Below are 256968 nucleotides of genomic sequence, written 5' to 3' on the forward strand. Positions count from 1 at the left end.
CTAACCCTTCCTCGCCTCACTCCAAATGGGCCCCCTGGCTCACTTATATGTCTGCAAGGGAGAGCGCAACACTCTCTACCTCAACTCTATCGGGACAAACCACCCTCTTCAGCCTGAATGAACCCCCTGATTCGGATTCGAGTCCCTCCCCACCCCTCATCTAGGTTTAACTGAGGTTCCTGCATCCTAGACTAATTTTAATGTTATATCGATTTTGTATCTGTATGCCTGTTCTCAGGTCGCTCTGCGTAGCGTTCCTACATGTATGCTATGGTCATGTGTAATTCTTTGTATGTAAATTATTATTGTCCTTTATTGTTTGTATTCTCCTCCGACGGCAGTCCATCCACCCCCCCCCCCTCCCTCCCCACAGTCTCCCTCCCTTTTTCTCTTTTCTGTACCCCATATATAAAATTTGTATCAATAAAAATCTATTGATGTAAAAAAAAAGAAAAAGCTGATAACCCCACTGGCGAAATGCGTCAGTTATTTCACCCCCAAACTCCACAACAGTATTTGGATCGCCTACCACTTTGGCTCTTTGGATACCTGAACCCGGACCTGTTGGCATGCAATCCTTCTGGAGGAGCTCGAGTCCAGGACAAACCACAGCAGAAACCACTCCAAGGGCAAAATCCTACTATATCCACACATGGGTACTGGACTTCCAGGAATCGTGGGTGGTAAAAAAAACTGTCCGATTGAAATTACCAACTGTGCCTGTTATGGTCCGCCATAGGAACAGGATCCTATACTTATGGAGAAAAAAGGGGTGACTATTTCCCTCACTTGAAATTATGCTGCATTTTCATTGCCGCCCCTGCAAAATCCTGGGTTTTTCTTGCCGGATTTTTGGGGGGGCACAGAGCTTGTCAGCTCAACAGACCCCCTTCACACTGCACCTCAGACCCGGGAATTTCCTGTGTCTACCCCTTTCACACTGCTTTCCGTGGTCTGCCTTCCAACAAGTGTGTGGAATGTAATAGCAGCTTTGATTGGGTGTTGGGAAATTTGAACAAATTGCTGTGATAGGCTGTTTAAAAGCAGCTTTTATTGGCTGGCTAAAGATGATGTCACATATCACATGATTACATCCCCCAATGAGCTCGTTTTTGTGTGAAAAACCCGGGTCTGTGCTGTTCACACTGCCATACACCCTTGTATTACCCAGGAAAAATCCTGCAAAAAACCCGGGTGTAATTCCAGGGGCATAACACCCGGGAATTTCACAAAGACCCTTTCACACTGAGACAGGACATGGGAATTTTTAGCTTGCCCCGGGAAATACCTGGGTTTTTGTGGCAGTAAGAACGGGGTATTATTAGAAGCTTTACCAAAGTGATTTGGTTTTTAATACTTTTATTTTTTATTTTTATATGTACAGGTTGAGTATCCCTTATCAAAATATCCCTTGTCCGTAGTTTCCAGAATGTAATTTTGTTTTTATTTTTTGCTAAAAGCACTACTGGGACATCTGTAACTGGCACTACTGGGGACATGGCACTAAATATGTGCAAGAAAATGATTGATTGGCATTCAAATACAATGTCTGAGATTGTACACAAACTTTGTTTCATGTTTTAAAACCTTGTTTCATAAACAAATAAAGAATTTGTGTGTGTATTTTATGTGTTTGATGTTCTTATACAACTTAAATGCAAGATACCTAATAGCAAAATAAAAATATTCCAAAATACAGAATAACCTGTTATCCAAAATTCTTCTGGTACTATGCATTTTGGATAAGGGATACTCAACCTATATTAATAAATTGTGTGAACCTTTTAATACTTACGCTGTGTGAAATTTATTTATTTATTCCTCCAAGAAAATGCCTTTTATCCCCTTAAAAGCTGCTTGAGAACTGTGTACCTTTTATTCAGGTGTCATAAATTTGAGAAATAGGCATACGTCAGAATTTATAGATTAGTGCTTACAAATGTCCCTCATTTTCTCTATAGACTAATTACCCAGTATTTATTAACAGTTTCTTATATAGCGCACACATATTCTGCAGCGCTTTACAGAGAATATTTGAACAGTGGAGCTTACATACATCTATATTCCCTACCACATGTACACACACACTTTCTAGGGTTAAATTTGGTGGGAGCCAATTAACCTACCAGTATATTTTTGGATTGTGGGAGGAAACCAGAGTACCCGGAGGAAACCAACGCAAGTACGGGGAGAATATACAAACTCTGCACAGTTAGAGCCATGGTGGGAATCGAACCCAGGACTTCAGAGCTGTGAGGCCGTAATCTAACCATTACACCATCCGTATTGCCCAGTACATCTTCTATACGTTATTCTGTAACATACGTCCCAACATTGGTGGCAGTGGAGGAGGGACATGAGTGCAAGCCCGAAATTAGGGGAAAAGGTCCTCCCCTTGTTTTTACCGTTGTTTGGACCATGGCGAGACCCTCTGCAGTGAATAGGCACTGTGCGCATGTATGTAATGGGGGATTCCTAACTGCCCCCCACTACCAACACTGGATCCCAAAAAAAAATTGTGACAGTCCCGCAAAAAATTGGAACAGTTGGGAGGTATGGTTTTTGTAAAGACTTGAAATACAGTATAATTGTGTACTGATTATTTCTGGTGTTCATCATGGTGAGGCTGCATAATACAAACTGCCTGTATATTAGAATTATGCATTGGGTTAGCCCAGTGGGTCTCAAACTCGGTCCTCAGGACCCCACACAGTTCACGCTTTCCAGGTCACCTGACAGGTGTACTCATTACTGACTGACACATTTTAAAAGATCTGCAGGTGGAGCTAATTATTTTACTTGATTCTGTGATGCGACCTTCAAAACATGCGCTGTTTGGGGTCCTAAGGACCGACTTTGAGAACATGTGAGTTAGAGCAAATATTACAGAGAGGCCCTTATTCTGGTTCACTGGGAAAGGCAAATTCCTTCTCAAATTGACAAAACCATGTGCACTGCAGGTGGGGCAGATGTAACGTGCAGAGAGAGTTAGATTTGGGTGTTATTTTGTTTCTGTGCAGGGAAATTACTGACTACTTTATTTTTACACTGCAATATAGATCTTACTTTGAAGTAAAACTCCACCCAAATCTCTCTGCACATGTTACTCCGTCCGTTCCGTGCACATGGTTTTGTCAATTTGAGAAGGCATTTTCCTTTGCGAATGAACCAGAATAAGGGGTAAAATGTAATAGGGTGCCAGCTGTCAGAACTACAGATTTTTCAGCAATTTTACCGGACTTAAAGTGAGAAATGTTTAAAGGTCCTGCTGAAAAATCAGCGTATTTGACAACCTGTACACATTTACATATGACCCCAGAAATCTTGCAGCTGGACAATGCTGGGCCAAATGTATGCAGACTAAAGCCCCAATAAGGGCTTCCTGAGCGATATTGTTTACAATATTGCCTAGTGTGTACGCTCCCACACGTCTGGTACAAGGGAGTCCACCGGATTCAGACAGATCAGCCAAAAAATCAAGTGAAATCGTCCCAAATCAGATGTGTTTAACATCGCATCCAATGCGTGGTCCCATTCGGATCAGTGTTGGAGGTTGGACAGGCAGACCATAAGATGGGTCGGAATCAGACCTATCAGCGGTACTGCTCCCGATCAGGTCTGTAGGAGTGTACCAGCAGTAATGCAGAGCGAGGATGCATCGGGCAGGAGAGACGCTCTCCTCGCTCTGCATCCTCCGGGAAAGAGGCTGTGCTGCAGTAGTGGCAGGCAGCCAGGAGATTTAAATGAATCAGTGGCTGCCCACTCATTTGAATGGTAGTTTTGAAATCTACCAGCCTGCCGCTACCAAAACTGCCATTAAAGTTAATGGCTGGCCGCTGATTGCTCTCTCAGCCAATCAGCGGCCGCCCATTCATTTGAACATTTAAATTCCCTGGCAGGTCCCCTGGGGGCACTTTTTACATGCGATAAATCAAGTGCCAAATCGTATGTGAGCCTGCCGGGGGAGCTCAAGAGAAATCGGGTCCAACCTGTTAATGACAATGTCAATGACAAGTCGGCCTAGTGTATGGGTCCTTTACACTGCAAATTAGATTTCAGATTGAACGCACCTCACCCAAATCTAACTCTCTCTCTGCACATGTTACATCTGCCCCACCTGCAGTGCAGCATGGTTTTGTCCACCTGCAAAAATTGCAACCTTGCTAACAGGTCTGTATCCCACCCATTGTTATGGTATAAATGGTAGACAATGTCTACGTCGACAGTCACTAGAGAAACACCTTGAAATGGTTGACATACCCAAGGTTGTCATTGACAAAAGGTCGACGCAAGCTTATGGTAAACATAGACATGAATAAGGTCGACATTTGTTTTTCACGTTTTTGGTGTCTGTGTCAACATATGTCGACATGGACACCGTATAAGTACTCTGTCCCCTTGCACGGCTCTCTGAGCTCACCATGCTTTGGGCACGGTGCCTCGCTGCGCTTGGCACACTATTATATTCCCACCTGTATAGTAAAGTATGAAAAACCACCTTAAATAAACCATGAAAAACAAATTTCAACCTTATTCATGTCGACCATAAGATTGTGTCAACATTTTGTCAATGTCAACCTTGGGCATGTTGACCATTTCAAGGTGGCAACCTAGTGACTGTCGACTTAGACATTGTCTAGCTAGTGACAGCATACCCATTATACGTCCTTCCCTTCTGCAGCATATGTGAAATGCCATCTCTCTCTTGTCATGTTGTATACAGTCACACACACTCTGCAATTATTTGTTATCTGTAAATATTAGCACATCCTCTGTGTACAACTGACATTTACATTTCTGTTACGAAAACATAAATCTTTAAATACATACACCCACCAGTGGTTCCCAGGCTTTCTCGAATCATAGCGCCCTAGGGTATCAGCATCTTTTTCATGGCACCCCAAGGACATACTTACATCCAGGTAGAGATGGCCATCGACCATTAATGATTAAAAATAATCGCTGGCTTATGACCGATGTAGAATAGTTTTGCCATCAAAGGGAGAGAACCAGATGGTTTCCCTCCATCGATGTCAAAGCAAAACTGAATTGTTTCTTTTGGTACTTGTTTCCTAGCACGGCGCCACCGATTTTAATTGTATGCAATCGGGTTGCAAAAATCGGGCCAATCGCATCGCATGCAATGCAATTGACCCAACCGACACAAATTTTTTACATTGGAACCAATGTTAAATGGTCCCTGAGACCCGATTTTACATTGGCCCCAATGTTAAATGCCCCCCAGACCCCACTTTTCATTCTATGCCCCCCCATTGTTAACGCCACGCCACGATCAATGTGATCCCGAAGCGTGGCGAGCGGCAGCGGTACGCGTCCTCCGACCTTTTCATACCCCCACTATCCACGTCGGCGTGGAGTTGATATTATATAGTGTGGCGAGCGCAGCCAGCCACCGAGCCCGAAGCTTGGCGAGGGGACGCGCATTACTTCACACGCTTCGGGCTCGGTGGCTCGCTGCGCTCGCCACACTATATAAAATCAACTCCACGCCGACGTGGATAGTGGGGGTATGAAAAGGTCGGAGGACGCGTACCACTGCGCTCGCCACGCTTCGGGTTGGCGTTCATCGTGGGGTGGCATTAACAATGGGGGGGGGGCATTTGACATAGAAATTACCCATCAGGGTGGGTATACAATCAAAAATTGGGTATGGGGGGCCATTTCACATTGGTTCCTATGTAAAATCGGGTCCATCGCATTGGTTGCATTGTATGGCATTATAATGGAATACAATGGACCCGATTTTACATAGGAATTTAACATTACATACAATGCTTACAATGTAAAATCGGGTCGGTCGCATCGCATGCCATTATAATGGCATGTGATGGACCCGATTTTACATTTGTCGGGAAACCTCAAAACAAAAGCCCAAAATCGGGTTGGTCGGGTTCCATCGCATACCTTAAGTTAAGGTATGCGATGGGACCCGATGGGCGCTGTGCTAGGAAACAAGTACCTTTCTTTTTTCTTCTCCAAATGCCCAATATACGAAGCATAGTTCTGCCCCCAACACCCATAAAGCCTATCCCTAGGTTCTGATTGGCCCATGGGACAGTCAGCCAATCATCAATGGTCATACATCACATAGTATGCTACCAACGTTGGTCATTTGCACTCTCGCCATTGATGACAATAGCATCAATGGCCATCCCTACCTCAAGAAGGGAGCAGTCAGGACAGTGCAGGAGAGGAGTGTGGCATTCGCCATGGTGGGAGCCTATGTATATAAAAGGTGAGAATCATATCTATACTCTATAAATAGATGGTCATCTACTATATGACTGAATGGCCCGTGGGCCAATCAGAACTTGGGGGCGGGACTTCCGGGTGTCGGGGGCGGAGCTATGCTCCGTGTCCCAGCACCTTAAAAAAAAAAGAGAAACCACCTGGTTCTCCCACATCGATGGAAAAAGTATTCAACATCGGCCATAAACCATTTCAAATCATCGATGGTCGATAGCCATCCCTACAAAAAAGCTGCAGCCTATTAGTGCCAGTGCTGAATGTGTGTGTGACTCCTGAACTGTGCTTCTGTGTGTGTGTCGACAAAGTAGTGTCGACTGATTGCTGCTGCCAGTGCTTGGGCATGCCTCCCAGTATGACCCATTCCAGAAGGGACACTTGCTCTGTTCCTGGGCTTCCCTCTTAGGACCAGATGTATCAAGCTTCAAAAAGTTGGGGCAGTACGGATGGTGTAACGGTTAGCATTACTGCCTCACAGCACTGAGGTCATGGGTTCAATACCCACCATGGCCCTAACTGTGCGGAGTTTGTATAATCTCCCCGTACTTGTGTGGGTTTCCTCCGGGTACTCCTGTTTCCTCCCACAATCCAAAAATATACAATACTGGTAGGTTAATTGGCTCCCAACAAAATGAACCCAAGAATGTCTGTGTGTGAATGTACACGTGGTAGGGAATATAGATTGTAAGCTCCACTGGGGCAGGGACTGATGTGAACAGCCAGCCAACCAGCTCCTACCTGTCATTTTTCAACCCCACCCTACATGACAGGTAGGACCTGATTGGCTGGCTGTTTATCACTCTCATCTTTATCACTTTTTGAAGCTTGATACATCTGGCCCTCAATGTGTAAGGCCATCACCTGTTCTGAACAGGTAAATTTATTAAAGAGAAAAGTGTTTCACGGCAAGTGATGGCAATTATACATTAACAGGGAAACATAAGAACAGAGCATTTTGGCCCTCCTGGAATGGATCATATAGGGAGGTATGCTTGGGTGAGTCATCAAATCATTTTTATTTGTTTTATTGTTTGGAGGGGGGTTGCTGCTGTATTTTCAGTGACCAACTCAATCCTGGTTATCCGGCTAATACTGGGATTGAAAAAATGACCCAAGATTGGCTTCCCTATGGTGCAGTGTGTGTGGTGGAGTGTGTCTATAATTTGTGTTTTTAGCCCTGTCATTGGATCATGGTGCATTACAATCCCAACCCAATGTATATTAAATTGTATAATACCTGTTTGCACTGTAAATAAACTCTGGAACTCTCTTCCCACAGAGGTGGTGTCGGCCACCTCAATAAATACGTTCAAAATAAGGTTGGACAAACACCTATTAGCTAAAAATATCAGGGGTTATAAATAAGTAACATAATCTGTTTTTAAAATATAATAACATAATATACAGCATACCTAGGTTGAACTAGATGGACGCAAGTCTTTTTTCAGCCTTATCTACTATGTAACTACAGTATGTTACATGATATGCATTTGCGTCTACAAAGTTTGGTTCCCAAACTTTCTTGAATCACTGCACCTTAGAGTATAAGCAGAGGTGTAACTAGATATTCGTAGGCCTCATAGCAAAAGTTTTCAAGGACCCCCTATTTAGCAACTGATGGCGTTAAATGTGTGTAAGACATATTACTTAAACAGTAAAAATGGGCCCCCTTCAGCTCTGGGCCCCATAGCACCTGCACCCCTTGCACCTATGGTAGTTACGCCCTTGAGTATAAGCATTTTTCATGGCATCCCTAGGCCAAAAGTTGTGATTACCTGGCACCCTTATACCCATTTCACACCAGAAAATGCAGGGACTTACCCGGGAATATGGTCCCTGGATGATTCAGGGACATTCGCGGGCTTGCCTCTTTCACACCAACCTAGTCCCTGCATTTTCTGGTGTGAGGGTGAACCCAGCAGCTCTGTATCCCCAGCAGTCCCCCCAGCGACGGGCAGCGGTGGGTGGGAGAAGGGGGCACCCGGCAACTCCATCCCCAGCAGTCCTCCCAGCTCCAAGCTGATAACAAGTCACAGGACCATAAGGGCAAGCGGGGAGGACCCCCCAGCAGCACGAGCACGGCAGCAGCAGCTGGTTCACTTCCATCAACAGCGAGGCAGAGACCGGCGGCTTCCCCAGCGGCGGAGAGTGTGCAGCACTCGCTTCCAGCACCGCGGCCAGGACAGGAAGGCCAGGAAGTACCTTTCACACCGGCCTGCAGGGCCGCCGAGAAGGGGGTGCTAAGGGAACACCTGTCCCGGGCCCCACCACTTTGACAGAGAGGGTAGGGCCCGGCTGCTCAACCCACTGTCCCTTCAGTGACATTGGGAGCAGGGCCGGTCAGACCATTAAGCTGGGTATGCGGCCGCTTAGTTATAGGAGCAAGGTGCCTCCGGGATTCAGCTATCAGTAACCCAGATGGGCAGGCAGAGAAGCAGGAACAGTGGCATCATGGGAATTGTAGTTCATTTTGTACTGCTCAGACGTTGAGCAGTTAAAGATAAACTACAAATCCCATGATGCCATTGAGTCCTGCTCTGAGAGAGAGACAGAACACTGACTGTCTAGCAGCCCTTGAGGACTGAAGAGCATTGCTGGAATGTTTGCGTTTGAGATAAGGCTGTTTATTTTGAGAAAGAAGACAGCTTTCTTGTCCTCCCCCTCTCCCTCCTCCGTGCAAAAAGACTTTCTTCAAAACTGACAGGGAGGGTAATGGTCCTTTATTATCCATTTAAAAAAAAGTAAACACTATACATACAAGCTTGTATTGTATTGTATGTAATTTATATTATATTCTGCAATTAAAGTTTAATGCAATTAAACTGGTTTACATATCTATCTATCTATTTATCTATCTATCTATCTATCTATCTATCTATCTATCTATCTATCTATCGATATAATAACCAATCTTTTTTATGTGGGGGGGGGGGGGGGGGGGGGCTGTTTAGGCTAGTCCAGGGTTGAAATCCTGGGTCTTTGGTCCCGGGTTTTATGGCCCGGGAACCTTTCACAATCCGGGAATTTAGGCTGGTGTGAAAGGGGTATTAGGTTCAGTGGGTCAACCCTTTGGACTTTGATAAAGCTGTTTTGACATGGTGAAGCCTCTATCTGAGCAAATTATTGTTCATGGTACATAAACTTACTAGCGGGTATCCCCACAGGCCACACCCCCAGACCATCACATAAACCATAACTTAGCTTAACTTATCTATAACCTTATCTAAAATGAATACACGGACACAAGTGCTGGCGTTTCAAACAGACTGTCAAAATTTATTTTGAAAAGCAACTATATCTTACTATAAAATGGTGGCGGCACCAAAGAACGGTCATTATAGGAAAGTGGGGTTTAAAGATGTTCATGCATACCATTGCTGGGATTACTCTCCCTACACAACCACCCGGGCAGATGGTAACGGCCATCCCCCGTGCAGAAGCATGGCCCATGACAATCGTTGTTAAAGGAGAGCGCACCCCACTATCTACATACACACAGATCTATTAGAGATGACCGTTCTTTACCGCCGCCGAAGAAGAGAAAAATAGGGAAGGGTGGGCGGGGCTTCCTGAGACAGAGGGGGATCACACTAACTCGTGATCAATTCTAACCCTACTAAGCCCTCCCCCTGGCTCTGATAGGCCTTGTGCCCATCCTCATCAACATAACATGTGACATCTAGCAAGTGCAGCCTGCTGGAACCCTACGTGGTTTATGTCAGCCTCATTGCTTATTTAGCATTCGGTGTCTCTGTATGGCACATAGTAATGTGACTGCATCACAGTAGCTCCACCCCCACTTTACAATGCCCACATTACCAGCACTGAAAAGCGCGAGCTTCATGCCCCCTTCTTCCGAGTGAGTGGCAGATTAGTGGTGCGGAGGTATAGGCAACAGAGGGCAGGAAAGGGGGAGGAGCTTGAGCCTTCCCTACTTTTTAAGGGGTTGGGCGAATGGGAGTGCCACATGATTTTCAGAGGCGAGGGAACGCATAGTTAACAATGTTGAGCGTACACATAAACATCGTAGAAATCTTTTCCTCGTAATGGGGGAAATTTACTAAAGAAAATTTGTAAAAAAATAGGTGTATTTGTATCCAGAAATACACTTATTTTTGACATTTACTATCCCGAAAATACGGCAATTCGTATTCGTATTGATAGCACATCAATACGAATACGAATTGCCGTATTTTCGGGATAGTAAATGTCAAAAATGAGTGTATTTCTGGATACAAATACACCTATTTTTTTACAAATTTTCTTTAGTAAATTTCCCCCAATATTGTAATAATGATAATAAATAATACTACAATATTCTTTCCCAACATATGACTTTATTGCCTGCAGTTTCAACAAGGAAATATATTTATATATTTACATTTCTATGACAACCGTTAAAAAATACTGCGAACATTTATAGACATTAAAAGCTTACACAATAATAAAAACACCAATTGTCACAAGAGAGACTAATTCTGCATCACAGTACTACAAACATACAGTAATAAGACAGTTTACACCAGGCATGTCCAACCTGCGGCCCTCCAGCTGTTGTGAAACTACACATCCCAGCATGCCTTGCAATAGTTTTAGCATTCCCTAATAGCAATATTATGGCAAGGAATGCTGCGATGTGTAGTTTCACAACAGCTGGAGGGCCGCAGGTTGGACATGCCTGGTTTACACCCTTCATCCAATACAGTTACCTATCAGGGAACCTTCCATTTACAGTATACTACGTATGCATCAGTTACTGTTTGCACAACAGGAGGCCTTCTGTGTTGTGGGATGAGATTTCAGCCCTTGTACCTGGGGACATCTGTGAGAGGTGTACCAAAGTGGTTTTAGTAGTGGTTCCGATCCTACCCCCAGCACAGACTGGCACGGTTCTGCTAGACAGCGACAAGTAACGGTAATAGAACCTGGAGTTCGAGGTGCACCGGTTGGTCCCACAAAGGTGCTCAATGGATTAACATGAACATTTTTGCTGTAAAGGGGGAGCAGAGTCTGTAAAGCGCAGGTTTTTCCCACCGCTGCCGGCGGCGTTCTCGTTGTCCAGACTCTCCGACATCTTATCACAGATTATATCCACCAGCCGCTCAAAGACCTGTTTCACCTGTATATTCTCCTTGGCGCTCGCTTCAAAGAATTCAAAGCCTGTGAGATAAAAGAAAATAGAGCAATAAATAAGACAACTTCCACAGTTGGTGCATTGGCTAAAACTCCCTTTATTTTCTATAAACACAATATAACAAGTAAAATAAAAACACAAGTTACCCAATGGTCTAGTTTTTGTCAGATGGATCTGAGACTCAGTCGAACATCTGATCTGAGGAACGGTATGTCAGATCAATCTGAATCTGAAGTATGCAGGCCAAAGCTGACTAGTGGATGGGAGCCTTAACTTCACTGTCACCTGGACGGAGTACCGAGCGCCAGATTTAACCAATCAGATTTTTCGATTTCACAGGGCAAGTGCACGTTCTGTTCTAGTGGCAATTAATGGGAGCAGTGATGGATAATTGAGGCAATCGCATAGGGCAAACATCTGCTACTCTCTCAGCGCTGCCACTTTGAGCATTGGCCCTTATAAGATGGAGAAGCAGTAAGTACCCTGTCTCCTGTGATGCTGCCAGCTTCTGCTCTGTAATTGGGCAAGGAATGTGCTGCTTGGCAATGATTGCAAAACCAAGCATCACATTCATAGTAACAGCTGAGGGTGGGAGAGAGGATGCCACCTCTGTTGAGTTATTGCTGCTATAGGCACCTGCAGGCAGGGCCAGACTGACTGTCTGCCACACAGACTGGGGCTGGCAGAACAGCGAAGATTCCTGGCACTCTGCTTGGCCGCACAGAATACAGATACATGTGTACATGGGGCCCAACCACGCCCCCTTGTCACATGCGACTACAATGCCAGGGCATTATAAAGCCCCAGTATGTCACGGACTGTAACCGCTCTGAATGAGGGACCATTTAAATAGTTCAGACAACTCCAAAAGTTTCAAGCCAGTTTGACCTAACTTTTCACTTGGGATCCACGTGGGCACCAAGTTTCATCTGCAGCAATGTCCCTACACCCAGGGAAGCAAGTCTCCACGGTGGAGCCGTGCACCAAAAAGGGGGGGCATGGCCTAGTGGATCACAGCCGAATCCTGTTTTTATCACTGTGGGGGTCCAGGAGACGTAAGCTGCCCCCAGAGAGTACCTTAACTGCAACACGTAATGTTACAGTGCAGTATTTGCCTCCTGTTTATGAACACTGTGTGAGTTGACACTGTGGTGTCACCCAGGGCTTAAAGTGGTCATTGATAGGTGGTGGAACTCCTTTCCCCTGACATCAACCACCCCCCCCTCCCAATTTAGGCAAACTTGAGCCAGTGCCAGAGTTTTTGGCACCACCTGCAACTATAAGTTTATGTCCTGCCTCCCCTTCTTTATAAAGGGACAGTGGTTATATAATTGTACCCCCAATTTAAATGATTTCACACAGTAGCACAATCGCATACACATTACACCACATGCAATGCCCCTTACTCACTTTTCATGTTACGCTGCACAGTAGTACTCTTTATACATGTATGCAACACAGTAGCTTTGCTTATACACAATGCCCATAGTAGTACAGCTCCTTACACATAATGCCCACAGCAATAGTACCATGTGACAGCTTGAAATCTCATATGCTGTGCCAGAGAAGAAAGCTGCTGGGACAGTCTTTTCTGTTGGAATTACTGTGCAGGTCTGTGCTGGAGGTGGAAGTAGTTGCCCCTACCATTAGAGGTGGTGGAACTCAGTTCCCCCTACCATTAGAGGTGGTGGAACTCAGTTCCCCCCAGTTCCCCCTCACTTTAACCCCTGGTGTCACCCCTGTCTAAGGGACAGGTATAAAACATGGTTGCCTACCTGACCCTCTCCTTCAGGGAGAAAATGCTCTGTTCCTGAGCTTCCCTGGTAATGTATGATTGCCATCACCTGTGGTGAAACACCTTTCTTATCAATTACCTAGCTCCCCACAGGTGCTGCCAATCCTACATTACCAGGGACGTCCAGGAAAACCTTCTCAGTATAACCCGCTGCCTTTAACTTGTCCACAGTCACAATATTATTTGGCAATTTTAGCACAAGCTTATCGGATGCTCCAAGTGATTCTATCCTCAAACATCTAACATTTCCCACCACCCCTCAATGATATAGTTCCCTGTACAAGCAAAACGAATAAAAACACATGGAACAGTGCTAATAAAATACAATATTGAACAGTCACCATCTGGCATATCCAGACTCATTAATAAAAAATAACACATAACTTTAAAAGTTAATTTCAGGATTCGTTGTAGGTAGTTTTTTTATTCATTGTATACATTTTTCAGATTCATTTTGTGTTTTGACTTTTTTTATATATCAGAAGCCACTCCTTAGTAAAAAAAAAAAAAAGTTTCCCAAAATGCACCTGAAGGAATCTCAGACCATGAGAAACAAAATTCTCTGGTCTGATGAGACAAAGATTGAACTATTTGGCGGAAACCAAGTTTGGAGGAAATCAGGCACCGCTCATAGCCAGGCCAATACCATTATAAGTATAAATAGCTCATTTCAATGGGGAGGAGGCCATCTTGTTACTGGGTGGCCATGTTGAATTTACAACACAGACTCCTTTAACTGGATCTGCTATTAATCAATGATTTTCAGCCTTTTACAGTGTGGATCCCCCAGGTTCTAGGTCAGATTGCAATTAAACAGATCTGAAGTAATATTACTATATACGTTTAGTTGCGGTAAGTACCTGGGTTTCGCGGTGTTGGGAGATGCATGTCTGACACTGTGGGTGAATGGCACAGAAGCAGGATTGGTTGTGATGGACAGAAAGCAACTCTGCAGCATTACAATGTAGAATGATGACTTGGGATGTTCTATAGAACAGTAACACAATGTACATAATCAGCTGGAATGGGAACAAAGAGAATCCCAGCTTCCAGCTGACACGGTACTTGTAGTCTTTACACAGCCATCAGCTAGCATTGTCCTCTATATTGCTGATCAGAGCCGCAGAGTGATGGGGAGAGATGGCGGTGACATATAGCAGGGGCCACTCGTATCACCCTGTAATGAGCATACTGAAAGGAGACCAATTACAGCAAGATTCACTCAGGCACCACAGGAGTTATAATGTCTTCCCTCTTAAATTAGGACTTTTCTTTCAGCAATGAGAGTTTTAGCATGTATAATTAAATAGCCTTGCCAGCCAAGGCTGGTAGACATTAGTGCTGCAAAGTGAAGGTGCGTACACACTGGCCAATATATCAGTCGCTCCTTGAATGGCCATTATATTGATGCACCATCAGCCAGTGTGTACGAGCGATATATCTGTGCATAGCGTCATTCATAGATATATAGCATTGGCTCTGCAACACAACCGATGCCCGATATATCTTGATATATATGAGCGTATTGTGCTGTGTGTGTCGGCAATCCGCCCACCACCCGTACAGCCTCGCTAGGAGCCACCGGTGGTTGACCGCTCAGTAGGAGGGTGCATGCAAATGCACCCGCCCACTTGTGATGTCAGTTCCGACGGATCGGGCAGTGTGAATGGAGAACATGCAGATATATCAGAAGATCGATTGATCTGCATATAGATCTATTAGTGTGTGCCCAGCTTTATACTCAGATGTAGTTGCTTTGGGGGTTTAAGGTTCCTATATATGTTACAATTATTGTATACAATATCGTAGCTCATCGCATCTCGGTTTTGTGCAGCACATACTTTTTGTACTAGATCTCATCTCATCGTAAAACCGAGATGCGATCAGATGTGATATTGTATACAATAATTGTAATGTGTATGGGCACCTATACTTAGCTTACAATCTATAGGGCCAGTGGCGTAAGTTCTTTCCAGTTGCCCGGAGGCAAAATAAATATTGGTGCCCCCCCCCCCACACACACACACACACAATAAATAAATATATGTATTTATGCATGTGTGTATGTATGTTATGTATATTATGTTTAAAATAAAGAGAGTGTGACATCTATGGAGAGGGAGTCAGACACAAAAGCGATATTGACAGCTTTTAATTAACTGATTTAAACTTGCAGGAGAGGAGAGGTGCCCCCTTTGGAGCAGGAGCCCGGCGGCAGATGACTCCATTGCCTCCTAAAGTTCTGCCTCTGTATAGGGCAATAGACATTGATTACACCAGAATGCAAAGGTTCCTGGTGTGCTGTATGATACGGTGACCCAGCAGTTTGGCCAGGGGTCATGAAAATGGAAAATGTGAAAAAGAAGAGGGTGGATAATTCTGGTCTGTACATTGGGGATGTCATTAGATAGGAACGGCATATGAAGAATCGGCATAAGTAGAATCTTCTATCTATCTATCATGTATTTATTACAAAAAAAGATAATAAATATATCTATCCTATCTCCAATAATCACTCTATTAAGACTTTTTCCAGAATGCTGGAAGCCCGTGTTCCGATAACCATTCAGGACCCGCCTCTGAATTATTCTAACTTGACATGACAGGAATCCTTAGTTATAAAATTGCTATGTGAGGATCCATCTATAGTAATACATCCGTCGGACAAGGGCGGTTCAATAACTGTGCTCATTCAAAATACTAGGGAATAAAAATCTGCATTAACAGTAGAACATCCAATTATTCCGTGTTATACATGGTACCGAGTCATTAAGTAAACCCCCGGCCAGACCGATTATCTCTTCCCGGGGGTCATTTTCCAACCTCTAGCAGATCATTTCCTACAGACCGGTGTTCAGAAATAAAAAAACTTTCTTGAAAGACACGACTACCCTTCTACAACTTTTGGATAAGTTACCACCTATAACTCCTAACCTGGCTAGTGACAGTTGATGTAAAAAGCCTGTATACCAGATTCAGCAGGTCTACAGGCTGTACGGCAGTTGTTGGTCTATAACAGTGCTTATACAGGTCGTGACATTAGTCTATTTGTCACATTGGTAGAATTAACGCTTACAAAAAAGGATTTATTTTTTTAATAATGAGTTCTTTCTACAAATAATGAGTTCTTTGTACAAACATCGGGGTGTGCCATGGGTTCTACCGTGGCACCCTCACTGGCAAATAGTTTTATGGGTACTTGTGGAGTATCACGGCTCCCATCGCATGCCATATGTAGTGGCATGAGATGGCATGCGATGAGATGCGATTTTTACCGTTTTTTAGCTATTTTTATCAAAAATCGCATGCAATCGCATCGCATGCAATAAAATCGCATGCGATGCGATGCGATAGCATGCGTTTTTGCATTGAAATGCATCCAAATGCATTGAAATGTGCAGGAAACATGTTAAATGCCCCCAAATGTCATTTTTCAGAGTGTACCACCCCCACTATCAACGCCAACCCGAAGCGTGGCGAGCGCACGCGGATACCTGTGAAGCCCGCGAGGGGACGCGGATACCTGTGAAGGTATCCGCGTCCGCTCGCCACGCTTCGGGCTCGGTGGCTCGCCACACTATTCTATTCTCAACTCCACGCCGACGTGGATAGTGGGGGTATGAAAATGTCGTAGGACGCGTACCGCTGTGCTCGCCACGCTTCGGGTTGGCGTTGATAGTGGGGGTGGTACACTCTGAAAAATGACATTTGGGGGCATTTAACATGTTTGCTGCACATTTCAATGCATTTGGATGCATTTCAGTGCAAAATCACATGCGATTTGATCGCATGCGATTTGATCGCATGCAATGCGATGCGATTTTTTAGCTTGCAATGCACATCGTGGGAGCCGTGATACTCCACAAGTACCGTTTTATGTTTAAAAGGAGAGTGGGATTTCTTTTTTTATCAATCCAGAAGTAACACTTATTTTTGTTCCAGCGCTACATTATTGACCTACTTATCCTTTGGTCGGGTCCAGGGCCGTCTTAACATTAGGAAGGGCCCCTGGGCAACCTAGTTCACTGGACCCCCCCCCCCCCCAAATTAGTTTGCCCAGGAGCCCACAGTCACCTCCCCAACCCTCACCTCTCTGGCTCCGTGCGGCAGCCAGTCAGCTTCCGGCGTAATGTCCCTTACACATAATTCCCCTCGTAGTGCCCCTTAAACATTGCCCATATTACTGCCCCTTACAGAATTCCCATACTGATTCCATATAAGAGGAGAGACCTCATTGCCACGTCCCTCTATCCCCACCACAAACACCCTGTCCCCCAACATACACCCCATAACCCTCTATCCCCACCACAAACACCCTGTTCCACCCACAGACCCCCTATAAAGCTTTACTCACATATACACCCTAGTCCCCCTGTTTGTGCCACATTCACTCCCTATTCCTCTACACCACTCCCAATTACATACCCTACTCTTTCACTGTCCCCAACATACCCATACCATCCAACACCAGGGTGGTGAGTCTGGACCTCTTTTAGGTTTGTTATACTGGAGCTCGAGCATGGTCCCCCTTCTGATGGCCACAACTTACCAGCACATTGGGAGCCGGGTGGGCGGGATGATGATGTTAGCTGCGGCGGCTGTAATGGCTGTCACGAGAGGGGAGCAGTGCCGCGGATCGCCCCTGCGCGCGACATCTGACAGTGGGGACCCCCCAGCTGTCCACTGCCCAGGCGCTCCCAGTCCCCGCTGTAACAGTGCACTAGTGTGTGCTGCTGCGCCTGCTATTTAAGATTCACATTTCCCGCTGGACCGCGCTAGCCAATAGGCGCTCGCGGTCCAGCAGCCACCAGTTGATTGGCTGCTGGACCGCAAGCGCCTATTGGCTGGCGGTCCAGGGGGAGACGTGAATTTTAAATAGCATCACGTCTCCCGCACACAGCGAGCCGCGGTGGGAGCTAGCGGGGGAGATGGAGCGGGCGAGCTGGCGGTGCTGGGATGGCTCCGGCGCCAGGATAGCTTCCTTCGCCCGGGGGCCAGAGCTGGTGCTCCACCGGCACCGCCCTCGCTTGCCTCTGCCGCCACCGCCCTGATCATCCTGCCCGGATCCCCCAGCGAGGGTGAGCGGATTCCCGGACCCCGGCCACCATCTTTCCCATTGGGCTGGGCCGGGGGCCCCTAGGTCCTAGGGCCCCCGGGCAACTGCCCATCGTGCCCAATGGGAAAGACGGCACTGGTCGGGTCCATTAACAGCTCTGACAGAGTTGCTGGAGACCCATAATTGATCCTTGCATCCAGTTAAGTTTACATATGAATTTAGCGATACCCACATACGTTATCTTGATGTATTCATTACAAACATAAGATAATAAATGATCCACCAATATGTAAAACCGACTGATAGGAACCTCATGATGCTGGCACCCGCCCTCTCTTAACTCTTTGAATTCCAAGTAATTTTGACAAAATTGGTGTGAAAAATTGCCAAGCAAACTTTTGTATTCATCACAATGACCTGTAATGTTTACAATATATAGGAAATATAACCTTTACACAACATATTTTATTTGACTTTATATAACAAATGTGAGCGACGCTGGCATTTTTAGTGGATATTTTACACATCACTCACAGAGATGTTGCCAATTTTAGCGGATATTTTGTGCATCTCTCACAGAGATGTTGGCACTCAAAGGGTTAAATACAGTTTACCATTTTCTCAATTTTTCTGCCGCTGCCGCATTAACCGTGATCCCGGAACATGCAAAGAACAGCTTCAACAGCGGGTGTCTAAATTCCACCACAGGGGTTACAATCTGTCAAAACTCAAACAACAGTGTCTTAAAGCTAGCAAACTAGTTAGAGGAAAAACTGTTATAAAGTCCAATAGAGTTAAAACTACTAAAAAAGGGCTGTTTTAAATGTACTAATTGCACAACCTGTCATTCCCTTGTGGCAGGGGAAATTTTTTTTCATATCCCCCTCACAGGCACAGGCATAGCTTAACATGCACATCTAAGTTAGTAATATATACGTATTTTACACTAACCATCTTCCTCTGTTTCTTACACACTCACGAAAGCACACAAACACAACAACACAAAGGCAGCGCCAAAGCCCACCCAGATGTAACTAATATACGTGATCACTTGTGGAAAATGTTACATTGAAAAAAACTGAACAGTGCCATCCACAGTGCATTGGAGAAGGGCACATCTGATCAACGGGTGGCCAAGCACTTTTTTTTCGTTCAAACGTAGTTTGGCATCCTTACAATTTAGCATCATCCACGTTCCGCCATTACTCAGAGCGCAGGGATTGGGGTTGGAAATTATTGCAATTAGAGTGCCGGTGGATATACCGCCTGGGCACATTGGCACCAAGAGGTCTAAATGAACAACTGGGCATTCAATGTTTTTTTTTGTCATTTCGATCATTACTTCCCTTTAGCCCTTAGCTCAGACATCCACGATGTTATACACTATCAGCTTCCATCACAGTAGTTACAATTAGTAGTCACTGTGCGGTAGTATTCCGTTATGATTCCTTCATTGTAAATTATTACTAAGGTTTATTGATGTTTTATGTTATCTATCCTGTTTGTTAGCTCCTTGAAAACTCTGTACATTGCTTAATGTCTTGCTATTTGCACTGTAGACTATTATATCCCCTCCAGGCTTCCGTAGCTTGAGATTCTCTGCTTGTTTGTGTATCGCCATGGTGATAGGGGAGCACTATTATTATTATTATCCTTTATTTATATGGCGCCACAAGGGTTCTGCAGCGCCCAGTTACAGAGTATACATAATCAAAAAGGACAAAAAAACAAAAGAAGAAGGGAGGTGGAGGTAGTGCGTTTGATGAGGAAGATGAGCCAGGCTGCAGCATTGAGGATAGATTGGAGTGGAGACAGGCATTTGTCAAGGATACCAGTTAGTAGGAGCTTGCAGTAGTCCAGCCTGGATATGATCAGTGAGTGGATAATAGTCTTAGTGGCATCCTGAGTAAGAAAAGGTCTAATTCTGGAAATATTTTTGAGATGAAAATGGCAGGTTTGTGAGAGGTGCTGAATATGTGGTTTGAAGGAGAGAGAGGAGTCAAGGATTACTCCAAGACAGCATACTTGGGAGCTAGAGGTGATAGTCGTGCCATCAATAGATAATAAGTTTGTGGGATGCGAGGTTGTGCGGAAGGGTGGGAAGATGATCATCTCAGTCTTGGACATGTTAAGTTTAAGAAAGCGCTGGGACATCCAGGAAGAGATAGAGAGACAGTTGGAGATACGTCAGAACACAACAAGGAATTGAAGGCGCTTGACTGGGATGTCCAGATGTATGAATTGTTTTCTCAGTTGCGGGAAAAAAACATAAACAGAAAATGTGTATCAGTGACACAACCAAAAAATACTATGGGGTAACAGTGGGTCCCAGCAATGTTCCCTCTAATTTTACGAAGGCTGTGTGCGGCAAAAGATTTTGGCTGTGCAACTTTTGAAGGAAATTTTTATTTTTGTGGGTCACTTCTATATATAACTGAAAAACGACGTTCAGCATCTGTGTTAACTTTTCTTCAAATGATATTAAACATTTAAACATTCAAAACACAGCACATGATGTAGTTATTGGGTGAAACATACATTAATTTAGTCCACAACTGCAAAAAGGGGACCACTGCTGCTTTGTGCGCTCTGTTGTAATGTCTGTGCACATGCTTGGCGAGATGTGTGCGTGCGCACACGCGCACAGCTTAGAGGGAACACTGGGTCCCAGAGACAAATGTCGTACCGAAACTCACAGTGCAGTGCTGTGCTTGAAACATATAACGGTATCTTTTAGATTTACACCGCTGGTGATCAACTGTATGGTGAACATCAAGAGGTGAGTGAGTACTCCAATGTGCGTACCATACTCACTAGTGAAAATAGAAGATCAAAGGCAAATAAAGGTTTCTTTAACACTCAATCCACAACCAGCATGCCAATGGTGGGTAACAACGGTCTCAGTATTGCATACCGTACTCACTGCGAATGCCGGTGGGATACACTTATAAAGGTATCTTTATGACGATGATCCCCTTTCAAATCCACTCTCAAATGTCCCCATGTGGTGGGCCGGAAACAAAGAGGAGGACCAGTCTCAGTAAAAATATTTAATGTAAAAACAGTGGTATGGCCTGCTGACCAATATCACATCATAAATAAAAACAAATCAAATGAACTCACTTATCTTCCCTTCCAGTTGGAGATACGTGACTAGCAACTGTGACATCATGGAACGCGTTTCTCACTCGGATGATGAACACTATATAGGTAATACGATTCTATTATGTATTTTGTATCCTGACGAAAGATGACTAAATCTGAAATGTTGATATTCATACGTGACTGTGTCTTAGTCATTTATATCACCCGTGAGTGCCACCATCCAGGGTCATTTAGGAGGGCATTGGGCATCTATTCAACTTGTATAGGCAAGTGAGTGCCAGCATGGTGTGTGTGTGTGTATGTAGGGGGGCGCACCACTATTTATCTTACCTCCGGGCAACTGGGACAAACTTAAGTAGTGTACACATGGTGCGATTTACTTTCTATTCAATCCCGATTCGATCGGGTTCGAATTGCACGACGCGGTGCACACATTCGATTTAGACTTTATAGTACAGATCTGTACTATATAGTCCTGTCTGCACAGTCTATTTTTCTATTCAAATACGTGCAATTTCTGTTCGATTTTGCTTACATAACATCAAACAGTGTGTACACTGCATTTCACATAAAAAATTAGTCAAATAAACAAAATAGTGTGATTAAGTAGGTATTTCAGGGATGAGTTTGCAGGTTATTTGGGAAGTAAGTCCTTATATTTTTGGAGGCTGCAGGGGCCACTACGCCATTCAATATAGGCTGGCTTTAGCATATGCAGGTAGGCCACGTAGGATGAATTTAGCTAAAAAGTGCCCCAAACACTCAAACGGGCTTGTACTGTATCCTGGAAGGGAAAATATGGGAAACATGACTTAGCCACCAAATGATACACTGTATGCCATGTTCCCAAATTTTTATGCACAGTGGTTACAGCACGAAGCGAATGCATGTGAATATACAAAGGTGCATTGCATTAAATGAGTCCAATGAGCATTCCAAAATGGCCGGCCAGCCTGCCTTCATCAATCAATTGTTCTAAATGTTTAATTAATCAATGAGTTGACGTGGAGTCTTGGCCAGTGGCCAGTGGTACCATCAGGGGTGTATGTAATGCAGTTTAGGCTAGACAGCCAATCAGCTGCCGGATACAATCTGTCAATCAAATACAGCAGCCAATCAGACAGCTGCCCATTGATCAGCAGGCCCTTTATGACATCACAGAATGACAAACGGAACTCTCTGTGCTTGTCTGTTGCTGCTGCCAGTTGGGTGGGTGACAGAGGGGAAGGATGTAGGTTTTCTATCCTGTTTGTTAGCGCTTAATGTTTATTTGCTCTGTAGACTATTATGTCCCCTCCAGGCTTCCTTAGCTTGAGAGTCTCTGCTTGTTTGTGTGTTACCAATGTGATAGGGGAGCACTAGCAAGTGTGACATCATGGAACGCGTTTCTCATTGGGATGATGAACACTATATAGGTAAGAAGATTTTATGTATTTTGTATCCTGACCAGGGCCGCCACTAGTAATGTTGGGGCCCGTGACTGACCTTCAGCCCGGGCCCCCAGCAGACCCCCCCCGCTCTCGCGCGCCGGCACCCCGCCTCCTCCCCCCAATTACTATTACTTACTAGCGGTGGTGGCGGCGGTTGGAGCATCTTCTCCCTCCGGGTCTCGGAGCACTCACTGCACAGTGCAGCCTGCAGAGCGCCGAGCCCCTCTGTATCCTAGGCTCTGCGCTCTGCAGGCTGCACTGTGTATTGTGCTCGCCTGGCCGCCGGTTGGGGGTATTTGTGCGGGTGCAGGGGGGTGGTGCCATGCCACTGTGGGCAGCTGCCCGGGCCCCTCCAGAGTCCGAGGCCCTGGAAAACTGTACCCCCAGGGCCGGCGCCACCACTAGGCAGCTCTAGGCATTTGCCTAGGGCGCCGGCACCTGGAGGGCGGCTGTTCGCCCCTCACCCATAGCGAACTGTGTAAAAAAAATGCTGCCCCGGCGTCCCTGCAGTGCTGGGGCGGTCAGGGGTGTCCGTGCCGTAGGGGTACCTGCGGCGCCGTCATGTGCATAAAACTGGCTGCGGCCGGCGGGGTCCCTGTAGTGAATAGCAAATAACTAGCGCTATGCGCGCGGCGACGCCAGGGCAGCAATTTTTTATACAGATACCACCCCCCCCTCCCTCCCTCCCCCCGGCACCGGGGCGCCCCCATCCCGACTCGCCTGGGGCGCTCCGGTGCCTTGCACCGGCCCTGTGTACCCCTGGCACCCCCCTGTCGGCGGCCCTGATCCTGATGATAGATTACTAAATCTGAAATGTTGATATTCATACGTGACTGTGTCTTAGTCATTTAAATCAGCCTGAGTGCAGCCATCCAGGAAAGTGTTTATACCCCTGCAAGCAAACAGGGTAATTTAGGAGGGCATTGGGCATCTATTCAACTTGTACAGGCAAGTGAGTGACAGCATGGTGTGTATGTGTCTGTAGGGGGGCGCACCAATATTTATCTTACCTCCGGGAAACTGGGACAAACTTAAGTAGTGTACACACGGTGCGATTTACTTTCTATTCAATCCCGATTCGATCGGGTTCGAATTGCAGGATGCAGTGCACACATTCGATTTAGACTTTATAGTACCAGATCTGTACTATATAGTCTTGTCCACACAGTCTAATTTCTATTCAAATGCGTGCAATTTCTGTTCGGTTTTGCTTATATAAGCAAAATCTAATAGAAAAATAGACAACATCAAACCGTGTGTACACTGCATTTTAATTAAAAAATGAGTCAAATAAACAAAATAGTGTGATTAATACCCCTTTCAGACAGAAAAGTCTGAAAATCCCAGCAAATACACAGCATTTCAAATGCCGTGTTATTTTGCCGGGAGCAGCCTGGCCCCCCTTCACACAGAAGAACAAATTACTGGGTTAAAAATTTCTACCTGGTAATTTGCTTAATAACACGGGTATTTCCTCTGTGTGAAAGGGTCAACATGGGTCATAAATCCTGTGTCCTCGACCCTGGTCAATTCCAGGGTCGGAGACACGGGATTTACGACATGGGTGTGCCCTTTCACACAGAAAAAGGACCCGTGTATTTAATGAAATTCCCGGGTGGAACTGCTTCACCCGGGTATTTCATTTTCTGTGTGAAAGGGGTATAAGTAGGTATTTCAGGGGTGAGTGTGCAGGTTATTGGGGAAGTAAGTTCTGATATTTTTGGAGGTTGCAGGGGCCACTACGCCATTCAATATAGGCAGGCTTTAGCATATGCAGTTAGGCCACGTAGGATGATTTTAGCTAAAAAGTGCCCCAAACACTCAAACGGGCTTGTACTGTATCCTGGAAGGGAAAATATGGGAAACATGACTTAGCCACCAAATGATACACTGTATGCCATGTTCCCAAAGGTGCATTGCATTAAATGAGTCCAATGAGCATTCTAAAATGGCCGGCCTGCCTGCCTTCATCAATCGATTGTTCTAAATTTTTAATTAATCAATGAGCTGATACAGAGTCTTGGCCAGTGGTACCATCAGGCGTATATGTAATGCAGTTTAGGCTAGATAGCCAATCAGCTGCCGGATACAACTTGTCAATCAAATACAGCAGCCAATCAGACAGCTGGCCATTGATCAGCAGGCCCTTTATGACATCACAGAATGACAAACGGAACTCTCAGTGCTTGTCTGCTGCTGCTGTCAGTTGGGTGGGTAGGTAGCAGAAGGGGAGGATGTATGTTATCTATCCTCTTTGTTAGCTCCTTAAAAACTCTGTACATCGCTTAATGTCTCGCTATTTGCTCTCTAGACTATTAAGTCCCCTCCAGGTTTCGTTGGCTTAAGAGTCTCTGCTTGTTTGTGTGTTACCAAGGTGATAGGGGAGCACTAGCAACTGTGACATCATGGAACGCATTTCTCACTTGGATGATGAACACTATAAAGGTAAGAAGATTATAATATGTATCTTGTATCCTGACAAAAGATTACTAAATCTGAAATGGTGATATTCATACGTGACTGTGTCTTAGTCATTTAAATCACCCGTGAGTGCTGCCATCCAGGAAAGTGTTTATACCCCTGCAAGCCGACAGGGTAATTTAGGAGGGCACCTGGCATCTATTCAACTTGTACAGGCAAGTGAGTGCCAGCATGGTGTGTATGTGTCTGTAGGGGGGCACACCAATATTTATCTTACCTCCGGGCAACTGCATACCTCCCAACAGTCCCGATTTGAGCGGGACAGTCCCGATTATCAGGGCCTGTCCCGCTGTCCCTCCCGCAGGCGGCAGTGTCCCACGGTGTGGGGGGGCTGTTGGGAGTCCCCCCTGTCGGCTGCTAAGCAGCAGGGAATAAACGCTGTGCGCATGCGCACGTCGTCTATTTCCGCAGCCAGGGGGCTGGGGGCATGGCAAGAGGCTCACATAGCATCTGGGTCATGCCCCCATAGCGTCAAAATGGGGGCGTGGCCTCGTGGGAGAGCCGCGAGTATAGGCCACACCCCCAAAATTAGGTGCCCCCCCCCGAAATTTCCGGCGCGCAGCAACTACGTCCTGCCTCCAGCTCAGCCTAAGTTGGGAGGTATGCAACCTGGACAAAATTAAGTAGTGTACACACGGTGCGATTTGCTTCTATTCAATCCCGATTCGATCGGGATCGAATTGCACGACGCGGTGCACACATTCGATTTAGACCAGGCATGTCCAACGTTGGCCCTCCAGATGTTGTGAAACTACACATCCCAGCATGCTTTGCCACAGTTTTGCTATTAGAGAATGCTAAAACTATTGCAAAGCATGCTGGGATGTGAAGTTTTAAAACATCTGGAGGGCCAACGTTGGACATGCCTGATTTAGACTATATAGTACAGATCTGTACTATATAGTCCTGCCTGCACAGTCTATTTTTCTATTCAAATGCGTGCAATTTCTGTTTGATTTTGTTTATATAAGCAAAATCTAATAGAAAAATAGACAACATCGAACCGTGTGTACACTGCATTTCAAATTAAAAATGAGTCAAATAAACAACATAGTGTGATTAAGTAGGTATTTCAGGGGTGAGTTTGCAGGTTATTGGGGAAGTACTGTAAGTCCTGATATTTTTGGAGGTTGCAGGGGCCACTACGCCATATACGCTGGCTTTAGCATATGCAGTTAGGCCACGTAGGATGATTTTAGCAAAAAAGTGCCCCAAACACTCAAACGGGCTTTTACTGTATCCTGGAAGGGAAAATATGGGAAACATGACTTAGGGGCAGATGTATTAAGCCTGGCGAAGAGATAAACTGGAGATAAAGTGGGGAAAAAGTGGAAGGAGATAACGCACCAGCCAATCAGCTTCCAACTGTCATATTTCTAACACTGCTGATTGGCTGGTGTGTTATCTTCTTCCACTTTTTCTCCACTTTATCTCCAGTTTATCTCTTCGCCAGGCTTAATACATCTGCCCCATTGCCACCAAATGATACACTGTATGCCATGTTCCCAAATTTTTATGCACAGTGGTTACAGAATGGAGCGAATGGATGTAAATATATAAAGGTGCATTGGATTAACTGAGTCCAATGAGCGTTTAAAAATGGCCGGCCAGCCTTCATCAATCAATTGTTCTGAATTTTTAATTAATCAATGAGCTGACGTGGAGTCTTGGCCAGTGGTACCATCAGGGGTGTATGTAATGCAGTTTAGCCTAGACAGCCAATCAGCTGCCGGATACATGTCAATCAAATATAGCAGCCAATCAGACAGATGGCCATTGATCAGCAGGCCCTTTATGACATCACAGACTGACAAACGGAACTCTCTGTGCTTGTCTGCTGCTGCTGTCAGTTGGGTGAGTAGGTGGCAGAGGGGGAGGATGTATGTCTCGTTTCTCCTGCAAACAAACTGCGGTTTTTCTGCGATTGCGGAAAAAGTTGAGGTCAGACACGCAAAAGTGGGGTATCGTAGAAATTGCCCTTTAAAGACGCACATTTCAGGCCCCACAAATTTCTATCCTGATGAAAGATTACTAAATCTGAAATGTTGATATTCATACGTGACTTTGTCTTAGTCATGTAAATCACCCGTGAGTGCCACCATCCAGGAAAGTATTTATATCCCTGCAAGCCGACACGGTCATTTAGGAAGGCACCGGGCATCTTTTAAACTTGTACAGGCAAATGAGTGCCAGCCTGGTGTGTGTGTGTCTGTATGGGGTGGCACCAATATTTATCTTACTTTCGGGCAACTGGGACAAACGTAAGTAGTGTACACACGGTACGATTTACTTTCTATTCAATCCCGATTTGATTGGGATCGAATTGCAGGACGCGGTGCATACATTCGTTTTAGACTATATAGTACAAATCTGTACTATATAGTCCTGCCTGCACAGTCTATTTTTCTATTCAAATGCGTGCAATTTCTGTTCTATTTTGTTTATACTGTATAAGCAAAATCTAATAGAAAAATAGACAACATCAAACCGTGTGTACACTGCATTACACCACTGTCAGAAGATACTCGCTGGATGGATTAGGACCCGGTGTCACTCTTTCTCTCTCTTTTTTTTTTATTCCTTCTCTCTCACCATAGACATGTGTGCCCTCAAAGTGCACATGCATTCTTCGCTGGTTGGAAAAAGGTCACCAGAAGAAGAATATACCCACTGGACAGATTACGACCTGGTATTGCTCTCTATACCTCTCATCATACACATGTGGGATTCCCTCGAAGTGCAGATGCGACCTTGGAAGAAAGGTCACCGTGAGAAGGAGATACTCGCTGGAAACATAAGGACCTAGTTTCACTCTCTCTCTTTTTTTTATTTCCTTTTCTCTCACTATAGACTTGTGTGCCCTCAAAGTGCAGAAGCATTCTGAGCTGGTTGGAAAAAGGTCACCAGAAGAAGAATATACCCACTGGACAGATTAGGACCTGGTATTGCTCTCTATCCCTCTCCCCATACACATGTAAGTGCCCTCGAAGTGCAGATGCTTTCTTCGCTGGTTGGAAAAAGGGTCCCCAGAAGAAGGAGATACTCACTGGACAGATTAGGACCTGGTATTGCTCTCTATCCCTCTCACCATACACATGTGGGTGCCCTCGAAGTGCAGATGCATTTTTCGCTGGTTGGAACAAAGGTGACCGGAAGAAGCAGATACTTGCTGGACACATAAGGACCCGGTCTCTCTCTCTCTCTCTCTCTCTCTCTTTTTTATTACTTTTCTCTCACTATAGACATGTGTGCCCTCAAAGTGCAGATGCTTTCTTCGCTGGATGGAAAAAGGGTCACCAGAAGAAGGAAATACTCACTGGACAGATTAGGACCTGGTCTTGCTCTCTCTCTCTCTCTCTTTTTTCTTTTCTTCTTTCTCACTATAGACATGTGTGCCCTCGAAGTGCAGAAGCATTCTGAGCTGGTTAGAAAAAGGTCATCCGAAGAAGGAGATACCCACAGGACAGATTAGAACCTGGTCTTGCTCTCTATCCCTCTCCGTCTCACCATAGACATATGCATGCCCTTGAAGTGCAGATACATTCTTCGCTGGTTGGAAAAAGGTCACGGGAAGAAGAAGATACTCGCAGGACACATAAGGACCCGGTCTCGCTCTCTCTCCCTTTCTTTTTTTTTTTATTCCTTTCTCACTATAGACATGTGTGCCCCAGAAGCATTCTGAGCTGGTTGGAAACAGGTCACCAGAAGAAGAATATACCCACTGGACAGATTAGAACCTGGTATTGCTCTCTATCCCTCTCCTCATACACATGTGGGTGCGCTCGAAGTGTAGATGCGTTTTTTGCTGGTTGGAACAAAGGTCACCGGAAGGAGTTACTCGTTGGACACATAAGGACCCGGTCTCGGTCTCGGTCTCTCTCTCTTTTTTATTCCTTTTCTCCCACTATAGACATGTGTGCCCTTGAAGTGCAGAGGTGTTCTTTGCTGGTTGGAAAAAGGTCACTGGAAGAAGAAGATACTCGCATGACACATAAGGACCCGGTCTCGCTCTCTCTCCCTTTCTTTTTTTTTATTCCTTTCTCACTATAGACATGTGTGCCCCAGAAGCATTCTGAGCTGGTTGGAAAAAGGTCACCAGAAGAAGAATATACTCAATGGATAGATTAGGACCTGGTATTGCTCTCTATCCCTCTCACCATACACATGTGGGTGCCCTTGAAGTGCAGATGCATTTTTCGGCTGTTTGGAACAAAGGTGGCCGGAAGAAGCAGATACTTGCTGGACACATAAGGACCAGGTCTCTCTCTCTCTCTCTCTCTTTTTTATTACTTTTCTCTCACTATAGACATGTGTGCCCTCAAAGTGCAGATGCTTTCTTCGCTGGATGGAAAAAGGGTCACCAGAAGAAGGAAATACTCACTGGACAGATTAGGACCTGGTCTTGCTCGCTCTCTCTCTCTCTCTTTTTTCTTTTCTTCTTTCTCACTATAGACATGTGTGCCCTCGAAGTGCAGAAGCATTCTGAGCTGGTTAGAAAAAGGTCATCCGAAGAAGGAGATACCCACAGGACAGATTAGAACCTGGTCTTGCTCTCTATCCCTCTCCGTCTCACCATAGACATATGCATTCCCTTGAAGTGCAGATACATTCTTCGCTTGTTGGAAAAAGGTCACTGGAAGAAGAAGATACTCGCAGGACACATAAGGACCCGGTCTCGCTCTCTCTCCCTTTCTTTTTTTTTTTATTCCTTTCTCACTATAGACATGTGTGCCCCAGAAGCATTCTGAGCTGGTTGGAAAAAGGTCACCAGAAGAAGAATATACCCACTGGACAGATTAGAACCTGGTATTGCTCTCTATCCCTTTCCTCATACACATGTGGGTGCGCTCGAAGTGCAGATGCGTTTTTTGCTGGTTGGAACAAAGGTCACCGGAAGGAGTTACTCGTTGGACACATAAGGACCCGGTCTCGGTCTCGGTCTCTCTCTCTTTTTTATTCCTTTTCTCCCACTATAGACATGTGTGCCCTTGAAGTGCAGAGGTGTTCTTTGCTGGTTGGAAAAAGGGTCACCAGAGGAAGGGGATACTCACTGGACAGATTAGGACCTGGTATTGTTCTCTAATCTCTCCCTCTCACCATAGACATGTAGATGCGTTCTTCGCTGGTTGGAAGAAAGGTCACCGGAAGGAGATACTCGCTGGACACATAAGGACCCGGTCTCTCTCTCTTTCTATTTTTTGTATTCCTTTGCTCTCACTATAGACATGTGTGCCCTCAAAGTGCAGAAGCATTCTGAGCTGGTTGGAAAAAGGTCACCAGAAGAAGAATATACCCACTGGACAGATTAGGACCTGGTATTGCTCTCTATCCCTCTCCCTCTCACCATACACATGTGGGTGCCCTCAAAGTGCAGATGCGTTTTTCGCAGGTTGGAAGAAAGGTCACTGGAAGGAGATACTCGCTGGACACATAAGGACCCGGTCTCGCTCTCACTATCTCTTTTTTATTCCTTTTCTCTCACTATAGACACGTGCCCTCGAAGTGCAGATATGTTCTTCACTGGTTGGGAAAAGGTCACTGGAAGAAGATACCCACTGGACAGATTCGGACCTGGTCTAGCTCCCTCTCACCATAGACATATGCGTGCCCTCGAAGTGCAGATATGTTCTTCACTGGTTGGAAAAAGGTCACTGGAAGAAGATACCCACTGGACAGATTCGGACCTGGTCTAGCTCTCTCTCCCTCTCCCTTTTTTTTGTTATTCCTTCTCTCTCAATATAGACATGTGTGCCCACGAAGTGCAGATGCATGCAGATGCATTCTGAATTGGTTGGAAAAAAGTAATAAGAAGAAGGAGATACCCTCTGGACAGATTAGGACCTGGTATCGCTCTCCCTTTTTTTTTTTTTTTATACCTTTCTCACTATAGACATGTGTGCCCTCGAAGTGCACAAGGGTTCTTCGCTGGTTGGAAAAAGGTCACCAAAAGAAGAATATACCCACTGGACAGATTAGGACCTGGTATTGCTCTCTATCCCTCTCATCATATACATGTGGGATTCCCTCGAAGTGCAGATGCGACCTTGGAAGAAAGGTCACCATGAGAAGGAGATACTCGCTGGACACATAAGGACCCGGTCTTGCTCTCTCTCTTTTTTTTATTTCCTTTTCTCTCACTATAGACATGTGTGCCCTCGAAGTGCAGATGCTTTCTTCGCTGGTTGGAAAAAGGGTCCCCAGAAGAAGGAGATACTCAATGGACAGATTAGGACCTGGTCTTGCTCTCTCTCCCTCTCTCTCTTTTTTTTCTTCTTTCTCACTATAGACTTGTGTGCCCTCAAAGTGCAGAAGCATTCTGAGCTGGTTGGAAAAAGGTCACCAGAAGAAGAATATACCCACTGGACAGATTAGGACCTGGTATTGCTCTCTATCCCTCTCACCATACACATGTGGGTGCGCTCGAAGTGCAGATGCGTTTTTTGCTGGTTGGAACAAAGGTCACCGGAAGGAGTTACTCGTTGGACACATAAGGACCCGGTCTCGGTCTCACTCTCTCTCTCTCTTTTTTATTCCTTTTCTCCCACTATAGACATGTGTGCCCTTGAAGTGCAGAGGTGTTCTTTGCTGGTTGGAAAAAGGGTCACCAGAGGAAGGGGATACTCACTGGACAGATTAGGACCTGGTATTGTTCTCTAATCTCTCCCTCTCACCATAGACATGTAGATGCGTTCTTCGCTGGTTGGAAGAAAGGTCACCGGAAGGAGATACTCGCTGGACACATAAGGACCCGGTCTCTCTCTCTTTCTATTTTTTGTATTCCTTTGCTCTCACTATAGACATGTGTGCCCTCAAAGTGCAGAAGCATTCTGAGCTGGTTGGAAAAAGGTCACCAGAAGAAGAATATACCCACTGGACAGATTAGGACCTGGTATTGCTCTCTATCCCTCTCCCTCTCACCATACACATGTGGGTGCCCTCAAAGTGCAGATGCGTTTTTCGCAGGTTGGAAGAAAGGTCACTGGAAGGAGATACTCGCTGGACACATAAGGACCCGGTCTCGCTCTCTCTATCTCTTTTTTATTCCTTTTCGCTCACTATAGACACGTGCCCTCGAAGTGCAGATATATTCTTCACTGGTTGGGAAAAGGTCACTGGAAGAAGATACCCACTGGACAGATTCGGACCTGGTCTAGCTCTCTCTCCCTCTCACCATAGACATATGCGTGCCCTCGAAGTGCAGATATGTTCTTCACTGGTTGGAAAAAGGTCACTGGAAGAAGATACCCACTGGACAGATTCGGACCTGGTCTAGCTCTCTCTCCCTCTCCCTTTTTTTTGTTATTCCTTCTCTCTCAATATAGACATGTGTGCCCACGAAGTGCAGATGCATGCAGATGCATTCTGAATTGGTTGGAAAAAAGTAATAAGAAGAAGGAGATACCCTCTGGACAGATTAGGACCTGGTATCGCTCTCCCTTTTTTTTTTTTTTTATACCTTTCTCACTATAGACATGTGTGCCCTCGAAGTGCACAAGGGTTCTTCGCTGGTTGGAAAAAGGTCACCAGAAGAAGAATATACCCACTGGACAGATTAGGACCTGGTATTGCTCTCTATCCCTCTCATCATATACATGTGGGATTCCCTCGAAGTGCAGATGCGACCTTGGAAGAAAGGTCACCATGAGAAGGAGATACTCGCTGGACACATAAGGACCCGGTCTTGCTCTCTCTCTTTTTTTTATTTCCTTTTCTCTCACTATAGACATGTGTGCCCTCGAAGTGCAGATGCTTTCTTCGCTGGTTGGAAAAAGGGTCCCCAGAAGAAGGAGATACTCAATGGACAGATTAGGACCTGGTCTTGCTCTCTCTCCCTCTCTCTCTTTTTTTTCTTCTTTCTCACTATAGACTTGTGTGCCCTCAAAGTGCAGAAGCATTCTGAGCTGGTTGGAAAAAGGTCACCAGAAGAAGAATATACCCACTGGACAGATTAGGACCTGGTATTGCTCTCTATCCCTCTCACCATACACATGTGGGTGCGCTCGAAGTGCAGATGCGTTTTTTGCTGGTTGGAACAAAGGTCACCGGAAGGAGTTACTCGTTGGACACATAAGGACCCGGTCTCGCTCTCTCTCTCTCTTTTTTTTTATTCCTTTTCTCCCACTATAGACATGTGTGCCCTTGAAGTGCAGAGGTGTTCTTTGCTGGTTGGAAAAAGGGTCACCAGAGGAAGGGGATACTCACTGGACAGATTAGGACCTGGTATTGTTCTCTAATCTCTCCCTCTCACCATAGACATGTAGATGCGTTCTTCGCTGGTTGGAAGAAAGGTCACCGGAAGGAGATACTCGCTGGACACATAAGGACCCGGTCTCTCTCTTTCTATTTTTTGTATTCCTTTGCTCTCACTATAGACATGTGTGCCCTCAAAGTGCAGAAGCATTCTGAGCTGGTTGGAAAAAGGTCACCAGAAGAAGAATATACCCACTGGACAGATTAGGACCTGGTATTGCTCTCTATCCCTCTCCCTCTCACCATACACATGTGGGTGCCCTCAAAGTGCAGATGCGTTTTTCGCAGGTTGGAAGAAAGGTCACTGGAAGGAGATACTCGCTGGACACATAAGGACCCGGTCTCGCTCTATCTCTTTTTTATTCCTTTTCGCTCACTATAGACACGTGCCCTCGAAGTGCAGATATGTTCTTCACTGGTTGGGAAAAGGTCACTGGAAGAAGATACCCACTGGACAGATTCGGACCTGGTCTAGCTCTCTCTCCCTCTCACCATAGACATATGCGTGCCCTCGAAGTGCAGATATGTTCTTCACTGGTTGGAAAAAGGTCACTGGAAGAAGATACCCACTGGACAGATTCGGACCTGGTCTAGCTCTCTCTCCCTCTCCCTTTTTTTTGTTATTCCTTCTCTCTCAATATAGACATGTGTGCCCACGAAGTGCAGATGCATGCAGATGCATTCTGAATTGGTTGGAAAAAAGTAATAAGAAGAAGGAGATACCCTCTGGACAGATTAGGACCTGGTATCGCTCTCCCTTTTTTTTTTTTTTATACCTTTCTCACTATAGACATGTGTGCCCTCGAAGTGCACAAGGGTTCTTCGCTGGTTGGAAAAAGGTCACCAGAAGAAGAATATACCCACTGGACAGATTAGGACCTGGTATTGCTCTCTATCCCTCTCATCATATACATGTGGGATTCCCTCGAAGTGCAGATGCGACCTTGGAAGAAAGGTCACCATGAGAAGGAGATACTCGCTGGACACATAAGGACCCGGTCTTGCTCTCTCTCTTTTTTTTATTTCCTTTTCTCTCACTATAGACATGTGTGCCCTCGAAGTGCAGATGCTTTCTTCGCTGGTTGGAAAAAGGGTCCCCAGAAGAAGGAGATACTCAATGGACAGATTAGGACCTGGTCTTGCTCTCTCTCCCTCTCTCTCTTTTTTTTCTTCTTTCTCACTATAGACTTGTGTGCCCTCAAAGTGCAGAAGCATTCTGAGCTGGTTGGAAAAAGGTCACCAGAAGAAGAATATACCCACTGGACAGATTAGGACCTGGTATTGCTCTCTATCCCTCTCACCATACACATGTGGGTGCCCTTGAAGTGCAGATGCATTTTTCGCTGGTTGGAACAAAGGTGGCCGGAAGAAGCAGATACTTGCTGGACACATAAGGACCAGGTCTCTCTCTATCTCTCTCTTTTTTATTACTTTTCTCTCACTATAGACATGTGTGCCCTCAAAGTGCAGATGCTTTCTTCGCTGGATGGAAAAAGGGTCACCAGAAGAAGGAAATACTCACTGGACAGATTAGGACCTGGTCTTCCTCTCTCTCTCTCTCTCTCTCTCTTTTTTTCTTTTCTTCTTTCTCACTATAGACATGTGTGCCCTCGAAGTGCAGAAGCATTCTGAGCTGGTTAGAAAAAGGTCATCCGAAGAAGGAGATACCCACAGGACAGATTAGAACCTGGTCTTGCTCTCTATCCCTCTCCGTCTCACCATAGACATATGCATTCCCTTGAAGTGCAGATACATTCTTCGCTGGTTGGAAAAAGGTCACTGGAAGAAGATACTCGCAGGACACATAAGGACCCGGTCTCGCTCTCTCTCCCTTTCTTTTTTTTTTTTATTCCTTTCTCACTATAGACATGTGTGCCCCAGAAGCATTCTGAGCTGGTTGGAAAAAGGTCACCAGAAGAAGAATATACCCACTGGACAGATTAGAACCTGGTATTGCTCTCTATCCCTCTCCTCATACACATGTGGGTGCGCTCGAAGTGCAGATGCGTTTTTTGCTGGTTGGAAAGGTCACCGGAAGGAGTTACTCGTTGGACACATAAGGACCCGGTTTCGGTCTCTCTCTCTCTCTTTTTTTTATTCCTTTTCTCCCACTATAGACATGTGTGCCCTTGAAGTGCAGAGGTGTTCTTTGCTGGTTGGAAAAAGGGTCACCAGAGGAAGGGGATACTCACTGGACAGATTAGGACCTGGTATTGTTCTCTAATCTCTCCCTCTCACCATAGACATGTAGATGCATTCTTCGCTGGTTGGAAGAAAGGTCACCGGAAGGAGATACTCGCTGGACACATAAGGGCCCGGTCTCTCTCTCTTTCTATTTTTTGTATTCCTTTGCTCTCACTATAGACATGTGTGCCCTCAAAGTGCAGAAGCATTCTGAGCTGGTTGGAAAAAGGTCACCAGAAGAAGAATATACCCACTGGACAGATTAGGACCTGTTATTGCTCTCTATCCCTCTCCCTCTCACTATACACATGTGGGTGCCCTCAAAGTGCAGATGCGTTTTTCACAGGTTAATAGAAAGGTCACCGGAAGGAGATACTCGCTGGACACATAAGGACCCGGTCTCGCTCTCTCTCTCTTTTTTATTCCTTTTCTCTTACTATAGACACGTGCCCTCGAAGTGCAGATATGTTCCTCACTGGTTGGAAAAAGGTCACTGGAAGAAGATACCCACTGCACAGATTCGGACCTGGTCTAGCTCTCTCTCCCTCTCCCCATAGACATATGCGTGCCCTCGAAGTGCAGATATGTTCTTCACTGGTTGGAAAAAGGTCACTGGAAGAAGATACCCACTGGACAGATTCGGACCTGGTCTAGCTCTCTCTCCCTCTCCCTTTTTTTTTGTTATTTCTTCTCTCTCAATATAGACATGTATGCCCACGAAGTGCAGATGCATGCAGATGCATTCTGAATTGGTTGGAAAAAAGTAATAAGAAGAAGGAGATACCCTCTGGACAGATTAGGACCTGGTATCGCTCTCCCTTTTTTTTTTTTTTATACCTTTCTCACTATACACATGTGTGCCCTCGAAGTGCACATGCATTCTTCGCTGGTTGGAAAAAGGTCACCAGAAGAAGAATATACCCACTGGACAGATTAGGACCTGGTATTGCTCTCTATCCCTCTCATCATACACATGTGGGATTCCCTCGAAGTGCAGATGTGACCTTGGAAGAAAGGTCACCGTGAGAAGGAGATACTCGCTGGACACATAAGGACCCGGTCTTGCTCTCTCTCTTTTTTTTATTTCCTTTTCTCTCACTATAGACATGTGTGCCCTCAAAGTGCAGATGCTTTCTTCGCTGGTTGGAAAAAGGGTCCCCAGAAGAAGGAGATACTCAATGGACAGATTAGGACCTGGTCTTGCTCTCTCTCCCTCTCTCTCTTTTTTTCTTCTTTCTCACTATAGACTTGTGTGCCCTCAAAGTGCAGAAGCATTCTGAGCTGGTTGGAAAAAGGTCACCAGAAGAAGACATGTGTGCCCTCAAAGTGCAGATGCTTTCTTCGCTGGATGGAAAAAGGGTCACCAGAAGAAGGAAATACTCACTGGACAGATTAGGACCTGGTCTTCCTCTCTCTCTCTCTCTCTCTCTCTCTCTCTCTCTTTTTTCTTTTCTTCTTTCTCACTATAGACATGTGTGCCCTCGAAGTGCAGAAGCATTCTGAGCTGGTTAGAAAAAGGTCATCCGAAGAAGGAGATACCCACAGGACAGATTAGAACCTGGACTTGCTCTCTATCCCTCTCCGTCTCACCATAGACATATGCATTCCCTTGAAGTGCAGATACATTCTTCGCTGGTTGGTAAAAGGTCACTGGAAGAAGATACTCGCAGGACACATAAGGACCCGGTCTTGCTCTCTCTCTTTTTTTTTTATTTCCTTTTCTCTCACTATAGACATGTGTGCCCTCAAAGTGCAGATGCTTTCTTCGCTGGTTGGAAACAGGGTCCCCAGAAGAAGGAGATACTCAATGGACAGATTAGGACCTGGTCTTGCTCTCTCTCCCTCTCTCTCTTTTTTTCTTCTTTCTCACTATAGACTTGTGTGCCCTCAAAGTGCAGAAGCATTCTGAGCTGGTTGGAAAAAGGTCACCAGAAGAAGACATGTGTGCCCTCAAAGTGCAGATGCTTTCTTCGCTGGATGGAAAAAGGGTCACCAGAAGAAGGAAATACTCACTGGACAGATTAGGACCTGGTCTTCCTCTCTCTCTCTCTCTCTCTCTCTTTTTTCTTTTCTTCTTTCTCACTATAGACATGTGTGCCCTCGAAGTGCAGAAGCATTCTGAGCTGGTTAGAAAATGGTCATCCGAAGAAGGAGATACCCACAGGACAGATTAGAACCTGGACTTGCTCTCTATCCCTCTCCGTCTCACCATAGACATATGCATTCCCTTGAAGTGCAGATACATTCTTCGCTGGTTGGTAAAAGGTCACTGGAAGAAGATACTCGCAGGACACATAAGGACCCGGTCTCGCTCTCTCTCCCTTTCTTTTTTTTTTTATTCCTTTCTCACTATAGACATGTGTGCCCCAGAAGCATTCTGAGCTGGTTGGAAAAAGGTCACCAGAAGAAGAATATACCCACTGGACAGATTAGAACCTGGTATTGCTCTCTATCCCTCTCCTCATACACATGTGGGTGCGCTCGAAGTGCAGATGCGTTTTTTGCTGGTTGGAACAAAGGTCACCGGAAGGAGTTACTCGTTGGACACATAAGGACCCGGTCTCGGTCTCTCTCTCTCTTTTTTTTATTCCTTTTCTCCCACTATAGACATGTGTGCCCTTGAAGTGCAGAGGTGTTCTTTGCTGGTTGGAAAAAGGGTCACCAGAGGAAGGGGATACTCACTGGACAGATTAGGACCTGGTATTGTTCTCTAATCTCTCCCTCTCACCATAGACATGTAGATGCGTTCTTCGCTGGTTGGAAGAAAGGTCACCGGAAGGAGATACTCGCTGGACACATAAGGGCCCGGTCTCTCTCTCTTTCTATTTTTTGTATTCCTTTGCTCTCACTATAGACATGTGTGCCCTCAAAGTGCAGAAGCATTCTGAGCTGGTTGGAAAAAGGTCACCAGAAGAAGAATATACCCACTGGACAGATTAGGACCTGTTATTGCTCTCTATCCCTCTCCCTCTCACTATACACATGTGGGTGCCCTCAAAGTGCAGATGCGTTTTTCACAGGTTAATAGAAAGGTCACCGGAAGGAGATACTCGCTGGACACATAAGGACCCGGTCTCGCTCTCTCTCTCTTTTTTATTCCTTTTCTCTCACTATAGACACGTGCCCTCGAAGTGCAGATATGTTCTTCACTGGTTGGAAAAAGGTCACTGGAAGAAGATACCCACTGGACAGATTCGGACCTGGTCTAGCTCTCTCTCCCTCTCCCTTTTTTTTGTTATTTCTTCTCTCTCAATATAGACATGTGTGCCCACGAAGTGCAGATGCATGCAGATGCATTCTGAATTGGTTGGAAAAATGTAATAAGAAGAAGGAGATACCCTCTGGACAGATTAGGACCTGGTATCGCTCTCCCTTTCTTTTTTTTTTATACCTTTCTCACTATAGACATGTTCTTCGCTGGTTGGAAAAAGGTCACCAGAAGAAGAATATACCCACTGGACAGATTAGGACCTGGTATTGCTCTCTATCCCTCTCATCATATACATGTGGGATTCCCTCGAAGTGCAGATGCGACCTTGGAAGAAAGGTCACCGTGAGAAGGAGATACTCGCTGGACACATAAGGACCCGGTCTTGCTCTCTCTCTTTTTTTTAATTTCTTTTCTCTCACTATAGACATGTGTGCCCTCGAAGTGCAGATGCTTTCTTCGCTGGTTGGAAAAAGGGTCCCCAGAAGAAGGAGATACTCACTGGACAGATTAGGACCTGGTCTTGCTCTCTCTCTCTTTTGTTTTCTTCTTTCTCACTATAGACTTGTGTGCCCTCAAAGTGCAGAAGCATTCTGAGCTGGTTGGAAAAAGGTCACCAGAAGAAGAATATACCCACTGGACAGATTAGGACCTGGTATTGCTCTCTATCCCTCTCACCATACACATGTGGGTGCCCTTGAAGTGCAGATGCATTTTTCGCTGGTTGGAACAAAGGTGGCCGGAAGAAGCAGATACTTGCTGGACACATAAGGACCAGGTCTCTCTCTATCTCTCTCCTTTTTATTACTTTTTTCTCACTATAGACATGTGTGCCCACAAAGTGCAGATGCTTTCTTCGCTGGATGGAAAAAGGGTCACCAGAAGAAGGAAATACTCACTGGACAGATTAGGACCTGGTCTTGCTCTCTCTCTCTCTTTTTTCTTTTCTTCTTTCTCACTATAGACATGTGTGCCCTCGAAGTGCAGAAGCATTCTGAGCTGGTTAGAAAAAGGTCATCCGAAGAAGGAGATACCCACAGGACAGATTAGAACCTGGTCTTGCTCTCTATCCCTCTCCGTCTCACCATAGACATATGCATTCCCTTGAAGTGCAGATACATTCTTCGCTGGTTGGTAAAAGGTCACTGGAAGAAGATACTCGCAGGACACATAAGGACCCGGTCTTGCTCTCTCTCTTTTTTTTATTTCCTTTTCTCTCACTATAGACATGTGTTCCCTCGAAGTGCACATGCATTCTTCGCTGGTTGGAAAAAGGTCACCAGAAGAAGAATATACCCACTGGACAGATTAGGACCTGGTATTGCTCTCTATCCCTCTCATCATATACATGTGGGATTCCCTCGAAGTGCAGATGCGACCTTGGAAGAAAGGTCACCGTGAGAAGGAGATACTCGCTGGACACATAAGGACCCGGTCTTGCTCTCTCTCTTTTTTTTAATTTCTTTTCTCTCACTATAGACATGTGTGCCCTCGAAGTGCAGATGCTTTCTTCGCTGGTTGGAAAAAGGGTCCCCAGAAGAAGGAGATACTCACTGGACAGATTAGGACCTGGTCTTGCTCTCTCTCTCTTTTGTTTTCTTCTTTCTCACTATAGACTTGTGTGCCCTCAAAGTGCAGAAGCATTCTGAGCTGGTTGGAAAAAGGTCACCAGAAGAAGAATATACCCACTGGACAGATTAGGACCTGGTATTGCTCTCTATCCCTCTCACCATACACATGTGGGTGCCCTTGAAGTGCAGATGCATTTTTCGCTGGTTGGAACAAAGGTGGCCGGAAGAAGCAGATACTTGCTGGACACATAAGGACCAGGTCTCTCTCTATCTCTCTCCTTTTTATTACTTTTTTCTCACTATAGACATGTGTGCCCACAAAGTGCAGATGCTTTCTTCGCTGGATGGAAAAAGGGTCACCAGAAGAAGGAAATACTCACTGGACAGATTAGGACCTGGTCTTGCTCTCTCTCTCTCTTTTTTCTTTTCTTCTTTCTCACTATAGACATGTGTGCCCTCGAAGTGCAGAAGCATTCTGAGCTGGTTAGAAAAAGGTCATCCGAAGAAGGAGATACCCACAGGACAGATTAGAACCTGGTCTTGCTCTCTATCCCTCTCCGTCTCACCATAGACATATGCATTCCCTTGAAGTGCAGATACATTCTTCGCTTGTTGGAAAAAGGTCACTGGAAGAAGAAGATACTCGCAGGACACATAAGGACCCGGTCTCGCTCTCTCTCCCTTTCTTTTTTTTTTTTATTCCTTTCTCACTATAGACATGTGTGCCCCAGAAGCATTCTGAGCTGGTTGGAAAAAGGTCACCAGAAGAAGAATATACCCACTGGACAGATTAGAACCTGGTATTGCTCTCTATCCCTCTCCTCATACACATGTGGGTGCGCTCGAAGTGCAGATGCGTTTTTTGCTGGTTGGAACAAAGGTCACCGGAAGGAGTTACTCGTTGGACCCGGTCTCGCTCTCTCTCTCTCTTTTTTTTATTCCTTTTCTCCCACTATAGACATGTGTGCCCTTGAAGTGCAGAGGTGTTCTTTGCTGGATGGAAAAAGGGTCACCAGAGGAAGGGGATACTCACTGGACAGATTAGGACCTGGTATTGTTCTCTAATCTCTCCCTCTCACCATAGACATGTAGATGCGTTCTTCGCTGGTTGGAAGAAAGGTCACCGGAAGGAGATACTCGCTGGACACATAAGGACCCGGTCTCTCTCTCTTTCTATTTTTTGTATTCCTTTGCTCTCACTATAGACATGTGTGCCCTCAAAGTGCAGAAGCATTCTGAGCTGGTTGGAAAAAGGTCACCAGAAGAAGAATATACCCACTGGACAGATTAGGACCTGGTATTGCTCTCTATCCCTCTCCCTCTCACCATACACATGTGGGTGCCCTCAAAGTGCAGATGCGTTTTTCGCAGGTTGGAAGAAAGGTCACTGGAAGGAGATACTCGCTGGACACATAAGGACCCGGTCTCGCTCTCTCTATCTCTTTTTTATTCCTTTTCTCTCACTATAGACACGTGCCCTCGAAGTGCAGATATGTTCTTCACTGGTTGGGAAAAGGTCACTGGAAGAAGATACCCACTGGACAGATTCGGACCTGGTCTAGCTCTCTCTCCCTCTCACCATAGACATATGCGTGCCCTCGAAGTGCAGATATGTTCTTCACTGGTTGGAAAAAGGTCACTGGAAGAAGATACCCACTGGACAGATTCGGACCTGGTCTAGCTCTCTCTCCCTCTCCCTTTTTTTTGTTATTCCTTCTCTCTCAATATAGACATGTGTGCCCACGAAGTGCAGATGCATGCAGATGCATTCTGAATTGGTTGGAAAAAAGTAATAAGAAGAAGGAGATACCCTCTGGACAGATTAGGACCTGGTATCGCTCTCCCTTTTTTTTTTTTTTTATACCTTTCTCACTATAGACATGTGTGCCCTCGAAGTGCACAAGGGTTCTTCGCTGGTTGGAAAAAGGTCACCAGAAGAAGAATATACCCACTGGACAGATTAGGACCTGGTATTGCTCTCTATCCCTCTCATCATATACATGTGGGATTCCCTCGAAGTGCAGATGCGACCTTGGAATAAAGGTCACCATGAGAAGGAGATACTCGCTGGACACATAAGGACCCGGTCTTGCTCTCTCTCTTTTTTTTATTTCCTTTTCTCTCACTATAGACATGTGTGCCCTCAAAGTGCAGATGCTTTCTTCGCTGGTTGGAAAAAGGGTCCCCAGAAGAAGCAGATACTCAATGGACAGATTAGGACCTGGTCTTGCTCTCTCTCCCTCTCTCTCTTTTTTTTCTTCTTTCTCGCTATAGACTTGTGTGCCCTCAAAGTGCAGAAGCATTCTGAGCTGGTTGGAAAAAGGTCACCAGAAGAAGAATATACCCACTGGACAGATTAGGACCTGGTATTGCTCTCTATCCCTCTCACCATACACATGTGGGTGCCCTTGAAGTGCAGATGCATTTTTCGCTGGTTGGAACAAAGGTGGCCGGAAGAAGCAGATACTTGCTGGACACATAAGGACCAGGTCTCTCTCTATCTCTCTCTTTTTTATTACTTTTCTCTCACTATAGACATGTGTGCCCTCAAAGTGCAGATGCTTTCTTCGCTGGATGGAAAAAGGGTCACCAGAAGAAGGAAATACTCACTGGACAGATTAGGACCTGGTCTTGCTCTCTCTCTCTTTTTTTTTTTTTTTTTTTCTTTCTCACTATAGACATGTGTGCCCTCGAAGTGCAGAAGCATTCTGAGCTGGTTGGAAAAAGGTCATCCGAAGAAGGAGATACCCACAGGACAGATTAGAACATGGTCTTGCTCTCTATCCCTCTCCGTCTCACCATAGACATATGCATGCCCTTGAAGTGCAGATACATTCTTCGCTGGTTGGAAAAAGGTCACTGGAAGAAGATACTCGCAGGACACATAAGGACCCGGTCTCGCTCTCTCTCCCTTTCTTTTTTTTTTATTCCTTTCTCACTATAGACATGTGTGCCCCAGAAGCATTCTGAGCTGGTTGGAAACAGGTCACCAGAAGAAGAATATACCCACTGGACAGATTAGAACCTGGTATTGCTCTCTATCCCTCTCCTCATACACATGTGGGTGCGCTCGAAGTGCAGATGCGTGTTTTGCTGGTTGGAACAAAGGTCACCGGAAGGAGTTACTCGTTGGACACATAAGGACCCGGTCTCGGTCTCGCTCTCTCTCTTTTTTTTATTCCTTTTCTCCCACTATAGACATGTGTGCCCTTGAAGTGCAGAGGTGTTCTTTGCTGGTTGGAAAAAGGGTCACCAGAGGAAGGGAATACTCACTGGACAGATTAGGACCTGGTATTGTTCTCTAATCTCTCCCTCTCACCATAGACATGTAGATGCGTTCTTCGCTGGTTGGAAGAAAGGTCACCAGAAAGAGATACTCGCTGGACACATAAGGACCCGGTCTCTCTCTCTTTCTATTTTTTGTATTCCTTTGCTCTCACTATAGACATGTGTGCCCTCAAAGTGCAGAAGCATTCTGAGCTGGTTGGAAAAAGGTCACCAAAAGAAGAATATACCCACTGGACAGATTAGGACCTGGTATTGCTCTCTATCCCTCTCCCTCTCACCATACACATGTGGGTGCCCTCAAAGTGCAGATGCGTTTTTCGCAGGTTGGAAGAAAGGTCACCGGAAGGAGATACTCGCTGGACACATAAGGACCCGGTCTCGCTCTCTCTCTCTCTTTTTTATTCCTTTTCTCTCACTATAGACACATGCCCTCGAAGTGCAGATATGTTCTTCACTGGTTGGAAAAAGGTCACTGGAAGAAAATACCCACTGGACAGATTCGGACCTGGTCTAGCTCTCTCTCCCTCTCCCTCTCACAATAGACATATGCGTGCCCTCGAAGTGCAGATATGTTCTTCACTGGTTGGAAAAAGGTCACTGGAAGAAGATACCCACTGGACAGATTCGGACCTGGTCTAGCTCTCTCTCCCTCTCCCTTTTTTTGTTATTCCTTCTCTCTCAATATAGACATGTGTGCCCACGAAGTGCAGATGCATGCAGATGCATTCTGAATTGGTTGGAAAAATGTAATAAGAAGAAGGAGATACCCTCTGGACAGATTAGGACCTGGTATCGCTCTCCCTTTCTTTCTTTTTTAATACCTTTCTCACTATAGACATGTTCTTCGCTGGTTGGAAAAAGGTCACCAGAAGAAGAATATACCCACTGGACAGATTAGGACCTGGTATTGCTCTCTATCCCTCTCAACATATACATGTGGGATTCCCTCGAAGTGCAGATGCGACCTTGGAAGAAAGGTCACCGTGAGAAGGAGATACTCGCTGGACACATAAGGACCCGGTCTTGCTCTCTCTCTTTTTTTTATTTCCTTTTCTCTCACTATAGACATGTGTGCCCTCGAAGTGCACATGCATTCTTCGCTGGTTGGAAAAAGGTCACCAGAAGAAGAATATACCCACTGGACAGATTAGGACCTGGTATTGCTCTCTATCCCTCTCATCATATACATGTGGGATTCCCTCGAAGTGCAGATGCGACCTTGGAAGAAAGGTCACCGTGAGAAGGAGATACTCGCTGGACACATAAGGACCCGGTCTTGCTCTCTCTCTTTTTTTTAATTTCTTTTCTCTCACTATAGACATGTGTGCCCTCGAAGTGCAGATGCTTTCTTCGCTGGTTGGAAAAAGGGTCCCCAGAAGAAAGAGATACTCACTGGACAGATTAGGACCTGGTCTTGCTCTCTCTCTCTTTTTTTTTCTTCTTTCTCACTATAGACTTGTGTGCCCTCAAAGTGCAGAAGCATTCTGAGCTGGTTGGAAAAAGGTCACCAGAAGAAGAATATACCCACTGGACAGATTAGGACCTGGTATTGCTCTCTATCCCTCTCACCATACACATGTGGGTGCCCTTGAAGTGCAGATGCATTTTTCGCTGGTTGGAACAAAGGTGGCCGGAAGAAGCAGATACTTGCTGGACACATAAGGACCAGGTCTCTCTCTATCTCTCTCTTTTTTATTACTTTTTTCTCACTATAGACATGTGTGCCCTCAAAGTGCAGATGCTTTCTTCGCTGGATGGAAAAAGGGTCACCAGAAGAAGGAAATACTCACTGGACAGATTAGGACCTGGTCTTGCTCTCTCTCTCTCTTTTTTCTTTTCTTCTTTCTCACTATAGACATGTGTGCCCTCGAAGTGCAGAAGCATTCTGAGCTGGTTAGAAAAAGGTCATCCGAAGAAGGAGATACCCACAGGACAGATTAGAACCTGGTCTTGCTCTCTATCCCTCTCCGTCTCACCATAGACATATGCATTCCCTTGAAGTGCAGATACATTCTTCACTTGTTGGAAAAAGGTCACTGGAAGAAGAAGATACTCGCAGGACACATAAGGACCCGGTCTCGCTCTCTCTCCCTTTCTTTTTTTTTTTTATTCCTTTCTCACTATAGACATGTGTGCCCCAGAAGCATTCTGAGCTGGTTGGAAAAAGGTCACCAGAAGAAGAATATACCCACTGGACAGATTAGAACCTGGTATTGCTCTCTATCCCTCTCCTCATACACATGTGGGTGCGCTCGAAGTGCAGATGCGTTTTTTGCTGGATGGAACAAAGGTCACCGGAAGGAGTTACTCGTTGGACACATAAGGACCCGGTCTCGGTCTCGCTCTCTCTCTCTCTTTTTTTTATTCCTTTTCTCCAACTATAGACATGTGTGCCCTTGAAGTGCAGAGGTGTTCTTTGCTGGTTGGAAAAAGGGTCAGCAGAGGAAGGGGATACTCACTGGACAGATTAGGACCTGGTATTGTTCTCTAATCTCTCCCTCTCACCATAGACATGTAGATGCGTTCGTGCCCTCGTGTGTGTGTGCCCACGAAGTGCAGATGCATTCAGATGCATTCTGAATTGGTTGGAAAAAAGTAATAAGAAGAAGGAGATACCCTCTGGACAGATTAGGACCTGGTATCGCTCTCCCTTTTTTTTTTTTTTATACCTTTCTCACTATAGACATGTGTGCCCTCGAAGTGCACAAGGGTTCTTCGCTGGTTGGAAAAAGGTCACCAGAAGAAGAATATACCCACTGGACAGATTAGGACCTGGTATTGCTCTCTATCCCTCTCATCATATACATGTGGGATTCCCTCGAAGTGCAGATGCGACCTTGGAAGAAAGGTCACCATGAGAAGGAGATACTCGCTGGACACATAAGGACCCGGTCTTGCTCTCTCTCTTTTTTTAATTTCCTTTTCTCTCACTATAGACATGTGTGCCCTCGAAGTGCAGATGCTTTCTTCGCTGGTTGGAAAAAGGGTCCCCAGAAGAAGGAGATACTCAATGGACAGATTAGGACCTGGTCTTGCTCTCTCTCCCTCTCTCTCTTTTTTTTCTTCTTTCTCACTATAGACTTGTGTGCCCTCAAAGTGCAGAAGCATTCTGAGCTGGTTGGAAAAAGGTCACCAGAAGAAGAATATACCCACTGGACAGATTAGGACCTGGTATTGCTCTCTATCCCTCTCACCATACACATGTGGGTGCCCTTGAAGTGCAGATGCATTTTTCGCTGGTTGGAACAAAGGTGGCCGGAAGAAGCAGATACTTGCTGGACACATAAGGACCAGGTCTCTCTCTATCTCTCTCTTTTTTATTACTTTTCTCTCACTATAGACATGTGTGCCCTCAAAGTGCAGATGCTTTCTTCGCTGGATGGAAAAAGGGTCACCAGAAGAAGGAAATACTCACTGGACAGATTAGGACCTGGTCTTCCTCTCTCTCTCTCTCTCTCTCTCTCTCTCTTTTTTCTTTTCTTCTTTCTCACTATAGACATGTGTGCCCTCGAAGTGCAGAAGCATTCTGAGCTGGTTAGAAAAAGGTCATCCGAAGAAGGAGATACCCACAGGACAGATTAGAACCTGGTCTTGCTCTCTATCCCTCTCCGTCTCACCATAGACATATGCATTCCCTTGAAGTGCAGATACATTCTTCGCTGGTTGGAAAAAGGTCACTGGAAGAAGAAGATACTCGCAGGACACATAAGGACCCGGTCTCGCTCTCTCTCCCTTTCTTTTTTTTTTTTATTCCTTTCTCACTATAGACATGTGTGCCCCAGAAGCATTCTGAGCTGGTTGGTAAAAGGTCACCAGAAGAAGAATATACCCACTGGACAGATTAGAACCTGGTATTGCTCTCTATCCCTCTCCTCATACACATGTGGGTGCGCTCGAAGTGCAGATGCGTTTTTTGCTGGTTGGAACAAAGGTCACCGGAAGGAGTTACTCGTTGGACACATAAGGACCCGGTCTCGGTCTCTCTCTCTCTCTTTTTTTTATTCCTTTTCTCCCACTATAGACATGTGTGCCCTTGAAGTGCAGAGGTGTTCTTTGCTGGTTGGAAAAAGGGTCACCAGAGGAAGGGGATACTCACTGGACAGATTAGGACCTGGTATTGTTCTCTAATCTCTCCCTCTCACCATAGACATGTAGATGCGTTCTTCGCTGGTTGGAAGAAAGGTCACCGGAAGGAGATACTCGCTGGAGACATAAGGGCCCGGTCTCTCTCTCTTTCTATTTTTTGTATTCCTTTGCTCTCACTATAGACATGTGTGCCCTCAAAGTGCAGAAGCATTCTGAGCTGGTTGGAAAAAGGTCACCAGAAGAAGAATATACCCACTGGACAGATTAGGACCTGGTATTGCTCTCTATCCCTCTCCCTCTCACCATACACATGTGGGTGCCCTCAAAGTGCAGATGCGTTTTTCGCAGGTTGGAAGAAAGGTCACCGGAAGGAGATACTCGCTGGACACATAAGGACCCGGTCTCGCTCTCTCTCTCTCTTTTTTATTCCTTTTCTCTCACTATAGACACATGCCCTCGAAGTGCAGATATGTTCTTCACTGGTTGGAAAAAGGTCACTGGAAGAAAATACCCACTGGACAGATTCGGACCTGGTCTAGCTCTCTCTCCCTCTCCCTCTCACCATAGACATATGCGTGCCCTCGAAGTGCAGATATGTTCTTCACTGGTTGGAAAAAGGTCACTGGAAGAAGATACCCACTGGACAGATTCGGACCTGGTCTAGCTCTCTCTCCCTCTCCCTTTTTTTTGTTATTTCTTCTCTCTCAATATAGACATGTGTGCCCACGAAGTGCAGATGCATGCAGATGCATTCTGAATTGGTTGGAAAAATGTAATAAGAAGGAGATACCCTCTGGACAGATTAGGACCTGGTATCGCTCTCCCTTTCTTTTTTTTATACCTTTCTCACTATACACATGTGTGCCCTCGAAGTGCACATGCATTCTTCGCTGGTTGGAAAAAGGTCACCAGAAGAAGAATATACCCACTGGACAGATTAGGACCTGGTATTGCTCTCTATCCCTCTCATCATACACATGTGGGATTCCCTCGAAGTGCAGATGTGACCTTGGAAGAAAGGTCACCGTGAGAAGGAGATACTCGCTGGACACATAAGGACCTGGTTTCCCTCTCTCTCTCTTTTTTTTATTTCCTTTTCTCTCACTATAGACATGTGTGCCCTCAAAGTGCAGATGCTTTCTTCGCTGGATGGAAAAAGGGTCACCAGAAGAAGGAAATACTCACTGGACAGATTAGGACCTGGTCTTGCTCTCTCTCTCTTTTTTTTTTTTTTCTTTCTCACTATAGACATGTGTGCCCTCGAAGTGCAGAAGCATTCTGAGCTGGTTAGAAAAAGGTCATCCGAAGAAGGAGATACCCACAGGACAGATTAGAACATGGTCTTGCTCTCTATCCCTCTCCGTCTCACCATAGACATATGCATGCCCTTGAAGTGCAGATACATTCTTCGCTGGTTGGAAAAAGGTCACTGGAAGAAGATACTCGCAGGACACATAAGGACCCGGTCTCGCTCTCTCTCCCTTTCTTTTTTTTTTTATTCCTTTCTCACTATAGACATGTGTGCCCCAGAAGCATTCTGAGCTGGTTGGAAACAGGTCACCAGAAGAAGAATATACCCACTGGACAGATTAGAACCTGGTATTGCTCTCTATCCCTCTCCTCATACACATGTGGGTGCGCTCGAAGTGCAGATGCGTGTTTTGCTGGTTGGAACAAAGGTCACCGGAAGGAGTTACTCGTTGGACACATAAGGACCCGGTCTCGGTCTCGCTCTCTCTCTTTTTTTTATTCCTTTTCTCCCACTATAGACATGTGTGCCCTTGAAGTGCAGAGGTGTTCTTTGCTGGTTGGAAAAAGGGTCACCAGAGGAAGGGAATACTCACTGGACAGATTAGGACCTGGTATTGTTCTCTAATCTCTCCCTCTCACCATAGACATGTAGATGCGTTCTTCGCTGGTTGGAAGAAAGGTCACCAGAAAGAGATACTCGCTGGACACATAAGGACCCGGTCTCTCTCTCTTTCTATTTTTTGTATTCCTTTGCTCTCACTATAGACATGTGTGCCCTCAAAGTGCAGAAGCATTCTGAGCTGGTTGGAAAAAGGTCACCAGAAGAAGAATATACCCACTGGACAGATTAGGACCTGGTATTGCTCTCTATCCCTCTCCCTCTCACCATACACATGTGGGTGCCCTCAAAGTGCAGATGCGTTTTTCACAGGTTGGAAGAAAGGTCACCGGAAGGAGATACTCGCTGGACACATAAGGACCCGGTCTCGCTCTCTCTCTCTCTTTTTTATTCCTTTTCTCTCACTATAGACACATGCCTTCGAAGTGCAGATATGTTCTTCACTGGTTGGAAAAAGGTCACTGGAAGAAAATACCCACTGGACAGATTCGGACCTGGTCTAGCTCTCTCTCCCTCTCCCTCTCACCATAGACATATGCGTGCCCTCGAAGTGCAGATATGTTCTTCACTGGTTGGAAAAAGGTCACTGGAAGAAGATACCCACTGGACAGATTCGGACCTGGTCTAGCTCTCTCTCCCTCTCCCTTTTTTTTGTTATTCCTTCTCTCTCAATATAGACATGTGTGCCCACGAAGTGCAGATGCATGCAGATGCATTCTGAATTGGTTGGAAAAATGTAATAAGAAGAAGGAGATACCCTCTGGACAGATTAGGACCTGGTATCGCTCTCCCTTTCTTTCTTTTTTTATACCTTTCTCACTATAGACATGTTCTTCGCTGGTTGGAAAAAGGTCACCAGAAGAAGAATATACCCACTGGACAGATTAGGACCTGGTATTGCTCTCCATCCCTCTCAACATATACATGTGGGATTCCCTCGAAGTGCAGATGCGACCTTGGAAGAAAGGTCACCGTGAGAAGGAGATACTCACTGGACACATAAGGACCCGGTCTTGCTCTCTCTCTTTTTTTTATTTCCTTTTCTCTCACTATAGACATGTGTGCCCTCGAAGTGCACATGCATTCTTCGCTGGTTGGAAAAAGGTCACCAGAAGAAGAATATACCCACTGGACAGATTAGGACCTGGTATTGCTCTCTATCCCTCTCATCATATACATGTGGGATTCCCTCGAAGTGCAGATGCGACCTTGGAAGAAAGGTCACCGTGAGAAGGAGATACTCGCTGGACACATAAGGACCCGGTCTTGCTCTCTCTCTTTTTTTTAATTTCTTTTCTCTCACTATAGACATGTGTGCCCTCGAAGTGCAGATGCTTTCTTCGCTGGTTGAAAAAAGGGTCCCCAGAAGAAGGAGATACTCACTGGACAGATTAGGACCTGGTCTTGCTCTCTCTCTCTTTTTTTTTCTTCTTTCTCACTATAGACTTGTGTGCCCTCAAAGTGCAGAAGCATTCTGAGCTGGTTGGAAAAAGGTCACCAGAAGAAGAATATACCCACTGGACAGATTAGGACCTGGTATTGCTCTCTATCCCTCTCACCATACACATGTGGGTGCCCTTGAAGTGCAGAAGCATTTTTCGCTGGTTGGAACAAAGGTGGCCGGAAGAAGCAGATACTTGCTGGACACATAAGGACCAGGTCTCTCTCTATCTCTCTCTTTTTTATTACTTTTTTCTCACTATAGACATGTGTGCCCTCAAAGTGCAGATGCTTTCTTCGCTGGATGGAAAAAGGGTCACCAGAAGAAGGAAATACTCACTGGACAGATTAGGACCTGGTCTTGCTCTCTCTCTCTCTCTTTTTTCTTTTCTTCTTTCTCACTATAGACATGTGTGCCCTCGAAGTGCAGAAGCATTCTGAGCTGGTAAGAAAAAGGTCATCCGAAGAAGGAGATACCCACAGGACAGATTAGAACCTGGTCTTGCTCTCTATCCCTCTCCGTCTCACCATAGACATATGCATTCCCTTGAAGTGCAGATACATTCTTCGCTGGTTGGAAAAAGGTCACTGGAAGAAGAAGATACTCGCAGGACACATAAGGACCCGGTCTCGCTCTCTCTCCCTTTCTTTCTTTTTTATTCCTTTCTCACTATAGACATGTGTGCCCCAGAAGCATTCTGAGCTGGTTGGAAAAAGGTCACCAGAAGAAGAATATACCCACTGGACAGATTAGAACCTGGTATTGCTCTCTATCCCTCTCCTCATACACATGTGGGTGCGCTCGAAGTGCAGATGCGTTTTTTGCTGGTTGGAACAAAGGTCACCGGAAGGAGTTACTCGTTGGACACATAAGGACCCGGTCTCGGTCTCGCTCTCTCTCTTTTTTTTTATTCCTTTTCTCCCACTATAGACATGTGTGCCCTTAAAGTGCAGAGGTGTTCTTTGCTGGTTGGAAAAAGGATCACCAGAGGAAGGGGATACTCACTGGACAGATTAGGACCTGGTATTGTTCTCTAATCTCTCCCTCTCACCATAGACATGTAGATGTGTTCTTCGCTGGTTGGAAGAAAGGTCACCGGAAGGAGATACTAGCTGGACACATAAGGGCCCGGTCTCTCTCTCTTTCTATTTTTTGTATTCCTTTGCTCTCACTATAGACATGTGTGCCCTCAAAGAGCAGAAGCATTCTGAGCTGGTTGGAAAAAGGTCACCAGAAGAAGAATATACCCACTGGACAGATTAGGACCTGGTATTGCTCTCTATCCCTCTCCCTCTCACCATACACATGTGGGTGCCCTCAAAGTGCAGATGCGTTTTTCGCAGGTTGGAAGATAGGTCACCGGAAGGAGATACTCGCTGGACACATAAGGACCCGGTCTCGCTCTCTCTCTCTCTTTTTTATTCCTTTTCTCTCACTATAGACACGTGCCCTCGAAGTGCAGATATGTTCTTCACTGGTTGGGAAAAGGTCACTGGAAGAAGATACCCACTGGACAGATTCGGACCTGGTCTAGCTCTCTCTCCCTCTCCCTCTCACCATAGACATATGCGTGCCCTCGAAGTGCAGATATGTTCTTCACTGGTTGGAAAAAGGTTACTGGAAGAAGATACCCACTGGACAGATTCGGACCTGGTCTAGCTCTCTCTCCCTCTCCCTTTTTTTTTGTTATTCCTTCTCTCTCAATATAGACATGTGTGCCCACGAAGTGCAGATGCATGCAGATGCATACTGAATTGGTTGGAAAAATGTAATAAGAAGAAGGAGATACCCTCTGGACAGATTAGGACCTGGTATCGCTCTCCCTTTCTTTTTTTTTTATATCTTTCTCACTATACACATGTGTGCCCTCGAAGTGCACATGCATTCTTCGCTGGTTGGAAAAAGGTCACCAGAAGAAGAATATACCCACTGGACAGATTAGGACCTGGTATTGCTCTGTATCCCTCTCATCATACACATGTGGGATTCCCTCGAAGTGCAGATGTGACCTTGGAAGAAAGGTCACCGTGAGAAGGAGATACTCGCTGGACACATAAGGACCTGGTTTCCCTCTCTCTCTCTTTTTTTAATTTCCTTTTCTCTCACTATAGACATGTGTGCCCTCAAAGTGCAGATGCTTTCTTCGCTGGATGGAAAAAGGATCACCAGAAGAAGGAAATAGTCACTGGACAGATTAGGACCTGGTCTTGCTCTCTCTCTCTTTTTTTTTCTTCTTTCTCACTATAGACATGTGTGCCCTCGAAGTGCAGAAGCATTCTGAGCTGGTTAGAAAAAGGTCATCCGAAGAAGGAGATACCCACAGGACAGATTAGAACCTGGTCTTGCTCTCTATCCCTCTCCGTCTCACCATAGACATATGCATGCCCTTGAAGTGCAGATACATTCTTTGCTGGTTGGAAAAAGGTCACTGGAAGAAGAAGATACTCGCAGGACACATAAGGACCCGGTCTCGCTCTCTCTCCCTTTCTTTTTTTTTTTATTCCTTTCTCACTATAGACATGTGTGCCCCAGAAGCATTCTGAGCTGGTTGGAAACAGGTCACCAGAAGAAGAATATACCCACTGGACAGATTAGAACCTGGTATTGCTCTCTATCCCTCTCCTCATACACATGTGGGTGCCCTCGAAGTGCAGATGCGTTTTTTGCTGGTTGGAACAAAGGTCACCAGAAGGAGTTACTCGTTGGACACATAAGGACCCGGTCTCGGGTCTCGCTCTCTCTCTTTTTTTTATTCCTTTTCTCCCACTATAGACATGTGTGCCCTTGAAGTGCAGAGGTGTTCTTTGCTGGTTGGAAAAAGGGTCACCAGAGGAAGGGGATACTCCTTGGACAGATTAGGACCTGGTATTGTTCTCTAATCTCTCCCTCTCACCATAGACATGTAGATGCGTTCTTCGCTGGTTGGAAGAAAGGTCACCGGAAGGAGATACTCGCTGGACACATAAGGACCCGGTCTCTCTCTCTTTCTATTTTTTGTATTCCTTTGCTCTCACTATAGACATGTGTGCCCTCAAAGTGCAGAAGCATTCTGAGCTGGTTGGAAAAAGGTCACCAGAAGAATATACCCACTGGACAGATTAGGACCTGGTATTGCTCTCTATCCCTCTCCCTCTCACCATACACATGTGGGTGCCCTCAAAGTGCAGATGCGTTTTTCGCAGGTTGGAAGAAAGGTCACCGGAAGGAGATACTCGCTGGACACATAAGGACCCGGTCTCGCTCTCTCTCTCTCTTTTTTATTCCTTTTCTCTCACTATAGACACATGCCCTCGAAGTGCAGATATGTTCTTCACTGGTTGGAAAAAGGTCACTGGAAGAAGATACCGACTGGACAGATTCGGACCTGGTCTAGCTCTCTCTCCCTCTCCCTCTCACCATAGACATATGCGTGCCCTCGAAGTGCAGATATGTTCTTCACTGGTTGGAAAAAGGTCACTGGAAGAAGATACCCACTGGACAGATTCGGACCTGGTCTAGCTCTCTCTCCCTCTCCCTTTTTTTTGTTATTCCTTCTCTCTCAATATAGACATGTGTGCCCACGAAGTGCAGATGCATGCAGATGCATTCTGAATTGGTTGGAAAAATTTAATAAGAAGAAGGAGATACCCTCTGGACAGATTAGGACCTGGTATCGCTCTCCCTTTCTTTTTTTTTTATACCTTTCTCACTATAGACATGTTCTTCGCTGGTTGGAAAAAGGTCACCAGAAGAAGAATATACCCACTGGACAGATTAGGACCTGGTATTGCTCTCTATCCCTCTCATCATACACATGTGGGATTCCCTCGAAGTGCAGATGCGACCTTGGAAGAAAGGTCACCGTGAGAAGGAGATACTCGCTGGACACATAAGGACCCGGTCTTGCTCTCTCTCTTTTTTTTTATTTCCTTTTCTCTCACTATAGACATGTGTGCCCTCGAAGTGCAGATGCTTTCTTCGCTGGTTGGAAAAAGGGTCCCCAGAAGAAGGAGATACTCACTGGACAGATTAGGACCTGGTCTTGCTCTCTCTCCCTCTCTCTCTCTTTTTTTTTCTTCTTTCTCACTATAGACTTGTGTGCCCTCAAAGTGCAGAAGCATTCTGAGCTGGTTGGAAAAAGGTCACCAGAAGAAGAATATACTCACTGGACAGATTAGGACCTGGTATTGCTCTCTATCCCTCTCACAATACACATGTGGGTGCCCTTGAAGTGCAGATGCATTTTTCGCTGGTTGGAACAAAGGTGGCCGGAAGAAGCAGATACTTGCTGGACACATAAGGACCAGGTCTCTCTCTCTTTTTTATTTCTTTTTCTCTCACTATAGACATGTGTGCCCTCAAAGTGCAGATGCTTTCTTCGCTGGATGGAAAAAGGGTCACCAGAAGAAGGAAATACTCACTGGACAGATTAGGACCTGGTATTGCTCTCGCTCTCTTTTTTTTTTTTCTTCTTTCTCACTATAGACATGTGTGCCCTCGAAGTGCAGAAGCATTCTGAGCTGGTTAGAAAAAGGTCATCCGAAGAAGGAGATACCCACAGGACAGATTAGAACCTGGTCTTGCTCTCTATCCCTCTCCGTCTCACCATAGACATATGCATGCCCTTGAAGTGCAGATACATTCTTCGCTGGTTGGAAAAAGGTCACTGGAAGAAGAAGATACTCGCAGGACACATAAGGACCCGGTCTCGCTCTCTCTCCCTTTCTTTTTTTTTTTAATTCCTTTCTCACTATAGACATGTGTGCCCCAGAAGCATTCTGAGCTGTTTGGAAACAGGTCACCAGAAGAAGAATATACCCACAGGACAGATTAGAACCTGGTATTGCTCTCTATCCCTCTCCTCATACACATGTGGGTGCGCTCGAAGTGCAGATGCGTTTTTTGCTGGTTGGAACAAAGGTCACCGGAAGGAGTTACTCGTTGGACACATAAGGACCCGGTCTCGGTCTCGCTCTCTCTCTCTCTTTTTTTTATTCCTTTTCTCCCACTATAGACATGTGTGCCCTTAAAGTGCAGAGGTGTTCTTTGCTGGTTGGAAAAAGGGTCACCAGAGGAAGGGGATACTCACTGGACAGATTAGGACCTGGTATTGTTCTCTAATCTCTCCCTCTCACCATAGACATGTAGATGCGTTCGTGCCCTCGTGTGTGTGTGCCCACGAAGTGCAGATGCATGCAGATGCATTCTGAATTGGTTGGAAAAAAGTAATAAGAAGAAGGAGATACCCTCTGGACAGATTAGGACCTGGTATCGCTCTCCCTTTTTTTTTTTTTTTATACCTTTCTCACTATAGACATGTTTGCCCTCGAAGTGCACAAGGGTTCTTCGCTGGTTGGAAAAAGGTCACCAGAAGAAGAATATACCCACTGGACAGATTAGGACCTGGTATTGCTCTCTATCCCTCTCATCATATACATGTGGGATTCCCTCGAAGTGCAGATGCGACCTTGGAAGAAAGGTCACCATGAGAAGGAGATACTCGCTGGACACATAAGGACCCGGTCTTGCTCTCTCTCTTTTTTTTATTTCCTTTTCTCTCACTATAGACATGTGTGCCCTCGAAGTGCAGATGCTTTCTTCGCTGGTTGGAAAAAGGGTCCCCAGAAGAAGGAGATACTCAATGGACAGATTAGGACCTGGTCTTGCTCTCTCTCCCTCTCTCTCTTTTTTTTCTTCTTTCTCACTATAGACTTGTGTGCCCTCAAAGTGCAGAAGCATTCTGAGCTGGTTGGAAAAAGGTCACCAGAAGAAGAATATACCCACTGGACAGATTAGGACCTGGTATTGCTCTCTATCCCTCTCACCATACACATGTGGGTGCCCTTGAAGTGCAGATGCATTTTTCGCTGGTTGGAACAAAGGTTGCCGGAAGAAGCAGATACTTGCTGGACACATAAGGACCAGGTCTCTCTCTATCTCTCTCTTTTTTATTACTTTTCTCTCACTATAGACATGTGTGCCCTCAAAGTGCAGATGCTTTCTTCGCTGGATGGAAAAAGGGTCACCAGAAGAAGGAAATACTCACTGGACAGATTAGGACCTGGTCTTCCTCTCTCTCTCTCTTTTTTCTTTTCTTCTTTCTCACTGTAGACATGTGTGCCCTCGAAGTGCAGAAGCATTCTGAGCTGGTTAGAAAAAGGTCATCCGAAGAAGGAGATACCCACTGGACAGATTAGAACCTGGTCTTGCTCTCTATCCCTCTCCGTCTCACCATAGACATATGCATTCCCTTGAAGTGCAGATACATTCTTCGCTGGTTGGAAAAAGGTCACTGGAAGAAGATACTCGCAGGACACATAAGGACCCGGTCTCGCTCTCTCTCCCTTTCTTTTTTTTTTTTTATTCCTTTCTCACTATAGACATGTGTGCCCCAGAAGCATTCTGAGCTGGTTGGAAAAAGGTCACCAGAAGAAGAATATACCCACTGGACAGATTAGAACCTGGTATTGCTCTCTATCCCTCTCCTCATACACATGTGGGTGCGCTCGAAGTGCAGATGCGTTTTTTGCTGGTTGGAACAAAGGTCACCGGAAGGAGTTACTCGTTGGACACATAAGGACCCGGTCTCGGTCTCTCTCTCTCTCTCTTTTTTTTATTCCTTTTCTCCCACTATAGACATGTGTGCCCTTGAAGTGCAGAGGTGTTCTTTGCTGGTTGGAAAAAGGGTCACCAGAGGAAGGGGATACTCACTGGACAGATTAGGACCTGGTATTGTTCTCTAATCTCTCCCTCTCACCATAGACATGTAGATGCGTTCTTCGCTGGTTGGAAGAAAGGTCACCGGAAGGAGATACTCGCTGGACACATAAGGGCCCGGTCTCTCTCTCTTTCTATTTTTTGTATTCCTTTGCTCTCACTATAGACATGTGTGCCCTCAAAGTGCAGAAGCATTCTGAGCTGGTTGGAAAAAGGTCACCAGAAGAAGAATATACCCACTGGACAGATTAGGACCTGTTATTGCTCTCTATCCCTCTCCCTCTCACTATACACATGTGGGTGCCCTCAAAGTGCAGATGCGTTTTTCACAGGTTAATAGAAAGGTCACCGGAAGGAGATACTCGCTGGACACATAAGGACCCGGTCTCGCTCTCTCTCTCTTTTTTATTCCTTTTCTCTCACTATAGACAAGTGCCCTCGAAGTGCAGATATGTTCTTCACTGGTTGGAAAAAGGTCACTGGAAGAAGATACCCACTGGACAGATTCGGACCTGGTCTAGCTCTCTCTCCCTCTCCCCATAGACATATGCGTGCCCTCGAAGTGCAGATATGTTCTTCACTGGTTGGAAAAAGGTCACTGGAAGAAGATACCCACTGGACAGATTCGGACCTGGTCTAGCTCTCTCTCCCTCTCCCTTTTTTTTGTTATTTCTTCTCTCTCAATATAGACATGTGTGCCCACGAAGTGCAGATGCATGCAGATGCATTCTGAATTGGTTGGAAAAATGTAATAAGAATAAGGAGATACCCTCTGGACAGATTAGGACCTGGTATCGCTCTCCCTTTCTTTTTTTTTTATACCTTTCTCACTATACACATGTGTGCCCTCGAAGTGCACATGCATTCTTCGCTGGTTGGAAAAAGGTCACCAGAAGAAGAATATACCCACTGGACAGATTAGGACCTGGTATTGCTCTCTATCCCTCTCATCATACACATGTGGGATTCCCTCGAAGTGCAGATGTGACCTTGGAAGAAAGGTCACCGTGAGAAGGAGATACTCGCTGGACACATAAGGACCTGGTTTCCCTCTCTCTCTCTTTTTTTTATTTCCTTTTCTCTCACTATAGACATGTGTGCCCTCAAAGTGCAGATGCTTTCTTCGCTGGATGGAAAAAGGGTCACCAGAAGAAGGAAATACTCACTGGACAGATTAGGACCTGGTCTTGCTCTCTCTCTCTTTTTTTTTTTTTTCTTTCTCACTATAGACATGTGTGCCCTCGAAGTGCAGAAGCATTCTGAGCTGGTTGGAAAAAGGTCATCCGAAGAAGGAGATACCCACAGGACAGATTAGAACATGGTCTTGCTCTCTATCCCTCTCCGTCTCACCATAGACATATGCATGCCCTTGAAGTGCAGATACATTCTTCGCTGGTTGGAAAAAGGTCACTGGAAGAAGATACTCGCAGGACACATAAGGACCCGGTCTCGCTCTCTCTCCCTTTCTTTTTTTTTTTATTCCTTTCTCACTATAGACATGTGTGCCCCAGAAGCATTCTGAGCTGGTTGGAAACAGGTCACCAGAAAAAGAATATACCCACTGGACAGATTAGAACCTGGTATTGCTCTCTATCCCTCTCCTCATACACATGTGGGTGCGCTCGAAGTGCAGATGCGTGTTTTGCTGGTTGGAACAAAGGTCACCAGAAGGAGTTACTCGTTGAACACATAAGGACCCGGTCTCGGTCTCGCTCTCTCTCTTTTTTTTATTCCTTTTCTCCCACTATAGACATGTGTGCCCTTGAAGTGCAGAGGTGTTCTTTGCTGGTTGGAAAAAGGGTCACCAGAGGAAGGGAATACTCACTGGACAGATTAGGACCTGGTATTGTTCTCTAATCTCTCCCTCTCACCATAGACATGTAGATGCGTTCTTCGCTGGTTGGAAGAAAGGTCACCAGAAAGAGATACTCGCTGGACACATAAGGACCCGGTCTCTCTCTCTTTCTATTTTTTGTATTCCTTTGCTCTCACTATAGACATGTGTGCCCTCAAAGTGCAGAAGCATTCTGAGCTGGTTGGAAAAAGGTCACCAGAAGAAGAATATACCCACTGGACAGATTAGGACCTGGTATTGCTCTCTATCCCTCTCCCTCTCACCATACACATGTGGGTGCCCTCAAAGTGCAGATGCGTTTTTCGCAGGTTGGAAGAAAGGTCACCGGAAGGAGATACTCGCTGGACACATAAGGACCCGGTCTCGCTCTCTCTCTCTTTTTTATTCCTTTTCTCTCACTATAGACACATGCCCTCGAAGTGCAGATATGTTCTTCACTGGTTGGAAAAAGGTCACTGGAAGAAAATACCCACTGGACAGATTCGGACCTGGTCTAGCTCTCTCTCCCTCTCCCTCTCACCATAGACATATGCGTGCCCTCGAAGTGCAGTTATGTTCTTCACTGGTTGGAAAAAGGTCACTGGAAGAAGATACCCACTGGACAGATTCGGACCTGGTCTAGCTCTCTCTCCCTCTCCCTTTTTTTTGTTATTCCTTCTCTCTCAATATAGACATGTGTGCCCACGAAGTGCAGATGCATGCAGATGCATTCTGAATTGGTTGGAAAAATGTAATAAGAAGAAGGAGATACCCTCTGGACAGATTAGGACCTGGTATCGCTCTCTATCCCTCTCAACATATACATGTGGGATTCCCTCGAAGTGCAGATGCGACCTTGGAAGAAAGGTCACCGTGAGAAGGAGATACTCGCTGGACACATAAGGACCCGGTCTTGCTCTCTCTCTTTTTTTTATTTCCTTTTCTCTCACTATAGACATGTGTGCCCTCGAAGTGCACATGCATTCTTCGCTGGTTGGAAAAAGGTCACCAGAAGAAGAATATACCCACTGGACAGATTAGGACCTGGTATTGCTCTCTATCCCTCTCATCATATACATGTGGGATTCCCTCGAAGTGCAGATGCGACCTTGGAAGAAAGGTCACCGTGAGAAGGAGATACTCGCTGGACACATAAGGACCCGGTCTTGCTCTCTCTCTTTTTTTTTAATTTCTTTTCTCTCACTATAGACATGTGTGCCCTCGAAGTGCAGATGCTTTCTTCGCTGGTTGGAAAAAGGGTCCCCAGAAGAAGGAGATACTCACTAGACAGATTAGGACCTGGTCTTGCTCTCTCTCTCTTTTTTTTTCTTCTTTCTCACTATAGACTTGTGTGCCCTCAAAGTGCAGAAGCATTCTGAGCTGGTTGGAAAAAGGTCACCAGAAGAAGAATATACCCACTGGACAGATTAGGACCTGGTATTGCTCTCTATCCCTCTCACCATACACATGTGGGTGCCCTTGAAGTGCAGATGCATTTTTCGCTGGTTGGAACAAAGGTGGCCGGAAGAAGCAGATACTTGCTGGACACATAAGGACCAGGTCTCTCTCTATCTCTCTCTTTTTTATTACTTTTTTCTCACTATAGACATGTGTGCCCTCAAAGTGCAGATGCTTTCTTCGCTGGATGGAAAAAGGGTCACCAGAAGAAGGAAATACTCACTGGACAGATTAGGACCTGGTCTTGCTCTCTCTCTCTCTTTTTTCTTTTCTTCTTTCTCACTATAGACATGTGTGCCCTCGAAGTGCAGAAGCATTCTGAGCTGGTAAGAAAAAGGTCATCCGAAGAAGGAGATACCCACAGGACAGATTAGAACCTGGTCTTGCTCTCTATCCCTCTCCGTCTCACCATAGACATATGCATTCCCTTGAAGTGCAGATACATTCTTCGCTGGTTGGAAAAAGGTCACTGGAAGAAGAAGATACTCGCAGGACACATAAGGACCCGGTCTCGCTCTCTCTCCCTTTCTTTTTTTTTTATTCCTTTCTCACTATAGACATGTGTGCCCCAGAAGCATTCTGAGCTGGTTGGAAAAAGGTCACCAGAAGAAGAATATACCCACTGGACAGATTAGAACCTGGTATTGCTCTCTATACCTCTCCCTCTCCCCATACACATGTGGGTGCCCTCGAAGTGCAGATGCGTTTTTTGCTGGTTGGAACAAAGGTCACCGGAAGAAGAAGTTACTCGATGGACACATAAGGACCCGGTCTCGCTTTCTCTCTCTTTTTTTTATTCCTTTTCTCCTTCTATAGACATGTGTGCCCTCAAAGTGCAGATGCTTTCTTCGCTGGTTGGAAAAAGGGTCACCAGAAGAAGGGGATACTCACTGGACAGATTAGGACCCGGTCTTGCTCTCTATCCCTCACACCATAGACATATGCATGTCCTCGAAGTGCAGATGCGTTCTTCGTTGGTTGAAAAAGGTTAACGGAAAAAGAAGATACTCGGTGGACACATAAGGACCCAGTCTCGCTTTTTTTGTTTTTATTTATTTTCTCTCACTACAGACATGTGTGCCCTCGAAGTGCAGATGCATTCTGAGCTGGTTGGAAAAGGGTCATCAGAAGAAGGAGATACCCACTGGACAGATTAGGACCTGATCTCCCTCTCTCTCCCTCTCTTTTTTTTTTATTCCTTTCTCACTATAGACATGTGTGCCCTCGAAGTGCAGAAGCATTCTGAGCTGGATGGAAAAAGGTCACCAGAAGAAGAATATACCCACTGGACAGATTAGGACCTGGTATTGCTCTCTATCCCTCTCCCCATACACATGTGGGTGCCCTCGAAGTGCAGATGCGTTTATTGCTGGTTGGAAGAAAGGTCACCGGAAGGAGATACTCGCTGGACACATAAGGACCTGGTCTCTCTCTCTCTCTCTTTTTTTTTTATTCTTTTGCTCTCACTATAGACATGCGTGCCCTCAAAGTGCAGAAGCATTGTGAGCTGGTTGGAAAAAGGTCACTAGAAGAAGGAGATACCCACTGGACAGATCAGGACCTGGTATTGCTCTCTAACCCTCTCACTCTCACCATAGACATGTGGGTGCCCTCGAAGTGCAGATGCGTTTTTTGCTGGTTGGAAGAAAGGTCACTGGAAGAAGGAGATACTCGCTGGACACATAAGGACCCGGTCTCGCTCTCTCTCTCTTTTTTTTTATTCCTTCTCTATCACTATAGACATGTTTACCCTCGAAGTGCAGATGTGTTCTTCGCTGGTTGGAAAAAGGTCACCAGAAGAAAAAGATACCCACTGGACAGATTAGGACCTGGTATTTCTCTCTCTCTTTATTTTTTTATTCCTTCTTTCTCACTATAGACATGTGTACCCTCGAAGTGCAGATGCTTTCTTCGCTGCTTGGAAAAAGGGTCAACAGATGAAGGAAATACTCACTGGACAGATTAGGACCTGGTCTCGCTCTCTGTACCTCTCTTTTTTTTTTTTATTCCTTCTTTCTCAGTTTAGACATGTGTGCCCTCGAAGTGCCCTTTGCTGGTTGGAAAAAGGTCACCAGAAGAAGGAGACACCCACTGGACAGATTAGGACCTGGTATTGCTCTCTATCCCTCTCACCATAGACATGTGGGTGCCCTCGAAGTGCAGATGCGTTTTTCGCTGGTTGGAAGAAAGGTCACTGGAAGAAGGAGATACTCGCTGGACACATAAGGACCCGGTCTCGCTCTATCTCTCTCTCTTTTTTTATTCCTTTTCTCTTGCTATAGACATGTGTACCCTCAAAGTGCAGATGCTTTCTTCGCTAGTTGGAAAAAAGGTCACCAGAATATGGAGATACTCACTGGACAGATTAGGACCTGGCCCGGCTCTCTATCCCTCTCCCTCTGACGAGAAACATGTGGGTGCCCTCAAAGTGCAGGCGCGTTCTTTACCGGTTGGAAAAAAACTCTGCATAGTCTCTTAATGCCTAGAGGGACAGGCAGTCCTGCAGCCATGGGTCCCCAGAGGTTTCCCCCATAGGGGGTTTTTCCTCTCCTGAGTGTTGAAGGATGATTCTCTGTGAATCGTGAGGCTACTGATATATTGTTCCTCTTATAGGACAAGTAAGAATTATAGACCAATCTTGCTACAGAATTTCCTATTTTATAATGCAGAGTAAGAAAATAAATACATTTAATTTTACGTTAAATAAAAGCTTTATTTTATTTTTTAAAATATATCTTGCTTTTTTTTTTTATTAATAAATGCTCAAAGGTAAGGCCTAGTCCAGTGCATGAGAGCAGAGTTGGTTATGGACAGTAATACGGTGGTGGGGAGACTGAGAGGATGAGAGGTCAGCTTAGATATAGTACATGAAAAGGTGAAGAGGCAGAAGTGAGGCCTGGTGCGGTGCATGGGAGCAGAGTTAGTTATGGACAGTAATAAGGTGGTGGGGAGACTGAGAGGATGAGAGGACAGGTTATATACAGTACAGGAAAAGGTGAAGAGGCAGAAGTGAGGCCTGGTGCGGTGCATGAGAGCAGATCTGGTTATGGACAGTAATACGGTGATGGGGAGACTGAGAGCATGAGAGGTCAGCTTAGATATAGTACATGAAAAGGTGAAGAGGCAGAAGTGAGGCCTGGTGCGGTGCATGAGAGCAGAGTTGGTTATGGACCGTAATACAGTGGTGGGGAGACTGAGGGGGTGAGAGGTCAGCTTAGATATAGTACAGGAAAAGGTGAAGAGGCAGAAGTGAGGCCTGGTGCGGTGCATGAGAGCAGAGTTAGTTATGGACAGTAATACAGTGGTGGGGAGACTGAGAGGATGAGAGGTCAGCTTATATACAGTACAGGAAAAGGTGAAGAGGCAGAAGTGAGGCCTGGTGCGGTGCATGAGAGCAGAGTTGGTTATGGACAGTAATATGGTGGTGGGGAGACTGAGAGGATGAGAGGTCAGCTAATATACAGTACAGGAAAAGGTGAAGAGGCAGAAGTGTCTTTAACAGGCCTAGCCAGCAAAGAGTGACAGACAGATAGGACGCTCAGATACACGGAGCTCCCTCAATTGCTCTCTCTCTCAGGCCAGCTTACAGCATCATTATTAATCAATATATAATATACTTTATATACCTAGATATATCAATATATATCTAAGAGAGAAAAGAAAAGGAACTTCTGTAATAGTATATAACATCTCCAGTTATTTTCACTGGAGGTACCTAGGATAAGTCTGTGCACAGTGAACATATTGTAAAGATATTAACAGTTGGGGACACTCAAGGAGGATTACAGTATTTACAGAGGAGATTACAACAGATATTGTTGTGAGGACATTGCTAGAGAAAGATACAATAAAAGTTAATGTTCTTCATTTGTTCTAATGGACTGTTCACATTGAAATAAAGACACCAACTCTACGGTTAACAGTGGTACCAGAGAAGTGTAGCCAGACAATTCTTTGGAGGGGATCCTGCCAGCTTATTTATGCCCCTTTCAGACCGCACTTTTAAAACGGTAAATTGCCGTTTTTTTACCGTTTTAAAACGGTAATGTGTGCGGTCTGAAAGGTCCAGTCCCACTTAACCGGTTAGAAAATGCCGTTTTTTCTAACCGGTTAAAATGCAGGGTCCTACCCGTTTCTGAACCGGTATTTTAGCGCAAAAATCGGCTCAGAAACGGTATTTAGGACCCAGCCAATGAGCTGGGTCCTAAATTCAGCACAGTGAATACTTAATGAGCGCTCATTAAGTATTCACAGCACTGGAGCCCCCCCGCGCGTGTCGACGCCCCCCCGCGCGTGTCGACGGCCCCCCGCGTGTCGACCCCCCCCCCGCGTGTCGGCGCCCCCCGTGTCGACTTACCCCGTGCCGGTATCTCCGTTGTGGTTCCCGGCACTGCAGCTCAGTATGCTCGGAAAGCACTTATGAAAAAAGTGTCTTTCAGAAAATGGCTGCCCCCCATACGGAAGACAGTTTTTTTAAACAGGGTTTCCTATGGGGCAGCCATTTTCTGGAAGACACTTTTTTCATAAGTGCTTTCCGAGCATACTGAGCTGCAGTCCACAACGGAGGTACCGGCACGGGGTAAGTCGACACGGGGGGGGGGCGCCGACACGCGGGGTGGGGTGGGGGGGGCGTCGACACGCGCGGGGGGCGTCGACATGCGCGGGGGGGCGTCGACATGCTCTCGGTCGACACGCGAGGGGGGGGGGGGGAGCTGCACGGAGGGGAGGGCTGAAGGCTGCACTGGCTTTGACCCTGTATTTGGAAAGTTTCCAAAAACGGGTCTGCCAGTGTCAAAAAATCGGCACTTAAACGGTAATATACCGTTTAAGTGCTGCGGTGTGAAAGGGGTTTTATCTGGCAGACCCGTTTTTGGAAACGTTTCCAAATACAGGGTCAAAGCCAGTTATGCGGTCTGAAAGCAGCATTACTAGTGAGAAAAGGTAACAATTTCAGCAGCAGTGTTACTACAGAAAGAGCCGATTGAAAGGATACAATGTTTCTGGTTTAAATACTTTATACAGTGACTACAGAGTTTCTATAGTGGATTACAAATACTTAGGGACATAGACGCCTCAACGTGGGACCTAAAAATCCTGTAAAAGAAGGGACAGTTAATCTAAAATAAGCGCTTATACAAAAGGTGACTGCAGTCGCAAAAGGGTTAACCCAAGACTATTATAGTCCTAAATAATTATTGCGCAATAATTAATCTAAATGAGTAATTAGAGGCCTCATAGAGTAGGAAAAGTGTTGTGGAAATGTTTAACATTGTAATTGGAATTGATACATTGTAAGTGCATAGGCAGCAACCGTTTTGCCCTGTTGCAAAGTAGTAGCATTAGTTAACGAATTGATGTTGATGTTGTTATACTTTACCACTGTTACAAGTAAACTGATTTTATTTCTTATATCTATATATTGTTACATTGGTGCCTGATTAACCTTGAATTTCCTCATACTCAAGGGATGCTGAGTTCCAGTGAAATAAAACCGTTTTATTGTTTTATTGGTGTAATTTATTGTGGTGAACTGTTAAAGTCTGTTAATAACCAAATACCTGTGAAGAAGACAAAATACTTACCCGTAAAGTAAAGGATACTTACCTGTGAGTGTCACACATACAGTTCTACTGATGGTGGCCACATATTACCAAACATACAAGTTTTGACCCTCATTTTTTTTTTTTAAATACTAGTATTGACTATTAGTGTCTTGACCACTGTCATATCAACCTTTGACCCTGTTGACATATTGTATCTGTCGACCTAATACAGGGGTAGCCAACTCCTGTCCTCAAGAGTCACCACAGGACATCACAGTGACCGGCTCCTCTGGAACCCTGTCCCTGCGGGTTCAAAATAATACATTGTGCCGGTAAAATCGCATCCTGAAATGTGCAGCTAGTGGCCCTCTCATGACCATGGAATATATTATATGGACTCCTGCTCTCTAAGGCCCTTATTCTGATTGACGCGTACTTTACCGCATACTTTCGGATCGCGTCTTTACGGCGTCTGCGCATGCGTGGAGAACGCAACGCGCATGTGCCACGCATTGACTCCGTACCTGTTCGGGCAAATCCCGTACAAAACTGTGCACCGCAATCAGTCGGGAAATATGGGCGTATTATGGGCGTCATGCGGAATGACACATGGGCGTAGTTTCAAAGTGGGCAAAACGGGGCGGAAACATGGGCGGACACGGGGGAGTACACTTATGTTGGGGGGCGTACATTCGGATAGCACTCCGAATGCACGCGACCAAAAAGGGCAGAAATGTGCGGTGTCCACAAGTGTACTATTGCTTTGCGGACACCACTCGTTCATGCGGTAGGCGAACGTACCGCCTAATGACTACAAGCATTAACACCTGAACCCAATAGAATCGACTCCTTTACTCATTACTCACTAATAGGACGCTTGTCAGTGCTTTAATTGAAACCATTGCTGCTTCAATTGCTGTAAGGGTTAATGTGTGCAATGCATGTGTTAGGCATGCTTGTAAGGATATATTGGCATCTAATTGATTCCAATTCCAAATAAGAAGTTTTTTATGAGGATAGGTAATTGAATAAGTGGGTCATGTGATGTATTGCAGAAGATACATAATAGTGGGTTGTTTGGCGTAAATACTCCGCTTACGTGCGGTAGCACCGCTTGGCTCCCGTTCGGATGCGGTATTCCCGAGCATACTCTGTAATACTCTGTAATACCGTGCAGAATCGGAGTGTTTCTCCCGCACACGCATGGTTTGTATGTCGTCCGTAAACACGCCCTGTTCTTAAAGAGTGAGTCCGTCCGAATGCGGAGGACACGTGGGCGTTTCTACGGACGATGGCCGCACGCGGCAAAACACCGTGGCGTACGGACCGCTCCGTAAGAATGCGGGAATATCCGCACCGATCAGAATAAGGGCCTAACTGATCACACGTTTTACCTCAGAGTGACTGAATGTACCATAGAGATGGTGCTGATGCTGTGAGGATTCATCAGTCGGTCAGCTGTGTAAATTATTTTCTTGATTTTTGATCGCTATATGAAGGCACATCATACTATTTGACATTATTGGTTTTGATTCATTGTTATATTCCACACCTCGCTTTTTAACCGTCTAGGACAGAGGTTCTCAAACTGTGGGTCCTGACCCCAAAGTGGGTCCCGACCTTCCCAGCATGGGGTTGCGACTCCATGTTGCTGACCATCAGGCTGATGACTTTTCTAATCGGAATGGGATCATTCGTCAGACTGCATTTAGGTCTACAGTCATTAGGTCGACCCCACTAGGTCGACTGGCAGGAAGGTCGACCTGACTTAAGGTCGACATGGGCCAAGGTCGACATGACTTAAGGTCGAATTTGCATAAAGGTCGACATGAGGAAGGTCGACTGGTCATAAGGTCGACATGGGTTTTTCACTGTTTTTTTATCCGAATGTCGACACAGTCGACATGGACACAGTTGGCAATGAGAATCGGACCCTCGCATCGCTCGCTTCGCTCGCGATGCTTCGGGCACGGTGCCTCGCTGCGCTCGGCACACTATTTTATTCTCCCACCACGCCCTAGTGGATGGTAGGGCATGAAATACCGCCTGTCGGCACATGTCGGCTCAAAAAACAGTGAAAAACCCATGTCGACCTTATGACCAGTCGACCTTCCTCATGTCGACCTTTATGCAAATTCGACCTTAAGTCATGTCGACCTTGGCCCATGTCGACCTTAAGTCAGGTCGACCTTCCTGCCAGTCGACCTAGTGGGGTCGACCTAATGACTGTAGACCTAAATGCAGTCTGACGAATGACCGCATCCCTTCTAATCTTAGTCAGTGATTCAAGGAGTCTGGAAAAGCTGTTGATTTGTCTGTTATTTTAGACTCGTCCCATCATTTTGTGCCTCCACAATGCTGCCATGTATGTACTGTCTGCTGACTACACATGTCATGTGATGACCTTCTCCAGTAACTTGCTGGGGTCCTGTCATTATTCTTATTGTCTAATGGACTCTCAGAGTTTGAGGACCCCTGGTCCAGGAGAACTTACCGTTTTTCCAATAATTGATCCTGATCACCCCTGAGGAAGTCCATGTAGGACGAAACGCGTAGGGATAGTCTCACTGATGATAGTCAGATGTTGGATCAAATACTGGAATTTTATGTGAAAACACCAATCTGAAGATACCATTTTATACTAATGTTCAGAAAACAGTTGTTTTTACCATTGTGTATTATTTCTGGTGAAAGTATAAAAGCGCACTTCTATACTCTCCCTTTCTTTCATCTCTATTCTCTGTGCCTCTATTAACAGCGAGGTTCTATAGAAGTGCTGCTATACTGATAGCGCAGAAAATGTATAATGGCTGGGATTCCTCTGTCCTTTCAAATGACCCCCGGTGCCTGCAACAACTGTAGTATGGCAACAAACACACCTCCAACCCTACAGCGGCACTCCACGGGATAAAAAAATAGACGTCAGACTCTTAAGTCAACAGGATATCCTGATGACAATGCAACGGGCATTGAAATGTTAATTACTTAAGAGTCTGACGTCTATTGTGTGTGTGTGTGTATATATGGGCACAAATAAAATCCTATAAATTGGGTAAAATAAATGTAGGTTTTGATGTATTAAGAATTAATGGTCATGAGTTAGATATATGTAAAAGATAGTTTCACATTAACAAATACAGCAGTTACAACAACCATTCATATCATAAGAAACTGTTAATAAATAAAATAAATTCATAAACAATGGCCCTCATACATTTACAAATTTAGACTGGATGCAATTCCTCTGAAAGCCAGCAGGGGGGGATGTAGCATAACACATACCGAGTTGCTCAGCAAGGTGCTTCCCTTTCTCTGGAGCTATCACCCTCTCATCGTCCATGTCACACTTATTTCCCACCATTATGACCTGTGCGTTGTCCCAGGAGTAGGTCTTGATCTGTGTGGCCCTAAAGGAAACAAAAAAAACAATTAAGGTCCCCAGAAGAATACATTTGTAAATTACATAGGAATACTTCCTAGTACATTTTAGCAATATTGTTGGTCTTGGCAGGTAATCTGCCCATAAACAAAACCATCATCTAACTTTCAGTGTCAGAGTGCAGTGATTACCAAACTGGGTGATACAACACCCGGTGTTGCGGAAGCATATTGACAAGAGTTCAAAATATCCGCCATCTCGGCCACTCCCCTCTGCACAAGATCTGCGTCTCTCTTCTGCACGGATCACCAGCTCCCATTCACTATTACAGGACTTTCATCGGGCTGCTCCCATCCTATGGAATGCCCTTCCACGCACAATAAGACTCTCCATTAGCCTCCAAACTTTCAAGTGTTCCCTGAAAACTCACCTCTTCAGGCAAGCCTATCATGTTTAAGTACCACACTCATAGCCCTCTGAGCCACTTATGTATTATATAGCTTCCCTTCTGGACCTACAAGCTATGCTATTACTGGTGACTGTCCTTGTCTTTCCCTTCTATATCCCTATAGATTGTAAGCTTGCAGCAGGGCCTCTTACCTCCAAGCCTGTTGTTACCCAGTTTGTTTTATCGCTGTCTACTATTGTAAAGCGCAACGGAATCTGCTGCGCTATATAAGACACTGTAACGGAATCTGCTGCGCTATATAAGACGCTGTAACGGAATCTGCTGCGCTATATAAGAAACTGTAAATAAATAAATAAATAAATCTGTCAGACAGGTGGTCCTAACAGTCTAGTGCAGTGGTTCCCAAACTGTGTGCCGTGGCACCCTGGGGTGCCTTGGGAGACTTGCAGGGCTGCCCTGAGTTGGTGGTCCATGACCATAAAAAAATGTATGACTAATGTAATATGCAAAATGTTTACAAACAGAAGTGAATCATGTCCATTATCACATAACTGACACTAGGGATGATATATAAACACAATTTACTCAACTGAATATTTTTTATGATTTCAACAATGAGACACTTTTGCCCTAGGGGCGCCGTGAAAAAATTCTGATACTCAGGGGCGCCGTAATCTAAAAAAGTTTGTGAACCACTGATCTAGTGTATTGCAACCCACTTTTGCACACTCCATTCTCCTTCTCCATTGGCTACTTGCACAAAGAGGCCATTCCATTGTTCATCCCTAACAGCATTCCTTCCTTCCCACATGTTAGTTCCATACTTTGTATGTATCGCCCCTTCTTTTTTTTAGGGACCCATTTCGGGAATTACACCCGAATTACACCCGTTTTCGGGATTTAGCCGCAAATATTAAGTATTATCCGAATGTATCAGGAGGGACCACGGCATGAATCTCCAATCCCTGCTGCAATCCCCCTGTCACGCCAACAGCTGCTTCCCCCATAGGATTCTATTGGGGATATGATGCTGCCCGATGTATCAACATCGGGCAGCATTGCATCAGGTCCTGATGCCACCACCATTCTGAGATGGTGTAGTCCATCATAGCCTATGGGCTACAGACAACACTGCTGTTCCTACTGCGGGTAACGTTTCCCACAGGAGGAGGTGAAGGGGAGTTGGGGGGAGCCAGCAATCACCGCTGCTCAGCTCTGGTAATCGTTAAATAGACATTGTGTGCATGCAGTGCAGGGTGAAGCTCGAGGAGCACTGGCCACGCCCCCAAATCGATAGAAACCAGGGTCGTTGAACAAGGCCACGCCGCTCTGCCAGCGGCCCCACACTTGAAGCCCCGCCCCTTTTCGGTGTGGCCAGGCCTCGATTAACACAACTCTAAAGTTGGGAGGTATGAATATGTAATAGCGTCCAAGCTCGCCAGAGGGGAGGGAAGTCGGACAATATTTAATGGATTTTAAAGCGGCAATCATTTCCAAGGTTGAACCATGCCTTGTTAAGGATTGCCGCTTTAAATCTGTAACATAAAATTATTTGGACACGTTTTAAAAAGATGTTCTTTACCCAACTTCATCATAAAAAAAATCCAGACAATTTCTGAGTGGTTTTTGGAAAAATAATTTGCCAATTAAGGGGCAATCTCTCACCTGAGAAATGGCAGAATGCTGCTGATCACACGGCCGACTCTACCATTAGACAGCTGCCTAGGGGCTACAGAATTTAAGGGGTGCCCCTGAGTCTAACTTTCACAAAATGAAGGGCGACTCTGAGACAGGGATTCTTGTTGGACTCAAAACAAACGTCAGGTGTATAACTGGTAAGGCGCCAGCTCCACACTTTCACCTGAGCTTCTGGAATGTCGGTATTGGGGTGCGGATGATGGTGGGAGAACTTGGCTGACATTTACTTAGGGTTCCCAAAAAAATATGCACCGACCCCGGCTAATGATCACATTCAGCAGCAGAAAAGACTCACCAGTCCTGCACAGCGTTGTAAGACTCCTCGTTGGTGATGTCATACATCAGGATGAATCCCATTGCTCCTCTGTAGTACGCAGTAGTAATGGTCCTGTATCTCTCCTGCCCAGCTGTGTCCTGTACAAAGTCACAGAGAGAGGAGTCAGTCGGACGCCGCTCTGCACATAACCAGCATTATAGCTGCGCCATTCACAATTCCGCTGCATACTTATGGGGACATTATGGAAAATGCACATTTGATAAAAATAGTTTCAATTTACAAAGTGGCACAAATCCTTCACTTTTGTAGATTTATTGTACCATTTAAAAAAATCTAAGACAAATTAGACCAGCGAAGAATGGTTTAATTAGCTGCGCAATTCCGGCAATGAAGCCTCATCTCACCCCCCTCATGGTACAATCTCTCTTTGGCGCTGCTAAATAAAATGATAGAAATCAGGCGGCAGATCCAGATGTATATTTAGCCTTAAAAAAAGAGATAAATGCGAGGCTGATAAAGAGCAGTGGCAGCCCGCACCTTTTCTGGGGAAGGGTGCTGCCTGGGTACCACGATGCAGGCACCCCCATGCGGCCGCCGTTCCCTGCAGGGACAGAGTTCCTGGCACCTGTGCTCTGATGACAGGCAACAGGACTGGCGCATGTGCAGTACAAACCTCTGTGCTGCGCATGCGGCCAGCCTCTATGGGCTGCTTCGGCAACAGCCCATAGAAGGAATCATGGTCCCGGCGCCTGCACAAAACAAATGACAGGCAGCGGGAGCAGCGCGTGTGCAGTATTTGCACGGCAAGCCACAGAAAGGCGTCCTCCAATGGGACTGCCTTGGTGACTGGCAGGTCGGACTTCCAATAGGAAGTCAGTCAGTGCCAGTCACAGTGAAGCCAGTGCAGTCTCACAGACTGCATATGGCTTCACTACAGGGGCGGATTTTACCCTGCAGCCCATAGGTAAAAGCCGCCACTGAAAAGAGTAGTAAATGCTCAGCCACACAGCTCCTAACGGTCATGATATAGGCTGTGTTTAAAGAAATGACAGATACTAGTAGATTGGCTGGATGTTTATCACTCTTTATCACACTTGCATTTATCTCTTTTTAAGGCTGCCCCATAGAATTATAAAGTGTAGAGAAAGTACCAATGCATTAGCTCCTAACTGACATTTTTCAATTGCACCCCGTAACATGGCATTAAAGAGATAATTGGCTGATTAGGCCCTTATTCTGGTTCACTTGCAATTGCAAATTCCTTCTCAAATGGACAAAACCATGTGCACTGCAGGTGGGGCAGATGTAACGTGCAGAGAGAATTAGATTTGGGTGGGGTTTTACTTCAAAGTGAGATCTATATTGCAGTGTAGAAATAAAGCAGTCAGTATTTACCCTGCACGGAAACAAAATAACTCACCCAAATCTAATTCTCTCTGCACATCTTACATCTGCCCCACCTGCAGTGCACATGGTTTTGTCCATTTGAGAAGGAACTTGCCTTTGCGAGTGAACCAGAATAAGGGCATGTACCTCTCTCCAGGACCGGTACATCTCCCCCCCATAAGGCATAAACCAGCACTTACTAGTGTGGGTGAAATAACGGAATCGACTCCTACTGTATGTACAGAAGGGAAAAATCAGGAACATGTCATAGTCCATGTTTATTGCCCAAATATTGTACATTTCTTGTCCAGTCACCAGTTTGCCAAAATATCTTATAGACCTGGGTGGGCTGATTCAGGACCTTTGCAGCTGCCGCGATTTGTATAGACACGTCCACTTGCAACATAGTAAATCTCAGTGTACAAAGTCGCAGCTCAGTGGATTATCAGACTTTTGAGTACAGCTGTGGTCATGACGCATGGTTGTGGGCGGTTAGATGCTGGAGCCACGGTTACTACATAGGTTATCGCAGGCTGCGAGAACCAATGAAAATGGTTGTAACACATCTGCATGTTGGCCTCCACTCCCCTCTTACCACCCACAATTGGTCTCTTACTGTCACTCACTCTCTATAAGACCATCGCGGAACATGTGCAGAGCGACTTATGGGGCCTACACGCGTAGCGATATACAGGCATTTTCTGAACGATTTTACTTAATTTAACTACATCGCTCAGAAAATGCCCCTACATCACTCCGTGTGTAGGGGCCATAGCGACAGCGATGGGCAGCCCCGCATGCTGTAATCTCCCGGCGATTAAGAACCAGACATTGCTACACATATCGCTACGTGTGTAGGGTATACGGTCACTGGTCGACACAGCAATGGTCAACATGCATTAGGTTGACATGATCAAAAGCTCGACACAAACGAAAGGTTGACCTGGATAAGGGTCAACATGAAAAGGGTCGACATTAGTTTTTCACCTTTTTGGTGCCTATGTCGACATAGCTTAACTCATCTTGACTTTTTCATGTTGAACTTTTGACCATGTTGACCATGTCGACTGTTTACATGTGTCCCATCCATCCCAGAACCCTTCTTTCTCCCAGGCACCTCATCTATACAGCGCAGCGCCAATGCTGACTGGCAGAGGGATATGCAGACACATAACAGCAAACATTACCGCAGAATACATTTGGCAGAGAAGAGCGATCACCTCGCTCCCAATTCCCGGCATCCTTTGTTACGTCTATTGTGTGAACGCGTGCTCGGTTATCCTCCCAAACTGCTGCAATCAATCCATAATGGAAACATTTGTTTTTAGAACCCTCTTGAGACAAGGTTGAAGTAAACACTTAGGAACACACATCCGATGTAGAAAACTACCATGTTCAATATATTGTTCTCTCGGTACTTATGTAGTAACTGGGCTGCCGATTTTGAAATCGGGTCCATCGCATCGCATCGCACCCGACCAAATCGCATGCGATGCGATGCGATGCGATGCGATGGACCCGATTTTTCCATAGGATTCAATGTTAAAATGGACTGAGTCCATTTTAACATGGAATTCAATGGGAAAAAGGGGTCCTTTTCATACCCCTACTATCCAAGTGGGCATGGAGTTGGATATAAACCTGTGGCGAGCGTAGCGAGCCACCGAGCCCGAAGCGTGGCGAGCGTAGCGAGCCCCGCGAGGGGACACAGAATACCGTCCCCTCGCGGGGCTCGCTTCGCTCGCCACGCTTCGGGCTCGGTGGCTCGCTACGCTCGCCACAGGTTTATATCCAACTCCATGCCCACTTGGATAGTAGGGGTATGAAAAGGACCCCTTTTTCCCATTGAATTTCATGTTAAAATGGACTCAGTCCATTTTAACATTGAATCCTATGGAAAAATCGGGTCATCGCATCGCATCGCATCGCATCGTATCGTATGCGATGCGATGCGATATCGCATCGCATCGCATCTGATTGTATGCCTTAACTTAAGGCATACAATCAAAAAATCGGCAGCCCAGATACTACATAAGTACCGTTCTCTCTGTGCAACACATCTCAATCTGCAATGTATACACAATATGGGGCACAGATGGCGCTAGAGCTTACTCATACACAATATGGGGCACAGGTGGCACTAGAGCTTACTCATCTCCTATATATTTGGCTACATCTGTCACTCAAAGTGGGTGTCTGTGTCTATAACGCTCTGTTCCTGGACTTTCCTCTTAATGTGTGATTGCCTTCATCTGTGCTGAACACCTTTCTGAGAAATTAACCTGTTTAAAACAGGTGATGGCAATCATACATTAAGGGGAAGTCTAGAAACAGAGCATTGTGTCCCTCCTGGAGAGGGTCATGTTGGGAGGTATGTGACAGAGAACCAGCCCAGTGAGCCCACAGACAGTGCCAGACACCCACTGCCTTCCCATGTTGCCCAGCACTGCTACTCCACAGCCACCAGGTGAGTGCCCCACTCCCGCGATTTGCGGCAAAACCTCCCCCCCGCGCGCCCCCCCCTCCCGCGATTCGCGGCAAAAACACCCGCTCCCCCGCGACCCCCCTACCGCGATTCGCAGCAAAAACACCCCCCGCGACCCCCCCTCCCGCGATTCGCTGCAAAAAGAACCCCCCCACGACCCCTCCCGCAATTCGGGGCGGCACCCCCCCTGCGACCCCCCTCCCGCGATTCGCGGCACACCCCCCCCCCCCCCGCAATTCGCAGCAGCCCCAGGATTAAATGGCACATGCAAAACACTGACATGGCTATGGTCTACAATGAAAAAGGTTGACATGAGTTTTTGAAGATTTATTTTTAATTTTTTTAATTTTTTCATATTCATTGTCATGTGTCGACATGGACACCAATGAAGTGGCACACTTATGTCAACATTTACATGTGTTGACCTTTCTGTGTTGATTTTTTCTTGTGGCGATTCGCGTCACACCCCCCCGCAACCCCCCCTCCCGCGATTCGTGGCAACCCCCGTGACCCCACACCTCCCGCAATTCGCGGCAACCCCCCACCAGAACCCCTGTGAACCCCGCCCTCCCGCGATTCGCGGCACCCACCCCCGCGACCCCCCCTCCCGCAATTCGCGGCACCCCCCCGTGATTCGCGGCAGCTCCAGAATTAAATTGCACATGGAAAACACTGACATGGCTATGGTCGACAATGAAAAAGGTTGACATGAGTTTTTGAAGTTTTTTTTTTTCATTTTTTGAATATTTTCATATTCATTCTCATGTGTCGACATGGATACCAATGAAGTGCCACACTTATGTCAACATTTACATGTGTTGACCTTTCTGTGTTGATTTTTTCTTGTGGCGATTTGCGTCACACCCCCCCCCACAACCCCCACTCCCGCGATTCACGGCACACACACACACACCTCCCCCGCGATTCTCGGGACCCCACCCCGTGACCCCCCCTCCCGTGATTCACGGCACACCCCCGCGACCCCCCCTCCCATGATTGGCCGCAACCCCCGCCACGTAACCCCCCTCCCGCGATTCGCGGCACCCACCCCCGCGACCCCCCCTCCCGCAATTCGCGGCACCCCCCCCCACCCCGCGATTCGCGGCAGCTCCAGAATTAAATTGCACATGGAAAACACTGACATGGCTATGGTCGACAATGAAAAAGGTTGACATGAGTTTTTGAAGTTTTTTTTCATTTTTTGAATGTTTTCATATTCATTCTCATGTGTCGACATGGACACCAATGAAGTGCCACACTTTGTCAACATTTACATGTGTTGACCTTTCTGTGTTGATTTTTTCTTGTGGCGATTCGCGTCACACCCCCCCGGAACCCCCACTCCCGCGATTCACGGCACACACACACCCCCCCGCGATTCTCGGCACCCCACCCCGTGACCCCCCCTCCCGTGATTCATTGCACACCCCCCGCGACCCCCCCTACCATGATTCGCCGCAACCCCCGCCCCCGTAACCCCCCTCCCGCGATTCTCTGCAATCCCTCCCCTTCCGCGATTCGCAGCATCCACCCCCCCACAACCCCCCCTCCTGCAATTCGCGGCACCCCTCGCGACCCCCGTCCTGCAATTCGCGGCACCCTTCGCGACCCCCCCTCCCGCGATTCGCGGACACCTAAGTTGCAATACAGGGCATCTTTCATACAATTCTAACCATATTTCTCATATACAAACGTTCACAAATTAAGGGGGCGCAGCCCCTTACGACGGTGTGAAGAGCGCCCGTAGGGCGCGATGAATCACCTAGTCTCCTATATATTTGGCTACATCTGTCACTCAAAGTGGGTGTCTGTGTCTATAACGCTCTGTTCCTGGACTTTCCTCTTAATGGCCCTTATTCTGGTTGGTGCGGTCGAGCCGCATATGCGGCTCCGACCGCACCAGACGAATCCCCGCCCACCCTACGGATCGCCACGGCCGTCCGTACACGGACGGCTGGCGATCCGCATAAAAATGGTGGAGGCTACGCCTCCACCATGGTGGGAGCTGCCCCCTGCATTCGATGGTCGTCGACCATCGAAGGCAGGTCCGCACGCCGCGGCAGCTCCCGCAAGCTGAGACCACACGGACAATCGTCCGTGTGGTAGCTTGTATGGGGGCTGAAAGCTGACATCCGGCGACGTCAGCTTTCCGCCCCCATGAGTTGCGTCATGCCCTCATTAGCATGCGTACGCCCCGCGTTTGCATGGGAACGCCCATGAAACGCGGGGCGTATACATAGGGAAATGAGGGCATGAAGCCCCTCACTCCCCTATACGCCCCCTTTGCGGCGTAGTAACGTTATGTGCGGCGAATTCGCCTGCACATGCGCAGATTGACCTCTGCGCATGTGCAGACGGAAAACATCGGCGGTACGGCCGCACGCGGGCCGTACCGCGCGAATCAGAATAAGGGCCAATGTGTGATTGCCTTCATCTGTGCTGAACACCTTTCTGAGAAATTAACCTGTTTAAAACAGGTGATGGCAATCATACATTAAGGGGAAGTCTAGAAACAGAGCATTGTGTCCCTCCTGGAGAGGGTCATGTTGGGAGGTATGTGACAGAGAACCAGCCCAGTGAGCCCACAGACAGTGCCAGACACCCACTGCCTTCCCATGTTGCCCAGCACTGCTACTCCACAGCCACCAGGTGAGCGCCCCCCTCCCGCGATTTGCGGCAAAACCTCCCCCCCACGCGCCCCCCCCCCCCTCCCGCGATTCGCGGCAAAAACACCCGCTCCCCCGCGACCCCCCTACCGCGATTCGCAGCAAAAACACCCCCCGCGACCCCCCCTCCCGCGATTCGCTGCAAAAAGAACCCCCCACGACCCCTCCCGCAATTCGGGGCGGCACCCCCCCTGCGACCCCCCTCCCGCGATTCGCGGCACCCCCCCCCCCCCCCCGCAATTCGCAGCAGCCCCAGGATTAAATGGCACATGCAAAACACTGACATGGCTATGGTCTACAATGAAAAAGGTTGACATGAGTTTTTGAAGATTTATTTTTAATTTTTTTAATTTTTTCATATTCATTGTCATGTGTCGACATGGACACCAATGAAGTGGCACACTTATGTCAACATTTACATGTGTTGACCTTTCTGTGTTGATTTTTTCTTGTGGCGATTCGCGTCACACCCCCCCGCAACCCCCCCTCCCACGATTCGCGGCAACCCCCGTGACCCCACACCTCCCGCAATTCGCGGCAACCCCCCACCAGAACCCCTGTGAACCCCGCCCTCCCGCGATTCGCGGCACCCACCCCCGCGACCCCCCCTCCCGCAATTCGCGGCACCCCCCCGTGATTCGCGGCAGCTCCAGAATTAAATTGCACATGGAAAACACTGACATGGCTATGGTCGACAATGAAAAAGGTTGACATGAGTTTTTGAAGTTTTTTTTTTTCATTTTTTGAATATTTTCATATTCATTCTCATGTGTCGACATGGACACCAATGAAGTGCCACACTTATGTCAACATTTACATGTGTTGACCTTTCTGTGTTGATTTTTTCTTGTGGCGATTTGCGTCACACCCCCCCCACAACCCCCACTCCCGCGATTCACGGCACACACACACACACCTCCCCCGCGATTCTCGGCACCCCACCCCGTGACCCCCCCTCCCGTGATTCACGGCACACCCCCGCGACCCCCCATCCCATGATTCGCCGCAACCCCCGCCCCGTAACCCCCCTTCCGCGATTCGCGGCACCCACCCCCGCGACCCCCCCTCCCGCAATTCGCGGCACCCCCCCCCCCCCCGCGATTCGCGGCAGCTCCAGAATTAAATTGCACATGGAAAACACTGACATGGCTATGGTCGACAATGAAAAAGGTTGACATGAGTTTTTGAAGTTTTTTTTTCATTTTTTGAATGTTTTCATATTCATTCTCATGTGTCGACATGGACACCAATGAAGTGCCACACTTTGTCAACATTTACATGTGTTGACCTTTATGTGTTGATTTTTTCTTGTGGCGATTCGCGTCACACCCCCCCGGAACCCCCACTCCCGCGATTCACGGCACACACACACCCCCCCGCGATTCTCGGCACCCCACCCCGTGACCCCCCCCTCCCGTGATTCATTGCACACCCCCCGCGACCCCCCCTACCATGATTCGCCGCAACCCCCCTCCCGCGATTCTCTGCAATCCCTCCCCTCCCGCGATTCGCAGCATCCACCCCCCCACAACCCCCCCTCCTGCAATTCGCGGCACCCCCCGCGACCCCCACTCCTGCAATTCGCGGCACCCTCCGCGACCCCCCCTCCCGCGATTCGCGGACACCTAAGTTGCAATACAGGGCATCTTTCATACAATTCTAACCATATTTCTCATATACAAACGTTCACAAATTAAGGGGGCGCAGCCCCTTACGACGGTGTGAAGAGCGCCCGTAGGGCGCGATGAATCACCTAGTACACAATATGTGGCACAGATGGCGCTAGAGCTTACTCATACACAATATGGGGCACAGGTGGCGCTAGAGCTTACTCATACACAATATGGGGCACAGGTGGCGCTAGAGCTTACTCATCTACTGTTTAAATACTGAGCAAATGGGGAGAAGGGGAGTACATGGTATCACAGCTCGAAATTGCCTGCCTTGTTAGGGAATCGGTACATCTGTCAGAATAACCTTAGGTCTACAGTCATTAGGTCGACCCCACTAGGTCGACTGGCAGGAAGGTCGAACTGATTTAAGGTCGACATGGGGCAAGGTCGACATGACTTAAGGTCGAATTTGCATAAAGGTCGACATGAGGAAGGTCGACTGAACATAAGGTCGACATGGTTTTTTCACTGTTTCACAGTCGACATGGACACAGTTGGCAATGAGAATCGGACGCTCGCAATGCTTCGGGCACGGTGGCTCGCTTCGCTCGCCACAGCTTTAATAACCTCCTCCACGCCTTAGTGGATGGTAGGGCATGAAATACCGCCTGTCGGCACATGTCGGCTCAAAAAACTGTGAAAAACCTCATGTCGACCTTATGACCAGTCGACCTTCCTCATGTCGACCTTTATGCAAATTCGACCTTAAGTCATGTCGACCTTGGCCCATGTCGACCTTAAGTCAGGTCGACCTTCCTGCCAGTCGACCTAGTGGGGTCGACCTAATGACTGTAGACCTAAGTTCATTCTAATAGATGACCGCTTCCCCTTGTTACACCCCCCCCCCCAGTAACAAGGTTTTGAGAGTGAGAGATAAAGTTTCAGCCAATCAACGTCGGTTGGTTGATACTTTATCTCTCTCCACTTTTTCTCATCTGCGCTGTAATAATTATGCAGTCTATGTACTACGCCTGGGAGATACGGATATAAAGTACCAGCCAATCAGCTCCTAACTGCCATGTTACAGGCTGTGTTTTAAAAAGGACAGTACAGGAGCTGGTTGGTACCTTATCTCCATCCACGTTATATCTCTCCAAGGTGTAGTACATAGACCTTGATAATTAATTTATGTCTTGTTATTTTCATTCCCAAATCCGGACCTGCCATTCCCGAAGGCACGGGCGGACCGAGCAGGGGTGGGTGTGAACTAGTGTAGAGGGGGCGTGGTCTAATGCCGCAACCTACATTTTTAATTAATTTTGGGGGCGTACCCAGATCTCCCCTAGTGACTGGGCAGTCCCAAGCTCCCTTAACTCCCTCCCTTGAATGTAACATTTTCAAACATTAGAATTTAACATTTTCAAATTTAAACCGGGCTCCATTGCTCTTAGAAATATTGTTCAGTGTCCTGAAACTTTAATGTATCCGCAATCAAATTAATCAAATCATTAAAATAAATAAATAATACTATGTCCATAATGGCCCCTATAAAAAGACTCTCAGGGAAACATGTGATAAATCACCATAATAGTTGTAGAAGACTTCGAAGACCGCATATGAATAAAAATTGGTAAGAGACCGGGACAAATTAAAAAAAAAAAAAAAAAAAAAAGATAAAATAATTAGCCGCCTTTGAAGTTTTGAATAGAAGCGCTTACGGAATGCAGTCTCATAAGTGCAGATCTGTCCTTTCAGACAGTCTAAAGGTCGCGATGAATTAATGTACAGGTCAAGTCAATCTTTTATGAGAAGTCATTTCACTAATGGCCAGATACATCTGCTAGGAGTTGAGCAGAGTGATTCATACAGAGCCAGCGATTATCATGCACTGCAATTAGCACCCGTCCCTCAATTAAAAGAGCACTTTCCATCTCTGGGATACAGATCACTTTCATCATTGTAGGGATACGCACTATGCAGCTGGCCAGCGATGGTTCTACTGCACCCTAAAAATGGGTTTTAGCCGCCAATATAAAGCATCCCCCGAAAGTATGCAGGAGGGACCGCAGCTGATATCTTCAATACTTGCTGCGATACTTTCATTGCCCCCGGCAGCCATATCACCCATAGGAATGCAATGCTGCCCAATTTACCAGTAGCGGAATGCAAAACATTCCAGATATTGGCCCCTGCAGCTACCGCCATCAGCAGATGTGGAAGCCCATTGTAGTATATGTGCATTAGAACAGTAGTTCCAGCAGGGTTATACATTCGCCCAATGACATCGTATTCCTCAATATAATACTGATATATTCGCTTTCACCAAATACAGTTATTGTTACTGCATGGGGTATACTGTACCCCAAACACATTTGCAAAGGTTTGGTGGCAGGGAAATCCCTCCATGTCCTAAGTGCAGAGCTGTTGAAGGGACTTTCTGGCACTTGGTGTGGGCAGGGCCGTCTTAACATTAGCCCTCCCGGGCCCCGCCGCGGCAAACAGCCCAGCACTATAAGCTTCCAGCGACCACTGCCCACCGCCGCAGCAGCTCCCAAGGGCAGTGCTGTCTTCCCCATTGGGGTGGACGGCAGGCCCCTAGAATCCTTGGGCCTTTGGGCAACTGCCCATTAAGCCCAATGGGAAAGACTGCACTGGGTGTGGGACTGCCCCCCTGGGCTCATCTCTTGGGGTCAAATGATTAGAGTGGGGGTCTCTATTTGGTCCCTGGGGGCATGGCCAGCAGCTAACAGAGCCATGTCATGCCATGCTCCCAATGGCAGCAAAAATGGTGGCATGATCTTACAGGAGTGCTGCAATCATAGGTCATAACCCCTGGTTGTGAGGCCATTCCCCCTCATTTTGGACGTGAGTGGGCATCCCTCTTTACCTCAGGACAAAGTTGGGAGGTGTGCATTAGGTTTTGCTAACACATACACACACACTTTTCTACTAGATAAAAAGGATAGCAAAAGCAATAACAATTAGAATTGAAACCCCTTTGTTTTCCCTGCACGGAGCCAGTGGTATATACACAACTGCTGTTCCATTGAAGATAACTGCAAGTGAGGAAATCAGAAATGGTCTCATTTGACATGTTCTGTGACACATCCCGGGCTCTCTGCTATAATCAGGTTCTTATCTCACAAATACACACGCACTGCGCAAATGCTCACTTTCCTATGTGTTGTACACAGACGAGCTGCCCAGCCAGAGACAAAACACACAGTAATCAATCCGAGGGGGGAGTTCTGAAATCGGAAGTGTTCCAAATGGGGTTCCAATGTTTTTAGAGTCTAGCAATATTCAATACATTCTATTCCAAGCGGTTATTCGTGGGGTCCCATGACAATGGTGTACATACTTCTGTTCCCAGGATAACCATTAATCATCATTGCTGCAACAGCAGGATTTGCATAAAGTCACAGATGGGGGACCGTAAAATGCCGAATACCCATCTCTGAATCAGGCCCCCAAATTAATGGATTATTATTTTAAATAGGCAAATAGTTGGCTGGTTGAAATGAGAATCTGGTAAGGTATTGGTGCAAACCACAATCAGCTGTCTGCTTCCAAACGCCAGAGTAATACACATAGGGGATTATTCTCGTTGATTCGCTCGGATGCGAATTCGCATCCTTGCATTACGAATAGTGGTACGCCAGCCCACCATTTGCAAGGCACGTACATTCGCACTAGCTACGAATGGATGTTTTACATAACATCCATTCACAGCCTGCGGTGTAACACCCACATCAACCATCGATAGGCAACCATCGAATGATGTGGAACGTGTACGCATAGGAGCAGCCTTACATATGCATGCACATTCTGAAGGAAGTAGGCGGGCAGCGGACATCCGGTGATTTCAGCTGCCCGCCCCCCGCACCCGTGTCACAGGCTCATTAGCATGAGAACGCCCATGAAACGCTGGGCGTTCCCATATATTGATGGGGCTCCTTGCTGCCCCACTCTGCCCCCCACACATAGGTGCCGATTCTGTGGGTGCTTGAGGCCCCGAGCACCCATGGAAATTGATGAACACATACCCGCTCAGCAGAGGCCCACCCGCCCGTGTCCCACTGAACTCCCCCTCCCTCGTCGCTGGCACAGGTACTGTGTGGGCATTTATGTATTTGGCACTGGGGGGGCATTTATGTATTTGACACTGTGGGGGCATTTATGTATTTGGCACTGTGGGGGGTATTTTTGTACCTGCACTGTGTGAGCATTAATGTATTTGGCACTGTTGCCATAATTTGAATATTGGAGACAACTGTGCTGTGTAATATAAATCAATATTATTTTGTGGCCACGCCCCTTTCCCATGAAGCCACTCCCCTATATTTTTGGCTTGAGCACCCAGCAGCAAAAACATAAATCGGCACCTATGCCCCCGCACGCTGTCCAGCGAATAGACTGTTTGCCGTGGGTGCACACACCCTGTGTATGCGCATGCACAACATCGGCCCCCCTGCGAACAGACCTGTAGGGTCCATAATAATATGCTCAGACAGGTTGGTTAAATACATCTGAGTAATGTAACTTACCAGAGAAATCAAATCAGCGCTGTTAGGACCAGGCAAAGCAACCAGCGTGCTGTAACTAAGCCATCAGTGCCAATATGGGTCCCTAATGGCCGCCTATGGGAACCGCCAGCATTTACAGGTGCTGTGAGCGAAGGATGGATGCAAACTATCTGGTGCAATTCTCCTAGCAGTGCTATAGAGAATATCACCAATAGCAGAACGATGTCTCAAAGCCGCAATCATTTACATCAGGCATGTCCAAACTATGGCCCTACAGCTGTTGTGAAACTACATGTCCCATCATGCCTTGCCACAGTTTTGCTATTAGGGAATGCTAAAACTATGGCAAGGCATGCTGGGATGTGTATTTTCACCACACTGGCCATGCCTGATTTACAGGTAATTTCAAATGAGATACGCGGCCTTTCCTGTCCACCACCACCCCCCCTAGCTGAGTTCCCCCCCCCCCTTCCTTGGGAAGAGTAGGCACCCCTCTTGTATTTTGCCAACTTTCGTCGGTGGGGCTTAACAACTTAACTATATGCAAATCATGCAATTGTAGCCACACCCCTTTGCATCTTGTAGCCAATTGCGACCGTTTCCCTGTACTAATGGCACCCGTCACTGCCCACCTGCTTCTACTCTTCGGGCATTTTCCGGAGAGGAAGAAATATAGGCAAAGTATGGTCCAAACCAAGAGTATTGCTATCAATTATTATTATTATTATTATTATTGATATGACTAGATTTTACTGTTCACCAGGAGAGCTCATTAATAAACCCATCCCCACATTTTTAATTGCAACAATATAATTAGGGCAAACTTGCGGGTAGTAATAAACAGAACCCTCTGTGAGAGATAGTGCTGGGGCTGATGGAATCGGAAGGTCATCGTGTGCTGTAACTAGGGAACCTACTGGCTTCATTGATAGAAATGCTTCCCTGGCAACCTGGACATGAGGCGGGAAAGTTACTAAGATAGGAGTTCTAGTTCACATCGGATATTACAATGGGCAGCCAATCAGAATACACTTTCTATTAATTTTAGCAAATTCTAGAAGATAATAGATAGTATCGGACTGTTTGCCCATAGCAACATCCCAGGTGAAATCGAACTCCCAGCTTAGTAAATTTCCCCCGAGCAGTTACTAATAATTCTCTATGCAGTGCAAATAAACAGGTACCTAAATGTAAACTAGTAACAAACCGTTCTATGGGTGAGAAAGAACCTTAATATGTGATCTGTAATATACACAGAGTAATGTCACATAAGAAATGGGAACAGGTACGTGTTAGGGACCAAAATAAACCAGGTGTCTCATTTGGTGTTACTTTCAAGAGAACCTAAATCTTGCTGCAAAATGACACAAATGCAAAAAAAGGTATTAAACCATTATGCAGTGTTCCTGTGGCAATTCCTTTACAGCTGTAAGATCCATTCAGGCGATTTGTCTTACTGCATGTGCTGTGGTCATAGGCATTTTATAACCCAATATTTTATAGATCTTAAATATGAATATTAGAAACAGGGGTATAACTATTTTGATGTCACTGACAGGAGAGCAATTCCCAGAGGCAATGGAGCCGTGTGCCTCCAGGCTCCAAGCTCTGACGGGCACCTGCATGTACACCAGCACCTGTGTGGTTCACAGCAGGATCCGTGTGTGACCACTGCTCTTCCAACAGAGCTCTGGGGCGTACCCGCTGGTGCTGCAGAGTTAATTGGAGCTGTGCCAGGAGACCTGCAAACACCTGGAATAGGGGACAGGACAGCTCCCACCTGGTTCCGCTCAGCCTGTGCACCCACTGCTGTTTCCTAGACTGAGATGGGACCTGCTGATAAATGCACCAAATTCCAACTTGCCTCCGGACGACTTGGATAAACTTACGTAATTGGGTATTGGTATCAGGCTGGGGCACAAAGGGCTCACAAGTCACAGACTGTGTTTTACAAATATCAGGCAGAAGCTGATTGGCTGGTTGTTTATCACTCTCCATTTTATCACTTTCGAAGCGTAGTGCATCTGGCTCATGGAATCACAAATTGACATCATTTAGCCCCCACCCCATCCCCACAAGTTGTGGCAGAACTGTAATCCTAACCAAAAGTAGAATGGTAGAATTAGTTTGCTTGCAAACATTTTATCTTTAAGACACAAATCAATAAAAATTAAATGTAAAAATGAAATCCTGCTTTGCGTCCCAGCAATAGAGGAGTTACATCGGTTCTAGGTGGTATAAAGAGTTAACGGAGAATACATTTGTAATCACAATATTTGCCTCGGCATCTGTTCAGCTGCACCAAACGGGGGATTCCTGACAATAACCTTTTGATATCTGACAGCTTAATAAACGTCTGCTGCAATCTTGTCAAATAAAATCAAGAACGGATGCAGATCCTCCCATCATCTCCAAACTTTCCAATAGAAATTACTGCCAAATGACAGCACCCTTGGGAAAGGGCTGTAGGAGAGCTGAGAGCAGATTTCAGAATACTAATGAAATAAATGAAGTGAAAGACGGACTGTGCGCAGAAGGGGCTACGAAATAGGGTTTACTACGAAATAAGGTTTAGTACTTTAGTAAGGTTTAGTGTAACAGATACACGCAGGCTCTAGACCAGTGGTACGCCACAAAAATTATTCAAAAGTCACTGTGAGAGTTGTATCAAGCCTTGGTGACTGTTAAATGGAGAAATCGCTCAATTCCAGGGAACACCCTGGAAGCTCCAGAGGGATGTGCAAAATGCATCCCTTCGTTCGTGGGCTGGTGCTAGATCCCATTTTTTTTTTTTTTTTTTTTTTTTTTTTTTCATACATAATAATGCTTTTATTTCTGTGTTACAGTATTTTTTTTTTTTTTTTTTTTTTTTTTATTACCGATATATAATATTATATCAATTTACATCGGAGAAAAACAAAAACAAAAGAAAAAAAAAAGAAAAATAGCAAAAGAGAAAAGAAAAAGAAAAGACAATACATTTTAAGATACATATTCACTTCTGGATTAAAAAAGGAAGATTAGATATTTATACACATTTTTTTTTTTTTTATTATAGACAGGACATGGCGAGATAGTCCCCGGGAGTATTATTTCATCCTCTTATTCTCAATCTTCAGAGCAGTATAAGTTTATATTTGTCCCCCAACCTCCTTTTATTACCTCCACTCAACTAGCAAGAAACAAGTCTGAATTTTCTCTTGAACTTGGGGGGATAGAGTTTGTATAAAATCTCCCCAGTTCTCGAGAAACCTCCCTTGGTTTCCTGCTTTTTGTGTGGAAGCTTCCACCCAATCCATCAAAAATACATTATATAATTTATCCAAAAACAGTTTCATAGAAGGGGGCTGAGGCTGAATCCACATCTGCAGAATAGTTTTTTTGGCAGTGGCGGATATAGCCATCATTACTTTATGCTTAGCCTTTCTGCACCTGGTTGTCCCATCGCCAGGTTCAATACTTAAAATGGCCCATTGCGCTGATATATGGAAGTCACTCTGTATATAGGTTTGGATAAACCGTTCTACGTTCTTCCAAAAAAGGTAGACCTCAGGGCAACTCCAGAGACAATGGACCAGATCCGCTCCAGCCATCCCGCATTTCAAACAATTACTATTATTAGATAACCCAATCTTGTTTCTCCTGTTGGGAGATAAATATGCTCTGTGATATATTTTTAAAAATAACTCTGTATATGTTGGCATGGGAAGTGTCTTACGAATGAGGTCTAGATGGATATATAGATCATTCTCCGTGACCCCTGGAAATAGTTCTGTCCATCTACTTATCCCTGTTCTTACCACCTTGTCATCAGACATATTTCTAAAGAGTTTATAATAAAAAGAGAGGGCTTTTTTTCCAAAATGCGGTTGCAACAGGAGCTTATCTAGGTCGTTGTCCCAGTCCCTTTCCTTTAATGTTTGAGTAATTTCTTTCGCATAATGTTGGGCTTGAATGAATGCAAGATCCAGTGGTATGCTTGTTGCATACTTCTCCTCTACCTGGCTGTGAGTCATAGGTCTTCTATTCACAGCATCAATTAATTGCCCAACTCTTACTATACCCTTATTTTTCCAGTGGTTAAATGGGTATGCAGCTTTCCCATCCTGAAAGCTAGGATTGTTCAGAAAATTTGAAATGATAGAGATCTTAGAGTTGAGGCCCAATCTATGGCGGACAATATACCATGCTTTTCGACTAGATGTTAATAAGGGATTCGATGTGGCCCGAGACTCAGCTTCTCGATCTGTGGAATGTAGATATGCCACTAGATCCCCCTTTATAAGGGTTTCACATTCCAACTGGATGTTAGTATACTCTCCTCTCTCCCATATCCAATCCCTTATATAACGAAAGTGGGAGGCCAAACTATATCTCTCCATATTGGGGAAATTGACGCCTCCTTTTTCTTTGGGCTGTTGTAATTTTTTAAGGCTTATTCTGGCTTTTTTGCCTTCCCAGATGAATTTCCTGAACATCTTATCTAACTCCCGACTATCGTTAAGGGATAGTAGAACAGGTAACATCTGAAGAGGATACAGGAGTCTGGGAAATGTTATCATTTTAATTAAATTTATTCTCCCCATCAGAGATACAGGTAGTTTTGCCCATCCTTTCAGTTCTCTTGCACATTTTCCAATGACAGGGCCTACATTCAGGTCATGGAGTTTACTAAGGTCCTTGGGAATATTTACCCCTAGATAAGTAATATGACTTTCTGCCCATTTTAGTGACATCTCATTGGCCCATGGTGGTTTTTTAACTCCTATTTTTAAATAAAGTGCCACTGACTTATCTAAGTTTATAGTAAACCCCGATGCCTTGCCAAACTCCTCAAGTTTTTTTAGTAACTCTTTGATCGAGGCCGCGGGGTCTGCTATATATAATATTAGGTCATCCGCAAAAGCACAGATTTTAATTTCATGCTTCCGGGTCTTAACCCCTTTCAGGGTCTCCCAATTTTGCAAGAAACGAAGCATTGGATCTAAAACAAGATTAAAGAGGAGTGGGGAGAGGGGGCATCCTTGCCTAGTGCCTCTCCTCATCACAATTTCCTTACTTTTATCTCCATTAATTAAGAGCGCTGTGCGAGGATCCTGGTATAAAAAGTGGATAAAATTTATAAATTTTGCTCCAAACCGTCTTGTCTCTAAGACCTTATACATATATCCCCACGATATTGAATCAAACGCCTTATTGGCGTCCAGGCTTAGAAGGATGCCCGGGTTATCCTTATTTCTCTGGAGTATGTTAATTGCGGCAATCGCCATCCTGACCCCTTTTACAGAGTGACGTCCTGACACAAAGCCGAGCTGATGCTCTGTAAGGATGTCTCCTGCTATTCTCTGGATCCTATTCGCCATTATTTTTGCCATAATTTTGCAATCAATATTTGAAAGTGTAATAGGACGATAAGAAGACTCCTTCTGTGGGTCTTTATTGGCTTTTAGGATCAGGGTGGTGAGGGCCGCATTAAATTGGGGATATCTAGGAGTATTATTTTGCAGGTATTGAAATAGACTGGTTATAGGGTCAATTATTTCATTTTGCAGGATTTTATAATATTCCGCCGGAAATCCATCCGGACCGGAGGCTTTTCTAACTTTTAGAGAGCGGAATGCCCCCTCTATTTCCTCTTTTGTAATATCTAAATTTAAATGTTCTACCTGGGCTGCGTCAATTTTGGGGAGGTTTATTTGTTTAAAGAGGGCCTCAACCTGATCCGGCTCCCATGTCTCTTCTGTATATATTTTAAGGTAGTATTCCTGCATTATATTAATTATTTCTTCTTGTGTAGTTACTACCTGGCTGCCTGATTGAAGTTTTAACGCTGTGATATTATTTCGGCCTTTTTTTGCCTTTGTTAGTGAGGCCAATAGTCTACCTGAGCGATTACCCCATCTATAAAATTTGTTTCTGGAGTGATCCAGGGAATGCTTGGCCTGGCTTAAAAGATGTGATTCCAATATCTGTCTGTTTATCTTATAGTTATCAAAAGTATCTGGCGTGGGGTTCTCCATATACTCCCTGAATCTTTCTTCGACATTTTTGTGTAATAAGTCGTACTTCTTTCTATTCTGTTTTTTAAAATTTTGTACATACGCAATTATATGCCCCCTTAATACTGCCTTGGACGTTTCCCAAAACAGTATTGGCTCGGTTACATGAGCAATATTATCCTTCTGAAATTCTCGCCATTTATTTATCAGATATTGCCTGAAATCTTCGGATTCGGAAAGATATACTGGAAATCTCCATGTACATTTTCCTTTTACATGATCTCGTAAGACTATATTTGTATAAATAATTGCGTGGTCCGAAATTACAAATCCTTCTATCCCGGAGTCTCCCAAATCTCTGACCAGATCTTCTGCCACTAGAAAGTAATCAATTCTGGACAGGGTCTTGTGGGCTCCCGAGAAGCATGTATATGCTCTACCTGAAGGATTCTGTAGCCGCCAATGGTCTACTAGTGCATGATTATTTTTAAGGTTGTCTATAAGTCTATTAACCTGTGGGGGATTTTTAGGTGCTACCCTTGATCTGTCCATCATGGGGTCATCTATCCAATTAAAATCCCCCCCTATGATGAGATTTGGGCATTCTCTCTCCCATATCATGGTCGAGATTTTCACAAAAAATTCCTTTTGAGCGGTATTGGGGGCATATATATTCAGAAGAGTATATTTTTTTGCATTTAATTCAATCTTAAGGAGCAGGAATCTCCCTTCGGGATCATGTTCCTTTTCCAGAATTGTATATGTAATCTTCTTTGAGAAGACAATTGCCACCCCTCTAGCTTTGGATTTATAGTCTGAGGAGATACATTCGCCTATCCACTGGCCTTTAAGTTTTTGCTCCTCCCCTGATTTCCAGTGCGTTTCCTGTAAAAACACAATTCCAGCTCCACACCTTTTCAGATGATCAACAACCTTTTTTCTTTTTATCGGGGTATTTAATCCCCCCACATTCCACGATAATAATTTCAAATTATTGGCCATTTATGCTATTATTTCAGGGGGGGATGGCTGAGTCGTGCTAGATGCGCAGATGCTCTGACTTTTCCAAACCATAGCGTCTCTGGGGTAACTCTATCACCTCTAGCCATGTCCTGTCTGTACATAGTTAGACTATACAGAATAATCATTTTATTTTTTTTGCCCATAAGCACATTCCATATATAACATACACCAACAGTTCCGCATAAACCCAGACAATAAAAAGGGAGAAGGAAGATAAGAGGGGGAGGGGGGGAGGGGGGTACCGGCATGATCCCAGGGCATAGCCCGCTAAAATTTCCTCTTTACCATTATCTAATCTTTTTATATATTTGAAATAATACAGTATTTGGAAGGGTAAGTTAAAGAATATTACAATGGCTATCAAGTGACTTCTATATATCATTCCCTTTCTTAGTATTGTTGGTGAGATCCATATTGGTGCATGCATGCCAAATGTGACCTTTAAGGTTACCTTATTAGTAACTTTGTTTCTATTCAGTGGATGTGGATAACCCTCGTTAATAATGTGACAAATCTTAACATCGTGAACTGTTGGTTTTTTTTTCTTCCTTTTTTTTTTTTTCTTTTTTCTTCTCTTCAAGTGTATATGAAAATATCTTCCAAAACTTCTTTGTGATCTATCTGTGTATATTCGTGATTGTTTATCTTCTGGGTTTATTTTTTTTTTTTTCCCTTTCCTTGCCTGTGTTTCCTTCCTAATTCTTTATATCTCTTTAAATAACCTGCTCTATTTTCCATTCTATGATCTGCTGGACCCCTCCATGATCTTTACTTTTTATAATATCTATCCCCGTCCCTCATGCCCCTCTCTTAGATTAATCTCAGCTACATTTTCTGAGTGCAAATACTCTCTAGCTTCTTCTGGGGTATCAAATGTCAAGGTTCTATCATTAACAAAAATGCGAAGCTTCGCTGGGTACCATAGTGCAAATCTTAATCCCTTTTCATTCAATAGCCTGCATATTGGCTGAAATGCCTTGCGTTTTTGCTGCAGTGCCGCTGAGTAATCTTGAAAAATCAAAATTTTTGCCCCGTCTACCTCCAGTGGAGCCATTTTTCTATATGTTCTTAAAATTTTTTCCTTTGTGGAATAATCGCTAAATTTAGCTATTGTAGGCCTTGATCTGTCCCTTGCATCTTCCCTCACTGGGCCTAATCTATGTACTCTCTCTATTTTAACCTCAGTGATTTCATTTTGAAGTTTCAAGGTCCTGACAATTTTCTCTGAGATATAATCTCCTAATTTCTTGTCTGAGACATTTTGTGGGATGCCTATAAACCTCAAATTTTGTCTGCGGTCTCTATTTTCGATGTCATCGATTTTATCGGTTAACCATTGAACTTGCTTTAAGTTTATTTGTTCTTGGTTATATGACTCCAGAGCCTGATCCTCTAGGTCACTGACCCTTTGTTCTAATTCGTTTATTCTGGCTGTATTTTCAGCAATTTTAGCTAGGGCAGAGTCTAAGGTAGCTTGAATCATATCTAGTTTTTTGTCTATGGTTGGTAGCATCTTTGCTGTTAGGTCTGAAGCACTTATTGCACTATTATCCTGCTCTTCTCTCTGTTCTAAGCGAGTGGGTGTAGAAACCGGGGTGGGTTCTTGTATTGTAATCTGTTTGGGAGATACAGCTGATGCCTTTACAACTCTCTGTTTTTTTCCCATCTCTAAGCGTGCTGCTACTGGAGATTGTTTATTGCCACCAGACCTTGACATGTATCTATCCATCCCCAAAAGGGTACACCCACAATTCCACTCTAATGATACAGCGTTATTATAACTCCAACAGTAAAACGTCAGAAACGAAAAATACAATCGCACACAAAAAAAAAAAAGAAAAAATAAAAAGGGGGAATTATGGCCAAGTTGGCCCGTGCCCCAACAAGCAGAGTCCCACAAAAATGTATGGCCTAGTTGGCCCGTGCACCAACAAGCAGAGTCCCACAAAAATGTATGGCCTAGTTGGCCCGTGCCCCAACAAGCAGAGTCCCACAAAGAATGAGGCCTAGTTGGCCCGTGCCCCAACAAGCAGAGTTCCACAGAAAATAATGGCCTAATTGGCCCGTGCCCCAATCAAGCAGAGTTTCACAGAGGATAATGGCCTCATTGGCTTGTGCCCCAATGAGCGGAGTTGCACAAAAAATGATGGCCTAATTGGCCCGTGCCCCAACAAGCAGAGTTCCACAAAGGATGAGGGCCTAATTGGCCTGTGCCCCAATGAGCAGAATTCCACAGAAAATTATGGCCTAGTTGGCCCGTGCCCCAAAAAGCAGAGTCCCACAGAGAGTTGTGGCCTGGTTGGCCAGTGCCCCAACAGGCAGAGTCCCACGTAGAATTGTGGCCTGGTTGGCCCGTGCCCCATCGAGCATGAACCCACAGCACCCTCTGGCTCTGTAACTCCTATCAGCCCTGCTTTCAGGCACCACTGTTATAGTTCTGAGCAAAATATCTTTAGGGACACGTTTAGTGACACCTCAAAAAATAGTTCAGCAATACAAAGTTATCCACCCTAAGATACAGTCCAGGCTGTCCGTCATCAATTTGTGTAACAAAAGTATTGCAACAAAAAAAAAAAAAAAAAAACTCAGGGGCAAAGGTGCACTTATCACCAAGGTAACTCCATCCGTATTTGATTGTTTTAAGAATGGTTAGTTAGTCTTAGACGGGGTCTGAGGTCCTCTTATAGGGGGGAAACGCTATAGATTGTATTTAGTTTAAGATCTATATCCCAAGTTCTTGTGGATACACTAATCCGTAGCCACAGCCCACGGGGCTTCCAATATTCCCCTCAGCTCCGCGTCAGACAGTTAGGGCTCCACCATCATCTACACAGAGCTTCTGACTACTAGAAAAGAATACTGCAGAATTGTCCCAATCAATTTGACTGTCTGCCACACAGTTTTTTTATTTTAGACACAGGACACAGGACACAGATTCCCCTTCAAGCAGTCATATCCAATCGGTCCACAACACTTAATCCTCCAAGGGAGTGGAAGGGAAGAGGAGACTTAATAGCCCACAGGCATGTGTTCACTACATGAGTTTCTCAAGTTTACTACTGCGATGACACATGTACCTTGCTGTTGAGCCTGCCTGCCTGCTGATAGGCTTGTGCTCCGGTATAGATGCACTCATTACTGCCTCCACACCGCTTGTCCTGCAGGGGTCTCCGGTCCAGGCTCCCGCACGGCTGCCCTGGTCTGCTCCGCTTTATTTTCTATCAGCGGGCACCACGCTCCGTCAACCCCGACTGGCGGGGGCGCCCCCCCCGGCTGATCCCTCCCGAGCAGTGGACCGCCGGCGTCTCCAGCAGCCGCACGTATCACCGGCCGCCAACCTCCAGACACCAAGTCACCACGGCTCCCACAGACTGACGGCAGGGAAAGGTAAGGGAGTTTGCAGATGGTGCAGTAAGTTATCCTTGGTCCGCACTAGGACCCGACTCCGGGGCAACCCCGTGCTCCTATGCCCGCGGCTGCTGTATCTGCCGCCCGCTATTTTCCCCTATAGCCCGGCGTCCCTGGAGCGTGACTAAAATGCGGCCACCACAAGCGCACCGCCCTCCGGAAGTCATTCCATCCCCCGTGTTACCAGATCCCATTTTTATATGCCCGGAGTTTCCCTGCCAGACCGGTCCTATGCCCCGCACTGTCCAGTCCATTAACTCCACTCAAATGGCCATCAAGTTGGCCCTGGGGCATAGCTGCCTACCCTCCTGCATGAGACTCCCTGAAATAACAGCAATCTCCCTCTCCCCCTCATTAGTCTAGCAATCTCCCTCATTTCCACTAGTCCACATTACACGGTTACATTTTTTGGGAAAAAAGGAATGAGAGACAAATACATTTACATGGAATCATCAGCACTATTTCCCAGCACTTTACCAAGTAGAGTAGCTCTTACTAACTGTTTTGTGGCTCATCTACATTTGGATATAAGTTATAATAAAAGATTCCTCTCAGATGTAGCAGTACACAGCCACGCTTCTAGGTGCCACGTTCACAATCTCTTTTCACAATCTCTCCATATATGGAACTAGACACGCCCTTTGGGTGGAGCATGACAGGCCCCCTCGATGGGGCGCTTTGCCAAATTCTATTACCAACTATAATCTCCCTGAAACTAGTTTTCAAAAGTAGGCAAGTATGTCTAGACCAGTGGTACGCAAAAAAATATATTCAAAAGTCACTGTGAGAGTTGTATCAAGCCTTAGTGACTGATAAAATTGAGAAATTGCCCAAATTCAGAGAACACCCTGGAAGCTCCAGAGGGATGTGCACAATGCTTACCTCCGTTCTCGGCCGGCAAAGCTCTTGTCTGTAGGCTGGTGCTAGATCCCATCTTTATATGCCCAGAGGTTCCCCACCAGACCGGTCCTAAGCCCCGCTCCATCCAGTCCAGTAACTCCACTCAAATGGGCATCAAGTTGGCCCTGGGGACATGGCGACATACACACCGGGGCTGTTGGGTGGGGGAGGGGGCATGGTGACATACACACAGGGAACTGAAAGGGATATAGCGACACACACTGGAGCCAGGGGAGGGATATGGTGACAAATATACTGGGGCCTGGCAGAGCCGTCTTAACAGCATTGTCGGCCCCAAGAAAAGCAATGCACTTGGGGCCCCTTTACACCCAAATGTAAATGTCATAACATGCCCCTGCTGTGGTCCCGTGCTTCCATACAGTGAATAGCTGTCAGCACCCTCATTGGTGGATAGCTCTAGCCATTTACTGTCTGGCTCTAGACTGGGAAGCAGGAAGAGAATGCTGCCTGGTCACTCGCTCAACTTTATCTCTTTGCGGGAGGGGGCTGCCAGGTCGGCTCAACAGGTGACCACCTGGGGCGTTTATATTGTAATTGCGGCAACTGCCCCCCAATATGCAATGCCCATGTCATACCTCCCGAATGTCCTGCTTTTCGCTGGACCGTCCCGGTTTTCTTTGGGACATGCCCCGCCGCAGGGGGAAGGGTGGGGGCAGTTGTGAGTCCCCCCTGTCACGATGCTGAAGGTGATTTTTCAGGAGCATAACGGCTATTACGGGAGAACAAGCAAGTGTGGTCTGCTACATCTCCCTCCAGAAACGCCGTCCGGCCCACCCCTGTCAATCAGGCAGAGACAATCGCATGTGAAGGTTGGATCCTGTGTGCGCAGTACCGCACTATCAGGGAAGCTGAGTGTTGATCGCTCATGTGATCCAACCTGAATCAGCCCTTCTCTACTGTCTCTCATTGCCAGTGGAACCCATAATAGAAGTGGAGGATCCCAGGACAATCATGACATGTTCCAGGCATTATAAATTATGTAAATCCTATTAAAACATAGCATAGAGGGGGGGGGGGGGGGGTATCTGGATGAGTCCAGCACAGCGGCTCTCTCCTTTATATTTGTCACTTGTCATTGTCATATATGAGCAAGATAACTGGATACTGGCTCCAAGGGACAACTTGCTGTTTTGTTCTATGGACAACTATTAGCTGAATAATGATTAGGAAGGTGACTTGTTTGCTTAGCCTGTTTATTTGGTTATTACCTCTGTCAGGCTGGCGGTGTTGATGTTATTACTAGCAGTCAGGGAAGAATCGGTTGAGCCGCTTGGTCTTATTGCTCGGGAACGGTTTCTGAGTAGAAGGCGCTGATAAGTGGCTTTGACGTCACCCTAGCCATAGCTACTACAGTGTGTTCCTATCAGGGACCCATCTATCACTTAATATGATGTATGGGCTTTGAGTCACAGCTAATCCAGCAGCTCATCCGCACGAGTCCCTGTGAGCTGGGAGCAGCTGGCAGCGCTAAAAATATCTCCATTTACCAGGACAATCACCCATAGAACAGCTTTCTCACAATGTATAATGCACCAGTACCTGAGAACCGCATATTCCCACTACATGTTCAGTATCCCTTATCCGAAATGCTCCGGACCATTCCAAAAACAACACGGTTTTCGGAATAATTCGGATAACGGATATCCGGATACGGAATACTCAACCTGTACTATTACCTGCTGCAATGCAGCCACAGCACTTTCCATAGGATAATAGTTATAAAGAATCTGATTGGTTGGGTTCCATACCTTTACAGTATTCCTCACAGCAATCAGAGTCATATGCGATCTGATATATGTATACATAGAATAGTTACAGATTACAGCCTGGGCCATTTTTGAATGGGCACAATGGGCAGTTTTCCAAGGGCACTACGATCCGGGTATGGTCATTTGGGTCGACCAAATTAGGGTCGACATACATTGGGTCAACCACTGAAGGTCGACACAGTCAAAAGGTTGACACAAGCATTAAGTCGACATTGGTAAGGTCGACAGTCAAAAGGTAGACATGGGTTTTTCACGTTTTTTTTGTCCCGACACAGCCGTCGAGGACACCGAAAAAGTGCACCTCTCATGGTTTGCTTTGGGTCGGTGTCTCGCTACGCTCGGCACACTATTGTATTCTCCCTCCATGCCCTAGTGGATGGTAGGGCATGAAATATCACCTGTTGACACGTCAGCTCAAAAAACGTGAAAAACCCACGTTAATCTTTGGACTGTCCCAATGTTGACCTAATGCTTGTTTCGGTCTTTTGACCCTGTCGACCTTAGGCATGTTGACCTTTTCCATGTGTCAACCTAAGGCCTGTCGACTTCAGTGGTCGACCCAATGTACGTCGACATTAATAGTATGGACGTAAGGACCGTATTCCCTACAATCCTAGGGGGTCCATTATTTCCTGAACCACCAACCATTACCCGGAGCTTGCATCTTCGGACGGGGATACCCACAATGATTTGCTTTGCCCGAAGACCTACAAAGTTGTTAAATCTGGCCCTGATTACCTGCTATATCTTTACACTTATTAATAAAGAGGCAGATGGATTATTTACCATGAGTCCACCGCCAACATGTCTAGTAATAGAGCCTTGCCATGGAGGAGCTTATGTCCCTACTAACTACCTACAGTATATACCACTGGGCTCACTCTTCTCTAGCCCATGTCGTAAATTTAGACCAAACTATCAATTCAAGCTTAGCTGTAAACCTGATTTGGCCAAGCTGTGGCTTTACCAGCCGATTGATGGGTGCGTATGCTGGGACTTGATGAGGCCTCTGATAGTTTTCCTTCCCTGCAGAGCCTTCAGGCCCATGTGACATATACCTTGTGTGACTAGTCTTATAATGGCACTGGGGCCAACACAACTCTACAAAAAGCTGGAATATGGGCATGTTGTCAGTATCCCGGCATGGTCACTCCCTACGGTCAGAATCCTGAACCTGAAATCACAACACTTACAATGCCAACGGATGTGAGGATTAGGGTTAGGCTGGGGGGGGACCCACATAACCCCTCTCTTGTAGCCTCCACTTGGCATGCTCCCAAAGATGAGGTGAATTGATGACTAATGTATTCTCTGCACTTCTAAATCACCATAGCGATGGGTTCCGATGTTCCCTGTGTTTATTGAGCATCACAGAATGTTTTTCAGCCAATTAATGTCAGAGAACAACCAAGACATTCACATTGCTTGATTTCCCAGCATAAGTTCCACATTCATTGCTCAGCAAAGTTTAAATGGGACCGAAAAGAGGAAGAAGAGATAATGGCCCTTATTCTGGTTCACTCGCAAAGGCAAATTCCTTCTCAAATGGACAAAACCATGTGCACTGCAGGTGGGGCAGATGTAACTTGTGCAGAGAGAGTTAGATTTGGGTGGGGTTTTACTTCAAAGTGAGATCTATGTTGCAGTGTTATAATAAATCAGCCAGTATTTTCTCTGCACAGAAACAAAATAACTCTCCCAAATCTAATTCTCTCTGCACATGCTACATCTGCCCCACCTGCAGTGCACATGGTTTTGTCCATTTGAGAATGAAGTTGCCTTTGCGAGTGAACCAGAATAAGGGTCAATGTCCTAGCCCAATATCTAGCTCGTTATCTTGCCCAGGTTTCCAGGCAACAGCTCCAAGAGATGGAGATGAATTAAAAGTTCCACATGGCCGGGCTGGATATTACGTCAGCTGTGGACTCAGCCAGACAGGTACCTGCAGATACGGGTCACCAGTCCTGAGTCACTTTGTGGGTGGAAAACTGCATCCATTAAGCCTTTCCATGCTCGAGAGCTTAGTAATTAGTGTATGGGTTATTTTTTAAACAAAAGTAACAGATGTTTAAGGGTTATTAGCCCTTATACCTTAAAACTTTGCATACAACATATAATTCTCTACATATAATAATCACGGAGCAGAATATGGCGTGGTCTCCTTATACGGTCATATAACACGCCGGACTTCTAAAATTCTTAAGATTTACAGATATAAAGTATTTTATATATCTTTCACTAGAGTGGACAATGTAAGACTATACCTCATCCATGCACAGGTGTAAGGAGAATCGCACGCATTTGATCACACTTGGGGCCTGATTCAGGATCGTTCGCTAAGCATCAGCATTTTTTCGCTGCTTATGAAGCGTCTAAATGCTGCCCGCCACGAGCAGGGAACGCCACACCTGCTTTTCCAGGCTTTTCATAGGGACAACTGTAAAACGCTAGGCATTCCCCTCCAGCCGACTGTGCCAGACTGGCCACCCTCTAGGCCCCTGCATCACACTGGCCGCCCCCAGGCCCCTGCGCCAGACTGGCCGCCCCCAGGGCCCCTGCGCCAGACTGGCCGCCCCCAGGGCCCCTGCGCCAGACTGGCCACCCCCAGGGCCCCTGCGCCAGACTGGCCGCCCCCAGGGCCCCTGCGCCAGACTGGCCGCCCCCAGGGCCCCTGCGCCAGACTGGCCGCCCCCAGGGCCCCTTGCGCCAGACTGGCCGCCCCCAGGGCCCCTTGCGCCAGACTGGCCGCCCCCAGGCCTCTTGCGCCAGACTGGCCGCCCCCAGGGCCCCTGCGCCAGACTGGCCGCCCCTAGGCCCCTGCGCCAGACTGGCCGCTCCCAGGGCCCCTTGCGCCAGACTGGCCGCCCCCAGGCCCCTTGCGCCAGACTGGCCGCCCCCAGGCCCCTTGCGCCAGACTGGCCGCCCCCAGGCCCCTTGCGCCAGACTGGCCGCCCCCAGGGCCCCTGCGCCAGACTGGCCGCCCCCAGGCCCTTGCACCAGACTGGTCGCCACCAGGCCCCTTGCGCCAGACTGGTCGTCCCCAGGCCCCTTGCGCCAGACTGGCCGCCCCCAGGCCCCTTGCGCGAGACTGGCCGCCCCCAGGCCCCTGCGCCAGACTGGATTAATAAGTAAAGGCAGAAGAGAATGTGGAACCGCTGTAACTAATTATCACTGTGTGCATTATAAAGAGGTTTACACAGGAGAAGGTAAAATCTGCATTAATATCCTGGCTCCTTGTCATATTACGCACAGCACCTGTGTCGCTGCGGCCTTCTATCAGCCATTTCCACTTCCTTGTGTACAGTAGGTTATCTCTTTCCTGTCCAACAGGTCTCCAGATAGTATCTGCAAACACTACGAACACTCTCCACTGCGTTATTACAGGATGACAAGGAAAAACAAATGATGTTAGCTCGGTCAGTAATAAAAGGTCCTCTGGGTTTTTTTTTTTACCTCCTGCACAACTACAACTAGCTGTGTGGCCCATTCGAGGTAGATGTGCATTGATTTGGTCAATGCTGAGTCTTCGTACGCAGTCGATCAGTGAATATACGCATTGCATACCCTATTGTTACGCAGAATGTCCGCTCAGTGGCATAAGTTTGTCACAGTTGCCCGGAGGCAAGATAATAGTGGTTCCCCTCCCTCCACATAAACACACCACCTTATATAAATATGTATGTACGTACGCATGTTAAGTATATTATGTTTAAAATAAAGAAAGTGTGACGTCTATTGTCCTGCTCGGAAGAGGAGTTGGCCGAAGAAGCGATATTGATGGCTTTCAATTAACGGATTCAAACTTGCAGGTGAGAAGAGGTGCCCCCTTGGAAGCAGAAGCCTGGCAGCAGATGACTCCACTGTCTCCCAGAGTTACGCCTCTATGTCCGCTGCAACAAAAGGTTCTGGCCCACTGAAACTGTCACCACATGGCTGTGTTTCAATTGGCACCAACTGTAAACCGTCCCAAAACAGTCGCTGACTGTCAAATCACTCTGAATGTTTAAATGTTTAATATAATTTTGAAGTAAAGTTAACACAAACGCTGAACGTCATTTTCCAGTTATATATAAGTGACGCACAAAAATTAAAATTTCCTTCCAAGGTTGCACAGCCAAAATCTTTTGCCACACACAGCCTTCGTAAAATTAGAGGGAACATTGCCGGTGACTACACAATTCGCAGCGTCCGCTCCCGCAGATGGCCTGCACATGCGCAGTCCATCAACATCGCTCACCGTTGCAAATTCGCAATGGTGAGGATGAATCAGAATGACCTCCTTAAATCTGTCTGAACATTCTGATATTTAATAAATAAACTCCAGCTCCAGGTTCATCAAAACCTGTGTGGATATTGCTGCCTTGCAGATCTCCTGTCCATCTAATACACCAATATGCTCTAACCACTATTTCTGACACAAAAAGGTGCTAAGACTCCGTGTCTTACTAAGGGGCAGGGATGGAGGGTGGTCTGCCCTGGGTATCAGAATCAAGCAAGGTACAGTATGACCGGGGTCCCTCCACACAGGTTCAGTCCGATCCTGCAATTGTCAAAAACAGGTGCACAGAGGTAGCTGTTCCCTGATGGGGCTATCGTCTCCTGAGTCCCCTTATCGGCACGACATGACACATGTTTAGGACGCAGATTAGGGGATTTGGGAGCGGATTAGCACCATATGCACTGTGCATGGAGCCAAAAGGAACCCATAGGAGGGGAGTACACAGGGACACTAGGATTTGGAGGGGGGACACTGTGAATCATAACAGGTGTGGATGGGAAAGATCTGCCCTGGTGCTAAATATGTTAGTCTCACTGCTGGGACTATTTATGAAATTGTCAGATATCCTACCAAAGACTGCAATTTTTGGAGTTCTGACACATTATCGAGGCTATTTAACACTAAAGGTGCCCATACACGGTACAATTATTGTATGCAATTTAAACTAGATCGCATCGCATACATTTTGCAATGCAATGAGATGCATCTAGCACAATAAGTATGTGCAGCACATATGAGATGTGTGAGCAGCGTGCATCTCATTCTCATCACACCCAACAATTGTACTGTGTATGGGCACCTTTATATGGTTCTGCAGCAGATATCCATCCACACTAAGTAGTACCCTATAATTGGCTAAATGTGAATGAGGAATATTTGTTATAGAGGATTTTGCAAATACATTTTTCACAAATCCCAGCAATTGTTATAAAACTTCACATGCAAATGATCTGAATGTGTCATGGTTGGGATGACCAGGACCATTATAACTTATAGGCCAACTGGTTGGGATGACCAGGACCATCATAACTTATAGGCCAACTGGGCATCTGCCCGGATCCGGCAGCAACACCATCCCCGTTACATGATGAATTTCATCGTTCCGTGCTTTTTTTTGGGGGGGGGGGGGGGGAGGGCCACAATTTTCCCTAAACAAATACAGCATTAGCTCAAAGCCCAGAGAAGACTGGGCAGAGGAGGCTACTGACAATCCTGCTGAAACATTGCAGTTATGTAATAACGTACAATAAATACGAAGCATGCAGCAGAGAAGGACGACCCAAGGGACTGCACATAAACGGTGGCAAAGGAGGACACAGAGGAGTAAAGATGTCACTTAGCAACTAGCGTCTTGGGAATGCGTAAGGGACACAGGGACGCTAAATATAGTATTAAACAGCGTACAAAGCTCCATTCATAGCTCAGGGATTATAGATAGTTTACACACTCATAACAAGGGTAGGATTATACTTATCTTGTTTTATAAACTCAACCAAGTTCCAAGAGGAAGATGTTCCATAAACCAGTGCATGGCACAAACCCTAACCCACTCCTCCGATACAGAAAACACCCACTACAGTAAAAAGCATCATTGGAAACATAAAATGTCTCTAAAGCATAAAAACTCCAAGATTGTGTATGCTGCAGGAATGTGACCATTATTGAGAAGAAGGGCGTGAAGTAGGGTTACCACCTTTGTGTTGAGAGATTCCCTGACATTTACTCACCCACAGCCCCACCCCTTGACCCGCCTTATCAATTTTTTAATATATATATATATATATATATATATATATATATATACACACATTTGCACATTTGCTTCAAATCTATTCTTGATTTTGCATGCGGTATAGACACATACATTTTACGTCACACACTGTAATGCCAATTACACGTGTGGAAGTCTAGGTACACACACGCCATTTTGTGATAGTATGGCCGCCATTTTGGTTCGCAGAGTCGCGCAAATAAAGTTTCCATACCCGAGTATGTGTGGCAAAGTGGACCAGAAGAGTAGACATACTATCACACATAAATTCATTATAACACACTTACACGAAATGAAATATAGTTAAAGGTTTAGAACGCCACACATAGCTTAGTTAGCCCTGCACCCATCTGTCTGTATCGTGTTTAGTACCGTTCCGTTCCGTTCATTGTGCGAAGTATTCCGGTCATTGCGAATATTTCGCAATATACACGGCTCGATAGTTATGGACATAATCCATATTCCAGGGACAGTTTCTGTTGAAAGTATGTAACAAAGGAATCTGGATGAAACTGGTTCTTATCACTGCTGACGCCGAAACCACCAAACAAAGGACTCATAAAGTTCACTCCCCTGGACCTAGCCAAACCAAGTGTATCATCTTACCCCCCAATCACAGCTGACCGGACATATGATCTCTGACCAATGAGAATGGCCTTTGACCTCCCCTTACTGACCCTATAAGATAGGCGACCCGGAGCAGGCTCGGTCACTTCGGCACATCTACCTTTCCTTGACCTTCCTACCGGACTATAGTTCATCCTTGAACGATAGTGAGCTCTGACCGGACTGCGCTTCGCATAATTGATGAGACGGTAAACGGTTGCATTAACGGTATTTATACTTATTGTATTGTTGGCTGGTTGTGTCTTGTGTCTGTATTCTTTCCCTTTAGCAGAGCCTGTTTAGTATTCATTGTTAGCATCTTGTATTACTTGTTATACCTGCATTTTCTTATTTCTGTAACCCCCTTTTGTCCATTAGGGACTTAAATACAACCTTTTTACGGAGTTCTTATCTCCTTATTTCTATACAGTGGTCGTGTCTGTTTTATTCGCATAATAGCGATAAGGTATATTACGGACACTGTCCTTTAAGGTATATTTGCAGATTAGGGACAAAGTACTGCGAAGGAATCTCTTATTAAGGTATTGGTTCTTGGTGTTTAATATACAATAAAAGGTACGCTACGCTGCGCTACGTTTTGTTCGAACGTAGTTAGGTATAAAGGGTAAGCAGGTTGCGGACACATTACGTAACCTGCGCTTTTCACTTATTGTATCTCTGGTCATATATAATTGCAATTAACAATTGGGGGCACGTCCGTCCGCTCCACATTCCAGAACTCAGTACCAGGCGTGCGACCCGACCTATACCAGCAAAAGGGTGGAAGTATTATCCATTGCTGGATAGGCCAGGTCCGCGGCGGTGCGGGGTTTGGGAAGTGCTAGCGTTGAACCCGGAGCACAATAAGTGAAAACCACGTGTTTAAAGCATACATTAAGTGTTTAGTAAACTGTACTTCTGCCTGCCACAAGTAGTTTAACGGGGTATAGTGTCTTGAGTTGCTTGTTCATTACAGTACATGTACCACGTGCGATAAGGTTCGCACACGTGGAGTCTGTGTTTATTATAGTACATAGAGGATCCCCTCTGTGCAAAACTATAACTTTTATTGTTAGTTACTGCAAAACCAGGGACTCCGCCACGTGGCGACAAGTCCTGGGCCTTTTACAGTAACGTAAAGCGTCTATTGTGTATTACGCAAGGTGCGCGCGCACGTGCCCACATCGGGAAAGTTTCGCATCTTTGTACGTGGTTTACAGATTAAGTGCGGGATTTATTTCGCATCTTGATACGTAACTCTCGGACAGAGTTAACGGATTTATTCCACATTTAGGCGCAATTACTGCGTATAGCGAAACCCGAGCGCAACCTTGCAAATACACTATAGAACACGTGGGTGGCCGATTCATCGGCGGCCTGTGAACAACGCACGTACACACGTGGCTGTTCATTGGTACTGCACACGCAGCACACATAGGAACTAAAAGGTGAACAGTATTAAACCACTAGCTTTATTTAAACAGTATAGTAATATACTGCGAATGAGGCAGTGATTAATAAAAGAAAATAAGTTTTTTTCTTTTTGTTCATTTTCTCATAAGCAAGCAACTCAAGCATTATTTTAATAGATTCCTATAGTTTATTATAAGGGATTTATACCTGCATAAGTATCTAGTGACAAGCTACCAGCCTGGGAAGATTTTCTGTACAGAAATATTTCAAAAATAAGCATAAGACCAAGGTGTAACTAGCGCCCAGTGTGAAAAATAACTGAGGCGAACGGGTGTGTGACGGCACGACTCAGCGCAGTGTAGTCCAGTGTAGGACAGTCCAGTTAGGACCGGGTTCACGTGACGACGTGCCCATAGGAACTGCCCCTTCAGTGGAATTGATTCCGCTAGGAGGGTACAAGAAGATACATCGGAACGCACTTGTTTCCGATTAGCTACTTTAGAAATCCAATTTTTGGGGGTATAGGAAAACAAGTTTGTTATACCCTGGAAAAATTGTGCCGCACCAAGCAAGTTGGCTAGAAGTTCGCTGCTAGTTGAAAGACTTGGTGATTGAGTATCGTACCTCGTATCCTTCGCACCTGCTTGACTGTGGGATGTTCAAGGAAGCTGTAGAAGTGAGTGTTTGGGGAGCTCTCAGATAAGTAATAACCCACCGATATCTATTAAGCTGTGAACGTTTATTCCTGTAACTATGGGTAATAACGGGTCACGCTGTGATAACGTGCAAGATAGGGAGGAAGCAAGCCGGCCAAAAGGATCGGCTGCTTTTATTATGTGCAGGAAGCACGGTGAACTCGCAGTTGTTTATCAAAATAAATGGAGAAAAATGACACAAGGCAGCAAGTTAGAATTTCCCAGTGTTGGTAGCTTCGATCCAGAAATCTTATCGGCAGTTAAAGATGAAATATGCCTACTCTCCAGTCGTAAGGAGAGAGTGAAGCATATAGATATTCTTAAATTGTGGCAGAAGGAAGGACAGGAACAATGGGGAATCAGAGGTCTGGCAATACCAGACGCAACCAGCCACAATAAAAATGCAACCGCTGCCACAATAGAATCAGCTCCCCCACCCCCATATGTGCCGAAGGGGTTAATGACTTATAAGAAAGACATAAGTAAGAACGTATCAGTTGCTAACTTGTACCCTGTTTTATCCCCTTATAAGGAAACCCGAGAGGAAAACGAGCAGCTGTTGGCACTGGCCGTCTCCCATGCAATTAACATGATTGAGGGAAAAGCTCAACCCGCTGTTGAGGCCCCAGCACAGGGGGAGGAGACGGCTGAGGCCAACAGCGTAGTATTGGACTCAGGTAAGGATGCACTACACAGCACAGACACAGACGACTCCCAAGCGGGTCCCAGTAATGCGGATGTGGTACAAACATACCCTGTACGCACACTGGAGGTTCCCTATGGTAAGGCAGACAGAGAGGGTGTGATACCTACCAGAAAGATGACCATGCTAAACCCGTGGACACGGTTAGAGCTGCGGTCCATCATTACAGATTTCCCTGACCCAAGGAAAGATCTGGCATTGTGCCGGAAATTTGTAAGGGATCTAGGAAACTCTGATGAGCCCACCAACAAGGATTGGAGAATCATGTTGAGGGCCTGTCTCCCCACTCACATTGACATCCCGAAATTCATTCAGGATAGTGGATTGAAAGTGGACAAGGAGATAAATGATGAGATCAACCAGGAGAATATACGCCTGATTAACTTACAATTGGGAGTATATTTTCCTGCGGCAGTAGAATATAGCAAGATTTTCACCATCAAACAGAAAGATGGCGAAACTGCTGCTGATTATTTTACAGGCCTTACTGGAGGTATCAAAGTACACTGGTGTCTCCGAGCCTAAGGACGACCCCCACCTGAGGGAGATGATTGTCTCTGTGCTGGTGGAAGGGCTTAGGGAAAACCTGAGAGCCAGAGTCCAAACTTCTTTCCCAAATTGGCGTGGAATGACAGTGGATGCCCTACGGGAATCTGCTGTGGACCACGACCGCAACATTAAGAAGCACAGGGAACTGCAAACTGACAAACTGATGATGGTTAGCATCCAAGCCCTTACTAATGCCCCAAACAAAGCTGCATACCAACGAAACACCAGGGACACAGGTAGAAAGCCAATTATCTGTTACAACTGCAATAAGGAGGGACACATTGCAGCTCATTGTAGGTTAGGAAACCACAGGAGTTATCAAACACATAAGCGAGAATGGGAATCTCACAAAGGTGAGACACGGAGATACCCAGCCCCTAGACAATGGGAGGAGACAGACAGGTCACGCAACATGCCTCCTCCCCATCTGATGGCTGACACTGTGCTAAGGGCAACCCAGGTCAGACAATAGGAAATAGGTCATACCTGTATCCTACAGCCAGTTAGACTAACTCAACACCTTAGAGAGGAACCTCAGGTGAAGGTTGATATAGCTGGAGTAAGGCAAACCTTTTTGGTTGATACAGGGGCGGCCAGATCTGTTCTCAACACTCCTCTTCACTTGGGTTTCACTAACCAATCAGTAGCAGCAATTGGGGTAACAGGAAAAATACAACATTACCCACTGACAGCGGAGGTTACAATCGGGCCTCTGCATACCAAACACTCTTTCCTGTTGGCTGCAGCGGCCCCGACTAACCTCCTGGGTAGAGATTTACTATGTAAAATGGGATGTGTCATCTATTGCACTCCCGATGGGGTATTCCTAGACACTCCTAAAAATCTTACACAAGAAGTGCAAGATATGCTGGACAGTCCTCAGAGGCTAATGTTGTATTCCACTGTTGTAGAGTCAAATCCATCTAGGGTAGCTGAAATTACAGCACTAATACCGGGTTCCCTTTGGACTAAAGATGGACAGGATGCTGGGCTGATGGCAAATGTAGCTCCAGTAGAGATCCGCTTAAAAGAAGGCAGGATAGCCCCGAAAATACCGCAATACCCTTTAAAACCTGAAGTTGAGCTAGGAATATTCCCAGTGATCCAACGATTGCTCCAACAGGAAATCCTAGTTAGAACTTCCAGCACGGCCAATAGTCCCATCTTTCCTGTGAAAAAGAGCGGGGGGAGGGGCTACAGACTAGTGCAGGATTTGAGAGGGGTAAACAAAGTAGTTGAGAGCCAATTCCCCGTAGTGCCAAACCCAGCTGTCATCCTAATGCAAATCCCACCTCACTGTACTCATTTCACAGTCATTGATCTGTGTTCAGCATTCTTCTCCGTCCCTTTGCATCCTGACAGCCAGTATCTGTTCGCCTTTACTTACAGAGGAGTACAGTATACCTGGACACGACTCCCCCAGGGGTTCATAGACAGCCCCAGCATCTTCTCCCAGGCCTTGCATGATTGTTTGCAATCCTTTCAACCCATGAGTGGTTCGATACTGATACAATATGTCGACGACTTATTGTTGTGTTCTGAGTCACTGGAGTCATCAGTGGATGACACTAGACAGCTACTGAGGCATCTCTCAGAGACAGGACATAAAGTATCAAAGGATAAGCTGCAATTATGCCAGACCAGGGTTAAGTATCTGGGCCACTGCCTTACCCAAGGGCTGAGACACCTCACCGACGACAGAATCCAAGCGATTCAGAATATGGTACTGCCACAGACCCAGCATCAGATCCGTACGTTCCTAGGCATGTGTGGATACTGTCGCAATTGGATCCCAGGATTCTCTATTCTGGCATTACCACTGCAAGAGATGGTTTCCTCAACTAAGCCAGATCGGGTCTCTCATACTGAGGAATCTGAGCTGGCTTTCGAGGAACTAAAGGTGATCCTAACAAAGGCCCCAGCACTGGGAATGCCAGATTATGGGAAACCCTTTGAACTGTACGGAACTGAATCAGGTGGGTGTGCGGCAGGAGTACTGGTACAAAAACATGGTGATGCCAACCGACCAATAGCGTACTACAGTGGCCAGCTGGACACAGTAGCACGCTCGCTCCCAACTTGCTTACGAAGTGTGGCTGCAATAGCACAACTAGTAAGTAAGAGTGAGGACGTAGTGTTGGGACACGATTTAACTGTTCATGCTCCCCATGCTGTCTCTGCCCTCCTAAATTCTGCCCAAACACGTCATGTGTCCTCAGCACGGTTCACTAAGTGGGAACTGGCGCTGATGGCCCCAGTAAATATTACCATCAAAAGATGCAACACACTAAACCCAGCCACATTCCTTCCTCATGTGCCCTCCAAGGCACAAAGGGTGGAGGGTGATGGGAATGTTGCTGAATATGGTAAAGCAGAGTTTAGTGAGAGTGAGGACAAACATGATTGCATGACCTACCTGAATCAGACCTTCACAGCACGTCCTGACATAAGCGACAGCCCATTAAGTGAGGTAGACATAACCTTATTCACAGATGGTAGCTGTCATAGACAGACGGACACGGGAGAGCTGTGCACAGGCTACGCAGTAGTAGATGGAGAAGGTATTGTGGAAGCTGAACCCTTGGGACCACCTCACTCAGCACAAGTAGCGGAACTGGTGGCACTGACCAGAGCATGTGAACTGGCCGAAGGGAGATCAGTTAACATATATACCGACTCCAGATATGCTTTCGGAGTAGTCCATGATTTTGGAGCCCTATGGCGCCTCCGAAATTTCATGACGGCGTCTGGCACACCAGTGGCGCATGCGACATATATTAGGAGACTTCTGGGAGCTATTCAGCTTCCAGACAGAGTGGCTGTTATCAAGTGCAAAGCTCACACATCAGAGAAGGACCCGGTGTCACTTGGTAACAGCCGCGCTGATGAGGCAGCGAAAAGGGCCGCATGCCCTGTAAATATTTTCACCCATCCCACCAACCTTTGTACACTGAACATGGTATCCACATCCAAACTGATAGACATGCAGAATTTGTGTTCCCCACAGGAAAGAGCAGTATGGAAGTCGAAGGGATGTGGCCAAGAGTCCACCGGACTTTGGAGAGATGGACACGGGAAACCAGTGGCCCCCAAGGCATACCTTCCTAGTCTAGCCGAGGCGGCCCATGGGCTGACACATCTTGGGAAGGAAGGTATGTGCAAGTTGGTAAAGGCCTACTGGTGTGCACCAGGGTTCGCTTCTCAAGCAGGTAGAGTGGCAATGTCATGCCTCACCTGTTTGAGGAAGAACGTTGGAAAAGCCATCCCAACAGAGCCATCCCACATCCCTCCTACAGAAGGCCCTTTCCAGGTAATACAAATCGACTTCATACAGCTACCACCCTGTAGAAACTTGAAATATGTATTAGTTTGTGTTGACATGTTTTCCAGCTGTGTGGAGGCTTTCCCCGCTGCCTCCAACACTGCTACCTTTACAGCAAAGAAAATATGTCAGGAGTTTGTCTGTAGATATGGTATCCCAAAGGTCATTGAGAGTGACAGAGGCACTCATTTCACAGGAGAGGTCTTCCAAATCATGTGTAAACTCCTGGGGATTAATAGTAAACTTCATACTCCATATCGTCCCCAGGCGAGCGCCAAAGTTGAGAGAATGAATGGTACTATTAAGAACAAATTGGGTAAAGTTATGGCTGAAACAGGGTTGTTATGGCCAGAGGCACTGCCTATTGTGTTGTATAGCATTAGGACCACTCCCAGGACTCCGCTCAACTTGTCCCCCTTCGAGATATTGTTTGGTCGGCAGCCACACATCATGATAGACCCACAGGATGATCTCAAATGTAATAATGAGCTAACTGTACAGTATATCCTAAAGCTAAACAAACAGCTAAGGGAGCAACAAAAGCGGCTGAATTTACTGAACCCTGATATGCCTACCGAGAATTGTCATAATCTTAAACCAGGAGACTTTGTTATGATCCGAAATTTTTTACGCTCAGGTTGTTTGATAGACCGTTGGGAAGGACCGTACCAAGTTTTGTTGACCAGCACTACATCAATTAAAGTCGCAGAGAGAGAGACTTGGATACATTCGTCCCACTGCAAGAAAGCCAGTAACCCCGAGTCCCAGTGTGCAGAGAGCGAGAGAGAAGAAGTGTCGCTAGAAGCATTGTTTCGGGAACACTGAGAAGCAGCCAAGGTCGAGCAACCTGAGCGAACAAAGGTCTAAGAGCAGAGCAAAATAAAAGTCTCCTGGGTAGAGATGATGGAAGGACTCCAAGCAAAAGGTTCACAGTTATGCATATATGTCTTTGTTTTCTTTCTGTGTTCTTTTCTTCATCCAAAGATACTCGGTGGCTGCCACATTCTAGAGCGATCGGAGCGGAGTTCTGACAGTGTAGTAATGAACCCAGATATGGGTGAGGTAGAATCCCTAAACCAGCTTGACACTTTGCCCATGACAGGAGAAGGTAAAAGGTATGAGGAAAACGTAGTTCAAGGGCTATGTGATGAGTTATTGTCTGGTGAGTACTGTGTCTGTAGATATTGTCAACCTAAAATGGAAGAAGAATGCATCCAGCGATGTCAGTCGACAAGTAAGGCAACTACCGGCCGACATCCCTTGAGTGATTACCACTCACTAGTGGGTAAGGTTTTAAACCAAACAGAATGCTGGGTGTGTTCACAAGTGCTACATAAAAGGAGTAATGTAGGCCTAGTCCCATATCCGCTTAATATTTCAGAGATAAGCGTATTAAATAAGGGGAGGCCATTGGATAAGAGATACCTGTATACCAGGTCCCCTAGTCTTAGATTACACCCATACCAAGTGGATAAATCCCTGGTATGTATGAACTTCTCAAGTTCCAGAGCGATTGGTACGTGGGAAGTGACATGGCATAACCAGACAATAACTTACTCCCAGCGTCCAGATGGAGAGCCTATTGATAAGGAATTGTTGTTAAAGATCCGAACCAGTGGGAGACATTATAAATATGTTTACACGGTGAAGAAAAGCAAAATGATGGCCGGCAGAGTATCAGCCGGCTACTGTAATGTAACCCTACAGCCAGAGATCTGTGAGGAACAAGTCAGGGAACAGGGGACGGGGATGTTCTTATGGATAATGTGTGACAAGATCATGAAATACTCTGTCCCTTATTTTCTCCCTGACGATGTTTATTATATTTGTGGTAGGAGGGCGTACAAATGGCTCTCCATGAACTACGTTGGTATTTGTTATTTAGGCAGAGTGCTACCTGAAGTGATGACCCTCACACATGATGAGATGATGAGCATACACAGAGGTATTTCTCCTCCTTACACTCATACCCATTATGACCAAATCCATAAAAGGGATTTAACCATCAGGAAAGAACCCCTAGCTTCAGAAATGATACACGAGTCGTTCGGTATCCAACTCCTCATTGCTTTAGATATCACCCATACCGCCAGAGGAGTCATAAATTTTAAATATATACAAGCATTAGCCAGCTTGGTAGATAACATCACTGAGATTTATGATGACACTTTTAGATACACTGGGAAGGAGTTGCAAGCATATAAAAGAGAGCTAGTCCAACATCGGATGGTGCTGAACTATCTGACAGCTATGACAGGAGGATATTGTGTCACCCTCTCTACACAGTTTGGGGTGAAATGTTGTACATATATCACCAACAATACTGAAGACCCAGAAGAAATCATCGATCATCGGATGGATGAGATTCTTCAGCTTAAATGGGAATTTAGAAGGGAACATAATATCAGTCTGGCAGAAATAGGTAACAAAGTTAGTGAATGGACCTCCTGGTTGAATCCAATGCACTGGTTCTCTGGTTTAGGAGAATGGGCGCAAGGGATCATAGCTAGCATAGGAAAACTCCTTCTCTGTATCGGTGGTGCCATCATAGTCTTTGTGCTATAGTTCAAATGTTTAAAGGTGGTGACCCGAGGAAAGGCAAAACGTACCAAAATCCTGAGTGTAAGAACGAGAGATACAGAGGAAGACCAGGGTTTGGTATATGACCCTAGAATCGAAACCACCTCCCTTTAAAGAAACCATATTTGTGAACGTGTATATGTTGTAACCACCCCTGTTTTTATTTTTATCCCAAAATTGTACATTATCCTTCGTGACCCTGAGTAGATTGTTCGATAAATGCGGCCCATCGTTTATCCATGATCCTGGATCAGCCGAGAGCAGATGGTTTACTCCCCTTATATGTTTAATTCATGTATCCCAATTTCTCTGTTAGGATTATGAATTTCTGTATTGTCGTGTGAAATGTTTTGTATTGTAACAGTTTTATATTTACTGTTAAAGGGTGGACTGTGGAAGTCTAGGTACACACACGCCATTTTGTGATAGTATGGCCGCCATTTTGGTTCGCAGAGTCGCGCAAATAAAGTTTCCATACCCGAGTATGTGTGACAAAGTGGACCAGAAGAGTAGACATACTATCACACATAAATTCATTATAACACACTTACACGAAATGAAATATAGTTAAAGGTTTAGAACGCCACACATAGCTTAGTTAGCCCTGCACCCATCTGTCTGTATCGTGTTTAGTACCGTTCCGTTCCGTTCATTGTGCGAAGTATTCCGGTCATTGCGAATATTTCGCAATATACACGGCTCGATAGTTATGGACATAATCCATATTCCAGGGACAGTTTCTGTTGAAAGTATGTAACAAAGGAATCTGGATGAAACTGGTTCTTATCACTGCTGACGCCGAAACCACCAAACAAAGGACTCTTAAAGTTCACTCCCCTGGACCTAGCCAAACCAAGTGTATCATCTTACCCCCCAATCACAGCTGACCGGACATATGATCTCTGACCAATGAGAATGGCCTTTGACCTCCCCTTACTGACCCTATAAGATAGGCGACCCGGAGCAGGCTCGGTCACTTCGGCACATCTACATTTCCTTGACCTTCCTACCGGACTATAGTTCATCCTTGAACGATAGTGAGCTCTGACCGGACTGCGCTTCGCATTATTGAGGAGACGGTAAACGGTTGCATTAACGGTATTTATACTTATTGTATTGTTGGCTGGTTGTGTCTTGTGTCTGTATTCTTTCCCTTTAGCAGAGCCTGTTTAGTATTCATTGTTAGCATCTTGTATTACTTGTTATACCTGCATTTTCTTATTTCTGTAACCCCCTTTTGTCCATTAGGGACTTAAATACAACCTTTTTACGGAGTTCTTATCTCCTTATTTCTATACAGTGGTCGTGTCTGTTTTATTCGCATAATAGCGATAAGGTATATTACGGACACTGTCCTTTAAGGTATATTCGCAGATTAGGGACAAAGTACTGCGAAGGAATCTCTTATTAAGGTATTGGTTCTTGGTGTTTAATATACAATAAAAGGTACGCTACGCTGCGCTACGTTTTGTTCGCACGTAGTTAGGTATAAAGGGTAAGCAGGTTGCGGACACATTACGTAACCTGCGCTTTTCACTTATTGTATCTCTGGTCATATATAATTGCAATTAACACACGTTATGCCACATACCACGATGCTCATTACATGTTATGCCACACACTATGATGACCATTACACATTATGCCACACAACATGATGCCCATTACACGTTATGCCAAGGCTCAACAATTCTTTTTTTTTTTTACAGGGACAGTATGCGCCACAGGCGCGCACCAAAACTTACACTGTAATGCCTAGTACACGTTATGCCACACACTGTAATGCCCATTACATGTTATACCAAACACCATAATGCCCATTACAAGTTATTCCAAACACCATAAAGCCCATTAAATTTTCCACACACCATAATAGCTATTACATATTATGCCATATAAGTGCCGCTTACCTACATGTTATTTGCTAGGCGTTTCTTGCCAAGGCCTTCATGTTTGACATTTCATAGTCCGGGAGCGCCACCTGCCCGTACTCCAGATACCCGGCTTAATCCCGGACGGGTGGTAACCCTAGCGTGAGGACCACTGATTGGACGAGCAATGACTGTCCTATCAGCTGCCACAACATCCTTAGATGGGAGAATGTTGCCCGACATTATTGATTAGTGGCATTTTTTATATATGGGCTGCAGCCCCCCAGGTCAAATCTGTAGTGAAGTCAGATGCAGCCTGTGAGACTGCACTAGCTTCAAAGTGACTGGCAGTGACTTCCTATTGGAAGTCCAACCTGACAGTCACCAAGGCAGTCCCATTTTTCCAATACAATTTCTGTTCCGCTCCGTGCAATGGGCCTGATTCAGACCCAATCGCAAGGCTGCAATTCCACAGCACGGGCAATTATCGAATGACGGCACATGGCAAAAATCTATATAACATCAATCGGTACAGTCTCCTACTGCATCCTATTGCATTGTGATTCAGATGCATATTCGGAAAAAAAATGCCGCCATTGACAGAGCTGCACAGGACCGGTCAGGATTTCCTTTCTTCAGGGAAGCAAAAAAAATTGATCTCTAACACCTTAATGACATGGTTGCCTACCCTTCCGGAATGGCCGGGAGGGTCCCGGAAATCGGGTCCCCCTCCCAGACAGGGGGGTGGAGCCCTCCCGGAATGCTGGTCTCCTGTCGGCGGGGGTCCGTGGAACCAAATGACGAATGTCGCGCCGTTGTAGCCCTGCCCCCCACCATGCAATGCCTAAAATACTGGCATTGCTCGGCAGGGGGAGTGTACACAATTGTGATGGCCCCGCCCCCAAAACATGAAGTACCATTGAAGCTCCGCCCGCATCCCGCCCCTATCGTATCCCTTCAGCGGCCCTGCCCCACGCCTGAATGAACTGGCTGCCATTAAGAGGGCAACTCTGCTTCATGATGAAGCATAACACACGTCAGTAAATTTAAAACATGAAATCTATGCTATTAAATTGTACCTAACAAAAACAGTAACAGATTGCATGTAAATTTAAATGAACATCATATTTTAGAGTCGCCTTATCTAAGCTTCCTGCAAGGAGCCGCAGCTACGCATCGTTATAAGATGACACAGAAGCAAAAGCCAGATCAAATAATTCACTCACCACAATGACTCCTTAATTACAGCAGAGAGCCGTGTTTGGAACGGAAAACGGACACCTCCTGCTCATTCCAATTTATTAGGGGAAACATTCATTAATATTCGTGAGACGCGGGCTCTGCTTTCAATCCATTGCGACAATTACAGCGAGGGATAATTGAATGTTCCCGGAAAGGATGATAACGTGAGATAAGAGAATAGTCTGTGCTGTAACAGGTAAAGTGGTACCGAGCGGGGTTCTCACATATCAAATATTAACCTCTAGATTTCCAAGAATGGAACAATTCAACCACAGTCTGCTACATGACAGCTAGGGCCTGGCCACACATAGCGGCATACAGAGTCTGCACACTGGCTCCTATGCGGCCGCCCACACATTAGTGGCGGGGCTGCAGCTGCCGGGTCCCACATCAATTTTGACACGTCTAATGACCAATTGTATGTAAAGAGTGCAGAATTGCAGCATTTTCAAATCCTATGCGCATCTCTGCGGTCAAAGAGTCCCTTTGGAGATTCTATGCGCTACAATAAAGATCCCTCAATTCGATTGGATGCACATTGTGTGTGTTTTTGGATGTACAACCATTGTGCGACCTTGCCTTTAAATGTAAAAGACCAGTCTGCAAGACAGTCGCATGGTATACGTTGCAGACACATGAAGCACCGGATCAGACTGTCTAATGACCATTGCGGTCCCGATCGGATTGGAATCGTTTCACACAAAAACACTCCCGTGAACTTCAAGGGAAATCGCTTCTTGATCGTTGCACGATCATGGTCGTTCTGGTGTGTACCCTACATAAGTTAAGGGGCTCATTGTCCAATATAGCTTAAGGTGCTTTAGAACAGTTGCCATTTTCCCCTATATTTTGTGTACTTGCCTGAATCCTTGATCATGATTAAACACCATCATCTCTGATCTTTTCATTATGGGTTGCCATACCGGGCTACTGTCTAGATCACAGGTCCTCAAACCCGGTCCTCAGGACCCCACACAGAGCATTTTTTGCAGGTCTCCTCACAGATGCAAAAGTGAATAATTAGCTCCACCTGTGGATCTTTTAAAACGTGTCATTGAGTAATGAATGCACCTGTCTGGTGACCTGGAAAACGTGAACTGTATGGGGTACTGAGGACCGGGTTTGAAAACCACTGATCTAGATTTTCGTGGAACAAATCGCAATATGAGAGGACTATTCTACCACGCTACAGGCATGCCCCATGGCAAGCAGGCACTTTCTAAAGTAGGGATGGCCCGGGAATTTTGGCCTGGGTTGACTTTCACTCAAGAAAAAGGACCTGGGTTGAACGGCAAATTGCCAGATAGAAATGTTTAACCGGTAATTTACTTTTCTTTGTGAAAGGGGTATAAGTGGCAAATAACATCAATATAAAAGGGCAGAGTCAATTCTGAATACAGCCCTGGATCCTGCATATATTCGTGTTCTCCCGAAATGTGGATAGCCACCAAGATCTGGCTTTTCATAATGAATGTATTTGCTGATTAAATACATTAGCATATAACACTGTCATAACAATATGATTTCTGTACAAATAATTGGAGGAGATAATGCCAATCTGTCAGTTAGCATCCATCACCCTGAAGAGGATACAATCTATTCTCATGTGCATTTCATCATTCACATTTTATTGAAGACCCCTTTTATCTATTGATATTTCCTGACAGTTCTACATAGGTCATTATTCGGTCAGGTGCTTCCACCCACTCCCCGCATCCTGTATTTCAGAAGACATCATAGTAAAACTAATGGAGGATGAACAAACACAGACGCTGAGAAGTGAGTCATACGTTACATTAAAATGATAAAACGGCCTTTGAAATCTCACGGGACCCCCACTGATGTGCAAACTGCATCAAAGACGTAAACACAGTTCTGTGTCAATGAATCCAAGTATAGCCTAGTGTCGTAAATACATGGGCAGGTATTCAATGCGGTTTGCGAGTGGTGACAGCGAGCAGGGCTTCCTGCTCGCTGTCACCACTCACCCTGACAGCATTCAACACAGCCTCCGCATCCGCCAATTCCCCCTCGCTCCGTTTTTTTTGAGCGAGGGGGAATTGGCGGATGCAGCTCCAGAAGCAGCGAGACCCGCGGCTAAAAACTGCGAGTTTTCTGCAGTAGCCGCGGGTCTCGCTGTTTTGGGGAATTCTCGCCGTCCTGTGACGGCGAGGATTTCCCCACAACGTTGAATAGAGCGAGCGGCCGGCGCGGGGGTTAAACAGCGAGGATCGCTGGTTTTCAGCAATCCTCGCTGTTTAACCCCCTCGCCGGCCGCTCGCTGCAGCATTGAATACCCCTCAATGTCTGCCACCAGCTATTGAGGAAGAGGAATGTTATTTGTCTGGTACAATCCTACACAATGGACGGTGACAGTTTTACTCCCAAACTCAATGATCCACTTACCACAAAAACAAGAAATGTGTACTGTGTATGTCCTTATACACAGGAGGAACAGGAGATGTGCACAGTACTGTAGGGTACACACCAGAACGATTTAGCCTCAATTCCCCCAATTTCGATGCAATCTCGACCGATTCTATGTAAATTGGGCATGTTTTAGATCCGATTCCGATCAGGGGGCCAGATGCACTAAGCTTCAAAAGTGATAACATGGAGAGTGATAATCAGCTCCTACCTGCCATGTCACAGACTGTGTTTGAAAAATATCAGGCAGGAGCTGATTGGTTGGTTGTTTATCACTCTCCATTTTATCACTTTTGAAGCTAACTGTGTGTACACATGGACGAATAGGCTTGCTATTCGATCCCAATGCGATCTGATCGCATCGGGATCGAATTGCATGGCAAGCCACCCAACATGCACGATTTGGACGATATAGTGCAGATCTGCACTATATAGTCCTTACAGCCCTGTCTATCTGGGTTTCTATTTGTGCGGCCATGGGATGTAATTTTGACTATATAGTCAAAATCTCATGCAGATTGAACCCGTGTGTACACACCAATAATGCATTAGGCCCTGACAATCTATAAAAGATCCATTCAACTGGATACAGACCGTGATCGGATCGCATGCAGGTCGTGTGTTTATCTCACGATCATGATCGTTCTGGTACCTAGCATTACTGTGACAAAGGAGTACAATGAATATACCTTGGCTAACAAAATATTTACAATCTGATAAAAAAAAAGTTCCCAAAATGTTGGGATTAGCGGAAGTCTGCACCCAGATCCCATACTGTTAGATTATGTTAAAAATGTCTCTATTTATAACTGTGTGTATGATTATGAAGACTGAAAATAAGATGTGAAATCAATATTTAACAGCAGACAATAAACAAACAAAAGCCCCTTACACACTAGGCGACATCAATATTGGTGTCGGCAGGGGCCCAGCGGGGCTTGCTGGCTTCCGGGGGAGCGATGGCCATTGTTAACGAGTACCTCCCTCGTCTAGACATGCTAGATGAAGGGAGGGGGTCGTTAATGATGTGTGTGGTGGGCATCATTAACGACATCAAACTTAAACACTAGAAGATAAAGTAAAAGATATCATTCAGTTTATCTTATAGTGTGTATGGGGTTTAAAGGTGTAAACACACTGGACGATGCATGCACTGCAAGACATTAGTACCTAGTGTACTTGAAAAAGATATGGTGCTCCAGTCTATAAGCTTTTTTGAAATATATCCGAATTGAGCTGTCTGCACAGCTGACAAACAACCTAGATAAGCGAACGAACAGGCCGTGCATGGTCATTCATCGTTAGTGCATACACACTAACCAATTTTTTGACCAATATCGCTCAGACGGGCCCTTCTGAACGATATTGGTCAAATAATTGTTCTATTGTATATGCACCTTAACTAACGATCTAAACAAAAACATGTGCAAGGGGCTGTGGCACAGAGTGGTAAATACAATGTGATTCACTGAAGGAAGCAGAGCTGTAAGGCAGAACAATTATTAACCCCTTGGGTGGTATGCCCGGGCTCAGCTGCGCTGCCGCAGCGGGCTGTCCTGGTAGATTTCCGGGCATACCACTTTACATTGGGTGCGCGCCTGGCGCACTACCTTTAGGGTCCCCCCCGTCACCCCCTCCCCCTCCTGTCGCCTTCCACCCCCTCCGCTCCGGCGATCATACCCGGAGCGCTACTGCCGCCAGCCGCCATTCACTGTGATGAAGGCGGCAGGCTTGGGGATGGTCAGCGCAGCTTTGGGGAACTTGGGAGAGTTCAGGCACCCGAGTCCTCCCAAGCCAACGCGAAACATCCCCGAGCCTGCCGCCTGTGTGATGACTGACAGGCGGCAGGGGAGCTCCGGTGTACTAACGCCGAAGCGGAGGTAAGGAGGGGGAATGGCGGCTTCCTAGATTCTGTGGTGGGTTTTGCTGGGGCAGGACAAACCTGCCCTAGTAGGTTTGTCCTGCCCCAGCAAAACCCACCACTCAAGGGGTTAATCAATACATGTTATTGGGGGAAAGGTGCAAAGTGCAACCAACCAATAATAAAATGTTATGAACTGTGCTATAAAAATGACAGATGCTAATTTGTTGTATTATCACGCTAGACCTGACCACACGACTGTTAATTAGCAGGCCGGGCGATTATCGATAGACTGCGCATGGCCCGTATTACGCATGTACGAGGCCATCCTGCACTAAAATTCTGCTTCTTGTGATAGCTGGACGTATGCATGCACAGTGATTGACAGGAAGCCGGCATTTGTGGGTGTCGCCTGGCTGGTATCTGGGAGTGTCAGGGAAACCGCAGGAGGTGTGCCCAGGTGTTTTAGGGTAAGTCATGTGACATCAGACCCAGCCCTGAATGGCCTGTTTCTATCACAGCCGCCATGTCCTGGACTGCACACACCGGGAAACTCATTTGTTGGTGAGTGGCTTGTGAATGGATTTGCAGCTAATCGCAGGGCAGCGATATTTTCTCTAGCTGTAAATTGCTAAGCAATTTACAGGCTAGCACAGGGCGGGATTTCACTCTGGCGGGGCGGGGTATACAGATCACACGGCTCTGCAAACTCAGGTCTGAATCAGGCCTATAGAGAACACAAAGGATCAGCACCATGGACAGAGCCTTAATAAGTGACCAACAGAACCGTCCAGCAACCAGTACAAGAAACAGCTCCACGTTGGCTATCACCAAGGGCCCAATTCAGACCAGCTCGCTAGGCTGCAATTTTCTTGATAGATAGATATTTCTATAGCATTAGACGCAGGAGACAATATTCAGGAGTCCTGCAGAGACCAAAGTCCCATACACACTACATGTACAGGCGAGAGGACTATGTTTACAAGGGTCAAGCTGAGGTGTGTGTTTGGCGGAAACCTGCTGTGTCACCCCTAGCCGCCAATATGGACTGCAGCGGGCATAGGGTTAGTGTGTATGGGGCCTAACAGGAATAGACAATTTGAAGATAGAAGAAAGAATGAGTAACTGGGGAAGTTAATTACAAACTAGACCAGTGATCAGAGTTTTCTTGCAAGCTCGGTCCCTGCATTTATTTATTTATTAGCAGTTTCTTATATAGCGCACACATATTCCGCAGCGCTTTACAGAGAGAATATTTGACCATTCACATCAGTCCCTGCCCCAGTGGAGCTTACAATCTATATTCCCTACCACATGTACATGCACACACAGACATTCTAGGGTTAATTTTTGGGAGCCAATTAACCTACCAGTATTTTTTTGGATTGTGGGTGGAAACCGGAGTACCCGGAGGAAACCCACGCAAGTATGGGGAGAACATACAAACTCTGCACAGTTAGGGCCATGGTGGGTATTGAACCCATGACCTTAGCGCTGTGAGGCAGTAATGCTAGCCATTACACCATCCTTACTGCCCCTGCATGCGATAAATCGATACATCCCTGCAATGTATTATACTATAGCATTGGGAATTTGGGCGATTTGATTTTCTCATGTCAGCTGGATTCTGATGATTGTAAGAGTTCCTTCCTATATAATATTGTAGCCTTTAACATTTAAGCCTACTGACTGCTCTGTGCGCCAAAGGAAAGAAAAATCCGTCACGTGATTGGCACATGTAACCTCTGACTCCCACCCCCAACAATATATAATAAGAGCTTATTAAATGCAGCTTCTAAACAGCTCCAGAAAATGAGAACTTTCAATGTGAACTTGCTAAGACGCCCCCTCACTGGAGGCCAGAGGTGAGAGTGATCCTGGCCTGACTGGAGATGCTTATTTTATGCATGAATTAAAATATACTCATTAAGATCTGAGAAGACTGAAATAATACTGCATGCCTTTTTGGTATGAGCATAAGCGTGTGCAGGTCATTGGTTTCCCGGTCACTGCAAGCGAATCCTGGGGGAATCAATCAATCAACAACGTACCCAAGGCAGATAACCTTGCACAGGACAATGGGGGGCAATTCAGCAGAAAAATCTTTCTCCAATGGGCAAAACCATGTGCACTGCAGGTGGGGCTGATGTAACATGTGCAGATAGACTTAGATTTAGGTGGGGTGGGTTCAAACTGACATCTAAGGTGTCATTTAATGGGATGAGATATTTTGACTTTTGCAATTTTTAGTCAAAAGACGGCCGAAATTCGCACATTTTCTCTAAATCGCCAACTTTCTAGGATGCGAATTGCGGTAAAAATTGGGGGTCTCCAAGTCCCAGCATGCGGGGCAGGCTTGCTGGGACTTGTAGTTCCACAACATTACACAATAGTTTCATCTATTTTTTTTACCATTTAACAGCCTAATGCCCACCGCCCAAGGGGCATCGGGGACAGCTCTGGGCTGACCAGCCACAGGGATCAATGCTTTGGCCGGGGGAACATATGTAAAAAGTTTCCCCCGGCTGTGGCATTGGACGGTTGGCTGTTTGAGCACTGTGCTGGTTGCCATAATACGGTGGGTCCCAAGTCATTTTGTCCCTCATACTTTGGAAACTAGGACTGACTCTTAAGCCTGGTGCTGGTTTTAGAAATCCTGGGGATCCGTATATTTTTGCTTCCCTGTATTTCTAAAACCAAGACCGGTTCTTTGAGCCCGGGGCTGGTTATGCTCAGGAGGGGGGACCCCACACCATTTAAAAAAAAAAAACCTCTCCCAAATCTAACCACATGGCTAAGACGACGGCTTGGGGGCTTATTAATATATATGCAAATAAATGTATCCAATTCTCTGAATTCTATTCATGTAGTATTTAAATCTGGTTACTGGTATCATTCAGTGTGCTGGGGGAAACCATCCCTTTTACGCACCTGACTGATATCACTAAACTAATCGAGCATGTGCCTTGCCTGGGTTTCCTCCGGGTACTCCGGTTTTTTCCCACAATCCAAAAATATACTGGTAGGCTAATTGGCTCCCAACAAAATTAACCCCTTGAGTGGTGGGTTTTGCTGGGGCAGGACAAACCTACCAGGGCAGGTTTGTCCTGTCCCAGCAAAACCCACCACACCCCCCAATTTGTAAGCCTCCCCCCCACCTCTGCTCCGACGTTAGTACGCCGGAGCTTCCCTGCCGCACTGCGCTGTCCCCGCTGCCTTAGCCAGCCGCCTGTCACATTCAGCAGTGATGTCGGCGGCAGGCTGGGGGATGATCGCGGCGGCTCGGGAGGACTCGGGTGCCTGAGCGCTCCCGAGTCCCCCCGAGCCGTGCCGACCATACCCGAGCCTGCCGCCAACGTCACTGTAAAATGAGTTACGGGCGGCTAGCTAGCTGGCTGGCTGGTGGGCGGGTCAGGGGATTGCCGGAGCAAAGGTGATGGGGGGGACAAGGTTTGTGGCGGGGGGTGGGCACTAGAGGTGCTGCACCAGTGGTGCACACCTGGACACCACTGGCGCGCACCTATTGTATGTTAGTGGTATGCCCGGAGATTTTCTGGGACAGCCCGCTGCGGCAGCATAGCTGAGCCCGGAAAATCTCCGGGCATATCACTCAAGGGGTTAACCGTAAAATGTCTGTGTATGCGTGTACATGTGGTAGGGAATATAGATTGTAAGCTCCATTGGGGCAGGGACTGATGTTAGTGTTCAAATATCCTCTGTACAGCGCTGCGGAATATGTATGCGCTATATAAGGAACTGGTAATAAATAAATAAATATGCCAGTTTATATAAAGCTATGTAATCTCCAAACGCTACTGTGCCTACCAATCAGGTAATTTTAGGCATGACCCAGGCCATGCCTTTTTCGCTACAGGCGACCTGGGTCGATCCTGGGAATAACCCTGCTATCAAGCAGGGTGGCAGATCCTGGACGTCTGACCTGGATGGGATACATTCATATATAGCCAAGACACCGTTAAAGCCACCACAAGCTCCGTCAAAAATCCCTGTTGAAAGCCTTTGATGTGTCACAGGGGTATTATACTGTAAACAGTGGCGTAACAATAGCCCCGCAGCCCCCGCGGTCACGGGGAGGCGCTGGTTAAATGTGGGCACCGTGGGTCTGTGGGGCTATTAAGCGCTACACTGCTGCTGGGGCCCCTCTGTTCGCCGCCGGGACCCGTAGATCTACTTATCTCTTGTCTGCGGTCCCGGGCAGCTCTCCTCCTGGCAGGCTTGTTAATGAAAATGGCTGCCCCCTTACAGCAGACACTTTTTGAGGATGCTAGAGGAGAAGTCGGCCTCCTCTAGCATCCTCAAAAACGGACTGCTGTTAGGGGGCAGCCTGTTTTATCGGTCTGCCAGGAGGAGAGCAGCCCAGGAAACGCAGAGATAAGTAGATCTGCGGGTCCCTGCTGAAGCGGCGGCTAACAGAGGGGCCCTAGCAGCAGTGTAGCGCATAATATCCCCACAGACCCCTGGCGCCCACACTTAATCAGCGCGGCGGTAAGAAGCGGGGTTGGAGGTGGGCTCTATTTTAGGGGGGGGTGGGCAGCCAAAATTTCCGTCGGGGGAGGGCGCGCAAATAATAGTTACCCCACTGACTGTATATACTACATACAAACATCTTCCAGCACCACCTTATGCTTCTCTGTAGAGGGGGAGGGAGGGTGTAAGGGGTGTGAGAATTGGCACACTTTCTCCAAGATGTTAGGGCCAAATCAGTTGCTCTCTGGCTCAGTATGAAGTTCAGCTGCTGCTCTCCTGCTTCTCTCCAGTGTTGCTCTTATAGTAAATTTATTCATTACTGCAGGTTTATAGCCTATATATGGTATTTGTCCGCACTCCATGTCTCCTCTAACAAAACATGTCAGCCTGAGAAATAAAAGATGCTCCGGACACTCGGCGTGTACCACACACACACACACACACACACACACTGCCTATGTACATCGACTTCCATGCAAAGAGCCAGATGACCTGATCTTGGAGCGTGTAGAAACAGTTCTCTACATAAGTATAACTGAACGATGTTTGTGTGTGCATAGGCGCCGTGGGTGCTCTGGGGCCCATGGAAAGTGAGGAGCACCCACGGGCCACGTCCGGAGCTCACCCGCTGCTCGCCGTCGGGGATCCTGGCAGCGCCGCAGCAGGGTCCCAGCAGCGGATATGCCGTCACCAGTGGGGGTCCCTGCGGCGGATGGGAACTAGTAGCGGTATTAATACCGCTGCTAGTTCCCATCTTACGCAGGGACCCTGCTGCTGACGGCATATCCGCTGCTGGGACCCCGCTGCAGCGCTGCCAGGATCCCTGCCTACCTCCATCCAGGACTGGGCGGGGAGGGGGGGGTGTCTGTGGGAGCCCATTGCAGGGCCACACCCCTTGAGCACGCCCCCTTGAGCACCCACCGGCAAAACCGTAAATCATCGCCCCACTGTGTGTGTGTGTGTGTGTGTGTGTGTGTGTGTGTATGTGTGCATGGATGGATGTTCCACAATAACTCTCAAACACTTTAACTGATGGTCTTTAAACTTTGCACACTACCTTATCATCTTAAGGGACAATCTATGTTCAAAGATGGGTTAAATCAGACAAGCCCTTAAGGGTGCGGTCATAAGGGTCCATGCTATTTCTGTTATTTCCATGCATTGTGATATGTAATTGGAAAGCTTATGACTTTCAGAATACAACACAATTTTTTTATTATTAACAGTTTCTTGTATGGCGCACACATAGTCCGCAGCACTTTACAGAGAGAATATTTTAACAATCACATCAGTCCCTGCCCCGGTGGAGCTTACAATCTATATACCCTACAATATGTACATGCACACACAGACATTCTAGGGTTAATTGTGTTGGCAGCCAATAAACAGAATCCACTAAGTGAACCCTTAAAGGCCTATTAGGATCCATTAAATGAAAAACATTTTCACTTTACAAAACTTTTGTCAAACTGAAATGAATAAGCGACTCATCGGCACAGTTGACAGGAGGTCTGTTGTCCTGTTTTCTGGAGTCCTGGTCCTGTTTTGCCATCTCAGGATACCCAGTACATCTTATCCCGCTTTGTGAGCCGTGGTGTCGTTTTTTGGACCCAGACACAGGACTTATTCCTTTTATGCTTTTGATTTGTGTGGTGTACTTTTACATTGAATAAATGTGTTTTAAACTTTCTTTGAGTCATTGGGATCTCCATTCATATGGGTGCAGACCAACCAGTCCTTAAAGAAACCTTTAGACGCACATAGGGCACCTCCTGCAGGTAAGGTCCTAACCATATGGGGATTGCATGACAATTGAGCAGAGAAAGGCACCTTTACCTGCCTATAGGGCCCTTTTAAAGGTCAGTCAAATTGATTGGGAAGCCTAGTCTGAAGTATGCAGAAATCACCGTGATCGTGTTTTACATTTCTGTGTCTCCCTATATATACACCCATGAGAATGGACCGTTGGGAAAGTGTATACAGAACCGGAGGACACTTGTATTGTGTTATGGTAGAATAAGACAGCGCTGTTGAGTTTACCTACTGTTTTCATTACCCGAAATCCCCCAGTGTGTATGATGCTTGATTGACCGATGACCGATGATCCGATGCAATATTAGCAGATTATCGCACAGTTGCTGCATCCAAAGATGGGTGATTAGCCTAAATATCGGAATCAGTCCCTTGGTGGACATTTCTATATGAGAACCCTTTGCATACAGCCATGCGGTTATCGACCCATATACTGTATAGGGATCTATTCAGTAATAGCCGCAAGTGCCTGGAGAACAGTCCTACTGTGAGGCCAATAGAAATCCAGATATCCCCTCACACCTCAGAGGAGCGCAAGCAGTGATGTCTGCCTCTACCTTTATGTCACTGCTATTTATATTTACACATCTCACACAAGCCAAAGGCCTGTTCATATAAATCATGTTCAACAAGTTACCTAATAATGTAACAGGCTGCTAACCTCACACAATTATGAGATTATTATCATACAAGATTCACAGAGAGGTAAAGATATAAGAAGAAGAGAAGGCAAACAGTGGCATCCCTACTGAACGTTAGCTCTGCAGACAGACTTACTGCTACTTTGGAGTCTGTTTTAGAGTTCATACAGGAGGGATACAGTCACTAGATCTACAAGCATTAGGTCGACAGTACCGAAGGTCGACATGGACAGTTAAAAGGTCGACATGGGGTTTTTTCACTTTTTTTTTTTTAGCCGACATGTGCTGACAGGCGGTATATCATGCCCTACCATCCACTAGGGCAGTGATGGCTAACCTTGACACTCCAGCTGTTGTTGAACTACACATCCCAGCATGCCCTGCATCAGTTTTAGCCCTGATCAGGGGCGGATCCAGGACAAAATGACAGGGGGGGCACCATGATAAAAGAGGGTTCAGGTGGGGGAGGGGCGGTGTTAGTGGTGCCAGTGTACATGCTAAGAGAGTGGCAGAGAGAGGGTGGGAATGGGATTAAAAATAGGCGCTGGCATTTAAAGTACGCAGGCCCACCATGGCGACAAAAGCGAAGGATGTAGTTGTACGCACGCCGAAAGCGCGCTCCGGAAAAGGGGTGTGGCCACTCAACAGAGGTGTGTCCTTGAGTGTAGTCTACAACACCATATACAACTTCTACACATTATGCAACAAAATACTAGACCCCTTTATACTTCCCCCTTACACATGATGCCAATTGGAATGACACTAAATTCATATAATTCCACATGGATTGAGCCAAAATTCAAATAATGCCACATGGATTGTGTCAAAATTCACATAATGCCACATGGATTGAGCCAAAATTGAGCCAAAATTTACATAATAATACACGGATTTAGCCAAAATTCACATAATGCCAAATGGATTGAGCCAAAATTCACATAATGCCACATGGATTGTGTCAAAATTCACATAATGCCACATGGATTGAGCCAAAATTCACATAATGCCACACGGATTGAGCCAAAATTCACATAATGCCACACGGATTGAGCCAAAATTCACATAATGCCACACAGATTAAGCCAAAATTCACATAATGCCACACAGATTGAGACAAACTTCACATAATGCCACACGGATTGAGCCAAAATTTACATAATAACACACGGATTGAGCACAAATTCACATAATGCCAAATGGATTGAGCCAAAATTCACATAATGCAACATGGATTGAGCCAAAATTCAAATACTGCCACACGAATTGAGCCAAAATTCACATAATGCCACATGGATTGAGCCAAAATTCACATAATGCCACATGGATTGAGCCAAAATTCACATAATGCCACACGGATTGAGCCAAAATTCACATAATGCCACACGGATTGAGCCAAAATTCACATAATGCCACATATATTGAGCCAAAATTCACATAATGCCACATGGATTGAGCCAGAATTCACATAATGCCACACAGATTAAGCCAAAATTCACATAATGCCACACAGATTAAGCCAAAATTCACAATACGCTTCATAAACAGGGACATTGTACACCAAAGGCACGCATTAAACATTTACACCATAATGTCCATTACACGTTAAGTTACACGCCATTATGTCCATTGTATTATGCCAAACACCATAATGCCTATTAAAAATTATGCTACATAAGTGCTGCTTATCTACATGCTCATTGCCAAGGGTTCCATGCTCATTGCCAGAGGTTCCATGCTCGTTGCCATGTGGGATCACATGTTCATTGCCAAGGGGGAATACATGCTCGCGGTAAATGGAGGACAGCCGCCGCCAGGCAGAAGTGATAGCCACTGACAGTGGCAGAGCCTGGCTGTATTCAGAGCACTGCAGGTACCGGCTATTTGAAATAATACCCCTTTCACAGAAGAAAATGCATTCCCAGTTTGGCCCCTTTTCCACCAGCCTAGTCCCTGCATTTTCTGGTGTGAGGGGGAGAGAAAACCACCCCTCCCCCCCTTTAACCAGTTATCTAATTTAACCGGCTATATATTCGGAAGCAACTGACCCATTTACATGAGTATCATATTGAAGAACTTTTGAGTGGGCTTTGAATGATTTTGGTCCAGTGAAACTGAAATGTTTGGTTCCAGAGTAATCTGCCCTCAAAGAACATGAACAGCCATGAAATTACATTTCAAAAATAAAAAAATCGGTTTACACGCAATATCTCTGGAACCAATTGACCGATATGGACCAGCCTGGTATCATATTGAAGGCCCAGCGATTTGGAATTGAATGAGATTAACCACAAGCTTCTGTGATGCCAGGGCGGGAACTGGCAGCCGTCGGAACCGGGTGGGGGTCGGAATTGACGGGTCCCATATTATCCTATGGGGAAAAAACGTTACAGCTTTGCCAGGCGATATCTCCGGTTCCCGGGGGGCTAGAGACACGGGGCTGGGCTCGTTGGAAAGCTCTGGTCCTCAGCTACAAAATGAAATGACAGGGGGGGCACGTGCCCGGGTGCCCCCCCCCCTGAATCCGCCACTGGCCCTGATAAAACTGTATCAGGGCATGCTGGGATGTGTAGTTCATCAACAGCTGGAGTGTCAAGGTTAGCCATCACTGCACTAGGGATTGGTGGGAGAATAAAATATTGTGCCGAGTGTAGCGAGGAACCGTGCCCAAAGCATAGCGAGGGGACGCGGTGCTACGTTTCAGTGTCCATTTCGACTGTGTCGACATTGGGGACAAAAAAAGTGAAAAGCCAATGTCAACCTTTTGAGTGTCGGCCTAATGTATGTCAACCTAATGACCCTGTCGACCTAATGCTTGTCCACCTAGTTGCTGTCTATACAAGGATTCATACCATACAGGATGGTGATGGTCACAGCTGAGGGTGCGGGGTGGGACAGCACAATTTACAGGTTCCTTTTTTTTCCCCTAAATTCATATTTTTTTGGTGATGAAGATCTCACTTACCCAGATCTGAAGCTTCACCCGCTTGTCATTGCGATATACAGTCTTCACCTTGAAGTCTATTCCCACGGTGCTGACAAAGGCAGACGTGAAGGTGTCGTCTGCGTAGCGGAAGAGGAAAGAGGTCTTCCCCACGCTGCTGTTCCCGATGATCAGCAGCTTGAACATGTAGTCAAAGTTCTGGTCAGAAACGTCCCTTTGTCCATGTCTTGCATCTGTGGCGGAGGCCATCTGGAACACATGAAGGTGGGCAGAAGCGTCAGTGAGACCATCGGTGGCCGGAGGTAGGGTTAGATGACAGGAGCTGGGCTTCCACAGGAGGGTTTTTAGAAAGTCACTGGGGCATGCCTGAGCATTCCTCACCATGGGTGCAGCCGTCCTCACATGAGTGAGAGGAATGTGAGAGACAAAGTATACAGCGGGACCCGGCCAGCATTGCTGCGTGACCTCTACAGAGCACACAGATCAGGACGTGACACCTCTGCAAACAAGGGCCACACATTGCACTGCACCAGGTATCCAGACAGTCAGTAGGTCGACACATATTAGATTAACATGCATTGCAACGACCACTGAAGTTCGACATGGCTTAGGGTGACAGAGGGTTGGAAGGTCGACAATAGCATTAGGTTGACAATGGCTAGGTCGACAGTCAAAAGGTAGACATGAGTTTTTCACCGTTTTTATGAGCCAACGTGCGGTATTCCATGCCCTACCGTCCACTAGGCCGTGGAGAGAGAATAGAATAGTGCCTGAAGAATGACGAGCGTAGCGAGCCACGCGCAGGGGCGCAGTACACTTTTATGGTGTCCATGTTGACTATGTAAAAGTCTGGGACAAAAAACCCAGTGAAAAATGAATGTCGGCCTTTTGACTGTCGACCTTACCGTTGTCCACATAATGCTTGTGTCAACCTTACAACTCTGTCAACCTATTCCATGTGGACCATTCCTATCGACCTAAGCCATGTCGACCTTCAGTGGTCAACCCAATATGTGTCGACAGAATGACCCATACCCAGGCAATAGGTCAACAGTGACTACTTTGACAATTACGAAAGGTCGATAGGTGAAAAGTCAGCAGGTACGAAAAGACGACATGCATTACAAGTCAACATAACAATGTTTTTTTGGGTGGAGGGTTTACATGTTTTCCCAACTTTTGCTACATGAACTACAATTGAGAAATGTAATACCGTGTTCTTACTGCGAGTGAGAAATACACGGCATTAAAATGCCGGGAACTGCAGGGACGGACCCCTGTTTTCACTGCTAGGCAAATTCCTGGGTGAAGAAGTTCTACCCGGTAATTTGCCTTTTAACACAGGTTTTTATGCAGTGAGAACAGGTCAACCCGTGCCTGCATACCCGGATCTCATACACGGGTAAAAAGGGTTTTATCAGTGTATGAGATCAGGGTATGCGACCCGTTCACACTGCAAAAAAACCTGTGTTAAAAGGCAAATTCCCGGGTCGACATGCTAGACCCGGGAATTTGCCTGCAGTGAGAACGGGGTATGACAGAGTAGCAGAGCGGACCAACTTGCCCAAAGCATGGCGATCTCAGCATGCTCGCCAGGGTACACATAGGGCCTTATTCTAGTTCACTCTTTCTGACAAAATCCTTCTTAGATGGACAAAACCATGTGCACTGCAGGTGGGGCAGATGTTACTTGTGCAGAGAGAATTAGATTTGGGTGGGGTTTTACTTCAAAGTGAGATCTATATTGCAGTGTAAAAATAAAGCAGCCAGTATTTACCCTGCACAGAAACAAAATAACTCACCCAAATCTAATTCTCTCTGCACATTTTACATCTGCCCCCCTGCAGTGGACATGGTTTTGTCCATCTAAGAACAGGGCCGGCGCCACCACTAGGCAGCATTAGGCCTTTGCCTAGGGCGCCAGCCACTGGAGGGCGGTACTGAGCTACAACCACCCGTTGGAGTTGGAGGCTGACAAGTACAGCCGTCATTCATCCTAGTAGGTGAGCCAGCCCTTACCCCCTCGCCCTTGACAGCAACCCCCCCCTCCCCGCCACCCGCCCGTGGATCTGATTGGCGGGAGGTGCCCGCACCCTCCATGCTGCTCAGCCCTAAAAAAAGCCCTAATAAAAGGGCTGAAACGTCAACATATACTGGCTGTATATTGTATTTATTTCAAGTCCTGAGTGCCGCAATCTCCTGCTACTCCTATATATATATTTACCTCTTACACTTTTGTTAGGGTGGTGTTGGGAGGAGGGGTGGGGGTGGGGGGTGGGGGGGAGTAGGCAGAATTTCTGCCTAGGGTGCCAAGTAACCTTGCACCGGCCCTGTCTAAGAAGGATTTTGTCAGAAAGAGTGAACTAGAATAAGACCCAGAGTGCGGTCACATATGATGAAACATACAAAATGACACCCAAATACATAGGAAAAACAAACAAACTTGGTATCGACCACGGTCACCCTGACCTTTCCTCCCGGTCATCCTAACTCACTGTCTACCTTTGATGGGTGTGGTATGACACTACGACGGTCAGTATCCCGACGCTGCACTCGCCACAGGTTCTATTCTCCCTCAATGTCGTGCAATAGCCCCTATGAGTTGAGATCCCCCCTGTCGGAGCAACGGGATACTGACTGTCGGGATCCCCCCTGTCGGAGCGTCATCCGGCACCCCTTGTGATACCGCCAACCGAATGCATGCCGGCCACATAGATCTACATCACACCCTTTATGGAACAATCCATGTAATGTGCAATTATAAAAGACACGTCTGACCATTTAATGGCACCACATTTTTACAGCATTGTTTTTGTTAAATGACGTGTATAATCTTGAACAGGTCTATGGGGAGATGTATCAAGCCTTGGAAAGAGATACACTGGAGAAGATGCCAAAAGCAACCAACCAGCATCTGTCATTTTAAAGACTGTACTAGTTAAATGACAGCCAGCGCCCACAAATGCGCAGAAATGCACCTGCGCATGAGCAGACACTGAACATCGCACCAGAATAGGGGCCTTTATCGCTCTTCAAACCTTTTTTTGCTTGCCCCCTTTCTAGTTAAATGCTGCAAGCACATGAACGCACATCAACCAGGGATTTAGTTCAGTGTGAAAGGGTCTTGAAAGAATTGCTACCCAGGTCCTGACCTGGGTAGATTTCGGAATCGACCCGGGATGCAGTCAGTGTGAATGGTCCCGTACCCGGGATTGGGTACACGGGACTTTAAAAAAGCTGCTGATTGGAGCTTTCTTGGGCTCACAAATGCTGATGTCATCTTTCAGAGCCCTGGAGTCCATTTCTAATGACATGCATATGTAGATCTGTGTGAATGGGGCTGTCCCGGGTCGATCCCAGGTCTGAGTGCAGTGTGAAAGGGTACATTCCTGGGTAGAGTGCCGGAAAGCATTCGGGAACACATTCCCGGGTATGACCCGGCTCTGCGAATGTGAAAGGGGTATCAATGGGTGGGCATGGCTACAGTGACGTCATTTTAGCCCTGCTCAGTGGCACAAATTATAGTATTTGTCTTCAAGCCCCAGGGGGGGGGGGGATGTGGGACACTTGCCCACCTTCCTGGGGGCGGGGGACCCCTAAAGAATGTTAGTACATGGGCCCCCTGAATCTAAATGGATTTATAGTGCAAGCTCAACTCCCCACTCTCAGAATGCAAACAGAAGGAAGATGCATTTGTGTCACTTGCCATCACCGGAGACAGCAGGATAATCCTACGTGTTCCACCACTTCTGCGGGAGGTGAAGGGGTTAATGTGATAGACTCAGGGTCAAAGTAGCAATTCTGCTGCCAGTTAATAAAAACAGCAGCTCCATTAATCAGCTTCTCAGGTTCATGATAATCCATCTAACGATATTCATGAGCTGCGGAGATTCCTGCCCTAATCAACAGGTCATTTACAGCACTTGATGAAGGCATTTAACTCCTTCAGTGCAAAGAGAATGACCCCTGCATCTCTCACATGCACGTTCACAGTAAGGCCAGGGGCACACTAGGACAATGTCGGGGCGATTTGTCCAGGGGTGCTGACTTTGACGGACCCCGGTACAGGGAGGGGGTACAGGCGGGCGGCATATTGGCTTGGAACACATCGCTGTGATATGTATCTGGCCTCTGTCCTGATCACGGACTCCCATAATAGCAGGGCTCTCTTTTTCAAGGGGTCTGGGTCATTGGGTTGACATGCATTGCGTTGACCACTGAAGGTTGACAGGGCTTAGATAGAAACATGAAATAGGTGGGCAATGGCAAGGTCGACATGAGGTTTTCACAGGTTTTTTTTGTCCCGAATGTCGACATAGATGACATGGACACCGTCAAACTGTACCGCATCCCATCGCATGGCTCGCTGCGCTTCAGGCACTATTTTATTCTCACCCCGCACCCTAGTGGATGGTAGGGAATGAACTCAACAGAACAAAAAAGTAAAAAAAACTCGTGTCAACTTTTTGACTGTTGACCTAATTCTTGTGTCGATCTTCCAACCCTATTCAACCTTAGCTGTGTTGACCTTCAGTGCTTGACCCACTGTATCGACCGTATTCCTTTTGCTCAAGAACCAGGCGCTGATGACCGCTCATACATTTGCCCCCCACATTGGTATGCTATCTTTTAGATTGCAGCGCCAAATTGGACCAGGGCACTGTGCTGTAATTTAACATGCGCTGGCCCATTCATACATGAGGAAGAAGCAGTATCATTGCACATGACGTGTGCCGATACCCCTTCTCCCCCATAGCGCAGCTTCATACATCTCCCCCTTTTCCCTTAAACTGGGACAATCATGAATTACACAGGTTCTGGGGCTGATTAAAACCCAAGTGAACTTCAAACCTGTGCAGTTTTGGAGTGTCCCAGTTTAAAGGGATAGTATGGTAAGCCTGCTCATGTTCCACCCGGAACCACAACAAAGCTGTATGGTCCAATCCTGCAATGACTACTGGCACAGCAGGCCCGAGGGCACATGGGGGCAGCAGGCATTAAACAAGACACAGCCTTGCTTGCATTTACAGGTTGGAGTAGTCAAGATTATCTAGCGCAGGAGCCACACAGAAGAACTCACTGACCGTAAGGACTTAAACCATGAAATAGGCATATTACTGTCTGCATAAATCCTACCTCAACAGGTACAGTTGTATCACTTACTGTTCCCCTGCTGTAACCCCAGAGCAGCTTAATGCACAGGAATATCTGCACAACACCCATAGTCAACATTATCCTTCCCGGATGACCCCATTAATACCATACAAGCCAGGTGCACATGAGGGTACTGGTCCTAGAGAGAAGCCAGGTAGAGTTTCTACATCACTCCTTCATCAATGGTGTCCTTCCAGTCCAGATGCCTCCTGTTCAGATCTTCACCAATACCACATGACCCAGAGCATATACTTACATTGGGGGTCATTCAGGTGCGGTTGCACCCATCGTTGCAAAGAACAGATTTCCGGTACCTTGCACATGCCTTTGACCGTTCTGTGTGCGTTCGAGAAGTGGTCCTGCAGCAGTGACTGTTGATTGTGGGTCTGATGCCCTTTGGTCCTTTGATGGGGTGGCAATGGGCTCAGTTTGGAAAAACGGAGGTGTGCTGCAGCAGTTTAAGGAGTGGGAAGAGACCAGGGATCTCTGTCATAGGATGGAGATTTCCTTGGCTTGAGCGGCACCATGCCGTAAGCTGCCTGATGGTTGGTGCTTTAATCCAATACTGCATCCTAGGACGCAGCTTGGATCCCTTCTGCCGCAGCGTCTCATTGTACTGGATGCCACCTGCTGCATTACCATACAATGCTATCACTCCAAGGAAGCAGAAGTGACTCCGACAGCACCTGAATGACCCCCACAGGCCAAGTAACTGCAGCAAGGCATCCATGGTAGCAAAATGGGGCATCCAGGGGCAGGAGCTGCAGGGATGCCAGCTGGCTGTGGGTAGCGTAGCATGGCTTGTACTGGGTGTTGCGGAAAGTAGCAGAAGACAGACAGGCATCCAGGGGCTGGGAGGCAGGTGCTACGGGGATACCAGCTGGCAGTGGGCTGGGGAGGCACAGCTTGTACCTGAGTTGGCTCAGTGGCCTAGGCATGTACACACTGGGGACACATCTCTGCTGCTGTTGGTGTTCTGCCGGCACTGGGACCCCATATTCAGTCACAGCACTGACAGCCAGTGCCACTCTGCTCTAACTGGGGGTATGTTCTATCATTGTATACCACCACACTTCCAGCACTGAACATAAGGCCACCCATAAATTAAATATTCATCATAAAATTTAATTAAATGACCCCTGACTGATTCAGACCCGCTCGCCCGGGCGAATATCTGCATTTGCATGCGAGTGTATGTGTACGCTTACATATCCTCACGCATGCGGGTCATCCTCTATTTGTAATGAAAAGTAAGCCAGTGTCCAATGAATTTGGGGCAGGCGTTGAAGTCATGTGACGTAAGCCGCCTGCCCCAAGCAAACATCGACCCGCCTGCGTCTGCAGGGGTACACCCAGCGTTTTTGTGTGACGCCCATAAAATGCTGCCCATTCCCTTGCTTCCGCCCCCTCCCTACCCCCTTCCCTCCCACTATGGAGCGAATGCTCCTGGTGAATGTGAAACTCATCGGATACATATTCCGGCATGCACAACCACTGACCATCGGGGGCAGGGATTAATTTGAATCGGCCCCTAAGTACACAAGGTTGGGAAATCGAATTATTCCAATTTTACTCCTTTTATGATTACAGTATAATCGTTTGATAGATCCCATAGCCAGATGCGTGTTCGGTACATTCACTTTGCAGGAGAACTACAGCCTCTGTAACTTGTTTTACTGTACCAGCAATTGTAACTTGTTTTTGGGATCAAAGCATTTTAATATGATCTATGGCCATCTGGGGTTTCCGGCAATTACATGTGCACTACAGATAAGCCGGAGCGTATGCTCATTTGTATGCACACCATCGATAATTATATAAACACCTAACCTTTATCGGTGGGACTACACTATATGCATACTTCCAAGTTTTTAAAGTTCAACAGAAGCGGTGTCCATTGAAGACCTTGACGGATGTTTTGTACCTTAGCTAAACATTCATTTTGTTTAAAGGGTACGTAGCTACCTCACCTTCATTTGTTATTTGAACACTAATGGAACTAATGCGGAGTTGGGAGCAAAAGGGCCATAGATGATTAAAAAGAAGAAAAACGTATGACTCCCATAGGAATGGAGTGACTTAAACATCAGAAGCTGCGTGTACCTAAGGAAGCATGTGACTCGGAGCATCCAATAAGGAAACGGGGGAGGGCAGAGTTAGATGGGATATTAGGGTCAGGGAAGGAGTCATCGTCCTCTTTTCCGGAAGGGTGGCGGTCAATGTGGAAGGTTGAGCGGATAACACTTGTTCATAGGGAATGTTGTGGTGACGTAGGTCAGTTGTGGGTGGAGCTTAGAAGAGGATCGGTTCTTTCTTGGCCACCATTAATCTACTCATTAAAATGCAACTACTAGCTTTAAGTGTTTTAAATAAATTCAGCTAATAATTCTCTGAGTAGAAATGGTAGAGTACTTACTATAAAACTGTCGGGATCCTGGCTGTAGGGATGCCAGGGTCAGTATTCTTACCACAGACATTCTCTGTGTTGGGATCCAGTCCCCAACCTGTATATAGGATGCCATGGTTACAACTTATTATAATTCATTGGTGGCTAGATTCTCTAAACTTCAACAGTGATAAAATGGAGAGTGATAAACAGCCAGCCAATCAGCTCCTACCTGCCATGTCACAGGCTGTGTTTGAAAAATGTCAGACAGGAGCTGATTGGCTGGTTGTTTATCACTCTCCATTTTATCATTTTTGAAGCTTAGAGAATCTGGCCACCGGGTCAGATGTACTAAGCCTGAAAAGTGATAAAATGGAGAGTAATAAACCACAAACCAATCAGCTCCTAACTGTCATGTCACACAACATGGTTGATACTGGATATCTCTGGAGCATGGAGTGCTAACTTCATTTCAAAGTGGATTGAAAGAAAAGCTAATTATATATGTTGTATATGCACATGTTTTAAGGTGAAGGCGCAGTAGTAGTTTGGGGTGGTTTCCTTTCTTGTCACTTCTTATAACCCAGGTTGGTCGAGCCGGATTATTCAGTCTGGTGTTTTCACACCGCACCACGACCTGGGTGAACCCTACAATAACCAGGGTTGAGGTGCGGTGTGAAAGAGGTATTCTTGTGTGCTGCCTGTATGCCACCCATGCTAAAAATCTCCAGATGTAATCCAGCGATCTCTCTCTCTTCTCATTACACTATTCTTTTTCTCCCACTGATTTCCCCTTTCTCATTCGCCGCTGTAGTTCCACTAGTCTCTTTCTTTCTCTTGCCTACTATCTCTCTTCCCACACTCCGATCTCTCTTCACTCTCATGGTCTTGCTATTTGCCACCAAAGGTTAACAAAACATCCCTGGAGGTCTAGCAGGGACTTATCTGGTACAGCGTCTTTATTGGTGTCTTTTCTGAGACCTAGCCAATCCATTTCAGATTTTGATACATGCTACTCCTCCATGGGTCAGTTTGCGCATAAATACATATGCGCAGACCCACCACAATTGGAACGGGGGCGAATTTGGTTCCCAATTAGTCCCTTAATGATATCTGTTAATTGCAAGACGATTTTCTCATAGGATAATTATACTCACTATTTAACAAACACATAACCAAGCAACTGGCCCAAAACCTTTGTGAACACTAAAGTAATGCTGTCAATTTCTAACCAATCAGTAGACTGTAAGCTCTGCATAATAAAGTGTGTGGAACAAGTTTTCAAAATACAGCCAGCGACAGTGAATTTATTAAATGACGTTGTTTGCAAATTAATATTTAAGCTGGAGACTAATGCGCTGCCTCTATTTTTGTGTTCTCACCTTTCCTCGATCACTGTGTAAAGGTCACGCATCTAGAGGGAAAAAAATCACCTGTTGTCATGCCAATGCTACATGCTGCCGTTATCACTGGCACTTCCAGCTGGCGCTCCCAAACCTGTCATTCACACAACCAACTATAGCGGTCCTGCATCTCACACCAGCAGGCCAGCCAGGACCCCCGTGAGGTAGGAACTCTTCTGTCGAAGCAGAAGTTAAAACCTTGTGGTCGGTAACTTGAGAAATAAGCAAACGCAGGTGTGTAAATACGTTTTGTAATTCTGCATTTTCACAATTTCCTCCCACTCAGCTGAAAATGTCATCGGACTCTTCTTACATCGGTCTGTCTGTTGGTTATTGCCTAGTCTTGTTGTATTACAGCTAGTTCCCAATTGTAAAGAGCAATGGAATATGCTGCGCTGTATAAGTGACTTAGGGCCAGATTCTCTAAGCTTCAAAAGTGATAAAATGGAGAGTGATAAACAGCCAGCCAATCAGCTCCTACCTGCCATGTCACAGACTGTGTTTGAAAAATGTCAGGCAGGAGCTGATTGGCTGGCTGTTTATCACTCTCCATTTTATCACTTTTGAAGCTTAGAGAATCTGGCCCTTAATACATAAATATTGTTAATGGTGATGCTTGATATACTTGTGCGCTGCCAACCATTCTGTAAATGAAACCAAAATTAAGGATAATTAACCAATCACATCACCATACCTGCTAACATTAAAGCTGTGTACACACGGGGATGATATCAGCACATATCGCTGGCAATATGGTGAAAGTGGAAAAACCCCATGTCGACCTAATGGTGTTGACCTTTTTGGTGTCTACCCGTTGTCCGGATATCTGCTAGGCGTTCCCATGGGCGCATCCCCTGGCCCGCCGCACCACGCACCCCCGCCCACACTGTTATATGCGAGCGCCTGGAGAACACTCTATTCTCTGTGGCCACTCGCGCACATCGGCTGCACATGCGCAGAAAAAAAATATTGTGCTCCGTGCGAATTTGCACGGGAGCGTATGAACCAGAATCAGGCCCATAGTCCATTTGCTATGGCCTTGATGGGCTTTTCCGAACATTGCTCATGGGGGACGCCTCCTCCCTGGATTGTAAGACATGTATATTCTGCACGTGTATGTATTGCAGGGCCAGGTTCTGACACATAACAGTAAAGGTCATCTAACATCCAGTAGGTCTTGGAGTTGGGCAGGAGATCCCAATGCTTATGTGGGGTACACACCAGGAGGATTTAGCCCAAAATGAGCCAATTTAGATACAATCTCGACCGATTGTATGTAAATTGGCCGTGTTTTGGGCCATTTCAGTGCCGTTCTGATGCAATCCCGGCCCCGCAGGTTGTTAGGTCTTTTCTCAGATCCTACCTGCAGCAGGTAGGATCTGAGAAACGACCATTGAAGTGGGTGCGGGTCGTGATCAGATTGGATGCAGGTCCTGAGCGGAATGTAGGCGGGTCGTAAGTTTCGCCAGATTGTGAGCCGGTCGTACGATCCCCTAACAACCCGCTCACGAACTGCATCGTCCTGGTGTGTACCCAGCATTACGGCCCCGGACAGGTAAGTATCCTAACCTGAACTGGGGTCCGTGTCGATGGTGGGGGTGTGTGTGTGGGGGTGTCTGCACAGACCCCCTGTGCAAACGGCTTCAGCGAAATTCACACTCACCGAGTCATGCGTTCCGGGGGGGGGGCAGACACTGGGGCGGAGCAGTGGAATACCCAGAGTTTTATGGGCATCCCCATGAAAACGCCGGGCATTCTCCTGGGAATGCAGACGGGCCAATGCCTGCCAGGGGCAGGCGGCTGACATCACATGATCTGATGACCCGCCCCCTCGTCGGCGGACTGGAACGGAAATAAAAGTCAGTTTACACTGACTTTTATTTCCAAAGGGGAGATAAATCATTCCATGGTCTCTCCCCTTTGGCCGCATGGGAGGAGATGTGATCTCGTACATTGCACGTTACCAAGGGGACTTTCAGCTGGGGGTGGGCGTTCCGCCAGGCGGCGCTATGCAGCAAATGACCATTGCTTAGGGAGTGGTAGTGAATTAGGCATGGCCGGGAGGCTCCCGAAAATCGGGTCCACCCCCCGAGCCCCTGCTCCTCCCATCTTTATCCCCTGCATCTTTAGCCCTGCCCCTCCTCGAAGACCCGCAAATTGCGGGATGTGCAGTACTGGGGGCGGGGCTTGATGACATCTACATCAGACCCCACCCCCCGAAGTGCTTCTGACAGTCTCCTCTCCGGGCTTCTCCCAGAGAGGAGACTTTAAAGGTAGGTAACCCTGGAATCAAGCCCTATATCTCTATCCAAGGGTTAGTACATAGAACCCTGTATTAGCTAAATGACCGAAGTTGATTAGTTGCTTGGGGAATCTTCACTTTATTGTAATACCCTACTAAGTGATGTATTACTTGTGACTCTGAAGTGTGGTACAACGCATTGGATTACAAGGATGATCTTTCCCAGCAGTCTTTGCAGCTGTACAAAAGGTCAGGAGCATGTCAGATGACCAGTGGCGGTTGGTGATGGTTGGGGAGGACAGTGAGGATGGAGAAAAAAAGGAGCTGCGCTGCTGAGGTGCTGACTGACAAAATGGCTGTGTCAGCATTACATCATGATAGTGACTAGGACTCCTCTGTGAGAGGTGTGGAGGAGATGTCAGGAGGCTGGGGGCGGGATGTTATAACATCCGCGGCCCCCCTTCGCCGGACATCGCATTTTTAATAACGGCATATGCTGTAACATATGCCGTTATTAACGCAAGGGACAGCTCTTGCGGTAAGAGCTGTCCCTTGCGATGCGGTGCCGGTGCTGGACTTCCGGGTCTGTGACCCGGGAGTCCATCTGCGCATGCGCAGACCCCGGCACCGGCCGCAGGGCACGCTGGGAGGGATCCGTGACGGATCCCTCAAACAGCGCTGCGGTAAGAAGCCCATAGGCTTCTGCAGGGATTCGCCAGCTTTTGCTGGCGATTCCCTCCGCAGCGCTGACACTGCGGAGGCACAATATAGCATATAGAGATGCGGTAGAAACCCCGAAAACGGGGTTTTTACCGCATCTCTGCTATATAGAATCTCGCCCTGGATGATTGTGCCCAGGATAAGACTGAACAAGACCCAGCAGTAGGAAGGTACTGGGAGAAAGTGTATTAGAGAGCACCAGATGAAGGTGACAGTGGCCCAATATACTGTCTCCAAGATGACAGCCTGTGGTTAAGAAAGCTGACTTTAGTGAAAGATATTATTATAGTGCAGAAATACTCAGGAGCATCCAGAACTTTATTGCTGATAAAAACTAATGGAAGGTATCTTTATACATGCGGTGAGACATCACACAGACACTGTGCCATTGTCAGGCTAGATCCACTAAGATACCACTTCAGTGATAGTCTCTGCACAATTACAGCTAATTATAAATGAAAAGTAGAATAAACAGACTAAAACAACGCAAGTTGGAGACTTTGAGACAAATACAATTGGACAGTACATTACAATATTGCTGAGTATTCTAGCCAGTCTTCTAAGAATTAACAAGGATTTTAATGAAGTATCTTCACAAGGAATGGGATCATTCATCAGACTGCATTTAGGTCTACAGTCATTAGGTCGACTGGCAGGAAGGTCGACCTGACTTAAGGTCGACATGGGCTAAGGTCGACATGACTTAAGGTCGAATTTGCATAAAGGTCGACATGAGGAAGGTCGACTGGTCATAAGGTCGACATGGGTTTTTCACTGTTTTTTGATCCGAATGTCGACACAGTCGACATGGACACAGTTGGCAATGAGAATCGGACCCTCGCATCGCTCGCTTCACTCGCAATGCTTCGGGCACGGTGCCTCGCTGCGCTCGGCACACTATTTTATTCTCCCACCACGCCCTAGTGGATGGTAGGGCATGAAATACCGCCTGTCGGCACATGTCGGCTCAAAAAACAGTGAAAAAACCATGTCGACCTTATGACCAGTCGACCTTCCTCATGTCGACCTTTATGCAAATTCGACCTTAAGTCATGTCGACCTTGGCCCATGTCGACCTTAAGTCAGGTCGACCTTCCTGCCAGTCGACCTAGTGGGGTCGACCTAATGACTGTAGACCTAAGTTCATTCTAATAGATGACCGCATCCCCTTCACAAGGGACCAGCACCAGACAAGGGAGAACAGTAACGTCTCTTAGCCAATGGATTTTAGCCATATATTAATTTACCAAATGCAACAGCATTGAAAGGAGTGATCTGTGCATCATTTAAGACTGGCCAGTGAAGATTCACAGGACTAGACTTTGGGGCATAGTATATAAATTTGATGAAAGATAGTTATATATGTTATGTATATTTGCAGTTGTTTTTTTTTTGCAAGATGTTGCTTATTTTCTATTCCTAGCAAAAGGTTTCTCAATTTCAGTTGTATCCTTACTATAGTAATGTAATTTTTTTAGCAACATTAGTAATTTGTTATGTAACATATTGTAAGAGAAAGACCGATTACTTTCAAGTACAGTCATTTGCTTAAAGTGTATCTTACATAAAGTCATACTTTACTGTTAGTTCCAGTGTAATAAAATAGACTACATTTTTTATTATCGGGCATATACTTTTGGGAACCACTGGCCTCTCTGCTTGGGTAGGGGAAATCCATAACCGAACAGAACAGGGGAGCAATCCACACCTCTTGATACGCTAACGATACATACAGGTGTTACATTATCACTCTCCAACGCTTAATACATTTTTTTCCTTTAAGACACTATTAAAATAATAAATAATAATATTATTCATAGCAATATTTCAATCAGGCAGAATTGTTCGGGATACAATAGCATTATTGCCGCACAAATTGCAGTTTAGAGCGATTTCGTACAAATTGCTAATATAATGAACAGAAAATGCATATGTAAGTATCACCATCCCTATTTATTGTCTTACAATATGTTGGTAGTCGCAAACCCTAGGTTATTAACCCTTTGAGTGCCAACAACTCTCGAGAGATGCGCAAAAATATCTGCTCACATTTGTTATACGAATTCAAATAAAAAATGTGTAAAAAAATAATAATAATTATATTTCCTATATAAAGGTAACATTACTGGTCATTATGATGAATACAAGTGTTTGCTTGCCAATTTTCACACCAATTTTGACAAATTCACTTGACTCTCAAAGGGTTAATAATATATTTGCTAGCGCACATCCCTTCTGGAGCAGTTTATCCTCCTGTGCCCCTCACCCCCTGCACTTTACAATCCCCTCCAGACAGGATCACAATGCCCCGTCAGACTATTGTTAACCCCTTGCAGCCCTGCACACACTGGATGAGGCAGTTTAGCACCTGGGTGGTGATGAAGTAAACATGAGGCAATATCCTCTGAGAGGTTGCAGAATCTGACTGACGGAGTCACTGAGGTGGTGGGTGTCAGACAGGAATATGCAGGGCACACGGCAGACATTATACAGCATTTATTTACTAGATAATTCTAACAAAATGATACAGGTTACTAGTACAAAATTCATAATAATAGAACAAAGCACAAAAACTATTAATAAAAGGTTTACACTGAAATACAGATGGAGGGGAACTCATGAGCCTATGGATTTTAAGCTGTCCCAGCATCATGCCTAAGCTTTTGTTGTCAGGGCAAGCTGGGATTTATGGTTCCACAAGTTGCTATAAGAAGAGATACAGTAGAACTTTCTTACCTCGAGCTCCTGAGAGGCTGCTTCAGGATCCTGATTCCTCTAGGGACCCTACTCTCTTCTGTCACCTGTCAGCTCTCTCACAATAAGTTCTTGCCGTCTCTGTCCCTTTTCCTCCAGACTCTCCTTTATCTGTTTGTCTGGTCTCCCGTCTCAGCTGCCAGACTGTCAGCACTCAGCCCTGTCCATGCCTCGTACGCAACTTTCCATTCTGCCTGTATAATAAATCTCCTTTCCAATAATCAGCTCAGGTTTAAAGGGACTGAGACCTTTGGGGGCGTGGTTTTGTGTCTATACGTCAGGAGGTGTGTCCAAGACACCAGTTCCCTCTTCCATCTCACAGGAGGGAGAGAGCATTCATTAACTCCTCAGCGGCTGCTGTGTGGGTGATACAATTTATTATTTATTAACCCCTATTCACATCATGCCAGCACACTGCACAAACTGCAGCTGGAAGCACAGTCCTAAGCCAGGACTGGGGGCTCTGTAACATCATGCCTATTTATGCAGATGTAATGTGATATTATTGATAAATTATTAATATGAAAATTAAGATAGCTGGAATTAAGCAAAAATGTCCTGCCGGATCCAGTTGGAACGAACAAGAAAGCTGGAAGCGGAATGATAGTTTACGCTATCACTGTAATCTGCTACTTGCCTACCTGACCCTCTCCATGAGGGAGACAATGGATTCCCTGGTAATATATGATTGCCATCACCTGTGGTGAAACCATACTTCCCAACAGTCCCGTTTTTTCATGGGACGTTCTGGTTTTTTGGGACGGTCCCATGTCCTGCCAGGGGCCGGCAGTAGGGATCGCCATCGTTGCTTTTGCCATCAATGACAAAAGTGCAACTGGCCATCGATAGTGTAGAAATATTCATTGGATGATCATCGATGATTTTACATATTGACAGTCATGCATTTTCTCTGATTGATTGGTTTGTGGGCCAATCAAAATATGGGGGGCAGAGCTATGTTCCGTATCCTGGCACTTTGGGGGGAAAAGAAAAAACGAAACTATTCGTTAAAGCTTGACATTGATGGTGGGAAACCATCTCGTTCTCCCCTATCGATGTCAAAACTATTCAGCATCGGCCAACAACCATCGATGATTACTAATCATCGATGGTCGACGGCCATCCCTAGCCCAGTGTCCCGCGACGGGGAGGCAGCTGAAGGGAATAGACGCAGCATCGGAATATTCATCTATTAAACGATGCAGAGGCCGACAATGTGGGTGTGGCCAGAGGGTGACCTAATTTGCCTAATATGTGCCCTCATTTGCATAGACCATGCCCCTTTTTGGCCGTAGTGTCCCTCTTAACGAATGCATACGTTGGGAGGTATGGGTGAAACACCTTTCTTATTAGTTACCTAGCTCCCCACAGGTGATGGCAATCATACATTACCTGGGAAGTCCAGGAACAGAGCATTTTCTGCCTCAGGGAGAGGGTCAGGTAGGCAAGTATGTGCGGTGTAATGCCAGGTCCAGACCTAGCCAGCCTAATTCGCATGCTCAGTAGTTTGGCTGAAAATGCATCAGTTCAGTAGGAATGTTATAGGTGCACTAAAAAGTATGGAACAGCACTTCTAATTGGGATAGCTTTAGAACAGTATAATGGTAACTTATCGAATTGTAATATTGGCCCTCATTCTGGTTCACTCGCAAAGGCAAATCCCTTCCCAAATGGACAAAACCATGTGCACTGCGGGGGGGGGGGGGGGGGGGGGGGGCAGATGTAACATGTGCAGACAGAGTTATATTTGGGTGTGGTTTTACTTCAAAGTGAGATCTATATTGCAGTGTAAAAATAAAGCAGTCAGTATTTTCCCTGCACAGAAACAAAATAACTCACCCAAATCTAACTCTCTCTGTACAAGTTACATCTGCCCCACCTGACAGATACACGCACAATCAATCAATAATTGCTCAACTGCAAAAAAAATTGTGTGTGTGTACTACTCTGAAGGGGACCCCTAAAGTGGAAACCTGAAAGCTCTCCCAGAGTGCAACTAAGCAGATCATTCACTTGCTGGTCATCTGACGGCTCCACTCATGCAACGTTCTTCTAAAGCCCCGTACACACGGGGGAGATATATTGCTCAGTGTCTCCTTTTCATCAGCGACCAGAGATGGTCGGTGATGAAAGGGAACCTCTGCTGGGGGAGTCGCAGAGGTAATCAGCTGGTCGCAGGAGCAAGCTCCTGCGACCAGCGATTAGAATGGGGCTGAAAACGGGAGCGCGCACCCGGCGATTTATCGCCGGGGCACACTCGCATCACTGGCAATATGGTCACCAGCGATATCAGCCCCTATCGCCCCCCATGTGTACACAGCTTATCTGGCCTCACTTGCTCCCATCTCGCTCTCCTCCAATCTGTCCTCAACTCCGTGGCGAGGCTTATTTTCCTCTCCTGCCGCTGCACTTCTGCCACTCCCCCTCAGTAAAATCTGCACTGGCTCCCATTCTCCTCTTCAAAGTCCTCACCCTCAAATGCAAGGCCATTTCTAATTCCACTGCTCTATACATCTCTCCTCTATCTGTCTGTGGCCCCTTCCCACTAGATTGTTAGTTCCTCAAAGCAGGGCCCTCTTGTCAAAGCCCTCTTCTCACATTTCACTTGCAGCTCTCTCCTGCTACTTACATCTTAAGGTGGCCATATGCTGCTGCGATGTATCGCAGCAGTGTATGGCCATTTGACTCCCCATGAGCAGCCTGGGACCTTCCCAGGTGACAGGATCACATGTGATACATTGCATGCTGTCCGTCCCCCCCCCCCCCCCCCGAGGGCCGTGTCGGAGGTCGGACGGGAAGCAGGTCCAACCTCCGGTGCAGGTCCGATGTGCATCGGACTAGAGGGGGACAAACACATATGGGCCGTCGGTAGCGGGTGAATTTGGCCTAAATAGGACTAATGTATGGGCACCTTAAGCTGTAGTGTGTATAGTAGTGTGGTGCTCTTTGTTACCTGTACTCGATTTTTGTTATTTATTTACTGTAATTAAGTTCTGTCTCCCTGTATGGTTTTATGGTATGCCCATTGTACGGTGGTATGAAAGACGTGTGGTGCATTATGAATAAAATGTAATAATAAAAATGGCCGCAGCTCGGCTTTTCAAGTTCTAGCTGCTTTTTTGAATGCATGCATTATAACCTCGCTGTGGCCTGCAGCTTCTTTTCCAGGTAGCCAGTAGGGCCCAGCTGCGCCGAGAGGGGGGTGGGGTGTGTGGGGGGGGGAGCAGGTACTTTTTTCTATCCAGGCCCGAGTCTGGTGGAGGAGCCCGGGTCTCACAGTGAGAGAGGACAGTCTGCTGCTGCAGCACAGCATTTCTCCCCAGCTCAGCACACGCTGCTCAGTGCTGTGAGCAGAGCTGGGGAGAGAGGCAGCCTGACCTCTCTCTCTCTATCTCTGCATGCGGGCTACCTCCCTCCCTCCCACCTGTTCTGTCCACTGCCCTCACAAAGTAATTTTTTTCCCCCACAGGAGTGTGGCTGCGGCCCTCCAGTAACCACGCCCCCTCCCGGTAACCTTCTCTTATGCGGCCCGTCCGCTATGTCGGCGCCACCGGTAGAGCCATCAGATTTTCGAGAGGGTAGGTAAGTATGTTGTGAAGTATGTCATGCCATATCGGGAGTCTCTTTTTGCTTGCTTGGCAGACCTGGTCCTCTTATGGCACTGGGTACTCTGCATCTTGGCATCGCTGCTGAGCTGATGAAAAGCAATAGACCATGGGTAATATCAGCTGAACAGGTGTTTAAAATTGCATCCCGTTATTAAAATGGGAAAAAGTAACGATAGCAGACATAGGGCCAGATTCTCTAAGCTTCAAAAGCGATAAAATGGAGAGTGATAAACAGCCAGCCAATCAGCTCCTGTCTGACATTTTTCAAACACAGTCTGTGACATGGCAGGTAGGAACTGATTGGCTAGCTGTTTATCACTCTCCATTTTATCACTTTTGAAGCTTAGTGCATCCTGCCCATAGCCTTTCTTGTTTATATTATACCAGTTTATACATCTCCTCTGTGTAATACATTCAGGAACTTGAGCTTTCCATATAATGACCTACAACAGTTACTGAAGAGACACTATGTCAAGCCCGCGACAAAAACATCATCTCCTCATAAGTGGGGCTGTGTATTAAGTCAATAGAGATAATTTAGTACTAGAGCGAATGCTAAGAGGATCTGTTGATGGCTTTTTCGCTATAGAAATTAAAATTAATGAATTCATCTTTTTTCACATTGAATACAGGCATGTAGGTGTTTAGGGAGCGCGGAATCTAATATTAAACAATAAGAGGAGATTGGCTTCCATAAATGTGATAAAATTATTCTACAAGTCTGCATTAGGGAAACAAGTGCAAATGACGCAGGCGGTGATAATGATTTGCAATCTAAGTGCGGTTTTAGCAGGACACAAACTCAATTTGTTCTGAAAACAGAAATCTATATATGGAACCGGCAAAGATAGGAGCTTGCAGTCAGTCAACTCAGTTCTGAATGTTTGTTTCTCAGTCTGTGGATCGGAAATGGGCGCAAAAACAAAATGCTTATAGCAAGAGCGGCTCTTAAACTACTATCAGTTACATGAAGTGCTGGTGGCAGGTGGTGCTGGCGGCAGGGTCAGTGTAAGGCTTCTGGGCACCCTAGACAAAACTTCAACCTATTGTCCCCCAACTATCCCACACTGCTACTATATATCCACTTTCCAGGCCCTCAAGTTAAAGTGTGAAGGCAGTGGCATCACTAAGGGGATGTAGGCTGCACCCTTGTGTCACCCTTCGGTAGGGTGACACCAAACAGAGCTGCACTCGCACCCGCACCGAGGTCCACACATCCTCGTGGGCACATCACAACATAGAAGCACTGGTGTAAGTCAACCTACTCAGTGGCGTAACTACAAAATCTGCGCCCCTGCCCCCTAGTAAAGTAAAAACACACTCCACCTTGCCTTACCCCTCCGCTCGCCAATTGCCAGGTCTGTGGCTGGAACCCGCAGATCTACTTGTTTGCGTCCAGCGTTGTTCCTGGCTCCTGCTGCTAATGAAAGGAGACCTTCACAAAATGGCTGCCCCCAACAGCAGACCAGTTTTAAGGATACTCGAGGAAACCATCACCTCCCCTAGAATCCTCAAAAACTGTCTGCTGCAAGGGGGCGGACATTTTGTGAGGGCTATTTATTCATAAGCATCAGGAGCCAGGATGCAGACAAGTAGATCTGCGGGTCCCGGCCGCAGCAAGCAGAGGGTTAAGGCAGGTCCCGGGCGGCAGCAGTACAGCGCAACGATAGCCCCCACAGACCCCCGATATGATTACAGAAAGAAAAAAAATGCAACCTAACAGCAAGAGAAACAAAGAAAGAAAGAAAGAAACAAATAAACAGAAAATAAAGCAAAGGAATTAAAGGGAAGGTGAAAGAAAATGAGAAAGAAAAAAAGAGGCAGGGAGGTGGGACTGGCCACAACGTCTTCCCTGCTAAGGCTCCCTAGGATTGAATGTCCTCGTATGATACTTTCCCACCCGAAGGTCTCCCGCTCACTAGCTGTCTGGGATTTTGTTAATAAAAGTTTTAGTTTAGCTCCAAGACAATCACCTCTGATCCCACTGTTTCATAACCCCGATTTCCCCCCTGGTCTTTGTAAATCTTCCTTTACTATATGGATTTGTGAGAATATTTACTATCTTACTGATATAGCTAGTGATGACATTTTTCCTCAGTTTTCAGACATCCGTGAAGGCGGCAATCCCAACCACAGATTTCTTTCGATATCTGCAAATTCGGCACTTCTACTCAAAAATCACATCAGTTCTCACTGCTAGACCCCTAACATCCTTTGAATATATCTGCTGGAATAGATCATCCACTAGAGGTCTAATATCTGTAATCTATATACTCTTGGGAGAGGACTTGGGTTCTACTCGAGACCCGAATGAGCTAGCATGGGAATGTGACCTGGGACACTATAGATTTCTGAGGAGTGGGCTGAGATTGGGACAATGCCGCCTCCAGCTCAATATGTGTGAGGATTAAGGAAAATGTGTATAAACTGCTATATCGATGGTACTACGTAACTTCTCGTTTAAAAACTATGTTCCCGGATACTTCAGATAGGTGCTGGAGGGGATGTGCAGAGGAGGGTACATTTATAAATATCTGGTGGTCCTGTCCGAAAATTACTAATACTTGGAGGGAAATTATCCCCCTACTCTCCAGTCTATTTGATGTTACTATCCCCCCTGATCCCCAATACTTCCCTTTTCTCTGCCTACTCCTATCCGCCACCAAAATAAACTATTCCGTCATAGAATCTCGGCTATGATATGTAAAATAGCTACTGACTGGAAAAAGCCCTCCCCAGCCCCTTTGCAAGCGATTATGTCCTGTATGTAGTATGTCTATAAAATGGAGAATATAACAGCTATAAGACGTAACTCCTTTAAAACATTTAATAAAACATGGGATCCTTGGTTGACCTCTCAGGGTACTCCCTCCCTTTTCTTTTCTCTTTTAATTAAAAATATTGGATCATTATTTGGTAAGCTAAATTATCACTAATTTGTAAATGTGATTTGTATTATACTTTAATTTATATGTGATTCATTAAATAAACAGCGTTTACAAAAAAAAAAAAGAAAATGAGAAAGAAAAAAGAAGAAAAGATAAAGCAAAATAAAGCAAAGATAGAAAAAAAAAACAATAAAAAAATAAACAAAAAAATAAAGAAAAGAGGAAAGAAAAAGAAACAAAGAAAAAACTAAAGAAAAAGGCAAATACAGAAACAAAAACAAAGAAAACAAAACAAAAAAAACCTGAAATAAACAAAAATAAAGCAAAAGAAACAGTGAAAGAAAGAACACAAGAAAGAACAAATAAAAGCTGGGTACACACGGGGCGATATGCTCGCTGAACGATATATCGCCCTGTGTCCCGTTTTCATCAGCGACCAGCATTGGTGGATGATGTAAATGAGACACTGCTGGGGAAAGCCACTGGAGAAAGCCATTGGTCGTAACCGTCGCCCCGTACACATGGGCATTCAGCGACCATATTGGCTAGAATTGTCCCATGTGTAAGAAAGAAAAAGCCAAAGGGGTCAGCATTCTCCCTGCTGCTATCCTGTTGCTGCCGACATAATGTCTGACAGGCAGCAGCACTGGCAGCTAGAAACTCCTCGCACCTCCCTGTGACTGTGACACAGGTTGCTGAAAGGGGGCGGAGCTACTGAGCAGAACCAGAGGTGGTGAATATTACATTAAAATGAACACAAAATTTATAGTTGCACCATATAATTACACTTTATAAAAGTGAAGGTGAAACTTGCGCGGATTGATATATGAGGTGTATATACCTCACATATTAATCAGCGCAGGTCTCTCCTTTACTTGTATATCGTACCATTTACAGTTAGTCACCTTCTCCAGAGACCAGCAGCTACTAAAAAATATCTCCAGTAGGCGAGCGCAGAATGTAGTAAAACAATGCCAAGAGAGGAGGAGAAAAAAGAAAAAACCCTGGGTGCCGGCACCCTTATATCACAGGTCAAAGGTTTGTATGTATTTTTAAGATTTAACTTTTATTTGGTATGCTCTAAAATAGGGTATGCTGGTTCTTGTACCTGGTTGTTTTAAAAAAGCGCAGCAAAAATATGGTAATTGATATAGAGACTCTCACTGGTCATGGTGTGAGTTATAAGTGATCCTCATTTATCCCACAATTGATACCAAGGTATAGGTCTGAATCAATGTTTTTTTTTAAATCATAGGATCTTTTGTGTAAAACCAGTTGTGTCTCAAAATGCGGCAGGGATCGATGTGATGGACCCGATTTTTCCATAGGATTCAATGTTAAAATGGACTGAGTCCATTTTAACATGGAATTCAATGGGAAAAGGGGTCCTTTTCATACCCCTACTATCCAAGTGGGCATGGAGTTGGATATAAACCTGTGGCAAGCGTAGCGAGCCACCGAGCCCGAAGCGTGGCGAGCGTAGCGTGCCCCGTGAGGGGACACAGAATACCGTTCGCTCGCCACGCTTCGGGCTTGGTGGCTCGCTACAGGTTTATATCCAACTCCATGCCCACTTGGATAGGTGGGGTATGAAAAGGACCCCTTTTTCCCATTGAATTCCATGTTATAATGGACTCAGTCCATTTTAACATTGAATCCTATGGAAAAATCGGGTCATCGCATCGCATTGCACTGATTGTATGCCTTAAGTTAAGGCATACAATCAAAAAATCGGCAGCCCAGATACTACATAAGTACCCTAGATTTTACTGATTTCATATTTAATTTGTTGTTTAAAGTTATTTCAAGGTGCACGTTCTAACCACTGCCGTATTCTACTCTCCTCTGTAGTCTAGGGGTGCATTCAGCTAACTGCAGGCTTTACAAGCTTGTTGCAGTGTCTGCTTGCAATCTCCTGGGGCTCAAACAGAAATCTAAGAGAGCCTACACACAGGGAGATTTTGCTGAGCGATGCTAGGTCTCTCAGCAAGACCGCTCAGTACAGCGATGTGTGCTAAGCAATCTGTCAGTGTTGTCGGGTGAGAACACTGGCCCTGACTGGCGATATAAATCGCCGGATAGCAACGTGGGGGCCGTGCATTGCTATTGTTATGGCCCCTTCACATGGAGCGATGTAGGGACATTTTCAAATTAAGTCAGATCGGTTATAAAATGCCCTGAAATCACCCCATAAGTAGGTTTCGCCCTTAAAAGGCACTTACCCCACTACCTATTGGTTAACATGCATTAGCTGTGGGTTTACCATGGGAGGAAATTCGCTTAGAATTGAACATCTTTGTTGGGAGTCCCCCTTACCACCCGCTGAGCAGCGGTGAATAGACGTCTATTCCAGCAGGCAGAGGGGTGGGGGCATGGGCAGAAGCTCACAGAGCCACTGGTCATGCCCCCACAGCTGCAAAATGAAGACGGAACCTCATGGGAGTGATGCAATTTGAAGTCCACGCCCCCTTGTCGCTAAGCCACTCCCCTGAATTTTGGGCACACGCAGATGACCTGTCGGCGGAGTTTTGAAAGTTGATAGATTATATAATACATATACATACACAAAGGTTGAGTATTCCTTATCCGAAATTCTTTGGAGCACAAGCATTTTGGATAAATGATTATTCCGGATTTCAGAATGTTTTTTTTAAATTTACTCATCTAGTTCCTTGGTCTTCCAACGGTCCGCCAAAGTCCACGGCGGTCAGCAGATTCCTCATCAGCGGGATCCCTGGTCCAAAGGATGCACAGCGCAGGTGCGCCGGTGATGTCACCAGCGCAGCTGCAGAATGCATCCTTGGTACCGGGGATGCCACTGAAGACTTATCCAATGCCCACCATGGGGACAAGAAGAGTATAAAAAAGTGCAGGGGGTTGATCCGAAATATTCTGAAAACGGGATATCTGGATAATGAATACCCAACCTGTAGTAACTTTGATTGGCATATATAGAAATGTAAATTTCATACAAAGCTACTGTAGTACTATATTCCTAAAGCTAGATAAATATGACATTTTTATACAAATCTAGAATACTGCACATGTATATACTGTAGTTAACTTTTCTTACTTTACTACAACTATTTTGAATGAAATAATCTGTAAACAAAACAAAAACAAAAAAAGTGTAAAAACCACTGTATATACTGTAACTGTATTTACCATATCTGTCTCTTTACTGTACAGAATAAATAAATCTAACATTTGCAGCCTCGGTTTAGTATTTATGCATTTGTGCAATAAAACCAAAACCCAATAACTCTGGGAATGTTTGAGCACGGCTTGCAGACAGACCTGGATACAGCATTCAGCCACACAGGTGTATTCTGCGCAGTGACCCCGGATGCTGAGGCTGGAACTCACAGACTGAAACTGACAAACAAGATTATAAATAGACTTTCCAGGAAAAGCCTCTTACCTGTGACCTTTTGTACACAAGCTTCTGGATTTAATGCACGTTTCTAAGCAACAGATGCATTTATTTGTTTTAAAGTGTATTTTTTCTGCGGGGAGGCGTGATGATCGAACGAGTGAATGAATAGATGGATGCATTTTGTATGTTAATTTTCTATAATAATGAAGTGCTCTAAACGTCAATAAGAGTGGACTTACTGTGAGCATTGCCAGACGGTGCTTCCTGGTGACAACAAACGGTACTTGTGTATTATCACGGCGCCCGGTTTCATCTAAATCACATACGATATCGCATCCGATTTATCGGCTGATTTGCGGCCGATTTTTTGCCGCTTTTCGGCCAAATCCTGACGATTTTCATGTTATTCCATCCTTGCACACCCCCAGGTACTATGTGATGGTATGCGATGTGATTTTCGGGAAAATGTCCCTGATTGTACAATTAAATATCGCATAGCATTGCATGCCAGCAAGTGGCATGCGATGCGATTCACAATGTTAAATGCACCCCCATTGTTAATGCCACCCCCACTATCAACGCTAACCCGAAGCATGGCGAGCCCGCGAGAGGCGGCGGTACGCATCCTCCAACCTTTTCATACCCCCACTATCCACGTCGGCGTGGAGTTGAACTTAGATAGTGTGGCGAGCGTAGCGAGGGGACGTGGATTACTTTACATGTATTCCGCGTCCCCTCGCAGGGCTCGCCACGCTTTGGGCTCGGTGGCTCGTTGCTCTCACCACACTATCTAAAATCAACTCCACGCCGACGTGGATAGTTGGGGTATGAAAAGGTCGAAAGGACGCGTACCACCGCCCGCTAACCACGCTTCGGGTTGGCATTGATAGTGGGGGTGGTGTTGACAATGGGGGTGCATTTAACATTGTAAGCACCCATCAGGGTGATTGTACAATTACAACCGCTTCACATGCATCGCATGGCATGCATCACATGCCACTATATTGCATGCGATGCTATACTATGTAAATCGGGGGTGTGCAAGGTGTGTAATGATGGAACAGCATGCAAATCGGCTGGAAAAAGTGAAAAATCTGCCAAAAATCCGATTTTTGCATGCGATTTGCAGCCGATTTCGTGGGCGCCGTGATAATACACAAGTACCCAACAAACTCATATCAGTAGCTGTCACTGCATATTGCACTTCTTACAAAGGAGGTTATAATAGTATATTAGCTGATTAAATCACCCCAACTGTCCCTGATTGGGATAGATTTACTTATACCCCTGATTCTCACAGAGCAGGGCTCAAATCTGCTCAAATCATAACTCCGACAAAATGTTAAGGTTTCATTCCTAAATCTATTCTTGCTCTTTTCCATGTTTACCAGTGGCACAATTATACCCCTTTCAGACCGCCAAATCAACCTGGGTTATTGACCCATAAACCTGGGTAGATCTGCGGTCTGAAAGTCACAGCATTTCAACTCGGGTCAAGGTGCAGTGTGAACAGATAACCAGGGTTGAGCAACCCGGGTCCCTGTTCACACTATGGAGGAGGCAGTGCTTGAAGAGGTACTCAGCTCCAAGGGCTGCCTCCTCCCCCGCTCACCGATGATGCTCCGCCTCGTATGACATCAGCGACCTGGCAATAAGCCAGGTTGCAGTGGGAGCTTTCAGATCGCAAATGACGGGTCCCTCTTGGGAGGCACCCATGTCCCAATCCGTGACACCCCATTTATGGTCTGAAAGGGGAATAAGTGGAGTATTCAAGGTTTTATTTGCTATTGGGGAATCCAACAGTTCATGTTAAATTGAACCCAAAGCCGTAGACTTTTTGGTACACCCCCTTTTCTACTTAAGAAATAAAAATATATCTATGTACATTATATATTACATGCATTTTTAAAAAGAACATTGAAAAATGTACTTCGCACAAATCCTTTTTTTTATCCCTTTACTGAATAACACAATCCTGTCATACCAAGAATTCAAACCCATAATCTTTTGCATTACAGTCAAATGGTATTTGCAATTGATGTGAGATTTCTTTTAGAAATCACACATTAAGTTTTTTTTTTCTTAGAAGAATGAAGCAGCAGGTAGTGACAAAGACCAAACACAATACAGATAAAGGAAACCAACCTTACTGACCATGGGACTTTACCAAACTGTATAAAGAAATCCATACACTATGTAGATTGTCATAATCTGTAATAAATAAAAAAAACTTAAAAGCAGTTTAAAATGCAGGTGTCTAATCATGAAACAGATCTGCAAATTGTTTTCATATTCTGCTAATCCATAGTGAAAATAAAGATGAACAGATATTCTTGTATGCTGGAGAATGCAGCTAATGGTGTCCATACACATATGCAATCGGATGGGAAGCGACATCGCAAGTTATCTGCAATGCCACATCGTGTGCTGGAAGAGGGCTGGCGGCCGACGGCAGTGAAGCGCAGCACTGTGCAGGGCTGGCGAAGACGAGGCTCAGCGGCCGAATTTGAAAAAAGCTATTTAAAACACTGGTTGGCCCTCTGATTGGAGAAAGCTCTTTCTCAGCCAATCAGAGGGCTGGCCAGTGTTTGAAATAGTTTTTTCCAATTCTGCCGCCCACCCTCCTGCACAGCGATGTGCTTTGTCACCAGCACTCCGGCCACCGGCTCCCCGAACCTTCCACCGGGCCACGGATCGCATCTGGGTAAAAGCCACATGCGTTTGCTCATACAATTTGATATATATTATGTGCAGCACATAATATCTAGCAATGCGATATTCGACCAGCAGGCCCGCGCATTGCGTCGGGTGACCCTTTCGACGTGCATACAATCCTTCAAATTATTGCACAGATATGGTCGAAATCGAAGGATTGTAAGCAATATCGCCCTAGTGTATGGGCACATAACATTCTTTAGACACTAGACCTGCGGTTCTAAAACTTGGTCCTCGGGACCCCAAACCAGTATTATTTTGCAGGTTATCTAACAGGTGCAGAGTTGTAGCAATTAATTAAGCTGATGATACACTTATAGATTTATCTGTCCAATCTGTCTAGCGTGATCAAAAATCTGGTAATTAATGAAAGCATATGAAAATAAATGAATTGCTCCCAAATGCTGCAAAATGGTCAAAAAATATTATTTGGACAAATGTTAAAATAAAAGGATTTAACCAATTTGTCTGAAAGACCATTGTCTGTTTTTCAGCATTTTGGGAGAAAATAGTCAATTGTCATTATCAGATTTTTCTTCCAACCAGACATATTGGACACATAGGGGCAGATGTATTAAGCTTTGCGAAGAGATAAACTTGAGATAAAGTGGAGATAAATTGGAAGGAGATAAAGCACCAGCCAATCAACTTACAACTGTCATATTTCAAACACAGCTGATTGGCTGGTGCGTTATCTCCTTCCACTTTATCTCAAGTTTATCTCTTCGCAAAGCTTAATACATCTGCCCCACTAATCTTTAGTTGTGTTCCCAGCTTGAATCCCTGTATGCAATAAAGGCAGACAACGATATTGTTAACTATTTCCCTTTCACCCCCGGAGCTACAGAATGAACAATATAGTGCAAACACACTGAACGATTTCAAATGACAAATTGTTTTCTCTTCTACTGACCAACTATGAAAAATGTTTATACAAACGAATGGATGTGCATCTAGTCATAAATGACAAAGGCAAAAATTTGACTGCATTAACAGACGAGAAAGAAAGAGGGACAATAACGACCCACTGGAGCGCACATTGCTATTATTCGCAAACACCGGCAGATATGCACGATAATATCATTAATTGCCTTATTCATACATTTTAGAAGATCCACAGGTATTACTAATTATTTCACATGACATTCTGTGGAGACCCGGAAAACATGGAGTTTGAGAACCATTGCAGTAGACCAGGGCTTCACAACCATGGTCCTCAAGGCACACTAATGGACCAGGTTTAAAGGAGATCTCAATCTTCAGCCTAGGTCAGCCTAGGTCAGTGGTTCTCAACCCTGATCCTCAAGTACCCCCAACAGTGCATGTTTTCCAAGTCACCCACCAGGTGGAGACCTGGAAAACGTACACTGTTGGGGGTACTTGAGGACCAGGGTTGGGAACCACTGGCCTAGGTGACTTAATTGGTACTTCAGCTATTTTGACTTAAACACCTGTGCTGAAGCCTGGATATTATGAAAACCTGCACTGTTAGTGTGCCTTGAGGACTGTGGTTGGGAATGCCTTCACTAGACCAACGTTCTTCAACTCCAGTCCTCAAGGACCCCCGACATGCATGTTTTCCGGATTTTCTAGTTGGTGGACAGGTATATTCGTTACTGAAAAAAAAAAAATCCATATGTGGTGCTAATCATTTCATTGTGATACTGAGAAGACCTGTAAAACATGTACTGTCAGGTGTTACCGAAGAGTGGAGTTGGGAAACCCTGTACTACAGACTTAGCACCATGGTTGATGGAACCAGTTAGCTTTAATGCCTCAGCGTACTGAGATCTTAGGTTTAATTCCCACCAGGATCCTAACTGCGTGGAGTTTGAATGTACTTCCCCGTACTTTCATGGGTTTTTTACTGGTTCTACTGTTAATTGGCTCCCAATAATAATAATTAAACCATGGGTAGTATTCAACTGCACGGCAGAGAATCCTGTTTTGGATTCGCTGTGATTCACCCTTCTCCACTGTTCGCCACCAGCCCTCCCAGTCACCTTTATCAACTAGTTAGGGGTTCACCGCCCCTGATGGCGAAATTGATGAAATCCGGCGTACTGAATACTGCCCTAGAGGGGAGCGGCCGGGAGTGAGTGGCCCCCTATGCGGAGTGCAAGCAGTGTGCTCTGTGCGGCGTTCTCCCTGCGCCCTGGTTACTTTGAGCGCTCACCCAGGAACTGGTCTGCCTGCAGTGGTGATACCAGTTGGGAGCCTGTTGCCCTGCTGGGGTCGGGGAGCGGGCCAGCTCCGGTGGAGAGGTGTCCAGGCTGCTGAGCAGCATCTTCTTCCAGGCGCCCCCCCCCCTGTCCCCTCCGCAGAGGTCAGCAGCTGGCCCCAGAGCGCAGAATGAGAAGGACGGAGGACATGCTGAACTGGACAATGGCAGGTGGGGCGCCGCTTATCTCACATATACACTGCAGGGACCCCCTGCCCGCTGATGGGTGGCATGCAGCGGGTCCCTGCGGTGTATGTGAGATCAGCGGCGGGGTCCCTGCAGCAGATGGGAACTATTAGTTCCCATCTGCTGCAGGAACCCTACCGCTGATCTCACATACACCACAAGGACCCCCTGCTCGCCAGCACTACCCAACCTGACCCTGCGCTTCCAGACCCTGCTGCATACCACCCACCAGTGGGCAGTAGGTCCCTGCAGCCCTTATGCGAGATCAGCGGCGCCCCCCCCCCCCGCAAAATGTAATGTAATCAGCAGCGCAGCATATATGTGATGCATGTCCAGTAAAAAAAAATAGCAAGACCCTTCTCCATCCTAGCATTGAATACACTCTTGGCGAATCCCAGTGAAAACCCCATTGAAATTCACAGAAAAAAATGGTGAATCGGGAGCATTGAATACTGGCACATGTGTGGCACTCCTGGTAGGGAATACATATTTTATTTCCATTAGGGCTGGGACTGATGTGAATGGCCAAATATCCCTCTGTAAAGTGCTACGAATCGCATGTGTGTGGGTCATATGAATAGTAACCATTGCGGATTAGACACTAAAGAGTCAAATAATTACTTAGAAGCCAAATAATTTATAACCATTAGCGTTTATTACATTTCCTTGAATTCCAAAAAAATTGCAAAAAATGTACTATTTATGGAGAAAAGGTTTTCTCTCTTTAATTGCATTCAAAAACACCAAGCAAGCCACACTGCACAATTGCCCGGACTTCAAGAATGACCGAGACACTGACAAATTCCGGAGCGCTCTCCTGGACTACTGAGAATGTAGACCGGCCTCCTGCAACCTTGGATATTGCAATGCAGTCAATTCATTCTGACAACTCCAAAAGGAATTGAAGATTCGTTGCATACCCATCGGAAATTCTATGTACGTATATTTTACACATATATAGATAGGTTACAGAAAATGTCAAAAACCACTGAATTCTGAGGTAAATTTTTCTAACTTATGCATCAGGACAGAGAATCAATTAAAATAACTCAAAATAACACGAAAAATAAAACCCTAGGAACCAAATTTTCCAATATTTATATAGTGTTTTAATAAAAAAAAAAAAAATGAAAGTAATGAGTTATATAGCACCTTCTACTGAATTGAGGAAAACTATTTGGGAAATATTACCCAATGCCTTACACACCAAACTAATAAGATTACATATAATTCAAACATTTGAATTCGGTTTTGGAATTCAAATTTGCAAATGGACAGACATAGTAATGACAGAACGGAGCTAGGAATTTCTTTCAAATACATTTTTCTAAAGTGTTGCCTACAAATGCAAGCAGTCATTTTGTGATAATGCAGCCAAATAACTCACAATGGGCCAGATGCACCAAGCTTCAAAAGTGATAAAATGGAGAGTGATAAACAGCCAGCCAATCATCTCCTACCTGGCATGTCACAAACGGTTTGAAAAATGTCAGACAGGAGCTGATTGGTTGATTATTAGTCTACATTTTATCACTTTTGAAGCTTAGTGCATCTGGCTCATTGTCTTAGCTACAGTAAAAGGATAGGTTGCTTTTTTTGTGTGAATAATGGCTCAGCACACAAAATGGCCACCTCTACGTGCAGTGTGCTGTATCCCAGAGTGCAGCACTCCCAACATAAAACACCTGTTAGGAACACTTATAAGGTTTACAGTATATACTAGTCCTTGGCATTTATTATTATTTATTTAATAATACAAGAATATTTATTATAAATGTAAAAAATATATTTCCTGTTGAACTTCACGTCAAGTCTATTTAAAAAGTGAAATTCTTGGCTTTGCCACTTGACCGCTTAACCCCTTTAGACTGGCCGGAACAAATCAAAGGGAGGCATTAAATCCGAGGACAGTATTGGAATAATTCTCGAGTATTACAATTATTGCTGAAATAATAACTGACCCAAGCAATAGTAACAATAGAACAATAGTAAAAAGCATACACAGAGTCATAACATTGGAGTGGATGGACTATCACAACCACTTATACATGCAATTAAATTGGACCGGTCACCAACATGGATGTGATTACAGGCCGCAACAGGCAAGATAATTGGGATGCCACCGAGGTGCAAAGCTCAGGGGATGGCACTAGTTACCACTAGTACTCCATGGATAACAATCAGACGGTCCCCTCTGCAATGGTAACGGATCCTTACTGAGAAGGCTAAATACTGGTTCACCTCCACTGTATGCAGGTGAAAGTTACTGATTAACACCAGAATAAAACAAACGGGACCAACATAAAGATACTGAATGAAGCTTATTAAGCAGTTTGAGCAGAGTTAAGAGCTCTACAACAATAAGACAAGCTTACAGTGCCACCTACAGGGAGAGAGAAAGTACTGCAAATGTTATTCCCATGCAAAGCAGAGAATGGCTTTTGACAGCAAGGACCATAATCAGGGGTTGTACAATTATTAAAATATGTCAAACATTCTAGTGGGAATTACCTTTCTGTATTCCAAGGTTCCAATGCTGCACGAACCCATGGGGTGCCACAGGCATAAACTTGCCTCTAATTAGACAATACTGCTTGCAGAGGTAATTAAACAAAGTCCGCTTGGGTGGGAGTCCGACTGTCCATTTAATACTAGTATACCCACTAGCTAAAGGCAGCCGATTACAGATCCTGTTAGTGCCAAACCATAGATTGCGTACTATGAGAAAATAGGAGGCAAATCAGTGGTTTCCAAACCTAGTCTCTGGGCATACATTGCAGCGCATGTTTTCCAGGTCTCTTCACCAATTAGGTTCAGTCTACTGATCGCTGCATATCTATGGGTGCTACTATGGAAATCACCCGGTGATTGGTCATTTGCTCACATCAGGAGTTACAGAGCTACAATCGCCCCAAAATCAGTTATCATATTAGATTGTGGTTTTGGGGAATATTTTAAATCATCTGCGGCTTTTATTTATTGAATATTTCTTATCACTTTGAATATGCTATTATCAATATACTATTGTTTGGTTGTCAACACACACACATATTATATATATATATATATATATATATATATATATATATATATATATATATATATATATATATATATATATATATATATATAGTTATTAGAAGCCTGATGTTTTATCTCAAGCCAAGATCTTTTAAAAGAGGTCTCCTCACACAATCCTAAATAAAATATTTAGGGCCAAATGAGTATATTTTTAAAGTGAATCCATCAGTTATGACTCTGCCTGTGCTCCAGCAAGGAGATCGGAAAACATGAACTGCACAATAGGTTTGGGAAACACTGGGATAAGTAATTAGAAAGCTATGTGCCTTTATGAAACCTAAACCCTTTATGGCAGTGGTTCTCAACCTCGGTCCTCAGGACCCCTAACAGTGCACGTTTTTCCAGGTCATGTGGTAGGTGCACAAGTGCACTCATTCACTGACACATTTTAAAGATCACAGGTGGAGCTAATTATTTCACTTGTGATTCTGGGGCAGATTTATTTAGCGCGGTGAAGTTATAAAATGTCTGGTTTTTATCACCGGCCAATCAGCTCCTACCTGTCATTTTTGAAAACCAAGTGTGAAACTTCACAGTTAGGAGCAGATTGGTCGGGGATAAAAACCAGACACTTTATCACTTAACCAAGCTTAATAAATCTGCCCCTCTTTGAGGAGACCTGGAGAAAAGGCACTGTTAGGACCGAGGTTGAGAGCCACTGCATTAGGAGGTAGTGGTGGCCCGCTGACAGAACTTTATACTCCATTTTAAATGTATTCATGTGACTTGCGGATGTGTGTCATCTTGAACATCTTACTGTAGCAATGAATCTCATTAGGAGACCCGAGCACCAGTTTGTCTGTCCTATAGCAAGCTAGCTAAGCTTTGAAGGCACCAATCAGACAGGCCTGCTCCATTAACTGCTAATGCGCTGTGTAAAGACGTACATTACAGCCACGGGGAAGGTGACCTAAGATGAAGAGGGTGGAACCGCGTTCAAGGGCTGCACCCTGCCTGACGGTGATTTGGAATATGGTCGCAATGATGCGCATCACATAACGAGGAGCACACTTAATTCAATTAGCTAAAATTTATAACTACAACCATATGCTTACAAATAAATGCTAGAGCCATCTACGGGGCAAAGACAACGTGTTTATGTACAGTGGAAGGCGGCTTCTAACCGGGCATAGGAGCGGATAGGAAATTTAACAGCTGTAAATATTCTATAAAGGCATTATAAACTTTTGTATTTAAAGTGGAAAGTGTGGAAGCTTTCTGCTCTCAAAAATAATGCTCTATTCTTATAAAACTGTACCGCCCACCAGACTGACAATGTACACAGAAAATAGAGGTCAGAGTACGGTTATGCGGGGGCATTTGTGGTCTACTGGAGAACAGATATTTGAATTCCTTTTGAGTGACTAGCACAGAGCTTGGTGGCCAAGTGTGTTGAAATCCAGGCTCAAAAGGTGGGAAGGATTAAGCAGCTTCCTCGGAAGCGTACTCAGTTCAAGGGAACTGTCAGATGAGAACGCTGGAGGCTATAACTCATCTTCCGCATGTTCAACGATATATTTCCCAGTAAGTTTCTCCTGAGCTTCTTTCATCCCTTCGATCACTGTTGGGAACAATAAAAAAAAAAAAAATCAAGAGACGTCAACAAACACCATAGTCTGCCAGAACGTCACTATTCATCTTGGAACATTATGAACTTGTAGGTAAGATTAAGAGTCGCCATCTTGGAATTCAAGGCCTTTATATATAATGTAGAGTACAATATTTCCCCCTACACTTGTGTGGTATTCCTCTAAGTCAGGCATGGCCAAACAATGGCCCTCCAGCTGTTGTGAAACTACAAGTCCCATCATTCCTTGCCACAGTTTTGCTATTAGGGATTGCTAAATCTATGGCAAGGCATGCTGGGATGTGTAGTTTCACAACAGCTGGAGGGCCATAGTTTGGACATGCCTGCTCTGAGTACTCTGCTGTCCCCCCACAATCTAAAACATATACTGGTAGTTTAAAAAGGCTCCCAACAACAATTAACCCTGTATATGGTTCTTATCCGCTGTCAGATTCTGTATTACGCCAGCGACACTCAGCGAGTGCGACTGTACAATACACAGGATTGAACGTAAGCACATACAGAACTGTTTGGGGGGATTGTGTTTCGGACAAATCAAGCATACACAGAGGGTGGGCTCATCGGAAGGGGCGTGCTACTCTCCATAAGGCAAATAGATGCATACGGTTTGGAACAAAATAATCTTGATTTACTCGGTATTTGGCCCTAGATTCTCCATGGTCATTTTGAACTTTGCACATAAAATTAGAATATGTTTTTTCACACTATTCCTCCCTTGTTTATATCTGCCTACCATACCAGCTTCTGTAGCATCTATTCTGTTCTCGCTTCTCTCACCCGACTGATGCACCCAGTTTTATCTAGTTCTACATACAAAAAGGTCTCTTAGCAACCCTGGAGATAGCGGTTTCCTAGTTACGGTCCTCTCCGGGGTGTCATCAGCTCTCCTACACCAAGGACCGTATTCAGTTTCGCCTGCGTTCCCACGGGGAACGATGTTTTGTTAGTGCACGTTTCTGCACATGTGCATACACCGTGGGGTGCTGGGAAGCCCCATTAGTATATGGGATCGTCTAGCGTTTCCCAAGCACACTCATGCTAATGCGGCATGATGGACAGGCGTATATTTCAGCTGCCCGCCCACTTCCCCCTGAACATGCACGCATATGTCAGGTTGCTCAGAGCAACCTGACATATGCATGCACCTTCCACATCTTTCGATGGTCGGCAACCATCAAAAGATGTGGGAGGTTCCCCTGGCCTGCGAATCGTGTTTGCGAATGGGTGGCGCCAGCCATCCATTCGCAAAGTGGGGTTTGGTAAATTCACAGCCTTGTGATGCAACCAGAATAACCACCCAAGAGAGAATATAAAATCCCAGCAGAACTGTGTGGTGAGAACTCAATCTTCTGTGTGGTAAGGTGTCTGAGTTGCACACAAGAAATCTTGTCTCCCCGTCTGTTCCTAGTCATCCGTTCACCGCTTGCTGGACTACGCTGGTACAGCAGTTGATGACCTCATAGGTAGATTAGCTACAATGTATCTGGATTTTAAAGGAAAGTTAAAGGGACCTACACAAGGGGCGATTTCAGGGCACTCTCTAAGCGAATGTGAGTAGGGGCCATAGGGATGCGAGGCCCCGCGCGACGCTATTGTCCGGCAATTAATATCCAGCATGCTGGATACATCTACTTAATTGCCAGTCAGGGCCAGTGTCCTCACCAGAGAACACTAGCCCTGACACATCGTTGTGTGCTAAACGATTTTGCTGAGCATTCTAGCATTGCTCAGCCCATCTCCCCTATCTATAGGCCCCTTAACAAAACTAAAATTCTAGACCTTGGATGGTACAATTTGGAGGCTTCTCTTACGTACCTTGTTCTGCAGTGTTGTAGAAGTACTTGTAACTTGGGTTCCCTTTGGTGTTTATAATCTCTGGGTGGACGTTCCCACTGGGATCTGCAACATAAAATGTTTGGAAAAAAACGTATAACAAGAGTTAGGGTTGGGTCCTTGAGGCCGACGCCCACTGAGAAAAGCAGAGAGCCAAGACTGGTATCCTGTTAGAGCCCAAGAGATAGGGGGGAGTGCTGGGGAGGTGGGTATTGGTCATTATGTCCACAGTGTCACTTGCCACAGTTATAGTCTCTCTCTATGCCCACTGGGATGGTAAAGTATGAAAAAGTTGGTTTTAATAAAAAATAAATAAAAAAAAATAATAATAATATATGAAAAACTCATGTCAACCTTTTGACTGCATACCGGGGAGGCTGTGCCAGAGACACTTTTAGTGTTCATTCTAGCACCCGCCATCTTTGAGAACCCATGCAGTTCCTCTTCCCTGCCTGGGGTGTCACTGTCTGCTGTAGTGCTTCTAGCACAGTGTGGTCTGTATATCAGCACTGATCTGCAAACCAGACCTGTGCTAGAAACACCACAGCAGACAGCGACACCCCAGACAGGGATGCATGGGATTTCAAATATGGCGGGTGCTAGAATAAACAATACACTTTTAAAGGTTCTAAAAATTGAGCGGTGGTTTTGCCCATGGCACCAATCAGATTTTGTCATCTTTTCTAGGAGACAGAATCTGATTGGTTGGGCAACATCACCTCTTTTGATTTTATGAACCTTTAGTAAATTTGCCCGTGAAGGTGCAATTGGATCGGTAGGTAGGAGGGGAAGCACAAAAATCAAATAATTAATTAATACTTTAATTTTTTTAATCAACTACTTGAGACAAAAGGGGATTTCCCTAACATTACCGTAACTAATAGCAACCACTTTGAAAATAGCTCTGATTGGTCTAGTACAGGAGATCCCCACATATACTGTGGGTTAGGAGCTGGAGACCCATTGAAAAGCAGAACTGCTGAAAAAGGGAACATTGGCGGGATCAGAAATGCCGGCAACACGCTTATCCTTTGTACAGGCCTGGCCACCTGTAGCGCTCCAGCATTCTGATCGTAGGAAGGTAATGCTGACAACACCTTGAGAGAAGGCCCTGCCTTAGTATTTCAGGCAAACCGCTTGTGTCCTCTCTATCTTAACTGTCCAGTTCTCTACTGTAATTCTTACACATCCTAAGATATTCTTATGTGGGGCCCAAAAGCCATCAAATGAATGGACCGTCAATCAGAAATAATAAAAATACTGCATTAGTGGAATGTCCAAAAGCTCGGCTCTCCAGTATAATAGGAAATGTATTTGGTTGCTATTGGTTACTACACCGACCAATTCTGAACCTATCAAAATAAGCCCCATAGTCTAAACAAGATCTCGGGGTGGCCTATACTGTATACAGGTGACAAAAACAAGAGCTTATGAGGTCTCTAAATGGCCTTATTTTAAAAAATAAAAATAAAACTTTTTTGCCATTATGAGAACTACTAGTTTAAAGCCCATCAAAATGACAACTTATCTGCTCCTACCTCCATTCTCAGTCCCTCTCTGCCTCCAAAAGATCATTTTGCTTCACTTGTTGTTAAGGAGTAATTTGGACCATCTAGTGGTCACTGGTGGTACTTCATCTCTAATAATGGAGAGGAGTAGTTAGGCTTTTACTGTATACAGTATAGGCCAGGGGTGGGCAATAAGCGGGCAAATAGAAAACCTAAGGCACGGCATGCTGGGATGTGTAGTTCCTCAGCAACTGGAGGGCTACTTATTGCCCACCCCTGGTATAGGCCCATAAACACTGGGCGACATTGAGCTGAAAGACGCTCATAACAGCAAGTTTGAGCGGCTTTCAGCTCAAAGCCGCCCAGTGTGTACGGCTGGCGGTGAGCGCTGCTGCGCACTCCCACATCATCGTCGGTATTACCAGCAGATGAGCGGCTTTGCATAGCACTATGCAAAGCTCTCCGCCCCCCCCGCTGACAGCGCTGAGCAAGGGGGAAAGCTGCTCAGTGTGTATGGACCGTGGCCCTTACTCTGATCTGATCGCAGTACAAATTTGTTCTCAAAATGGGCAAAACCCTGTGCACTGCAGGTGGGGCAGATGTAACATGTGCAGAGAGAGTTAGATTTGTGTGAGTTATTTTGTTTCTGTGCGGGGTAAATACTGGCTGCATTATTTTTACACTGCAATTTAGATTTCAGTTTCAACACACTCCACCCAAAAAATCTCTGCACATGTTACATCTGCCCCACCTGCAGTGCACATGGTTTTGCCCATTTTGAGAACAAATTTGTACTGCGAATAAGGGCCCTTATGTATTGATCTGGAAAACGTGGCTTTCCCTGCGGCACATACACAAACTATGGACGACCGTCTGGAAAATAGTTTTTTAGGTACCCGAGGAATAGACGCCAATTTCTGAATACAGTTTGTTGTTTTCAAGTATCTTTATAGCACTCTACGATTGGTTAGAGGGGTAGAGCGATGTTATGAACACGCCCCAGTAACAGTGTGCTCAGCACTACCCACATCTACACTCGCGGTAATCAGTCTCTTCACGTAAAGCTCACCAAGGTACAGAATCCTAGGGATATATCCCCCGTCTGGGCTAAAGGCTTCATCCTTGGGTTCCTCCTCGTCCTACATAAAACAAAAAGCAGAGAAAAAAAAATATTTTAGTAATCAATCTCCTGGTACAGAGAGAAAGTGGTAATTACAGTTTAAGGGGAACCCCAGGTGCCGCTCAGGGCCAAGATAGAGGAGCGCGGAGGTTCCTCTCCATTTATCATTATATACAGATATCTTACATATAATATACAGATAGCCGTCTATCGCCGCTAGACCAAACGGCATATTCACCTCCAAAGAGGCTGAATCAAGTAGGAGAAGGAAGGTCAGAGCTAATGATGGGAATGTTATTTAAAAGCAAGAACACTAAATAATACAAACGGCACTTATATCAATGAGATATATCTATATATACACACACACACACACACACACACACACACACACAATAGTGGAGTGGTACCAAGCCTGTCACTCACCTCCACATTCACCATGACAAAGTTATGGGAGAGCTCAGAGATTGGTTTCGATTCTGCAAACTTCGGCTTCAGCGCTGCAGGAGAGACAGGGAACGAGTTTGGGGTTAGATGGTGCATAAATCATATCCAGTTCTACAAAGACAATGTAGCCGGAGAGGTCCTGTAAGATGTAGAAAGTATTCCATTGCATTCCCATTAAAAGTACTGCTGGGTAACACCACTATACAACCATTGGGCCGATCACCTGACATCTCCCGCGTGTGTAGGAGCGTGCACCAACCAGCGGCTTAACAACTTATCTGACGAATATTTGAGAAATTGTCAGGCATTTTTTATTATTGAATTAGGTTAAAAATAACTATGTAAATTATATATCAAACAAAACAAAAATATGCTGACTAGTTAAAAGCCCGTCAAAATGACAGCTTCTGCAATGTACTTTCACTTTGAGCTGTGACAGTTTTTACTTTCACCCCACCCACAGTCCCTATCTACCCCCAATCTGTCTTCACAGCTCCCTCTCTCTATATCTGGCAAGTTTGTGCCCCCTGCTTTCACTTTGGGTCGTGGAGTGGCCACTGACAGTAGTTCACCTTATAGAGGTGAGGAGTAGTTAGTTTTTTATATATAACTATATACATAAGCATAATAAAAAGGAACAACTCGGGCAGAAGGAGATAATGAAGGTGGCTCGGTTTCCTTACATTTGCACGCTCCACACCAGCTCTTATGGACGATCAGCATCATCGGCAATCCACTGTAGACAGAAAGAGAACGTTAGCTTACTACAAACATGGTTTAATATTATAGATTCCCAGGGTGTAATGTGGAGAGATCACAGCACATCTCCAATACCTTCTGCTGTCCCTCCATTCCCAACATCAATAGCTGCTCCCATTACATTCTAGATCCGCTATGCTGTCAGAAGCTATTATATAATATTATATTATAATATATATAGATTTAATTTTTTATAATTTATTTTTATTTAATAAAGCTATCCATTTAGGATCGCACATAAAAAAAAAAAAAAAAAAAAAAAAAAAAAAGTCTCCCGAAAATACAAACTTTCATTGAAACCTGTGTTTTGCTGTCTGCAGCCCAGTTTTGACAGGAATACTGTGCTGCTTTTGGGGATTTGGTTTAGTCAGCCTTCGGTTTATCGGGGGATACCTGGATAACACCCAGCAAGACAATGTACAGAAGTCAGTTACATGAGATCCCTTTACTTTACACCAATCACCAGAACAAGCCCTCGTCTTGATGATACATTCAGACTAATAAAGATTTCTTATGGCTGCGATAAGGAGTCTTTGCTTTCAGGGGCTGGCTGCAAAAATGAATGAATATGCCCCCATTCTGTTTGACTGATGCGCTTTATACCACCTTTTTTTTCCCCCAAACAATTTTATTGTTTTGTTAATTTTGTTGAATACAAAACAAAATAAACTTCTATATCATCAGATGAAAAATTGAAATTACAAGAAGCAACAATGTCATCCATAATGAGATATGGTCCGGCACACCAGGAAATGGCGGATTGCCCCTGTATGCGTGTTTGTGTTGCTGCGTCCAGATAGTCAATGCAGATCCCCCATTTTTTGTGGAATTGTATGACCCTTTTTTCAATATCAGGTATTTCCGCCTTCCTATCCATGTAAAGTAATTGCAGTCGAGTCGCCTTAACAGCGGATAGGAAGGGAGGCGTTGTGGATGTCCATCTCCTCAGAATCATTTTCTTGGCAACTGTCACCACAATAGTCAAAAAGGGGCTCAACACCCCTTTACGTCCCTGCAAATCCCATTCCGAGAAATTAGCGATAAGCATAGCCAATGGGTCTTTGGCCAGCCTGAGATGGCATATGTCATTAACAAATGCCACGACTTTGTCCCAGAACTTACGGCTTCTACCACAATTCCACATATTATGGTAAAATTAAGAATTGGTACTTCTACACTTTAAACAGAGCCCCAAACCGCCTGTGATTGCGAGACATATGCTCTGTGTAGTGTTTTCAGGTGTACCTCCTGGAGCATACTAGAATGGAGCACCTTAAATGTCTTTTCCATATGGTTAGTGAGGTGTTGTGCCAAGGTAATCTGAGGAACATCGAATTCTCACTTAGAGGCCACCTTAGACCATATAGGATTTAGAAGCTACAGGAAGCATGTCTGGGTATAAATATTGCAGCCTAAAGGGACCAGTGGAGCTCAATATAAAAATTGAGTGTAGAGGTCAGGAGTGTTGGGTTGAGGCATATTTGAGCACATAGCTTGGGAATAATGCCAAGCCTGGAGAAACATAAAGAATTCTCCGTTAGGTACTGAAAATTTGGTGGCCAGATCCTGGAAAGCCAACACAATCCCCCCTGGATCAAAAAGGTTCTTAATTGCCAGTATCCCCTTCAGTTCCCACTGCAGGAAACCTGCGTTCATCATCCCCGGCTGAATTTTTGGATTTCCCCAAAATGGGGCATATTTGGTGATGTGGTGTTTGCGAGTTTTGCGACTCAATGTTCTATTAATGTCAAGCCATGAGGAATAGGTGTCAGCGAATAGGACATTGGTAAGGCAGCTTCCTGCTGTATGGCGCAAGCACATCCTCCTCCAGGGCTCTAAATGTGTAAAGGTCCGTACCCTGGAACCAGTCTAAAATGTATCGCATGAATACGGTTTGGGTGAAAGCGGCTATATTGGGTTCCCCCAGACCCCCCCCCCCCCCACACACACACAACATTTTTTAAAAACTGGCTGTCAATTTCTTAATATCAGACTTGGAGAGACGGATCGAGAGCATTTGGATACAGTATGACAACTTTGGGAAAACAACATAATGCAAAACCGCTGCCCTGCCCATAAGAGACAAGGAGACAAGAGAAGAGAACGCCATGCTTCAATATGCGCCATAACCTTAACAATGACAGAGTTAAAGTTGCAAGAATATAAATGTGACACTACCGGGAATTTGAACACCTAAATATTTGATGGACTGGGATTTAACCCTAATCTGGTTTAAGAAGATAAGGAGACCCCCGAGATCTGTAGGATCTCAGATTTTTGTACATTAACCTTATATCCAGCAAAGGAGCCGAAGTCTTGTAACATGTCCAAAATAACAGGAAGGGAAAGTGCTAAATTAGATACAAAAAGCAGCATGTCATCTGCAAATAGACACAATTTAAGGGTGGATGTCCCAATAGTTATGCCAGTAAATAATCGGTTAGATCTCAAAGCTATGGCCAGTGGTTCCACGGCTAAAGCAAAGATCAATGGAGACAGGGGACACCCCTGACGAGTGCCCTTCTGGATCTGAAAGGGGGAAGAGATATGCCCATTACAGGCAACCTGGGTATATGGATCCCTATATAAAGTCTGTAACAACACTATAAAGGTGTCAGGGAAGCCAAATTGAGCAAGAGATTTAAACAGGTGGTCCCAGGTGACTAGGTCGAAAGCCTTCTCTGCATCCATGGAAATCACTGTATTGTCATCGGGACCACCTATCCGCTCAACATGTTGGACGGCCGCTAGAACCTTCCTAACATTGATTACAGAATGTCTGCCATAGATGAAACCAGTTTGGTCAAGACTAATCAATGCAGGCATTATGTATTTCATTCTGTCTGCCAGAATTTTTGTCAATAACTTATAATCTACATTAAGGGGGTATTCAATGTTAGGCGTGCTCCCGCAGCCATCTCCCGATGGGGGAGATGGCTGCGGGGCCCTATTCAATGCTGTCTTCCCCGACAGCATTGAACAGGGGTTTTGCGCAGAACGAGCCCCACATCACAAGCTGCCGGGCTCGTTCTGCCGAGAAAAGCCGTAAATAGGCGAGCTCCTGGCCGGAGCTCGTCTATTTTCGTCATCAACTCACGGCCACGCCCCCTTCTCGCCGCTCGGCGGCCGGGACATTGAATCCTGACTGCCGAGCTCCAGGCGAGCAAAACGAAAATGGGACAGGGGCACGGCTGTCGAGCTTCTCGACAGCCGTGCCGCTGACATTGAATACCCCTATATGAAGCGAGATGGGTCGGTAGGGTCCCGGGTCATCATGGTCACTTCCCAATTTTGGGAGCACTTTGACTACTGCAGAATTAAAATATGGAGGTAATTGTGACCCCGCAAGAAATTAGTTAAACATTGCGGTAAGCTGCTCACTAATGTGGTCAATCAGGAGTTTATAAAATTCACCTGAATAGCCATCCGGGCCTGGCGCCAAGTTTTTGGATTGTTGACAACTTCTTCAGCAGTTATAGGAGCCATGAGGCTTTCCAAGGCTGTGGCAAATAGTTGGGGCAGCGACAAAGAGAACCAAAACTGGGCCTTAGTACCTAAATCTATGCCTTCCTGGGTATACAGATCTTTATAATAGTTTTGCAAAACCCCTATAATATCAACCCCTCTATGGACCTTGCTACCACAAGAAGAATTCAGAGTGTGAACATAAGCAGAAGGTCTTGCACCGCGAATCAAATTTGACAGTAGACGACCATTTTTATTCCCATGACGATAAAACTGGAAGTTGGTGTTGTTAATGTAGTGAGTGGTTTGAGTATCTAAAAAGGGAATCAAAATGTGTTTTGGCTTATAAGTAGGTGGTTTTATAATTTGGGGTAGGGGCGGCTTTGTAAGCTTTATACCACCTTTTAACCACACATATAACCTGGGTTACTGCCAGGTGGAGTTGCAGTGTAAAATCACCAAACTGAATAACCTGGATTGGCCAATCCGGAAATTCAACCCCAAATAAAAAACCCAGGTCGAATTGCCGGGTTAGATTGACCCGGGTTATAAGCTTTGGTGCTTTAATACCGCACCTCAATCCTGGTCAACAAGTCAGCAACCCGGCAATTACCCTGGCCCGAGGTGTGGTGTGAATTGGTATTATGGGGCATACACACGGGGCAATTAAAGGGTTGAGGAAACAGCACAAAAGTTACTTGGGTGTCCCACACCAGGGGCTTTAACAGGGAATAAAAATGTGTGATATCTGTTTTAATCCAGAAATCCGTCCCAGTCCGGGTCTCTTCTCAAACACTAACTAGTAAAACACCAGCTGAGGAGGTAAAGCATTGTTCCTTAAGTAAACACAATATATTAATCTCCACGGCAAGTGCCAGGGTGACCTGTTTGTCCCTAGGGATGGGTGTTCCAACTGTAATTATCCAGGACACCAAAGATCCAGCTTTAGCTGGATCTCAGACAAGAACAGCGTCTGTTGTGTGCGTACCTGGGCCCTAAATGTACTGTTCGCTCACATTGGAGACTACGGTAATGTTTAATAAGCATTGTGACTGACTGAGCTCATCGAGAAGACTGGCACCTTGTATTGGACGTTACCTGCTGGCGGCTTCCCGCTTCCCATCTTCAAACGTTCTCCAGTGGATGTGGTCTCCAAAGCCTGGGAGATAAAGGAACATCAAACAGAGGTCTCGGAGAAGTCATCTGGTTTACAGGAATAACACTAAAAAGCATTATATAAACTGCTCTGGAATCTTGAATGGCACACTGCTCTGCCCCGCAGCATGCCACCCAGCGCTGCTGACCCCTGGGCACTGCGCTCATACAGGGGGAAGTGGGGATGTATCAAACCTCTGAGTGACAGAGTGGAGAAGTTGCCCATGGCAACCAATCAGCTACTATCCATCATTTATCTCATCTGTAAAATGCAAGGTAGCAGCCTCTTCGTTGCTATGGACAACTTCTCTACTTTTTAGCACTCTGGAAGGTTTCATACATCTCTCCCCTTACACAGTAATAGGAGTGCAATAAGTGTGTATATATACACATACTGCATTTACTACACACAGCAAGTAATGTACACAATGCAACTACATACACACACTGTATTAAGTACACACTGCATTTAGTACAAGCACAGCTGTACTCACCACGGTCCAGGCCCGCATCCCCCGATACCACCAATGCCCCGAGGACCAGTAGGAGTAGGCCGGCTGTGCACAGCCCCGGGAGTCCGGTGTCAGAGTGCACCATGTCGGCAGAAGCACAGATCCAACAGCACTGGAAGCAGCAGCAGTCAGTGTATGCACTGTGTCCGGGGGAAGTGATGCTGCCGGATGCGTGATACTGCTCCATCTGCTGGCCAGATGGTGTCATGGCAGGAGGCGGCTCTCCCTGCTGGCCAGATGGTGTAATGGCAGGAGGCGGCTCACCCTGCTGGCCGGACGGTGTAATGGCAGGATGCAGGAGGCGGCTCCCCTTGCTGGCCAGATGGTGTAATGGCAGGATGCAGGGGGCGGCTCTCCCTGCTGGCCAGATGGTGTAATGGCAGGATGCAGTGGGCGGCTCCCCCTGCTGGCCGGACGGTGTAATGGCAGGATGCAGGAGGCGGCTCCCCTTGCTGGCCAGATGGTGTAATGGCAGGATGCAGGGGGCGGCTCCCCCTGCTGGCCAGATGGTGTAAAGTCAGGATGCAGGAGGCGGCTCTCCCTGCTGGCCAGATGGTGTAATGGCAGGATGCTGGAGGCGGCTCCCCCTGCTGGCCGGATGGTGTAATGGCAGGAGGCGGGCGCCGCCGGGGTACGGAGGCCGGTATGACAGTGACGTGGTGACGGAGCTGCCAGAGAACTGAGCACGGGTCAGAGAGAGTCTGTGTGACCCTGGCCGGCCCTGCCCCGTTCCCATGGGCTCCGGAGCTCTGTCCGCCGGGCCCCCGCCGCCCCCGACCCCACACAAGAAGATGAAGAAACGGAAGGAGCTGAACGCTCTGATCGGCCTGGCCGGGGACGGCGGCAGGAAGAAACCGAAGAAGGGCAGCGGGCACCGGCTACTGCGCACCGAGCCCCCGGCCTCCGACTCTGACACCGACACTGAGGAGGAGGAGGATGGATACAGCTCGCTGGGGGACCGGCACTTCCGCTGCAGGAGGTAGGTGTCCCCTCACTACATGCTTATCCCGACTTACCGCTGCAGGGGGTAGGTGTCCCGGGGGTGGGGGATCTACACTATGCCGACACTAATTTACTGCTGCAGGAGGTAGGTGTCCCCTCACTACCTGATTATCCCGACTTACCGCTGCAGGGGGTAGGTGTCCCCTCACTACATGCTTATCCCGACTTACCGCTGCAGGGGGTAGGTGTCCCCTCACTACATGCTTATCCTGACTTACCGCTGCTGGGGGTAGGTGTCCCCTCACTACATGCTTATCCCGACTTACCGCTGCAGGGGGTAGGTGTCCCGGGGGTGGGGGATCTACACTATGCCGACACTAATTTACTGCTGCAGGGGGTAGGTGTCCCCTCACTACATGCTTATCCCGACTTACCGCTGCAGGGGGTAGGTGTCCCCTCACTACATGCTTATCCCGACTTACCGCTGCAGGTGGTAGGTGTCCCCTCACTACATGCTTATCCCGACTTACCGCTGCAGGTGGTAGGTGTCCCCTCACTACACGCCTATCCCGACTTACCGCTGCAGGTGGTAGGTGTCCCCTCACTACACGCCTATCCCGACTTACCGCTGCAGGGGGTAGGTGTTCCCTCACTACACGCTTATCCTGACTTACCGCTGCAGGGGTGGTAGGTGTCTCGGGGGTGGGGAGGGACACTATGCCGACATCAACTTTCCACTGCAGGGGGTAGGTGTCTCTTCACTACATGCTTATCCCGAGCTGGCGTCACTGGTGCTGTTATGATGGGTATTAGTTGCACTTGGTTATAAATTCTATATAATATATTCCCATAAAAATCCACACACCCATGCTGTCAAATATCTGCTCCAACTTAGTGTAAATAGACACTCTTCCCTTCATGAAGCCAGTGGCACCAGTAGCAGGGCACTTCTATGCCCTGGACCAGCACCCCCCTGGCACACGACAACAACCTCATCATCATATAACACATGCAGTGTTGGGGGTGGTACCGGGAGCTTGGTAAATAGGTGCCTGGAACATCCAAAGGTTTACTCTATTCCTTTCTACAATATATATATATATGTCTCTCCATGGCGACTCTTTGGCCGTCTGCACAGGGTTGAAAGCATTGATCATATATCCCTTGTGTCCCTATGTGAAGTCATTCAGTCCAGGACCACCTAAGTGACAGTCATTCCCGAGGTGCAGGCTTCGGGTTCTACTCAAATCTACCTGGCTACTTTTGGCCAAATCTGGACCTATAGTCCCTGAAAACCCAAATTTGTGGGGACAATTTCCAAATTAAGTATTCGAATTCTGTCATAAGCTGTATAGAACAGTAAGGCGTTTAGGGTATACATGACGTTATCCTCTACCGGGATGATCGGCTGATCAGAATGGGAATTTTGGTCTTTCTTCAGAAATGGCAACTGATGCCAACCGTCAGGCTGGTGAGCATTGGCTTTTGGTGCCACTCTCCAGGGGCAAGATGCATCCAGCATCCCATTTTACATATAATACATCCCCCACTAAACTTTCGTATGGCGACATTTAGTAACACTGTATGCGGTACTTATATGTTAGTTGGGCGCCCACTAAACTATTTGCTTAGTTTTCTGCGTCCCCTCGTGGGACTCGCTGCGCTTGCCACACTAAATAAAATCAACTCCATGCCGACATGGATAGTGTGGGTTTATCTATAGTGGGCGCCCAACTAAAATATAAGTACCCTGTAGCTTTGTACAGTTGCCTATAAATGTAAGAAGGACTTGTCCAATAAGCTGTCCTTTTGTGTTTATAAAGAATTACTGGTTTATGCCAAAGTCCTACTGCACATGTGCAAGCCATGGGGGACACTGGGAGGGATCAGATTGGATAAAATCTGGACTCCCTTTACTTTCCTGTATGTATTTGAAGCCCACACTTTCCATATACAAACTCCACACAGTTAGGGCTATTTCACACGCTCCTGCCGGGCTGCGAAACCCCGCACGGCCAGAAAGCCGTGTCGCACACAGAAGTTAATAATGGACACAGGTGTGACCATTCACACAGGATGGCCACGGCTGTGGCCATCCCCTCCATTGTAAACCACTATGTGCGGCACGGCTTCCTGACCGTGCGCGGGTTTCGCTGCCGCGTGTGAAATAGCCCCTAGGGCTGTGGTTGGAGTCCAATTCAAAACCTTAGGACCTCTAAAAATGTTGAAATGAGAAGGGCGTCCAATGTGATCTAGTATCAGTAGAGGTAGTGCTTGAGTACATAGGGGCTAGGGGAAAGCAGTAAGAGAAAGCATTTTTAGAGCTTTTGGGCACCGCAGGAGAAGTAAGCGAAGAGGTGGTAAATTTACTGTCAGCGGTCATCTTCCAACCGGAGAGGGTGGCAGGGAGATGAAGTTGGAGAGGAGTAGGGGTAGTATTAACTTTGGATGTGAGGGAAAGTCTTTGAAAGTGTTTTGGTAGCATCAAAGTAGAGGAAGGGTAGAATCCTCGCAGTGTTCCACTCAAATAACAATAGTTCAGTGACAACAGGATTTTTAAGTGTGAAATCCTGTTTGTGCTTAATAGGGATGTAATTGAGCTGTATGTAACTCAGTACTCGTAAATACGTCCTTTCTTTATCTTTCCACTTGTTTGTGATCGTAAACCCAGGAACATGTTACAGGTGACGTGTTTAACTCTACTGCGCCACCCACAATACCTGCAATTTATATCCCACAAGCTTGCTGTACCCGGGCATCACTTGTGGCTACAGAAATTGGGGCATACGATCTTAATTTGTCTTTTGAGGATTCCTTTGTTGCCCTTTTGATCTACAATGAAAAATGAATTGCCCAACATTGCTTTGAGCTTGACTTACTAGTAACCCTATAACCAGTTCTGTGTATTTTTCCTAGGGTGGGGTTTCTGCAGTGCTGCAAGGTCTGTTACCCCTTCTGTGGTTTCATAGTGCTGACGGCATGCACAGTGACCTGTATTGGCCTAGTTTGGATGCAAGTTGCCCTGAAGGAGAACATTGATTCACTTAAAGAACAGTATAAAGCAAGTAAGCACACCTCATTGTCCTTATGTTGTACTAGGAGAGGTTTGATCATCATTATAGAAGTACTATATTTATAATCGGTTGCTGTGCGTGGCGCTGCGGAGTTCTTGACTGCCCACCGCTCTCCCTGCAAACTAGTCCTGTCAGTCGCAGCAGTGAGAGCCATTGGGGGCATGTGAGTGTGTGGTTCGGTTCTCGCTGCACATGACTGAAATACAGGGGTGCCGGACAGGATCCCGACAGGCATTCACCCGACATCGGGATCTCGACTTTCAGAACACCGACAGCTGGGTTCCCAACGGCCACCCGCTATTTTCCCTCGTGGGGGTCCGCGACACCCATAGAGGGAGAATAGAATAGGTGGCTCGCGTAGGGATCCCGACTGGCCAGACTCACTCGCCATGCTATCTGGGTCCGGCCAGTCGGGATAATGACTGTCGGACCCCTATACCACACCCGAAATACAGTAGGGCAGGTAACGCACTATTATAGATTAGTTACATTTTCACTCAGACTAGTTTCATATTATTAAAACAACATATTTTAGATGCTGAGTTTTTTTTTGTGATGTTAAGGTCATTTCTCAACATTACAGACACCAAACATTCATAATGAAACAGGACAAGCATAAACTACTTCGGGCAAAAGTATATTGGAGGTGTCTATATAGATTGGAGAGGTGAGAAGTAGTGTATAAAACCAATATTGCAGCATAGGGGGCATAAAATGGCATATATTTTACCAACTTTACTGAAGAGGAAACACAACAGAGGCAAAGAAGGGCGTACAAGGCGGAGGATGCTGTGCAGGGCTGTAAGAGGAAGGTGTGATGGAAGGATGCTGTGCGGAGTTGTAAGAGGAATGGGGAATGGAAGGAAGCTGCGCAGGAGCATAAGATGGGGGATGATGCTGTGCAGGGCTGTAAGAGGAAGGGGAGATGGAAGGATGCTGAGCTGGATCATAAGAGGGGGAGGATGCTGTGCAGGGCTGTAAGAGGAAGGGGAGATGGAAGGATGCTGAGCAGGATCATAAGAGGGGGAGGATGCTGTGCGGGGCTGTAAGGAATGGGGTAGGAGAGATGCTGCTCAGGAGCATAAGAGGGGGATAATGCTGTGTAGGGTTGGAAGAGGGGATGGAAGGATGCTGCGCAGGAGCATAAGAGGGGGATGATGCTGTGCAGGGATGTAAGAGGAAAAAGGGTTGGAAGGATACTGCGCAGAAGCATAAGAGGAAGAGGATGCTGTGCAGGGCTATAAGAGGAAGGGGGATGGAGAGATGCTGCGCAGGGGCATAAGATGGGGGAGGATGCTGTGCAGGGCTATAAATGGAAGCGGGGATGGAAGGATGCTGTGCAGGATCATACGAGGGGGCAGATGCTATGCAGGGTTGTAAGAGGAAGGGAGATGGAAGGATGCTGCGCAGAAGCATAAGAGGGGGCAGATGCTGTGCAGGGCTGTAAAGGGAAATGGGGTAGTAGAGATGCTGCTCAGGAGCATAAGAGGGGGATGATGCTGTGCAGGGTTGTAAGAGGAAGAAGGGATGGAGATATGCTGCGCAGGGGCATAAGAGGAGACTGATGCTGTGCAGGGCTGTAAGAGGAAGGGGGGGGTGGAGAGATGCTGCGCAGGAGTATAAAAGGTGGAGGATTCTGTGGAGGGCTGTAAGGAAAGGAAGAAGGATGCTGTGCAGGAGGAGGATGCTAAGCAGGAGCATAAGTGGGGGAGGATACTTAGGAACGTAATGGGTGGGGACAAAGCTGTGCAAGAGGGTAAAGGGTGGGGGCGATGCCGCACGCGGAAGTGTTAGCGGTAGGTGGGCGATGCCGCACGCGGAAGTGTAAGCGGTGGAAGGGCAATGCTGCACGCAGGAGCGTAAGGGGTGGGGGGGGGGCGATGCCGCACGCTGGAGCGTAAGTGGTGGTGGGGGCGATTTTTCTAACGCTAGAAGGAGTATGGCATGGGGAAATCCAGCTGCTGTGGAACTACACATCCCATGCATGCTGGGAAGTGAAGGTCTGACAGCCGCTGGAGTAGCAACGCTTGCCTCTCTCTGCTCTATAAGACTGTACTGCCTCTTGCAAAATTCCTGAGCTATTCTCATTCCCATAATTCAGTAGCTATTACCCTGTCATTTGTCCCACACCCAGCTGGAATTGTTATAATCTGATATCATGCAGGAACCAGCATGATTAGGGACATTCTGCCCATAGATTTAAATCTGCAATTGTTTTGCTACTTTAAATCTATGGTCTAAATGGCAGAAATTACATTGGTCCCACCAACTCGCAGGGTCTTTGTCTCTAATCATAATGTCTTCGTTCATCAGCTCCTACCTGCCATGTCACAGACTGCGTTTGAAAAATGTCAGACAGGAGCTGATTGGCTGGCTGTTTATCACTCTCCGTTTTATCACTTTTGAAGCTTAGAGATTCTGGCCCCCAATGTGCCTGTGTACCACAGATTGGATGCTGCAGTTTGGATGGGCCAGACAATGCGTGAGACAGGGTCAATAAATCTGTTTTATTTGTATGCGTTTGTGTCTGGAGATCATAGATACAGATGTGTGCTCATACCCATATACTCACCTTGTGGAACGAGACGCATGTTGAGGGTACTGTACTGTATTTAGGGCTATGTACTGTATATGACTGTCTAGTGCCACACATTGCTATGCCTAATCTGCTACTTTATGCCAATCCCTTTGCAATCAGAAAGTGCTAATCCTAAATCCCAAGAAGGCCCAGCACAGGGAGAGTTTATTAATCACTCCGGTTGCACTCAGGACACCTGTACAAAGGAACCCTGTGGGATAGGCGATTAGTTATCTTGTTTATAAACATTAAATCTAGAAGCAGAAACACAGTGTATAAAAAATACCATGTGCGAGGCCTGGTTGGAACCTGACATGCATGGAGAGATTGATTACTAATTTCCCTGTATTAATTGCCAGTTACGGTAATTGGGTTTCTGTGTTGATTTACAGTTCGTCTTGCATATTGTGTAAAATGTATTTTCTTTCCTTAGTGGAGACCAGTCAAAAGAATTCATTACAAGAGCTTCCCAAAATAAATGAAGATTTGCTTGTAAAACAGAAGCATCTGGATGAAATAGTGAATGGGGACCTGGGTCTTAATATGCTGTGGACAAATATCACAGAGATGAACAAGCAGGTGCGTAGCTGATGGGAGACTTTCCTCTCCACGCCTCACTCTAGACACCGTCAATGCACGTAGCATAGCTTTGTACATCAAGTACGCCTCACTCTAAACTCAAAACTAGTGCCACAAGTTAGTTCTGTAGCGGGGTGGTGAGAATTTACACATGGTCCTCATGTTGGCATTTATCATTCAGACAGTGTAGAGAACATTTCACCTTGGTAACCTGGCGGTCGCTTGAACTTCATTTTCAGGTCAGACCTCCAATCTGCCGGCATTCTGGTAATTTCCCATAGTGTTCATTCTAGAACCTTGCGTCTTTTGAAAGTATGTGCAGTTCCTCTTTCCTGCCTGGGGTGTCGCTCTTTGTTGAGGTGCTTCTAGCCCTGGCTGATCTGTATTTCAGCAGTTAGATACAGACCAAACTGCAATAAGCACCACAGCAGTAAGCGACACCCAGTCAGGAATGTTGGGATTATGAATGTTGACCTTTGGACTACAGCTGTGTAAATCAGCAGGTGAGTATTTGGTGGTGTGAGTCTTTCCTGTCAGTTTCCTCACACCAGTTAGTGCTGCACATTTAGTCACGTAATGTTCCGTCCTATATCAGCAAGTGGCTGGAAATGACATGTTTATCTTAATTATATTCAGCCTAACCAACTGGTTTATCTGGGCTGCTTGTTTCAGGCCAGACAAGTCATTTCACCCTTTTGTTTTATTTCCTACAGTAAATCTGTGAAACATAACCTTCCTATGGATTTTAAAGTTAATTCTACTTCTATATTTTTTAGATTGCTCTTCTGACCAGTGCTGTGAATCAGCTAAAGACCAACCTAAAATCTGCATCGGATTTGATAAACCTCCCTAAGACGATGGAGGAGCTTCAGAAGGTATGTTATTTCCCCTCTGTCTGCAGTCAGACACAAATACCTGTGTTCATCCCACCCTGGTTTTAAAGTATCACCTTCTTCCCTGCTCCCAATTTCCCTCTATATATAATCATCCCCAGGGTGGTTCAGAGTATATCGCTAGATTGTTTTTGGTGGAAATCCGAGTGCTCTGTAGTTGCTCACAGAATCGTAAGCAACTCTGTTGAATTGCCGGATGTGTCTGAAGGCCTAAACGGTTGGTAACAGGATGTACGCTAAGTTTAGAGACAACAGGGGAAATATGTATTAGCTTGCTTCATCATCTGCAAGAGTCTGGTGAGTCTGTCCAGTGTCTTACAGTGGCACCCATTTAAAAAGTTAAATCCCACGTTGGTTTTGCTTTTTAAATGGTTGTCGAAATATAACATCGGCCATAGTCGCCAACGCCGGCAAGTTTCTGTCAGTGATACATTGTCCCCAGCATGTCATGGTCGGGTAGATTGATAGGTCATCAGGTGATCTCTTCCATCACAGCGCTGATAATGGCAGCTTTGAGGCAAAGCATGTGGCTAGGCGTGGTGTGGGTGTTGGATCCATACAACTAGGCCTACAGATGTATAGACCTTTCCATGCACTCAGGACAGGCTTAATTACTGGGAACTTGAGTACAACAATGACTGTCTCTGTCTCTGATCTGCCTTCTGGCTCTCTAACTCTTCCCATATATGTTCCTACATTACTTACTTTACAGAGTGTGGCCAGTCTGGGCAGCACATTAACCAGTGTCCACCATGATGTGGAGGCCATGCAGACAGCAGCCGAGGAGCAGAAAAAGAAAGTGGAAACACTTCAGAAGGAAGTAGTAAGTGTGTGTGTGTGTGTGTGTGTGTGTGTGTGTGTGTGTGTAGGAAGTAATAAGTAATACGTGTGTTTGTGTTGGAACGAGATTACAGAAACTGAAGTAAATATTTCAATGTACAAACATGGCGAGTGTCTTGTTGCATGAACAGTGCAAGGCTGTGTATGGTGAAACTGTTTTGTTCCTGAGGGCCTTAATGGCCCAGATGTATATAGCTTCAAAAAGTGATAGCGATAAACAACCAGCCAATCAGCTCCTACCTGTCATTGTTCAAACCCATTCTGTAACATGGCAGTTAGGAGCTGGTTGTTCAACACTCTCCATTTTATCACTTGTTGAAGCTAACATCAGAAATGGGCAGCATGGAATACAGCAGTCAGCATTCACATTGCTGGGGTTGTGGGTGTGGAGTTTGTATGTCTCCTGTATGTTTGCGAGCCTGTGGGTTTCCTCTGGCTGCTCCTATATTGTAAGGAAATGTTCTATGTGCAGTGCTGTGTAATGTGTAGGTGCCAACGCATACAGGCTGTGCCAGACAGACTTGAATGACGTGAACCCTATTTAATGAAACTGTTTGTGTCTTGCAGGCTAGCGTATCTATGAGACCCTCTCCGACGGCTGCTTCAGGTGCTGGAACTCACAGCCTAACACAGGTAAGACTTGCCGTCATCAGAATCTCCAGGCAGATTCATACTCTTTATGAAAATATAGCATGGATTTTATGTCTGACATTATTTCTCCAATGACCTCTTATGTTCAAAAGTGCGGCCACTAGAAGACTTATTTCAGAGTTTCAAAAACCAGAACAGGCAAATCGCCCACTGCGGAATACTCCACTGTTCTAGGTCCCATCAGAATTTGTGCTCCCCACATGGGTGCCGGATGACTCATCGATAGTCGGGATTCCGATGTTGGAGAAAGGACAGACATAACCAGGTTATTGTCCCTCGTGGGGGTCCACGACCCCCCTAGAGGGAGAATAGAATAGATGGTAAGCTGCTGCTCACAAGGACTTGAATGGGCTCACCCCCCTGTCTGGCTCCTGACAGTTGAGATTCCGATGTCTGAGAAACGACCGTCAGAATCTCAACTGTCGGTGAGTTATATCATCCCCCCCATACACTATACATACACCATGGGGAAATCATTCATATGTTTATTACTGGTAATTAGGGGCACCAGAATGTGTTCAGGTTTGGGGGCAAAGTTTCAATGTAATTTTGTCACCCCTACTGTGGTGCTGGGCTCCTAACAGAACCACACCATGGAAGAAATAGATGGTCAGATCTCATTCTGCAATGATGGCTTTCCAAACAGGAACCTCTGCATTATCGGACATGTTTATCTGGCTGTTGTCTGAGCCTGGGGATCTTCTCTTCCACTCTGACTCTGTATGTCTCTGTCCTGCAGGTAGAAAACACAGTGGAGGGTCTGAATGCCACCATGCTGTATTATCTGAGGCAGAATGACCTAAAGGTTCATACCATAGACTCCACCATCTCTAATATAAGCCAAAGAGTCTCAGTATTAGAGAGTAACCTGCTGCTTGGTAACAGGACTGACAATAAGGAGAATGATTCCCTGAGTGCAGTAAGTATCTGTTCTGTATTTGTCCCTGGTGTTCCGGCACTTCCTGCTGCTGGGGTGTGTGAGTGGGATTCGTAAGACCTACTAATGACAAGGGACTTGTTTGTTCACAGGTGGAAAGTTCTACAGATCCCAGTGTTAATGCTCCAGTCAGTGCAAACAGATCCAGTGCTCCTGAGGTTAGTGCTCAGCTGCTTCCTCACTGTTCTTAATACGGTTCTCCATATTCAGGTGGCTGTAGCCTTGTACAGGCTCTCCAAAACCTGGTGCCAAACATATTGCTTATATTCTGCTTAGCTGTGTATTGTCATTGGCCTGATCTACAGCTTTCATATGGTTTGGTTACAGGGATACGGGGCTAGGTGGTACAGGGGAAGTGGTCTCATACAGGCTGCATTAGTAGCACCATGTTATGGGAAGGGATACAGGGCTATGTGGTACAGAGGCAGTGGCCTTATACAGGCTGCATTAATGGCACCATGTTATGGGAAGGGATACGGGGCTAGGTGGTACAGAGGCAGTGGTCATATACAGGCTGCATTAATGGCACCATGTTATGGGAAGGGATACGGGGCTAGGTGGTACAGAGGCAGTGGTCATATACAGGCTGCATTAGTAGCACCATGTTATGGGAAGGGATACGGGGCTAGGTGGTACAGGGGAAGTGGTCTCATGCAGGCTGCATTAGTAGCACCATGTTATGGGAAGGGATATCAGGCTAGCTGGAGCAGGGGAAGTGGTCTCATGCAGGCTGCATTAGTAGCACCATGTTATGGGAAGAGATACAGGGCTAGGTGGTACAGAGGCAGTGGCCTTATACAGGCTGCATTAATGGCACCATGTTATGGGAAGGGATACAGGGCTAGGCGGTACAGAGGAAGTGGTCTTATACAAGCTGCATTAGTAGCACCATGTTATGAGAAGGGATACAGGGCTAGGTGGTACAGGGGCAGTGGTCTTATACAGGCTGCATTAGTAGCACCATGTTATGGGAAGGGATATCAGGCTAGCTGGAGCAGGGGAAGTGGTCTCATGCAGGCTGCATTAGTAGCACCATGTTATGGGAAGGGATACGGGGCTAGGTGGTACAGAGGCAGTGGCCTTATGCAGGCTGCATTAGTAGCACCATGTTATGGGAAGGGATACAGGGCTAGGTGGTACAGAGGAAGTGGTCTTATACAGGCTGCATTAGTAGCACCATGTTATGGGAAGGGATACAAGGCTAGGTGGTACAGAGGCAGTGGCCTTATGCAGGCTGCATTAGTAGCACCATGTTATGGGAAGGGATACAGGGCTAGGTGGTACAGGGGAAGTGGTCTCATACAGGCTGCATTAGTAGCACCATGTTATGGGAAGGGATACAGGGCTAGGTGGTACAGAGGCAGTGGCCTTATACAGGCTGCATTAGTAGCACCATGTTATGGGAAGGGATATCAGGCTAGCTGGAGCAGGGGAAATGGCCTTATACAGGCTGCATTAATGGCACCATGTTATGGGAAGGGATACGGGGCTAGGTGGTACAGAGGCAGTGGTCATATACAGGCTGCATTAGTAGCACCATGTTATGGGAAGGGATATCAGGCTAGCTGGAGCAGGGGAAGTGGTCTTATACAGGCTGCATTAGTAGCACCATGTTATGGGAAGGGATACGGGGCTAGGTGGTACAGAGGAAGTGGCCTCATGCAGGCTGCATTAGTAGCACCATGTTATGGGAAGGGATACAGAGCTAGGTGGTGCAGGGGAAGTGGTCTCATGCAGGCTGCATTAGTAGCACCATGTTATGGGAAGGGATACGGGGCTAGGCGGTACAGAGGCAGTGGTCTTATGCAGGCTGCATTAGTAGCACCATGTTATGGGAAGGGATATGGGGCTAGGTGGTACAGAGGCAGTGGTCTTATGCAGGCTGCATTAGTAGCACCATGTTATGGGAAGGGATACAGGGCTAGGTGGTACAGAGGCAGTGGCCTTATGCAGGCTGCATTAGTAGCATCATGTTATGGGAAGGGATTCGGGGCTAGGTGGTACAGAGGCAGTGGTCTTATACAGGCTGCATTAGTAGCACCATGTTATGGGAAGGGATATAGGGCTAGGTGGTACAGAAGCAGTGGTCTCATACAGGCTGCATTAGTAGCACCATGTTATGGGAAGGGATATAGGGCTAGGTGGTACAGAGGCAGTGGCCTTATGCAGGCTGCATTAGTAGCACCATGTTATGGGAAGGGATATGGGGCTAGGTGGTACAGAGGCAGTGGCCTTATACAGGCTGCATTAGTAGCACCATGTTATGGGAAGGGATACGGGGCTAGGTGGTACAGAGGCAGTGGTCTTATACAGGCTGCATTAGTAGCACCATGTTATGGGAAGGGATACGGGGCTAGGTGGTACAGAGGCAGTGGTCTTATACAGGCTGCATTAGTAGCACCATGTTATGGGAAGGGATATGGGGCTAGGTGGTACAGAGGCAGTGGTCTTATACAGGCTGCATTAGTAGCACCATGTTATGGGAAGGGATACAGGGCTAGGTGGTACAGAGGCAGTGGTCTTATACAGGCTGCATTAGTAGCACCATGTTATGGGAAGGGATACGGGGCTAGGTGGTGCAGGGGAAGTGGCTTTATACAGGCTGCATTAGTAGCACCATGTTATGGGAAGGGATACAGGGCTAGGTGGTACAGAGGAAGTGGCCTTATGCAGGCTGCATTAGTAGCACCATGTTATGGGAAGGGATACATGGCTAGGTGGTACAGGGGAAGTGGTCTCATGCAGGCTGCATTAGTCGCACCATGTTATGGGAAGGGATACGGGGCTAGGCGGTACAGGGGAAGTGGCCTTATACAGGCTGCATTAGTAGCTCCATGTTATGGGAAGGGATATGGGGCTAGCCGGAGCAGGGGAAGTGGCCTTATACAGGCTGCATTAGTAGCTCCATGTTATGGGAAGGGATACGGGGCTAGGTGGTACAGAGGCAGTGGTCATATACAGGCTGCATTCGTAGCACCATGTTATGGGAAGGGATACAGAGCTAGGTGGTGCAAGGGAAGTGGTCTCATGCAGGCTGCATTAGTAGCACCATGTTATGGGAAGGGATACGGGGCTAGGCGGTACAGAGGCAGTGGTCTTATACAGGCTGCATTAGTAGCACCATGTTATGGGAAGGGATACGGGGCTAGGTGGTACAGAGGCAGTGGTCTTATACAGGCTGCATTAGTAGCACCATGTTATGGGAAGGGATACGGGGCTAGGTGGTGCAGGGAAAGTGGTCTCATGCAGGCTGCATTAGTAGCACCATGTTATGGGAAGGGATACGGGGCTAGGCGGTACAGAGGCAGTGGTCTTATACAGGCTGCATTAGTAGCACCATGTTATGGGAAGGGATACGGGGCTAGGTGGTACAGAGGCAGTGGTCTTATACAGGCTGCATTAGTAGCACCATGTTATGGGAAGGGATACGGGGCTAGGTGGTGCAGGGAAAGTGGTCTCATGCAGGCTGCATTAGTAGCACCATGTTATGGGAAGGGATACGGGGCTAGGTGGTACAGAGGCAGTGGTCTTATACAGGCTGCATTAGTAGCACCATGTTATGGGAAGGGATACGGGGCTAGGTGGTGCAGGGGAAGTGGTCTCATGCAGGCTGCATTAGTAGCACCATGTTATGGGAAGGGATACGGGGCTAGGTGGTGCAGGGAAAGTGGTCTTATACAGGCTGCATTATGCTTTATAGTGTTGTTGTTTCTGATATTTTATATTTCTTTATTAAGATCTCCAAGAGGGAAGAAACTCCAGCTTCAGAAATACAAGAGCAGCTGCAGCTCCTCCATGCACTGACCAGTAATCCAGACAGCGATAAAGGTGCTGATGGTGGGAGGACTGGTAAGGAGGGAGCAATCCATTACGGGTTTGGATTAATATGTCAACAATGTCTAGGTAGACCATAGAGTAATACAACATGGTCAACATACATTAGGTCAATCTGTTCACATGGTCATGAAATCGGTAAAGTACCTAAAACATAACTGACCCAACCCCCTTGGTGCCTAATCATAGCCCCTCCCCTTAGTGCTTAACCCAAAAAAAAAATGAAATGATGTCGCCCAATTATCATTGTCAACCTAATCACGTTGACCTACACGTTGGACCGTTCAGCTAGACACCATCCGTTATAAGGCGGGGCTGCAATCATACATGGCAGTTCATTTTATGTTCTAGTGGATACACCAACCCTACATTCAACCGCGCATAAGCTTCCAGTTGCCTTATGACATTATTATTACTCGGAAGCTACAGTGACCATAACATCTTGTTACACTAACACGTAAGGAACCTGAACATTCCATGTTATAAGGATATCCATGCTTAGGCAGAGGTTGTGTACTATTTCACAAATAGCCGTCACACCTGACCTGTTTGTGTACCTGGAGGTCTGAGTTTGGGAAACACCGTGCTTTCAGAATGTTCCGGATTACATAATCCATGTCATTATACAAATGAGATGATTGGCTGGGTTCTAGCCCTCAAGGCCAAAGCTGGAATAGGTGGATATTCTGTGATATACTCCGTTTTGTGTTTTCCTGACCTAATCTTTCCTGATTCCTCATTCTCTCCGGGAAACGTGTACAGCAGACAGCGATAAGTCCGCAACATCTCAGCCGCCTCTTGCAAAAATACATCCAAGGTCTCTTAAAAGGAAAAGATCAAATCGGGCTCTGTGGTCACGGAGCATTATTACAGCAAGAGGCAAGTACAGCTGTGCGGGTGGGAAGTGCCTTCTCCTTGACTGTTCTCCTCTTTGTGTCGTCGTGTTTAGATATTACCAGGTGGAATCTGCTCCATTGATTACTTATTGCTATCAAGTCCCCTGACAGTAAAAAATAAAATAAAAATAAACTATTTTAATATGATTTATAAAAAAAACTTTATGCATATCTAATGTGAAGTATGCCAATATTTTGTCAAGTAGTCATTCCTTTCGCCGTTTAACCCCCTCGCCCTATCCTATGTTCCAGGGATATCCTTGTCACCAGAGGGTGGCGGGTATTCCCCGGAATGGCGGGATTTGCCGCAAATGTAGAGGGCCTGCTGCATATAACCGCGAACCTCGCCGTTTTGGCGGTCGCACTCACCGTTTCCACCTCAGGGAACAGAGGAGGTGAAAACGGCGAGTGAGGGGAAACGTTGAATACTGATGGCGGGCTATCGGCGCTGCTTGCCGACAGCTGCTCGGCCCCCCCTTCCCCCGCATTGAATATACCCCAGAGAGTGAGGTAAATAGTAAAAGAATAGAGGTAACAAAGGAGAGAGGGAGTAAAGTACAAATGATACCCCTTTCACACCGGCCTAATTTCCCGGGTTGGGCCCGGGAACATGGAGCAGGGTTGTTCTCGAGTTCCACCCCTGGTCCTGGCCGGTGTGAAAGGGGTACTCACCTGGGTTGTCAGTTTTTGGTGCTTGCTATCAGACAGGGATCCACACAGGTGACGGGCGTAGATGACCGGATAGACTGCGTTTGTAGATGACGCAGGTCTCCGGCACGCACATTGCAGCCGGAGAACTGCGTCATCTGCGCCCGCCGCCTGTGTGGATACCCAGCCTGCACCGAGGACCAGCAACCCGGGGTGAGTACTCTGCAGGGATGCAGGGACTTTTCTGGTGAGAAAGGGGCCAACCCTGGAATGCCCCAGCATAATCCCTGAGCCATATTCCCGGGTGGGTCCCTGCATTTTCTGGTGTGAAGGGAAAAAAAAGAGATGAATATAATATGCATTGGGGAAATAAAATAGAAACATTATACACTTAGCAGATGTTAGGATTGCAGGAAAACTAAATTGCAAGGTAAAGTGATCTAGTGTCAGGGTTTATGGAGTTGTGGTCACAGCGGCAGGTTTTCATTTATTAGTTATTTCTATATTCCTTTGTTTTTTAGATGTGGAGGAGGTGTTCCGGGAGTCTCCGCAAGGGCTTCACGGAAAGCTGTCCCTACAAGAACTGGAAAAGCTGCTCGGTCCTCGCATGCAAGTACCGCAGTCTATCGCAGAATATGATGAAGACGGAGACAATCTCTTCTCCCTTACAGAACTGAAGGCTGCCTTGGGTGCATCATAGTCAGCATATTGAACGCTTACTGTGACATTAATTAGTCCTTGGTCAATTTGCTGCATTCTTCCACACACTGAGAACTCCAATAATTTATCAGCTTCAGTGATTGTCCTACTACAGGGAACACCTGCTATATATACACCAGCTTCAGCGATTGTCCTACTACAGGAAACACCTGCTAGATCTACCAGCTACAGTGGATTCAAGGCGTTCTGGAACCAAACGAAAGAGAAATAGACAATAATTTTTTTCCTTTTATCCATAGTGTGGAACGTCGCAGAGACTAATTCTCCTTGTTTTATAGTTTACATAAACTTGCCTTAAGCTAGTGTATTGCACTTTATCCAGCATGTCGGAAGGTCCTTCCCAGCACAATAACCCTGTAGATAGATCAGACTCTTCTCACAGATCTTTCCATGAATAAATGACAGGTGGATCCTCTTCCTATCTCACGTGTCAGCTGTAGGATGAGCACAGCAGCCAGCAGAACGGTCTGTTCTGTAGTGATGTGAGGACTCAGGATACTGTAACAATGGCCGCTGATGACCTGGCCACTAAAACCTCACACTGCTGACTGAGCTGTTTGCATTGTTTTTAACCTTCTTATGTTTTAATAGTTGTCTTTTACAAGAGTGAAGTGCTACTGGCCGTTACACGTATCTGTATTGCTAAAAATGTAGATGGAAGGGTTCGAAAGTAATAAGTTGATTTTGTCACAAATTGGCTGAAATGGAAGATATACCCTAAACAACTTTATTAGGACAGTGCAGGACGTGTACGAAAGATGGTTTTAAACCACAAATTACATCTAGATTTAGTGGATATGGATACAATAGAATAATAGAGTATGGACTGTACCATCTCGTGCCATGCGCAGGTGGGTGCCGCTGCAGTGACCATGACAAATGGACGGGACAGGATTACGGGAAGGGGGGAAAACCCCTGCAGTACGGCCCACGCTACCCAACCATCTGGACAATGACCTATCAAAAGTATTAGTCATGCAGTGAATACACCTCAGCATGGGCCTGACTGCACAGGGGCTGACCTATTGTTTACCTGGAGAGGCCAGGATGATAAATAAGGCTTGCAGAATCTCCCTGTAGGTGGCCAGAATGATAGTAATGAATTAATTTGCTAGTTTTCCCAATAATGGGTAAATGTGTTCCTATACCCAAATACAGCAGTCATTTCACTGTGTACATATATTTGGAAATGTGTTGTTTTTTTTTTTTGTCTGTTTTAATGAACTTAGATCAGAATCATCAACCAGACAGCCAAGGCGGATGCTTAGGGCCACTGTTGCTCCGGGGGCCCATCTGCCGCCTCTGGCAATTTGACGTTTAACAGGTATAAATCTGCCTTAAAGCAGATTGCAGGTCCTGAGGGTGGGTTTCTGAGCTGGCAGAGCTATGGTTAATGTCAGCACACAGCAACAGGGGCCAGAGAAGTTTGTGCTGCCCCCCCTCAGTATCCTGCCTGTCCCTAGTCCACTATACAGAGCTCCTGCTGTACCGGACTCTGCCCCTCTATCTATAATGGGGATCGGAGACACTCAGTCAGGGATTTCTTAGTGAAGAAGAGACTTCCAATACAGGGCAATTTATGAAACATTTAAAAACAAATTTTGGTTAGGATGTAGATCTGGGGGAGAGGGAGAAGGCGCATAGCCCCGGTAAATGGTCATTTGGCTCTGGCTTGCATCTGAAATGGCATAAAGATGAAAATAATTAAATGAAGATGGTGGGATCCCATATGTCATTACAGGTCGCCAGCTTCCTTACTTTACCTCTGACTGTACGCGGCGTGATGAGAACATTTAAACCTTGGTCATCTTTGTAAATGTAATTTCAGATTCCGCTGCAGAACTGTACATTTCTCAAATAAACTATTTCTATAAAATGAAATGTTAGTGCATAAGTGGCATTTACGGACTACACTATGGACTATACACTATAGTTACTTTCCTCTTCCGTATATCCATATACAGAGATTATTGGGAAATACAGTACAGAAAATACTGTAGGTAAGAAGTAATCCTAACAAACATTATATATAGTGCAGGGGGCATCCTGGGAGGTAATAGGGGGGTGGCTAGCCACATGTGGGTGTGCCCATGAAGTAATAGGGGAGTGGCTAGCCACATGTTAGTGTGCCTGGAAGGGAATAGGGGGATGGCTAGGCACATAAGGATTTGCCTGAGAGGTGATAGTGGGATGGCTAGCCACATGTGGGTGTGTCTTAGGGATGGCCATCGATGATTCAAAATCATAGATGGTTTATGGCCGATGTCAAATAATTTTGCCATCGATAGCGGAGTACCAGATGGTTTTCCTACATCGATGGCACAGCAGAAACCAGAAACAAGTGTTTATTTTTTTTCAAGGTGCTGGGACACAGAGCATAGCCCTGCCCCCATGTTCTGATTGGCCTATGGGCCAGTCAGTCAAAAAGAATGGATGGCCATCACATAGTTTATAACTATCAATGGCTGGTTGCAGAATCATCATCGATGGTTGCCACGATGGACATCCCTAATGTGCCTGGGAGGTAAGAGGTGGATGGCTAGCCAGATGTGGGTGTGCCTGTGAGGTAATAGTGCGATGGCTAGTCACATGTGGGTGTGCCTGTGAGGTAATAGTGGGATGGCTAGCCACATGTGGGTGTGCCTGTGAGGTAATAGTGGGATGGCTAGCCACATGTGGGTGTGCCTGTGAGGTAATAGTGGGATGGCTAGCCACATGTGGGTGTGCCTGTGAGGTGATAGTGGGATGGCTAGCCACATGTGGGTGTGCCTGTGAGGTGTGTTTATATTTCTGTAGTTGCACAGATTTCACTGGCCTTGATCAGACTGACATTCTTTACTGACACGGCTGGTTCAATGTGTCACGGTTCTAATGTCACACCAATGTGCATATTTATACACAGCAGCAGATAAGGGGGTTATTCTGGTTGATTTGCAGCTTTGCGTGTCCACCAAACTCCGCCTTGTGAATGGTGGCCTGGCCGCCATTCATTCGCAGCATGTGTTTGCAATGTATTGCAGAGATGGACAGCATGGAACACAAAAGCATTAGTTGAATTAAGAATATCAAAAAGTTTTGCAACTGCCTATTACATCATGAGTACAGTTAGGGCCACTCCCCCACATGGTTACATCATACGTGCCTACTTCTGAAAAAGTGCTTCAGGGAGACTGTGACACCTATATGTGTGGCGACTCCAGAGCTGGGGCTGCAGTGCATTCCAAAGGTCATATAGGGAAACCACACCCTCTGCTACCAATTGTCATTCCGAACTGACTCACTGGCAGTGGGTGTGGCTTCCCTGTTTGATCACTGGACTGCCCTGCATCCCCTCCTCCCGAGCCGCCACTTCTTACATCTGAATGTATATAAGCCCCAAAGCAGTACATGAAAACACGCCGACAGAGGGGTGCTGCGGGCACAGCTGTCCTGAGCCCGGCCTCTGATAGAGTTAAGGGCCCGGGCAACCAATTCTGCCCACCCCACCCCCACTGCCTCCCCCTCTCCTAGCTGTGCGTTTGTGTATATATGAATGTATGCTGTGTGTGTATGTAGTGTGTGCATCTATGCAGGGACGTGCGGTGAGGTAAATGTCGAAAGAGTCCCTGACAAGTACCAGAGCCAGATTTGCACACAATATATTAGCCATGGGATACATGCCAGCATTATACACATGTGCAGCAGTATACACTGCTGGAGATTCGCTGGGTTTTGATAAGATATGTGCAGGAAAGGTAGCCAGGTGAGGCACTGCCTCACCTGCCATAAAGGGATTTTTGTAAGAACTTACCGTTCAAATCCCTTTCTCTGATATGGTCCTGGTGACACAGCTCAACATTGGGATGTAGGAGGGTCCGTAGGAGCCAGGCACCTATCCTAAAGCTTTTGGAGGGTAGGCTCCTCCCTCTGCATCCCAGACTCTTCAGTTCAATATTGCAAAGCCACTGGAATACATTAACTCAGTACAAACGCCTGCACATATTATATGCACAATTTCAAAATTAACTTTTCAACCATATATAACATGAAACATCAAGAACACTGGCATACTTACTGAGCATAAGGGAGGGATCGCTGTGTCACCAGGACCATATCAGAGAAAGGGATTCGAACGGTAAGTTCTTACAAAAATCCCTTTTTCTCTTTCAATGGTCCTGGTGACACAGCTCAACATTGGGACGTTCAAGAGCCGGGAGGGTACGCTCAGGTCTGCAGCTCTCATCACTGCTCGCCCGAATGATGCATCCTCCGACGCGAACTCATGGAACCTATAGAATTTGTCAAAGGTGTGAACAGATGACCAAGTGGCGGCCCTGCAACCCTGCTCAGCTGTGGCCCCATGGCGAACCGCCCAAGAGGTGGCAACCGACCTAGTGGTATGCTCGTTGATCCTGGCCGGAACAGGCCTACCAACCTTAGTATATGCAAAGGAAATGACAGAACGCAACCACCTAGCAATAGTCTGCCAAGAAGGCCAACCAATCTTGTGTACATCATACAAAACTAGCAAAGTATCAGTCTTTCTGACACTTTTCACCCTGTCCACATAAATGCGCAAGGCGCGCACAACATCCAAATTCCTCAATTTGTCCCTTCTCCTTGAACCCTTTGGGGGTTGAAGCACAGGCAAAACTATCTCTTGAGTCAAATGAAAAGCAGAGACTACTTTTGGTAAAAATTGGGGTACTGTTCGAAGAACCGCCCTGTCATCATGAAAAATAAGACAAGGAGACTTGCAGGACAATGCTCCGAGACTCTATTGGCAACAGCCAATAAAAAGCCAAGTTTCCATGTAAGGAACTTAAGGTCAGCCGACCTTAATGGCTCAAAGGGTGCCCTTTGGAGACACTCCAGTACCAGTAATAAGTCCCAGGGAGCCACTGGTTGCTTGTAGGGAGGTTTCAATCTGGAAACCCCTTGCAGAAAAGTCTGCACCTCCGGTAGCATCGCTATCTTCTTCTGGAAATAGATAGAGCTGAGATCTGTACCTTGAGTGACTGAAGGCTTAGACCAGACGAGAAGCCATCCTGCAAGAACTCAAGTAACTTTGAAAGTCGAAATCGAGACATGTGATTTCTGCCTCTCACACCACCTAATATAGTTCTTCCAGACCCTATAATAGTTAGCCGAAGACAACGACTTCCTGGCCTTTATCATGGTATTCACCACAGCTTCTGAGAAACCCTTGTTTCTTAAGATGGCGGTCTCAATAGCCAAGCCGTCAAATTTAGCTGAGCTAAATCCAGGTGGAAGAACGGCCCTTGGCTTAACAGATCTGACCTCTGAGGTAGACACCACGAGTCCACAGACAGTCTCTGAACACTCGAGTACCAGGACCTCCTTGGCCAATCTGGAGCCACTAGGATCACCGGGATTCCTTGTGATTGAATTTGTTTCAGAACTCTCGCCAGCATTGGAAACGGCGGGAAAACATAAAGTAGATTCCTCTCCCAGGGGATAGTCATTGCATCCACCGCTTCGGCCAAGGGATCTCTTGTCCTGGCATAAAACCTGGGTACTTGATGATTGAACCTGGATGCCATAAGGTCCACATCCGGAGTTCCCCCACTTCACTGTAATCTGGTGGAATATCTGTGGGTTCAGACTCCATTCCCCTTCGAGCAGTTCCTCCCTGCTCAGGAAATCGGCCTCGACATTCTTCACCCCGGGGATGAATATCGCTGATAAAGCTGGATCCTTCTGCTCCGCCCACAAGAAGATCCGGGAAACTTCCCACATGGCCAGTCTGCTGCGTGTGCCCCCCTGATGATTCAAGTACGCCACAGTCGTGGCATTGTCCGACTGAAACCGCAAGGGGAGACCCTGCAATCTTTCTCCTGCCTGGGATATCACCATCCACACAGCCCGCAGTTCCAGGATGTTGATCGGCAATGATGACTCGTCCGTGGTCCACAAGCCCTGAAGCCGTAGGTCCAGAACAACTTCCCCCAGCCCCTGAGACTGGCGTCGGTAGTGACTACCAGCCAGTCCCAGGACTGCAGAGACCGACCCCACTGAAGGGAATCCACCTCCATCCACCATTCCAGGGAAGACCGCACTATACGCTCTGACTTTATGGTCTGAGTGTTCCCCGACCAGGATGTCAGAATGTTCCACTGGAATACTTGAGAGTGGAACCTGGCGAACTGGAGCGTCTCGAAAGTCGCCACCATTTTCCCCAGCAACTTGAGACACCTCCATACTGATGGACTCCGAGACCCTAGGATCTCCTGAACCAAGAGAGACATGTCCCTGGACTTTGTCTCTGGTAGAAATACCAGACGTAAATGGGTATCCAGGACCACCCCCAGGAACTGGATTCTCTGTGATGGCACAAGCTGAGACTTTTGTAAATTTAAAAGCGTGAACTGTGAACCTGCAAAAACCTGATGGCTTCCTCCAAGTGTTTCTGCAAAGTCTCCGCCGACTCTGCTTTGAACAGCAGGTCGTCCAGATAAGGAATCACTGTGATACTCTTCAGTCGGAGGGCAGCCGCCATCACCGACATCATTTTGGTGAATACCCATGGGGCTGTGGCCAGTTCAAAGAGCAACGCCTGGAATTGAAAATGCAGGTCTCCTATAGCAAACCTCAGGAAAACCTGATGTTCCGGGTGTATAGGAACATGAAGATATGCGTCCTGGACATCCATGGACGCCAAAAATTCTCCCTGGTCCAGGCTCAGCAGCACAGACCGCAGAGATTCCATCTTGAAATGGTCTACCCATAGATGGAGATTCAAAGACTTTAAATTTAAGATCGGTCTGAAGGAACCATCTAGCTTGGGCACCAAAAACAGAGTGGAAGAGAAGCCTTTCTTCCACTCCGCTCGAGGGACCGGGATCACCACTCCTTTTTCTAACAGGAATTGAGCTTCCCCCAAGAGAGCAGAACGGAGCCGAGACTCCTTTGGCAGTGGTGTGGGCAGGAATCTTCTCGAAGGAAGACCTTTGAACGGAATCCTGTATCCCTGGGATACAATGTCCAATACCCAAGGATCCCGGTCCAACAACGCCCAAGTGTCCCTGAACCATCTCAGACGTCCCCCCACCTTGACCACAGCTGGGAGACTCCCCAGGCAGTCATGCTGAGGGCTTTTCCTCACCCTTGGTGCTCGGTTTCTTGTGGAAATAACCGAATTTTGACTTTGGGGCCTTACCCCTAGAGGACTGGAACTTTCGCCTGAATGATTGTCCTCGAAAGGACGCACCCCCTCTGGGGGAGGGCCGAAAGGAAGGCCTAAAAGCTGAAAACCTTGAGGCCTGTTATGCTGCAGGAGCCGGTAGGAAAGTACTTTTGCCTCCCGTGGCCTGCTTAATGATCTCTTCAAGCTCGGAACCAAATAACAGCTTTCCTTTAAAAGCCAACGCCTCTAAGGCCTTCTTAGATTCATTATCCGCCTCCCAGGCTTTAAGCCAAAGAACTCTCCTGGAATTGACGGACACCGTGGATACTCTGGAAGCCATCTTAAGTGCTTCCTCCTCAGCCTCAAGCACATACTCAGCAGCTGCTTTCAACTTCTCAGCTAGCAGTAACACACCTGGGTCAGCATGCAAGATAGTACACAAGCCGCTGGCCCAAACAATCATGGCCTTAGAGACCCAGGCTGATGCTATAAGGGGCCGTAAGGTGAAACCCACCCCTTCAAAAATTGCCTTGAGGTTACCTTCAAGCTTCTTGTCTACGGGGTCCTTAAAGGCTGCACCCTCCTGGACAGGTAGCACAGTGGCTTTAGAAAGCCGTGCCACAGAAGCATCCACCACAGGTACTTTTTCCTAGAGGTCCGTATGAGCCTCAGGCATGGGATATAAACTTAAAGGTACTGCTTTCCTAGCACGGCGCCCACGATCTAGATTGTATGTGTGGGGCTGATATCTCAAGCATCTCATGCATCTTATGTGTTTGTGCGGCATAAAATGCATGAGATGATGCAATCGACGCGATTTTTACATTGCAAGCATCTCATGCATCTTATGTGTTTGTGCGGCATAAGATGCATGAGATGATGCAATCGACAAGATTTTTACATTGGAATCAATGTAAAAAGGCCACAAAACCCCAATTTTAATTGCTAACCCCCCTCATGGGTGAAATGGCCCCCCCATTGTTAACGCCACCCCACTATTGACGCCAACCCGAAGCGTGGCCAGCGCAGCGGTACGCATCCTCCGACCTTTTCATACCCCCACTATCCACGTCGGCGTGGAGTTGATTTTATATAGTGTGGCGAGCGCAGCTAGCCACCGAGCCCGAAGCGTGGCGAGTGCAGCGAGCCCCGCGAAATACATGTAAAGTAGTCCGCGTCCCCTCGCCACGCTTCGGGCTCGGTGGCTCGCCACACTATATAAAATCAACTCTATGCCGACGTGGATAGTGGGGGTATAAAAAGGTCGGAGGACGCGTACCGCCACCGCTCGCCACGCTTCGGGTTGGCGTTGATCGTGCTGGTGGCGTTAACAATGGTTATGGGGGGACTTCCGGTGGGCGGAGCATCGCGATGGCCGCTTCTTACACCTCGCTCCGTCTTCCCTAGCCTAATCCAACAGAATCCATCTAAACTCTGCTCCCTACGCAGACGAATCTACTCTCAGTAGATAGAGCTTGCCTCGCTGGCTAAGGCAAACTTCAAATTGGGAAGATCGGAGCTACCTTTCACCGGAGTCCGGCCAAACTTCAAAAGGCCTACCCACGCTCCAGAAAAGGGCACCTTTCCTTCACCCCTTCTACCTCCTCAAACCCTCTCCCCCCCCCGATTCAACAACCCCTCTCCCCCCCAACGATACCGCACACATTGGCCGACGAGGAGATGAAGAGGATCACCCCGGGCGGCGAACTTCGGCAGACGCCATTGCGGCCCCCCTCCTGGACCTCCGCTCCAGCACTTCTGTGGGAGACGTCCGAGAACCGGAGACTCGAAGGGCGAATCCAGCTGAAGACACCGAGGATCTGCAAAAGAGTGAGTGACGCGGACACCGATCCGCAGACCCGAAACCCCAAACAAACTCACGGCAGACTGCCTCGGTAGTAAAACCCCTGGTTAACCGACACCCTAAACTCCCCGCCTGACGATCCTGACTGGCGTGTGGCGGAAGATCACGGAGTGAAACCCCGCCGAGAACCGCAGCGTTAACCCTGCTGCTGCCGGCGTGAGAAAAGACGATTGACCAAATCCCCCCCAATAAACAGATCACCGGAGGCTACTAAAGCCTGACTACCCACGCCCAACCAAAAATTGTTAACGCCACATGGAAAAAGGATCCCCAGACCCGCTGGAGACATACCGCTGATCACCCCTGATACGCTACCCGGACAGAGACACAACATAGAGGAGAGATCGCAGCAAGCACAGACAACGCTCACACCACAGAAACCTAGCCCTAAGGTAACACCGCCACAAACAAACGGCAATCCAAGCACCTGTTACCATCAAACCTAGGGTGTGGAGAAACTATCACCAGAAGCTGCTGGTAAGATCTACCCCTTCTACCCCCCCTTGTTAATAGACTGATCACCAACTTACAAACTGAACAGTGAGATATTGAGGCAGATCTACTGCTCTATTGACTTTTACTCGCTAATATCCAATACCCCTTACCCTCATGCGAAATAAGACTGCTTCAGTGTGACCTGGCAAACTCCTACTGAATCTATACATAGATCAGAAAACTACACACAACACAAGAACTTCTCCTGTTATTACTCGACCCTCTGAAGCCAACACCTCACAAACTGTGACTCGGACCTAGCTAGGTTCTTGTTTATGCCTTTGAACTGCAAATGCTTCTTGCTTAAGTTTTAACATATACAGCTTATGTTCAATTGATATTACAGCTGTCCCCAGGACAAAAAAACACAAATCTCTGATTCTGATTTATAATCCAAACAAAACACCCGACAGTTATATTAAACTTTATACAATATAATAGTTATCTACTGCCACCCTGTGGTGATTGTCGGAAGACAACTTAAACTAATAAAATCATCCCTCTATTAATACTCAATACATAGACTCAAGCTATCCTACTGTACCCCCCACAGCTAAACAAAACCAGTCAATATCATAATTAGAGTTATAGTAATCTCTATTCAAAGTTGTGAGACCTTTGATTCATTATAAATGTAACCCTACAACCCAGCGAGTCACTAAACTACTAAAGCTATGTAAAATCCTGTAAGCTTGATCTGGGGCCATACACAATTTCTGACCTAAGCTAACCATCCGTAGTATGAAAAGATTCTTAAACACATCACAAGCACTAAACATGGGAAAGAAAACAAAACCCACTCCAACCTCCAATCCCATGGATCTAGCTCCTGAAAACCCATCTCCTTCATTCAGCCCCCCAGACAGTCCAATACTGGATAACACAAACAATTCCTCACAATCTTTAAACCCAGCACAAACCTCTCAAATAGAACAAAAATTGGACGCAATCCAAGCCTCCATCAACACAATCTTAACCCATTTGGAAACAAATACAAAAAGGCTGGTTGAGGTTGAACAACGTACCAGCGACAATGAAGATGCCATCCTTGAACTCAAACAATTTGCTGAGGAACAGGTTCAACTTAACGCCAAACTGGAATCCAAGTTAGAAGATTTGGAGAACAGATCTAGGAGGAGTAACTTGCGATTCATTGGCATTCCAGAATCAATTAAAGGAACAGACCTAACAGACCTAATAAGCACCGATATTGTTTCCATTCTAAATGTCCCCACGACATCGGGTACTGTCATGATTGAGAGAGCACACCGCATAGGACCTGACAGAGAAACCCGAGACAAGAGACCCCGCCCAGTCATTGCAAAATTTCTAAATTATAGGGACAAAGAAAACATGCTGATAGCGTACCGTAAAAAACGCTCCCTCCAGATTCATGATTTTCAGGTTCTTATATTCCAAGACTTTTCCACCTCTGTTACTCAAAAACGCAGAGAATTTACCCCCATTTGTAAACACCTCATCGACAACAATATAAGATTTGCCCTGCTGTACCCGGCAAAACTTAAAGTCACTACGGATGGTAACACACAAATATTTGATGACCCTATTCAGGCCAGAAATCACTTTAAAATCACTCAATCCGCCCCAGATAACAACCCACCGCCAAATGGATGAAAACTCACATTAATAAATAATTGACAAACTTGGCTAGTGACACCACCTTAGGTGGTTCGATCATTACTATACTTCTATTCATTCTGTCTAGTTGTGAGTGACTCAATGAAAATACACCAATTGATGTTAAAAATGTTAAAAATTTTGTTATATTTTTCTCTATGCATACCCTCCTTTTTCCCTTTCCCCCCCTCTTCTTCTCTCTCCCCACCCACTTCCAACCCTAGAACATGCGTGTCCAGACGACAACTATCTACCATCATGAACTCCACCACGTGCTCTGCTGGCTGGGACAGAGCAGGTGAGATACATGTTTATATTTACACACACAACATTTTCTCCAGAGATGGTATAGGATGACAACAAATCACTCAGCACCCTTAAAAATACCACAAATTTCATCCAACTCCTTTAGATTCCTTTCATGGAATGTGGCTGGTCTAAACACTACTATCAAAAGGCGTAAAGTTCTTACATACTTGAAAAGATCCAACTCAGATATAATGTTTCTACAAGAAACTCATTGGCTCAAAACCTCTAACTCAACCTTAAAAAGCCCCTGGATTGGGGAGTGTGTCCCTGCCTCATACACAAAAAAAAAACGAGGGGTAGCTATACTATTCAAGAGGAATTTAGACTATGAAATAACTCACAAAATAGTAGACCCAGAAGGTAGATACCTATTGTTAAATGTCACAATACATGGAGAACCCTTCACACTACTTAACTTATACGCACCTAACACCCCAAACTTCACATTCTACCAAACAATATCAAACTTATTAATGCAACATAATACACCTAACTTAATAATAGGAGGTGACATGAACTCATTACATGATATACACCTAGATCATTCTAAAACCCCAATGAACTCTCCTCCTAACAATAAAGAGGGCATATCCTTTTTATGCTCCCAACATGCTTTGCTAGATGCATGGAGACTTCAAAATGGCTCAAGCAGAGAATACACATATCATTCACGAGTTCATGACACCTTTACAAGATTAGACTATTTTCTACTAGAAGAATCCTTTTTCCCTCGTATCTCCCATACTTACATAGACAATATCATAATATCTGATCATGCCCCCATAATTTGTGACATAAATCGACAAAACACACATAAAACTTCGAAAATATGGCGCTTCCCAACATATTTAACACACAACGAAGACTTTCAAAAATATCTTAAAAATTAATGGCAACTATATGCAGACGATAACATCCAACATTGGGACGACATAGCTCTATTTTGGGAAACATCCAAAGCAGTCATGCGAGGCCACATAATCTCATATGTAGCTAAACGCAATAAGGAAAAGAAAGAACAACTACACTCCTTAACAAACAAACTCCGCATATCACACCAACACTACCTAAATACCATGACAGAGGACAATAAAAAGATATACTTACAGAACAAGGGCTTATTAGAAGCTTTTTTACTACGAGAAGCAAAACTGAAAACTGACTACATGAGAAACCAATACTACCGTTGGGGTGGTAAGTCAGGAAAATTATTGGCATTTATGGCAAAGAAACAAACCAAAATATGCTACATCACTAAATTACACGACCCCAAAAATGGATCAACCCTCACTTCCCACCCTGACATTTTAAAATTATTAGAATCATACTTCACAGAATTATACAAATCCAATGACCCCAACCCAAAAGATATAGATGACTTCTTAGAAAACATAGGCCTTCCTAGACTGACGACAGCACAAGTAGAAAAACTAAATGACAAATTTACTGAACAAGAATTAATCATGGCCATAGATTCTCTCAAATTAAATAAAGCACCTGGACCCGACGGGTTTAATGCCAACTACTATAAAATTCTAAAAACAGACATCATCCCAACACTTACCTCACTATACCAAGAAATATTTAGCAATAAAATACCATACCCATCCTTCAACGAAGCAATAACAATCTTGATACCAAAACCACAGAAAGACACTTCCCAAATGGACTCATATAGACCGATAGCACTATTAAACCAAGACTATAAAATACTGACAAAAGTCTTCTCAAACAGATTGAAGGGAATGATGCCAGACCTCTTGACCAAACACCAACTAGGATTCACAACAGACCGACATTCGGTTCTGGGAATCCGTTCAGCACTAGCAGTTGTGGCTTCCTCGTCTAATAATGCTAATACTTCAACAGTGATGCTAAGCTTAGACGCAGAGAAAGCTTTTGATAAAATATTATGGAAATACCTCTTTGGGGTCTTGGAACACAGAGGTTTTGGCCTTCCCTTTATAAACTTAATCAAATACATGTACTGTAAACCCTCCACCAAACTATTGGTAAATGGTCTCTTAGGTAACTCTCTAACACTACAAAGGGGGACGCGACAGGGCTGCCCACTTTCTCCTTTATTATTTAATTTAGCGCTAGATCCCCTAATACGCCACCTACAACAATGGACAGAACTGCAAGGAGCAAAAATAGGATCCCAAGAACTAAAACTGCAAGCTTTTGCAGATGATTTATTGATATTTATCTCCAACCCTGAAACAAGCCTAGAACCCTTGTTTAACATATTACACCAATATGGTATACTTTCGGGGTTCCGGATAAATCTCTCAAAATCAAAGGCCCTAGCACTAGGCAAACACCCATACAAACCACACAACCCTATCGGAGAACTACAATGGGCCTCTTCTCACATACAATACTTAGGAATAAAATTAACTAAAAATATTCATAATCTTTACTATGCAAATATAACACCACTCATTTCACAGATTGAAGCGGAATTAGAAGGCTGGCAACATTTACAATTATCATATCTAGGGAGAGCCAATTTAATCAAACTGATTACATTTCCGAAACTTCTATATCCGCTTCAAGTCCTTCCGATTGTCCTTACCCTATCTGATGAAAGAAAAATTACTAATCTATTTAGGAACTTTATATGGGCAAAAAAAAAGCCGAGAATTAGCCTAAAGGTGTTACAGAAAACAAGACAGGAGGGAGGAATCAATTTCCCCAACATTAAATTATATAACCAAGCAGCCATATGTCGATACATAAAAGATTGGATACACCAGAGAGACCAATATGCCAATTACACAATGGAACAACAATTCCTTCCTACCCTTAACCTAACAAGCCTCCTACATCTACCTAAGCACGAATTATCCACACAGATACTAGAAAATCCCCTCCTCATGTCGACATGGTCCACATGGCACTCGACACGCAACAAGAACAAACTACACACCCAATACTCATTACACCTTCCCTTCATAGGCAACAATAATTTTCAACATGGCTCAACAACACAACCATTTAGATCATGGCACTCTCAAGGGATGCGCTCCATTAGACAACTCGCAAATAAAGAAACCAAAAAAATTCTAACATACATGCAAGCAAAAGCCATACACGACTTCTTACCACCCTGCAATTTAGCCTTTTTTCAAATTCAACACTATGCCAACAAGGTAATAAAATTCCTAGGAGAAGCCGATTGGGATAACCAATTTGACAAGGCGCTTTTGGATGGAAGCTACACCAGGAAAGCAATAACATACTTTTATCAGATACTGAGAGAACCATACTATAGTGATCAATTCCAAACAGGCATCACTAAATGGCAGGGACACTTTCCCAACCTAGATGAAAAAACTATTCTTAAAACTCTCTTATATTCTACCAAAACAATTTCTGCCACATCTTATAAGGATATGTTTTTTAAAATATTTTACAGAGGCTATTTATCCCCTTATCGCTCCAGCTTAATAAACCTCGCCAACTCATCATCATGCCCAAAATGTAACCACTCTGACGCAAATTTATACCACTGTCTGTGGGAATGCACAAAAATTCAAAGATTTTGGATGTTAATAAGACAATTTGCAGTGGATCACTTAGTAAATTATCTTTTATTAACACCAGAGTGGGCCATTCTGGGATTCCTTCCAACTACTCCTAAAATAACAGTCGGCTGTAAAAAACTGCTACTGTATGTATCTTCAGTGGCGAGGAAATGCATATTACAGCAATGGATATCTACTTCGCCTCCCTCAATCTCAATGTTTAAAAAAAAATTGTTTCAAATATTTAAACTTGAATGGACCGAAACAACCTTACACAAAGAATCCCAGACCAAGAGCTTCTTTGAAATATGGGAAAGTTATATAGACACACTTCAAATAGAAATCAAACAACAAATATATAAATGTTTTCATACAACCCTCTGGTATGAAACCAGAATACTTTTACAGGATCCACCAATCATCCAGTAACAATTGGAACTGATCGTCTAGGACACACATGTTCTTCCCCCCCCCCCCTACCCCCTTCCCTCCCTCTCCAATCCCACCCTCTATAAGAATTTTTGACTTTATTTTCTATCTATTTTCAATTGTATTTAACATAAAATAGCATATGTTTTCTAGAAAAATTATCATTACTTTGTTATACATAAAGAATGGAAAACGCCACCTATTTTAATGTTTAAACATGTTTATTGAAACCAAGATAAACAGAAAGATAATTTGCATGGAAAATGTTTATCCTGTTACATGACTGATATAGAAACTTTAGAATATTTGAAATGTTACTGAATGTTACATGATTTTTCTCATGCACCTGAAACTCTATGAAGATACCGAATTTTAACAAAACAAAAATGGAAAATGTATGCAAGTTCTAATGCTCCTTTACAATTGTTTGTTATTGATTCTGAACTTGAAAATAAAAACAAATTTGAAAAAAAACAATGGTTATGGGGGGCTCACGATTTTTTTATCTCATGGATCTCATGCATCTTATGGATCGGGTCCATCGCGTTGATTGTATGTCTTAAGTACCTTAAACTTAAGGCATACAATCAATGAGACGGGCGCTGTGCTAGGAAAGCAGTAACAACTTAAATATCTTTTAGGCATCTGAAGCCTTTTATCAGGCTTTTTCCAAGCCCCTTCTAACAGATCCTGTAAACCCTCGTCAGCAGGAAAGGTAGCAGTTTCCTTACGCTGCCGTTTAAATACCCCTTTTGCAGGAGTCTTATCCTCAACAGACAAATTCCAAGCCTGTTTAACTGCAGCAATCAGATCCTCCACCCCTGGGGCCGAGGTATCCTCAGAGGGGTTGGGATCATTTGGTCTATTGCATTATGGTTGAAAGTCATTAGGTCGAATCCATTAGGTCGACATGCTAAAAGGTCGACATGACTCTAGGTCGACATGATTCTAGGTCGAATGGTCATTAGTTCGACAGGTCATTAGTTCGACAAGGTCATTAGTTCGACATTGTCTATGTCGACATTCACAAGGTCGACATGGGTTTTTCAGTTTTTTTTTACCTGAATGTCAACACAGTCGACATGGACACAGTTTAAAGTGCACTGCATCCCCTCGCATCGCTCGCTGCGCTCGCTATGCGTCGGGCACGGTGCCTCGCTACGCTCGGCACACTATTTTATTCTCCCACCACGCCCTAGTGGATGGTAGGGCATGAAATACCGCCTGTCGGCACATGTTGGCTCAAAAAACAGTGAAAAACTCCATGTCGACCTTGTGAATGTCGACATAGACAATGTCGAACTAATGACCTTGTCGAACTAATGACCTGTCGAACTAATGACCTTTCGAACTAGAATCATGTCGACCTTTTCCCATGTCGACCTAGAGTCATGTCGACCTTTTAGCATGTCGACCTAATGGATTCGACCTAATGACTGTCGACCATAATGCAGTAGACCAAATGACCGCATCCCCCTCAGAGTCATCACCCTGATCCCAGGGGATGCCTGTGCACTCTCCCTCCTCACCAGATTCAACAGCAAGCAAAGGCACTGAATAAGACCTTTTAGGTGTCCCCACAGTATCACTATGAAATCTGTCTAGCAAATCATTAAATCTGCTGATCCCTTTTGCAGTATCCTGCATGACCTGTAAGAATCCAGGATCTGCTTGGGTCAGAGGCAAGGAGCCAGAGGACTGCTGAGAGGATGACATAGGACTAGGGGAAGATACCAACACATCACTCTGCCTGTCCAGCAATTGCACTAAGGCATTTACAGACCTGCCCAGGGCACTGGCCCACGCAGGCTCCGATTGCTCTACCCTCTGCGGTTCACTACCCATGGGTCTCACACCAGCGCAAGTAATACACAATCCCCCCCTGGCCATCTGTTCAAGGGCAAATTTTAGTGTACAAACACTACAAGCGCACAATGCATTAAGGGCTCCCTCCCCCAAAGCCACAGACTGCTGCTCAGACATGATGCAAAAAGAACAGTCACAGTGCACAATGTACAGGCGTTATATACAGAGCCAATGTACCACAGTCACTTATCTGTCTGAGGCTTTCAAAAGTGGGGAGAACGATGCCCAGGAAATCCAATCACTCTGCCAGGATGTCAGCCAGCTCAGCTCCGCTGAAAGCGTCTTCCGAATGGCGCCAAACAGTGAGGGAAGAGACCAAGTCCCTGCTGCTGCGGGGTCCATGGCTTCTTGGCGCCAACCACCCCCAGACAGACGCTCCCACTGCAAAATTTCAAAGTTCTAGTGTCTCCCTCTCTGCTGGGGACCACTTGGAACATGACTAACACACTGCTGTCCTCTCACACAGGAGCTCAGTGTGTAAGCTCTGCAGAAAATGGCCGCCGCCATCACAGAGCGCCTGTCCCCCATGATCCCCACCTAGCATGAAGCCGGTTTCAGAGCACTCCGGAGCCCAGGCAGCTTCTTAATAGAAGCTGTAAGCGATGCACAGGGAGACCAGACAGTCTCCCCCGTGCACAGTGAGCCGACAGGATGCGCTTCTGTCAGCTCCTGCTGCGCTGGCAGTGTGAGGATTCAGTGAGAATCCTCACACTGTGCCTACCTAGCTAGTGTAAAAGTTAATAAAATAAAAAACTCCTAACTCTAATCCTTTGGCTGCTCCCGCAGCCCTTTAGAATATCACCCACTCCAGTGGGCACCTAAGATGAACTGAGGAGTCTGGGATGCAGAAGGAGGAGCCTACCCTCCGAAAGCTTTAGGATAGGTGCCTGGCTCCTACGGACCCGCCTACATCCCAATGTTGAGCTGTGTCACCAGGACCATTGAAAGAAATATTTTTTACTCTATAAAAATAATTTATATATTTTGTATTTGACATACTGTATCAATTCAAAATGCCAGCATATACACTAGTATGACAGGAAAGGCTGTGCCTCACCCCATCTATGTATGTTCTGCGTGTATGCGTTTAGAAACAGACTTTGACGGCAGATAAGAACCACTTGGCCCATCTAGTCTGCCCCTTTTCTTAAACATGTTACCTCAAACCATGTTTGATCCTTATTTTTTTGTAAGGATGCTTATCCCAAGCATGTTTAAATTGTAGCACTGTATTTGCATATACAAGAGAGAAAGCAAATCAGTTCAATGCGACACACTCCTCATTCATAATGTCCAAAGATACTTAAAATTGTGTTATACCTTTAAGTGTTTCTAATTTTTGTGTTTTTAATACCTTTATTTAGTATAAGTACTGTATTTGTGTCTACCACCTCTGATGGTAGGCTATTTCACTTACCGTATATACTACTCTTTCTGTGAAGTAATTCTTCCTCAGATTTCCCCTGAATCTTCCTCCCTCTAGTTTCAGTGCACGTCTCCGTGATCTGTTGCTCCTCTTCCTGTGAAGAATGTCTCCCACCTATACTATGTTAAAACCCTTGATATATGTGAAAGTTTCTATCATGTCCCCCCTTTCCCTTCTCTGCTCTAAAGTATACATATTAAGATCTTAGTCTTTCCTGGTACGTTTTGTGATGTAGGCCATGCACCATTATAGTTGCCCTTCTTTGTACAGTCTCTAATGTATTTATATCCTTCTGGAGATATGGCCTCCAGAACTGAACACAGTACTCTAGATGAGGTCGTACCAATGACCTATAATAGTGATTCCCAAACTTTTGAATTACTGCGCTCTAGTTTTAGAATTTGTGACGGCACCCTTTGGCCCAAATTTTTTAATTGCCTGTCTGAGGCAGGTATAACAGACCTAAAGCTACAAAAACCCATCCAGTTACTGCCTCATGCAGTAGCCTGGATAAACCGGGGAGGACGGCTGGGAGCTAGCACTTCGCTGAATGACCCACACCCCCAATTAGCTGCAGCTTGTGCCAGCAAACATGGCGGCCCTGGGTGATATTCCCTGTAGCAACAGGAGTCAGTCTGACCGATCTCCCATTATGTATAGCACAAGCCTAAGGTCACAGTAGGCCTCCCTCAGCGCTTTAGTACACTGCCTTTCAGTCTATGCTTGCCATTTCCCACAATTTGTTTTTAGGAAGTCCAAGTCACTGTACAGGAGTCTGATCTGCCAATATATTCTACCTTGTTAAGGTCACTAACAATTACAGGCTGAACGTCAAACATGGCATGTTTTCTACCCATCTCTTGACCAGCAAGCTCAGCAATTGGTCCGGATTTGGTGCAAAGATAATTCTGACTTAAGGGGAACCCAAGTAATTGCAGTCTTACCTGCATCATATTTCCCACAATTCAGCCCCGATATGTTCACCCTGCTTGAGGTTTAGTCCAACTTTAGAATTGAATGTGGGCATCTCCGACATACCCCATAACCAGTTATCCAGTTATCTACAGGTCAGACACCAGAGTGCACTGCAGGGAGTGCTAACAAAGCAGCCATAATGCACCAACTTATTGTGGGATAAGCCAGACAGCACCACCGCCTCCATACATGGAAGGATCTGTAGTGTGAGGCTACAGGAGCCTTAGTTTGTACAAGCCAGCGCAGTAAGTGAGAAGCGGATTACAGATAAAAACAAAGTTTATTAAAAACTACTATTTACAAATGCACAACAATGTTAAAATGAACAATCTATACAAAGTGTTTGTCCTTTATGAGAGGACAGTCTGGGCCATCTCCACAATGACTGGGGACCTCAGCTGTGGTATGGTGCTGATCTTCATCTGTTTGCTGCTTGCATACTTGTTCTTCACCGTCTTATGGGGAGAAAAAAAATAAAATTTCCCCTGCATCATTCAGCAGAACTTCCATTATATCATTCATAAACAGAAGTCATACAATAAAGTTATATTTGGAGGTTTCCTTGACTATAGTGGGAAGAACACGTTCTACCAGTGTTTCCCAACCCTGGTCCTCAAGTACCCCCAACATTGCATGTTTTCCAGGTCTCCACACAGAATCACAGGTGATATAATTAGGTCCACCTGTGGATCTTTTAAAGTGTGCCTGAATAATCTGTGCACCTGCCGGGAGACTTGGAAAACGTGCACTGTTGGGGGTACTTGAGGACCAGGGTTGGGAACCACTGTTCCAGACCACGACAACCACATTTTGCTCAAGGCATCCCAACAGTGCAGGGATTATATGCTTCTTACACCACGTGACTTCTCACCCCATTCAGTTTGATCTCGAGTCTGCACAAGCACAGATATCCTTAAGACCTGGACTGTTAAGAAGCCTTGAAGGAAAGCATTACACATTCAAGAGGGTAAAGTGCAATATCACCACTGGAGACCTCCTGTTACAAGAATGCCTGAACAGGAAAATGTGGGGCATTACCAGCTATTTAACATTCCCTCTCCTCCCTCAAAGTAGCAATATTTGATTATTAGAGACAGGATTATATGCATATGCATTTGCATATTTTGCCCATTCTTACTGGTTATTGCATATTTTACCTAAAATCTAGTGATGGTGCATATTTTAGGCCCTGCCCCCTTTCCACCCGCAAGTCACAGCACTGCTTTGCCCTGCTGCTGCTGGCCAGGTAGTGATAGAGTGTGCAGGCTGGGGCAATATGTGCGCAGTATGGTGAACATTGAATGTACGATATGTCTGACACTGCTCTAGGCTGCCAATCCATGTTGATAAAAGTCAGTCGGGGCGGATGCTATTACGAAGCTCCCGAACCTTTGCCTGCCCCTGGCCTGGGACTTTACCCCAAGAGACAGACTTTTGCAGCAGAGGAGGTGGGCAGAAGGGTTGTGACATCAAAAGGTGCGGAGGAAATGCCATGTCACAGTGAGTATGCGGCGCAGGGAGGAAGCCTTCCACTGCACCGCCCTCACACGCAATGCTGACATTTGATCCATCGGCGCTGGAGATGAGGGTCTGTGTAGTTGATTCAAGAAGAGCTTTGGATGGTGCAGTCTGCTGTAGCAGCCAGGAAGAAAAAAGTTCTGTGTATAGCACTAGACATCTGCAGATGCTGTGGGCCTATTTCTGAGGTTTATTTGCAACTAATTGTATGCTGATTTTTTTTATAAATAAGTTAAAAATTACTTTTTTTATTATTTAATGTAGCATATTTGAACACTTTTCATGCATATTTTAAGTATTTTTCATGCATATTTCAAGCTTTTTATGTTGCATATAATCCTGTCTCTATTGATTATTATTCCCCAATCAAGAGTCAGTACACAGCAAGTTGAACAGCAGCAATATGTTACCATGTGTTTGGAGAGTCCTTTGTTGACCTTCACAATATTCTTCGCCATTTGATGCATGACTGGTATCAGCTGGTCTTCGGAGTAGGCCATGTAGTGCTGCAGCGTTGGAGTCTGAAGACACAAGGATATTAGGCTTAGCCCTTTCCAGCATATTTGTTACACTGGATCTATGGTTACTGCAAAGACCCAAAATGAGACTCACCCATTCGCCAGCATTGAAGACTTTGAATGACAAGCAGGAAGCTGCAGCTGCTATTTGGGAAGGAGGGAAATGCACCATCTCATAGTCTACCAGGACCAGCTCCATCAGATACTTTGCCAAACTGTGCTGCTCTGCAGTGACCTGAGAAAGTGATGCTTATGAACAAGTCTCATGTCTACAACACGCCACTAAACTATGGGAAGCTGCTTATTACCATTTAATATTTACTCCATGTGTACAAGGGGCAAAGTGGAACCTGGTGAAGATTGCCATGTGGGCACCATGGAGCAGTCCAGCTACCGCAGTCCACCACATCCTAAAATGCTTACGGCAGTCATTGGTGTATGACCAAGATGCTGCAGAGCATGCTGGGATGTGTATTTCCCTAGCACCTGGTGTGGCACATTGCCTGCACCTGGGTTATAGAACATTAATACCAATCATCAAAAGGGCAGAAACAGATCAGGGTTACACAATTGCTGTTACATGCTATATACATTGGAATTATAAATGTATAGTGTCTAAGAACCCTACTGGTCTAGGTCAGAGGGACATGTTTTGCTAGTAGCTTGCCAAGTTCTGCTTTCAGATCTCCATAACATGATCTGATTAAACTGAAAGTGGGTATTACCTCCCCAATTTTGGAAGCCCTCCTGAGGAAGTGCAGGGGTAGAGGCCTGCCAATTGCGAAATTCAGGACACGGAGGATCTTCATTTCCATGTCTCGTATTTGAGCCTTGGTGTACGTGTGGTCTGTCACAAAGGTGAAGTCTCCTATCTCAGGTGGATACATTTCTTCATATTTAGCAGCAAGGAACATGGAAGTCACCCCCACAAGTTGTAGCTGATTTTTGGGAACCGGGTTCTCCTGCGGAGTAGTTAGAGGTTACATAGGCAAAGACGTTTTCATTACAAGCTCTGCGCCCACCCAGAGAGTACTTACCTGCAGGAAGCGGTCAATTATTCCAACAGTCATAAACATGGTTTCTTGCAATAAGCGGAATTTCATTTGCACCTGGACCAGCCAGTCTACAAGGATTGCACGCATGTTGCCTGTGACCTCCTGGCCTTGGAGATAGTTTGGCCTCACTGCCTGGGCATCCTAGAAAGCAACAGAAAGTAAACATACAATATTGGAGGTTGTTGTCCAGTCTCTCCTGTTCCCTCAGAATAGCATGTGGTTGACACAAGCATGTCCAAACTATGCCCTCCAGCTGTTGTAAAACTACACATCCCAGCATGCCTTGCCATAATTCTAGCATTCCCTAGAAAGCAAAACTGTGGCAAGGCATGATGGGACTTGTTTTACAGCAGCTGGAGGGCCATAGCTTGGACATGCCTGTTGTAGAAGAGTTCTTTAGCCAGGAAAAAGGCCTAGTACTAAAGGAAATTTATTAACACATACTTCGTAATTCCAAGGTGGAACACCTGTATATAGGTCAAAGCAGGTTCCCAAACACGGTCCTCAATGCACCCCAGCAGTCCAGGTTTTAAGTATATCCATGCTTAGCCAGGTGGCTCAATTAGTACCTTTGATGTAGCCATCTGTGGTGAGCCATGAATATCTTTAAAGCCTGGACAGTTGGTGCCTCAAGGACCATGTGTGTTAGCTCTGTTTAAAGCCTCACCTCCAGGCTCCTCAGGTAGCAGTAGATGTCCTTCACATATTCACTGCACAACATGGGGTTCCCTTCATCATCAGCATCCACATCCTTCACCTCTATAAGGACATCAGAGAAAGCCTGGCACAGCTCATCATCTGGGATGCACCCAGAGGTCTCCATTGGTGCAGGGGAGCTAGGTTCCACCTAATTAAAAAAGACACCATGATTAGAAGTTGCGAGGGATAACCAATGGTGTAAGCATGCAAGATATATAAATCTGCAAGAGATTAAACACTGCTGTAATGAAAAGGGCATGAAACATTGGCTACTGTACATCAGTTGCCATGACCATATGGCATCAAAGGGCAGCATAAGCTAGCCATCTTTGGCATTACCCTGTCACCAAGACTCTTTGGATAACCAAACTAGGCCTACTGGCTTCCTTCCTTTTAGGATACATTGACCCAGTTTAGGCCATGCTAGCAGGTCTGCAGTTTGTCAAGGCCAGTTATATTGTATTACCTAGGAGTAGGACTTATGTGGCATTTAACATGCCATGGAACTACACATCCCACTATGCCCTGCTACAGTTTAAGCATTGGGGCAGATGTATTAAGACTGGGGAAGAGATGCAAGTGGAACGTGATAATGCACCAGCCAATCAGCGGTTTGAAAATTTACATTTGAGTGTTGACTGGTTGGTACATTGTCACCGTCCACTTTCTCCACCAGGCTTAATACATGACCCATTGTCTCTAAATTGTTTGGGAATCTGTAGCTTTTTGGGGCCTACACGGGCATTTTCTAAACGATCTCACTATTTGACATCACACCATTGTGCCTCCACAATGCTGCCATGTATGTGATGTCTGCTGACTACACATGGGATGACCTTCTGCAGTAACTTGCTGGGGCCCTGTAATTTTTATTGTCCGATGTGGTCCCAGAGAAAAATAGTTTGAGGAACCCTGCCCTAGAGCACTTAGAAAATGACTACATCTCCCCGTGTGTAGGCCCCATTAGTTCAGATGTTGGGCAGCCAGATCAGCAATGGCCCATGAGTGACTGCAGGTGAAGGACAGGCATTGGACATCACAGAAGGATAAACACTGCCCAACATACATATTTCCTGCAAATAGGCCCAATTGCTCCCCACCAGTCCAGGTCTACACCGAGAGCACGTTACCTCAGCAGGCTTGAGGCAGACATTTTCCTCCTTAATCTTTCTTAGTTCTGGAATTTTCTCCGCTGCTTTGGCCTTCTTAACCTTCAGCACAGGTTTGAGTTCCTAGGTGACAGAATTAGTCAGCTACCATCCAATGCAAGGGCATACAAGACAGCGGTTACTGGTGACAGAATTACCTTCTTCACAGGCACCTTAGGATCGACCTTGTTTCCAATATCGCCCAGGGCGGTGCGGGGACGCAGTCCTGGCTTAGTCACAGCCCTTTTACCAAAAACTTCAGTTTTAGTGTTCTCAGCATTGGACAGCATGTTCTGTAAGAAGAATAACTTAGTCACTATTAGCAGTCAAGACCCCAGATGTGTAAGCATAGGTGACTAGAGTGCGATTAGGAGAATGACCATATAAGCACCACAGCAGTACATGTATGTATAGGGCCTGATTAAAGGTTCTAGATGCCCTAGGCCAGGCCAACCAGTGGCTCTCCAGTTGCGCAGCTACACATCCCAGCATGCATTGCCACAATTTCAGTATTCTCTAATAGCAAAACTGTGGCCATCTGGCAGCCACATTATGAACTTTAACCCCCATAGTACATGGGGACAGATGAAATTTAACATGCATTGGAAAAATTAGGCCTGAATTTTATTCCTCGGCTTTCCACTGCCGCCCTAGGCTGCAGCCTAATCAGGTAATGATAGTCATAACTATCCACATCCCCAAGTAGTTTGTAATCACATTTGGATAATGAAACACCCTAGACGTTGTTTTAGACCTTGAGGCAAAAAAAAAAATTCGTTACCAGTTATTTATATAGAGCACATTTGTACATTATCAGTCCCTGCCCCAGTGGAGCTTACAATCTTCCTTAAAACATTCTAGGGTTCATTTTGTTGTGAGTCAATTAACCTACCAGTATATATGGATTGTGGGAGGAAACAAGTACGGGGAGAATATATAAATTCTGCTCAGTTAGGTCCATGGTGGAAATCAAACCCATGACCTCAGCGCTGCGAGGCAGTAATGCTAACCATTACACCCTCCACTAAATTTGGCTTCAGCTGTTCTAAAGGTGCCAATTCTATTGGAAGCAGAACACACATGGTAAATAAATATTGGAGCAGAGGGCAACAGACCCATGCATACAGTCCACACCAGTGGTGCCAAACTCATGGCCCTCCAGCTGCCGTGGAACTACATGTCCTAGCATGCCCTCCCAGTTTATATAATTTATGGCTTAAACCGTGGCAGGGCATGCTGGGACCTGTAGTTCAACAGCTGGAGGGCCATGAGTTTGACACCACTGGCCTACACAAAGGCCCCACCTAAGATTAAGGTTTACTGCACACACATGCTTTGCTAGCTTCTCCAGGCAGGCTCAGAGCATGGGGAGGAGTAGGCCCCAATAAGGTGCAGTTCTAGGCATGGTGCTCTTTAGCTTCTGAGGTCTTTAGTGGTAGCTTAGGTTCCTTCCCTGGTGAGCCCAGACCAGCTTTCTGGTTATTACTATATAGTAGTGTGCTGCCCATAGCCACATGCCCCAGTGGCTGAGCAACTAGATGACCCATTACCACCAACACCAGTAAGCAAGAGGACAGCTGGAAGTTCTATAGCAGACTTTTAGATTACCTTTGAATTTAATAAGTCTGAAAATGGTGATCTTTGCATTCTAAAGCAATCCCGTGTGCAGGACCAATTCAGATCCACAATGCCCATCCCTTCTAGCACTCCCATGGAGGCAGCACACAATAGGTAGGGATAGAAGGAAGAGGGCTCACTATTTACAGCTTATACATAAGCCCCCCACCAAACACACGAGGAGTAACCTTAGCATAGCCCCCCCCAGCAGCTACTCAGCTAAATGGTAACTCATTCATGGATGGCTGCTATGTGGGTTAAAGGAAACAAGTGTAGAAGGGAAAATAAAAACGCATGAAACCCGCAGTATACAGACACCAGCATTCAGAGGCAGTCAGCACTCATCCAGATGATAAACCATGGAGACGGCGTCTGCACTCACCCCTCCATGGAGCGGTATGGAGAGAGACGCAACGGAAGCACAGGAGCCAGGCACACAACGCACAGAGAAGGAGAGCTCACCCTGGTAACACGGAGAGACATGGTGATGATGGCGACAGTACAGGCGAATACAGCTAGCTATCTCTCTCTAACAGCCCAGCGGACGCTTTGACTCTCTCCTTCCGTACAGCCAATTTAAATCTCCCGCAAGCCTACTCCTATTGGTCAGTTTGGAATATACTCTGTCTCCTCATTGGTTGATGCGTTTCAACTGGAATGCGTTATCATGGCAATGGCAGGGGGCGTGGTCATGCGTCATGACAACACAGCTCAGCGTCTGTACTCTAGTGTAGCGGCCCCCCCACTGATCGCTGCAGCTGGACCGTGTCTGCGTGTAGTTACCTCATTATTACATACACAGCTTATTATGTTGCACTTATAATACACAAGCAAAGCTGCCGCAATATGCACTGTATGTATGTTCAATATACTAACACAGAACCACTGCAATATACACTGCATTCTGCAATATACACTGTATATACACTATATCCTCCAATATACACTGCATCACACACTGCATCTACACTGTATCCACCAATATATACCGCATCCTCCAATATGAACTGTCTAGTGTTTACACTCAATATTGTTAAGAATGCGTGCTCCTGTGCATCATTAACGACAAATGATATCTACTAAACATGCATGTCAATTTGGCAATGTAGCCAAATGACCTGCATGTTTTCTGTCTGTGATGGCTTTCTCCTCGCAGTCCACTGTGAATTTGCGCATTAGCAATGAGGTCTGAATCAGGCCTTATAGCAGCTAGCACCAATCAGCATGCAGCATAAAACATGTCCCCAGATAACTAGCCAGTGACAGTGTATGATGAAGCTTGTGACCACAAGCATCTCCAGAGATCATGGCTGTATAATAAACAAATGCTGGCTTCGATCAGTGAATAACCCCAGCGACAAATGCGCACACCTGATGTACCTAACATTAAACTCTTCATCTTTCAGTTTTGCAACTGAACAAGACAGGGTGGGTTGTGACGGTGGGGTACAATCTATGTATGCAGATGACATCCTGCTCATGTAATACCTAACCCAAATAGCTTCAAGGAAGGTCCATCCACACTGGGGGCCTGATTCGGACTCCTTCGCCGGGCTGCGAATTCACTAGCTAGCCTTTGCTCACTGTTCACAGGGTGGTTGACACCCTGCGGGTGCCAGTACTCCGACAGCAGGGTGAGCACAAAGAAGCCCCTTGCGGGTTCGGTGGCTTGCCACAGGTTATATTCTCCCTCTATGGGGGTCATGGACATCCATGAGGGAGAATAGCCCCTATAAGTCGGGATTCTAACTGTCGGTCTTTTAACAGTTGGGATTCCGCTGTCTACTGGTGCCGCGCTACCATAGAGGTTTCCTAATTGTACATCTGGTACAAGAAAATTTTAATATGGTGAAACTTTGCACCACCAATTTAATAAAAGTTATGTCTTAAATTTGTATAAATAAATCAGTGCATCAGTGCAGCACACAGACGTCTCGTTTTCTTCTGTAACTAACCTGGAGTGAGCCTTATATCTGGTTTGGCGAGGTTTCCAATTTCAAGACCAATTCATGAAAGACTCGTATTGGGTAAAAGTCTCCAACTTAACCTTACATCTCAGTTATCATTGCATTTCAATTCAGGAGATAAGAACATTAGAAATAAGTATCTTTATGGCTGGCAGGCAATGTCTAGGTTGACAGTCACCACGACAACACATACATATGCAACTGTCCCGATTACATCGGGATAGTCCCGCTAATTGCAGACTGTCCCACAGTGTGTCATGGGGGGCACAGATTGCCGAGGGGGCTGCCCAGCTAATTGTTGGTGTACAGAGGATTTTTATATCTATCCAAGCACATCCTTAGATTGAATTCACATAAGGGTGACTTCAGGGTGCGGAGCCAAATAGTCCTGTCATTAAGCTCCATCCCCAACATAGGAACCTCACAACATTCTAAATGAAAGAAGCCAGACTCCACCAGAAAGGGGGTGTGGTCTATGAAAGGGTGCGTGTCTGCACAGGAATGCTGAAACCACACTATGGGGGCAGGCATTGCGCTCTTTGTGCTGCTGGCCATGCTCCAGTCCATCTGCCGCCCATGAATAGACAGCATCAGAGAAAAGCAGTGAGCGACAAGGGATTGCCTAACTTCCTGATGGGGCTGTCCAGCAAAAATAGGGACAGTTGAGAGCTTTGCAATTAGACTCTGGTATAGATTCTGGCATTGTGCATCCACAAGTCTCTGGAAACATAGTGCCCACCATGTTCTAGAGACATTTTAGTGGCGGTTTTAGCTGCAAATGCAGTGGCCGGCATGAAACTCAGGGAAGGTACTTTAAGTACATCAGGGTTGCCTACCCTCCTGGAATGGCCGGGAGGATCCCGAAAATCGGGTCCTCCTCCCGGCCCCCCGGAAAGGTGGGCAATCCTCCAGGATTCTGGGGGACCCCCTCGTCACCCCCCAATTGCGGCGTCTTCCCCCTGACCTCTGCATTTAAATTCTGCAATTCGCAGTTCTCAGAGGAGGGGGCGGAGCTAATATGTCCACAATCGCGTCAAAATGTCCACATCGCTCTCAAGCCCTGCCCCCCGGGCTTCTCCTGGAGAGGAGACCGAAAATGTCAGCAACCCTGAAGAACATACCTCCCTGCTGTCCCGATTTTCATGGGAAAATCCTTTTTTTGGGGGTCGTTCCAGCATCCTGCTCGGCGCCGGCAGTGTCCCACAGTGCAGGGGGGGGGGGGGGGGGGCAGTTGGGAGTCCCCCCATTCACTAGTGAATAAATGCTGGCCATGCCGCCACAGTGGCAAAATGAAGGGTGTGGCCTCATGAGAGTGAAGTGATTTGCAGGCCATGCCCTATGCCACTAGACCACGTCCCCAAATTTTGGAGAGTCTGAAGGTAGGGAGATATGTAAGTATACTGTAAAAACATGGGTGCAGACAGCATACTTGCCCACCTTACCGGAATGGCCGGGAGGCTCCCAAAAATTGGGCCGCCCTCCCGACCCCCCGGAATGTGGGCAAGTCTTCTGCATCGCTGCCGCAGCCCCTACACCCCTCTTGCCTGCTGCACCAAGTACCGGATTTTGCAGGTCTACAGCAAAGCGGCAGGCTAAAATGACACAAATTGCATTATTTTAGCCCCTCTCCCAATCCGCAGACACGCAAATTGACGCATTTGAGTGGCATGGGGCGGGACTTGGTGGCGTCAGCCTCATCCGCCCATTGAGATCAGTATCTGGTCTCATAGAGATGGTCAGCTTGGCTCTTTTCCATGAACGTCTCTGAAGTCTGAACGGTTCAGTTCCCGGAAAATAACCGGTTAGTTGGAATGGCTCGTGGCTCACCGCCCAGTGGCTCATTAACTGCCAAACCCCCATCTGGGACTTCTGGGCCCCTCAGTCCTCATCCTCCATATGTGCAAGCACTACAGCAGGGTTGCCTACACTCCTGGAAATCGGGTCAACCTCCCGGCCCCCGGAAAGGTAGGCAAGCCTCCCTGCATGTGACACAATTCTGATACACCAATTGAAATTTTCTTTATTCCCCATCACAGTGATGTATCAATTCTTCCAGTGAGATTTCCCATAGTAGCACCCAAACAGTTATGCTATTTTACAGGGTGTTCTAAGGCCTAATTCATAACCTACCGATTAGGATCTATATATATTTATATTCTGCGTATGCGCAGAAGTCGTACCAACTGCAGCCTTTGAGGCGTCCCCACGCGTGCGCCATCCAGTCCTATTGTCTGTGCGGAACGTTTGAACGCTGGTTCCCGTTTCCAGACGGGTAGTTTGACAGGTGCACCGCCAGACCCAGTCGGATGCTGCCCGCTGGTGACGGCAAGATGGCGGCCGCCGTAGTGCAAATGTGTCTGGGGTATAGAGGGATTCTTGCGGTCAGGAGCCGGGTTGGGGGAGCGGGGGCACTCGGTCTGGTGTCCTCACAGTTACGCACGTTTTCGGTGCGGAAGGAGCCGGAGTTGGAGGAAAATCCTTACTACGGGAAATATCGCGACAAGATCCAGCAGCTGCGCCGGTGGGTGCATCCTCTTAAGCGCCCCCCCATCAAATATATGACTAGCTGTTATATTTGACAGAGGCTGCAAGATAGTATTATTGTTGCAATGACCCCGCTCCCACTGTCTTGTTGTGACCTCCCCGCCCTGTCCCCACTCTCGTAATGTGACCTCACCCTCCCAACTGTCCTGCCCTATAATGTGACCTCTCTGCCCTCACTGACCTGTATTGTGACCTGCCCTGTCCCCCACTGTCTTCTGATGTGACGTGACTGTCCTGTAATGTGACCCCCCCCCCCTAAATTTGACACCCCCTTCCCCCACTGTCCTTTAGCTGTGATACCCCTCTTCCCTGGGAATCGGGACATCTGTCAGACCAGACTTAGGTCTACAGTCATTAGGTCTACAGTCATTAGGTCGACTGTCCCCAAGGTCGACAGGGGTCAAGGTCGACATGAGTTTTTCACTGTTTTTTTACCCGAATGTTGACACAGTCGACATGGACACAGTAGGAGTTGAACCACAGCCCCTTGCAACGCTCGCAATGCTTCGGGCACACTATTTTATTCTCCCACCACGCCCTAGTGGATGGTAGGGTATGAAATACCGCCTGTTGGCACATGTCGGCTCAAAAAAACAGTGAAAAACCCATGTCGACCTTGGCCCATGTCGACCTTTAAACCTGTCGACCTTGGGGCCAGTCGACCTTCCCTAATGACTGTCGACCTAAGTGTGGTCTGACAGATGACAGTTTTCCCTTCCCTGCCCCCTCTGTCCTGTAATGGGACCTCATGGCCCCCCACTGTCCTGTAATGGGACCTCATGGCCCCCCACTGTCCTGTAATGGGACCTCATGGCCCCCCACTGTCCTGTAATGGGACCTCATGGCCCCCCACTGTCCTGTAATGGGACCTCATGGCCCCCCACTGTCCTGTAATGGGACCTCATGGCCCCCCACTGTCCTGTAATGGGACCTCATGGCCCCCCACTGTCCTGTAATGGGACCTCATGGCCCCCCACTGTCCTGTAATGGGACCTCATGGCCCCCCACTGTCCTGTAATGGGACCTCATGGCCCCCCACTGTCCTGTAATGGGACCTCATGGCCCCCCACTGTCCTGTAATGGGACCTCATGGCCCCCCACTGTCCTGTAATGGGACCTCATGGCCCCCCACTGTCCTGTAATGGGACCTCATGGCCCCCCACTGTCCTGTAATGGGACCTCATGGCCCCCCACTGTCCTGTAATGGGACCTCATGGCCCCCCACTGTCCTGTAATGGGACCTCATGGCCCCCCACTGTCCTGTAATGGGACCTCATGGCCCCCCACTGTCCTGTAATGGGACCCCATGGCCCCCCACTGTCCTGTAATGGGACCCCATGGCCCCCCACTGTCCTGTAATGGGACCCCATGGCCCCCCCACTGTCCTGTAATGGGACCCCCATGGCCCCCCACTGTCCTGTAATGGGACCCCATGGCCCCCCACTGTCCTGTAATGGGACCTCCCTGTAGGGATGGCCATAGTTGCCATTGATGGCAATTGAGCAACTGGCTATTGATAGTGCTAAACTATGCAATGGATGACCATCAATATTTGTACATACCGATGGTCATCCATTGTGTTTGAATTATTGGCATGTGGGCCAATCAAAACAGGGGGGCGGGGCTTCGGGGGTGGAGTTATGCTCCGTGTCCCTGTACTTTGAAAAAAGAAAAGAAAAAGAAAAACATTGTTTTGCTGTTCCATCGATGGAGGGAAACCATCTGGTTCTCCCCCATCAATAGCAAAAGTATTCAACATCGGCCATGAACATCGATGATTTCGAATCATCGATGTTCGATGGCCATCCCTAAATCCCCGCCCACACTCTCCTGTAATGTGACATGCCTGGTCTCTCACTGTCCTGTAATGTCCCCCTTGAAGGAAAACCCAATCCAAATCTAACACTCTCTGCACGTTACATCTGCCCCATTTGCAGTGCACATGGTTTTGTCCATTTGAGAAGGAATTTGCCTTTGCGAGTGAACCAGAATAAAGGCCTAAATCTGGATGTCTGTCATTACCATGTTATCTTTTCCCTGTAGCTCGGACCCAGGTGTGTTTGAGGCCCGTGTGGAAAAGCGGAAGGAGGTTAAGCAGCAGCCACTTGGCACCTCTAAACAAGCAGAGTATGTCCGATCAGTGGAGGAGAAGGTACACAAATTTTTTTTTATTTTGGTTATTAGAAAATTCTTAAACAGGACACTTCCATTTTATAATCCTAATAATAATCTACGATATTTCTGTATCAAATCATGGTAATAATAACAAGTAGGGCTGCCATTAGGGGATACATCCAGTATTAATGTACTCAGGGGCGTAACTAGAGGTTTGCGAGAGGGTGTCTGAGAGAGAAAAGGGGGAGGAGCAAGAGAGAGAGGGGAGGGGCACGCAATAGTGAGAGAGAATGTCAGGGAGTGACAGAGCCAGAGAGCAAGACCGAGACAAAAAGAGGCAGGGGGGAGAGAAGGGGAGCAGGGGAGAAAGTCGAAAAGAGAGGCTTGACCACTGAAGCTCGACAGGGCTTAGGGCGACACCTGAAAATGGTTGACATGGCGAAGTCAGACAGGATTGGAAGGTCAACACAAGCATCAGGTAGTCAAATGGTCGACATGAGTTTTTTAAACCGACGGGCAGTATTTCATGCCCTGCCATCCACAAGGCAGGGGTGGGCAATAAGCGGCCCTCCAGCTGTTGATGAACTACACATCCCAGCATGCTTTGTATCAGTTTCAGCATGGCCAAATAGCAAAACTGATGCAAAGCATGCTGGGATGTGTAGTTCATCAACAGCTGGAGGGCAGCTTATTGCCCACCCCTGTGCTAGGGCATGGTGGGAGAATAAAATAGTGTGCTGAGCGCAGCGAGGCACAGTGCCCGAAGCATGGTGAGCGCATCGTTACACTTTGACTGTGACCATGTCGACATTCGAGACAAAAAAAAGGTTAAAAACTCACGTCAACCGTTTGACTGTCGACCTAATGTTTTTGTCACCCTTCCAACCCTGACCTTAGCCAGGTCGACCTATATCAAGTGACCACCTAAGTCCTGTTGACCCAATGGCCCACCATACCCACAGGGATGTGGGGAGAGAAAAATAGAAAAGGTGGAGGGGGGGGGGGGGGGGGGGAGAGATATTGAAAGGCATCTCCTGTGCCCTCCATAGTTACACCACTGTATGTCACCACTCCCAAGCACAGATGGGGCCCACAGCTTGTTCTCGATCTCACCTGGGAAGTGAGCACCTGTAGATGATTGGCACGCTGTGTACCCCGTCAGTGTCGCATATTCTGCTGATATGTAAGAATATGGTGTCCAGATTCCGTATCATGGAGTGTTCTGATAGTCAGTGTAGTTGTGCTGAAATAGTGAGTTTTGTTTCTTCCCTCACACAGGTGACCCCTGGTTCAGTGAAAGAAGGTATCACAAAAAATAAGGTGAGCTTATCTGTGTATATCATATTGCAAACTAGTGGGGGTCCGAACCCAGAGACCATCCCAGCCAATGGTGTATAACATGGGGGGGGGGGGGGGGGGGGGGGGATTCTGGTTGGTTTGCCAAAGCAAACTCCTTCTTTAATGGACAAAACCCTGTGCACTGCAATTGGGGCTGATTTCACATGTGCAGAGAGAGTTAGATTTGGGTGGGGTGTGTTAAAACTGAAATCTAAATTGCAGTGTGATAATAAAGCAGCCAGTATTTACCCTGCACAGAAACAAAATAACTCACCCAAAATTTAGCACTCTCTGCACATGTTACATCAGGCCCACCTGCAGTGCAGCATGGTTTTGTCCATAGTCACATAGCCATAGTTGTGATGTGATGTATTTGCCTTTCTGATCACTATGCAATACTATTGTGTTCTATAACCTCACTATATTTTAAAGCTATTCCACAAATCTTAAACTTTCAGAACGTTCCCCTTTAACATTTTCTTAGTATCTGAACATCTGTATCTAGTAAAAAGCTTTTTATACATAAAATCGTAGTGATCTACAGGCCGAGCGGCTTGAATGGTAAGTAGCCATTTCAGCCATAAGTTTTTGATGAAATAAGTGCCAATTTTATATTGTGGTGTTTGTTTTCTCTCAGGTGCTGAGCTCCCTTCTAAACCTAGAACTAGTGACAGACAAGAGTGCTGAGGATATTACACAGGTGATGTGTATGTACTATCAGTATAAACCCTTTCACTGCTCAGCCTATTTGTGGGCCCCATCTGTGCATCAATATCGGATTATTATAGCTAGTTTTTTTTTTTTTTTCTGATTTAGAATTTCTAGAAAGTAATATTAATTGGCATACGACTAAGACACTCTACATAAAGACCCCCATACACTGCGGCGATTTCTCCCAGCGGAAAAGTCGCACGCAGTGCTCCCTTTAGCTGCCGCAGAGAGGCAGGAACGGATGCTATATATTGCATGCAGTTCTTCTACATTCGATGTATCGCATGCAATCCCTGCCGAGCCTGCCCGGAGCCGGAAGCCATTCTGCAGATTGCTTCTCGTTCTGGGGCAACTTGGAGGGTCTGGTGTGATGTGCACGGGACTGCGCATTGCATCAGACCCGCTGTCAGTCACCTGCAATTTCTAACCACCACCAGAAATACTTGTGTGCTTCTTCCGCATTAATCCACCTTTCCAAGCCTGCAAAAATTGTTATTCTACGTGCAGGTTTAAATAGTAAGAAGTGCACCTAGTCAGAGTTGCAGCTCCTCCATGTGAATTGCCACATACACATAGAATCACAACTGGCTCTTTGATTTATCCACTGTCCAGCCCTCTGCCCAACATTTCTGTGCTGTGGTACTGAACAAGACTATGTCAACTGGTAAATATGCCACCCCAGTGGTTCCTAGAATGAACAGTGCTCCAGAACCCTTACCCAATATAATGGGGATACGGTCATTGGGTCACCACCAAGTAGGTCGACTGGGTCATTAGGTCGACATGTTTTTTTTTTTGAGCCGACGTACCGAAAGGCGGTATTTCATGCCCTACCATCCACTACCATAAAATAGCGCGCCATGCCAGGGGACGTGGTGGTACGGCTCGGCAGTATTTCATGCCCTACCATCCACTAGGGCATAAAGGTAAAAAAAAAATTTGACTTTTTCATTATCGACCTTACCCATGTCGACCTAATGACCCTGTCGATCTTCCTGCATGTGGACCTAGACTCATGATGACCTAAAGGTGTCGACCTAATGCCGATCTAACAACTTGCAGATGACGAACTGATCCACATCCATATAATGATGAAGTATAGAAACAAAACTGGGGTCTGTCATGGCAGCCATAGACTAGACCTAAGAGAAGCAGAAACTGGTTTGTCCTTATGGATGAGGCATCTGGGATGCTGTGTAATCTGGACCTCCTTGTTTGGTGATCTCCCCACACTGCCAAGCCTGCAGCTTCTTCTGTCCATTTGCCCTCTTCTCTGCAAGGAATCTGGTTACATACAGTAGTTAGGGTTAAGGGCGCCGCTCCTGTTTTTTTCCCCACTTTTCCCTGCCCATGACCATCTCACAGATCCACATGCACCACTAAATTCTGCAGAATAGCTATTCTATCTCATTCTCACCCTTACTATATCTGTGAAGGGAATGGGAGCCTGTGTGGTTCTTGGCAGAGAGGGGAGTTCATTTTCTGGTGGAAGTAATAATAAAGTACTAGGGAACAGAATTAAAACCAAATCAATAATAACTTTTTATATGTGAATAACTTTCCTCCTTGTTTTTCTTCATCTTCCCAAGTCTATTTTGTGGTCTTAGTCTATAATTATACACACAATGGCCCTTATTCTGATCGGTGCGGCCAGATCCGAATATGCGGCCAGGACCGTGCGTGCGAAGCCCCGCCTTCCATACGGATCTCCAACTCCGTCCGTACGCGGCAAGAAGCTGTCCGAACGGACCGCACGTGTATTTTTCATGGAATACGCCTCCTCCATCTCAGGGAACCTCCCCCATCATTCGATGGTCGCAGACCATCGAATGCAGGACCGAGTGCTCCACCAGCTCCCGCAACCTCAGACCACACGGACATTTTTCCGTGCAAAAGCAGGGATCTGGGCGGGCAGCTGACATCCGGCGATGTCATATGTCCGCCCCCTACACGTGCGTCACGGCCGCATTACCATACGTACGCCCAGCGTTTGCATGGGAACGCCCATGAAACGCGGAGTGTAAACATATGGTAATGAGCCCAAACAGCCCTTCACGCCCCTCTCCACCCCCTGTTCGGAGTGTTCACATTTCATGCGGGATTTGGCCGTACGCCCCGCTCGCACATGCGCAGAGACGCCTCTGCACATGCGCAGACACAAAACATCGGCGGCACGAACGCACGCGGATATTACCGCACCAACCAGAATAAGGGCCAATGTGCTATCTCTCATAGTGCCTCAGTAGTGTTTTCTTTAGAATCCGATGCATGCAGGATGCTGATGTTGCAAAGGGAGCATGGCCTGGCAGGGAGGGGAAGTGGCTCGGTCAATGTCCTTAATTTGGGCGGTCCAGCCCCTCTGCGTCACTAATGGAGGAGTGCTCCCATCGTCTGCATCACTGATGGGGGCATACCCAGCATCTACGGAGGTGCTGGGCATCCCCCAAGCTCTATCTTTTAATGTAAAAACATTCCATGTGTATGGCATCTATTTACACGGTGCCGGCAAAGCAGCTGGCAGGCGGTTTTTAGCAGAGCACTGTTAAAGGAGCAGGGTACATTTTGCCATTTAAAAATTGGACAGGGTGCCCTTCTAAAACAACCTAGTGGGAACACTACCTTAGAGTGTACGGGTTATTGGCTGGTTACACTTCTCAACTCCAGGCCTCAAGTATTCCCAACAGGTCGTGTTCAGGATTTCTGTCTGTGGAAACAGGTTTGTTTAATCCCACGCAGTGCCTACACCAGCCCTATGTATACAGACGAGGAGAGTAGAGGGGGTATTGAGTTGTTCTAATATCTCCGGTTACTTCTACATTGGGGTTAGTCCTTTATTTGTGTTTATGGAGTCACAGCATTTTCATATTTTGTAGGTCATTTGCTAGAATTATTTTTGTATTCAAATAATTATAACGGAACATTCCGCAGCTCGGTGTAGTCTGCTAACCTAGAAACCTGGTTTTTGCTTTTTCCCTGTAGATATGGAATGAGTACTTTTCTACAAAAGACACAGTATATGCGGTTATACCTGTAAGTACAGCAAACCCTTATTTTGTTTAGAACTGTCTAAAGGGATTTTTCTTCCAGTATATTAATTTGATTCCCTGGATCTGACTTACCATATTGAAGCGTTAATTGATAACTGCATTTTCTTTCCTCCCTGTCGCTGCGCTTTTCAGCCATTTGTTTGTAGCTAGCTACTTCCTGACAATAGTATCTTGCTGGGGGAGAAGGAAGAGCAAAGCAAAGTGATGCATTTAGTAATAGGTGCAGGTGAATGCACAGGGTAACTAAAGCTGGGTACACACCAGATGATTTATTGTTAACAATATGGACAATGTACCACGGGTATCACCCAGTAGATACGGTCAATACTGTTAACAATGTGCGTGGCAGCAGGTCCCCAGCCCCCACCCCCTGTCGCTGCGCAATCTGACAATATCGTCACCTTCTGCAGGTACGGAGCATTGAGCGGGTGACTTCACTGACTGATATCATGAGCGATATCGGTCAGTGTGTATGCACCATATCGTTCTCCTACGGCACCACCAATATATCGGCTGCTGCCGTACACTGTTGGTCACTGTATACCCCCACTGTTGGTCACTGTATACCCCCACTGTTGGTCACTATATACCCCCACTGTTGGTCACTGTATACCCCCAGCGATGCACACATGGTGCTGTCCCGACCTAGACCACCACCATGTCAATGTTGACCTGTTGCTTGTTTTGACCTTCTGTCAATGTCCATCTAGGATATGTCGACCATTTATAGGTGTCAAGCTAGTCACTGCCGACCATTAGTGGTGGACCTAGACATTGTGGACCCAGGGACCGGATACCCTTGTTACCATATGTGACTGCTATTCTGTCTGTAACTGAGCTTAAAGTTTGCACTCTAATTTCTGTTTGTGTCCTAAACCGATTGGGTGAAATAGATGCTCAGATACAATGGTAGGGTGGCTCTGATGCCCAGTGTGTACAGCCCGGCGGTGATGCACATTCGCACATCATCGCCAGGAAAGCCGCTCATCTGCTGGTAATACCAGCGCTACGCTATGGAAAGCCGCCCTCCCGCCACTTACGGTGCCGGGAAGGGGGAAAGCCGCTCAGTGTGTATGCACTCAGCAGCTTTCTTCCCAGTGATGAATGCGATCATCGCTGTCAATACACGCTGGGCATAATCGCCCAGTGTGTATGGACCTTTTAGTCTTGGCCTATATAACATAAGTCTTCTGCATTAAGTTCTCTCCACAAACATTTCTGCTAATCGGGAGAACACGCCTTCTAAAAAGTGGACACATGAAGTAGGCGCCCATAGCTAGAATTTTACAGAATGTACTTAATAAATGCTAAGTAGAAGCTTCATACGTCTCCCTCTAGTTCTGCTTTGGAAGGAGAACAGAACCCCCAAGTAACTTTGCAAATTTACAAACCATGTTGCAATGCCAGGGGAACAAATACATATATTGTTTTTGCATGCAGGGTACCTACTGGCTGCTTTTGCATGTAGCCCATAAATGCTGGACTGCTTACTATTATAATGCAAATTAGATTTCAGTTAGGGCATGCACCTCTCACATCCACAAGTTACATCTACCCCTTCTGCGGTGCAGCATGGTTTTGACAAGTTGCAAAATTCCTTGCATTTATTGCTTTGCTCCCAGCCAACTCACAGTCAGCACAACAGTGTCACCTACAGGCTGCAGAGTATATTGCACCTCATCATTCCGTCAAATGCTTTACATAGTGAAAATATCAGGCCCTGTGAAATGCGCTTTGTAATGCATGTAATGTATTGCTGTGATAAGCGATACTGGGGCACTAGCGCATGTCTGTGTTCTCTTCTTATCTCTGGTTATTGTAAATCTCTGTGTTCTCCTTATGTTCTGCAGGGAGAGGCATTTGAGGTGATATGGCGACGAGCGCAGAACTGTCCTTCTGTAAGTATTCACAACATCTTCTGCTGAAGCCTCTTCCTGGTTTGTCCGTATCCAGCTGCTGGTCACGCTGGATCCACAAACAGAACACAGCTGCCTGCATATTTCTGCGGAGAGAAGCGCCTTGTCCTGCGATGTTTGCACAGCTTGGCCTCCTGCCGGCCCAGTTATGTTTCACTGACCTCCAGTCGTCTTTCTGAAACCTTTTGCATATTTATTTTCTGCATAATAAGCAGAACCTTCCTGTGTAAGCCACTGTGGGACACATTATCCACAGGACGATAGCCTTAGGGAAACAACAAGCAGCAAAGTGATTGTGGGGTTTTTTTTCCATTAATGTTTTATTACTGCAGCTGGTCTGGACTAGGATTTAATATGTAGGTATTTTTTATGTTTATATTAGTATATTTAACATGATTTGCTGTAATCTCGCAGAAGTTATCTGGAGTGTGTGGGTGGTTTGCACAATTGTGACGAGCCATTTAACCTACCAGTATATTTTGGATTATTTTAAGAAACTGGTCAGTGCTGTTTGGGGGCAGGAAATGTACATTGCTGACCAGCGCTTTATAACACAGGGTCATGTCGGCCCAGTGGCTTCATTCTTATGTGCAGCTCCACTTTCTCCAGCAATGAGAATTCACCATTCATCTTGTATCACCCTCGGGTTACTCTGATCACGTTCATGCAGATGACCCAACGCTGTGTCCTTGGACTTAACAGCGAATCAGAGAAGCCGACATGACGCGTCTTGTGCATTACCAAGTGATGTGCCTCTGCGTCCATCTGTGAGTGAGGATGTTGGTTACATTCGGAAAGGAACTAACTTGCTGTTCTGAAGTGGACCATTTATGCCAGAGATAAAACCTTCATACTGTAACTATGTATTCAGTGAGACCTACACATTCTGTATTCTACAAGTCGAATGTATAATTTTGATGATAAATGTACAACATCTGAGCAGTGAAGGATTTAGATATAGATCTCTAAAAGGGCCTTATTCAGATCTGAGCTCAGTACAAATTTGTTTGGAAAATGGGCCAAAATATGTGCACTGCAGGTGGGGCAGATGTAACATGTATAGAGAGAGTTAAATTTGGGTGGGGTGTGTTAAAACGGGATGCAGTTAAAATCCCGGCGGTCGGATTCCGGCGTTCAGAATCCCGACGCCGGAATCCCGACACATTCTCCCTCCGTGGGTGTCCACGACACCCCTGGAGGGAGAATAAATTAGTGTGCCGAGCGTAGCGAGGCACCGGGCCCGCTGCGTGGCGAGCGCAGCGAGCCCGCAAGGGGGGGCGATCCACGTCCCCCCCCTTGTCGGCATTTCGGCTGTCGGGATTCTGAACGCCGGGATCCCGACCGCCGGGATTCAGTACTGAATCCGTTAAAACTGAAATCTAAATTGCAGTGTAAAAATAATGCAGCCAGTATTTACCCTGCACAGAAACAAAATAACTCACCCAAATCTAACTTTCTCTATACATGTTACATATGCCCCACCTGCAGTGCACATGGTTTTGCCCATTTTCCAAACAAATTTGTACTGAGCTCAGATCTGAATAAGGCCCTAAATCCTCCTCACCTTTTTGAGGTGAGGTACCGCCAGTGGCCAATAGAGGCCACACGACAGACCACGTTACTCCTTAACAGAAAGTGACAGCAAAATGATCTGTTTCTAACTTGCTGGATATGGACAGAGGGAGCTGTGACGGCAGAGATTGGGGGTAGGAGCAGATAGGAACAGATAGCTGTCATTTTGATGGGCTTTTAACTAGTATGGATATATTACAGCATATTTGAACAAAGTTAGTGTCCATTCAGCAGTTGCTACAGGTCTTTTGTGTCTATAATAATAGTGTGCCCCATTCAATACTAGTCAGCTGATTGTTACAGACCCCTATTACATTGTATGAGTCTCATACTTCTCCTATACATGTTCTCTCTGACTAACCGTTCATACTTCTGTCCAGAACGGGGGATATAAACTGTGTGTGGGCTAGTGCAAACATACCAGAGTATTGTGCAGCGACTATCCTGCTCGGCCACCATGGAACAGTTGTACCTAGAAATAGCGGCCATTTTGTACAAGTGAATCGTATTCTTGATGTGACGCTGCAGCATCTGTGGGTACTTGTGTAGTTTCACGGCGCCAGTGTCTGTGTCCACCTGCGGGGCTGTAAACTCCATGCCAACGTGGATAGTTCGTACCCCCACTATCCACGTTGTCATGGAGTTGATTTTAGATAGAGTGGCGAGCGTAGCGAGCCACCAAGCACGTAGCGCGGGCGAGCGCAGCGAGCCCCGCAAGTGGACAGAGATGCACGGCACCATGCTGGCGCCGTGAAAGTACACAAGTACCCATCTGTGTGCCGATTACTGATATTGCTTCTGTGATTCTACGTGCACAGACTCACACGCGTCAATCACATTGCAGCCGACTCAGAATTGGGCCCATATAGTTACATTTCTCTGTCTGTCATTGTTTATACTAACCAGCGTCTAGGAGGGATTTATATCAATTCTTTCTTTTTCTCCGTTGTTGCAGTTCCTGTATGCATTGCCGAGGACGGAGGGATACGAGTTCTTTGTGGGTCAGTGGTCTGGACTGGAGCTTCATTTCACTGCACTTATTAATATCCAGGTCATGTCACTTTCACAGAGCAGTATGGAACAGGATACTGCATCGCTTATATTGTCATACAGATGTATTTTACATTGAGATGTGGTTAACTGGTTTTCCAGTAATACCAGCAATGGCCACTTGGGGAACTTGCGTCACACATTGGCCAAAACTAATACTCACCCACCACCACAAATGAGTAGCCAGCACCAGTGCTGTAATGTGAGTTTGTTACCATGAGAGTAGGGAAATGAGCATGGTGTCCCCCAGGAAAGGGGTTGACAGTCATCCTGCTAGGCTGGGGCTGGTCACATAACAGGGACATCCCCTGCGTGGTCATTTGACCCCAGCATGGGATTCCCAACCAGATTTGTGCTACATTGACCATGCAGAGTGCACACAATAATAGGGGACAGTGTTATTAAATTAAAGACACTCAACACCTGTTTCCAAGGTTGGTTCTTTATACCCATTGAACTTCCTGAATGATGTACAGTGCAGATGCTACCAAATTAACATGGCTGGAGATAGTTTTTTAATAAGTCTTACCTTATACCCCACCTAAAATAAATGGGATATTTAATCTAGTCTAAGCAAATATTTGGTCACCCGGTTTTTATGGTTTTATAACAATGGGACCCTGATTTGCCTTTAACTCTATATCCAGGTGAATCAGTGGCAAGGTAATTGGACAGGTGGGTGCAGCTTGCCCGGTCTGAGCTTGGTATAATCTGTAGCTGGCGGCAGAGTTTTGAAAGCTGAGATTATAGACCAGGGGTTCTCAAACACGGTCCTCAGGACCCCCCCCCCCCAGTTAACATTTTCCAGGTCATCCGGCAGGTGCACAGGTGCATCCATTACTCATTGACACCTTTTAAAAGATCCACAGGTGGAGCTAATTATTTCACTTTGTGGAGAAAACCTGTAAAATATGCGCTGTGTGGGGTCCTGAGGACCGGGTTTAAGAACCTGTGCTATAGACCAGTGGTTCTCAACCTCGGTCCTCAAGTAACCCCAACAGTTCATGTTTTCCAGGTCTTCACACAGAATCACAAGTGAAATAATTAGCTCCCACCTGTGATCTTTTCAAATGTGTCAGTGAATAATGAGTGCACCTGTGCATCTGCCGGGTGACCTGTAAAACATGAACTGTTGGGGGTCCTTGAGGACCGAGGTTGAGAACCACTGCTATTGACCATTTATATCTCTTAATCACTGTAACCACCTAAATACAGGTCCTGTTTAAAAAAAAAAAAAAATTAAATCTGTGTCCTTAGCTTAATGCCTGTTGCCATAGGTCTGAAGGCTTCTGTTACCTAGGAGACTACAAGGAAATCACTATTCTCATGTACTTACCATTCCTAATAGCTGATGTGTATGTTTGAATCTATAATCCCCAGAGAAAAAAAACTGTTATAATAATCAAGTCTCTTATGTTGTATTTGCAGACCGGCGGTGAGACCGCACCCAGTCAGCTTATTTTATATCATTACAACGATCTCCAGAAAGACAAAGGCATCGTGTTAATGAACTCTGAACACGACACCAAGTTCCTGGTAAAGTACCGTTCCTGCTGCTACAGTGCATAATGTGTAGTGGTGGTTGTGGTGTCCAATCTGCACCTGCTCAAGACCAGGTTGGACAGATTTCAGCACCACATTTGTTATATGAGATTTGTCTGATCAACATTCATTTACTAGTTGTCTGTGAACTACAGCGGTCGGCAGAAGTAGCTGCTGCTCATTACTTTATTGGGCTGTTTATATTTATATGGTTTTCTCTTGCAGAATGCCCGTGACGCACAGTGTTTGGCCAACCAAGTGCAGCTCTTCTATTCTGGCGACCTGTTTAAACTGGTGGAGAACTTCAATCACAATTCCAGTGAATTTAAGTACATGGCTGTAGTTTCCGCCCTGGAGCAAAATGGACTGGGCAAAGCCCAAGTGGAGCCCTAGACCACAGGACGTGACTGAGTTTTGCAAAGACAAGTTCCATATCTGTTGGTCTTCTTCCAAAGAGGATTCTCCCTGCACATGTATGTGTTCCAAGTAAAGCAGGACAACCGGATATTTTATTGTCCCGAGAGCACGTACACGGGTTCATTTTATGCGCTGCGTGTAGAAGGTGTTTTACTGGTTCTGTAATCTCACACCGCGACAGGTCTGAGAAGAGTATTCAATTCTGTTATTTGATCCTATGTCTCTATTTTAATTTGAGTCTTGTGTTTTTGTTTATTCATAACTTACACATAAATTACACGGACTTCATTGATGAAGAGACTTGATTTTAAATTCCAGATCTCAATAGGTGCTGTAGCTGCTGTGGCATCATGGTTATAAAGAATTGTGGTGTTTATCAATCACTTACAATGTTCAGAATGTTCCAATGGGCACACTTCACGTGGAAGTTAGGCCGGTTTCACACACTCCGGCTCCTGCCGGACGGTGAAATCCCGCACGGCCAGGGAGCCGTGCCGCACACAGTAGTTTATAATGGCAGGGATGGCCACAGCCCGGCAGCTGTCCCTTCCAGTGGCGGGATCCGGCTGCAGCCGTGCGACCGGGCCGTGGCCGTCCCGTGTGAATGGACACAATAGTGTCCATTCACAACTAATGTGTGCGGCATGGCTTCCTGGCCGTGCGGGATTTCACCGTCCGGCAAGAGCCGGAGTGTGTGAAACTGGTCTTCGGGTTTGTTTTATCAAGTACCAACCAATCCAATTCTAACTGCCATGTTTCAGGTTGTGTTTAAAAAATGACTGTTAGGAATTGATTGGTACCTTAGGTCTTCAAACTTTTATCAATTTATTCCTGAATCGAACAACGGCTTTTGCAAAGTTATAGAAGGAAAAAAAAAAGTTATTAAAGCCAAAATAGTTGTTTCTTCAATATCGCCTCATTTCACTGCCATATTTTTCTAACATTTTGGTCTAAAACCAGGTATGCGTCAGGACGATATTCGCACGATTTGATGCATCGTGCATATTGTATGGTGTGTATTTCGTGCTCTCACGGGTCACATGCAACATCTTCTGGTTGGCCCTTCTGTACAGTCAGTCAGAAAAGACTGAGTGCGACCCAGTGCAGCTGAATGAAGGATGGATTGATTTCTTGTTCCATCGTTTATTAAATCGTTTAGGGTCTGTGATGGTCCAGGGTGAAATTAAATCGGCCCGATCATCTGCTTGATTGCCCTGTCATGCAGGTGTGTACCTGGCCGCACCGTACTACTTTAATTGTACACCAACGTACCTGTGTGTGTCCTCTTACATTCCTCATTCTGCCCTTTATTATATTTGTTTGTATAGAGCAGTGGTTTCCAACCCTGGTCCTCAAGTACCCCCAACAGTGCACGTTTTCCAGGTCTCCACACAGAATCACAGGTGAGATAATTAGCGCCACCTGTGATCTTTTCACATGTACCTGAATAATGAGTGCACCTGCCGGGAGACCAGGAAAACGTGCACTGTTGGGGGTACTTGAGGACCAGGGTTTGGAACCACTGGTATAGAGCAGTGCATTAGAACATTGTCCTCCGCATAGAGAAGTAGGAGATTCTGTGGTAGGTAGAAGATGTAAGGTAAATTACTTTGAAAGCATTGGTTTTATATTTTTTTTGTAAATTGAATCCATTGTAAAAAAAAAAAAAAAAACAGATGAAGATGATCTGGTTCTGTAATAAGCTTTTGGGAAAAGATAAAGTAGAGCAGTTGTACAAAGTAACCAATTAGCTTCTAATTATCATTTCATAAACTGTGTGGAGTTTGTACATTCTCCCCGTGCATAAATGGTGTGGTGTTTGTATATTCTTCCCGTGCTTGCGTGGGTTTCCTCTGGGTACTCTGATTTCCTCCCACAATCCAAAAATATACTGGTAAGTTATTTGGCTCTCAACAAATGTAACCCTAGAATGTCTGTGTTTGTGCGTGTACATGTGGTAGGGAATATAGATTATACACTGTCCCAGCAATAAAGACTAAGAAAACAATGACAGATTAGGATGAATAAGAAGAAAAAAATGAAAAAGAAAATAGATGAGGCAAGAAGCATCTATATATGTATTTCTGTCGGAATCTAGGTCTTTGTGCTCACGTGCGCTTACATGTATATAAGCTAACCTTCACTAGGAAGGAGAGAGATCCGCACACCAATGGCATATGTTCAAAAAATATTTATATTCAAAAAGAAAAAAGATTCAAGAGCACATGGCAGCATATTGGATTTTGAAAAATAACTGGATACAGGTATAACTTATCTTTGTGAGGCATTCTTTCATTCAAAGTAGGAACCACAACCTGTCATCCATACTGCAGCCCAGTGAGCCCAACGCTTACATGTATACAAATACATATTTCAGTGAAAAATGAAGAAACAATATGATAAATGAAAATTAATAAATGTCAGCCTTCGTGATCAATGATCTCCACTGGATCCAATCAGAATCCTCTGGGTCATTAGTGAACTTGGCTGAAATTGGCGAAATCGTGACAACCAAAATTATAAAGAAAAAAACTTAATAGTAATATTTTAAAACCATTTATGAATAGCGAAAATGTTATACATATGCTGTTTGCCACAGTAGGGATACCACAATTCGCATGCTTTACATATATTTATGCACACTGATAATAACAGTTTTTGTATCTGAGCAGATTTGGAAACAAAGATGTGCTCCCTTGGAGTCCCAACTGTTTCTCACCTACCCGCGTGCCATAAAGGCAGTGAAGGGAACAGGTGGGAGTGCAGAATAAGGGGCTGCCAATCTGGGAGAAACTGAAAAAAGATCACTGGGATCTACTGCTGAAAATCGGCTCTGGGATCACCCCTGTTGATAAAGATTAGCGCAGGGGATCACTCTCCAGCTGATTACAATGAGAGTCCCTTAAAGATATAGTGATAGTTTCTATATGAAGAAAGTCTCATAAATCAGAGTTGGATACTATGCTTTCTTAATACCAACCGTGACTGTTCACAATGAGTTTCTTGGAATGCATTTAAATGTGTATAAGTAGGCCCTACTACCATGTCCGTTCCCTATCATAACCATAAGGCAGTAAAATAGCAACATCAGTATCTTTGTAGGGTTTTACTTATCCTGCTCAGACTATGGTGTGCATAGGAGGTGTTATGTCAGCCACAGAGGTCTGTGCAGGCGCATTCAAATCCTGGGATTGAGAATCCCGTCAATTTTGGGGCCAAATCCCTGGATCCCTCCAATCCCAGTCCCAGGATTGGCCACCCTAACACAGGGACCGACGAGACACACAAGTACACCTTCCTACTGGTGTGTGCATTGATCTGCCAAGTAGCAGTCAGACTTTGCTGCTAACTCCATAGCCAGATGGTGGTCCATGAAATCTAGCAGAGGCATTTTAAGAGAGGAGAAGGCTCATGTGCAGCCTCCTCCGGCCAGGCCCCCTTCTCTCTGCCAGGAGCAGTGCAGTGTAGTAGGGTCTGAGCATGCGGCCATTTTCCCTGTGATGTTTACATCGCTGCTGTTGATGGCAGCAGCAATGTGTAGTCTGAGCACTAGAGAGCTCAGACTCCAATGTGCATGTGCTGATCTATGAAAAAATGGTGCAGAAGCCATTTTTACGGCAATTCCAGAAGTGCTGATATCTCCTGTCGCTGGGCTCCGGAGGATAAGTATTAAAAAAATAAATAGGTGCAGCATGCACGATGTGGGTTCCCCCCGGGACTCAGGGGCCACTGTGAACACTGCACCCATTATATCTTATAAATACGCCCCTGACATCAAGGTACCTACCAAAGCAGCCAGGTAACTAGTGCCAGAGCCCACCAACCGGGGTCCACAAGCGGCCAGCAGAGCAGACATTACAAATCAGGGCATCTTGGGGGAGTTGGATCAAAATCTTGAAAAGAGATAAAGTGGAAAGAGTTAAAGTACTAAGCATGCTGCTATTTTACAGGCTGCATTGGGAAAATAAACAAGCAGATTGATTGGTATGTTATCTCGCTCCAAGTTTGATACATCTCCCCCTTATACCCTAAGGGTTCGCAACATTTCTATTCCTAATGGACCGTCATATTTATATTAAAACTGGGACCTGTCTCACAGAACGGTGGGGGCAACGGGGTGGAACGAAGTTCCACCACCACTAATGGTAGGGGAAACTAGTTTCCCCTCCACCACAGCACTGCACAGTAATTCCAACAGTATGTGATGTCAAGCCGTCAAAAGTACTATTGCTGTGGTCATTATGTGTAAGGGGCACTTTTACTGTGGGCATTGTGTATAAGCAACACTACTGTATCGCATACATGTATAAGTAGTACTACTGGGTAGCATAACATGAATAAGGGCACTACTGAGTGATGTGAATAAGGGACACTACTTTGTGGTGTTATATGGATCAGGAGCACTACATGCGGTATAATGTGAACGAGCTTGTGTTTATTGTGTGGAGTAATTTAAACTGGGGATACTCTGTGAATGTCTTTTTGGCCAAAATCCTGGAACTGTCCCATGCTGCCCGAATTGGGAGGGGGGCAGTGGAAGGGGAAATGAGTTCCACCACGTCAAGCCTTCTGGTTTAAGTATTAATAAATTGTAACATACAGATTCCACTGGCTTCTAGAGAGATTTAGACAAATCCTAAGGTCTATTTCTTTGCATTAAGTAATGTGACTTTTTTGGGGGGGGGGGGGGGCGCGCAGGTTAGAGATACATGCAGAAAACTTTATAATAGCATTGGATTGGAATAATCAGAGACATTCCTTAGAGACATTGTGGAGGAGAACATTCCTCCTGCTTCCTGCAGTATTGGCTGTTGGGAAAGGCCCCCTCTCACGGCTTCAGTTTCTCACACAGAGGCTGTCCTCCAGACGGGAAGGTAAGACCTCTCATCTTACTGGGGAATGAGCGTTCTGTCCATGTACACCCACATTGATGTATAGCGATCAGCCCATAGCTTGTACCCAGTGACCACATTTATTTTCTCCAACAACTACATTGAGTTCAGCTTACTTAACCTTAATGCTGACCAGCCTAGAAAAGTCTTAGTGGGTTATTTATCAAACTTAGAGAGGGGAAAGCATTAACCAATCACCTTCTGTCATTTTGCAAACAGCCTGTAAAATGTAAGACAGCAGCTTCTTGGCTTTATCTCTCACTATTTTATCTCTCTCCATTTTGATAAATTGACCCCTTACTTTTTTAAATCCATGTTAGTAAATATTATGACTATGTTCTAATTGCGCAGTAGACATATAATTTATATGCAAATATATGTAACATTAATCCATTCTAGTGGTATGACTATTTGTTAGGAATAGATATTGATAGGTGTTCTATCACATAGAATAATTATTTGACCATAAGTTTGATTTCAGAATTGCGCAATTAACTCCAATCGTCAGTAGACGATTGTGTTTAAAGTGATGTCAGTATTCCAGTGTCGGCATCCAGACTGCCACAATGCTAACTGCATCTCCTTATGTGACATGCTATATCTTAGAACATCACATGCCTAGTGGTTAATACACTCCAGAAATGTAAACGGTTCCATGCTTACTGCCTACCCCCATCACTGTCACCTCTGTTTGTCTGCCCCTCCCCTCACGAGCAGGGCCCTCTTCCCTCATTTACTTTTCCTTCTCTTACTTAAACCATCTTTGATGGTACCGAATCCTGCAAGTTTTCTGCCAAGCTGATACTTATGTCAGTGTCCTCTGCTGATGCAGCTATGGTTAAAGTATAATAATAAATACATGTTTTAAATGTAAAACTTACATGGGGTTAATTTTTTTAAGCTGTTTCCCTTTGGAAAACCATCAAATGCTCTGAAGGAAATTCCAGATGTCTTTGTAACCCATGATAGCAAACGGCAAACAGATGTTACTGGTACACAGTATGATAGGATAGATTATTTGGCGACATGGCGGTTCTGTAAACAGGAGATCTGCATGTAGCCCCATAGGCTCTGGCACCGGCCATGTAGCCTTTATATATTGGATGTCTTTTTTTATATACAATGCACATAAGCAATCATAAAAAAATTTATGCAAATACAATATAGAACATGTGAAAACAATCTTTTTAGAAACTCCGTTCAAAGAAAAACAAAGGATATTTAGCAAAGAACCAACATTTTTAAAGGTTTTTCTTTAAGGGGGTGATTCAGGTTGGCTTGCAAAAGCAAGCCCCTTTAATGGACAAAACCATTTACACTGCAGGTGGGGCAGATGTAACATGTGCAGAGAGAGTTCCATTTGTGTGAGTTATATTGTTTCTGTGCAGAGTAAATACTGGCTGCTTTATTTTGAAACTGCAATTTAGATTTCAGTTTAAACACACCACTACCCAAATGTAACTGCCTCTGCACATGTTACATCTGCCCCACCTGCAGTGCACATGGTTTTGTCCATTAAAGAAGGAGTTTGCTTTTGCAAACCAACCTGAATCACCCCCTATGGGGGATATTCAAATAATTGCAGCGTTTGGTTGCTGTAATACCTCACTGGTATTTGCTCTTATCTCTGTGAGGTGCAAGTGACATTATTCTGACTGGCATATGTCATACCTCCCAACATTGGTGACTCTCGAGTCTGGCATTGCTGCATGCTAATGAAAAAGGGACATAGCCTTACTGTAAGGGGGTGTGGCAATTACCACCCACATCCACGTTTCTGGGGGCGTAGCCAGTACTCAGGGCGAGATGTACTAAGCCCTGGTAGGAGCTGATTGTTTATCACTCTCCAATTTATCACTTGTTAAGCTTAGTACATTTGGCCATCAGTGAGCTGTTGGCTTGCCCACTGTCCCTTCTGTCTCTGTGAATAGACACGCACAGCCATACCTCCCATCTGTCCCGCTTTTCACGGACTGTGTCCCACGACAGGGGTATTTGGGAGGAGAGGGCCTGGGGTTTTTGGGAGGGGAGGGAGAGGGCCCACCCCCTATCACGCATGAATGGACACTGTGTGGATGCGCACATGGTCAGCAGCTGACAGAGTCGCTAGCCATGATCCCAAAAGCGGCAAAAACGGGGCGTTACCTTATGGGAGTGTTGCACGTATAGGCTAAGCCCCTCATTGCTAGGCCATGCCTCCAAAATTTTGCCCGCATGCAGCATCCCAATTCATCTTCGGCCAATGTTGGGAGGTTTGTGCACAGCATCGATTCACTGCTGCAACGGGGGGAGGGGACTTTTCCATTTTTTACCATCTATATGGACTCTGAACAGGGAATGTAAAGTGTTCTGAGGTTTTGGTATTGGCAAAAATAAAAAACATGAAAAACTCATGTTGAACTTTTCATGACATTTTGTCTGTCAATCTCAGAACGGACGGAGCAGTGTTGCTGTTAGTTATCACGGGACAATAACTTTTCAGGACAGCAGTTCCGGGCACCTGGGCAACGCTGATGGGTAGATTTGGAGTCCCCTCCATAACTGGCATGGGACTGTCACATGTATTAGAGAGAGTTGGACATACAGAATGACCCATAATAGCTTACTGTTTTCAGGGAGATTATAGTTGGTAGTAGGGATGGCCGTATCCCATCAATGAATCATAATCATCGATGGTATATGGATGATGTAGAATACTTTTGCTATTGATGGGGAGAACCATATGGTTTCCCTACATCGATGGCACAGTATGACCAAATCGATTTCTTTTTTGTTTGTTTGTTTGTTTGTTTATTTTCCATTTGAATGTTTATGGGCCAGATTCTCTAAGCTTCAAAAGTGATAAAATGGAGAATGATAAACAGCCAGCCAATCAGCTCCTACCTGCCATGTCACAGACTGTGTTTGAAAAATGTCAGGCAGGAGCTGATTGGCTGGCTGTTTATCACTCTCTATTTTGTCACTTTTGAAGCTTAGAGAATCTGGCCCTAAATCTCTTATTTATTTTGTTCCCCACAAAATGTAACCACTGTATAATATGGATAAGGAGAAATCAGGGAGATTGCTAGACTTGTCAGGGAGATCGCTATTATTTCTGGGAGTCTTCTGCAGAAGGCAGGAGGGTGGGCAACTGTGGAATGACCTCAAGTATATAGCACACCCTGCTAGGAATGACAATGGCATTTTTCTTACACTGATTGTATTAATTATTCATCTGTAGAAGTACAGTATACTCATAAATAATGTATGTGTGTATATTATCATTTCAGGCACATTTGTTGCAGACATGGAATCTTCCTCCAGACGTGTGGTTATCAATGTTGGGGGTGTCAGGTTCGAGACCTATGCAAGTACATTGCAGTCTCTCCCTGGTACCAAGCTGGCCAACCTCTCCGAGACAGCTCTGAGTAACACAGGTGACAGTGAGCTGTTTTTCGATCGGAATCCCAAAGTGTTTGGGTACATACTGGACTACTACAGGACAAAGCATCTCCACTGCTCAGATAACATGTGTAAGTCAGTGCTGATGGAGGAACTGAGGTTCTGGGAGGTCAGCCTGGTCCATCTGTCCCATTGCTGCTGGCTGAAGATAAACAGCAAGTCCAAGGATCTGGAAGATTTTATCTCCTGGGATAAGACCACAGAGAATGAACAGCAGCAGCTTCTCTGCGATACGGAAAGGGTAGATTACAGTTGGAGGGGGCAGTGGCAGCCGAAAATATGGTCCCTCTTTGAGAAGCCCTTCTCTTCTCTGCCCTCCATGGTAAATGCCTTTGTAAGCATTCTGCTTAGGGGGGGTGATTTGGGTTGGTTGGGGGCAGATGTATCAGGTGCAGAGAGAGTTACATTTGGGTGAGTTATTTTGTAATTCTCTGCACATGTTGCATCTGCCCCACCTGCAGTGCACATGCTTTTGCAAACCAACATGAAGTCCGTTACCACTAACACACAGATTTATTAAGCCCACAGTGAAGTGATAAATAACTGTCAAGTTACAGGATTGGTTTAAATAAAGACAGTTGGGGCAGATTGTCTCCGACACTTTGTTGGTACCGACACTTTATCACTTCACAGGACTTAATAAATTTGCCCCGGAATAACTGGAACCATCACAGTTATTGGGGTAGATTTACTTCAAATTGTAAAAATGAGATGTAGGAGCATAGTCACCCATAGCAACTCATCTAATTCAAGTTCTTATTTCTGTACTGCATCCCAGAAAGACATAGACACAATCGGATTGGTTGCTTAGGGTTACGGCACCACTTTCCTTTCTTAGAGATCTCCACCATTGAGTTATTCAGAAAAATGAGTAGGTGTAGAGATTGCACAACCATATGGGCCCCTCAACTTCAAATTTGGTCGCATCTGGTAATGTTTCACATACTGCATGTGGGGGTCACGGGCCGCACACACATGTTATAGAACGTTGGCATCATCCAAAGCTGTGCACATCTTTAGGCTCCTTCCCTGCTGCCACCATAGTTACTTTCATTAGATGGAAGTATCTGTGCATCTACATGCGGAAGGCCACATCTTTTGTTTCAAGACCTGTATCCACCCCACCCAAAGCACCCACTTCATGGAAAGAGCGATCTATCAGTGGATAAACAAATAAATTGATCGATCTTTCGGTCTCCGTCCGTGTGCCGATACACAGTGCGGCATTAGCACACTCAGCGACTGTTTACACCTCATGCGCAAGTCTTCCACTTGCATCCAAAACTGCTCCAATATGTCTACGTGATCTGCTATAGACACGCGTTCTGCCCAATCCTTTACCCCTACATGGCTTATTGTGGCAATCACATTCTGCCGAGGTGAGAGATAGATATTAGTTGTCTCCGGACAAAGCGATAATAAAATCTAGGTAATGATCAGAACCAATGGCAGTTCCAGAGGGGGCAACACCAACTGCCACTGAGTCCTGGGCAGTGATGTTTGGCAGTGTTTGCAGTGACAGTTGGTCTGTCTCCCCTATTTGAATTTTGGAATGTGCCTCAGCCCCTCCTCTGGAGCCACCACTGATCAGAACTAATTTAATTGGCCATGAGTTTATTTGACTATTAATTGCTAATCTTTAATGTTTCTCCTATACATTTTATAATTTAATAATACAATTTTTTTTAATGTCTGATATTGGTAACTGCAAGAAGTGGACCATTGCTCCGTTATTAATATCCTTCCTGCAAACAGGAATAAGATTCTGCACAGAACTGATCTCTACATAGTCGTCTGATCTGTATGATATAAAGAGCTGTTAGCCATTTTAGGGCATAATTCAGCTTGGGTTGTAGTTTTGAGAAAATGGACAAAACGACAACTCCCTGCGCTAGCATGCAGGGGGGGTGTCCAGCGCAGGGCAAGGCTGCTCTGCATTCCAGTTCCCTCTGTGCAATGCGGATGCAAAAACTTCCCTTTGCAACGATATTATGGGAGTGTTTCGCTGTTATAGCACTTGAATTTTGAGGGTCGTCTCCAGGCTGTGCAGCCTAGATACAAAGCCAGTCTCTGGGCCATAATGGTTCGCAGCTCATCGCAGCAGCTGCACCTTCTGGAGCGCACCTCAAAAAAAGCTGTGTTGTTGCCCCTTAGATGGCATTTTACGCAATGTGAAAGCAGTGTCAGGGCTCAGGCATGGTTTAGGCTCAGTCACTTTGGGCCTTATTCTCGTTCACTCTTTCTGACAAAATCCTTCTTAGATGGACAAAACCATGTGCACTGCAGGGGGGCAGATGAAAGGAATCGGTACATCTGTCAGAATGAACTTAGGTCTACAGTCATTAGGTCGACCCCATTAGGTCGACTGGCAGGAAGATCGACCTGATTTAAGGTCGACATGGGCCAAGGTCGACATGACTTAAGGTCGAATTTGCATAAAGGTCGACATGAGGAAGGTCGACTGGTCATAATGTCGACATGGGTTTTTCACTGTTTTTTTTTTATCTGGATGTCGACATGGACACAGTTGGCAATGAGAATCGGACCCTCGCATCGCTCGCTTCGCTCGCGATGCATCGGGCGCGGTGGCTCGCTTCGCTCGCCACAGCTTTAATAACCTCCTCCACGCCCTAGTGGATGGTAGGGCATGAAATACCGCCTGTCGGCACATGTTGGCTCAAAAAACAGTGAAAAACCCCATGTCGACCTTATGACCAGTCGACCTTCCTCATGTCGACCTTTAGGCAAATTCGACCTTAAGTCATGTCGACCTTGGCCCATGTCGACCTTAAGTCAGGTCGACCTTCCTGCCAGTCGACCTAGTGGGGTCGACCTAATGACTGTAGACCTAAGTTCATTCTAATAGATGACCGCTTCCCAGATGAAAAATGTGCAGAGAGAATTAAATTTGAGTGAGTTATTTTGTTTCTGTGCAGGGTAAATACTGGCTGCATTATTTTTACACTGCAATATAGATCTCACTTTGAAGTAAAACCCCACCCATATCTAACTCTCTATGCACAAGTAACATCTACCCCACCTGCAGTGCACATGGTTTTGTCCATCTAAGAAGGATTTTGTCAGAGAGTGAACTAGAATAAGGCCCTTTGTGCTTTATACACTTGTGCATTATACTACACTTGTGAAAATCACAACTATCGCACAACCATGCCTGCATGCGCAAGCCCTGAAACTGTGGGACAAAATAAGTTAGCAAACAATAAGCTTCCTTTCATTAGAGAATCAATGCTTATAGATGAATACTGACTCGCGTTCCTCCTTTCATTCCAGTGCGTCACCGCCATCTCCCTGCTATTTATCATTGGAGCTATATTTATCTTCTTCGAGGAGACCACGTATCATTTTATCTACGTGTTTAACCGCACCGACATTGACACGTATCATTCTTTCCAACAAGAACTGTATCCTGGGAAAGGGTTCTACTTGATCTATCTGGAGCTGGTCTGTGTTTTGTGGTTCGCGTTTGAGTTTTGCACCCGTCTCTTCTTCTGCCCGGACAAAAAGGAGTTTTTGAAGAGTCCGTTGAACTGGGTCGATTTCTTGTCACTATTCCCAGTGTTTATTCAGCTGATGACCAAAGGATATGAGGAAGGAATGGAAATCCTGTGGATTATCTTGGGCTGTTTACGCTCATTATATGTCATTAAGCTACTTCGATTCCTTTTGCTCATGGAAGGCAGCCTTGTTCTGAAGGCCCTTTCCGGGACCCTCTGGGCAATCTCCCGAGAGATATTCATTCTTCTAATCATCTTGGTTTTGGAGACACTTTTTTTTGCTAATTTGGCATTTCACGCGGAGATGTTTTCTCCATTTCCTGACCATGGATTTGGCCATATATACAACTGCTGTTGGTGGGCCCTCATCACCTTAACCACTGTGGGCTATGGTGATGTATATCCTATGACCACTTCTGGACGGATTGTATCCAGTCTAACCGCTATGTCCGGCATACTTACCATTATTGTACCCATACCCATTCTCATGATTAAGTTCCAGCATTATTACGCCATTGCTCTAGCCAAGGAGAAGATGAAACTCCACCGTAACTTTGACCAGTTAGAAGATCCCTGATCTATTTATTTCACGCACACATATTATTAATCATGTATAATCTCATCATTATAAAAACTAAATGGTATCTGGATTCTAGACCGACAATTTATAGGTAGACAGTCATTGGGTCAACACAATATGGTTGACGTGAATTAGGGTGACAGATGAAAGGTTGATTGTGCTTAAAGTTCACAGATGCCAAGTCTTAAGGTCTATATGTACCAAAGGTTGAAATAAAAATAGTCAACACGTGTTTTATTTTGTCCCATATGTAGGTTCTTCTTATTTACTATCCACGTGAAAACCAGTAACCTGCCTGAAGTGTGCCCGCGAGGTCACATTTCTACTGACGTTTGTCAGGAAAGAGGGAAGATACGTCATTTGGAACAAAAATAATTGTAATACCACCTTCACGTTGACCGGTAACAGGGGAGTGAATATAAAGGGAGATTATTTTGGGAAGCATGCAAATGTGTTGCCACCATGTCGCTGAAAACGGTTGTGTACAGACACACAGCTGCTCACATAGGAGACCATACTCAGAGGTATTGCACCTGCTATAGGGCTAGTGCAAGTTTTGATGGTGCGACCGATAACGCATCTATGATGCACCAGATAGTAATGCAGTGTCTATATACAGTGTCTATATACAGTGTCTATATGCAGTGTCTATACACCCTGCAAGTGGGCGTTTCAGTCCGTGCACATTCGGGAATGGCATTGGCCAGTGATCAAGCAGACTCCGCCCGAGATACTGAAATCCCGCCTTGCCAAGTACTGTGCGAATAGATGTGTATGACGAAGACTTCACAGCCCTGCCAATGTGTCCAAATCCCATAGCAAGCCTCTCACCATTGAATGATTTCTACACTGAACACCAGTCATCGCCAGCTCCGAATAGCCCTGGACTTGGTGGCTGCGATGAATGCAGGCATATCGAGGCCGGAGATGATGTTACACATCATCCTCTAAAATGCTTAGGCACGCCCATGTTTTCAATGACACCCCCAGCACTTGTTCTAGCACACCCAACATTTTTCTCGGCACACCCAGGAAACGGCGGCTACCACCATCAGGCGCCGACTTCCTGTCAATCAACTTGCGAACGGCTGGCAAAGGAAAAACGTAGCAGGATTTCTCTGCCAGCGAGCATTGCACAGACGCATTGCGACCCACACGCATGCGCATTACTTCGATATTTCCCCATTGTGCGAGTTCACACAACAGTGAATGGGCCCCAAAGGGCCTGATTCATGTTTGTAAGCACAGAAGAATTAGACCAAAAACAGTAACTTTATAGGGAAATTCACTAAGATGGGAGTTGTATTTCACATGGGCAGAGACGGATTTAGGGCCTCATTCAGGTCCGTTCGCTAGTGGCACTTGTTTGCACGGGGACCAATGTCTCTTCTATGCGCATGTGCATTTCTGCACATGTACAGAACAGATTGTTCGCCGGGCGCACGCAAGCAACCTTGATACAGTGTAACATCTATTTGCAGTGTAACATCCATTTGCGTGCGAATTTGCCTTGCGAATGGATGGCGGCCAGCCACCATTCGCAAGGCGGGGTTTGGTGGACTCGCAAGGCTGGGAATTCGCAGCCTTGCAAAACAACCAGAATAACCCCCTTAGACCAAATGGAGCCCTAGGAGAGGTATCGTACTTTCATTCCTGATTGCGAGCGACATCGGAAAAGTAGTTTGGCGCGTGAATAGGTATTTTCCTAGGTCTTTTGGAAGTAGACTTAAATGGCTAAGTACCCCGGCCCATGTTTCTATCATTTTGTAGGAGGTTGAACACACCCCACCCAAATCTAACTCTCTCTGTACATGTTACATCTGCCCCCCCCCCCCCCCTGCAGTGCAGCATGGATCTGCCCAGGTTCTTACTTTTGGTGCTATACTCACAAACATGAACCCGGCCCAATGTGTATAGTAGAAGCTGAGATGCGAGCTATAGTTTAGTTCTTCTCTGTATGTCACATAAAATAATGAGTTATGTTGAATCTGTCGTCTCAGAGCTGCATTGACTGATATAAGCTCCTACCTTTTTGCGGGATGCGGTCATTTGGTCTACTGCATTATGGTAGAAAGTCATTAGGTCGAATCCATTAGGTCGACATGCTAAAAGGTCGACATGACTCTAGGTCGACATGGGAAAAGGTCGACATGATTCTAGTTCGAAAGGTCATTAGTTCGACAGGTCATTAGTTCGACAAGGTCATTAGTTCGACATTGTCTATGTCGACATTCACAAGGTCGACATGGAGTTTTTCACTGTTTTTTGAGCCAACATGTGCCAACAGGCGGTATTTCATGCCCTACCATCCACTAGGGCGTGGTGGGAGAATAAAATAGTGTGCCGAGCGTAGCGAGGCACCGTGCCCGACGCATAGCGAGCGCAGCGAGCGATGCGAGGGGATGCAGTGCACTTTAAACTGTGTCCATGTCGACTGTGTTGACATTCAGGTAAAAAAACAGTGAAAAACCCCATGTCGACCTTGTGAATGTCGACATAGACAATGTCGAACTAATGACCTTGTCGAACTAATGACCTGTCGAACTAATGACCTTTCGACCTAGAATCATGTCGACCTTTTCCCATGTCGACCTAGAATCATGTCGACCTTTTAGCATGTCGACCTAATGGATTCGACCTAATGACTTTCTACCATAATGCAATAGACCAAATGATCCCAACCCCTTTTTGCATACCCTCCAACATCTGATGGTCAAAAATCGGTACACATTAGGAAGGGGCGTGGCCACTGGCAAAAGGGAGTGGCCATGGGTAAAATGGGCGTGTCATCAACAGTGACAGGAATAATAATAATAATACACCTCAAAAAATATTGAATAAGTCAGACTTGTGAGGAAGACACCCGACTGGGGAGAGAATAACAGAAATGGGTATATACAGTATGTCAGTTGTACAGGAGTGTAGGATTCATGTATGTAGTGTCCCGCTTCTCTGCATATAATGGTTGGTGAGCGACTAGGTGTGTTTGACAGTTTTAACACTGACCAGAGAGCTGTATTCTGCAGCAATCTGGACCAGCCGGTCACCCGCTCGCTCCGGCTGCTGTCGCTGTCGGGTCGCCGGTTCCTGCAGTCTTGGAACGGAGAGTGCGCACTGCGCAGGTCTGGTCGGGACTCGGGAACCGTTCGCTGGTCCGCAGCTGAGAGGCAGGGTGGGTGGAGTGACGATTGGCCATCGGAGCTGTCACACAGGAGCAGAGGCTGGGCTGCAGTTACTGCTAATCGCCCTTGAGAGCAGTGGACTGAAGTGCCGCCTCCCGGCCCCCTGCACTGTGATTGGACGCGGTGCAAGCCTCGCTCTGCAGCCATCCCTTCTTTCCCGTTGCCTGCCTCCAATAATGTCTTTTGGTTTTCCTCCTGCAAACAAACCCCCTTCGCCTCCAATAGCACCACCACTTATGATTGGCTGCCGCTGTGTACAGTACCTCCGAGACGGATGTCCGATTGACAAAAACCGGTACATTCGATACACTTTGATTTAGCCGGTACAGACCGTAAAAAAAGGCACTGTACCGGCTAAATCGGTACAGTTGGAGGGTACGTTTTTGTTGATAGCGCTGCCCAAAAGTGCATCTGTAAACATAGCAGATAATGTGACAGCTATGGTGCCAGTATGCCACTGAGGGGGATCACATGACTGCTATGGTGTTAGTATGCTCCTGAGGGATCACATGATTGCTCTGGTGTTAGTATGCTGCTGAGGGATCACTTGACTGCTATGATGTAATATGTCGCTAAGGGAGGCACACAAAATATTTTATATTTGCAATATTTATCAATATAATTGTAATAGTGTTTATTCACTGCATACCTCCCAACATGACCCTCTCCAGGAGGGACACGGTGCTCTGTTCCTGGACTTCCCTCTTAATGTATGATTGCCATCACCTGTGTTGAACAGGTTAATTGATGAGACAGGCGTTTCAACAGAGGTGATGGCACTTATACATTTATGCCCCTTTCCCACTGCAGCCTTAAAACGGTATATTGCCGATTTTTGAGGGCAAAATACCGTTTAAGGCTGCAGTGGGAAAGCGCCAGAGTTGAAATACCATTTAAAGTTAAACGGTATTTCAACCCGTTTCCAAAGCAGAGTTTTACACGGTAATCTACCGTTTAAGAGGCAATGGGAATGCATCTTAAACGGTAGAGATGATGGCTGATTTTTTCAGCCATCATCTCCGTGTGTGTACGCTGCCGGGCTGAAAGATTAACCACTTTCATCCTGGCGGTACGCCCCGCTGCCACCCCCCGCCCCCCCCCTCCCTCCTGTTATACTCACTTGTCCACGCTGCCCCGCTGTGTCCGGCTGGCTGCTGCTGCGGCTGGATGCCGTTAGCGACGCTGGTCCGGCCACATGCCCCGCCTCCCTCCGTCCTGCTCCACACGGAGCAGCACTGGCCACCAATGTTTTATTTTGTAAGCCAGTAATATATAGATTGCTGGCACATGCCAGCAATCTATATATTTCTGGAACCACTGGGCACCAATGACAAACCTAAGCCAGTAATATATAGATTGCTGGCACATGCCAGCAATCTATATATTTCTGGAACCACTGGGCACCAATGACAATCATAAGCCAGTAATATATAGATTGCTGGCACATGCCAGCAATCTATATATTGCAGGCACCACTGGGCACCAATGACAATCATAAGCCAGTAATATATAGCAGGGTTGCCGACTTTTTAATGCTCCTCTCCGGGAGAAGCCCGGAGAGGAGACTTTCCTTACCCGATCGGGGGGCGGGGCTTGATGGTGACGTCATCAAGCCCCGCCCCCATGACGGGAAATAGTAGAAATAACTTATATCAATGGAGGGGGCGGGGCTAAAATGACGCGATTGTGCCATTTTAGCTCCGCCCCCTCCTCTGAGACCCGCGGATTGCGGCATTTACATGCCGCGATTCGGGGGGCTCAGGGGAGTCCCCCAGATTCCGGGAGGGTTGCCCACCCTTCCGGGGGACCGGGAGGGGGACCCGATTTTCGGGAGACTCCCGGGAATTCCGGGAGGGTCGGCAACCCTGATATATAGATTGCTGGCACATGCCAGCAATCTATATATTGCAGGCACCACTGGGCACCAATGACAATCATAAGCCAGTAATATATAGATTGCTGGCACATGCCAGCAATCTATATATTGCAGGCACCACTGGGCACCAACGATTTAGTTATTAGGCAGTAATATATACATAGCTGGCACTGGCCAGCAATGTATATATTACTGTCCACCATGGGTTAAATTGAGCCGACACATAGCACAAATGTCGACGGCTGCGGGATTTGTACGCACCACTGGCCCCTCCCCCACCTTTTATTATGTGAAAACAACTGTGGTGTGCACCTTTTTATCCCTGAAAAGCCCAAAGTCACGGGCACTCATTTGTGTTGTAAAAACTTTTTGAAGAGCTAAAACGTTTTACCTGCAATGGGAATGGTACTTAAATGGCATTTAAAACTGTGATCTGCTGCAGTGGGAATGCTAAATACCGTTTAAGATTACCTGTAATTTAAAACGGGTCTGCAGTGGGAAAACAGCATAATGGGCCCTACATATGCAGAGATGTGTGCCATAGATACATAACGGGAGATTCAGCACAAGAGATTTCACTCTTGTGACTCATTTCAGACAATGAGCCACATACAGAGAGATTTGTGTCAGAGATTCATAATGGGAGATTCAGCACGGGAGATTTCAAATCTGTCACAGAAAGTGAAGTAAAACACTGCACTTCATCACAAAAATGTTATTATTACTGAACACATCTAGCACATAACTAATGTCTTCTTTAATAAGTATTCTTTCACCTCCCCTAATATGCTACCCCCCCAAAAAAAAATTAAATCACGGTGGCTAGTGGTTCCCCCTGAACCGAATGCAAACCCATATGCAAACTATTAAACGTTGGTGGTACAGTGGGAGCTGACAAAAAAAATACTTACCAAGCCAGCTCTTGAGCTGGCCCTGGTTTCCAAAATATGGGGGACAAAATGAATAGGGGTCCCCCATATTTTGTAGACCAGCACCAGGCTCAACTAGCAAGGGGTGTAATGCCATAGCCAGGGGACACGCTTGATGGTGTCCCGTGGCCAAAGCATTACCCACCCTAACTAGTCAGCCCAGGCCGGGAGTTTTTGGGGAGGTGGGGACCCCCCAAATAAGGGGGTCCCCCCTCTCCAGGGCACCCCAGGCCTGGGCTGCAGCCCGGGGCTATCCCCTGCACCCCTGGGCGGTGGGTGCAGGGTTGATAGCTTATTTAACAGTAATATTGTCTTTTACAGTAGGACTACAGGTCCCAGCAAGCCTGCCCCACATGCTGGCACTTGGGAGAACCACAGGTACCAGCATGTGGGGCATTAAAGGCCCGCCGGTACCTATAGCCCCCCTGTAAAGGAAATATTAAAATAAAACAAAAAACACTGGTTTTAAATGTTTTATTTAATAAAAACACAAACACAGAGTTTTTAGTATTTTATTAAGCTGCATCTGGTCTTCACCTGGGGGCAGCGGCCCCCTAAGCTCTTTTGCATGGCCGCCGCCTCCCAGGGCTTCTGCCTCTTCATCTGTGTTCTTCACCTGGGGGCGGCGGCCTTTTAAGCTCTTTTGCATTGGCCGCGCCTCCCAGGACTTCAGGAGCTCTTCACTCCTCCTCCGCCGTCGGACTGACTGCCCCGACCCTGTCTCGAGCTGGCTAATATAGCCAGCTCTAGGGGGCGGGGCAATGACGCGGCGAGCCGTGATTGGCTGGCCGCGGCCATTTTGAAATTTAATTTTTTTTTTTTTTTACATGTCCGCCGCGCTGCCGCCCCGCTGCCGCCGAGAGGAGAGGTGAGGTGGGGGTGGCGATGGGTGCTACAGCTGGTGGGGGAGGGGGGTCAGGGGTGGCGGCGGCGGGTTCTGCGGCGCAGGGT

At 46.0% G+C, this 256968-nt stretch overlaps 6 protein-coding genes across 11 annotated transcripts; 3 read left to right on the forward strand and 3 right to left on the reverse strand.

Moving 5' to 3' along the window:
* Positions 1-10584: 10584 nt before the first annotated feature.
* On the reverse strand, positions 10585-146367 carry RAB3B (RAB3B, member RAS oncogene family). The gene is made up of 5 exons (XM_083157400.1): positions 146099-146367; positions 131479-131706; positions 72479-72597; positions 69980-70104; positions 10585-11427 (listed from the first exon to the last, which is right to left on the reverse strand). Exons 2-5 carry the CDS (start codon positions 131704-131706, stop codon positions 11240-11242), a joined length of 660 nt encoding a protein of 219 aa, XP_083013526.1. The 5' UTR covers positions 146099-146367; the 3' UTR covers positions 10585-11239.
* Positions 146368-161743: 15376 nt separating this feature from the next.
* On the reverse strand, positions 161744-176782 carry TXNDC12 (thioredoxin domain containing 12). Its single transcript, XM_083157404.1, has 7 exons — positions 176561-176782; positions 176010-176070; positions 171371-171423; positions 170667-170740; positions 170190-170259; positions 167595-167678; positions 161744-165752 (listed from the first exon to the last, which is right to left on the reverse strand). Exons 1-7 carry the CDS (start codon positions 176763-176765, stop codon positions 165676-165678), a joined length of 624 nt encoding a protein of 207 aa, XP_083013530.1. The 5' UTR covers positions 176766-176782; the 3' UTR covers positions 161744-165675.
* A 415-nt stretch (positions 176783-177197) lies between these two features.
* On the forward strand, positions 177198-195051 carry EFCAB14 (EF-hand calcium binding domain 14). Of its 4 annotated transcripts, XR_014454495.1 has the most exons (12): positions 177199-177557; positions 180437-180585; positions 183606-183751; positions 184528-184626; positions 185357-185467; positions 186052-186117; positions 186875-187054; positions 187165-187230; positions 190810-190921; positions 191669-191785; positions 192972-193271; positions 193320-195051. XR_014454495.1 is itself a non-coding variant. In XM_083157402.1 (11 exons), the coding sequence occupies exons 1-11, from the start codon at positions 177313-177315 to the stop codon at positions 193148-193150; spliced, it is 1467 nt and encodes a 488-aa protein (XP_083013528.1). In that variant the 5' UTR covers positions 177198-177312; the 3' UTR covers positions 193151-195051. The 4 variants fall into 4 exon arrangements, 3 of the variants coding, with proteins under 3 accessions (XP_083013528.1, XP_083013529.1, XP_083013527.1); XM_083157402.1 differs by having other exon boundaries at positions 177198-177557; positions 191672-191785; positions 192972-195051; XM_083157403.1 differs by having other exon boundaries at positions 177198-177557; positions 185357-185459; positions 186050-186117; positions 192972-195051.
* An 18038-nt stretch (positions 195052-213089) lies between these two features.
* Positions 213090-220004, reverse strand: LOC146026599 (G2/mitotic-specific cyclin-B1-like). The gene is made up of 9 exons (XM_083157405.1): positions 219846-220004; positions 217925-218059; positions 217749-217850; positions 216587-216766; positions 215902-216060; positions 215590-215826; positions 214959-215099; positions 214757-214867; positions 213090-213283 (listed from the first exon to the last, which is right to left on the reverse strand). Exons 1-9 carry the CDS (start codon positions 219864-219866, stop codon positions 213179-213181), a joined length of 1191 nt encoding a protein of 396 aa, XP_083013531.1. The 5' UTR covers positions 219867-220004; the 3' UTR covers positions 213090-213178.
* Positions 220005-223574: 3570 nt separating this feature from the next.
* ATPAF1 (ATP synthase mitochondrial F1 complex assembly factor 1) lies at positions 223575-238511 on the forward strand. Of its 3 annotated transcripts, XM_083157406.1 has the most exons (9): positions 223579-223871; positions 225938-226046; positions 227288-227329; positions 227985-228047; positions 231038-231088; positions 232956-233003; positions 235549-235644; positions 237072-237179; positions 237411-238511. In XM_083157406.1, exons 1-9 carry the CDS (start codon positions 223657-223659, stop codon positions 237576-237578), a joined length of 900 nt encoding a protein of 299 aa, XP_083013532.1. In that variant the 5' UTR covers positions 223579-223656; the 3' UTR covers positions 237579-238511. The 3 variants fall into 3 exon arrangements, with proteins under 3 accessions (XP_083013534.1, XP_083013533.1, XP_083013532.1); XM_083157408.1 differs by lacking the exon at positions 227985-228047 and having other exon boundaries at positions 223575-223871; XM_083157407.1 differs by lacking the exon at positions 232956-233003 and having other exon boundaries at positions 223576-223871.
* Positions 238512-242370: 3859 nt separating this feature from the next.
* On the forward strand, positions 242371-252060 carry LOC146026601 (voltage-gated potassium channel KCNC1-like). Its single transcript, XM_083157410.1, has 3 exons — positions 242371-242476; positions 245764-246257; positions 249227-252060. Exons 2-3 carry the CDS (start codon positions 245781-245783, stop codon positions 250025-250027), a joined length of 1278 nt encoding a protein of 425 aa, XP_083013536.1. The 5' UTR covers positions 242371-242476; positions 245764-245780; the 3' UTR covers positions 250028-252060.
* Positions 252061-256968: the final 4908 nt, after the last annotated feature.

The sequence above is a fragment of the Crinia signifera genome, chromosome 8, assembly GCF_055691185.1.
Source record: "Crinia signifera chromosome 8, ASM5569118v1, whole genome shotgun sequence".
NCBI lineage: Eukaryota > Metazoa > Chordata > Amphibia > Anura > Myobatrachidae > Crinia > Crinia signifera.

What these genes read in the sequence shown, in the direction of transcription:
- RAB3B (XM_083157400.1), bottom strand. Translation starts at nt 131,706, where the DNA reads ATGGCCTCCGCCACAGATGCAAGACATGGACAAAGGGACGTTTCTGAC. An exon ending in GGGTGAAGCTTCAGATCTGG is followed by an intron (nt 72,598 to 131,478) that starts GTAAGTGAGATC and finishes GACTTTGTACAG; the next exon opens with GACACAGCTGGGCAGGAGAG. An exon ending in GCACCTTGCTGAGCAACTCG is followed by an intron (nt 11,428 to 69,979) that starts GTATGTGTTATG and finishes TTTATCTCACAG; the next exon opens with GCTTTGAATTCTTTGAAGCG.
- TXNDC12 (XM_083157404.1), bottom strand. Translation starts at nt 176,765, where the DNA reads ATGGAGCAGTATCACGCATCCGGCAGCATCACTTCCCCCGGACACAGT. An exon ending in GGATGCGGGCCTGGACCGTG is followed by an intron (nt 176,071 to 176,560) that starts GTGAGTACAGCT and finishes TTTATCTCCCAG; the next exon opens with GCTTTGGAGACCACATCCAC. An exon ending in CCCTAGGATTCTGTACCTTG is followed by an intron (nt 167,679 to 170,189) that starts GTGAGCTTTACG and finishes TTTATGTTGCAG; the next exon opens with ATCCCAGTGGGAACGTCCAC.
- EFCAB14 (XM_083157401.1), top strand. Translation starts at nt 177,313, where the DNA reads ATGGGCTCCGGAGCTCTGTCCGCCGGGCCCCCGCCGCCCCCGACCCCA. An exon ending in CGGCACTTCCGCTGCAGGAG is followed by an intron (nt 177,558 to 180,436) that starts GTAGGTGTCCCC and finishes TATTTTTCCTAG; the next exon opens with GGTGGGGTTTCTGCAGTGCT. An exon ending in AAACACTTCAGAAGGAAGTA is followed by an intron (nt 185,468 to 186,051) that starts GTAAGTGTGTGT and finishes TGTGTCTTGCAG; the next exon opens with GCTAGCGTATCTATGAGACC.
- LOC146026599 (XM_083157405.1), bottom strand. Translation starts at nt 219,866, where the DNA reads ATGTCTCTCCGTGTTACCAGG. An exon ending in TGTCTCTCCGTGTTACCAGG is followed by an intron (nt 218,060 to 219,845) that starts GTGAGCTCTCCT and finishes TTCTTCTTACAG; the next exon opens with AACATGCTGTCCAATGCTGA. An exon ending in GCTACCTGAGGAGCCTGGAG is followed by an intron (nt 216,061 to 216,586) that starts GTGAGGCTTTAA and finishes GTTGCTTTCTAG; the next exon opens with GATGCCCAGGCAGTGAGGCC.
- ATPAF1 (XM_083157406.1), top strand. Translation starts at nt 223,657, where the DNA reads ATGCTGCCCGCTGGTGACGGCAAGATGGCGGCCGCCGTAGTGCAAATG. An exon ending in AAGATCCAGCAGCTGCGCCG is followed by an intron (nt 223,872 to 225,937) that starts GTGGGTGCATCC and finishes TTTTCCCTGTAG; the next exon opens with CTCGGACCCAGGTGTGTTTG. An exon ending in AACACGACACCAAGTTCCTG is followed by an intron (nt 237,180 to 237,410) that starts GTAAAGTACCGT and finishes TTTCTCTTGCAG; the next exon opens with AATGCCCGTGACGCACAGTG.
- LOC146026601 (XM_083157410.1), top strand. Translation starts at nt 245,781, where the DNA reads ATGGAATCTTCCTCCAGACGTGTGGTTATCAATGTTGGGGGTGTCAGG. An exon ending in TCTCTTCTCTGCCCTCCATG is followed by an intron (nt 246,258 to 249,226) that starts GTAAATGCCTTT and finishes CTTTCATTCCAG; the next exon opens with TGCGTCACCGCCATCTCCCT.